Source organism: Streptopelia decaocto (genome assembly GCF_964273445.1).
Source record: "Streptopelia decaocto genome assembly, chromosome: 7".
Classification (NCBI taxonomy): domain Eukaryota; kingdom Metazoa; phylum Chordata; class Aves; order Columbiformes; family Columbidae; genus Streptopelia; species Streptopelia decaocto.
In genome coordinates this window covers 29,772,879-30,061,236 of record NC_138661.1, presented here as the reverse complement: position 1 = coordinate 30,061,236, position 288,358 = coordinate 29,772,879, and the positions used below count along the sequence as shown (strand labels likewise).

At 36.0% G+C, this 288,358-nt stretch overlaps 1 protein-coding gene across 6 annotated transcripts; it reads right to left on the bottom strand.

Moving 5' to 3' along the window:
- Window positions 1-124,216: 124,216 nt before the first annotated feature.
- On the bottom strand, window positions 124,217-261,063 carry PRKD1 (protein kinase D1). Of its 6 annotated transcripts, XM_082058856.1 has the most exons (19): window positions 260,589-261,063; window positions 188,269-188,407; window positions 168,025-168,156; window positions 167,129-167,289; window positions 164,340-164,363; window positions 153,972-154,182; window positions 152,217-152,294; window positions 148,615-148,819; window positions 146,235-146,358; window positions 145,388-145,465; window positions 144,694-144,973; window positions 142,295-142,347; window positions 140,685-140,757; window positions 139,590-139,696; window positions 139,070-139,231; window positions 137,432-137,530; window positions 136,021-136,288; window positions 126,031-126,116; window positions 124,217-125,237 (listed from the first exon to the last, which is right to left on the bottom strand). In XM_082058856.1, the coding sequence occupies exons 1-19, from the start codon at window positions 260,775-260,777 to the stop codon at window positions 125,019-125,021; spliced, it is 2,688 nt and encodes an 895-aa protein (XP_081914982.1). In that variant the 5' UTR covers window positions 260,778-261,063; the 3' UTR covers window positions 124,217-125,018. The 6 variants fall into 6 exon arrangements, with proteins under 6 accessions (XP_081914982.1, XP_081914983.1, XP_081914980.1 ...); XM_082058857.1 differs by lacking the exon at window positions 164,340-164,363; XM_082058854.1 differs by lacking the exon at window positions 188,269-188,407 and having other exon boundaries at window positions 259,814-260,706.
- Window positions 261,064-288,358: the final 27,295 nt, after the last annotated feature.

Below are 288,358 nucleotides of genomic sequence, written 5' to 3'. Positions count from 1 at the left end.
GTGAGGTAAAGAAAAGCTGTAAAAGTAGATTTTCTCAATTAGATATTTTCTAACCTTAGGAGAAGTAATGTCTTAAAAATAATTTTTTAAATTATTATACAGTCAAGTTCTGTCTTCTAATTTGACTTCAGAAATATAACTTTCAAAGAGGTATTTATTGTATGTGCTCATTAATGTATACAGAAGAGCTATCAAAGACAACAAAAGGAATATATATGTTAAGTTAGTCTTTTGATATTGTCACAAATCCATGCCTGTTGTTCTGTTACAAACATGTGAGAATGTTTCAAGAAAAAATGGTTGAAACTTATAAATTAAAGGTTCTTCAATATTGCATCTGGCTGCAACATCTAATTAACATTTTAAAGGCTACAGTTTAATTTAAATGAATGGCAGGCCTTTGACTGCACAAGACAGCTCATGAACATGATTACAACAAAGTAATTTCCCTTTGTCAGATACAGACTTTCAGTAATAGTGTTCTCTTAGCTTAATAAAGTTAAGCACCACTTACAATCGGCACTTCATTTTGCTTCACTCTATTATATAGAATGGTGGTTGTTCAGTTCTTATAGCAGCCATCTGCGTAGGTGTTCATTTGTACTCTCCTGCTGTGTGGGTACTCTGTCTAATTTCCAAGCTTCTAGCTTTATAATAGTTTCACAAAATGCTGTTTGAATTTTTATAAGCTAGTTTTCATTATCATTAGTTGAATGTTCCAAAGCTTTATACTGCCCAATATGGTTCTATTTTGACTCATGTTTGTATGCATTGATAATGTCTCTGTGCTGTAATATTAGTGTTACAATATTCACTGGAAAAACTTGTTGTATAAGTAAGTTGAAATTTGTAACGTTATAATTTATTCTATAATCTTCTCTTTCCCCCCCAAATTAAATAAAATTATAGATATATTTTAAAATCATGATATAGTTTTCATTTAAAAGTTTGATTCCATTTCAATGCAGCTGCAAAATTTGTGCAGGTTAAAGATATCCTAATGTGTAATGTGTAATCTAATAAATTGGAACATTCTGATGCTGGTTTGTCACTGTCTAAGACCCCTTGTTGCTGTTAGTTCCTGTAGTTCTGCATCAGACAAAAGAGAAGGATGTGATGGAATGGTATTCTGATGCTTTTTCCATATTACTTTGCCCTCCACTCTCAAGTGAATTCAGCCATTATTACCCCTTTGCTTAAAGCCTGTTAGAGCATTCCACAATAGAAGGTCCCCCTTGTGTTCCTCAAATATGTCTTGAGTTCCCTTGGAGAGGCATATTTGGAAGAGCAATTAGCATTGCTGTTGCAGAAGAAAGCAAGACATCTACTAGTATTCTATACTTACATGAGGCCCTCCTTCTTAGAATCACAATGTTTTAGAAGCATTCATTAAATTTATAGCACAAACTGAAGTATGTACTTTGCACATGTGTATTATAGTTATGGTGTGGATGATTAAACAGGGTCCTGCGGGAAAAATGAAAAAAAAAAAAAAAAACCAAACCAAAACAAGCGGCAGAAATGGAGTGCAACTATCATGGTTCTTCATATTTATCTGTAGTTTAAAATCCACAGACATGTAGAAGAAGGAATCGTGTTTTGACATTGTTATTTACTGTTCAGAGAATAGTTGTTTCAAAATATATTACTGCTCAGTATAGCCTTTTAAAATTTCTATTTGAAATATGTACAAAATCAAGAAAAATCTTAATTAACTCACTGTTTTCCTCAGTAAATATAGACTAGATGTAGTAATCTATTCAATTTATCTTTCTCTCCCCATATTAATAGAGTGATTAAAAATAAGTTATCCTTAAACTGGGGTACAAAATACAGTCTGAAATATTCAGGATTTAAAATTTTTTATAATTTAAATTATTGAATAAGTTTTTATCATGTTCATATATACTAAAGCCTTGAAACAAAAGACACATATCTCAATTTTTCTTAATAAAATGACAAAGAATTATGCAATAAACTCCTAAGTATTTGTTAGAAATATTTTGAAACAATTATCTAAATTCTTTAAGGTCTTGTGATTTGCCTATCATATCTCAGGAAAAAAATTACTATTTGGCAGTGCAAGAAACTTGTACTTTCAGTAGATTTACAATATCATCCCTAAAACTGAAGACGGTATTGCTAAGAGCATAGAAAAAGTTCCTTTGGTAGATGGGAAGAATAGATAAGACTGCAAAATCTGTTAGAGTTTAGGTATGAGTTTCAGTCATGAATGCTGCAACTTAGCTGAGAAATTATTTTATCAATCACTGTATACTGTACATCTGAAAAACTAATTGAAAAAAAGAAATACAGTTGTCTGATGAATCTGAGTGGAAACAATACTCTTTTATCTCTTCTTGCTAACTCTCAAGAGTTATTGTTTCACTCAATGCCCATAGCATAAATTCTGTTGAGCAGGAAATTCTATATGCCTTGATGATGCATATCAATGCTTAATCTTTTTCACATTTTCAGAACATTAAGGTTGCTTTGCCTTAAAATCCGTGCTAGAAAACCCAATCCAATTAGATCAAGGAGAGTTATGTTGTCGTTGTCACTGCAGCCAAAATTTCACTTTCTGTTCATTATTTAAATATCTGAACATCAGGGAGCCCTCAAGTTTGTATCTGGCAATAGGTACTATGTAGTTTATTCTGAGGTAGTGTCTTCTGTTAAGAAGTGGATATTCAATGGTCTATTTTTCATACTGTACAAAGAATTGTAAGCATTTCTGTAAAACAGTCTGAAAGTGTGAGCTCTTTTTTTGCTCTAGTTCTAGATTCAGTATGTGCTCACTAATCTAAAAAGCCCTACATGAGCCTAAGCCTAATTAATTCAACGATCTGCAAACACCATGAGTCTTGTCATAGCAATAGCAACAGACGATGCTTCTTAAATTTACAACCTCTAGAGTGCACTTAATAGGATCAGAGCAGTCACAGAGAAAAATACTCTGTTATGGAATTTGTTTCTACCTGCAATTGAACTGACTATGATTCTTTCCATTTGCAGGCACCCGCAGACAGAAAAATAATATTTTCTTATTGAGCATTAGATTTGTCCTGAAATGTGTACAAAATGATCATACAAATAAGAAGACCTCAAGGAGGAGGAACCATAGTTTTACTGCTGTTATGACTGGGGTTTTACACAAGAAAATTTATGTAAATAGCTCCAGGAAGAATGATGTGCATTTTAAAAATACATGTGGAAATATACATTACAGCAATCCGAGTTCCTTGAAAGAAAGAGAAAAATTCAGGTGTCTTCGTGAGCTGTTTTATGATTCAATTGCATGTTGTTTCAGCTCTTCTAATTAATTCTTAAGTTTTATTTCATAATAAGAAAGTAAGTTATGCCTTCTATTTATTTTTTTCAGTCTTAGCTGAAAAGCACTAGGACTGCATCCAATTTTTTAAAGTACCAATGAACAAAATATACTTTTTAATCTTAGAATCTACTCAAAAAAGTGCAGATGGCACCACCAATAAATGACTGTCATGGACCAAGATCTTTTCTATGCAAATGACTAATGCATCACTACAATTCTGTCAGAGCAACAGAAAGAGGCTGCCAAAAAAAATTCATATCATAATCAGTGAGTGTTTCTGATTGTTCACTGTTTGTAGCACATATGGATCCTCTGAAATACAGAACACCTACCTACAAGAAATACTCAAGTCATTATGCATCATGAACTTTTGCATGTGTTTAGAATGTTTTAAGGAAACTATTTGGTCTACAATAAACAGACATATTTTCCCCGTGTCATTACAGCAAAAGCTGTGTTAAAAGAAGAAACAAACAAACAAACGAACAAACAAAAACCTAGAAAAATAAGCAACACGTTAGAATCTATGCTTTAATTTACAAAGCAATAATCAGGACACAGTTTGAAACTGAGCTGTCTCAAGCCTTTCTCATAGGCTCCTTGAAGTCTACCTATAGTGTGAAAAGTAGATATGTAATAAACATTTAAAGAGGGAGAAGAAGATAATTTTTCTACTTATAATACTTTATTGAATTGATCAGGGAACAGAGCTGGCTGCTAACACCCCATTGTCTACACACCAATTAAAAATATGTCATTTTGCGTAAACCCCAGATGTTTAACAGAAACCTATGTGGTATCAAAAATTGCACGTAGAGCAAACTAATTTGAAGGGAAATAAATTCACAGAATTTTTGAAAGGTGGCAAAAATAAAATAAAAGAGAGAAAATAATGTTCTATTGATAACCATTGACAAATTTGGAAGAGGCTCAATGCAAAGATGAGGTACAATTAGAATATTTCTTGAACACTCTTTTAAAATGGAAATATATGTTTAAATCTTTTTTTTATTTCTATGAGTCCCTGTAGCACTCTGAGAAGAACTTGACACTCTTCCTCTCAAACTGTCTTGTATTCAAAATAGATGGATTTTACTGGGGAACAAGCTCAGGGGCTCTCTCTCATCATTAAAACTCCATCACAGGGATTATACTCCAGAAAATAATTTAGGAAAAAAAGTAGATATTTGCTTTTTTTTTCCAGAAGCCATGAGGATACGGGACTTAAGACGTAAGCATCTACTGCTGGGAGAATTTCTGTACCTCAATAGTTCAGATAAGTTTACTTTGCATTAGGTCTCCTCTGTAACAAAGACCATTTCCCTCTTGTGTTATAGTTTCAGTAATCTGAAGATATCAGTAATTCAAAATTTTGCAGTCAGGCAGACCACTAAGATGGAAGAGATTTTAAAGCTAGATTAGATCCCTAGAGTCATTTTGTCTGAAGTAACCTATTTGGATTATAGTGTATTCTTCAAAAAGTTATTTCACCTTTATTTAAAGATTTAGAGTTATAAATAAGTTCTTTGTTCCAGTTGTGTTGTCATATTCCATATGGAATTTATGTCTTGTCTGAATATGTCTAGTTCTTTGTTTTTTATTCACTGAATCATGTTGGATTTTGTTTTGTTAGCATAACAAATCACCTTTTTTTTTTTTTTTTCATTTTACATATTCCTATACTCTCAACAAATCTCTTTTTAATCTGATTTTAGACAAATAAACCAGATATAGCAGCTTACATCCTAATCAAGAATGCTTCTGTATCTCAAACTGTTCTGCTGTGTGAACTCTTTCCTTCAATAAATTTATTAAAAAAACCTTGCAAATAGTGTTCCACTCATACCTTCATTATTGCCATGTAATGAAATTGTCTACCTATTCATCTCACCTAATATTACTCCGTGTAAGGGTTTGTATCTATTCTGAGCAGGTCAGGGTTCCCTCTCTAATTAAAGAAGGAAAAGCAATTCTACAATGTCAATCATCCTATTTTAAGAAGGATGACTCACCCTCTGGAACACTTGTATCTTTCTGTTAGCTACACATGGAGCCCAGACTTATAGTTAGATTAGTTTTCTACCTTTCAGGCAGCTGCAATAGGTGAAAAGATTCCCAAGTACATGGTGAGTTATTTTCATTCCTTTACATGAGACTAGATTTGCGTAAGTGAATTAAATCCTACAGGCAAAACAGATGGGAAAATGCCTGCTTTTAAAACCTTTTTGAGTCTTCAGCTCTAACCATTTTGGAGCTTCAGGACGTAAATAGTTGAGCATACACCCACCAATTTGTATTTGGGAATCTGGGGCATTTTACCTGACAACACACATGTGCAGATAGACAGTTTTGTGAGCCTATTTCTTCAAGGAGCTTTGCAAAATAATTGCTCAAAGCCTTCACAATATAGATTTAGCTATTTTTTTTTTTTTTCATAGCTTAGTTTGTCATCAGGAAAACAGACGTAATGTTTCTCCTGTTTGTTGCATTTGTTTGCTAAATGTATTCTTTCACTTAGTTTATAATCTATGTTGAACTAGGGCTGGGTCTCTACTCTGTTTCTGTGGCACCTCAAGGTTGTGGTCAGTAGACAACATTATAATGCAAATAATTACTGTTTATACCTTTTGAATATTTAGACTTTGACATCTGATTTTTACAGCATCTAGTGCAACGGAACTCTGATCTATTTTGACACTTCCAAGCTTGCTGAAATACAAACAGAAATAACACAACAGAGGTTTATTTAGAGGCTTAAGGAAGTATAAGTACCTGCATCAACAGTGCTGCTGTGTGACCTGCTCACCTAAATTTTTTAGGGGTGTTACCCTTTACATACAAGTGTGCACATATGTCTGTCTTTCTATGATTATAATTGCTGGGGTGAATAAATATCAGCTTCTCACAGTGTATTAGCAAAACAATTATCTAAATAAGTTATGCTCCGGCCATGATTTATGCTCAAGCACTTATATTAGCTATTTCATCTTTCGCCAGATTTCAGTGGTAGATCTGCACCTGCACATACTTAATTTATCCATATCAATCCAAACAGTTTCTTTTAGAATAGATTTTGGTCTTTATGGAAAAGAAATGAGAAAAGTGAATTTTAGTCTTTGAGTCCTGGTAACCAGGTTTAGTTGTCCAAGTTCTCAAGTAATCAAGGGTGCGATCAGAGTGGACCTGTAAGTATTCATGGCATCATGACAGATCAAAATGAAGGAAAAAAAAAAAACATTCCTAGCATAACCAGTGCTGAATACTTTAATTTCTTAAAAAAATAATCTGGAAAAATTCCCAGAACATACATCTGTCATGTTAATTTACAGAGGCTGAAGTCTAAGGGAGAAGCACTGAAGAGGATCATTCTTCCTCTCTTCTTCCTCAGTTCAGCAAGATTACTGCCCCCTGCCTCAAAAGTTTCTTTGCTACCTGGCAAGTTAAAGCATCAATACCTGTATTCTAGTTAGAATTTTCTGTATGCTGCTACATGCCATTGTCTGTCCATCTGTCCAACATATTTCTTATGCACTAACATAACATGGACTAGTATTTGTAGTCTGTGATGGAGAAGGAACAGGAGACAACAGATTTGTATACTACTGACACCACCACCTTGGCTATTCCTCTTAAAGTATCTGCTGTGGTTTGGTTTATTTTTTTCTTCTGTAAAATGCAGCTGTGGTACTGTAAAAGACAAGTCATCCACAATAATCTCAAAATCACTGGGCTTTAGCTCTGATCTAATTTTCACAACTTCTATGTTAAAGACAAGGCCAAGTGCAAGGTCTTGCACATGGTTCAGGGCAACTGGAAGTAAAAATACAGGCTGGGTGGATAATGGATTGAGAGCAGCCCTGAGGAGAACCCAAGTTCTCCTTGGTTGATGAGAATCTCAACAAAAGCCAGCAACGTGGGCTTGCAGTCCACAAAGCCAACCATATCCTAGGCTGCATCAAAGGAAGTGTGACCAGCAGGTTGAGGGAAGTGATTCTCCCCCTCTGCTCTGCTGAGATCTCAGTTGGAGTACTGCATTCAGCTCCGGAGCCATCAATACAGAAAAGACCTGTTGGAGAGGGTCCAGAGGAGGCCGTGAAAATGATCACAAGGAGGGAACACCTCTCCTATGAGGACAGGATGAGAGAGTTGGAGTTCTTCAGCCTAGAGAAGACAAGGCTCTGGGAACACCTTATCACAGGCTTAATGGAACTTAAATGGAACCTGTAAGAAAGATGAGGACAGACTTTTAAAAGGGCATGTTATGACAGGAAAAGGGACAAATGTTTGTCCTGGTTTTGTTGAAAACAAGTTACTCTTTTAGTGAATTTGCCTGTCAGCTAAAGCCTTCATATTAGCTGCATTTTCCTGAAAAGCCAGATACATGTTTTGGTAGACATAGCAATGGTATGCAAGGCCAGAGATAGAAATGGATGTACATCTTGCAAGATGGACAATGAGAAACAGGTGACCAAAAACTGACCAACTGAAATATTCCATCCCATTCACGTAATACTTCATATAAAAGCGGGAGATCACGAGGATCTTGTCCCTTTTCCTTATGGCCAACATTAGGAGAGGACCTTGCGAGTCATCCCTGCGAACTGAGGCCTAGTGACAGACTGAATCCAGTTCTGGTTGGCTGCAGAGTCCAGTCCAGGACTTCAGGTGCCAGCCCTGCAGTTGCTGGGACTTTCAAGATTTGTTTTGTATATTTTATATTATTTCCTCTATTTTATCAGTAGCATTAGTAGAACATTGTAAATTTTTTTTCCAACTCTCTTCTCTCTGTCCTTCTTTCCATCCCAATCACCTGTCCTTAATTGGAAGGGGGAAGAGCGGGGAGAGGAGGTTAACAATACATCTGCCACGTTTTTATTGTGACCCTGCAATCAAAACCTTGACAAGGTTTTAAACTAAAAAAGGGGAGATTCAAGCTAGACATGAAGGAGAAATTTTTTACAGTGAAGGTGGTAAAATACTGGAACAGATTGCCCAGAGAAGTGGTGGACACCGCATCCCTGCAGACATTCAAGGCCAGACTGAACAAGGCTCTGAGCAACCTGATCTAATTGAAGATGTTCCTGCTCATTGCAGGGGATTGGACTAGATGATCTTTGAAGGTCCCTTCCAACGCAAACTGTTCTATGTTTCTATTTCTCTATGATTCTTGATTGCCTCCAGTTTCTGTGACCAGAATCAGTTTTAGATGTATATAGATCCTCCTAGTTCACAGAAGGTGCTGGAAAGTTTTATTTCTTTTTATCAATATCCAATCTGGTTGGTGACAATTTAGTATAAAAAGACATATTCATTTTTCAGTTTGCAGATTGTTTAGTTTTAAACACAATTTTTTTTTCTTTATAGAAAAGCTGTGGTAATTGAAATAGATGTAGTGTCAGGATGCTACAGAAATGTTCTATCTTCTACAACAAAATATACTAATATTCCGTCTTAGCACCAAAATAATTGCATTGCATTGACTGACACTTAAATTGGACTTTTGTGTCAGTCTGTTGTCAGTCTAGTTCATCAGACACAGAAGTATCTAAAATGAGGATGTGTGAGAATTTTAGAGGCTCAATAGCCAATTTAATCTTCTGATATTAATCACTCATAATCTAGTTCTTAAGAAAGCTTAAACTGCTCAGAACAATTATTCTTTTTCTTATATTTTACAATTTCTTATAATATTATGATAACACAAGTTGCAAAACAAATGTGAGGCAAACTGCTTTAAATCTAAGGGAACGAATTGTGTCAGATTCAGAGCTTAAAGTTTGACTGACTCAGTAGGCTTTGTAGCATTGTCTGGGTCATGCTAGAACAGAAGGGTATTTTTTTTTCAATTTAATTAAGTTGCTTAGAAAACTACACCTTCTTCTTTATTAAGCACCTTTGGACAAATCTGGAGACATATCCAGTTCTGGTAACTCTGGTTCAAGTGCTGCAGCTTTGAAGTAGACAAGTTGGCCTTTGTGGAATTATTTGAGAAAACAAAATTATTTTCAAGTGTCTATGCTTTCTATATAAGCAATATGTATATATCTATAAATACATATATAAACTCCACACACTGAGTGCTGCCAACAGTCACTATGAATGAAATGCAGTGAGAACAAGCAAAGCAAGCCTGGTTGCTGTCTTATGGTTAACCATTTTGTTACACTCTTTTTTTTTTTTTTAAATTCACAGATGTACACTTCCCTTTTCATGATGAATTTCCTTTAGTGGCACACATTAAAAGAGTTTAGATATTTAAATCCAAAGCTATATTCCTGAAATTCCTGCTCAAATCCCATATAGTAAAGGAATTTGTGTTTCTGAGATGCTGCAATTCTGACCATAAATTTCCTTTGTACCTGCAGCTCCGCTTTATAAATTGGAGCCTACACTGTATTTAATAAGATCAATAAGCTTGTTACTTTGTATGCATCTGTTCTGAGAGAGTTAAACCAGTGGAACATGCCTGAAGCTGACATACTAGATTAGGATTCACACAAATCTCACTGGTGCTATGCTTTCACCAAATGGTCATAGGTCCCACTACAGAAATGGAGCACCTGAGCTTACTTCCACCATAGTCTTTGATGAGTCCTTCCATTTTGAGAAACTGCCACCTTGGTAAATGTAATTAAATAAAAGCTGACATTAGTGAATTTCCATTTGTATCAAATTATTTTTGAGTGAATCACTACACAAAAAGCCATTTTAGATGCCATTTCAACATGGTCCACACTTTCGTTTACCTTTTATTTACTAAGAATTTCTATTTGAAAATATCAGAATATTGAAGCTTTAGGGATGTACTTAAGTAGCTCTACAATGTTGGAAAAACACTAGCACCAAGAATCTGCTGGCATTAAAAAACCACACTCCAAACAGAGCCATTACTATTTTAATGTTGCTTTGAAGTTATTTAATAGATCATGTAGCCACAGAAAAAACATAGACAAAAAATAATACAAAACACCCATTTTTTCATCACCAGTAGAATGACTGAACTGATGTTTGCCATCTTCTGCTTTGTACACAACTTTACTTGGCAACAGAAATAATATTTATAGTAAAGTCTATCACTGCTTATTAATGTTATACATTAGAGTATTTTACTACTTCAAAAATAATATGTTAAAATATGCTGAAATATTTTCAAATAAACCAAGAAAAAATGAGCTGACAATTTATTAATTGTATATCATTGTTTAAATGGTAGAGCATGATGAACCATTGAATGAAGCAATGTAAATATATTGATTTCATCTATCTTAATTGTTGGAAGGATTTATAAAGCTTTAATGAAACCCCAGGGGAACAACTTCTCACCTTGTTTATTTAAAATTTGATTTTGAAAATTCTAAGCCACAATTTTCAAGTAATTTGTATAAAAGCAGAGAACTAAGCAATTCGTTTGTGATATACATATTTTTGCATTCCTGATTATGAAATATTCTTCTTATGGGGAAATTTCTGCTTGATACATTTTAAAAATACTTAGAGATATAATGTTGCTTACTTTCTAAATCTACAGTAGGAAAATACTTTTTCCAAATATTATTCATTAAAGTCTTGAACTGACAATTTAATTTTCCTTGAAGTGAATACACTAAACAAAGTAATTGTATAGACTAATAATTTACTCAAACTAGAATCTCATAATCAGCTGTTGAGTTTAAATGTGGAATAGTCACACAGTAGCAGTGAATTTTCATAGGAAAAAATGTTAGGGTTCAGTTCTGAGATGCCTTCTGTACAAAAGTTGAAAGAATTTTATTTCATTGAGTTAGTCCTCCTATTTTTTCATTGGAAAACAGACACATTTTCTGATAGTAGCTACACACAAAGTAGCTAATGGGTATTTCAACTGGAAAGTTCAGATATGTAAACTAAGCAAGGTTCATCGGTACTGCATGTTACATTGAGTCCACCACTTCCACTTTAAGTTTTGATTTGTATTCTCTATGAAATCTACTCAGGCTTGATAGGGAATAACCAGCCTTATAACCCAGCAGGATTTTCTTTTTCTTTTACAAGCTTCCTAAGACTTCAGTTTAGTTGTTGATGAAATGAATGCAGGTTCTTGCAGCAGGAGTAGAGGTAGAAAAAAACAGAAGAGTGGTTAGCTGCTTTGGAGGAGGTGCTTGGACAGACTGATATATTACAGGTGCTATGCAAAGATCTTCAATTTTAAAATACCATCATTTAGTCCTACCCTGGAGAACAGCTACCTGTAACTAATATTAGGAAGTTTTGTATTACTTCCTAATGTTTTCAAGATTAAATCTGTCCATTTTTTCTCTCTCATTTTTCTGTGCCTACATGGTCTTTTCAGTGTTGACAACAGGGAAAAAAAAGAGTAGAAATTTGTATTACAAAATAAGCAGACCTGACTGAGAACACAAGAAAGGTTTCCTTTCCTCTCATTTACCCTTTTGCTCCTATTTTAGTTTAACTAGTCTACTATAACTAGTCTTGTAGCAGTGCACCCGATAATCAGACAAATACTATTTTAATTTAGCAAATAATTGGTGACTTTAAAAAACCCATATGAGGGTTTATAGATTCCTCACTTCTACATAAAATATTTCTAAAGATCTGAAGGAAATACAAGTAGGTATGAATTAATAAGTCAAAATAACTTTTAATCTTCTTTGTTGTTATTCTCATAGTGATTTTTCCCAAGCTAAAACTGGATTGCATTTATTGGTTGATAAACATTTTTCTTTACAGATTCTTTGTAATTTGTAACATAAGCAAAATGTGGTGTTGTAACTGGATACAATATTTCCTATTGCTAGATGAGAAGATGCACAATTTAGTTGTGTAAATTAAAGATAGCCTCACATATATTTATTCAAGTTCTTAATTTTTACATTATTTCTCTTAGAAAAGCTATGAATTTATTATCTTTTACTCTGGATTTGAGTGAGGTTATTTTTGTACAGAAGTTTGAAAATAGTTAAATGCAAAAATTAGGAAGTTAAAATTTATCGCTTAAGCAAAACTATTAGCTTTGATGGATAAATAAGAGAACTATTCAGGAAAACATCATTTGTGTGTAAACAAAGAGACTCCTAGTAAAAGCGAAGCAAGCTTAGTCACCATTGTGTTCTCTGTCAGTCTGCTATCATAGGCAGTTGCTCACTTCTTGCTTTGAGACCTTTCTGAACAGGATTATTTAAAAAATAAGAATTATTCACGATTAGTGAAATTAATTGCTTGTTTTTCTTTAAATATTTTAGAATAAATGGATCTCAGCCTTTCATACTTAATTTCTTTACCTATCAATTTCTCTTGAGTGAATTAAAAGTTGGAGGAAAACAACTGCATCATTCCCCTTGGTAGTCATAGAAGAAGCTGACTGTTACTTCAATAAAACCACAGATTCAGATACCTATTCAGCTTTCTCTCTACCCAATGGTTTATCTTTTTAAAAATGTTGGCAAATAATTCATACTTAATTGAATAATCTTACTTAAATTATTTTTGTATAAGAAATGGGGATCTTGAGGCATAGATTTTGTGACTGTGCAAATAACAAAGATCAGAACAGTAATATGAAGGTTTCTTCTGCCAGGTCTGGTTCTACAAAGAGGGTTGACATACTTATGAAGTCAGATTGGTTTTATATTATTGGAATGCTGTACAAAAAACAGTTTATATTCAAAGTTCTTAGCCATTTATTGAGCTGCATCTTTATCTGAGATGCTGAATATTCCCTTAATGTTCTTTAAACAGGAATTACATTTAAGAAAGCTGAGATGTTGCAACTCTCAAAAGGATTAAAATAAATCTTTTGTTTTGGTCAAGAATCTTAGTGCAGACAGCATGTGCCAGAATGGAATGTCTCCTCTTTTGTACTTAGCTCATTTCTCCTTGTACTGAAATAATGTGCATTTAGAACTCAGCCTCTTATGAAATCCATATCAATTCAGTGTGTGATAGGCTCTGGGGATTCGACAACAATATTTTCATGTGGGTTGAGGATGGAAACTAATAAGAATTTTTAAGAGTTATACATTTAAATGCAGCACTTTGCCTTGCTGGTGACTAGTGACTACTCTTCAACATTTGGTTTCTGTTGATTTTATTTTGATCCATCTATAGAACACCTAAATACTCTTGCTTTCATTCAAAACTTAGTATCAGTTGAATATCCTCAATCTCTCTAAACCAGTTTTTAATGTGAAAAATTAACATTAAATACAATCACAACTCTCCATGCCCCCTTCTGATTTCTATTGTTATTTACACAGGTATATTTACATGTGTTTTCATTTCTGGGATCTCTGCACAGAAACCAAAGTAAAACTAATAAGATGCATGAAGCCTACTGTCATTTTCCAAAGTAGATCAGCATAAATCCACGGCATGTTCTCGGAAAAGTTCTGCTGTCCTTATCATACCAAAGGCTGCGTTTTTTTCCCAAATTGGCAGAAACGTGACTGAGCTACCATATTTCTGACAATTACAATTATTTTAAGTCTCTCAGGTAAACTTTGGGCCTAAGACATAGACCCAGACACACCCCATCTAACACAAGACTATGTGATGTAGGGAGGTAATAACCGAAACAGTCTAATGCCAAAGAGAGAGGTATAACTCCAGTTCTGGTCAGATCACTGAACATTGCATTGCTATAACTGCAAGACCATAGTTGTAACCTGAAGCCAGGCAAATTCAGAGTCAAAGCACCCACTTTAAATAATTAGAGTAAGTACCTTCTGGAACAAGTTGCTCAGAGTAGCAGCTTTATTTGCAGTGCAGTGGATTATTTGGAGCATTTGATAAACATGTTTGAATATTTTTTTTGAGAGATAGGCATTTAGTTCAAATATATTGATTCAGGGAAGTCAGCTAGTACCTATATTAAAGTTCAGAGAAAAGGACCATGGTGGTGCCTTTCTACCTTAGTTTTCCCCCTAAAAGAATCAAATTGCTCTGAGTTTATTTATCACTCCACCAAGTTTTGTTTCACCTGGAAATTTTGTCGGGCTGATATATTGCTTAAATATTTCTCATAAAAAGCTTTAGGACTCGTTCTTGTCCCCAGGGAAGCACAATAGAAATGCTCCATTTGACAATTATTTTCCATTGATGTCCATTTTTTGAATCTGTCAATTGGCCAGTTCATTAATGTCTAACTTAATCTGGAGTTTCTTACATTTATACAATTACTGCTAACAATGAAACTTGAAATCTCATAAGAAATTAAATTACTTTTATCTGAAAAGTCATATTTTCTGTAGACTCATGCTGACTGGAATTATTATATCTTAATTCTTTGACAACTGAATTTGCTATCATCTTTTTAAAAGCTTCTCTATGTTAAAATGCTAGTGGTCTATTACAGTGTGGGTTGCTTCACTACTTCTTCTTGCCACACTGTTGTACTATTCCTACACTCACTGAATTTCCATTCTGTGGAAAGTAAGCTTTAGTAAGAGGCTATGTGCTCAGATAATGGAGATAATTTGTATATGCTCATAATCAAATACTATTGCTTGAATGTTTTTGCTTGTATGAATTTCTAGCACAGTTGACTAGAAATACTCATTTATTGCTTTATGAAAAAATGTCAGCTAGTTTCTTTAAAAAATATTAAAAATATTCATTTAAATATTTTCTGTGATGTTTCTGTTTAAATCGGTAATATCTAATACTATGTTTGCAGCATTACTATAGTTTATTTTGTTACTAGTATTCTTTTAATCCTCATATTGACTTATAATTTAGAGTAATTGCATTTATTTCTGTGTATTTTCCACTTGCTATCTTATTGTTAATTCATAAAACAATATAGATTTTTCAGCAAACATAATTAAATATTGGCCAAAGTTATCTTCATTCTTGATTATGGAGCCACATTTTTTGCCATCGAGAACTGCTTCTTAAAATTTGCCAATTTATCTTCATATATTTCTATCTTAACTTTTCCCTCAAGTCAGCATCCCTCATAATTTATCCCAGCTTTGTGGAATAAGCCTGAATACATATATATTTTATTAACTGAGATTGTTGTCTGTGGATGGTGCCTAATATAAAGTGACCTTTTTAGAGACCTTTTTTCTAATCCATCTGGACATCTGTGATTGTAGCATTCTAGTCATGCAGAGTGCCTACCAGCTCCTGTTAATTCCAATTTAGCCCAATTCACTTTATTTAGTGTCACCTAGATTCACAACATAAGACTGCTTCATGAACATGTTTGACAGAAAATAACTTACAATCATCTCCTAGAAAAAAAAGTTATATAAAAGTCCTATATAAAGGAACTCAGCCCTTTCATCTATAATTTGGTGTGAGATACTGTCACGATCCTGAGGATCATAAGCAAGGTGAACATTGAGGCCAAATATCAAGAAAGTACCAAAACTTTATTAAAACATTTAGCTTGATTAAAGAGAAGTAAAGAGAGACAGAGAGTGGGAGAGAGAGACATGCAAGCAAGATAGTCACCGCTGTGGATCCAGTGACATCTTGCAGGACTGTTGTCTTCTTCTGGAGACTGGTGGGAGAATTCCACTTGTGAAGCATCCACTATGTGTTTTTCCAATCTCCACTTGATGCCTACACTGTTCACGTGATGATCGCATGATATGTGGCACGTCCACACTTTACACGATGATTGCATGATATGTGCTGAGCAGCCAGTAGGGGGTTCAGTCATTGGGAGCCCCCATCATCTAGATGTCCTCTGCTTGACCCTGCTTCTGCACAGACGCACTTTTGTCCTTGTCATAATTATTCTCAAATCAGGAAGTAGGAATTGCTGCGTTTTCCACTGAGTCATTTGTCTACCAACCTAATGCTTGAGACATAAGGTCTATCTGTGAGTGACAGATAGTCCATAAACTTCTAAAGAGATAAAACTTTATCAAACATCTCATCTGCAAACTGTTTTTGAAAATCACTGCAGAAATGTTGTAACTGCTGCCCATGCAGATGTGTAAGTACAAAAGAAAGTGTGATGACCATGGATTTTCTGTGTAGGCTTTGCAGTACTGTTCTATGACAAAAATTTTGGAATAGTCAATGTTACTGACGGTAATCAGCAAAATAAAGGAGATGACCACTTTACGTTTAAAATTCCTTTGTTTTTTCATTAGCAAGAAGCACCTCAATTAACAGTGAAAAGTCCTAATCATTACCCTTTCTTAATGGGAAGTGCATATATACAGGCAATTTACATTGAAAACAGAGACATTTTGATGTGTTTAAGTTTGGTAATTTTCTCCTGTCACCATAAGCTGGAAATTGCTGTAGTAAAGTATAGTTCTCCATCTTGAGATTTGGATTGCTAGGGTTTTAATTTGATATGGTAGGGTAATTTGCACTCGCTGGTACAAAAGCCTATAGTTAGTACTCATATGTTTCCCTCTTTTTTTTTGTTAAGTAAGCTGAGTACATCTCTAACATGGCTTAGCATGCACGTAATTTCTTTGAAATAAACGACACCATATTACTCTATCTGTAACAACTGTGGGTCTGATTTTTCATTGTTTTCATTTAAAATAAACCACTAGGTAAGGATAAATGTGTACAAAATGCAACAAACCAGAATGGTAGCATTTTGTATACACTCTCTACAGATATGATAACTCCACAAGCAGCAAGACAGGAAATAATCAGACCTGTTCCTTTTTACTGCACCTTTTATCTCTAAAATAATTGAAACCAGGTTGGCTGTGCAATTGATCACAATTCTTGGCACAGTCAAGAATAAGTTGCCTAAAACAGATTAATCTTAATGAAAAGGCAGTGCTTAAAATATATAAGTAAATAAAGCACCCAGTACCACCAAAGTTCATGTTGTGTTTTGAAGAATACAACACTGTGTTTGCATAGGTCTACTTATTCTTGGGTCTAAAATGAGTGTCTTTAAGAGGAAACATTAGGATAGGAAGAGTTTAAGTGTCTTGTTCATTGTCATACATCCCAGAAAGAGTGGGTTTGCAGCTCATATCCATGAGAAACATTAAAGACAGTGAGATAAATTCTCAGCAGAACATTCAATTTTATGGAAATTATTTGTTTAAAAGAAACGAATCAGAAAGATTTTTACATATACCCACAGGATTTAATGTCATATAATACAATGTAAAGAAGATAAATGAAGGTCTTGGAGTTTTTCTTCTGCATTTAGATGTAAGTTGAATTAAAAGAACTGGAAAAATACTATTTGTTTTGGCAACAAGGTGGCAAGACAATCCACACCACCCAGGTGAAATCTGTAGGAACTAGATATCCTTATGATGAGTTTAGGACTGGTATTTGATTTCAAATTGCTTTTAAGGAAATCGTTCTGTCACTTCAATGATCAGAGATTAAAAAATTAAATGTTGTGGGAAATAGAAAGAGAATATTTGTTTTAAGTCCAGTTACGTGCAGTTTCAGAGTTAAATGTCTTTCTTCTTATCAACAACAAGTAACTTTTGCCGTTGACCATATATTTGTTCATGGAATTCTTTCTTGACAAGAGGAAACAAGACAAAAGGAGTAATTATTATTTCAATATAAAGAAGACACAGACTCAGTATAATCTTGTTGTTAACTTCATTGTTACTTCTCCAAAACTCCATTCTTAGAGTATTGTATGTGGGGAAAAATGGTTTACAGCTCTATTTATGACATTATTCTATGTTTTATCTTAGCTAAGTATAACTGCAATAATATATTTACTATTAATACAGCATATAAGATACAAAGTACAGATAGTCTATGAAGACATGTGTTACAGAGAATGTTAAATTATTTTTACATCATTATAAGAAAAGCCTTATCTTTAACAAATATATCTTACAAGTTCACAAATATGCATTTTTTGAAAAAGATGGAGCAATTTAAAATGCAGGAACAACACATTGGTCAAGATTATAAAAATAAATAACTGTACTATGTGAAAATAAGATAAGAAAAAAGATATTTGAGTACAACTTCAAATGCTAATCTGAAACATTTTAAGGAAAATTAATATTTATCCTTATTACCAAAGAACTAAGTTATCCAGTTTTATTTGTTCTTCTTCACCTTAGGTTATTCGGCTTTCTTTAGTCGTTTCTCAAATGCTGTAAACGCAGAAAGTGCTAAACCAGTATTCTTTATGTAGTGTTACACATGGCATAAGACAATATTATTTTACCATGTCAAAGATGTTTGCACCATTTGGAGCACATCTATCATCAAAACTCAATTAAATAGTGCCTTTCTATCTTCAGCTAAAACAAACTGTTTACTTATATTTGCTCAGTGTTTACTTCATAAGGAGTAGAAGACCCAAATACAACAGTAAAATAGGTGACTTGGGATATAGCATGGGTCAAAAAATTTAACCCAAGGAAGAAGGTTTAATCATTTGGTTGCAAGAGAAGACTTTTTTTTCCTCTGCCAAGTAAAAGGCAGCATTATAATGTTATTCATACCTCACGTGGTGTCCTAACAATTCCTCTATTCAAGCTGAAAGGGTTATATTCCCTTTGTTGCAAAGTATTAAATTTGTCCCTTGAGATTAGTGTGTAGGCAGTTTTAAAGGATGAAACAGGATTAGATAAGGTTTCTTCCCAAGAAAGAGTTCTGAAACTGTGCTGCAAAAACCTCTTGTGTTACATGTGCTGAAAAAACCTCCTTTGTTTTAACATTTTGAATCACAAGTCAAATTTTTTAAATTATTAGTTGCCAAAATGTTTCTTTACAGGTTTTTATGAAAGGCAAAGAAAGTACAAATGAGAGGAAAATGACACTTGCTTTAATTGTATTTGAATTTTTAAATGAAATTTTCCTGCCATTCATAATTTGAAATATAATCCAAAAGGTTGATATAAAAAATTATAGTAATTCTACTTATTTTCCAAAATAGTCAGTACATTTCTGCATTTCTTGCTGTGATTGAGAGAAAAAAAAAATTGTAACTTTATAACTTATGAAATGAGCCAAAGAATTTCAGTCTAAAAAACGTCAAAATCCAAATGTCAAGGAGAGTCCCAAAAAAGAGTCAGTAGTTCAGCTGTGCTCCACTCACTTGTATATAATTAATGCCATTGTGTACCACATGAAGACTTTCATGAATTTGATTACTGCATATTCAGTGAGCACAGTTTAAGCATTTCTACTTCTTTAAAAAAAGATGTTTTTGAGGAATGAAACCATTCCTAATTAGTATCCAGGGGATTATTAGCATATGTATATTAAAAAGTAGGATAGGTTAAATGGACTATATGTTGCTTTTACCTAATGAATTGAGAAGAAAAGGCAGTTCCTTTATACCCCAAATTTCCACAAGTCATATGGCCTTTGACCCCATCCTTCCTCAAATCCTTGTTCTTGATTTGTTTTTCTGCAAGGAAGACTAGACAAATTGCCCTTGGTAGCCACCTATGATCTTCCTCTCGTCCTCAAAAAAAGCCACTGAAGAGTGATAAAATGCCATCCAAGAGTGAAGCGCACCTCACTACGTGTATAATAACCTCGCTTGCTTATGACCATAGTTATGTGACTATGGAACCCTCATCTTTCCTGCTTCTCCCATTGTACAGGTTTTTTCCATTCGTGTAGTCTACTACATTCATCCTGAACACAATGTTTGCCTTCAGATAAGCTACAGAAAGAATCTCAGGACTATTCTCAGTGTCACTGTGGAGTTCACTTGAAGAGCGTACTGTAAGAGGCATAGCAATTCATATTTCCTCTGTAACTCAGCCGTGAACTGGAGTACATCATTCCTGAATCTGAATGCCTGGCATGACCCGATGAATTTTTATAGCTTTGTGGGTATAATTGCTCAAGAATATTAAAATGTATATGAACTCAAAGAGCTATTCTGACATTGTGATATGACTATTTAATCTGTTCCTTTCCCCCTTTTAAATTATAATTACAAAAATAACTCCAGCAGATTGACATAAAAAGAACAACAATATCACCTGCAATTAGAAGTTTTTCTGCACCTACACAAGAGAAGACGGTGTATTGCAGCCAGTTCTAAGTCTGCTGTTCAAATATATTCTTCACAATATGTACCAAATAAAAGTTAAACTATAAATATTAATGAAGATTGGAGAGGAAAAGAAAAGATGTTCTGTTGCTCAGTGTTCTATGCATTCAACAAAATCAGCATACTTTAAAATGAGTTGGATGACTTGTACCTTTTTCTTTTAAGTTAGACACAGCAAGATGTGATTCTTTCCCACACAAGGCTACTGGATCATAAAAATGTACATGATTAGTGCAGTTAAATGGCATTAGGTTTTTAATTTTCAAGGCACTGATAGAAATGATATGCTGTTATAATTCATGGACCATTATAATAGATATATTACCTTAATGTGATGGTCTGAAATGACTATCTTCATTTTCTACAGCTGGCAGAAAGCTCACTTGAAAAAAAAAAAAAAAAAGTCACCTAAGAATGTTTCCAAGTATATAACTTGGGAACTTTTCTCTGCCTATCACTGAGATGCCTTATTATTAAAAGGGAATGTCCAATGTGCTCAAAAGCCTTCTATTGCCATATGCTAAAGTGTAAAGGAATAGGACCTTGAATAGGACCTTATTAAACTGATATAATATATTTTAGCATCATAGTTTATAAGCATTTCAACTGACCACTGCAGCCAGATCTATTACAGGTCAGAAGATTTCTGAGCCTAAGTGCAGCCTCATCTAGTTTTGTGGAGGTTTTGAGTGTAAAACATATCATGAAACATAGCACAAAACATTTTTCAGAGTGCTGCTTCTAAATATTTAGCCAAAAATGATAAAAAGTTCAATGGTGACAGGAACTGTGAGATAAGTGGCAGCTGTATTGAAGACTCAGGCCCAAACTCTGGCATTCTGTGTCATTTGTGATATGATGATCAGTAAATATATTCCTCTGGCACTGCCAGTGTTTGGATTTCAAGGTGAATCAGTCCCTCAGATTAATTCCCTCTCTTTCTTCTGGGACTTTTAATTATAGCCACAGTAGGGGTTTTTTTGATGCCTCATCTCACTTCTCCAAAATGAGACAGTAGATAGTGTGTTAATAGGAAAAAAAATGCCCCAAATACACTCTTCTTCCCTTTGCAAATGCTTATAGAACAAAACAAAGTTAGCTGATATTCATGCTGTAAATGTCTGTGCTACTGTCATACAGTGCAGTATATGAACAAAATAATAAAAGATGATCTGTCAACAAGCTGCTCTCTTAAATTGGTAATTATTTTGAATGACATCGTATCACATCTAAAATAAATTTAAACAGTATCAGCAAAGTACAAATACAACAATATCACATAGCTAAGATTAACAGCAATTGCTCTCATTCTAGTCAATGCTTTTTGTAATATTTAGTTATTGTTTGGAAGAAAACCACTACCACCCAACAGTTTTCACATTAAATATAGACAAATAGTTTAAATTAAACATATGATATTCCATCATTTTACACAGGAAGTCATATTTATATATTTAGGCATCTGATTTCTTGAATTACAGGACACAATGGAAGTAAAGATATTCCTATATTTTCAAGTTCTCTTTTGATTGGTAAGGGACAGTGGAGGCCCATCTGTTTTGCAGCAAAGAAAGCCCCAAACCATCTGTGTAGAACCACATGCCAGCTAAAACACAGAGATATGCACAGTTTTTTGTTATGAAAAATTTTGCAGTATTTTTTTCCTGTATTAGTGTGAATAAATTAGCAACAACTAAATTAAAGAAATCTTCTGAGAACATATTAACTTTCTAGTGCACACTGGAAAATATCCACTGGAAAATGTATCCATTTAGAGGTCATGAAACATTCATTGGCAGGATTTTTTATACTGAGTTCCTTTTTTTATTATTAAGACAGTGAATTCTTTATGTGTTTAATATAAACATTTTTATTAGTATGATAATCAAAGCTGATTTACCTGAATTTTACTATTTGTTTGTGGGGTCTTCTTCAGAGAAAAACTCATATAGTAACAACCATGATAATATATTGGCCTAATAATAACATTTGAAAACATGGGTCCATATGTTCCCTTTCTATCTTAAAAAAGAAAAAAAAAAAAAAAAGCTAGAAGAGGAGAAACTCACCCATAAATGACTACAGCTTTGGCTAACCTGCAGGTGTGTGTCATATGCCATTTAAATAGGTTTAAAAAGAAAAACTGAATGTGGAGAACAGTGTCTGAAATGAATACACAGTGACGATTGTGTAGAGATCTGAACCTCACTTGCCCTCACACAGACACTGTGTTCTGTGCCAAGCAGAGGTAGCACTGTGAACTCTGTTGACAGTTCATTAATGTTCAATGTCTACTTGAGATTAGAGCAATCTTAGGCAAGTGGGCAGCACCGGTCCTGAGAACTTCTGAAGGTCCTTGAAATAACTGAAAAAAAACCAAAGCAAAATGCACAAATAAACAGGCCTGTGTAGTTTCTGGGTACATTAGTGGCTACACATTGGCAAAGTAGCAGCCAGTTCTCAATTATTTTCAGAGCCTAAATAAAATATTTTTTAAATATAAGAATAATATTACGATTGGGCTGCTTCTATATAAATGTTCGCTTACCAGTTCTGAAAACTGAGGAACTAAAAGATGGTCACTGGATTTTATCAAGAACATCTTTCAGCTGAAGAGTGTTAAGCTATTCAAGTCTAGAACACACAATTTGATCAGCACAAAGCTTTCACAAGCGTGTTTTGGAGGAAGATACAGGATGTAAACAGCTGACATTTTCGAAATTAAAAAGGTCATCCTTTTGCTTGGATTCTTGATGACAAGCCAGATGTCGGAAACTTATAGCAGAGTTTCAAGATTTCATTAAAGCATTAAAATACTCACTTGGTTTTAAACCTTCTAACTTAGTGTGAGAACCAAGGCAAAGGACCAAGAGTAAATGTTTTCTGTCTTTCTAGAAATCTGGTTGGGTTTTTTTTGTTTTTGTTTTTGTTTGTGGTTTGTTTTTTTTTTTTTTTTAATCATGGACTGATAAAGATCAGCTGACAAAGAAGCTGCTCATTCAGAAGTCAACTCTGAATTTGATTTAGAAGACTTACTTACAAAACGAATAAGGTTTTGTCTCCATAAGTGTAGTTTAGTCCATTCCTGTGCAAGCAACACTGCATTTCCAGAAATATAAAATTTAATATTTATGGTTCATGGTTACTCTTTTCAGTCCTAGTTATTTTTAATAAATAAACTAATATTATTGTTATGTCTTTACCCTTTTTCTCCATATATGGAGAAATGGATGCTGTCAACATTTATCTTTTTTGTCTTAGAATGAAGATGCTCCAACCCTGATTCTGGAACTGCTTGCTTTACTGTAGCAATTGTTACATAACTAGTTCAGTATTCATGGTAAAATGGTATGTATACTAGTACTACCTTTTGTGAAGAAGATAAATGATTGTTGTTAATAATATGGAAAACTAGGCAGCAACAACCATTTTCTGCTAGAGAGCACTGTGATAGGAAATTTGTTCTAATGTTTCTGAGGGTAGCTCATAAATATTAAATCCAGATGACTTGGTTGGATACTTTGGTGGAGAATTACATCATTTAACAGAATCAAAATGATCCATCTTCTTATAAGCCATATTGTAACTTGTTTCTAACTGCTATTAGATAACTGCAAGAACTGAGGCTACAGTTGCTTTTTGTGCCATATACAATTGCGTAGGCAGCACTTATCAAATGCATATAGTTTTATGTTTGATAACTGGTATTCATTCCCAAGCTTTTTCAAAGATTCCAGCTTTAAATAGATTCATGCCCTGGTTGATGGTCTACTTGCAGATTGTTTCATTTTTACCCAACGTTAGCACATTATTTCTAATATGATCACTGGCACAATGTTTGGATTTGTCTTGCAGTGGTAAACAGATTTGTATTTCAATACACGCACTCCTGCAGATTTAAATTATATTGAGCTAGATGTTTTGCTGAATTTGTCTATTCTGTTAATTTAGAAGTCAAAAGTCCTGCTATAATTTTATTTTCCTTCAGGATAAATATTCATTCAGAATAATAAAAGTAACAAAACTCCAGTCCATTGGCACACTTTAAAGATGCCTAAATAACAACAGAAATATTATGACTGGGATTTTAATATCTTATTTGTAACAATTTTTCTACACTGGCCTATGAAAAGTCATCCCAGGATATACTATTACCTTCTCATTGAACATGTCCATGAATTTTTTTATGTTTATGTTGTGGTGCTGCAAACACTATCAGATACAGAATTTATTGATTTTCATGCTAAAAGGTGTAGACTCATAATATTACTTTAGGCTTCAAGCAATCATTATGTGTCAGTAAAAAGTAAAGGAAATGTAAACAAAATAATGGTAGTGATGAACATACCTTACGGCAAAGGTAGATCAAGTGACTTTGCAGAGCCAAGTCTGTAGACAGACACAAAATGTATAACTGTTGCCACCAGTGACTCTTGCTACTCTAATCCAAGTGAATTGTCTATGGTTTAAAGGACTGCAGAAAGGACCTCAATATTTGCAGTTCTTCATGGGGATAAATGGGACCAATTCTATCACGATAAACTAAACAGATTTCAGAAAAGTAATTTCCTTTAATGAAGAGGTACAACATTATCTTCTTGTCTAACACTTTTCATTATGCTATACAAGATAACTTTGTGATCCTATAATTATTTTTACATTCATTATTTTTGAGTGTGTAGAATTTCCCCCCTCTTGTTAAATAATGAATGACCTGTTTTGTACTATACAAGAGTTTTGAAAAGAGAAACTATTCACACATGAAGGAGTTTGGAAAAGCTGTGATTTTCTGCTTGACTTAAAATCAGTTTATGATTCAGTTATAAGAAGGTTAATCAATCTGAACTAAAATTGAAAAGAATATGCACAGAATTGCAAAAAGAGACCATTATTGTTTCAGTAAAATGTATTTATGTGCATACAAAGTGATGAGACATTTTCTGTTTGTTCCTATCGTGAAACCTCTAGTTGTTTTATACGTACCATCTTTGGTTACCCATAACTGAGGAACACTGCTTTCAATCAAGATCCTACTTTGCAATATGGCAACTCCTAAGACATTCTTACACAAAAATATATGAACTAAATAAGGAATCCACCTAGCTCTTGACAATATTGCTTTAAAAGCAAATTTATTGAAATTATTTTAATGCAATAGCAGTTAACAAGCCTGACAGAAGAAATAATAAGCTAAAGCAGACAAAACATTTATCTTTTAAAAAGCAAACTTATTTCAAATTTCAGCTTCCATTAAGGTTAGTTCTCCTGTATGAAGGAAAGATAATTAGATTTCTTTTTCAAGGAAGAACATAATGTCATGCCTCAAAAAAAAAAAAAAAAATAAAAATTCTTGGGAGCTCTTTACAAAACACAAAAGTCTAATGAGGTATTTACCTGCATTAGTCAAGACTGTACCCACATACTCACAGTGTATGTGCTTGTCAAAGCCTTCCAGTCATCCTAGGCTTAGGGAAATAATGTCCAAATGTACCATATTTAGCTTCTATCTCAAATTCTCCCGAGCTGTCAATTTAGGTGTTAAAGAGACCATTTGTAAAGCTTGGCTGGGAATTGCCATTATTGACTGGAATGTGTGTTTATCATTACATTCAATGATGAAAGTGGAACATGTAGCATATGAATAAATGTCAGCAGATGTTTCTTTTAAATGGCCTGATTTCAACCTCCTGTTGTTTGTCTTGAATACAAATATTAAAAAAGAGAAAAAGGCAGAATTTTTTATGACATAAGTGCAAGGGTAGTTATATTAAAAACCAACAAAAATAATGATGAAAGTCACAGAAGAACGAGGAAAGTATAATTAATAAAAATTACGTTGACTCTCTCTTGTTACTATCTGGTTCAATATTATAATAGATACAAGAGCAGCAGTTCAGTGAGGGCTGTATCACTCCATAAGAAGCAAGGAAGATTCACAAAGTCTGTTCTCAGGACCATATTACATAGAAGTTCTTTTTTTTTTTTTTTTTAATGGACAGCATTTTTACAAAACTCCTTTCTTAAGCTCAAAGCACCAAGAAAAAGGGGGCCTCACAGAAAAGAGGTCTCTATGTACATTATTTTTGTGCACTAAAGTGAATATTTCCTTTAAAATAATAGTAACACCACCACAAAATTAAAACTTGAATGTGTAAACATTTCTGCAGTATATGGAAATCCAAATAAAGGATTTAAATAGACCTCCTCTTTTTCTTCCGATTTTTTAGAACAATAAAGTAAGATTAGTTGGAAAAACAGTATACAACTGTCTGCTACCAGAGCCATATTCTGCTGCTCTACCTCACATGGTGGTGTCCCATTGAGCTTCATGGGACTACCCTGAGAGTGAAATAATGCTCAGTGTGAGCAGCGAAGGCAGAATCTGGCAGGAATTAATATGCAGCACTGTAAACTCAGCAGTATTCCAACTAAATCAATAAAGTGAACAGAGACAAAATTAAATCAGCCTTGTGTTTACTGGAATGTGTTGCATTTTGTAGCTATCTAAATGACAATATGTCATCGAGGTGTTGAATATCTGAGGCTCTCTGTCTTTACCAAGAGATGCAGGTGCTCAATGCCATTGTAAATCTTGTTTTTAGCAAACAGAATAGCATTATCATTATTCTAGTCCATATTTTTGAATTATCAGAAATCTGCTGGTTAGAAAGGGGTTTTAAGAAAAAAAACCCCTTCTTTTGATGTAAGACGTTTCAATATGTTCTTATTAAAGAAAGTATTTCATACCTTGAAGTCTAAAATAATAAATATATGGTACATTTCTGTAAGACTCTATCTAATGACTGTAATAGATGTGTATTTTGTAATTAAAGGTAATTAAATTCCTATCTTGAAATATATTCTGTATTTACTGAAAGTTTCATGAAAATCACATGTGAACTTTGAATTAAGACAGAAAGACTGGGGTATCCCCCTTGGTATGCATTCTTCTCAGCTGACGTTTCATATTGATTATGTCCTAATTACAGCAAGTGGAAAAGAGCATCCCGTATCACCTAGATGAGATAATGATTTTTACAAATGTAACTGTACAGATAGCTAACTGTTAACAGATGAGTAATACATATCTTTAGTAGTGTATAGGCTATAAGTCGATTCTTAATATCTTCACAGTTCAAGGATACATCCTTTACTAGTTTGTCGGTTGCTTATTGGAGATGGTAGTAGAAATTTTGGCCAGCTGCTTATTGGAACTAAGGGAAAATTGTTCTTCATTAATTCACTTTTCCTTTTGATAAGAAGTTTTAAAAATAGGTTTTAAAACACATACGATATCACAGTTAGGAGGAAAGTCCAGTTTACAAAAGAAAAACAAAATACAGAACAATAGTATTTACACCTATGATTTTTAAAAAATAATCACTAAACTAGTGAAATCTTATTTTAAATGCCTTTGGAATTATTTCGTGCTACCATGTATGAGTGAACTGCTTTACCTCCATCTCACTTTAATGCAATACACCCAAATGGTGATGCACTCAAAGCTTACTTTAAGGAAATGTATTTCTTCTGTTAAACCAGTGGACCAGGAACCACAAGATTACACCATATATTCAACTGCTGTCTTTTGCAGTGGTGGTGATGAGCTAAGTAGTGAAAAAGTATTTGTAGATCAACATAGAGTAACAGACAAATATAGTAAAGGCATACATGAGTAAATATAAAATATAATAACAATTTTTAAGTGGAATTATAAATAATTTTGATAATAGTTAAGACGTTGAATAAAGTGTTGCCAAACTTCAAGTAACAAGTGAGAAAGCAGACCAAGAATTGCAGTTTAATTATATTGGTCTCCATTCTGGAATTTAATAAGCAGATCAACAGTTATCTCTACAATTGCATTCCAAGAACATCATACTAGTTGTTTTTGCATTTCATACACTACAGAATTTCCTCTTAAAATGTTTTCAGAATGTTTACAGTCATTTCTGTTCTTAGGCCTGGATTCATCAAAACACTGAGCTTATACTTAGCATTATTTCCACAGCATGAGCAGTATATTTATATGTATGTATAAATGTTTTCTGGAATAGGGTTGGTTATAAACATGCAAAATGATTTGATGAATTTGAAACAAAAACTAAAAACCCAATATAAATTGTCAAAATATGCTGTTTCTTTTGGAGTAGTATAATTCCTCAAATAAGAATATCTTCCTATGTTTTAAAGTCATTATATAAAGATATATGAATTAGAACATGCTCTCTACATTTAGAAAATATTTAGTTTAATAATATCTACAGTATTAAATCTAGACTTTTATCCAGGTTCACTCTTCAAAAATCTAAAGGTAGTGTTGACATTCAACAGTCAGAAAGCAAGGAACAAATCCAAGAGGGAGGCTGCATTTTCCCTGTCTGCTTAGATCTTGGCATATTTGTTCTTCAATTGCTCCTCACCCTTCAGATAAGCTTGAAACCAAACTACAACCTTTCAGCACTATGCACACTTCACACATTCCTTCACTTCAGCAGTTAACTCTTACCTCCTTGAAACAAACCAAAACACATACACAAAAATCCTTCCTTGTTTTTACTTCTTAAAGTAGGTCAAGGTCACTTCAGAATGACTTAGATTTCTCTCCTGTAAATTATTTAGTTTCCTCTTTTGCCAAAGAGGTTTTGGAAATGTTTATGCACTTCTTCCTCCTTACCTCCAGCAATATATTAGACTGATAAATATAATTCTGAAGAATTTGGAGGTTTTCTATTCATAGAATATTGGAAGTGACAGGGACTGTCTTGTGGAGTTGCAGAATCTATGAGATCAATTGTCTGATGTAAAATGTGGTGTGTGGCTACACAGAATAAAGCATTGTCTTTACAGGAGACTTCTTTGTGTTCTGCTGATTAGGTGAACTAGTTTTTCATTTAAGCAGTCTTAGATATAAACAAGTAAAGTTTTTAAATGTTGGGTTGAATATTAACAGCTTGTTATTTGGCACAGTTCCAGGAAATCTCCTTCCTGTTACCCTACCCCTGCCTTGTTGAAAGGGCACTGACAGCAGAATATTACTCCAATGAAATCTGCTGATTTTCCCATTTCTTCTCACAATAGCATCCTGGTTCTTAATTTGCTAGTCCAAAACCAACTGTTTTTATGCTTTATTGTGGAAATTGCACACAAAACTTACATTTTATCCATAAGAATAGCTTGAGATTTCTTAGTTTTGATCTTTGTCCAAATCCTCTTTTGTCTCAGACTTGTGCAATTTTTTTTTTCCAGAGTAACCTTCTCTATTCTGAGTATGTAAAATTGTGTCTTTTTTTTTTAAAAAAAAAAAAAAAAAAAGTGTCTGATACATTACTTTTTTAATAGTCGAGATGCATGTTGTGTTCTTGATCTTGGCTTCTGTTTAAAACTGTAGCATCTTTAAACAGTTACAGTAGAGCTAATGCAAAAAGAAGTCAAAAGTAAAAGATGAGGGGGGTTCATTCCTTTATTTTTCACAAATATCAGCTTGTGGCTGATATCAGTTGCAGCTGCAATGCCTTTGATTCTCCTGCTGAGTCTCCCAATCTGTCATAAATTAGCTGGAAGTTGCAAGGAATAAGCAAAAGTCCCCTTTACTCCTACAGGATGCGTACTCTTTAGGACTGAAACGTGATCTAGAACTAGTAAGTTATCATCTAAAAGTCTGGGGACAATTGCAAAGAGTGAATATTGTACGATACAAAGAAACAGAGCTCAGAGTCCAGGGCTAGACTAGCTAAACACCCACAGTCCAATGACTAAAGTCTTCTCCTGAGGTGATGGAGCCATGGATGACAACCCATTTCCCAACTAAACATTCTAATCATCATGCTAGTACAGAAAAGGCAGGCGACATTTCCTCCCTTTCTACACAGACTTCAAAAAGATTGAGTCCCCTCAGGAGTCCTGCCTCAGGAGAGACCTCTGTAGTTAGAGGTCACCCCCAAAAGATGGAAGCAGACCACTTGCAGTGAGGTGCTTACACAGCAGAAAAGTCTGATTTTCTTTGTCGATCATTTCTCATTCTGCTTAATGGTCCTTATGCTCTACCTCCAGGCAAGTAGGAAGCACAAAAGACATATTTATGTGAAGAGGTGTTTATGTTTTAGTCATGGAAACACCCACAGCATTGAAACAAGCAAGCAGTCTAATACTTATCCTCTCATCTGTAAAGTAAGTGCAGTGGACCAAAGGAATGAAGGTCTAGATAAAACAGAAACGGAGTACATTGTAATTCATTTTTGTACATGTCTGGCCTGTTGAGGGTGATTTGGTGTGAATCAGCATATTTCTGTTCCTGAGTACAATTAACTGTATTTTCTATTGTCCCAAGCTACATATTTGTCAATCTCATTCTTTAACTGAATGTATTAATATATCACTCATAGTACCTCTCAAAGTAAAAATGTGATTACCGAACAGTGTCTCTGTACAGGCAAACCATACACTTACTGCAGGAATTTTTATGCTACTACAGATTTATGATAATTTCCTTGATTCGATTGACCTGACATAGTAACTTTTCTTCGGTGTGCTTTTTAAACTTCTCTTCATACACATTCAATTGTTTTCAACTATCTTGCAAGATACCTGACTTGAAAGATTCTCATATCCCATTACACTTTTTCTTCCTTTAATATGCATGCTTTCCTTCCCTTGACAAAGCACACATACTGAAGAAAGAATAGACACCTTAATCCTGCTTGGCAAGATTTCCCCTCTAAGCTTTAGTCCCAACCAGGCATGTGTAGTGTTTGTTGACCTTTTGCACCAGACCAATCAGTCCTTTGTGGTGTGAAGTAAGACTTCCTTCTCTTGGCAGGCAGCAAGGCAGAATTTGATGACAAAGTCTTTGAAGTATAGCATCTGAAGCCTCAAGTATAAAAGCTACTTGAGCAGCCATGTCAGTAGCGAAGGTTGCTACAACATTTTTTTCATTGTAGTGTAGTTTCAAGCACTTTGAAAAATTCTGATTGTTTAAAAAGCACTGTTCTAGAGAAGGATTAATGAATAAGTATCCAAGTGTAGTTACATATTTCCTTTAGACCTAATTTTCTCCATTTTGAATTCAGCAGTAAAATGTCAGTAACTTCAATGGACTCAGGATAAGACCCAATGCCATCCTTATGTCAATATGGGAAGATCAAACTATTTTTTAAAGTCAATTTAACTCCTCAAAGAATCTTAGTAGGAAGAGATCTGGGGTCCTCAAATGCTGTTAATCAGGCTTCCTCATTTCTGCTGTTCATTAACAGAACAGAGATGTCCGTAGTTTAGGAGACAAAAAGGAATAACTCTTCGTTAAATCTTTTTTTTCAAATTCACTAATATAAATGCCCATCTACTTCCAATGGGTGGGTATGAAATGATATTTAAATTTCAGTATGAAATATTACATAAACTATAAAAATGGTTCCAAATAGTCATTGCCTTTAGAAATTAAATTACCAGAGAGAGAAAAGAAAAAATACTAATTTAAATCACCACCTTGCCTGAAAGTTCCATATAAACATAACTGATGTACACAAGTCTTGCAATATCTATATTAAGGATACATGGTCTGGTCTAAATGGACAGCTTTCAGCATAAGAACAAGAACAAACCAGTCGTGGTTTTTGCTGTGCTCTAGTTTACAATATCAGAGTGTGGAAAAGGAATCTATAATAGTATTATAGTATGGTTTTGTAACAGCAATATTGCATTTTTTTGCTTTCTCATTTTATCTTCTCCTTTTCCCCTCTCTCAAGTCTGTCTACCTTTGATGATGAGTTTACAGTCTAAAACTCTACTACTTCCAATGAAGTATTCTTATATGGATACTTCTTGCTGATCGATTGTTTGGTTTATCTCCATGACCTAAAAGGATACCTACCAGTAGCTCCAGCTATTCTGCATGAGTGAAGAAGTAGACATAAGAGAAGAAGAGAGACTAAAATGTCAAGACAAGATAGAGCCTATGTTCTCATGATTTTAAAATGACATCAATAAGGATTTTGGTTAAGTGATAAGAGATTCATGGTCTCTTCCCCTTTTGTAAGGAGCTCTGAATGCACTGTTCTAACTACAAAATAGACTCTTGACAAGGTCATGGATGAGTAAAATGATACCCAGCTTTCCCTTGAGCTTGTTCAGTGCCTTATTTAAATAACGAGATGTTAGGTTTCTAACCCTACATTAAGGGAGTACTCTTCTGCAGGTACCAATATATTATATTTTTCATGGAATAAAGTTCACAGGTTTTCATAAAATGGATACAATATATGCTATGGTACTGTGGTAATCTCAGGTCATGAATGTTCTGTTCCTTGGGCTTTGTGCATGTATCACACACATGCCATATGGTATTACATTGGCTCTCTACCCACACTGTACCTTGAATATCCACCTGCCCATAAAGGGAGAGCTCTTTTCTTGGTGTTCCTTGCTTCAAGTCACAATCACAAAATAAATGAATGGCCATCTTTCTTGAACCTCTACACATGCCTTTCAAGTTACATCAAGTTCTAATGATAAAACTCTTGGTCAGTTAAAAGGAATGGTCAAGTTGACGCAAACGTTGAAAAATTCGGACTGGTTTATTAATTTAAGTGATTACTACACTAGCTTTTTCAAACGAAATAGAATTTTCCCCTGTGTTTTTGATTCTTATTTGTTTTTTGGTTTTGTTTTTTTAAAATATATTTATTTTTATTCTGTTTTTAAAAGATCAGAACTCATCATGCCTGCTACTTTATTTCTATTCTGCTTATCTTAGGAAAATATTTTAACTGCTCTCAGAGTAATTACTTTTCATTGTCCTATCTCACTTTCCTAGGACCATTGGAAATAGCTGCTTTCCTTTTTTTCTACCCCTCTGTTCAATAAAAGCAATTGGCTGAGGATGGTAATTAGACAATCACAATAGTGCAGCCAACATTAGTGCAATTGTAAATACGTATGATCCAATGTGATATGTAGGACCTAGTACAATAATAAAGGGATTTTTTTTCTGCATAGGCTGAGATTATATGAAAGGATGGGCTTTGGGCTTTTAATAAATTATCTTGCACAACACAATGCAGGAAAAAAGGACTTGACTTCTGTGACATAAATGGCAACATGTGACTTTGAGTTTCACACCAAAACTAGCAGGGTCCAAAGATCTGCTACAAGTAAACTTTGTTTTTCCACCATTTTACATTCAAATTTTAAAATTAAACATAGCTGCAAAGTTACTCAGCAGGTTCAACTCTGGGATAATGCATAATGCCATAATGCTAGAGATTATTAACCTCTTTTTTCTATGAATAATTATGAAGAGCCTACCATATTATACCAGATGAATGGCACACTCTCATTTTTGATGGACAGGAGGACTTGAGAGAGGGAAAAGAAAGTTGAGTTAAATACAGTCTTTCCATAAACTCATACAGAATACAGTTTTATGGTGTTCAGTAGATCAGTATTTTCCTATAAACTTTTCATGTTTATGGCTATAAAGATATGTTTTTCATACAATAACACATTTTGTAATAATAATGATATCCTCAGATCATTTTCCTCCCTATTATTGGATAGCACTTCCAGCACTATGCAAGCACAGTTGGCTACCCATGGACCCTGATGCCAAGTTGTGGAGGATATTCTTGTAGCAGTGACAAATAGCTTGCTGGTGGGCTGTGCAGCGTGTTGTTCTGGCAGCAATGAAGCTGTCTGTGTGTCTGTCACTTGGTGAGGCTACAGAAAGTCTAGGTGGTTTGATTATTTTTTTTTTTCTGCCTTTGGAGAACTTTCTTTTAAACTTCCATGTGCTTCTGGTGAATTATTTCATTTGACAGCAAGGTTCTTAACAGACCCATCACAGTGTTACATGTGAGTACCTATATGATGAAAGAGAGAAAAAATCTTCACAGTGCCATACTTGTTTTCCATACAAACCTACATGCTGCCATTACAGCCACCCACATATCATTTGACAACTCACTCACGCATCAAGCATCTTAATGAATCAGGACTAAACAGCACAGTGTCCCTGTGTAAAGCCACATATTTTAAAGGTTATTCTGAGTTTATGCCTTTCCGCTGAAAAATTTGGATAGACTGTATGATCTGTAAACAAGAATGTAGGGAGAGGTTCTGTTTTACAGCTCTTATTCCTCATACTGACAGTGTTCTATGTTATTGGTTTAATTTAAAAAATACAGTTAGCAATGTCTGCTGATTACAAAAATAATCCAACAACTCTTAGTAGATAAATTAGCTTGTAGACATAGATAGTCAATTCCTGCAGTGTTTTTGGACTACCTAAGAATATATATAATTTAAAGCTTCTAGATAATTTATGGGTAAAATACCAACTAGCTGATACTGCTGGCTAAAAAAATATATACATCTATTTTACTTCTGAGTTAATAAATAAAAGTAAACATGAAATTTAAATAACAAAAAAAATAGCAAATATGAGTTATTTTATTTTAAAAACAGGAAACAAAGACATCAATATTTATATAGAGATGCAGGAATAATTTAAAATTCTTTGGAATGATAACTGATATACTATATAAAAGCTCTGCTGAATGATGTAAGTCTAGACTAAGTAAAATGAAGTAAACACTATTTTCATGAAAGTCAATATACAATGGTAGTGTTTTAAAAGGGCCTAACAGGCTTTTAATCTTATAAAGGAAAAAAGGTTTATTTTTGTTCTTTCTGTGTATATAGATGTATTTGGTGATTTGATTGTCCATATTGGCATATCAGGTTGAATGGACTTTGAAACAGCCTTGAATTCTTTAGTAGGTTAAGTCACTGTGCTGGTTTTACATTCACAAAAATGTTTCAAATATATATATATTTTAATTCCCTATATCAAAAGAAAAAAATCTTACTGCTGGTAATTAGAAAAACAATAAAAAAAACTCTGAGGACTTGGAAGAGATGTTGAAAGGTATTTTAACATTGTAAATTAGGGGTACAGAGAGGAAATTTCAACTGTAAGTGATGTTTGAGTTAGTTTGTTTTCACTGTGACCAGTGATAGTACTTAAGTCAGCCTTCTAGACTACATGAGTATTACTAAACTAAACTTACCAAATTTGAAACTATATCTTTGCCAGAAACATTTTTGAAAGTGCCGACAGCAGAGATTTTCTAGCTTTCATCACTTAGAAGCACAGAGTGAGGCTATTGATCCTAAAATTGCTGGGATTTTCGAAGGAGACTGCTTGTTTGTTCTGTTGTCACTGAAGTGGTTAGAGCTTTGTTTGTTTGTTTTGATTCTGAATGGCTCTTAATGGATTAAGCTTTCCAGCTTTCACCAAAGCCGAAACTATTTATTAAAGTATCAAGATATAAACTAACCTCTGAGAATTTTAACAAACTATATGAGGCCATGCAGTCCTAATGATCTGTCCATGTGGATCCTTTTGAAGGCTTCGTGTGTTTGTTTTTGCAACTCATACCATACCAAATTATTTCAGTTGTTTTGAGGAAAACAAGTCTATGTGAATTTGGACATTGTAATGAAATAAGAGGGTTTTTTTTCCCCTCACAGTTTTTACACAGGTGCCCCAAGTGCTTTATCAAATCATCATCACATATACAGAATATTGCAATGAAATATTTCTAGTGTTTTATTGGCACTAAATGTTTTATTATTTATGATATTTACTACAAAAGTGACCAAAAGAAAACCTCAGTGGTTATTAACTCAATAGATGAGCCTTGTTCTAAAAAGCCACTAATTTAAAAAGCCAGAGTGGACATGGATAGGGATACTCTAGAGCCTTAAAGTTTAACATAAAATATATTTCTGTATTAGATTAAGTTTGTTGTTTTTACAATCAGAATTAACCAGGTTTTCAACAGAAAATTTAAAAGCCTATCTCAGAGTAACACAATAACCTACCAGATATAGAGTCGATGGAGAATAAAATTCACAAAATGACTGACAATGGGAGACCAAGCACAGAATCCTTCAATTTCCAAATTTTAACAGGTGGAGCCTAAAAAGAGGTAAAAAAGAAAAGTGTGTAATAAGAAATCTGAATCTAAACACCTATTATTATTTCAAAGATTTGCACTGCTATCTAGTCCCAGCTAGAGGTAGTCTTATACCAGGCAACATCCAGATACACAGTATTTGTCTCAGAAAATTTCGAAGTAAGAAGTTAAAAAGATCATGCCAATGTAAGAGATGCATAGGCTTGGGAAAAGCTATTTGATATCAACTATTCAACAAGATTATAACTGTATTCAAAAAGTACCCCACCACGCTTGGTGTATATATTTCTAATATCTTCAGTGAACTCTTTTACACTTACATGCCTTTTAATATCACATATGCATATGCACAGTATTGAACAAACATGTTCAGCTTCTGTTTCTCCTTACCTGTTTCGTTGTTCCTAAACAGCTCGTGTTTTAAAAGAGAAAACAATAAATAGTTCATACCAATATTTGGAAACTGCATTTCTTTCTATGTTATACATACATATGTCTCACAAAAGCTTTAGAATTCTGCAGAAGCCTTCAAAGGTCCTATTATAACTAGTGTTAATTGAATTTAAAAACAAAATAGCATGGAACCTGACATAAGCAAAAGTACTTTTCAAAGAGACTATATTTGAAGAGTCATTGATTTCATTATAATGTCTTTATGATGTCTCTGTTATTTTATATAAAATCTCTTATGCATTCATTGGAGAAATAATTATCATGGTAATATTTCAGGTCCTAATATTAAGAGATGCTGTTTGAGTAAGTGCAATGCACTGATGTTGCACAATTTCTTCTGCTTGCATAGCAGTACAGGAAGAAAAATTAAGTATTCTTCAACATTTCCACTGAGGGAACATTGTAAGAAGTTTTAACCTAAGCTCTTAATAAGAACCTTTGAAACATTAAAAGCAGTTTTTCTTCATTTAGGTATTTTTGGTTTTGCATAATAAAGAAATATGACTAGCAACAGGAATTGCCACTGTTTGTCTGTCTAACTACTATCAGAAGGCCATTTATTACATATATCATATTGTAAATACTTTCAGAGGAAAAGTCTGAAACTGATGTAAGCATTTTGAAGCTCAGGAAGAGGTTGCCTAGGGAGGTGGTAAATGCCTCATCCCTGGGAACATTCACTGTCAGTTTAGACGGGGCTCTGAGCAACCTGACCTAGTTGAAGATGTCCCTGCCTCATTTCAGGAGAGCTGGACTAGATGATCTTCAAAGATCCCTTCTGACCCAAACTATTCTATGATTCCATGACCATATGATCTATTTTATGGAGAATATATACACTGAAACTTCCATATTTTGTAGAATCATGCAAGAATCACACAGCTTCAACAGTAAAAACAGGCTCAGTAGCTAAAGGCTCTAAAAACCTCATATTGTATGTCAGCTATCACACACGGATGTATGTAACATTGAATAGGTTACACATCCATAGATGGCACAAGAAATTGGAGGAAAGAAAAGTTATTAGGACCTAAAGCTTTGTAAATGTTATTACCACAACAAAAGAAGCTGTCCAACTCCAGTGATCCAAAACACAAGTACAGTTATTGGTCTGGGCCCATAATGGGATGCTACATTACCAGAAAAACAGATTTCAGTTACTTGTTTTTCTTCCTACTATAGAAAGTTACTCTATTTTAAGATCCTTTCCTGACATTGTACTAAGAAAAAAAAGTACAACAACCTTTCTTAAAGATGGCCCAATAACTTATTTTTCTTCACATAATTTTAATCTGTTATCTGACAACATAAATGTAAACTGCTTTATTCATTTATTTCATTAATCTCCAGTAAAGGATTGAAAATACTCTGTTAACACTACCACTGACAGTGAGAATGTTCTAAGCACTATGTATGTTTAAATATCTTCCTTTTTTTTTTTTCCCCCCACAGTTAGTAGCTACAGATTTTTACCTCACTTAAATTCGAAGTGTTTTGAGAGAAGTGTTTATGAGAAAGCAATCACAGGGGGAGCAGAATGAAGGAGTGAAGAAGGCAGTAGAAATATGATCTGTAGTTCAGGCAAAATGTTAGGAGGAGCATTCATTTGTCTTTCTCTTGTTTCACAGAATGGTGTGTGTTGGAAGAGACCTCTGGAGGTCATCCTGTCCTATCCTCCTGCTGAAGCAGGGTCACCTAGACCTCATTGCTCAGGACCATGTCCTGATGACTTTTGAATATCTCCAAGGATGGAAACTCCACAACCTCTCTCTTCATGTGAATGTTTTGAGTTTTCAAATATACATTTAATATATTAAGATTTCCCTTCATATTCATTTTCTATGGGATTTCCTAGTAATTTACACAAGGTTGGAGTTTGTTAACATAATTCAATAACCCTCAAGCCCTATCATCCTTTTATTTGAGGTACAATACTATTTTAGGCAGAATAGGACTATATTGGGAAATAATTCAATAAATAATTAATAAGTTTCTAAAGAATTTGGTTCAGCTATGTAGTATGGGTAGCTTAACTATTTTTTCTAGAACGTGTATTAATACAGAACTCCGTTCATCCTAGGGTTTTCTTTCATAATCAGCTGAGAAAAGAAGCCACTTGGCACCCAGAGTCAACAGAAACAATGTGTCAATCCCTACTAGGATCAATGCTTATAAATGGTTGGACTTCTGGGAAATACCACCAGTGTCAGCTGGTATATTGCTAAGAGAACACAGGTGGAGGAAATGTGGATGCTCATTTGCATTTGGGTGCATTTACCTTTCAAGCTGTACTTATAGCTGAAGTAAAAATTAATGAGTAAAGAGCATTTTTAATGGTGCCTAAAATATTACTGACCGTAACGGCCCAAATTCACAATTGTGCTGTAGGTAAGGTACCTACTTGTATCAGTACCAAGCTGAAGCAGTGCATTTGTGTGATAGAAAATAATCTAGGATATGGGAATAAACTCAATATTTAAAGTTTATTGTAGTTCTAACTCCTGCTTCCTCTCCTGTACATGGCAGAAATATCACAAGGTGAATAATATCTAAGTGATGTGCAGGTGCTATTCTTTACACACACATTCAGTCAATCTGTTTATATACAAGTCTGTGTGAGATTAATTGCACTTGCTTTCAAATTTGTGTACTGGCACATTCTGTGTTCAAAATTGCAGAAGAAGAGCTTGGGAACAATGAGAACTTCCATTGTGATTTAAAAGAAAAACAGGACATCCCGTTCTGCATTTTTTGCTGCTGAGAAAGGTTCTTGCTTTCTGGTAAGGAACTGAATTGAGAGCTCAGAATCCTGACATCTACTAGCACAACTGTTTTCTGAACTTTGCCACTGTGTTTGTGCAGGTGACAGTGAAAGCAAATGTGGATCAGTTCTTCAACCCCTGCAGCTAACAACTCAAAGTATTGCATTAAAACAATCTTCATCCTGTGCTTTTCTGATCTACATTATAGGTTGATCTGCAACTCCCTGGCATTAGTAACAGGCATGATTTACCTCTATTTATAATTTCTGTTGCCAAACAACTTTTGCTTCATGAAAATCTTATATAGCTAGTATTTTGGATCATGTTGAAATTAGCAGATGTGATAAATGTGAGTTATGTAATAATATATAAGAATTCAGATAATACAAAGTCATACTATGTCATACAATAATCATCACTTGAAATATTGATGAAAAGTCTTGTTTTTCAGCATTTATATAAACTCGCAAGGCAAAAATATAATAATCTCACAGGGCTGATTTTTGTTAACACACTGTGACCCCTGCTATCTCCAAATTGGCTCTGAGGTTCTCCCTCAATGCAGTAAAATAGTCCAAATACTTATTTTTGTAATGGAAACAAAATTCTGTGGTACCTACAGATATTTATCTTCTGATTAACAATAAAGGACTATCTAATGCAGAAGGCATGTGTGCTCTGTCCCTTCATTGTCCCTGTTCTGATCACAATATATGCAATATTTTTGCCTAAAAATGAATGGGAGAAGTTCACAAATACTCACGATTACATCTTAAAGGACAGTTAGACATATTTTTTGTCTATTAAGTCAATTAATGTGACCCTCCACATACAGGAAGAAACTAATTACAGGGCAAAGCAGAGGAAACTTCCATGAGGAAGTTTTACTTTAGAATAAAAGATCCAAAATCAGTGGAAACACACCAGTAAATGTACTTTATGTTGAGACAGTGTTGTCCTGGTACTGAATGCATAAACTTTAAATTTTGTGAGCTTCAATTTACTAGTTCAGATCTAGTTGAAAAAGTGCAGAAATGTATGTGAGGATTTTGTTTGTAGTGTCATCGGATCATAGCAGCAGTTCATGTCTATGCATACATATCTCCTGTTTATTTCTTTGTCAGTTTTCTGAAGAAACTGATAAAAATTAGCATATCAAAGTTATGTTTTTACGAACATTACACAACTAGTGTAATTTATGTATAGAAAAGTACCTCTGGTGCTCATCCTGTATTTTATTTAATATACTATCCCAAACAGATCAAGCATAACTTTAACTGTATCACTGTAAAAGTATAACTTTAACTACATGACTATATTTCTATGTATATATGTAATCCTTTCCAATGGTTATTTCTCTGTGACTTTGCCCATTGCTGGCCCTGGTCTGAGGTTAAAGAGTATCTGAAAGCTCATAGATGCCTTTTAATGTTGTGGCCTTGAGCCTTTGACCCAATGTGGTGATTGGTGATTAAATGGACCAAACATTTGTATGTAACACCGAAACCCTGATCTTAAATATGTAAAAAGAATTGGCTACTGACCGTCATGTTGCTATGACCAGACACTATCTCCTGAGTAGAATGAGCAGCAAAAAAGTAAAAAACATTTTATAAGCTGTCATGTGTACCTAACAGCTTCCTTTTCTATTGCAGAGTTTCCCTTTGTACTTCATTATTATTTTTTTTTAATTCAAATAGGTTATTTCTTTGACTTTCAATGAATTGCAATAAAATTTGATTACACACATTGGCTCTCAGAAAACAATTATAGGTCACCATAGGCACCTCAAGTCGTTTGTTCTTCATCACAGAGAAGGATAGTTTAAGGACTTGTTTCTGCCAAGTTCTTTTTCATCCCTCTGCCTCCCCACCCCCATTTTCACCCTCCCCAAGTATTTTCAAAGCGAACTAAAACCACCAGGATATAATATAAAATAAAAAATAAAAGTGATATAAGGGTTGCATTTTATAGCTGTATTTGAGTACATTTCAAATGAATGTTTGTTAAACAGGGGGAAAAATCAGACCAGCATTGTCATGATTCTAAGAGAATTAGGTGATGCAGGAACAGGAAGAATCTGAGTAGCTTGCATTTAATTAGCACTTACTGGTACAAAATAAATTAGGCAGATTTGTCTTGTTTTATGAGCAAGATCCTGTTTTTCTATTTCGTTTTCTTTGTGCTTTTGGTAAGGACAGATCTTGCTCTTTGGATACTAAATAGGCAACTAATTCAATTGGTGCTTTCTCCTAGGGTCTGCTTGCAAACCAGTGCCAGGCTCACAGGCTCTTTGTGTATTGCCCTCCCTGCATGTGTCTGTGCTCCCCTGGCTAGTCAGTTTTATTGTCTCTGTTGGTTAATAAGCTTTGAGCCTAGTAGTCAAATGTGGTGGGAACGAGGACAAGACGAGGGTCCTTAGTGAAGGTGTTTGTTGTTAAATAGAACAATTCAGCTGTCTCTTTAGAAAACTTGACAAAAGGAAATGCTCCCTGCTGAAAATTTTCTTAGCCTGTTGCACAAAAGATGAAGTTTGTTTAAGAAATTGCTGCTAAAGAAAGCGTCAACCCATTAAGGTAATTATATGGAACCTGTGCCGTATAACAGCTTAATTGATGTTAATGTTTGTCTAATTGGTGATTGGGAGAGTGCAAAGGACTAAAGGTCTTCATAGCACTTTCAGTCATGGCTCTGAAAGGGGTTCTTCTGGTTTTCACAGTTATAACAATGCCTGCGCGTCTTTCTCAGATTACGCCTTGTTTTCAGCCCCTTACAGCATTCTGCTCCACTACTTAAAGCGTAAAATAAGGGTGAAGAGCCATTGTCTAATGCAGCCTTTTTCAAAGAGTGTTTCTGACAGGGATTGTTCTGGGAATCAGGCAGGAGAGAAGGGAGTGCGAGAGGTGAAAGCCACTATCACCCACTTGTGTCACATCCCCAATGAGCGGCAAGAGCCGCCTAATTGCTGCGTGGGGTTTTTTTTACCTCCAAATGCCCATTTTCTTAAACAAGATCCTTGCACCAGGGCCACATGTTCCTGTGGAATCTATCAAGCAAAACAAAACAAAAAACCCACCCCAACCTTGCTGACATTTTAAAAAATTGGCATAAAAAGAACTGTTACAGAAACTTACATAAACCAACAAAAAAAAAGGGGGGGGGGGGGAGGAAAAAAAAAAAAGAAAAAAAAAGACACAACAAAACTAAACAAATAAAAGCCGAGGCACTCTAATCCAGAGTACGTATGTTTCAGATTGCATACGTAAGTATGCACACAATTCTCACATGACATAAATAGAAAACTATTAAGCAGAGGAACACTAGGTGTAAACTGCCTATTAAACGAGAAGCCTCTTGCAATCTGCTTCTTCTACCTTGTTTCTCCAGACAAAATGTCATGTTAACAAGCCAGTGGCAGCCTGTGTTGTGGAACTCAAAGGCTTTCTATATTTTGCCTATTCAGATGAAATGAGAAAGTGAAGCACCCAGTAAACTCCTTTCCCTTTGTTTTTTTTTTTTTTTGTGTGTGTGTGCATAGACACACATATGATAATTTCCTCTCTTCCTACTCCAGAGTTTCAGTCCCAGGCTTCTCTGTTTTAATATTTTACATTCCTACATTTTAAGAGAGTGATATTTTTATATTTGTTCCCTTTTTTTCTATACACGAGCACTCACAGTATATTCATCCACTGTCCTAATGAGGAGATGATGACGTTTATCAACCTTATCAAACATACACCCAGAAGATAGCCATTTTAATAAGAAGCCAATTACTAAGTGTGTCTTCAGTTAGAAGGAACATAGCTTTTACCTTGTTCTTTGGCTCTCAATGTCTCTAATTAATTGAATCTTGAAATCGTTGGACTTTCAGTTTAAGAGAAGACTGAAGAAGGGAACTTAACAACACTGCCTATTCCTTTATGTCTAGAAAAGGCTATTAAAAAAAAAAAAGAAAAAACAACAACAAAAAAACCCACCACACACACAACCAAAAAAACCACCTGTAATGCTAAAAGACTCAAGGCTTTTGTCTGTTTCTAATATTACTTTTCTGCCTAATTGCCATCACTGCCACGTACATTAGGCCCTTTTTCAGCAGGGTTAAAACAGGGCCAGCGATGAATGGAAAACTGATTGTACTGCTGTCAAACTTGAATGTGAGGCTTATTCTGGAGATAGAAGTATGAGGAAAAGGACAGAGAATTGCACTTCATTAAAGCTCTACCAAGCTGATTGGAGTGGAGGAGGTAATTGAGATTTAAAGTGGCATTCCCATCACACTGTCCCTTTTTCAACTTAACAACTGTCATTCAAGCCACATAGGGCAACAATTGGCCAGATTTCCCAGCTCTTCTGAGTAATAAAACAGACACTCACCTTCTGGCTATTCGTTTTACTTACTTTGTTCTAATTTCCAATTCATGTGTCATTAGTGAACGAAGATTGACAAGAAATAGCTTTGACCTCACAGATTTGACCTTCAACCTCGGAGACCCAACTCTAGACTGAACATAGGTTGGAATATGCTAAGAAACACCTTTCCTTTGCACAAGAATGAATGGCAGTTTTTTTCATCATTGTACCACCCCCTGCTTGCCCCTACATTTAGACTATGAGACATGTCAACTGCCTGTCACAATTACAATAGACACAGCAAACCAGAATTTTACCCAAATCCAAGGCGAACTTCCTGAACAAAGACTAAATTTTACTGCACAGATTTTGGAGACCTCCAATTTGGGCAGGCATAATGAATGCAGCCTACAGACAAATAGGTAGTTGTTAATTATCCCAGCAATTTCTTTTTTTTAATGTGCTAACAACACAGCATGCTAAGCCTTTATATCTTACACTGTTACCTGATGATCTCATCACATTTGAAAAGATGGTAATCTGAAGGATGGCTTTATTATTCCAAGTGTTTATGACAATAAGTTACATTGGAATAGTCCTTATATTTTTTATCATTTAATAACCTGTGTCAGAATAAAAACAGATGGATTCTACTGCTCCTTTTGCAATGGACTGAAGTTGTCTACCTATCTAGTACTCCTTTTGGGGTAACTTAATCTTTTTGTTTTCTTTACGCAGTTATCCCAGGGCTTGTGTATACTAATTTAGTGTCATATTACTTATCAGAGCATTTTGTGAATGAATAATAACCACAGGGCAAGACCTATGACCTTAATAAGAACCTTCAACGAATTTTAGAGTAATTTGTGCCTCTTGCATCGGGGTCTTTTAGAGCTCTACTGTTCCGAACAGAAACTTGATCCCAGTAAGTCTATTGTATTTAGAACATTGTTTTTGGTCCTTCATATTTAGTGAATAAATATTTGGATAGTCCAGGTATTAAGCACCGATAAACACAATAATTGAATACATCAGTTCATTGTTCTCAGGTGTTTAAGAGGTTGGTTGTGGTTTGTTTTGTTTTGTTCCGTTTCATTTTCTAAGATGAAACATTTTGAAAACACAGGCAGGTTTCCTTGCTGCATTGACTTCACTTTAATGAGATGTGAAGTCATTTCTTTTTTTTTTTTTTTTCCCCCTATGTAATATTCTTTCTTCTATGCATAAAGAAAACAACATGGGCAGGTTACTGCATTGACTTTACTCTAAAGGGAGACACAGTCATTTTATTTTCTTCTATAATATTCTTTCTTCTATTATAGAATATATTTGCATAGTTCATTGTGCTGCTCTGTGTTTTCTGAATTCCCCATTCATGTTGCTGAAGAAAAAAAGAATAAAATGTACTCTATTTTCTAACAGAAGGAGGTATAAACTTTTGTGAAGTCTCACAGTTGTCACCGCGTCATTTATAAATACTGTTACAATCCTCTACCTTCCTAAAATTTAAATACAATTCAAAGAACTGGCTTTTATTGAAAGGATACTATTAGCATATAAATACAACAGAATCACTTTGGAATAGTACGCATATCCAGAGTATGACATGGTAAAGAATTTATTTGTAATTATAAAACCCATGAACTCTATTAAGTGTACAGTACTGGTCTTTGTTGAAACTGTGTTACAATTGTGTGAGAAACATGTTTTTCTGTTGATGAAAATCAATCACTTTGCCATCACTCTGCTTTGTTTGTCAACTTAATTATTACATAGTTAAAATATTGCTTTGCATTAGTCAGAACAGACTATTTTCCTTTTATATAGTCTCCTTTTCCCAGGGGTAAATTTTAATGCCCTGAAAGGTCAACGGAGGTCAAGACTTCTTGACTGTATCTCAACAGTGCATTTCTGGTCATCAAAAGAAATAAGCCTCTGACCACTGGTAGCTGCTGTAGGGGTTTCTTTTATCCTGCACCTGTGACAATTACCCTGTGTTAGCGAAGCTAACAGGAGTCAGGTTGTAGGTTAAGGGTCAGGGCACTGTCAAGAGGAAGTTATTCTTCAGTCCACTAAATCTGTTATCATTTTCATCTAATGTGACATCCATCTGTCAATCAGGGAATTTAGGCAATTGTCTTATTCTAAGTGCTGCACTTTCTGCCTCAACCAGCTCACATTTTACTGCTTTTCCTATAATTACATTTTTCTACCTCTGAAAACCCATCTGCAAAATAAACAGGGAAAATCTTACTCAATCATTTTGAAGACCTAGGCTTTTTATACTAAAAGCTGCTTCACTTACAAAATCGAGTGATTTTTCTGCAAAGTTTTATATTCATTTAATTTTCATTGTTATGGCTTTTTAACATGTAGAAATAGAATAAAGGTCTTGTAACTTCATGGATATCAAAATAAGTTTTCATATAAAACTGCCAAATCCATATTAGTCAAAAGGGGTATGCCTCATACCCTTTAGATGCTGCACTTCACAAACACCATGCAAATGGCATGCTGTGGTTATGAATGACAAGGATAAGTTTTTACAACAGACTTTTGAGGAATTCGAAGCTAGCATTGAGTACAAATGAGCAAAGAATCTGAGTAGCTCCATGTATAGCACCACGGAATGAATTTCCAAACTCTGTTAATTCTAATTCAGCACTGCTCTTTAAGATGTACTTAATTTCAAGCATGTGAAGAATGCCAGCCAGTTACCAAAACAATCATATAAATGGGAGGGCATATAAAACCTAGGTGTAAAGGTAAATGTTCTACTGAATATGGGTGAGATTGCTCATATGCTTCAATTTAGGCACACTTCTAATTGCTTTGATGAACAACAATCTAAATACTTTGCCAAGCATAAACATTGTGGTGTGGTTATATGAAGCAGTTGAGTCAATCTAACAGCTTGTTATCACTGAAAAGGACGGTCCCATTCCCCCTACTTCCTCCCCCAGCCTTCCCATCCCAGATTAGTTTTCTGCTGGGTTAGCAAATTTAATTGCCTCACCGAGTGATTAGGCAAGCGTGCAAGCCAGTGTAAGGACAGTGACAAGAGTATGTGGCTGAAGAGAATGTTATTGGCAAGTCATTACATAGATCCAGTCATATAATTAAACTGTAGTTTCTCCTTTCATTATTGCCAAAATTCCCCATCTTAAAATGAAACTTAACTGATTTGCAGTCATTATCAAAAAACTCTCCAGGACCTATGCTGCTATAATTCCACTGATAGTAAAGGTGGTAGACATGACATGTTCTTACAAATTCTAGAGCAGAACCCAGTACAGCGGCAATAATATTAATAGTAAGTTGCTTTTAGTATATTTGATTCAAAGTGCTTGAAAGAAGGAAAGGATCCTTATTCCTATATTACAAATGGGGAAACTGAAGCACCGAAAGGGCACAAAAACCCACCATGGAAAGTCATTAGCAGAAATAAAAAAGGACTACTGTACCCTTAAACCTACTCCAAGAGTCTGTGCTCTAGCTCATAGTATTCTTCCAGTCAGCTTTGTGGGCTTGTATATAAATTATTAGTGTCAGATGTTTAATTGCTCCAGATCAAATTTGGTTCTTTGCAGCATCCACAAATTCTTTCACTGTTCTACTCTTACCAGCATGGTTTTCTGTTTCAGGGGTTCTCTCCAGTTACTCAACTTCTTCCTTTTTGTAAGATTTACTGTACTTGTTTCCTCCTAATTTCTCCAGGCACGAGTTTGATATGCTTCCCTTCCTGCCACACCCACATCTTTAACTCTTCCTGCTTTCTGGCTTTCATCAAAAGCATTGTAGGGTTTTCAATTAATTCTGTAAGTGAGTTTTTTCCATTTCTTTTCTTTTTACTTGCCTGCTTTGATACTTGAAAGTTGTCACATACGTTCAATTTCATAGCATTTCTTTTTATAAAACCTTGCTTCATCCAGCCATTTAATTCTGTTTCATGAAGAAGCCAGTGACTGCAGATTCCACTGCAGTCTCAGAATGGGTACAGAAAAAAATTATTCATGCAAGAGAGAAGTTGTGCAAAGCTGGTTGGAGAGAGGTGCAGTTAATTTCAATATCTTGTCCTGACACAGTGGTCAGACTTTGCTGGATCGTGTACCTAGATGTGGAAGTAGAGAAACACTTCCTGTTTCATTGGTGTAGATATGACTCTGTAAACATTACAAGATAAATACTAGTTGTCAAATTATGTGTCCATGTGCATTTATGCTGGCAGAAATTTTCCTACACTTCCCTGCCACCACTCACAAGGTACAAGTCATCTTTGATCCAGAAGTTGGTAATCCTGTCTAGCATGACCTCTGCTCAAGACAGTAAGGTCTCAGTAGCTAACTATGGCTGAACAGCTGGCTTGAGGCTGGTCCACCATAGTCTAGTCATCCTCACTTCAGAACACCAGACACATTCTTAATTAATTGCTACATTGAGTTAACCACATAGCAACAATATAAACTGTCCCCTGTAATTGACATGCTGATATAGGATTTATGAATGAATAATGGAGGACTTTTAGTTACCATTTTGAGAATGGAATTGTATGTTCTAAAGTTACAGTAGCACTTTGTCTTCTTTTTTTTTTTTTTTTTTTTTTTTTTTAATAATGACAAGCTGCAGTTTCCATATTAAAGGCCACAGGAAAACCTACACAAGAAATGTCTTATTTCATATTTTGTTAACTGAAGTATTCAGTAGAATATTTCACATGAAATAAGTCTAATTTTGCATAAGGGAATTCTAGTAATATTATGAGTCATCCATGTCAACACTGTGTTCTGTTTACAGAAAAGCATTTTACAGCTTTGGTACCCAGCCTGGTACCTCCTAAATGCTACATGTACTACCTAAGTTCAAATAAAGTTATAGGGTGTTTTGCATCTTTGAACGGTAACAGTTTTCCAGTAGATTTCCACAAAACCTCAGTACTTGATGTCCCTGAAATACTATTTTTTATATCCTCTAATACCATTTCTCTTTATTACTTATGAAGAAATTTTAAAACTACCCATTTGTGTCTCTTGCTGTGACTCCTTTGGAAATGAATAAATTCTATAGAGAAACCATTAAGTCAGAGCTGCGTTGAGCAAATCCAGTTAGGTAAATATATTTCAGTTTCCTGTGCTGAGGCAGGAACACAATGTATTTTAAAGAGGGAAACATATGAATGATTTGGGTTTTGTTGGGTTTTGATTACCTGTAATTTAAGCTCAGTTTAAGCATCTTTCACCTTTCAAATAGCAAGGCCAACAATTGGAAAGGAAGCTGCATTTGTTTCAGTGTCCAAGTTCTGCATATTCACAGAAAAAAAAAATGGAATATTTTTAAAACTGAAGTAGGCATATGATTCCTGTAAAAGGAAAGTATGCAATTTGCTATGATCTGGAAACAATACATTCTCCCAGGCTTTTCATATAGAAATTTTTGTGTTCATTTGAGTCAGCCACCAGAGACTAAAACTAGTTTTCAGAAGTCAGTTATAGAAAGCAACAAAGTTAAACTGTTGGTAGTCTCTCTGCTCTTACATGATAGATTGTAAAGAAAGACAGAGGTAAATTTTAAAAATCACAGACACATGATGATATTTTCTGTTATTTATTTAAGCAACCTATGGAGGCTGCTATTATAAAATCTCCTGGTTTAGTCTTAGGAATAGAATTAGTCTTAGGAACTGAACAAAATAGTTCAGTTGGAAGGGATGGACAACAATCATCTGGTCCAACTGCCTGACCATTTCAGCGTTGAAAGGTAAAGCATATTATTAAGGGCATTGTCCAAATGCCTCTTAAACACTGACAGGCTTGAGGCATCAAGCACCTCTCTAGGAAGCCTATTCCAGTGTTCGACCACCCTATAATGAAATGAGTCCTAATGTCCTGTCTGAACCTTCCCTGGCACAGCTTTGAACCATTCCCACATGTTGTGTCACTGGATCCCAGGGAGAAGAGCTCAGCACTTCCATCTCCATGTCCCCTCCTTAGGAAGCTGTAGAGAGCAATGAGGTCACCCCTCAGCCTCCTTCTCTCCAAACTAGACAAACCCAAAGTCCTCAGCCACTCCTCACAGGACATGCCTTCCAGCCCTTCCACCTGGTTGCCCTCCTCTTCTGGTTTAAGATGTGAGAATTTAGATACAGCAAAATAACAACAGCTTAACTAATGTCAAAGAAAAAAACACTAATTCACTTACACAGCTATTGTTTCTGTTTGCAATTTCAAAATTGCCATATATTTTCTGTGCATTTTGTACATCACCTTTTAATGGGTCTAACTTTAATAAAAGGCACTGATGTTTGGTACAGTAGTTCTAATGTGTGACTGGTTTTGAAAGAAAAGTTTGCAAGACTTCATTCAAACTATCTTAATTTTCTGAACCTGGTAGTTGTTGGCTGCTGAAGCATAATAGCTTATATAAATATATCTATTCTATTATCTGTGTATATATATGAAGATGTAAATGAAAATAAAATCTATGCTAGATCTTAGTGGCTGTGAAGTAATGAAGATAACTGCCAGTGTTAAACTGAGAAAGTAAAAAAGCATACAACCCATATGAGACCACTTCAGGAACACAATTGTGCTTAGCTTTGGCATTTTGAGACTCTGTCTAGATCTAATGCTTCCTAAGCCTTGATGGAAAGTTTTCCTGCCTGTTTGAAGGACTAGAAGAAAAGAAAAATTTAGAAATATTTATGCATTATGTTTCAAAACCATCTTTTAATTGGCATAGAATACATAATTAAAATAGCATTGATTTGGCTTTGTTGTTACCACCTCACTGCCATCTGACAACAGCTATATAGGCAGACATTAGGGTCTGCTGATAGCTATTGTATTTGTGTAACTAAGTGGGAAATATCTGGTAACATTTAGCCATCAGAAACTTTAGGCCCACTACATTTCCAAATAATTGTTAGTTTAACACATTGGTTTTTAAAAACAAAAAATCTACCATGAATTTACATAACCTGGTCCCAGGTTCTGTGTTAAAAATAGGTTAAAAAAGAAGAAAGGTTGCAATGTGTAAACTCTTCACAGAAGGGGTCTGTGATAATTCTGCCATTGTGCAACTATTGTCCTCATTTTCTTTGATTTTCTACCTTTAGCTGGTATTTGGAAGTCCTTTAAGGCAGACACTGTGTGTTTTTTGTTTATTAATAGTGCATTGCCTAGAGCCATTAAACACTAATAATAAGAATTAAAAATGATAATTATCTCTGGCACAAAAATATAGTGTTTATTCTCATATGTTTGGTTAGAGAGAGTGAATTTTAAATAAGAAAGTGTTAGTGTACACTTTAATGAGTATCTTCATAACAAATAGTAAGAGGTTGGTTTTCTAAGAAGTAAGGCTAAATAGTCAGAAAACAGTAGAATTGCACCCAGGCTTTGAAATAGCTGAATGTTTTGTGATTACAGCTTCCCATCAGCCCAGCAGAAAACCATCAAATTAGATGGAAAGAGGATATGCTATCGGTTGCAAGTAGTCATTTTTATTAGCTCTGCAACAACCAATCAGTTATACCATAGTCTGCAACTGTAATGAAATATAGATTTCTCTTTTGTTGTTGCCGTTAAAAGGAAAACTCATCCATTTTATGAATCTACATAGCCCTTTAGTAAGGAGTAGATAGCATTATATTCTTTATTTTTTCAAATTTCTTTGGACTTAATTTAGTACTGAGAGTACCAGACTGTCAGGTATGTGTGGCCTGGAAACTAGAGTCCTCTATTTGCAGAATGGTTCCACTCTGTGTTTGATTTTCCTATCCTGTCATGATAGTGTGCTAGAGGCAAGATCTAGTAACGTAAGAGTAAGATGTATTTTTCCCAATAAAAGTCTCTGTTGAGACTACAAGCAATTACAACAGTCATTATCTATTATAATGATATCTTTTTAATTTTGCAAACACCCAGCCATTAAAACAAGATTAAAACAAAAAGTAGTCATTTTACATATGTCTGCTAATGGCTGTCCAGGGGTAAAAACCTCAAGGGAAAGGATTTTTAAATTACATGAGAATTAAAGGGTTTCAATTACTTGAAATTTTCATAACTAAGAAATTCACACCCACTGCAAATGAGGAGGAATGTAGGCTACTCCAACACAGCTTGGGCAGCTTAGCTTTAGGAGCTTCAGGTCTCAAAGTGCCTAGACATCTGGCTTTCAGAAATCATAAGTGAAGACCTAGACAACCATAAAGCTTCTAAGTCATCTGAGGCTTATCATGACAATTCCTCCTATTTTTCACTTCTAGTGGGAGGAGAAGTACATCCCATTTCCACAGCTCAGTAGTCTCCCTACCAGTATGACTTTTTGGATTTAGGTACAGCAGAAGCATGTTACAGTGGCTGAAGATCCCACCTGTTAATTTAGAGTGGACGTTCTAGTGCCCTGAAATTTTCTGGTATCCACCAGGTAGGATTCATTTCACTTTCTTTTGACTCTGTTCAATGTGCAGCCAGGCATTTAAACTCTTTCTGTAATCAGCTGAGAATAAAATTACTCCAAAGAATAATTCATTTATCTGGCTTAGATCCTGCATGGGGAAGGATTGAATTGTTCTCTAGAGATTTGTAACCCTGCATTTCTGTAGAGGGAGAGCTGACAAATTGCTTAGACAGTTTAAAGTTAAGTGAGATGAATCCTGCCCATCACTCCTGCAGTTGCACACATACCCTTGAAAAATAAATTTCAACTCCTTGAACTCTGTAGGATTCAAACATCCAAATAATTTTTAGAATTTTGTCATTCATCTTAAAACCTACTAGCTCTTCATTTGTGTGAACAATTGCACGTTTTTATCTTGCAAAGGCACTATGAATTTAAATGCAGTAAACACTGTGAAGCAGACAGTAATCATTGCAGTTGAGGTCAGATAACTTGAGTAAATTCTTAATCACTGGTATTTGGAAGCAATAAAAATAAGGTCATATCTTTTAGTGATTAGTGAATAACAGAAATAAGTTGGTTTTTGTTGGTGGCTTCATAAATCAAACCTGTATGCATTTCAAATACTTGATCTCCCTGGGGTCCGAACAACAGAATAAAGGGTACAGCTGTTTTCATGCCGTGGTCAGGAGTCTTTGTGATTATCTTCTAATGTTGACTCTTGCTATGACTCATGAGTGAAGGCATTTATGCATAGATGATAGATATATATTAAACATTTAATTCTAGACAGTGTGCTACTTCTCGTCATTAAATCAATGCTCAAAAATTTACTTGTAGGTGCACTGGGAGAAATAATTTCCACCTATACAAAAGAGACGCTTAAGAAGAAAGGTTCCTATACAGTCAAAATTTCCCCCCATTGTCCCAGTTATTTTTGTTAAGGAATAAAAGTCAGTGCCATCTCATCCAAGAAAAATGGGTTTTTGATTGTAACACTGAAAAGAATACAGAAAATGTGTGTGCTAGTCAGGAACTCTTGCTTCTCAGGAGTCCAGAGACACAAGGTCTATGGTTGCAAAGTTTTGAGAATCCTTTTTCTCCTCTCCTTGCCATCTTTTATTCCTCTGTTATTTATCATTTTCAATGAAAACCCAATACCCCTTCTTCTTTAGAGACACAAAAAATCTGTCTAAGCTGGCCAAGCACTGGAAGACTAATAGATATGGAGCTTGAACTTGAGTCCTCTGTATAACGGTTGGGTTGCTTGACATGTAGCCTACTAGCTATTCTCTTTCTTGCTTTTCACAGTCACTTTGCAAAGGTTCTTATTTGTTCATAGGACACAACGAGAAAAATAACTGAAATCTTGTAAAATATAATGGGACAGCAAACAAAATTACAGCTAACTTTTAATACCAATTAAATTCAAATAATTAAATATTAAGACATTAGTTTTTCATTCAATAACCTTCACATAATTGTCACAACGTTATCCTCTCATCATCCTTGAAAACAAACAGTATTTTCTGTAGCAAATATGTAATATGTTATTTCAATGTGTTGAATCAAGATTATTGTTTGTCAGGGAAGAGAAATGCTAATTTGAAGTCTGCCTGCTCCTGAGCAACAGTGTCTCTAGGAGACACCTGCAGAGCACTTCAAACATTTTTCCATAACATGTGCAAGTTTTGTTCTCAATTTAGGTATGCATACACCTTGGGTATTATTTACTGAATGAAGCTCTATGCTCATTATGTCTCATATGAACTCACATTTACTTAAAAGAGGACCAGAAATTTTTCCACACAAAAGGATACACCTCTGTATTTCAAGCTTTCATAAATTTAACTTCGGTTACAAAGGAAGGAAGTAAAAATCAACCAACCAACCAACCACTACAAACCCAAAACCTTTCATCCTTTCATGTTGTCCTTCTGTGTCTTGGTTGAATCCTGTTTTTCAGTTCTGTACATATTCTTCATAATCCTACTGGAATTCCACTGCTGCTGCATTTACAACCATAGCACACTTGCAGAATTCTGAAAGGTCTATTTTCTTCCACTTAATGTAGCAAAAAGAAATCTTGCCTGAATACAAAATATATCTGTTTTGATTATGCAAACTGTTGTGTGTAATTTTGCATCTTCTTTTTATATCATCATGTCCATTGAATCCATTTTAAAGGGAAATCATTTTCTAGACTAAAATGTTATCCTAAGAGCCGCTCCACTTTTGCTGACATGATTATGATTAGGAAATGTAGATCACTGCATATGAATACATTAGAAAATAATTTTTCTGATCTAAACTCTACAAGAGAACAAAATATACCACAAATAAATAATCAAGCTGCTTTTATAAGTTTAAAAATAAGTCATGTATTGCAAAGTTTAAAAAAAAAAGTAGCCAGTTTAATCTGAAAAATAGCATATCTAATTTACAGCAGAGAGAATCCAAGAACATCGATTTTTAATTGGGTAGTAGAAGTGCTAAGGTGACAGGACTGAGAACAGGTAAATCAGCTAGGAATAGAAATGCTCTAAGACAGAAAGCCAGCTGGTGTAGTGCTTCCTTTGTGTCAGTGATCCATGTTGCATTCTGTAATAGGGACTGTTCAGACAGTCTGTTGCACAGCTGTTCTTGCTTAGAAACAAACAGCCAGGTCTGTTAGTGGTATCACTCTGCAGGTATTGTAATGACAGTAGGATTTTTTTTGTTGTTTTGTTCTGTTTGTTTTTTTTTTTTTATTTATTTTCTTTGAAAATGTATTCATCTCATTGAGGAGGAGCAGCTTCATGACTATATATCTAAGAGTTGCTTTATGTTGCCATACATGTTGGATTAAACATTTACCTGTGTGGCTGTAGAGGGAAACTGTGGGGGCAGTCTATTTTTTTTTTTTTTTTAATTTTTTTTTTGTTTTGTTATGTTGCTAGTGTTTTGGTATATAGAAGACATAGATTATTTTGGTTATAAGTCTTATCTAATATTGGAAATAATTAATAAAACACCTGCACCTTCATGACTTTATCTGAAGAGTTTCATTTTCAACGCCCAAATTTAATTTCTGCTCCACTTACTGCTGCAGTGGTGCAAGAAGATAGACAATTCCTGAAAGAGACACTATGATGATTTTCAAACTTACCAAGCATATCCAGAAGAATATATACCTGGGATAACTCTGTTCTCTGACTCTTCCTGTGCATAAAACTGATCTGGTTCATGGATTGGCAGCTATTTGGTCAGGTTTAGTCCAGCAGTCCAAATCTTTCTCTTTTTAAGAAAATTGGCAATGTTCTACACTCTAAACACTGTAAAGTTATTTTCCTCCAAAGCATAGAATCAAATCATAAAGGATCATAAATATTTTTAAAGTTGCAAATGAACTATGTCACACCACTAATTAGCTGATTATTTTAAAAACAAACACAAAATTAATTATGCCTGCTAGTGAGAGATCTGCACACCCTCCCCCCGCCACCCAACCCCCCCCAGTCCTTATGGAAGGAATCTGGAGAAACAAGTTGTGACGATATTGGATAATGGTATTCTGGGACTGGATTGATGCTGAAGTAGTAATAACTGTGTAAAATAAAACTTAGAATGATATTGAGATATTGGTCTATGCTGGGGTTGAAACATGAAAGTGTTGTGTCGAAATACAAAGTGACAGGGGTGATACTGAGTTTAAAATGCTGAGATGTTATTAGGGCTGAAAGGAGTTATGGAGCAGTAGAAATTAGGGCTGTTATTCCCAGCAGTGACTACCAGGGTTTACCCACAACTAGGCAAAGCTGCTGTTTACTGTAATGCTTTTTTCTTGATTTCCAGGTCACTAGTGCAGGCAGGGCACCTTTGCAGCTGTCCTTTTGCCTCACTGCTTCTGGGCAAAGGTGTTGGTGAAGGTGGTGAAGGTGTTACAACAAATGAGAGAATTGCCAATACAAGCTGACACAGGATGGCCAATCCTTACTATATGTTGTTACCCCTGTCGCCCCAGCAGGTACGTGTAACTTGTTGAATACCATTTTTGAGTGTCAAAATTTATACCACAATACAGACTGGTGTTTGAATCTGAATTCTGGGACTCAGTATTATGCAGGCAGGAAACAATTTCCTAGGAGAAATACCAGATCCAGCATATTTGCAATGTGGCTGCAAAATTTTCCTCTCGATTTCCACCTCCAGCTAATAGATGTATCTGTTCTCAGTTTCACTAAGCTACACTACATGTACCTCCAAAGCACCTTGGGATCTAGACCTAGGAACCAGAATGAATGTCATGACCCAAAAATTCAAAATGTAGGATTTAGCAGGACTCCCAGTTATTATTACAATGAATTTCTCTGCAAACATTTGAATTAAAACCAGATTGTTGTTTGCAAAGAAGCTGGAGGCTTTAAAGAATCAATTCCATCATCAAAATAAATAGCTGTTAGGTACGTTGACATAAAAAGAAGCCCCTTATTCTGTTGCATTTATTAGGTTAAAATTTTTGGCAGAAACAGGACAACAATAGTACAGCATCTCACACGGTGTCAGTGCTAAATTGTCATTCACCAAATAGGAGAAATCATTACTGTTACTTTCTGAAGAGAGAAATTAGGGATTTAATCCAAACCCAACTGGAGCCTGAAAGATACTATTGTGATTAGCACTTAGGAAAGAACTTAAGGTACAAAGTATCAAAGTGACACTGATTATTTTGCAGATTCAGTCAAAACAAGCTGTAATATTAGGGAAGTTGTGGAGGGTCATGAAGGAAGAGAAGAAGACCAGGTTGGTTATTCTCTTTTGTTTTAAGAAGTGTTGTTTTGAGAAGAAAGTGTTGCTAGCTAAATAAAGTTAATTATTTTTCTTTCCCATGTTGCCTACAAAAGTAAGAACCATGTTTTAAACCACCGAGCTGATCACAAGCAAATCAAAGGAGAGAACTAAAAATGAGCATCTGTGGCAGGATGTTCATATATAAGGAAAAGGTTTATCTCAAGAAAGGTCTGATAGTTTTGAATATTTTGGCTTAAGCAAGACATACCAGTAGATTTAGTAGAAATTGGGAGGGGTGGGTAAGAGACATTGATCTTTTGTCCATCCCTGGGCACACACCATGAAATTCTGTAAAAGATAAAATACTGTGTTCCATGTAGGTTTGTTAATTTAGTCTGGCATTTAATATACTGTAAACATTGTTTTTATTGCTCTTACGTCTTTTAAATAAATAATAACTATCCCATACATTATAAACAAAAACAATTGTTTTCTTCTCTATTTTTTACCTTTTCATGCATGAGTCATAAAATAATTAAGAGCTGACCTAGACTGGTATGGGAACTATATGAACTGGTGTGTGTTGGCCAGAAGGTTTTAGTAGTAAATAGTAGAATATATTTGGCATTAAAACTCCCCTGTATGTTGAGTTAGCTTCACAGATGACTGGAGATAAAGAATACTACTTTTCTGTCTCAGTACTTTGGGATTTTTCTTGTTATGTTTATCAATAATTAAATGTTTCTGAGGACAATTTTGATAGATGCTGTCATTTTTCATTTGTTGTATATTTGATTTATCTTATGTAATGTCAAATAGAAAGTAAAAAAAAAACCACATAAAAATATAATTATCTAATAGGTGATTTAATTAATGCATGTATGTAGAAAATATAATCTGTCGTAATTATCTATAATTATGTTTTCCTTGCAATTTAAAATAATTTGTCTTTTTCAGCAGGGAACAACCCTCTTTTTGATTTTCGTTGCCTTCCATAGTATCGATTGCCTTTTTGGCATGAAAGAATTCACCACTTGAACTAGAAGAAAAATCAAAGAGTGAGTAACTGTTTATGGTTATTCGAGGACAGAAGCCACCGAAGAGGAAAATACATTTATATGGAAGTCAAAAGGATTGTTTAATTAACAGCTATTCAATAAAACAACAAGCAATGTAGATTATTAAAGAAAATATTCCAAATGCTGAGACATGTAGCATTATTCACAAGTATCACACAGGAAAGTGGTAGAATCTTGTTTAATTCCTAATGTGAAGCTGATGCTCCTGCTCATGTGTCTGCTTTCTGACAGAGACAGCAGTGGAAATGGAATGAAGCGTAGAATTAACTTTGATGAGTATCCAGGAGACTCATGAGGTTCTTGGGAGAATTTGCAAAGTTAGTAGGTCACTGAGGCAGATAGATCTGTGTGTAGAATACATAGAAGAAGAGCTAGGTTAAAGCCTTGCATATATCTGAGCATAATAATGCACTAACACAGATAGCGAAGAATTATTAAAATTCTGCAAGAAGTCTGTGAGAAAACATCAAAAAAATGAAGAGGCCTGCCCAGAAATAGCTATAAAAAATTTGCATAAACACTTAGAAATATACACCCCAAATCCTACATTGGCAGATGTGTGGATTGTAGAGCATGTTATTGAATTCCTATAGTAATGGAAATGTAAATAATTTAGTATCAGAATAAAAAGCTGCAATACAAAAGTTTTCTGTAGGTTTCACTTTGAAATTTTCTACTGTATGGTTATTTATGCATTCTCATTTCAACTTGAAATAATCAGAAACATTCCATTTGAATTTACTTTGTTAATAACAGATTTAATTTTTTTTTCATATAACATCCCAATCGTCTTCCCTGAGATACAGCCAGAGTCCTGTATATGAGCATATACCCACAGTGGATCACTAAGATAATTTCAGATGGAAGTACAAACTTCTGAGGCATTTAGCCAATCTGAAAGACATGAACATAAAATAGTTTCCATAAGACAATCTGTTAATAGTAAAATTAAACTAATACAAAAAGCAGTTTGAACAAATAGTTACAACAAAGGAAATTATTTCAAAACAAAATAGCCTAATCGTGTGTTTCCTGATCAAAGACAAGTATTTGGGGTTTGATGCTATGTCTGAAAAATGCATGATATTCCTTTGATTAGAGTGAAAATGTATTTTTTCTCCATCTGACTGGAATGAAGAAACCCTGTGCTCCAGTGAACATGTTCTTGACTTCTGCTTGATGTTTGATATGGAGAGAGAAGTTGTTGATGATGTTCTAGTGGCATAGCATACCATTAGGGATGTAGAGTTAAAGATAATAATGCAAATAGCATAGATACAGCTGGACTTTTAATATGAACTGTGCTGGAGATATTTTCAAGATAATACCATCAATATTAAAGGAAGCAATTTTCTATTAAATGTTGAATGAAAAAAAAATCATGCATAACAATAATGAATCACATATAGTTTACTTTTAAAACTAGCACAGATCAAAATGAAGTAGGAATGGTATCAGCTGTCTCAGAGATTCGCTAAAACAGGGCAGTCATAGGTATGACAAGAAAATTACTCCATTAACATCTGTGTGGTTTCATTTTCCTCTGTCAAAGAAGGGTCAGCAGTCAATGAGAAGGCATGTCAAGACCAAATACTTTGCAAAGCATCTCATCGACCATACTGAAAAACTGTGTTCAGCACAATTTTGCAGCCACATGTTCCATGACCTCCACTGGGGATTCTTCTCACTTCTCTGCTCTTTGGAACCCAAAAGAGTGGCCATGGCAGCTCACTGCCAACAACAGTTCTTCATCTGGTCTCTTTCTTAACACAGTTTTTAGATGGTGTCACTAAAGCTGAGGATTTCCTTCTTTCTACTACTTTTCTTTTTGCAGCATGAAAGTCTGGTTGACACTCCTGCAAAATCTTTTTCTGAAGAATTTGCAACTTTTGCAAAGAGGACAGCTAAAGAGGGGAAAATATTCTCAGAATATGCCTTTCCAATAACTATTTCTTAGACAACAGGCAGAGATTATTGATACCATATATAAGTAAATGCAGCTTGAAATGTAACTCAATTGTTTTTATTGATTGGGTTGTCACTTTTGCAATATTAAATAGCAAAGTATTTTATCTGATGCTAATTCTAGTAGTTAATATTTTATACAGACAATGGATCATATCTGTATGATTGCCAAAAAAGCGTTATATTGTAGCAGTTGGCATTTAAGGAAAACAGGAAGCTGATTCTGTGATTTTGGAAGATGCTGGAGAGAATTTAAAAAAAAAAAAAAATGAATAAAGAAAGACACTGATCTGTAAATGTTGTGGAGGGCTGTTTCAAACTGACATCCATAGATCTGGACATGGGATTAAGAGCCATGTTAAATAACACTTTGATCATTGTAGAAAAGATTGATGCATGAAATTCACACCAGAAACATTTAATATGATATTTTGAACTATTGATTCCTATTTTTCATTTTATTCAGTTGTGACATCCTGGGATGCCCAGAAACTCAGTTCAGAAAGGGTTAGAAATCTTATATTCATTTTTAACCTGAATTTACTCATGGCTAGTTTATATCTGAATACTCTTTTACCAACATGGCTTAAATATTTCATCCTTTCTCCTGATACTTGCCTGAAGAATTTATTGGTAGCAGCTATCCTCCCTTTAACTTTCAATATGTTTGATTAGACAAGCCAGCATGGTCTTTCAACACGTTTTAGACAAGATCAGCTCACCAATCAACTGTTCATTTACTATCCTCTCCTTGCTCCTTTACAGTTTAAATTTACCTTTTCTGAATTTTGGTATCCAGAATTGTAAATGTAGGGTCTCTTCCAACTGAAATGATTCTATGATTCTATTTCACGTGAGATTTTATATATATAGTCATACTAAGTGCATTGCATAGATGTAAAACCAGTGGAAATAAAGTCAGACTCATGTCCTACATTGGGTGACAGGGAATATGAAATTCAAATATCAAACCACTATCACTTCTTTTCTTCATTTATTCCAGGTATTAGATATGACAAACAGAAGCACACCACAGAAAACAATTTGCTGTGGGATCCCTATTCACTGAAATTCTCTCTAGCTACTTGGAGGCATATTTTTGCTTTGATGCTATGAATATCCATAAGTATAGCTATGTTCTATTTCATATTTTTATTTCTAAAATATCACTTCAGTACCCTGTAAAATTTCAATATTTTGCAGCTCATATAGTTGCATGTAACAATAAATCATGCACCTTTATCATACCACTTATTCCTATTCATTGAATATATAACTGTCAAGAAACAACCATCATATTTCAGTTTCAGTAAAGAGATTTTATTTTATTGTAGCTTTCACTCATTCCCAGATGTCCTCCCTTACTTGAAAGAGACAAGCCTGGGCGATGCCAGATTAAGATGAAATATTGTTGCAACATATTAATTTTCCTTCGAAGGTCTTAAAATAGATTTCCTCTGCTTTTCTGGAACATTTTTCATCTTGCTTGAAGGGGAAAAACATGGATAGGAAAATCATCATCATAACTTCAAACTGAGTGGTATATCCTCAAAATGTGGGCTGCAAATTTAACTGCAGTGGCACAAACACTGTGCAGAAATAAACAAATACATCCTGTTATACTGGAGAAAACATGTCCTTTTTGGAGGCTGAACCCTTTATATGTAAGTAATATTTTCCCAGGAATATTTATGAGATATATGCAAATAAGATAAAAAGGCAAACATGTCTTATGCAAATTTGAATGTTATAGGCCTGTCTTCTGAACCAGATATATAGTTTTTACTTTCTTAGAGATATATCAGCACAAATTTTGCTTGGAGAAGGTGCTTATAGGAAGCACTCAGCTCATATCACTGAAGTGATTTTCACCAGTCTAGGATCTGAAAGTATCTACTTGTCTTAGTTCAAATGCAAGAACACATAGGCTAATAACACATAAGGTATGAAGTATTACAAGGTAACTGTAGAGAAGTTTCCAAACAATTTAAAATGCAGCTAGAATATCAGTGCTGTATATTGTACAGGAAGCTTTTAGGACATATTTACCTGTCCGTAAGGTTGAAATTTTTGTTCTCACAAAATACTTTATGAAAAGAAGAAAAAAGCTTCAAAAAGAGATTGCAACACAAAATAAGAGAAAAAGAAGGGATTAAAAAGTGTTTGTATTAATCCAGTGTTTTCATTATCAGTCAAGATTACACTCAGTTAGTAAAACACTATCAAGGGAACAACCAAATACCAGAAAGCAAGCAGGAAAAACTTCTGCAAAGTCACATAGGCAGAGAAAGACCAGCTTCAGTCACTGTAGACTCTTTCTTTAAATGCTTAAGGATGGAAATAGCTTATTTGGATTTTTATTCACTATTTTTCTGCCATATGCAGAATGTATAACATGTAGTTATAGTTACAATCTCCTGATTCATTTCAGCAATTCTATGTTCTGCTTATCTCTCCCTGAAGGATCACTCATTTTGTTGGCATGATAACCAGCCCCAGACTCAATCTAAAATCATTTTTGTATTATTCTGATTATTTTCCTAAGTGGGAGACCCCTTAAACAAACAAACAAACAAACAAACACCAAACAAACAAACCCAGAAGCAACTTCCGTTTTATTAATGAGCATACTGTACCTTCACACTGTGATGTGTTTCTGTGACGTTCAAGACTTATTATTTGTTACTGTTTCCTGGTATCTCACTGCAGACCTGGGAGCTCATTTTTTCAGGGTAAGTTCTGTCCCTCCTGGCCTCAATGTGGCTATCTCTTCACCTGGCCTGTGTAGCTGAAAAGAAGAGCTGAGAAATGGATGTAGCCCAGCCTCCCAGCTAAGCATTTGCTATCATTGTGTGTGTAGAATAACTTAATCCACAATTAACTTATTATGGTCAAGCATAAATACAAGCACTTATTCACAACACTCAAAGCAGTCAACATGGTTACAAATGTTTATAGAAGACAGAGATGCTGAAATGGAAGAAAGAAAACATACTTCATCAGCTTACACTAAAGATATATAAGATGCATTTCTTTGTCGCTCTCTTTTGTCCCCTTACCTGGCTGATTTTTCTTCCTGAATATGTAGCATTCATGGCCACAGGGAGAGAACTCTCTCTGTGGGAAAGCTGCTGTCTGAGACCTCCGTCAGAGAACACCTTCAGGAGTGTGTCCAAGAAGCTACCTTCAGAAGTATAATATATCCATGTTTTAATGTTCAGTTCCTGTGGAACATGATATTTAACTGCTCACCATGACTAAAAGTGGCAGAAAGAGCAAGAGAAGTATGAGAGGAAAAGAAAATACTGCTTATTCTTTTTGTAAGCAGTAATCTATTATGTCAAGGTAACTGCTTTTGAAGTGGTAATCTTTTCTCTTATGACCCTGAGATAGCCATTTGAGGAAAGCATGTTTCCCCTTACAGTTCATCTGCTTTTTGAAGTCCTTCTGTGATTCCAGAGAGTTTTAATTTTGTAAAAAGTACCACAACTATAACAATGAATAATTCAGTAAAATGTAATATATAATAATAGAACCAAAGATGACAAGAAAAATCATTAGTAAATTGTGGGTGCAAGGAATTTTGTGTGCCCTGAAATCTTACATTAAGCTTATGTATGCAATACTTACATTGTATCATGTATTTTTTCCTAACTGGTCTAAAATTGTAGCATGTAGACAGAAGCATTCATTCACCTCAAGAGTTCGCTAGCATCAATACAGATGTTGAATGATGTAGGCAAGAATGGCTGTAATGATGTAATTATTAAACCAGGATGACCCATATAAATACGTAAGCCACTAGAACCTATTCTGTTAATACCAGGTCCATTCTTACTTCTATGTTACAGGCATGACCCTTCCTTGCTACCGTTGAGTTTACCTTCTTGCCATGACTGTCCAGTGTCTCTTGCTTTTCCCTCCTTACTATAAATAATGTCCTCCCACTCACCTGTGTATCTGGCCAAGAGATAAACATTTCATCAGCTGATTTCAGCTGAAAGGTTAAAAGCCCATCCAAGATGCACACCCTGCTTTTTATAACAGTACACAATGCTCTTAAATAGCTGGCATGCTCGGGAAGCTGTTCTGCAGGCTGCACGAAGTCCCTGAGCCGTATGTTATGCAGGTCTGTTCTCCAATTTAGTTTTGTTTATTTCTCTGTGTGTCACTGACAGGATATGGACCTGTGATCCCTTTTCTTATTTAGATATATCAATATAATTCAATGGCAGAGTCTTTTAAAAATCATTATTGCATTGGTATGTTCCCATTTATTTTTAATATGAATTTTTATAATGGTAGTTAGTCATCTCAGAGTAAACAACAGATGTATACACCTATATTATGGTTTAGCACTGATGCTAGTATTAAACAATAATAAGAAAACATGTCAGAAACTTTAATGATTAATAAATGTGGCAAGAAGATAAAACACTCAAAGTTCAGTTCTGCTTTCAAGAAATGACTGAAAAATGCACATACTTCTTTCCAGGACATTCTAAGATGCCCAAATTCCTGGTAAGACATATATAGTTTCTACTGAAAATGAAAACTCAGTTAGCACAGATTTTAGTTTTGTTACTATTTTCCCCTAGGCCATACCTCCCCCTGCTTCTGGAATAAACAAGGAGTTAAAAAATGTTATTGCTACAGTATACCAACTCCAACTGCCATAGGCATGTTTAGCTTTAGACCTGAATAAAAATAAAGGCTTTTTAACCTTTGATGCACGCTAGAAGATTTAAGCCTCACTAGTGTTCAAACTGATGTACAGCATTAGCTGTGAGGTGTCAAACATGAGTTTTTAGCTCTATTATAGGAGTTGAGTCACTCCAGTCTGTGTCAGTAAAAACCCAGCAAATGTTTGACTCCAACATGGAGAAAGAAGTAGTAACTTCGGCAACAAATAAGAGAATGGAGTTGATGTGGATGACTGCATCACCTTCAAAGAAATCAGTGCAGGGCCAGAAGACAGATCTGACCATCTCAGGGTGTGGAGTGAGATGTACTGAAGTATAACATATTAATAAAATTTATTTCTTTTGAATGTAGGCATATTGCATGGCAGTAGTCTGTACAGGAGGTAAGCAAGACTATCACCATCAGGATGGAAGAAATTTTTTGTAGCTAGCTGGAGATGATGGAAAATATTCCCATAAAGTACTGTGTGGCATCTTAACATCAATAAGATAGTCATGAGCACTTATGACCCAAATTGTTTAATTGTGTGCATCCATCTTCTAAGCAGCATGATTTAATATTCTCCAGCATGCTCTCTTTTTGTTCTCTGTCATCTCTAACAGAACTGTGGTTTCAACTTGACTAGCTGGGAAGGGGTAACTCAGGACAGGAGGAACTTGTTTATAATTGCACAGTTGTAGAGGTGAAGATTAGATAGATAAAATATTATTTCTGGTACAATGAAGAAGAAGGAAGGAAGGAAGGAAGGAAGGAAGGAAGGAAGGAAGGAAGGAAGGAAGGAAGGAAGGAAGGAAGGAAGGAAGGAAGGAAGGAAGGAAGGAAGGAAGGAAGGAAGGAAGGAAGGGAGGAAGGAAGGAAGGGAGGAAGGGAGGGAGGGAGGGAGGGAGGAAGGAAGGAAGGAAGGAAGGAAGGAAGGAAGGAAGGAAGGAAGGAAGGAAGGCAGGCATAGAAGAAACAATGCATCAGCATTTTAAAAATGTATCTGTTTATACATACAGATAGTATTCGATTTGTCAGTTGGCAAAGACTGTATTGCAAAATGGTAGAGGCATGAAAAAACAAGTCTTGTTGATCACCTTGGGGAAATGTTTTCCTCATTATAAGCAGGAAAAAAAAAGTTTCTTTTTCGCTTTGCAACTAACAAATCACAATAGAGTAAACGTAAATGATTTTTAGAAGGGGACAGCGGGAAACCTTGGCTATGGAAAGACAAAAAGCCTTATCAGAAAGTTAAGGTGTTATGAACCTTGTTCTTGTCATCTACTTCATATTTGTACTCTTTCTGAGTGGTACAATGCAGTGTAAAAGTGTGTTGCACGAAATTCTTTCAGAGTATGAGAAACGAAAGTTCAGAGGGTAACTCGTTCATCTGCACACACCTTTAATGCCTCTCAAGTTGTTCAAGTGAGGGATGATTACAGATAAGATAAAATTATTGTGTAAAAGCAAGTCCTATCAAATCTGCAGTTGACCACAGAAAATTTGCAGCCAGGCATGAACTAGCTTCCATTTCAAATAAGAGTGGACCAACAGAGATGTATATTTTCAGCAACAGAGCTCTACCAACATTTCATATTCTGAAACACTGTGTATTGTGTGATTCCTTAGATCTAACATGTTTAAATACTGCAGCTTATCCATTAAATGGTGTGGTGATAAGTCTATTGCTATTCAAAAAGATAAAATGTCTACAGTTTCTATGTTGGTAATCTATCTGTTTGTCATTACTGTTATTGTTGAAAGGAATGTAATTCTTTGACAGAAACAGGATATTCTGCTGCTCAGCTCTCTTCTGCCGTTATGACTGTCTTCCTATCTTGCTGTTTTATGAATTACAAGAATGTGATCGCTATGTGACCTGATCATCTATGAAGAAAATTTGTGGCTCAAACCATTTTTCTTTAAAACATGTTTGCTAAGGTTTGAAAGTTCATAAAATCTCATCTGTAAGTTCAGTTTTTCATGTGTCATTCTTCACATTTTAGATAATTCACATTGGTTTATATAACTGCAGCTTTTGATTTTTAAATAATATTTTAATATGAAGTCAGGATTTATAATTTTTAATGAATAAGTAGACTGTGTACAGAATTTATTAATTATTATCACCTTCGACATTTTTGCAAAATGGTTGAAGTTTTCAGACATTATGGATAAGTTATTTAACAAACCTGTAAAAGGAATACCACTTAGCTAGGCTAAATCACTTCCACACTTGCAATTTCCTTACTGTTTCTATCATCTATTCAAGAATATTCTCATAATGGTATCTAATTGCACAGAAAAAAAATGAGCCATGAGTTTACTCAAACTAATACTAACCAAATTTTGCTACGTTTTTAGTCTGTATCTTGCAAAGAAAGTTCATATTATTTTACACTATTCTTTTATGATATAAATTTTGAACTATTTCTAATTGATGTGAGCAATCAGAATTTCCCATTCTTTTTCTCACTGTGGTGACTAGCCTTTGCTAGTAATTGAATGGTAGCCTTAAACAAGGTGAGGTCATGAAGCTTATTTATCTGACACCATGAATTCTATGCCTGTGTAAGAGCGAAAAAGGATGTTTTTTTTGCCCTCAGGGTATTAGTCATGGTCCATAGGTTCGTGGGAAAAACGTAGGAAGTCTCAAAAGTTTGTTCCTATTATTTCAATTTTTCTTAGACTTACTTCATTTGAATCCCAAAGTGAATTTTCTATTATTCCTTTGAAGGGTGCATAGGAGGGTACCAACAGTCTTTGAGGAGCAACACCTGCAGTTGCATTCAAAGGCATGACTTTTCCAAGCAGTTTCTGAGCTGCCTGGTATTGTCCCAGGAAAGATAAAGGCCTAGGTTTTTTACCTGACTGGCAGAACATTCCACCACCAATAGAACTCTAAACATTGTTTTAGAAGTAATGAGTCCTGCTGGTTTCATCCTGCAAGACCTTGAAATCCCACAGGGCAATGTGGTTAGAAATAAAACAGAAGGCTGAGGCTTTTAATGAGTTTCCTATCCACAGATGCCATCAAGCTTTTATACTATTCATTTTATTTCTACAGCTTCAACAAAGCAACTCAAAGTTGTGGGCAATACTCTGACAAGTGCAGTTCACAAACTTGGCAGAAATTTAGACGTTAGACAATAAAAGTTCACTGAAAGAAGTAAAAGAAAAAGCAAAATAATAAAAAATGAACTTAAATATGGGATACAAAACGTGAACATAATGCAATTCAGAAAAGCTAAACTGCTTGGAGCATAGAATGAGGATAGGACTGCAGGTTTCCATGATGTTACAGGGGTTATGATGACAAAGAAAAGAGAACTCAATAGGGCCAGTGTGAGGGCAGTGTGCATTTTGGGAATGTCCTTCAAGCAATACTAAATTGACGAGTCTCAAACTCTTCACTCTGTGTGGACCATAACAATTTTAATTCTTCCATACAGTCAGAGAAAATGAAGAATGTTAATGAAGAAGCAGTTTTTCTCTTATGAGAAGATGAGGGTGGGGTAAAAGCATCTGTGCCTACATACAGGAATGTAGAATATGCATGTGTAGGTTTGGGAGACTCTACACTTTATATTAGTTTTTCCTTATTTTACCTCTTTCTTTTTTACCTCTGTCACCTCTTTCTGGCATTCTCTAAAAGGAAGATCCTGGAACAAATGTGGCATAAAGTAATCCATGGTCCTCAGAGCTCCGGTCCGGATTGGATAGCGTCATGCTGATTGCCCTCGATTCATCCCTAGTAAAATGTCAAAGATTTTGTCACTCTAAGAATAAACAGACTCCACAGACTCCACTTTCCTTTCATCTTATCTTCCCACCCCTTGTTCAAATACAAATGAAAATTCTCATTGAGAAGCACATAAATATTTTCTTCTCAGTGGTTTCTTCCTGCACTTGTGATGAACAAGTCCATGCTGAATGCTCTTGTGAGAATGGTCCAAATAAATTCAAATGCCAGAAATGACTTTCACTGTAACTACACCCAATTTTATTAAAAAAGTTATTTTTCTAAGATTTCCAGTACAATTTTGAAGTCTTGGGAGTTTTCACCAAAATATCTAGATCCACTATAAACTAAATATCCATCAAGAACAGTTTTCCAACTATTTTGCATTGTGCATTTCACTGTTTTTTAGATGGCAAAACTGTTGATGACATTTAAAAAATAAATATTTCTCAAACCAGTAGCAGCATGGACTCGTCAGGTGCATGTAATGCACAGTTGTACTTTAAATGTTAAGATTTGTCTTTGTTTTGGTTTTCATTGGTACAAGTAAAGGTGCAATGTGCAGAAAACCTTTACAAGCCCTGGAGAGCTAGCAGAGCAGATTGTAAATACTTAGAATCTTTTTCTGTTCAGCTTTAAATTCTTTAAATGGTATTTGCTTCATATCTAATTTATATGTCTGTAATTTCAGCTATGGACTGTAAACACTAAGTCAGGCATAGCCTATTGACTTAGGCATGACCAGGTAGACTGAAACAGAGAAGAGGTGAGTTCAAAAGTCTTAAACTTCTATGTACTTTCATTCTAAGAATTTTCCAGGACTCTCAGAAACACTTAATCAGTATTTCCAGATCCACACTTTGGCACTTCTCAAATCTGAACATTACATCTCTCATTCTGTCCTCTGTTAGTATTTTACATTAATTAGCTGCACCAGGTTTAAATTTTGCTATTCAATATTGAAGGGAGACAGCCATTCCATCCTCATGCTGTCTTTGACATTTCTCTTTATATATATCATGTATTACTTGTGATGCTGTCATAAAGACAGCATTTAGCAATAAAATAATTTTAAAGAATTTAAAGAATATATATATGCTACATAATCATATATGCATGCATATACGTACATCCATAATCATATACATGATTACTGTTACCAGACCTCATTTGTACAGAAGAAAATAATGCAGGATTGTAGTTGTTTACCTTTTAATGAAAACTTCAGCCTGATTATAAATTAAGCAGGATCTAATGTACAATGCTGCCAGTAATGATTAAGTAGACATCCACTGATAATTTCCAATATTTGTTACGTATTACAACTTTTGAAATAAAATTGAAATTACTTAATAATCAACTGACATATTAAATATATAGCCTGCAACTACACATTCTTACCACTTCTACCTAAATGCATACTCCCATATTTCCCTCTACAGAACTCAATTCAGTACCTTTTGAAATTAAGTGGCAATTTTACAATGAAATTTTGGCATTTCTCAAATCTGAATCTCTCTCCTCTGTTAGTACTTTACTAACAATGAGCAAATCGTGCTTATTGATTGTAGCATCTAGTTTTGTACCAAAGTCTAAAATTAGATTTCAGCCCTGCAACTGAATCTACAGCAGCATATGTATCTACTCAGCACTCCAGTCACTTCAAGTAGGCTCTGATTTGGTATGGGAACCCTGAACACAGCATTTGGTTTTGACAGTTTGGTATTTGGGGCATAGACTAATTTTCTAAATGTGTCTATATGGCCTACTCTAATTTGGTAATATCCTGAAAAAGATTAGTATTTAGTAATGGGAATGTAGGAAAATTAATATTAAAGGAATAACAGTAAATTAAAGTTTTGCTTGGTTTAAGTTTATATGGCTGTTTATTCTTTTTGTGTGTGTGTGTCTTTCAGTACAGTTCACTTTGAAAAAAAATGAAACAATTAAAATATTGAAGAAAGTAGAATGATTTTTTTTTTAAATATGTTGCAAATTATGTTTTTTTCTAGTTTAAAGCAAGTTTAAGTGCTAACTAGTATTTTGAATACTTGCCATGAGATATCAAACAGCATGTGCTTTCTATTTATATTGGTTACCAATCTCAATATTCAGAGGAAGAGCGTATAAAGTTAACAAGCAATTATTTGGCAAATTAGTACTCAGCAACCCCGAGTAAATAGGAAGTTTGAAACCTATCTGTTATACAGCTACTTTAATTTGCATAGCACACTGGTGTGTTTGCTTTGCAAATACTTTGCAATGAATCATCATTTGTACTATACAGTCCAAAGAAAAGCAATCAAAATTCACAGCAAGACAATGAAATTAATTATAACTGTTGAATTCTGTGGTGGTAATTCCTCCTCATGCAGGAAGATTAATTGCATTGCACTTTCCTTGCACTCCACTAAATGATCTGATGAATGTATAATCATTTACAGATTTCTCAAATGCTGAAAATTGATTACCTTTGATTAGCTGCGATCTGCACAAAGAGCTCTGACAGAGTATCAGTGAAACATTACAACATTACAGACAAAGTAACAAATGATTTAATTACCAGTGTGCTTATTAATGTTAGATTCCCTGCAGTGATCCTGGCAAATCAGGGGCCTGTAATAGACCTGTGGGTTTCACTGAATTCCATTAGGATTTAAATAATATTTCTCACTATTTCTCAAATCCTTCTTTTCATGGCTTCTTAATAACTCTAATTAATTCTAATTTGCACAAAAATCCATTGCATCTCCATAAACTTTTAATTAGATGTAAAGTAAGATAAGTCACTGCTTTCAGAGACTGGGGAAAACGCAAACTGCAGCTTTATATGCTTCCAAATAAGTTTTACATTAACAAAAGATATTTCTCTGTAAAGCTATTTAATGAAAGTTTAGAACTAATTCTGAATTAGGCATGTGGTCCTGCTATACACTTTTAGTTACAAACATAATAATGGTTGCTTATACATGAAGAGAGTGAAAAAACAAGATGGTAAAATGTTTAGCTAACTAGACGGTAAACATAATTTTAATACTTTTTTATGTATTGCCAATATATACATTCACTCATTTTGTTAATTGTGGTAGATAAAACACTCTGATTAAGCAGCTACACTGTACGCTGAATGACTGTTTGAAAATGAAATAGCAAGGGAACACTAGCCCAGTTACAGACCATGCTGAATGTTGTTGGCACAAACAAATCAAGCTTTTCTAGGCTTAGATCAGTTTAGATTGGCAGCTTCTTTGGTTTTCCCTGGTTTTATGTCATTATATATGACATTAAATTATTATGAAGCAGTGACAATGAAAACCCAGATGATCAGAGAAGTCAAACAGAGCTCAAATTAAGCTCTGTTTCTGCTAGTGTTTCTTAGAGAAAAAAATAAATGTAGGTAATTAAAAACTTATTTAGCACTGAAGTACTAATACATAGACAACTTATAATAATATTTTTATATTTCAGTTGAAGTAGGAAAGGAGTGGCTGTAATACTGCAGGTGTTACTTTGTCATTTGTAATGCACAAGACAGAAAACTTAAAAAATAGAATTATTCAGCCCCCAGTGTGGATGATTACATTTATTACATTCATTGCTGTCAGCCGCTGAAAAGCTATCCATCACACTGAAACAGCGACGAGAGTCAGAAGTCTCTTTTTGTGGAGAAATATTGAAGTCAGATTGTTGATGTCAAAAGTCAAACTCTAGTTCAGCTATCTGTTTTATGAATCTGACTGAGACACATTGTGCCTGTGTTCAAACTGATATCTAGCAGAGCTCATTTTAGCAAATGTGTGAGTTAGAAGTCAGAAAAACATTCGTACTAGCAAAATATTAAGAGGAAACTGATAGGGCACTCGACTGCTTTTATATTTAAATATCACATCATTCAATAGCAATGTATCATTTATTTTCCACTGATGGTTAAAAACTTACTGTGTATGATATAACGACATTATCGTACTTGCATACAGTAGTCATAAAACTATTTTATAAATACAGAAAAGCATTTGAAATATGACAACTTTTGCCACACTAATGTAGACTTCTCTGTTGGCATCAGAATATTCATTTTTCATTTTATTTTGGATACGCATACACACACACATGCATATAGGAGGAATGATACATTCAACTAGTTTCGAAAGGCAAGTAGAAGACTTACATGGAGGTGTACTGACATAAGGATGAAGCAGTGAACATATAATAGCTGAGTGAGAAAATCCAGTGTAGACAGGATGAGAAAAAAATAATGTTTTAAGCCCTGAAAGGCTGATTACACATTCAACATTGGAATTATCTATCTTTATCGACCACAGCTACCATTCACTGCACTCCGATAGCATAAGTAGGAGTCTTAGAAAAGCAGTACTGAATAAAAATGTCTAACATAATGTATTTTCAACTCTGCCTAATTCTCCAGGTCTGACATCTGAAAAACTGAAATAAATTGTCTCTTTTCACTTCATTAGAATTTTTAAAACAGAATTTTGCAAATAATTGGGAGCAAAACAGGTTCCAGATCATAAATTGTACTCTATTGAAAAACACTAAAAATAAATCAAGAAATGTACTCACAGCTTGGGGAGTACTACTTAATATGGTATCTTCAGTAGTTTACATCGAATATTTTAAAAGCATTTCTTAAGGAAGGTGCTTTGTAGCTGAGAGAAAAACGCATGCACTACACGTTATTGAACTTGCTACCGTCACTGCAGATTTTGTTCTGTTTAACAAAAACAAGCACGGTTTGTGAATTCAAGTCAGGGACTTCCTTTTATTTTTGCTAATTTCACCATCCTTTCTCTTTTTAAGCACAGCCCTCAGGGTACATGATGTAATGGTCACCATTATAGTACAGAACAGGAAAAAAGGGTATCGTGAAATGCAGAATTGAATGGTATTCTTAGAAAAGAAAAATGTATGCCAGATTTTTTCCAAGGGAGCTCTACTCAAAAACAAACAAATGTGCAGATAGTGTACAGAGCTTCTTGAATCATCATTAGTGGATGGAAAAAAAAAAAAAATTGGCAAAAAAGTAAGTGGACGGTTAAAAAAAAAAAAATGCCAAAATGGAAGGACTAATTCAATGATACCAGATGTAACACATGACTGTGGGGATTGAAGGGTCATGAGTTTGAGTCAAAACTCAACTTCGAGTTAATTGGCTGGCAGTGGGGCTGCACAAATTGCAGAGATAGAGTACTTGTTTCCTAGTGCAGGAGGTCAGCCTTCTTATGCATTTGCACTCTTTGCATGGCATCCAAGAGCTAACACTTGTATTTGCTAGAGAAGAGTTTGCTTGCTTGTCATCTTTTTAAGTAGAAGAAAAAGAACTGGCTGAGTATAAAACAGAATGACATGTTTAAAATTATTCAAAAGCTGCTCTGTCTTGAACTACATGTATTTCCTTCCTCATTTTTTGTCTCTACAAACAATCCAGAAAACAAATGGTATACAATAGTTTCAGAGAATATTTTAGCCCAACACTATGAATTCATTGGTATGAAAACCATATATAAAATATATAATCTTAACATATTTTCCTTTTGAAAAGACCAATATAGTTCTTTCCACCTTTTCCAAGTTGAAATGTTATTATGTTTAAAAGAGGAAAATAATTGCAGTTACCGGCTTTGCTGGGGAAAGAAAAATATAAATGTTCCTTAAAACATTTAAACAGGCAAGTGGGAAGAAATTTTGTTAGAAAAGCTTCTAGCTGTGTGCGTGGAAACTCTGGCTATGTGCCCGAGACATACAGCAAAAAACAACATATGGAACTCACCAGTTCCTAAAATCCCTTTCCACAAAATTCATGCCACTCTTTGCCACAATAAAATGACTCACGGAGGGGTGTGTTTTGTGCCTCCCAGGCAGTACTCCATAGTCCACAATTAGTCTATCTATTGAAAGGCCAAAATACCTTATTGTTTTACTTGCTGTATAATTATCTGTTATGATGAACTGTGATTCTAAGGACTATTGTCCTGAGGCTTGGATCTGTGTGTGGAGTGGTTCCCTGGCTGAGACCCAGGAGTGGACCTTCCATTTAGAATCCATGCCTGAGTGATTTCTCCAGTCTCTCCCCGGCTGGCTGAAGCAAGGACTGTTTCTGCATGATTTCTTGGGTTGATGAGAAGCAATTATGCCTTAAATGAAGTCATTCATGTCTGCCATTTTGTTTGCATATTTTTCAGCATTCACCTGTTATTAGACCTGGTTTTAAACTGTAAACTAGTTTCAAGTAGACTTTTGTGTCTAACACTGTTTGGTAATCAGAAAAAAAATATGTAGCTAATGTTTTCTTCACAAATCACTCAAGCAGGAAATCTAATAGAGTGATTTAGAAGTAGAATAGCATTTAAGAATGTCCCAGGCATTTTATTTCTGAAGTGATAACATATAAAGATAATAATCTTGAGATATTAACTAAGATTTTTAATGTGTATTCTTTAAATAACTTTATCTGGAGGAAAAAATTGCCAAAGCAGTTACCCTGTTTAAAGGCAGAATCCAGTAATACTCATAGTGTAAACAAAATATTATTTTAAGTTTTAAGAATTTATTTGCATGTTAGGCAAGCTATTGTGTTCCATTTCTTATAATTATTTTTGAAACATATGAACACTTTGAATGGCCAGATTTTTTGCAAAACATTTCTTCTAATGGGTCTTAAATTATTACAAAAATTCCTTCACTGTGTATAGAATCTTCTAAGTATTTATCAAATAATTATCTTTTTTCTTTCCCAGTGTCTGGTAGAGCTTTTTCACAAAGCAGTTACCAAGGTGATGTTAGGTACGATGCTGATAAAAGGTAGCCATGTTATGAAAACAAATACTGTAGAAAAAGCTTTGTCAATTTCTATTAAACTGGATATATTTTATGCTAATTTACCAAATCTTTTGTTGATTTGTCAGGATTCTGAATGCCTTTTTTTTTTTTTTTAAATGAAGATGAGTGAATTTTGATAGGTGCAATTTACGTCTGAAAATCTCCTCCCAAGAAACAAATTACTTTGTCACATTTTTCCCCATGGTACATATGCAAGAAAAAAAAAAAAAAGTGTAGGTTTGACAGATCTTTATGTAATTGTAAAGCTTAAAACACAAACCAATTTTCAGATATTTGAATGAACTATATGTGTACATCACTGATTACAACTGTAAAAGTACTTTGAAAAGGATCCTCTTTTAATACTGAATAATCCCTGCAGCTAAATATAATGAAATTAAACAGATGATATATTTCGGATTTTTTAAAAATTATATAAAATATTGGAAGTTGTGAGTAGTTTCGAACTGCATAATTATCTGGGTAGAAAAGGGTTTTTTATTGTTGTTGAGGGCTGTTTTTTCAGAAGAGACTTGTACTAAGGTGACCTCTACTGTTTAAAAAAAAGGCTTGCAAAAGCAGCCCTCTCCTAAATCATCCAACAATCTTAAATTGCCAAGACAGACATGGATACTGCTGTGCTTAAAACTATTTGCTTAATTCACTGTTGTTTGGATTACTACAAATGATTTTAAGGTTTCTTTCTCATGCATTGGAAAGTTCTCCTGCCATTTACTTCCTAGCCATTTGCGTGCAAATTCTGCCTGTACTGGGATCTCTGCCATTAAATTTTCTTCACACTGAAGGGTTTTCTCTGCTCCTGGCGGGGCAAAGTCATGACCCAGAAAAAAATTGATTCATGAATTCTCAGGGTGCAGCTAAAGAAGAGAGGAAATATGCCTTGGCTGAGCTCCTACTAGTGACAATTTAAAACCTGTAATTAGTTTGGATTCAAGCTGCAAAAGGAATCTGAATTTAAAATGCATTAATTCAAACTGATATATTAACTTTAACAAAGTAGATCCCTTATTATGTAGAATCATTATTACAGTCTGTTTTGCTAACTGTTGGATTCCAGACTTTATTAACTTAAATTTTATTAGAAAATGCAAGTAATTGCTGGTGAACACTTTATCTATGTGATAGTTTTCCTGGCGAAACAGAACTTTTTATTGGGGTTAGTTAGCTTTAACACCTCAGTTATGGATTCTATTTTTGTAAATTCCCATCATCCACATGGTGCACAATGGCTGAGGCCACTTACCCCCCACTGATATCAGGACCCCACATCCCCTTTAGCTAACTCCCTGACATTTCTATGAACTACACAGCTGAAATGTTATACAGTAATTAATGTTGATCCTAGCACACACACAGCCTCCAGTACAAATTAGGATAGAAAAGGTTATCATAATATTTTGCTAGTCTGTTTGGTAGACTTGAATTGCTCCCTGTGGGGGACAAACAAAAAAGGTATTTTTAAGATTTGCATGATGAAGCAGCATCCAGTTATTTTTATTCAAATAAAGTAAAAACTTTTTTGAACATTTCTTCTAGGAATAATTAGGCTTACTATTTACATGTTTTGATACCTGCAAGGTCATGGGTCCATTAGGAGTAGTTTGTTTGTAGTGTGTGTTTTTGCAGATGAAGAAATATACAGTGACTGAAACTCTTAACTAAAGCTCGGTTATCTTGTGGAGTTCAAATCCAGGTACAACGAGCAGCTGGATCCTCTCGGACTGTCAGTGGTGTCTGAAAAACACCCAGAGACTAAATAATTTAGATTACACCATTCTGACCTGTATAATTGTTTAAATGAGTAATGCAGCCACTAACTGAAAGAGGTCAACCATCTGTAGAGGAAACATAGAATTTGGTTTCATTTCCAAACAAACTTTTGAAGCTCAATACTGTGGGAGGTAGGAAAAAGTCTGCTGACAGATCAATGGCTTATCTGCCTCACCAAGGTTAAAACTTCTATTACTTGCAGAAAGCAACGTTAATAGAAAATGCCCCTGAGAGAGCACAAATGAAGTTTGATCCACTCAATATGCCATTAATTGTCTTCTTTATTTTATGTGGTTTACCATGAATGTGCCTTAAACAGTTATGATTAGTACTGATGGTTTATCATTACTCACTAAGGAAGACCACTATCTTATTTAAATATTTTTCAAGAAAATAGATTCATCATGGAATTGCTGAAAATTGTGTCGCTTGTCAGGTATTTTTCTTTGGAAAGAAAAAAACTCTGCAAACATTGCTGCTACGCTAGGAATTACAATCCCACATCCCTTCTGAAATTGTGAAGAGAACAGGTTCCTTATCGTGAAGCAGGCATTTGTGCACATGTGTCCAGAATTTTTATTATTTAGTGCATGTAAATACATAACCTTTGCCTTCCCACTCATTTGTTAATATGCTCATTTTCATAAGTAATTAAGGATGTTGCATGAGTAAGGGTAATTCTTTCAATTTAGATCCCAAGGTAGAATTCTTCTCACAGGTTTGTGCACAGTAAACCCAATGTGAAACAACATTTCCAATGATTAAAGTCCTCTCAGCAATTTTGATAGCATACATAGCTGCATCAAAGTTTTTCCCTGTCATTTTCTGTCTTAATTTTTGTTTTTATTAGAGAATATATTTTATATGCAGACGGAACCTTCCTTAACACTGTGTTTAACACTGCACAAGATTGCAACTTGACAAACATATATTATTGAATGATGCCATTCATCACATTCAGAAGCAGAAGTGAAGGCCAATTCCATTTAACAGACAGTGTGAGGACTGCTGCTGAATGCACAAATGGTTCTTTGTAAATGTTACCCCACTCATTTATTAAAGCACTCTTAAAAGAGAACTGTGCTTTGGAAATGGTAGACAACAATCTAAGATTTCATATTAAAATTTACAAGAAAGATGCTTTTCCCTGAAAACAGGCTTGAACTCATATAAACTCATAGCAATCAATGCAAACTGACAAGCAGGGGAAAACCATTGTGCTTTCTTACCCAGAAATGTGAAATTCAGCTTCTTTTATATAGGTAACAGAATAAATTTGGGGAATATCCCAAAGCAATGTTCACCAGTCCTCCCTCAAAAATCTTACATAGTAGGATTCTAGGACAATGTTCATACAAATCAATATAATGATGGTGGAAAAGAACCATGTCTGTGCCTGAGAAAATATTCATCCTTTTGAAACGAGGACTGAGTTCCCCGGACCCAGACTATCCTAGTAGCAAATCTTCATCACAGGTCTGTGAATTAATGCATCCCCTAGTTAACTTTCTCTCTGAACTCTTTGCTGCTCGGTGTCCTAACTCAAAGGGATAAGGAATAAATTAAGTCCCACCTGATACTGCTTTGTCACCAGATGCAGGTTTAAATATAGGTTTGGGAGATCCTAGAACCTATATTCTCTGTCTTCTGGTTATATATTTTAGCCATTGCAATATAATGTGTCAGAAACATGTTGTCCTCTGAAGGTATAATGAGACGAAACAGAAAGGGATGATTTGAGAGTCACTCAAGTATAAGAGCATGAACTGTAAATCTCAGTCTTTCATAGGCATCTGTGTCAAGATTTGAAAGAGTCTTGACAGGTGTATCACAAGGAAAGTATTACGCAAGGAAGTCATACGAGAGATTGACTGGGAATAGGTACATTCCAAAGATGGACATATACTCCTTGTTTTTATAAAGGAATCATGTCTCGTTAATCTTCACAACTTCAACTTGAAATTTTTCTTCCAAAATTCAATTGTTCAAGAATTGCAACATAATATTGAGTCACTGATCCATAAGTATTACCCCATCAATAACCTGTATCTGACATTTCAGACAAAGGTGAAATTCCAGTCATATGACATCAATGCATTTATATATCCTCCAGTACCACCCATGCTAGACACTAACATAGTATTATCTCAGAAATATTTGATTTTTTTTAATAGAACAGTTTTCTAGAAAGGCTTTATTACAAATGGATAGATAGAAAAGGATTATGGGATTTCGGCCGTACGTTATATGAGAAAATTTGAAATAAGTATTATTTTATGTCCATGCATACTGGGTTTTTTAAGAATTTTGAAAAAAAATAATAAAAATATTGATTTATTAGCACAAATATGACATTATTTTTACCACCATAAATATCCTGTATTACAACACAGATTGAAAAGTATGCAAATAATCCAATTCTACTTTTTACATCATCTTAAATTAGAATCAGCTGAGACAGATGGATTTTAACAAGTGTAACTGAAAGAAGAATCTCTTTTGGAACAGAAAATTTTTACAGGTAAGCAAAAATAGTCCCCTGTTTAAAAGCCTGAGTGAGGGCTGAGCACTTCTTGGAATTTGAAAAATTGCTGCTGTACAGTCCGAGTACCTGACAGCTTGAACCACCCAAACACTTGTCCAACAAGTACAGAAAGGAGGCGTGATCTTCAGGATGGGTCATGTCAGGCAAGCAAGGAGTGACAGATCATGACACTCAAGCAACAGATCTTCACTGTCTGTTCCTCAGTCTTTGTTAAAATTATAATGTTTCAGCAGAATAGAAAGTTAGAGTCACAGATTTAAATTTTCTGTGCTCATAATGACATGTGAATATGAAGTTCTTGAAAAGAAAGAATTCCAAAATATGACATTTTGTTTTGGTTGTTTGGTCTTTACCAATAACAGGAAGATAAATGGTAGATTTTATGGTAATGGAGCTTTTTGTGTTTGTTATTTGTTTGTTTTTCTTGGTAGTGTCGAATAGAATGATACCAGTACCTAATATAGTAAATAGTAGCCACAAAACTGATGTACCAGAATTCATTCCCAGAATATTAATGTTTTCTGGTGTAAGTATGAGTAATTCTTCTGTAAGCTCCAGACAGAAAGAAAACTATCTCAAAAAATACATGCATCTTTTATTTCTAGTAGCAGAAGTACATGAGCAGAAAAACAAAGTTTGTTCTTTTTCATGGTACATTAATCCCTGCTAGTTTACACAGTCTCTGCCAGTTCTTGAATATCTGCATTCCTAAACTAAGGTTTATGAACATCATGAGGAAAACATGCAGTGCAGTTGATGTTTGTCATCATCTGATTTATACATCATCAAAATCATGATGTAGGAGTGTCATGTTATGGTACTGTGCTGTCACATTTAAAAGATGGATATTTTAAAAGATGGGTATTTAGGATACTTTAAAAGATTTTATCAGAGTTCCTATCTCTTAATTGATGAGTCAATATTCCACATCCTGTTTAGAAGGAAAATTCAGGATATTGATGTGTTACAATAAACTCAGTTTCACACCCCACCTAGTAGAACACCTTATTCTTATACTCTTACCTGTCAGATAGCATTATATGAAGAAACAGGAAACGCAAACTGATAATTAAGGGTATCTACCAATGTACTACCTGCTTCATGGTTAGTTAGGGCATTTGCCACCTATTTTGTATTTTTAAAAGATAACTTCTTTTTAAAATGAGTTGCAGAAATGCAAAGTAAAATATATTCATATAGTTGTGATGACACTTTTTAAATTTTGTTACAGTCTTCGCAATATTTTGTATTTTTGTTCAAGCATAATTTTGGAGACATTTAAATTTGAGAGACACTAAACTGTCGTTTAAAAAAAGTGTTTTGGTGAAGTGCTGGAAGGCCTAAAAGACTCAAGCAAGAGGAAGTAAATGAAGGGAACCAAAACTTTCTAGTTTCACACAAAATATTTTTTTTATAATTTGAATGGAATGTAATCATAGTACTGGAATATTGACAGTGTGTACTAAGGGTACAAAGTCCTGACAAATGAAGATTGTACAACCTGTGGAATAGGTCACATTGTTAAGCCATGATTTATTTTTACACTAATACTATAAAGATAAAAAGAAGTAATGATCCAGAGATTCTATAAGATAGTACAATTTCTTTAAAATGGATACAACATAAGAATAGAAATAATATTCTGTTTCTAATGGGAAGAAATGCTAGTTTATAATTGCAGTATACAGTTGTGTTTATTATAGACAACATGCCTTCTCCTTTAAAGTATTTTAAGAACTGTATAAGCCACTTTTGAGTTACCAAACCTGGGACCTCTTATACAAAACTGTGCCATCACATCAGCATGTAAGTGCACTCTGCATAAAAAAGGATGGGGATTGATTTAGGCCACACTACGGAGCCAACCCCAGGCTGAGAGTAGCTTTATTCTCTGCTTGTTTTCTCAGCTTTTTATTCATTTGCAATGAGGGAGTGTGGTGCTTTTTTGAAAATGACTCTCTTGATGAGGCCTCTGATTGTAAAGTACTTTCAAACTGGGAACTTCACCACCTTTGTTGCTGAGTGGATAACTTTTCCATTAAAAAATGGAATGCTGCTTTCCACCAGCACCTTTCCTCCTCCTTATTATTGTTCGTGTGCATTGAAAGTGACTTTCCATACCAGACTGCTCATGGGAATCTAGCAAAAAGATACCCATGTTCCAATGCAATTGCATGATAGCAACCAATATTTTCATTACCAGATGGTACTAATAGCAGATCTCTAAATGTGACTTGAGTATTTATCTAAACCACTTTATCTCTGCAGATCTATAGGCTTCCCATCTCAAATTTCCTCTTATTACAACACCTGTACACTGAGCATGTAGACATGAAACCATACAATGAATTTTAGTCACAAAAGTAGCTGGCTTAATGACAGGCTTTTAGTGAGAATTTTTTCCTGGAAAATCTTTCATTTCTGAGCTTTTTTTTTTTTTTTTTCCAAAAATATACAAGAATTCACTCTATCAGTACAGACTACTACTCACTACCCATGGTACTTCCGCTCTCTCTCTGAAATATAGTGGTTTCCTTCCTCATAAAAATTGGATGTTTTTTTCTCATCATGACTTGGAGTGTACCTCTCCTATACACTAACTGTTCTAGCTACTATACTATGGCTGTAGCTGTCAGATCTTCAAATCAATGGTAATTTACTAGTGGAAAAAAAAATATAGATGCTTAACATTTTAGCAAAACTTTGGGCAATATTTAGCACTTGAGTGTTAAAGGAAGTGAGAATTCAAATTGTCAGCACTTAGCACTTTCATTCATATTCACTAATCTCAGGAAATTATGTCCTGAGAAACCAGTACATACTTAAAATTGAAACAGGCAGTTTAAAAAATAGTCTGCATGGCATTATATTTGTCAGTATTCAAAACAGAGATTGATTATTTTTCTTTTCTTGCTAGATTGATGGTTATATCTCTTAATAATTTATTGCTGCTTTGTTTGCAGCATCCCAGGACAGAACCTCTCACAACCTATTATTGGAAGACATTACCAAACTCTGTCAAATTTGGATGTGACATTATGTTATACATTATAAATTACAGCAGCAGATGTTCTTTTAAAAAGTTGTGGTTTCTTTAAATGATCTAGCTGATGCAACTCTTTGAGTCACCGTGGTGAGAGACTAAATTGATGACAGGCTGATTTATTGGTGCGCTTTTCAAATCAACAGTTTGTCGAGATTAGGAGTTTGTCAGAAGGATCTCAAGAGAGGTAAATTTCAAAATTAATTTTAAATAAAAAAATAATGGCCCAGCTTTCTCTGAAAACTTTTTTCCAGCTGGCATCAACTGAAAGGAATGTCAACTATAAAAAAAAGTTTTCATTTCGTATTATTTTAACTTTTTGGGTTTTTTTCCTTAGGCAGACAATTTCTGGATGCCCGGTAGCCTACTAATTTGTCTTGGAAAAATGTAACATTTCTTGATGAACACTTAAATCAGTTAAGTTTCTTAAATATTTCTTCATCCCTGAAAGATTTAAACTTTAACAACAATAAAAGATGTCTATCAAGTCAATAGACAGGAATATGTTTGCCTTGACAGATAAATATTTTAAATAAAATGTGTAATTGTCATTGAAGAACAGTAATGAAGATCAAAAACTACAATTAAAATATTTTTTAAAAAATCTATAGCAAAGTAAGTCAATGTGCACAAAATTTGAATTAAAATATGTTTATAACTACACAAGAAAAAGGTTTCTTATCAGAAGATGCTGGCATGGAAGATGAGATATGGATAAATTGCTAACATGTGATACAAGACAGTAAAGTTTCCAATGTTATAAACAATCCATGCCTTGATAATAATATCAGAATTTTTAACCTGCCGGTCCACTGTTATTTTCTATGAGGGGAAGCTCTACTCAAGCACAAAAAAGGAGGTCTGGGAACTGCCTGAGGCTTTTACTCCTGGGTGATTCCATGCAGTGGCTTAAATTTCATGACGCGTTGCCCCAGGTAGTACCCCAGAACTGAAGTTGTTCAGTTCTTTCCATCATGAGAACTACTTTTTCAGCATGTTCCAGCCTTGCCAAAATATAACAACCCTACCTGAACTCTACCCAAATTTCTACCTGAAATTTGACATTTTGGTGTTTGCTTCAAGCTAATTAATTATTTGTGTGCATACATACATGTGTATATTTGAAAAAATCATGTAAAATAAACCTACTGTTTCTAAAATTAGTAGAAGGAAGAAAAAAAAATCCCTCCCCAGTGTGGTTCATGTTCAAAAAATTACCCTAGTTCATTTGTTCAGATGCTCTAGTGCACAGCACCTCACGGTCCTCTCAAGAGTAACAGATAACACAATTATAAAACTGTAAAAAAACTGGGATCACGTTCAATCAGAGGTCTTGTCTCTGTGCAGCCCATCTCTGAGCATTGTCCCCTTTTGGCTCCAAGGCAAGGTGAATGGAGGTGGGTATGCCCTGAGTAAGCAGTTGCATGGAATATATGTATATATATGTGTATAAATATTTATTTATATATGTAGCCAAGAAGCAAAGGAAGGTAGCAGAAGCTTGACCAACATATTTGCAGAGGGGAAAAGATCCTTTATGAAGATACTGGATAATTGCAGAGGGAAGTCTGAAGGGAGAAGTGGGACTTGGAAGGTGACCAGTAAAAAATGAGAAGGAAATGAGACATAAAGGCAGAGTAGTCTGATCATTATGCTCTAGAATTAGGGTTGGAAACAGGATCCCAGTGAGTCTCACGCTTCTGCAGTTAAAAAGTAGCTCTGCAGTTATTAATTTCATACACGGATCAGGGTTGGTCCACATAAAAAGTCATTACTGTGTTGACTTCTGATACCAGGAACTCCATAGTTCTAAAAGTCTTCTTCTAGACATAAAAGTCCTTTTGGAGAATTGACATTGCTCCAACTGTATTAGTTTTAGCATTTTAAGACTTGGATTTCATATGTATAGTTTCTTTTTATAACCTTCAGGGCATATCTGTCTCTTTATGGAGAATATATATGACACACTATAGTAGAATAAATGTTTTGAAATCTTCCTTTTACTTATGTTCACAACATACTCCTTTGAGTCCAGAAAGGACTGTTTCTCTGATGTGACTTCTTTAAAGTTGCACATGAATATTCTATAAAGCACAAAAATTAGTCTCCTATTTCCAGGTTTTATTTTATCCATCAGATAACACTTCATTCTCTGTTTGTCTCTATTTTAAAAGAGTGAAATGAAGTAATGTGCAAAAGAAAATAAAGGGTGAATGGTAAAGTACAAATACAGAGTAAGAAACAGCCATATGGGAATTGTAAAGTATTCCCTGTGCATTACATAGGAAGCGATGTGTGTTCTAGTCCATATTCATGCATGCATGTGGTGTATATAACAACAAAGAAAAAGGGGGGAGTGACCAGTAGGCTTATTTTTCTCTATGCCTGTGTCCTATGCTTAAACACAAAAGATGGTAAAGCGTACCAGTAAATATATTTGAAGTGATGCAGCAGGAAGCAGACTAGTGCTCTTTCTAGTAATACGTCTGTATTTCTACAGACGTCATCTTCAGCCTAACCCTACTGCCATGTAGCAGCTACAGCAGCTCTTTGAAGTTTTCATTAATGCAGGATTTAGCAAACTCATTTTCTATAAATTCTACTGTTCTTTATTTTATGCTTATATAATGCAAACTCTTTTGCATCCTGCCACAATTCACCACAAAAGGAATGTAAATGATTACAGTGTGAAAGCAAGCATCATCTTTTAGTTCACTAACCAACAGATTAGCTAGATCTCAACATTCCTTAATCACATTCATATCACAATGGAGTGAAGTAATAAACAGGACTTTCAAATATTTTGGCAGGACACATGTTCTCCCATCTATTATAACTCCCAGAGTGTTCCTGTATGACTGTTGCCTATGCTGTGCTGTTAACCACACCAAAGCAGAGGTTGTGCTACCTCCGGGAACATACTCAGAATCATGAATCAGCTCAGGGCCTCCCAGCCTGTGCTGTGCCATCACCCCACCACCAGTGACACTACTATTGTTACCACTCACTGTTCTTAATACTTCCATACCACCTGACTTCCCATGCTGCACAGAATTTTTCAGCACTCATCATCCAAGTGCTGTAAAACCCACCATTCAAGTGCTTAAAAATATCTGTGATATACATATATATACTCCCACACTACCCACAAAGGAGTAGCAGAACTGTAGGCAAGTAAAACTGAGAGAGTCAAGACAGAGTGACTGAGTGGAAGGATGAGAAGCTGAGTAAGAGTTCAGAACAGTCTTCTCAAAAGCAGAGATTGGATGTAGCCATGGCTGGGTAAATCCTTGGCCAGAACCAGTCAGTGGTCAGGGCATTCTTATTCCTGTACTTATCAGAAATCTGACCAAGATTGCTAAACAGGACTGAAACCTTTATCCCATACTAGGCAATAAGACTTAGAAATAGCTCCCCTGTTAATTTTGCCACTGATTGAATAACTTTAAAATTTCCAGTACTGCAGGCAGTTCTAAAATATGCACCAGGGCTGTTATAAAATCCAGATACTCTAAATACTGTCAGCAGTGACTCTGAAGACTCTTTGAGCTACAATGCAGTCATACTGGTCACTTGAATATTTTATATGGAAATTTAGTGCATTGTGTCCACTTCTTAAGGTTGTTTAGTCTAAGCCCTAATGGACAGGTAATGCGATAAACTGGTCCAGAATAGGTGGTATACAACCACCTTTTGGGGTGTAGAGGCATGAGGGAGTCAAGTGTGTACTTGTATATAAGACCTAAAACTTTAGATCTACCATGAAGGCCTGCACATGAAAAAGCAGGACCTGCAAATCACAGAATCTCCATTTAAATCAAAACTGCTTCCTCAGGGATTCAGCTGGGCCATTGTCATTTTCTAGGGAGATTATATCACTCTTTCACAGGTGACATATATGTATTTGATTAGAATCTTAGCAGTCGTACCCTAGGAAAAAAAAAAAAACAAACAAAACCAAACTGTTTGGGTTTTTTTAAATGGTAGATGAGAGACACAGGTCCAAATGGAGTTTATTGTGGAATGTAGTTTTCCTTAAAGTCTCTCACAATTCAGATATAGACACCTTTTCCATTCTTTTAAAAATTTAGTTAGGGGCAGTGGAATTGTGGGTTTCTAATTTGATTGTTGTACTCAGAATAGTTGCAAGACAGAGAACAGAGAAACTTGTTGTATATCTATCTGTCTAAGAATGTTCCATGTAAACTTCTTTACAGAATTTTCAGCACTCTCATGTTAAGATAAATCCTTATGTAATTAACAAAGTAATTCTTGAGTGGTCAGTAAGAATCATAGATTCAACTCTGAAATCTTGGTAGTTACTTTTCTGTAATTCAAGTGACCCTTATTGTCCCTGCTACACCTTCTCTGCTGGGAATGTTATCCCATAATCAATATACAAAGCAACAAGAGTAGGTGATAGCAACTGGGGGCCTGTTTCCCTAATGACACACTCGCTTGTGAAAAAATATTTGCAGGAAAACCAAAGATATTGAGTCCAAGAGGACAAGAAACTAGGATCTGATCAGATTCTGTGCCCGAAGCAAAGACTGTACCTTGAGCATCTTCCTAGCCTTATTTTAGCAATCTGTTTCAGGCAATGAGCAACAGCAGTTTGTAAAATCTACAGTAAAATAGGATGCTATAGCACGTTTTCTGCTCAGAAACAGTAACTCTACTTCAATTGGGTTTTAAATGTCTCCCTAGTCCTGACATAATCCTAGCTCCAGGCTTTGTTGAACCAACTGGTGTTTATTTTGAAACTGACATCTTAATTCCAGTAATCTGGCTGCTCCTTGTAGGTCATTATCTCACCAGTAACACACTGACCAACATACAAAGAGGTGGAAAGGGTAAAGAGCCTTTAACTGATACATTAAAAGTCATGCAGTTTTGTTTGAATTACTGTGAAAGTTGTATTCATGTTTCTGTTTTCCACCCCACTCATCAGTTGTTTGTTACTGTGCTAGAAAAGATTCTCTCCTGGCTGGAACCCAGCAGATTGGTGCTCAGCTTGAGAGGAACAGTATTATTTAACTTTGAAAATATTTATTGATTCATGTTTTAATTAGCAGTAAAAAGCATTTTGTTTATTTTCAGAACATTTTCCCCCTCACATTTAAGGGCAAATTCTACTCGTTTTGTGTTTCACTTGCATAAAGGTGACATTTTCATAGATGCTTGCTTGGCACAAGGCAGAATCATGTACTTGGTATCCTGCCCTTGCTTTTTGGAAGATCCAGAATTGGCAGCTATGGCTATGCGTAGGGGGTTTTTGCTCTCTCTATAATTTACTACCCAGATCAAATATGGAAATTTTTAACCCATATTTTGTGGGTTTATTGCATTTTTGCATTTGTAGGTGCTTTTCCTGTAATATGCTTTGTTCTGACATTTAAACACAGAACAGATATGTTTTAAATGCTTATACTTAAAATACCATTCATCATGTTTCTATGTTTGTACAGCACATTCCAATGAATAGTTAACATTTTGGGTCCCAAAATAATCTCTACAAAGCACCATTTGATGGAGAAGCCAGGAAAAATGGTGGCAAGTAAATCCAGGTTTAAATGATTATGTGTTCTGATCCAAAATAATGCATCTTGTCTATCTCAGCAGCATTCAGATTAGGAACTTTTAACAATGTCACTAATGTTACTGGTACTTGCAATGAATATCAAGTAGTGATAGAAAGTATTAATTATTATCATTGCAGCCTTGAAAGTTGAAGCAATGTTATTTTATAACACAAATGCTTCGAACATCCAATAGTGCTTCTAATACAGTAACAATGGGAGAAATATTCATGAGGAATGCATTATTTATTTGTTTTCAACATCAAAAAAATCTATTTTCTAAACTGCAATTGATTTTTAAAAAAAGACAGTGACATATTCAAAGTAGTGAAATTTCATTATTCATGATGACGTTATTTACAGAAACTTGAGAAATATGTCTTTTCATACCCATATTTTCACTTGTGAATTTTTAAAACCACTTAATGAACTATATGGACTGTGAGAGCTAGGATGTTTTTGCACATTAGAGTCATTCTTATCAGAGAAATGTTTTTAACCATTCTTTATGTACTGGGAAACCAATGCTCAGATAAGTCAAGGTGTGTTACTATTAATATGTATGCCTATTCTTCAATTTATGCTTTCCAAACTACAATGTGCTGCATTAATTCATTGATGACTATTTAAGCATAGGTATTAGGATGTGAAATGCAAGGCCCTGTTTTGCTGACCAACCCCCTTGATGGGGTGTCAATCTCTAGCAGAGAAACAGAGCAGATAGCTAGGAGTAATAATTTCTTACATTGTCTCACCATGAATTATCAGTTTTCTTGAAAGAGCCCTGGGATCCCTCTCAGCCAACTTTAGTCACATGAAAATTAAACATCTGGTTTAAGATAATTATTTAGGCTCTCTCTGTCATCACCTGGACAACAGATGCCTTCATAGAGGGACTGATCCCTTTCACCTCAGGATAGGACAAAATGGCCCTTAGTGGTTTCTTCTTTTCTTTACGGCTATAAAAAGGTGTACAGATGAGAGAACAAGGCTCACCCGGACAACTGTTTACAGAGCAGATGTTATGTGAGTTGAACACCACACTCATGGTGTCTGCAGAGAAATTCCAGCAACCCCGGGTGCCTGTGTAAGAAGTTACTGTCTTCAAGTGTCCATTTACATGACAGGATTAGCTCTGTAGCAATGATACCAGAATGGCTGGTATGTGTTCACCACCATTACTGCAACTTGCTACAAAAGAATTCAGAGCAAAACCAAGGATTCTTGATGTCAGTCTTCAGACCTCCTATACTCATAAACAGTGGTCTAATTGTCCAGTAATACCTTTTAACTCATGCAATTAGTCACAGTTTTTTAGCACTTCAGTGAAAAAGTTTGTGCGTTTAATTCATGAATATATTAGTCTCATTTTGACCCACTGAGTGAGAAGCCCTGTAAAATAAATCAGCCTACAAAAATTTCTTTAGATCCAATTTATATTTCTTTTTCATACACAATTTTTATACTTCAGAGAAAAAAAGGAAAATATTGTTAGTTTCCTCACCAGCAGGACAATAACTCCTCTCAGGGCTTTCACTTGCTCATCTCCCTACTTCAGCCTCAGATATTTCTAACATTCTGTCAGTACCTTTGTCTAGCAGAGAGGTTCCAAATCTGCCATTCAAAGTGTTTCTCTCCCCACAGATGGAAGCAGATCTATTATCCATAGCATCACCAATCTTTGTCAGCCAATCTGTCAGCTATGAAGTCATAAATTATAGCATCCAAAAATTCTTTCTGTTCATACTTTTTCACTATTATTTTAAAATATATGTATATATATATAAATATCTGAATAATACAAATAAAAATCTGAATTTAGCACTTCTTAGAGTGGAATTCCTCTTCTTCCACCATAAATCTCTAGTGGTGGTGATGGAATGGCATAATCATGGGAATTAGTGCATGTCTTACTAGAAACAAATACCATGACTTAAAGTGTGTGGTTTCCTCCAAGCAAAGAGTTTAGATGAGAGGAAAAGTTATTTTGCATCTTTGAAAGTGTTTTAGTCACACTGTGTAATTCCATGCAGGTGCACATCTAATAAACACAAAAAGAACAGGTGATGTTAACCTACAGGCCTATGCAGGCACCGTTTCCATTAGTGCCAATGTTTATATTCTGTTACTGCTGTCTTTCCTGGAAAAGACCTTCAAGATCACCAAGTCCAATGCACCACCGCCACACAGACAAGCATTGTATACATGTACATCCATTAAGCCCTCAAAACCAGCTAAACAGCTTGCCTGCACTGCAGGTGGAGTGTTCTTGATGTTCAGACATGCTCCTGAATTGGCTTGGACATCTGTCTGAAGCTCTTCATATGTCTACACAAATCGAAGCCATTTCTATTAATCCATTCCTGTAAGATCCACCCCAATTATCCCAGTAATTCTTTTCACTTATTTCAGTATGAGTTTATCTTCAGTGACTATGGGTGACCAGAACTACATACAATAGTAAAATAATCCTACCAGTTTCTTGTGTAATGGCATTAGCAGGTACATGCTTCTTCTGGAAATATCTTGATTAATCCAAAATTAGTAAAATAGAGGATTACATTTGGTTTTTTTCTCTAGCCCTTGGAAAAGAATATGGACCAGTTAAATCTAACAAGTCCTTCTCTTCCTTTAATTTTTTACAGATAATGATTTCTCATATATGCTTCATCACATTTCCCTAATTTCACTCCCTAGTATCCAGATGTCTTCTGTGGAACATTTTGATTATGACTCCCTGATTTGTGTTGTTGGCAAATTTCAAAACCCTTTTTTTTTTTTTTTTAATCAGTGTTATTAACGAAAATGCCAAGTAGCATCAGATCCCACACCAGTCCTAGGGAAAACTAGTAATCTGTTAGTTTAAGCATTTTATTTCAGTTTAGCTCCTTCTTTTCTCTATTTTACCAATCTTACATCTCTTTTACTCCTTTTCCTGTTAGCACATCTCTCCAGTTAAGTTAATGACTAGTTAAGATAAGCTCAGATGGTTTATATAACCTGCTACATTTCTACCTGAAAATTAGGGTAATGATTGCTTTCTAGAAATGCAGTGGTTTGAAGAAAGCTTGCACTCGTTTCCCGATAGCGCTAATTGTTTTGTAGAGTCCTAGAAGCCCTTGGTCCTTTGTTTTTCTTCCTGTACATTCTCTTTTTTCCTGTTTCTTTCTCATTTGACCTTTCACTGTTCCAGAGTGCTAAATTCTGTAATCTCAATCGCTTCTTTCTGATCCTATTCACATTTCTCTTCCAAGCTGAACTCTAGACTTTTCTTTCTGAACCACACAGCCTGCCCCTCTTTGAGCAATTCCTTTTGTGTTGTTTTGTTCTTTCCACAGCTTCTCATCACTGACAGTGATGAGAAGGAAGGAAGGAAGGAAGGAAGGAAGGAAGGAAGGAAGGAAGGAAGGAAGGAAGGAAGGAAGGAAGGAAGGAAGGAAGGAAGGAAGGAAGGAAGGAAGGAAGGAAGGAAGGAAGGAAGGAAGGAAGGAAGGAAGGAAGGAAGGAAGGAAGGAAGGAAGGAAGGAAGACATAATGAATATAAACAGACATGCAGGGAGAATATTGAAGTGAAAAAAAAAAAGAAAAAAGCTTATTTACATCACAGAGTTTTATGTCACAGAGAAATAAATTTTTCACCAGGTTTCTTTTCTGACATTGGTGATATTTGAATTTTATTTATGAGGTGATATACCTGAAGACTGCATGTATTCAAGGTCCTTTAAGAGGAACTAGTGGCACAAGTATTCTAGGGCTATGATAATTTCATCAATTTTAGATCATTTATAAAGAACCATACATGTTATAAAAGTTCTGAAACAAATATTTTTCTGGATATTTCTCAAGTCTGTAAATCTTTGGCCTCTTAAATTTACACAGTGTAGAACAAAAAAATGTCAATTGACAATTGTCTGCCTATATGAAAAGAGAGGCAGTGCTTGCACATATAGACATATGTATATGCACATACATATACCTACGTGTATGTGTATAAATCTATGATACTCCAAAACTAGTGACTCTGAAACAGTTAGTATGTATAATGCACATTCCCATGAGGTGTCACACAGCATTCAGAGAACGAGATAAGAGACTACCACATAATTTGCAGCTCTGGAAAATGATTTGGCCAAAGAAAGGACTACCTCTATCCTGCTTTTTAAATTTAGCTTATTTATATATCAAATACAGTAAGGGTATTAAAGCCCTGTCCTCTGTAAAGATATTTTGAATAAGAGTACATTAAGTATAGTTCAAGTAAATTCTCTATCAATGAAATGTATGGTTATCAAGAAGTCCCTTCAGAATTCATGTCTCTTCTCTGCTACAAGTAATGCAGTTGTAACAGTCAGCAGATTAGGTTGGTTTATGTAATACAAAAGGTGTCATTTTGCAGCATAATTAATGGTTCTCATTTAAATACAACACTGTAGGTGATCCGGTCCATAGTTATCTTGCAGGAAACCTCCAAGGTAGCCATTCCCCTCTCCTTTTGTTACTGAAACAACAACTGAAAACACCTGAACCTGCAGTGTTAAACAGAAAAACAAGGTATTGTCAGTGGTGACCTCTTATTCTGAAAGATATTTCATGCAGTGCTCATGAACTTCAAGATATTAAATTATTTTAACTCTAAACTTCTCAGAGACATACAGGTGAAGACTGCTGCTGTAATTAGGAGATTTCATGTATATGACTTAGCTAATTTTGCAGTCCTGTTACACAATAAATATATTTACTGTGGTTTCTTTTGGACTGGAAACACCTGATTAATACTATGTAAATTAAAATAATTTTAACCAGTATAGAATATTTGGAGGAATACCTGTATTCACTCACAGGGGATGAAAGAGGTGACTGAACACATCATGTGATGGCACAGGAATACTATAGTGTGATTGTATCACAAAAGTGTGAAACAAATGGAAGATATGGAAACATTTTGAATGTCCATTGAACTAAAATCTGAATGCCTTGGCTTACAAATACATATGAAAGTTCTGCTTTGCAATAAACAAAATATAACCTTTTACAAAGGAACAAAAGATGTGGAAGAGAAAGAACATGGAATATACCCGTGTCACCACAAAAACACCTTGAGTTTTTTGTTACTAAATATAAGGTAATTCTTTCAACAAGGTTTCATTCTTAAATTAATTATTCCCAATACCTGTGGTCTCTGTGGAACAGAAGTTGGATGATCAAGCTAGAACACCAGTAAAAAAATTAAAATCCATGTTTTCTAAAATGATATCCACTGAGTCCTGCTAGCTTTGGATTCAGGAGAGTGCAGATATCCACCCATGGAGAACATTTGTACTTTAACTGATCCTTAGGTCTTTTAACTTCATTTTGTTAATGTTATTTACCCTGCATTTTCTTTCCATTTAACTCCTCTACTAAAACTTATAACTGTCTAGTTTATAATCAAGCTATCAAAGTATTTGGTTATTGCTCTCAAAACTAGGATTTGCTTTGTAAGGTTTCATGTCTAGCACATGGCTTCTCAGAATTTCTATTGTATCTTATGCAGTTCATGCTGACAAGATCTCTGTTTTGGGGAGAACTGGGCAAAAATATGTTCTTCTTGATAAAGAAGGCATTTCTAAAGATGTTATTTCAATCTCAAATATAACTATGCATGAAATACAGAATTTTGGATATTCACAGAAGCTGATAATCAAAGCTCTTTGATTTTGATTTTATAAGTATTTAAGTAAATGTATATTCTGGACCTAACCCTACATTTACAATATCATATCAGCTTTTACTACCTGATAACTAACCATTTCTTCTAACTCTTTATTATTTTATTAGAATATTTATTATTATATTCATTGAAAAGCAGGTATTTAATAATATCAATTAACATGTCTTTTAGCACAAAAGATGAAATGATCTTTAAAAAAAAAAACAAAAAACACACTCTGCTTTTATTCAGTTGCAAAAGTCTTGAAAAGAACTAGCTTCTTCCTCCAACTATTTATTAGAAATGTATTTGTGAAATGCTGGAAGAAAGAAAACAGTGTTTACTCCCTTTTTTATTTTCTTCATTGTATTTTTTTCCAAGGTAGTGTGAAAATTCATAGTACCTGACATATATAATACAGTTAATTAATTCTAGAGAAGTAAAAAATTATACTGGTCATCTTTCTTTCTTCCCTCTTTGTAAATAAAATCTGATTTTAAATCAAAATTTTACATTTTTTAAAAGTACTGATTTAGTTTTCATATCAATTTAGCGTAATTCAGAATACTTTTCAATGTTCCCACATTGAATGCAGAAATATGTTTTGAGTTAGTCCATAAATGCCCTCTGGTGACTATCTCCAAAAATGCAAGCAATTTTCCCTTTGACATTACCTTTTTCAATACCCAGTACTGTAGTTCAGCCAACTAATGTTGAAATCATAACAGAAAATAAGCAAACAACAATTTCAGAGATCAAACGCATATGCTTAGTAGTCTTTAAGTTCTGTTTTGTTTCTCAAGCCTGAGACTTTAAGGGAAGTAATGGCAATATACAGATATACATGACAGATAGCTTCAATGTATGTAAAGAAAAATTTTAAAAAATAGAGATGAAGCCAACAGATGTAATGTTGAGAATTTAGAAATCAGAAAAATTGTCCCTAAAGTAAACATAATCATATTCTGGAACTATAAAAAGGCTTATATAAAGGTCAGACCAATAAATAGAACTGAAATTGACTTCCTTAAAATTTTAGGTCAACTACAAAATTATTTGAGCAGATTAAAACCTGTTAGTTCTTTAACTAATAAATTTCAGTATACATTATAAATCTCTGTTCTTTAGGTTGTAACAGAATTACTGTATTTACTGCCATCTCATCCCCTGTGCACAGCAAGCAGTTAAGTTATAGTTTGTTCATACAGCAGTATTCAGAAAAAATCTCCTGGATTTTATCAATTTAATATAAATAAAGAATAGAAACTTTCACTTAAAAAGCCTGCAGAACAAATAGAGAGCTCTCCAGCTTATAAATATGCACTGCTTGCCATTTGATTTGCTCACACAATTGGAAATTTATCTCAAGATAGTTTCTCTAGTTGACATCTTGTTCAAGTTTGTTGTAGAAAAATTTCTGAGAGAGGTCAAGATAAGCTTTCCCAGTTTGAAGTCTGAAGATGCACAGAGTGAAGTCAATGGCTCAGAACTGTCAGTAGTTAAGAAAAGAAAGAATCTTAGAACTTGGAAAGGTAAGGGTAGAAAAATGTGTCTTTACCCACTTAAATGAACCTGATGACCAAGTAACAAAAAAATGTAATTTACTGTGTCAGTTCCCACAAGTCAGTGGGACATTCAGTAGAACATATCAGGCCAATAAATGTACATGTTTCATGCTCCAATTAGAAGCATTCTAACCAAACACTGCATGCCCTAGCATGAAAGAGGAAAAGGAAAAGGAAAAGGAAAAGGAAAAGGAAAAGGAAAAGGAAAAGGAAAAGGAAAAGGAAAAGGAAAAGGAAAAGGGAGAGGAAAGGGGAGAGGAAAGGGGAGAGGAAAGGGGAGAGGAAAGGGGAGAGGAAAGGGGAGAGGGAAGGGGAGAGGGAAGGGAAGGGAAGGGAAGGGAAGGGAAGGGAAGGGAAGGGAAGGGAAGGGAAGGGAAGGGAAGGGAAGGGAAGGGAAGGGAAGGGAAGGGAAGGGAAGGGAAGGGAAGGGAAGGGAAGGGAAGGAAAGGAAAGGAAAGGAAAGGAAAGGAAAGGAAAGGAAAGGAAAGGAAAGGAAAGGAAAGGAAAGGAAAGGAAAGGAAAGGAAAGGAAAGGAAAGGAAAGGAAAGGAAAGGAAAGGAAAGGAAAGGAAAGGAAAGGAAAGGAAAGGAAAGGAAGGGAAAGGAAAGGAAGGGAAAGGAAGGGAAAGGAAAGGAAGGGAAAGGAAGGGAAAGGAAGGGAAAGGAAAGGAAAGGAAAGGAAAGGAAAGGAAAGGAAAGGAAAGGAAAGGAAAGGAAAGGAAAGGAAAGGAAAGGAAAGGAAAGGAAAGGAAAGGAAAGGAAAGGAAAGGAAAGGAAAGGAAAGGAAAGGAAAGGAAAGGAAAGGAAAGGAAAGGAAAGGAAAGGAAAGGAAAGGAAGGGAAGGGAAAGGAAGGGAAGGGAAGGGAAAGGAAGGGAAGGGAAAGGAAGGGAAGGGAAGGGAAAGGAAGGGAAAGGAAGGGAAAGGAAAGGAAAGGAAAGGAAAGGAAAGGAAAGGAAAGGAAAGGAAAGGAAAGGAAAGGAAAGGAAAGGAAAGGAAAGGAAAGGAAAGGAAAGGAAAGGAAAGGAAAGGAAAGGAAAGGAAAGGAAAGGAAAGGAAAGGAAAGGAAAGGAAAGGAAAGGGAAAAAAGTGGTTACAATATCTTCTTATAATATTTTCCTCTGGGAAATCTAAAAGGCTTTAGATTTACACTAAAATAAGACAGCCTGAGTGCATCCAGGAACATTCCAGCAATGAGTCCAGGAAATGATTTTGTAGCAGTTGTTTTGATCAAAAATTTCTGCATTGAAAGATAATCTCAAATTTCTGATTGCCTTAAATTCACGGTGGTAACATAAGTTACTTTGATAAAATATATACACAAACACAGAAAAATTCCCACCTTGCATTTCAGTTCTATTTGGGGAATCTGGCCAAGAGCAAAAAGTATTGTTTTTCTGTGAGCTAACAGAGAAATACCCATCTTTTAAAATGCTGTGATAATTTACCTAGATAATAACAGCAAGCAACATTCACATTGAATATTGATTACATTTGCTACATTATCTCAAATGCATCATTAAACAATGAAAATCATGTCTCAATAAAGACATCATAGCTGTGTCAACAATTTAAACTTAAGAAAAGTTTGATTTGTGCCATGTGTGACAATATGCCAAATCATGAGGTTTCCTAAATAACAAGCAGATTTGCTATATTCAAAGTGTCCATAAAACCAAATATGTCCAGACAACTGATTTACTTCACCAAACCTAAGCACTGTCATGAAAGAGAACAAAAAGGAATCATGGGTTCCAGCAAAAGCACTCCAAAAAAAAAAGAAAGAAAGATAATACTGTGCCTATACCACTATAAGTACTAGTGGTAACATAGACGGTTTATGTTAACTTTCAGTAGTTTAGAAGTTTGCTAAATCACCGGAAGAGTTCAATAAGCCTTAGTATTGATTGGGAAAAAAAAATAAAGATGTTGCTTTAAGTGCCCCTTGACTGTTCCTTGGACTGAGAAATAAGGTTTATTTGCTTTAGGAGTTTCAATGCTATCTGGTGTCAGGTTCCTGGGATGCTGGAATAGGTTGGTTCAGTGTTTGTGGGGAGACAATTGTAAGAGGCAAGTAGGCAGTGAGGCAGGTAGAGAGATCTCAGTCTTTTGTATGCCCATAAAAGTATCTTGTGTAGCCATGAGTTTTACCACTGTTATCTTCATCTTCCCCTAGTTTCTCACTTCTTAGCTAAATTCACAAGTTGTATCAATTTCTTTGTGTTTGCAGCTTCTATAATTTCCTATGTTTTCACCACATAGCTACCTCAGAGTGATGCTGGTGCTGATAAATAATCCTGCCTATTAGATATGGCAGGTGAAATGAAAATGTTCCACGTAGACTGTAGCCCCTGGAAATGGTCAATAGTTTTATTTTTACATTCAATGTATTTTTGGTATTTCTGGTGGCATTGTTGTAGACAAAGGAACCCTGCCCAGTATGAATACCATACTTTTATCAAGATGAATCTGGAATGCTTCCTAGGTTATACATCTGCTTGCTCCATCTAATTTACATATCAGAAGATATGCTGACCAGGGGATATGGAGAGTAATTATATGTATTACTAGTTGTTAGGCTACTATTTCCACAACTGCCAAAGACTCATCACCACCACCCCCTAAATCTAAATAAGCTTCTGGTTAGCTGGCTGTCTGAAGCAAGTTAGCATGCTTGTGTGCCAGATACGACTAGCTGTACTGTGTTTACATGCTATCGTGGACATATTGCAAGACTTGTCACAGGCTAAACATTTTGCCACTGACTAGAGGACGATAGCTTTTGAACATTCTAACATTATATGTTGCAATTAAGGTTCTTTATCCTTTTTTAATGATTTCCCATTTCTTTTTCATAAGGTGTGTTCATCTGGTAAATGAGGTCTGGACACAAGCAGTGGTAAAGACAGACTGAAAACAAATGGGTTGCCTTTAAGGGACAGAGTCTCTTCTTGTAGTAGCCTCTATCATTGGTTCTCCTGATGGGGCCCAAATATGCAGGAATATTGTCAAGACAGGAAAATGCCACAATATTTGTGTGTACTGTGCTTCATAAGTGAAGTGGCACGTTATAGTAAGGCTAACACTGGAGAAAGTCACCAAAGTTTTGCTACTGTGAACGTAGCTTGATACACACCCAACAATGAAGAGGATAATTGTTGAGTAGTATAATAACTTGTACCTTAGTTTTCAAGAATTTAAAATCATTTGTCTGAATATCAGCTATCGATTGGTATCTGCCAGTACTCAGGCCAATTACTAAAGACTGGGGTTTCTAATGTTTCCCTGGAGAATCTGATACAATGGTTGGTTCTTTGTTCATCCTCACCTGTCAGGAGTGATGAAACATTAGCCCAGGTCTTTTATACACACATAGAGTAAGTGTATAATCTGGTGTCAGATCCAGAATGTTTAAAAAAAGATTAGCAAGGAACATGCAGTCTTAAGTAAGTGGATGTATTGCTCAGCAGTGAACACATTTAAGAGGGAGCCTGTCATTGTGAAGTGGAGAAAAGAAGAACACCTTGGTGCATCCAGTTAAACATGTACCTGTATATAAACCTTATGGCATCAATCTGAATTTGCACCATACTCCACACTTGCTCAAAATTCTGCTTGCTACTGAGTTAGAAATGTAAAATCAAAATTCTCTGACACAGATTTTCAGAAGTGTCCAACCAGGGCAAGTGCATTATTTTTTAATGGAGATGCACTGGATAATTTTAGCATCAGCAGCCCAGCGGAAGGCATTGCTCCATCTGTTTACCGAGCCAGGTGTTGCATGCTGCCTTCTGAGCAATAGCACACTAAAATTATACTTAACTGCCCTTTAAAGGACTAGTGAGAAATGTGGAATGTCCAGGAAACATGCAGAACATATTTATGTCCATGCTCTTGAAGAGATCAGGGCAAAGTTTATCCCAGATCTGGGTTCAGATGAGAGTCTCTCTCCTACTTGGTTTGATATACCTTACTGAGATTTCTTTGCTTGTTAAAAGTGCGTGCTCAAAAAAGCATATTTCTGAAGAAAGGCTTCCTCAATGATATGTTAATACAGGTACCTAAGCTCATGCTCTAAACTTCAGTAGCCACTTCTGAAAAATATTCTTTGTCAGAAACATTTATGTAAGTGTTTCAAATTAGTAGCTTTGGCTTGTACAAAGAGGATCACAGTAGTAACAGTGACAAAATCCTGTAACTATGACTTTGTATGAAACAGTAGCCAATATTCAAAACTAACTTAGTACTGACATGGTGAAGCTAGTAAATTTTCATTCATGTTGATTTAGGCTATCATCTGCCTCTATCTGAACATAATGACTTTTCCACAAATGGCTTATATTAGTTGTTTAGTATTCTATAATTTGTTTCAAATCATACCTTCTCCATAACTGTTGCAAAATATGCACAGATACCTAAGGAGAAGAATTTTGTTTGATAATGAAAAATAGTTTAAATACTTAGATTAAAAGAAAAACAGGATAAATTCAACAATAAATTAATTTCTTTCTGTTTATTAACTTCTGCAGTCTCTCAGAAATCAATACAGAACTCTTGGACCCAAAGTTTTCCAAAAGGTCAGAATCCTGATGACGTCAGAAAGTAATTGAGATTGCACTCTACAGTAGGTAAAGAACTCCTTTTTTATTGTGTAAATCACCTCTCATGTCATTTTTCTTATTTCATCCTCTCTGTATATTCATGAAGAGATTATAGATCTGATCCTCCTATCACTTATACTGGGTGATGTGATTGATTATGATGTGAAAGAATATTTGAGGATTCTACACAGGTTTTGGATGAAATATAGCTATATAGCTACCATAAAAGTTCTGTAACCCTCAGGTTCAACAAGCTTTTCTAGTTCTTGATTTTCCTTATTAAATATGGTCTTTAAAAATACCAAATATTCAGTGTTCCCATGTGATCTTATATCAGTATGACATCCAGCTTCCAACATGGAATTTCATTTTAGAAGCTAAGGAAACATAAACTTTAATTTCCTCAGAGAAAATGTCTTTGAATTTGAGTTAACTGAATGTTGGATGTTAGAAGAAATCTATACATTTTACAAGCTACCAATAATGCAGAACTGTGCTTGTAGTAGTGCATGTAACGAGATTTTAGGTATTCTATTAGCTATTCCTATTTATAGCTGCTTTATTAGCTATAACAAGAGATTATTAAATGTACTACCTACAGTACTTGAGAACTATCCAATATGAGTAACTGTGTTCATTATTCTTTGAATTGTGCAATATTAAGCTAAAAATATTAACATTTCAGTCTAGAAAAGGAATTTGATTTTATAGGTGCCAAATACATTTTAGTGCCTAAATGCCTACAGTTGGAGGAAGGGTTTTTTCAGACTTTACAGGTTTGTTTTATTCTTCAATAAATAAAATGAAATAAAATTTAAAAACTAAGTAGCTACAAAAATTAGGTAAAATGTTGCAGTGCTGTTTTTCGTGACCCATTCTGTTCTGTGACTGTATCCCAGATGCAACTTACTATGAACTACCTTACCATAGTTTTTTCTTTTATTTTTTCTTTACAGTAGTTCACAGGACTTAATAAGATTTAATGGAATTTATTCCTATGTTAAATCATAAAGTTCCTCTTTAAAAAAACCCCACAGTATTACCCATTTATTAACTATGCTCTCTGTATGGTTTTAGAGATATTTCTCCTTATTTTTGGGAGAGTAAAGTGGCCTACTATCCATATTGTGATAAGAAACTGAATTTTACTGAACCTTTACAGGGTATGTGCATTAGTCCAAATAACTAAACAGCTGTAAACACTGCTGATGACTAATTAAATGATTGTTTGGAATATGTGCAAAAGAAAGTAGGTGTACCAGAAAAATGATTTTTTTCATGACAATAATATAAAAAATGTAATGTTGTTTATTTTAGTATAAAGTGATCAGTATGCATTACAGATGTAAAATGTTTGTTTTTAAAAACATGTATTTACAGGTGTACAATGTCCTAAAAACAAGAAGGGTTGAGAGTATTCTGCAGGTGCAGTCTGTAAGAGGAATTACCTTTCCTCATTCTCCACTTCTTTTCTTTATCAAATCTTTGCAGTATCTCAATTCATATTAAGTATCAGTTCTGTCTAAGGTATGTAATACACTTTTACAGATATATATATACACCAGCTTCTTCAATTAATAAAATGTAAGATATGATTATTTAAGAGAATAGAATACTTCAATTCCAGTATTTTAGCAGTGTCAAAATGCTAACAAACATCTGGAAGAACAGATGAAAAGAGATAAATGTTGAGCTTTGTTACGAGTAGCGCACTAACATACGATTAGGTTGTAATGGTTGTAACTTATCAAAACTGTTGTAAGAAATATTTTGTTTAACATTCATTAAAAACTGCTAATATACTTGGTTTTTTTCATGGACTATATTTTTATGCAAAAAAGCAAACAATTTAGTGTATTAATGTGAAAAGAAATTTTACATGAATCTTATTTTTAATCTGTATGGGAACATTTTTACCACAAATTCCATATTTTAATAATACTATCCCAACTCTATTTTTTTAAACTCTTTTTGTCACTGTTTTGTAACAGAAACACTGTAAATATTATAGATGTGGTAAACTATTATACTTGTTTTCTTATAAATGAAATGATCTGTGCCAACACTGACAAAATGAATTAATGTGTTACTAAGGCAACAGTCACATTATATGCTTTCTCTTTCACAGTATGCGGTAGAGCATATGGTTTACTCTTAATGGAACACTAGCTTCTCATTAACATACCAGTAGCAATGTCAGAACTTACAAACCAGCATAACAGGGAAATGGAAAAACTTATAAATTAGACGCTTTCAGGAAATGACTGATGTTGCAAGGTACAATATTTAGCTAATACAGTGCCCTTTTGTGCATCTTTCTTCTCAAAAAAAAAAAAAGAAAAAAAAAAAACCAAAACTTTTTCTTGTTATAAATACAAATATTGAGGTGTATTTCTTTTTTCTACTTTAAAATGATTGACATTCTTATAATTTTAAACCATCTTTCAGTATTTTTCTTTCTCACACTGTGTTTTATATAAGCTTTTCTCTAGAACATATTAATACAAAAAACATTATGGGGAAAATAAAAATTGCTCACTTCTATAAATGGATTATCCCTTCAGTAGGTACATTGAAACAAATAGGAATTATAAAATGAACCACATAGCTTCCTTGGCCATACAGGATCATGCAAAAGAAATGGATATACCAGACACTGCATCATCCTATGAGGACAAAATAGTGTATCAGATCTTCATTGAAGTTGTTTGGTGTTGTCTGCCATATTGAAGCCAGTTTCCCTAACTGCAAAAGTTATAAGTGGTTTATGACCACTGAAGTATTTTGTCTTTTTTATCTAGTGTCTAGTGTCTCAGAAATGTCTGTGGCAGGACAGAATTATATCATAAGTGCATGCTGTAAGAATGGATTATCTGAACATTTCTCATTTTTTGCTTTTAGAAAGAAATTGTGTGTGAATTCTGAGTGTGAGTGAATATGGTATAAGCAGAATAAAAGCTGTATGTGTGAGATAAGTATTTCAAGTTTAAAAATTCATAACAACTATTCTTTCTCTGGAAATAAAAAATAAAAATACTGTAGTAACTAAAAAAAAAAAAAAGGCAATTATGCTGCATTTCCTTCACTTCAGTACTGTTATCTTGACATCTCGACAGAGCAATGATTCAGCCGGATGACCTGCTTGTATGTGGTTGTCTGCTATCCAAGTCACTACATGGGTAAAACCTGAACTGTTTAAGACTGAGTCAGTCCAAAATTTTGTGCGAACTGAAATCTGGAGCTGAAATTCCAGATATTTGATGCCGCAAACTGTTGAATATTGAGTCCCTTGCTATGCTGCAACACATACCAAAGGAAGAAAAAGAGCCACAACTGAATGGAATCAGCATGACTGCAGTGCTTTTACCAACAATGAAATTCTGATTTCAAAAGTAGCTCTATGTGATCCAGCAAAATTATACTAACACTACAGAGCATAAGGAAGATCACCACGATCTTGTTCTCTACATTATTTTACTTTATATCTCTTTATATCTATAGGTGGTTTTAGAAGTTTAAGATTGTTCTGCAGTAGTCAGGGCATGAGAATGACTTGATTTTTAAAATCTAAATGTCATTGAATGTTTATGGTGATGCAAGACAGCAAGTTTGTTCAGCTGAGTCTGCTGAGGATTTTCTTCCAATTCATTCTCAAATTTTTAATGCCCGCTTTCCATTCTTATTCCTTCTCTTTTTTTTTTTTTTTTTTTTTTTTTTTTTTTTTTTTATGTGACAAAAAGTTTTCTCCACAGTTATTGAGGTTTCTAAAACTACCAGTTAAGGACTGTGTATTAAGAACTAAGCCAGATCCATCTGCACTCCTTAAGGTTTTTAGCAAACAGTAGCAACATCCACCACAGGCTGAGGGCAGTGAGCGAGCAACGCTTACAGCAAAGACTCTGAAGTCAAAAAGCAAGAAGTGTTTACACCCAGGTGTTGGGGGATGTGTGTCTGTGTGTGTGTGTAAATAAACACAGTAAGGCATACTTCATTTGTGGAATCCTATTCTTTCATTGAAAGGAAGTCATCAACAAGAAAGTGTAATTATCAGACTAGCTTAGCTTCTTTTTTTTTTCTAACTATTGTGTATCCGCACCTGAGTGAACCCTTATCTCACCTCATCGAGGATATCTAAGCTGAGTATCAGTTTAACTTCAATAACACAAACTGTTACTGCAATTAGTTCTATACTAATTCAGCAGTGATGTTTGTCCTGTATATTTTTTTACTAACTAGAGGTAGTACATCCATATGATTTGTAGAACATATACAGGGTAGGGAGGAGGAAGCTTTGCAAACTCCCTTAACTTTATGAAACACAGAGATAATTGCCCTGAGCACAAATTGCTTGTTAACTCTCTATTCTTTGACAATCAACCTCCGCTAAAGAAGTATTCATTTTTACTATTCACCTTTGCACTTCAGCATTATAAGAAGCATATTGAAGAGCAGCACTGCTAACTCTTGCCACTCCAATAAAAATAAAATGCAAAGGGCTGTTTATTATTTAGATGTAGACTGTGTCATTACTTGATCTGGTCACTCCCTCATTGGCCTATACTGCTTCTACAGGGAGAAATCAGTGTTTATGAAGACATTATGCAGTCATTTGTAGTTACTTTACCATACAGTAGATGGTAATGTCTCTGAATGAAGATCCTGACTGAAAAAGATAATTAAAACGTCGCTCTGACCCCAGTTGCTGCCAGCTCTATGTAGCCACCATGCTGCCAGTATCTTTGTTTTGTTTAGACAAAGAAACTCTATGTTGTACTAACAACAACATTGAAAACAGTTGCTGAAATAAGCATTTCATCCAAACCGGAGGGATACATCACTCTTCTAATTCCGGTGAGGCTTATGTACTATAACAATTTTTTTTTTTTTTTTCCTAGGAAAAGCATTATTTTATTGAATTTCCATTGGTGTTAAGACTTTAAGACTTAGCCTAGGCACCATGCAATTCTAGATAACCTCTTCAAGTGAGAAAATTAATTAGAGAGCAAAGGAAGCCAGCATGCTTATCATTTGATCAGGTCATTGACATAAGTGCTTCACACTTTTTTAAAGCAAAAAGCTGCCTTGTACACCTGCTCAGAGGTCTCATCAATTTTATCTGAGCAACACCAGTTCTTTTAAGCTTGTCCAAGGAAAAAGGTGGCAATTGTGATGTGGAGGGAAAAAGAAAGAAAGCTGTGTTGCAAGCTCTTTATCTTGATCTGACTGTTTGTTTTTGCACTGATGTATGTAACAAAACAAAGAGGATTTAATCGTGGCAAACAGAAGCCTATTGGCACCCAGAGGGATCTCATTTTCTCTCTTACAAGTCTTTTTCGTTTCAGGTTGCAACGTCTTCTTTTCAGCCTATCCACAAGACTGAGTTTCTTACCTGGGGCTTAAACTTGTGAGGCATGAAGTTCTTTTGTTTTGACAGGTGCTCTTTGCTACCCATCAGCCTAGCATTAGTGGTACTAATACACAGGACAGACTTCAAATATGCTAATGATTGTAGTTACCAAAATTCTATCCGTAATGAGTTTTATTAGCTTACTTCACTTTTAGTTCTTAGGATAAAGTGATAAAAACAAATTGCACCAACAGAAGAGTGAGAAAGTTTGTTGCTTGTTATATATTCCATGAATTTCTTCAGCTTCTAGAAAACCTCTAGAGTAAAGGGAATATCATAAAATAGTATGCAAGAAACAGATTATAGCCTCTTGCATAGTATAGCTTCATGAAATGTGTTTTAAACATAAAGAAAAGGTACAGAGGAAACTTATAATGGACCTTTAATTAATGGCTTCCCAGGTCTCCCAGAAAAGAACATCCTTTTTTTTGCTGCCATGAATGCTGCCATGACCAGCATATTACCTTAACTGGTAGCCCAGAAGGTCATTATACTGTCAACAATAAATAATAACATATTGTTTGAGATGAAAACATGGACATTTAGGCGTTTGAGTTGCAAAGGCAATTGCCTTGCCTTGCCTTCCCATCCCAGGACCCTCCATTATGGAGGCACCTCATAGGTATATCACAGATACCATTAGATTACTAAATTCCAAATATCTGTTTCCTCAATTAAATAACATGGAGCTGATGTGCATGTTCTCCTGTGGTTTAGAAGGAATTTTAAGGGCTCCAAATGTGGTTAAAAAGCCTGAAGAAGCAAATAATATTGGGTATGGACAAAAGGTAGGGAAAAAGATGGAAAATTCACCAATTTTTTGTAGTTAATGGATAAAAATTACATGCACAGTATAATGTAGCAAAATCATTAGTAAACAATAATTCAATTATAATTTATTTCACTACTCTAGTGATCTCAATCCAGATTTAGAAGAACATTTTTCCCAGTGGATTGACTTTGTTTTCTATGCTTGTCTTGGTACTTTGGGGAAAAAAAAAAAAAAAATCAGAACTGTGGAACCTTGTAGAAACAAGAATGTATAACATCTCTGGAAGCTGTTCAGATTTTATTTTATGTGAACTGTCTATGAGAGGCCAACCATTCTAGTAACTTGAACTTGATAACTTAAAAGGTTTTTATTTTCCTCACCTCTAATTTCATCCTACAAATGAACATTGGGAAAAATAGAGATTTCAGTGTCCCTCTAAGTCACGGGCTAGAAAGGTCCGTCTATCCTGTCATCTCTATTTCAAATAGATATGTGTTCTGGTTTTGTTAAAAAACAAGTTTCTCTTTTAGTAAATTTGCCTGTCAGCTAAAGCTTTCATATTAGCTGCATTTTCCTGGAGAACCAGATCCATGTTTTGGTAAACATAGCAATGGAATGCGAAGTTATTGATAAGCATGGATGGACATCTCGCGAGAGGGGCAACGAGAAACAGGTGACCAAGAAACTGACCAACTGTGTATAACACCCCATTCATGTGAATACTTCATATAAAAGTGGGAGATCACGAGGATCTTGTCCCTTTTCTTCTCTTTTCCCTTTTGCTTATGGCCAACATTAGGAGAGGATCTTGCTAGTCGTCCCTGCGAACTGAGGCCTAGTGAGAGACTGAATCCAGCTCCGGTTGCCTGCAGAGTCCAATCCAGGACTTTGGTTGCCGGCTCTGCAGTTGCTGAGACTTTCAAGATTGGTTTTGTATATTTTGTATTATTTTCTCTATTCTTATTAGTAGCATTAGTAAAACATTGTTAATTTTTCCAACTCTCTTCTCTCTGTCCTTCTTTTCCTCCCGATCACCTGTCCTTAGTGGGAAGGGGGGAGAGGGAGGGGGAAACGGGGGAAAGGGTGGGGAGAGGAGGTTAACAATACATCTGCCAGGGTTTTGTTGTCACCCCGCAATCTAAACCCTCGACACTATGACAGAGTATATATTTCTTAATCTTGTCACTTTGAATAAACTTATTTGACTGCTATGATTAAAGCAATCTTACAAAATCTATGCCAACCTAAAACCAGAGTGCAGTACCACTTGTCAGAAATTGTAAGATTTAGGTCTCAACTTCTTTTCTGCATAAAAGCAAACAGATTTTTTTATAGCTAAGTGTGTTAACCTCTGTATTTTTTTTTTTTCTAGAAGGTACACTTGATAATTAAAAACGTAATTCTGCATACATAACTGTTTGGATGAAAAATATTTGATCAGTCTTATTTACAGCTTCCAAGAGCTACATTCAAACAGAGTCTCCTATGACTAGAAAGGCTCATTATTAAGACTGTGAAATTTGGAAGGGAATTTTTGCCCCGGACCACCAACACACTACTTACTCACGGCTGAACTTTTAGGAGATATTTTAACTTAGTACTGGCATGTGATTATCTTTCAAGGTTTCATCCTGATGTTCCGTGCTTGCTTCCATTAGGTTCTATGGAAAGCTGAAGAGCTGAATGAATCCTGCTGAGATCTGCCCTGTGATTCTCAAGTCTAGTCATCAATGAACTATTGCTTTTTAGTACACTCATCAGCTTCTCTCAGTGAGCTGGACAGGAAGCAGAGAGGAAAGCCTTCCAATGTTACCTTAGTTCTGTTGTTTTCAGATGGCTGTGTTTAAAGCCATAGTTCTTGGTAACATTATACAGACAGATGAACCTCAAGTCTTGCAATCTACATTAAAATTTACATGAAAACATACAAGGAGCAGTACAGATACATGCAACAGCTTACTAAAAGTCAGTAGAGAGGGACTGGCTTACTAGGTGTTTTGGTAAATGTCTGGAGTGCAGTGGAATATGCCTCAGTGTGTCTCCATTAAGCCTGGGATCACTGAAGTACCTCAATAGCTTTTAGCTCCGACTACATCTACTGTTGGTGAACTTTTCCTGGCTGTTAAATTGGTTACTAAATCAGATTTTGGACAGGACTACAAAGACCAAGAACTAATTGAAAAATAGTCCAATGTTTAACAATAAACGTGGTGGTTTGGGGTTTGTTTGTTTGTTGGGTTGGTTGGTTGGTTGCTTGTTGTTGCTGTTGTTGGTTGGTTGGTTTGTTTGGTTTGTTTTCTTTTATTGTTGCTTGTGGGTTTTTTTTGTTATTGGTGTGTCTGGGATTTTTTGTTTTGTTTTTTGCGTGTGTGTGTTGGGGATTTTTTTGTTTTGGTTTTGGTTTTTTTTACAACATTTAAGCTCTTGGATGCAAGTGCTGTCAGATTGGGGGATGTCTGGAGGTATAATTGCATTTCTTTGTAGGAAGTGAGTATCAGAATCAGCAAGTTGAAGTTTTATTCCACCATGTGGAATGTTTCACTTTTTCATTTCCTCCTCTAATCAATTCTGAAACAGAAACATAAGGACAGAAAAAGTACATCAGAAGGAACTTAATACCTGAAGTTTGTGGAAACAAGTTTTCTGTAGGTCTTATATAAAACAGCTTCCCACTCCCTGACTGGCTTACTAGGAAAAACTTCTGTGACTGGTGACCTGACCCTGTGCTCTACACAGTCTCCAAGGGTACAAGTTTTCTGACAGCAGCTCATTCTTTAGCAAGATTTCCTGGCTAGAAACTGAAGTCAGGCATCTTTTACTAGAAATAAGGTGAATGTTTCAAATACTGAGACCTCTCAATCACTAAGTAAGATTTGCTAAGTAATGCGACAGACCCTTTAATATTTGATGTATTTAATTAAAGATTTGAATTTTTTCTGTAATTTCCATCCCAAAGTTCTAGGTCTTGATAGCGAAGATAACTAGGATGAGATTCTACAGTCTATCCTGTGTAAGAACTTAGAGTGGCTATACATATAATTTCTCCTGGATTAAAAAAATCAGTTGCCTCTGTAAGCCTCATCCTTGTCTTTTGGCACTGTTCATTTCCAGATTTGTGGCAATCACATAAGAGAGAATCTACCACTCTTGTCTTTGCACCTCCTGCATACTACCTCCTTTCTGTTCTATCTTAACCCAGGCTGACACAGTGCTTTCCTTGGAGTGTCTTCACAGCAGGTTTGTCCTAGTTGCTTCACAACCCTTCCAGCTTTTTTAGCGTGCTACAAAATATTTAGTTTGATTAGTCTAGTTATAAATATTTGCTCCTTTGGGGGAGTATTGTATTCAGCCCATATTTTACTTGGAAAAACACACTCAATGTGTGAATCTATCACGTATCTTCTGGAGTGGCAACATTGTAGTAATTCACAGGAGATTGAAAAATCCACCTTGATTACAAGTCTAACCTATGTTTTCCTACTTTCACACTTCAGCTTTTTATTCCAGGGACTGCTGTCACAAGACCTGTAACTGTAAGCTATAAGTGCTCTAAGCAGTGGAGAGTCATCTTGGCAGCAAATTTTACCTGCAAATAATTGTAGAAGCTAAAATGAGAAGTTTGTGACTGATGAAACATCCTGCTGAAAGAAGGCATCTTTTTTCCCCTGTATTCCTGAAGACAAATGAACTTTTAAGAATTCCACAAATAGAGAGAGATATAGAGCAAACATTGCATTTAGGATGTGTGTTCTTTTCCCAGTGATTTGTAATGTCTCTATTTTATTATGTAAAAAACAGGTCTTGTTTAAAAAAGTGAGGACAAAACTTTTGCTACCAGGAAGTTTGATCATATCATTGGTTTGGCTCTTGAAGGCTCAAATTATAAGCCAGAGACCTCAGTTTTCAGGAAGATTCTAGAAGTTTGACAATGGGAGTTCAGATTTACTCCTGAGATTGGAAGTTGGATGGCAAGGTTCATCTCTCATGAAGGAACCTAAAGGCAAGCCAAGAAGCTAGAAAGCTAAAGGGCAGTGCTCAGGCTTCCCATTGGCTCCAGAGACTCCAAATATTCAGGCATTCAGTGGTTGGATTCCATCATGATAATCAGATGACTGGCCAGTAGGGGTGCAGAGCTAAAACTGATCCTGCTTTTACCTCACTGTTACGCATCACCTGCCCTCATTCATTTAAATGGATGTAATAACTGAAGAATAATTCTACAAAAAGTCATAGGTAAGAAGAATTGAAGAGAAAAACATAGATTCTCAGATGTCTTTGTCTTAATTCTCTGGTTTTTGAACTGCAAACAGAAATGTAGGTAAAACCATTGCATGCTCAGAGAGCCTGGCCTCTATTGTATCTTTCACCATGTCTGTGTGCAGTACAGTATATTTTGCACTAAATATAGCTTTTTAGAGGGCATAGTTTAGGAGAGCTTCTTGCAGGGTGTAGCACAGAGGACTTACTGAAGCTCAAAGCACAAGCTTTAGTAAATTACAGGCTGGAAGTTAGGGAAGATGAGGAGACCTATTGCAGAAATCATTGTACAGTAGAAAGACCAATTAATACTATAAAGATTATTGGCAGCCCCAAGCAGCTAGGCTGTGCTGCTGTTGTTAGGATAAGAAATGTATTCTGAGTTCTGGTTGTAAGATAGAAAGTATCACGCACTTTTTTATTTCTCTTTCCACTGTAGATAACAAAAAGGTAAGAGCATCCTTGTTCATAATTCCATGTGTTTTTCCAATTGTTGATTTATCCTCAGTTCTTTCATTTTTGACAGCATTACACTACTTTTACTTTATTTAGTGTGTTTCTATGATGAAGAAAATAACACCATATTGAAATCTTGCCTCCTGGTCTCCTGATGATCTCTACACTAGTTTGTTCTCAGTCCCTTGTGTTTGTTTTCAATCACAGTGCCCATACATTTTGCCTTCTGACTGGTTTTGCATGTTTTGAGCAAAGGCATCCATAACTTCTGTTTTCTGTTTGAGTAGAGGAATGAAGACTTTGTACCTACATGGGCACTAGCATGTTTCAAGAAAACTTTATACTTTCTATCTTACAACAGAAATTTCATCAGTTTTTAGTGCTGCCTAATTTAATATCCCCTGGGTTTTTTTCATATTCTAGCTTGTTTACAATAACACACACGTACAACTCCTGTCCTTACCTCACTAGAAAGGCAAAATTTGAGCTCAATTTTTCTTTCCTTTATTCAGCAGTCTAAAAGCTCATCATGAACTGAAGGAATAAATGAAAAATCTTAATCTAGAAGATGTTTTAACCATGCCTAAAGGGGCTTCTGTGCCAGAGTTTGGCTGTCTTGCAAAGAGCTTACCGCAATGTTTGTAAAACCCTATTTTCTATTGTTTCCCATTTCATTTGTAAGAGATTTACTCATAATCTCATATGCTGTGGCATATGAAAAATGCAAGTTTGACAACAGATACTGGTAACAAGGGGCTTTCTTTTTTTGTTCAGTTGTTTTTTGGCAGGAAGTGATGATGGAGACAGGACAAAAAAAAAAAAAAAAAAAAGCTGCAAACACTAGATCTATGTAATGAATCCTTTAAACCAAAACACCTGAAATTTAGCTCCCTGGGTGCTGAGGCAACATATACGCAACTAGTTACTATGATTCACAAAGAGCCATCTTGCCATTTAAGTACACTTTCAGCTACAGCAGCTGTTTTGATTCATAATCTGTGCTACAGCAAGGTTTATTTTAAAATACCAAGCAGGGGACAGGGCATTCAAACATCAATTACTTAACCGAGAGGATTCAAAACCTGAAGTGCTTGAAACTGAAATGAAACACATGGCAAATATTTTGCTTCCTGTCACACAAGGGATCCAATCCTGCAAGCTGTGTGAATGCAAAGCTTCAGTTTGTCTGCAGTCAACAGGTGAAATTCTGACATTATTGTAATCAACCAAAATCTTTCCTTCACCTTCCACAGGACTGATTTGACCACAGGGTTGTTCTCTGAGCAGGTTAAGGTAACGTCTCAGGGTCTTTAAGTTTTTGTCATTTGAAGTTGGATTCCCTACAGGCTTGTAAATACAAAATCATTTAATGCTATTCTTTGGAGGTGTTGGAAGAATGACAAACAATGCCATACCTTCAGTCTCCTGGAAGGAGTGTTTGAATACCTGCATTTGGCTCTTGCAACTCTAATTGGAGCCAGGCCACTTCACATCAGCACCTCTCTGAGAATTTGCATTCAGTCCTTTATGCAACTTAGTTGCTGACTATATATGGCAGACTAAAACAAAAACACCCCCCTCCTCCAAAAACAAACAAACAAACAAAAACAAACAAAAAACCCCTAATAAAACAGTGTTTAGACGTATATGGACAGACATATATCCCTATATCCCCTCAATCTATATATGCTTATCAGAGAGGAAAATACTGGCCTGTAACTATTAGTCTCTTCCTGTGTTTGGTTAAGTCAGCACAAGTCCTGATCTGCCAACCCAAGCAAATAAGTCACCAGACATGCAGGATGCAGGATCCTTTCACCATGCCTTGGATCACTCACATGTGAGGATTGTCTGGATAAATTATTTGCAGGGTCGGCTTCAGACAACACCTGGAATTGTCAAAGCGTTCAGACATACAAATGGTTGAAATAAACTTGTATGTGGCACTCAAATTATTTTGTTAATGGTGCCATCTCCTGGTAGCAATTTGCTAGACTAATCTTTGGCTTCACAAACTTGTTAAATACTTATACTTTCTATTTTAATACCAAAACACTGAAGAGAGGTAAACAAATTAGATTGTTTTGTCTGCTAATTTTGTTTTTATTGTTTAATAAGGTTTATTCAAATAGGAAACAAGCTCTTATAAAACAGTGGTGCATTTTAGAACATAACTTGAAGGATGTAGACCCAGTGCTTTTTGAAAAGATCACATTTTTTCCCACTCAAATTCATATATTTTATTTCTTTCAGAAGTACCAAACTCTATAAAACTGAGTAAAGGTAGATGATACTCATAGAAGGTAATGGGTCTGCATAGCAGTGCAGATCCTAAATGACTCCATTTTGGGGAAAGCAGTAGTGCAGTTCACAGTGGGTTCAAGAATGTTTGACAAACGAACAAAGGAACTGTACACTGGAAGATACTGATAGTTTGCCTAAGAAGAGACATCTCCAAATTTTGAATGGGACTAGTAATGTCTGAATGCCATGTTCAGAGCCCTGCAATGCTGCACTTTTCAGGAGAAAAAAGTGCTGTTGGATTTGAAAATACTAAGACATCACAGTGGAACAAGTAAAATATTCAAGTAATAGATCTAATCACCTGATATTACACTGAGGAAGAATGTTTTCCTGAACTAATCCAAGAATTTCTTTCACTGATACAAAAGGATAAGCACCTTTTTATTGTGGCAAAGATATTGTAAATTCATTTTCTGGAGCTCTGATTCTGTTTCTGCTCTGGTTCTGCCATAGACTTTGTTGTTGCTGTGAAAAAAAGCTGCTTAGCTGATACACATCTCAGTGCTCTTTATTCAAAGAAAGAACTTGAAGCAGGATTAATGGTAGTTTGTCCTTCACAAGATTTCTGTAAAGATCAATAAAATAAAATTTGCAAAGTGCTTGTTCAGAACCATCCAGTAGTTAATCTAACTTGTAATACTACTCCTGTAAATAGGTAGACTTCTTAGTAATGTTGAATTTGGCTTTAACTGTACTTAGATTTGATATACAAATTTCTGTAAGATAATCGGGCAACTACCTTTTCAGAAACATACATAGTCTTTTGAATGTATGGATAAACTTTACTTACAATCAGAAATAACATGCATTCAGTGTAAGGATTTTGCTGCTGCAGATTACATTTTGATGCAACATTTGTTGTTATTCACATTGTTATACTTGGAAGCCAGCACCAAACTTAATCTACTCTGCACCTGAACAATGTTATCATACTCCAAAGTTTAATCAGCCAACACCTCTGTCTTTTCTCAAGTGAACCTCTTTGACTGGAGGAAAGTAGTTTTGTATTTTCATTTGTCACCTGTTTGCCTATATTTTTCGATGCTCATCCTGTTGCTCTGTAGCATCTTCTCAGTCTTCCCAGTAAAGACAAGGACATGCAAAGGTAATCCATTAACAAACTGCCACTTCAGAACTGCAGCTGTTTTGCCATTACAAATGTGAAGATCCTCTAGCAGAAAGGCTTTGTTGGAAGTAGGTCTTATTCAATAAACACATAAAGGAGCCCAACCATCACCAGTTTTGGGACATCTTGCAAAATAATCACAGAGGAAGATATTCCAGGAGAAGAGACCATTTCTATTAACATATGATGCCTGATGTGCAGGTAAGCTGAAAGGGTAGCAAGGGAACTGGGGAAAATGTTTCCATAAATAGTATGTGGACTACAACACAACAATCTGCAAGGGAATGAAGGATTGAACAGCACATCTATTGGCAAAGGTCGCATTATGCAAATGGCAGAGTATTTTCTTGTGGAACTATAATGGTGAACAGATGTGAACTACACACTATGGTGCTCAGTGGTGTTGGGTATCTAGTTGTTTGTGGAAAAAACTTAGTTGAAGGTAGACTTTAAAAACACAGAATTAGGAGAAGGTGACAGTCAAAACGGTGAATATCAAAGCAAACTGACATAGTTTTCGATATATGTTAGAGGCCAAGTACTGAACAGTTTGAAAGCAAAAGAGTAGTGGGACAAACAGGGGGAATACTAAGAAGTAAGCAGGAGAAAAAAGAAAGTCTACGAGCAATAATGAGTTCACATCAATTTTTAGGTTGTTTTATACCTTACCTTTCTTTTTGTATCCCCAAGTGTCTCTCATTACAGTTGAGCTGTGGTTTTAACTACTATGCAGCCTGTATTGAGAGAAAAATCACTTAGATGGAGAGAAAAAAATATTACATTTGGCTTCTGAGGATGTAAGTAAACCAGGTTATCTTTTACTCCTGTGAGTACATTTTTTCTTTGACCAACTGTACAAAAGAACTTTCAGTATCTTATTTATATTCAAATCATTTAACATTTTTTATGCAAGCTAAGCTTTTTACTTCACATAAACCCTTTGCCCCATATGCTGATTATCAGTTAACGGGCTAATAGTTTCAATGAATGTATTTTAGTTCTATGTCTTCTTGACTAATGCTTTTAAACTGAAAGTGAGGCATTCAGCACTCTTTTTATGCAGCATTATTTTAAAATTTATCTGGACGGGGCTGTCTGTAAGTAGCTTGGCAGCACTGCACTGTGTACTCCACCGCCTAGAAGCTGCCAGTAGTACAATGTTGATTCCTGGCTGTTGGGCACTGGCTTCTACATTTAAAAGTAAGTTCTTGCTTTATTATGGGAACTGAAGGCACAGGGGAACCTTATTGTTCTAAAACTCAGAGTAATTAGCAACAGTGGTGGAAACTCTGAAACTTTCTAACATTAGACAGGAGGTGACCTATCTTAGTACCTATCTTATAATGAATTATTGTGTTTTCACATGAAAAATGTCATAGGAAACTGGCATATTACATACTGTGTATAAGGCTACAGCTTTGCAAAAACAGCACAATCACTGATTAATTTGCTACAAGCCTCAGGCCTTGAGCGTCCCAGTTAATGAACTCATTTATGCATATATCGAAGATGGCCAGTAGGTGGCAAGGTCCACAAATCCACAAAGCTGCCACTGTGTCTGGAGACTACAAATTTTGTGAGAACTACTTAGCAGTAAGCCTGAAAGGACTGTAACAGAAAAATATGACATTTCCTATTGAATTTCAGCATTTTCAGTTTTCTTGAAGGATGATTCCTTATTTAACATTACAGCTTAATAGTAAAGTCTGCACGGAGTTGGAAATAAGAGGTAATACGTATCTTAAAAAAAAAAAAAAAAAAGAAGTATGAAAAGATTTTAGGAAAGGAGTAAAATCACACAGTCTCTTACTTCACAGTTACCATGCAAATCAGACAACACAAGGTTTGGTTACTTGATGGCTCAGAAAACTGGCATTACCCTGGTATATTTGTCTCTGATCACCGGTTTGAGTTCAATCCAGGATGGGAATAGCTACCCACTTGGCTTAAAAGAGATAGCTTTGGTGGTTTCAGGCTAATATAGGATTGTCCACATCATAAAATGATGACAGCTACTTGGCAAAGTGATTTGAAAAGAGAGGCCAAGACTTTGAAAAGTGAAGTTGTGCTAATTATGTGAATTTGGTTAAAAGTGATATTATTGTCTGAATCTAGTCATACTTGTATACCTATTTCTGTATGAGTAGAAATTTAAGCCCTATAGCTGTGAGAGACTTTTGTACTCATATAAATATACCTACTCTAGAGGATGTGCAAATATAATTTTACTGGCAAAAAAAAATGCCATAGTTAGCCAATAAAGAATATAAATATTGAGAGAGGATTAGGGTAATAAAGTAATAATTCTGTTACCCTTAAGGCTATGAATACCTTAATAAGTCTGTGCATAACAAATTACACGTGATGTTAAGTGAACCATGATTTTAAATATCTGTGATAGCAGAGTTATTAAGCATGAAAAATGCTGCAGCATTTGTTATACTAGTTTTGTATCTTTTGCACCATTTAGCCTTCCCACTCTGTTGTCTCCTTCCCCAGAGCCAAGGAAGCATTATCTTCATAGGCTGCCTGCTATAACATTGGAAGAGCTGGTAGACAGTCTTCTTCCTCTGTCCAAAAGTTGCCTGAGTCTTTTTTTCAGCAGAAGAATAAGCTGCCTGAGTCTTATTTTAAGCAAAACCATCTAGCAGATCTACAGTAAATCTGGAAACGGTAGAGATGTGTGAGGTGCAAAAGGAACTGGGTGGATGCAAGGTGTTGTGCAAGGGCAACGGGCCCCAAGGCTGTTAAATGAAGGGAACGAAATGTCCCCTGCCCCAAGCACTGGAACCTCAGCCACACAATTCTTCCTGGGATAAGCAAGGTCAGCTTTGGCTGGAAGGCTGGGAAACAAGCAGCAGCAGAAGTGATAGTCCTAATACAGTCACTGACACCTCTGTCCCCTTGATCAAAAGAGTAAATTATGTCACGTAATTGTGTTTTTTCATATAGCACTGTGGAGGATTTAAGTATTGTCACACTATTTGTGTGTACATTCTTTCCTACAGTGATCAGCAAGATTGGTTTCTCAATATTCAATGTGAGGTGCTCCACATTTTGCACAGGGTTAGGAGACACCCAGCTGCAGTTTCATCTAATGTCCTACAAAACTATATCCTGCTTTACTTAGCCATGTGCTGAGATCTGTGCTGAATGAGGTCAGCAACCCATGGATTTGCCATGGATAGCTAGTTCCTCTTATGAGGATTTCAAGAACTGTGCCTTTACTCAGCAGCTAGCATGTGAACACCACGATCTCTGAGACAGCTGTGGTTGTAGTTGCAGAAAGTCTGTATATTTATAAGTCCTTTAAATGTCTGACATAAAGATTTTTTTGTAAATGGATTGCAATTCCTGCTTCACACACACAGAGGCCTTTGCCTCCCACAGGACATCTCATCTAAAGATGCATATTCTTTGAATGGATCCAAGTTGACCTGGAAGGGTGAGAAAATGTCACCCATTACACCTGCCTTTGCTTTGAGTTCCAGATTACTGCTTTCTGCTCCCAAGTCATTCATTTACTTTCTTTGTCAGTTTGCCATGTACAAATGGAGTTAAATATAGAAAGGTAATGAGGGGGTGACTGAGAATATTGTACATTCCTGCATATTTTTGAATGTTGTATTTTCCAAGCGTCATTAATTCCATAAGAAAACTAAGACATAAGTCAGGATAATGTCTGGCTGTGAAGGTACTATTTTTTTGGAGATTGTTTTTGAGGCTGCTTGGTTTGTTCATTGTTTTTTGGGGGGATTTTGTTCGTTTGTTTGGTTTTGGTTTTTTGTTTTTTAATATTAGCTTGTTTTGAGCAGCTCTGAAGCATGAACAGTGGTATTTGCAGACCTTCTCACAGACAGGTGGCTAATATTCATAAATATTTAGAAAAGGTAAAAGTATTAGGCATCTCAACAGAAAAGCTGCAAAAAGGGAAACATAATTCTGGATATCTAGCAGTTTTGTTTTGTGCACTTTGCAATTTCTAAGTATGGATTAATCATCCCAATCCTACACCTTTCTCTTTGAATTTCCTGAAATGTTGTGACCTTGAAAACAAACAGCCCATTAAATTTTCCCTTGATGTTCTACTGATTTCTGAGAATGAGAAGGTGTATTTCGATTTTAAATGCATAGTACTATCTGATGATGCTTTAACAGGAACTCTTCCAACTTTCCATTAACGTATATGCATATGCATACATATGCATTTTTTAAGCGAGGGAGACTGTTTTTAGGCCACAATGAATACAAAAAAAGCCTTTATCAGACTCAAGGTAGTTAATCTTGAATTGGCCCATTTTCTGGATGGAACTTTGATGTACAAAACTTCCCATTAGGATTGAAGTAAAGTTGAGTTCAGCCCAGGAACATAAAAAGTGCTTCTTAATAAAAGCTCCTTATTTGCCTATGAAAGACTGCAGTCATTATTTTTCTGCTAGCAGGTCTCATTTTGCCTGTTAGAGGTTTCCAGTGTGGGTCTGTGAGCCAAATACCTGCTCTAACTTTTCACTTTCTGTCATGCATATTCTTGGCTGTACAGGCTTTTGAATGTACTTCCTTTTGACAGAATAAGGCCTGTGGATATACACATTTTACATGAACATGTGTATTTAACATCACCTTAATTATTGTTTTTATTAAGATTTCTATTTATAACACTTGTAGTGATAATCTCTAGTGAGCACAGGTCAAGAAACAATGCCATGAGCAAGAGTGGCAGAGTTAGAAATCTCAGCAGTCCTTAATTACTTTCTGAGAACTGTAAATTCTATTTCAGAAGAAATCTGGAAGCCTAAAACACCTAGAAATAATCAGAGATTCAGTCTTGCAAGCTCCTAATTCACTTTCGAGAAATGCAATTAAGGACTCTGGCATGTGATTTCTGGCAAATCTGGCTACAGTAGTTTAATACCTGCACTCTCCCTCCTGCCCCTTTTCCAGATGTCTCCCTGTGGAAGTGCTGGCAGAATGGAGCAATGCAGCTCTAACTCACAATCAGGCAAATTAACTTAAACATTAAGATAAAAATTGTGCTCAGATGCTTTTGAGTGTCAACTAGAAAAGCTGAAATGTTCTATTTTTACTCTGTTATAAGGCCAGTAACAAACAGCTGGGGGCTGAGACAATAACATCTTCAACTGCTGCAGCTGTTTATTTGGTAAATGTGAGCCAGATCCCTCAGGTCAACTTTTATTTTTTCTTGAGAATGTGTCAGTACACTTTCCACTTATTAAATTTAGTGACCTAACTGCTCAAAACTAACTCATGCTTTTGTATGCCTAAGTCAACAGTGAAACCAAAATGAACTACTTGCTTTTCAAAAGGCAGTTATTAAGATTTTCTGAAAAATCAGTCCCCATTAAAAGTATAAGAGGTCATGACCAAGAACTCACTATTCATTTTTGAAGTTATATTGGAAACTATTTATATTATGTTTGGCAAAAATATCATAAATTCATTGGAAAATAGTTCGTCTGAATAAAAATTCTTCAAAAGAATCTGCCAATTTTTGTCAAACTTTGGCAGCACACAAGTGCCTTAAAGGCACGTTTTCATAATGCCTGCTTTCCTTGTATCTCTCCTGGTTGGCGCCCTGCCTGGTAGACTTCTGCAGCGCGAGGCCTTGGGCCCTCCAGGCTCACAGCAGAGCTAGATGCTCTTGGGTGTAGTACTGCAGTGCTTGGATGCACTACTTCGTTTCCAGGGACCTTTCGAAATAGTAACTTTTCAGTCTGAAACTTGAGTAGACTTTTCTAATTGTGAATAGCTTATGTTCAAGTTTGTAGATGTGCTCAATAAGGCACCAAAATCATTTACACTCCTTACAGTATGTGCTCCCTGGTCTTTGCCTAAGCAAAGCAAAGATCAGTAAAAAGCACAAATATTAGCTCGTCCAGTAGACTCTGATTTCAGCATTCAATTGCTCCAGTTGCTAAAAACGAGCCAAGTAAAAAGGAAGGTGTCACCTATTCAGGTGTCAAGTATGTCACCACTGAAAAGTAACTGATTTACCAAGACATTTTCTCTGATTTACACTAGATTCAGTGTCACATGCCAGGAATATAAGACCATGAGACTTTTGTTTCAGATGTGATAGGTCTGGTCATGAGGTAAAAGGTGGCCAGCTCAGTATGTGGTTGGCTTCCTTTGTTGCTAGAAAAAATGATAACCTCTTTTCCAGGGGAAAAAATACAAAAAAAATTAGTGTCTCTGTGAAAATGCTAAGTTGAGCAAAGTTTGGGGTGCTAAACAGCTACAGGGACATGGCTCTGCTTTGTCTGCATGAAGCAGAGTTTTCAGGATGTCAATACTTTGGTAGATCTATCTGATTAATACTGTACCATAATCCATAACTGCTCGAGTCTTACCTTTCTCCCTGTGTCTTACAGACTGAAGTAGTATATGGAGGTTAACCTGTCCAATGATTAATTCTTTAAAATTTCCCTAGAAGTTTTCCTTTATTTTTCCTTTCTCTCTGATTTCACAGGATGCTGAGTATCTGGTCTGATTAGTCCAGTAAGGGTTTGGGTTTTTTTCAGCTTATTAATATTTTCTGTGTCACTTGTGTGACTTCATATTTCAGGATAAATTCAGATGTGCAGAAGAGGTGTTGATTTATCCAATAATGGAAGATAAATAACTTGTTATGCTTAACCTCTCAAACTAAAAACAAGACTGTCATTGACACAAAAAACACGTGGTTATTGTTTTGACATGAGGTCAGGATCCAGAACTTTCTAACCACTGGAGAAGTGAGAGTCTAGGAAGGGTTTTCAGTAGAGAAGTATAGAGGGGAAAGAGGAAGGAGAAGGAAGAAAAGCGAAAGGCAGAATATCCAGCTAGTTTTGAAGAGACCCTGCTAAGATGAGAACAAGGAGGTCTGATGAAGTAGCTGAGACAAGGGGAGACAAGGCCCACTGACAGGAAGTCCTTTCCATCCTGCAATGTGAAAGGTGTGGATGGATGGTCACATGTATCTGAGCAACTGTGTGACAACCGAGCTGCACAAGTGCATGCATTTTGCTCACCTTATTTGCTGAGTTAGTTAAACTGCCTGGGCAAGACATAGGGATAAAGAAAGTCTATCTGAATCAATAAAGAAGGTGATAGAAGTAAAAATGGTAACTTAACATAAATCAGAAGTTCTAGCTTCCAAGTACCTGTTGGCTACTTCTCTGCACTTCACAGCTAAGCTTTGACACAACAAGTGTATCTACAGATGTATGATATGCGTATACACATTTGATATGCATATGATATACTGTCAATAGACCCTCAGGTTGATATATATGTGCAGCATAACCATCGTTGGTCTTGCTTCCATGATGCATGCACAGGAACTCTTGGCCTAATGGAAAATATAAAGGCCACGGAAACACTACTACAGAGGGCCTACCATTCCTTTTCCCTGAGTAAAATGAGCAAAGGAAAATAATGAATGACCACAAAATCCCAGATGTGCTTCAGTATACTTTGATGCTGATGTATCTGGAAGAGCAAGTTTCCATTTAGGCTTTGAGTTAGGAATCAGTGAATTCATCTGTTTGGCTGAACTGCAAACAGTTCATATTTCACAGTGCAACATTTTTGAATGGCAGCAGGGAAAGTTTTCATTTATTACATTGGCTAATGGCAGATTCTTTTTTGAAAAGAAATAAATATTTGTACAAGTTTCTTAAAGCAATGGAGCAAGCTTCAGTGTGGAAAAAAACAAAACAAAACAAAAACAACAACCAAACCAAGCCAAACCAAACCAAAAAACACCGAAAAAGACGACTAAACAGGCATGGGGAAGAGAAAGTATAATATGCCTCTAATAACAAAACAAGAGTTCCTTTGAAATCATGTTTAATAGCTACTCAGAAAGCTTCTCAGAAGAGTAAGTTATTTATTTTTTTCTCTATTCTGTTGGCAAATAGTTTATCAAAAGTGCTCCATTAGATTAAATGTTTATCAACATAGGTCTATGCTTAGCAAACCCTTGTGCATGCTAAGCATTGTTATGGCAGACGTCAGAAGGAGATGGACTTTAGTCTAAGTACTAAATGTCCTTCCTTCATTAAAAGTTGCACTGTTTTAGTTTCGTCAGCCAGATTCTTGGAGATGCCATTGCAAGCTGCAAAGTAGTTTACTTTCTCTTTTAATCTCCTGCCTCATGTCTATGCTTGAGAACACTGTAGCAGTATGCTATTTGATATTTTTGAAAATTGTTGTTGAAAATTACCCTTGCTCAAGGTACACTAATAGTAAATAAAACCAAGCCACCAATAAAATCCTGTCTCACCTAAGTTGATGAATATGGAAGCAGTGCTCTAAAAATCTCTGTTACTGGCTAACATAGAGGAATGACACAACAAAATTAAGGCACTTTTGTGAAATCATGGCTCCTTATGAACAGTCATGATATCAGCATCTGAACAAAGTCTAGATGATTCTGATGATTTCCCTCAATTTCCTTTAAGAAAAGTTAGTTATTTTGTCTTGACTCCTGGAGCTGTTAAAAAATAGTATAATGTTTATACATCTGTGAGTCCACCACTGGACCTTTAAGTAGTCTTGCTTTTAAATATATACATACATATACAGTTTTACTGACAGAAATCTCATTCTGAGATAGACTCATCCTGAGTCTATTTTTCTGTTCTACAGCTGATTTAAGATTAAGGCTGGATGAAAAAGAAACAATGGCAATTATTATCCAAATTTAGCCTTGTGGGAACATCCTGACTGAAAACAGACTTTACAGCATGGCAGAATAGTCAACACATTTGATCTCTGCCCAACTAGAACTGCTTCAGACCATGTTTCAAGGCCAGTGCTATCAGGGAGGCTACCTTCAGGGCCTAGCTGAAGTGGAAAAAGATTTATATGTAATTTTCTGCAATACTTCTTAATTTTCTATAAAATATTTTCTGTTGTTTTTCGAATAAAGGTGCCTTTTCTTCATTTTACGTCTACAGTATACACTGTCTCTTCAGTAGAGGTACAAAATACCAAAGAAAAATTCTTCTGGCTTTGATCATGCTATGTACCTGTCAAAAAACTTCCTCTGGACAAACCTCTTCTTCGAGGAAAGAACGGATTTATCTACTGAAAAGCTCACAATTGTAACATAAGGGCAATATTCGAGAGGTTTATCATATGTGGTAATTAGCTTTTATCATTGCATAGATCTGCCTTTTATCCCATGTATTGTATCTTTTCTTTTTTAACCTCAGTCTTCAATACCAGTATCAACTGGTTTTATTTTTCAGAGGGAGCTTGTGGCATAGAATAATTTTCAGCTTGTCACTGAGCTACTCTGGCACCTGCTTTACAGTGCACTCTGAATCTCTCTCAGTTAAAGCTAAATGCATAACTGTTGGAACACTAATTGTTAGAAATGAAAATTAATATCTTTGAAGTTTTCAGAGGAAGAAGAGCAGGAGAGATCCACATTACTTTGTCAGTTCAATGAAACTCAGTGGAAAAGCAGAAGCAGCACATTTATCTTAAAAACTACATTCCCATTAACGTGTCCTCAGCTTCTCCACTCCCCTAGTATGCTTCAAAACTGACTGAACTTATGATATAAAATCTAGTCCAAGTAGGTTCTTACAAAATATGTTTTACAGGTACACAGGTTGGCTGGCAGCAATTTCCCACCTACCTCCACATGGGCTTCTTAATGATGAACTAATTTACTCCACCTACTTCTGATAGCATTCCAGGGATATTTTAAACAAAAGATTAATCAAATGAAGGCATTTTAACAAGACTTTTATTGAAAACATACACAAAGTCAACAAGTTATTTAGTTTCTGAATGTACATATTAGAGAATATTAATATTAGATAATATTTTAAGAAAAGGGGAAATAAAACCAACATATGCTGCAGTTTACACTACTAAGGCATTCAGGCTGAAAAGCAAGTTATATTGTGTGTATGTATGCGTGTATCTATATACACAAACACGCAAACACATAGAGACAGGTTATCTGATTTGAAACTGTACAGTGCTATGCAATTGGGGGGTTTTTTTTGGTTGTTTTTTTTTGGGTTTTTTTTTTTTTTTTGGTTGGTTGTTTTTTTTTCTATTTTTTCAACACTAAATAAAGCTTTTATCCAAACGGTAGAAGTTGTTCACAGAACAGCAGTTATAATCTACTCTTCAAGAGTTTGCTTACAATTACAATACTAACGATGCACAAAAACTCCCAGATCTTCATGAGAAAGTTCTCTCTTACCAAAACAAGGCTCAAGAAAAACACTAGTTTGAAAAGGCACCGTGGAGACAGGTTTTAATACATTAAATACAAGATGAATCATTCACAATAACAAGTTTAGTGTTTCTGGGAACTTTTATAAATACAACACAGTTGGTCACACAAAAACACTTCTGTTGATTTGTCTTGGCAACTCAGATACATCAACAGTGTAACAGCATAACAGCTTTGTTCCCATCTGACAGAAAATAATGGCAGTTCTGCAAGGCAAATGTTAAACCTGACCGCATGTATTTATTAATTCCACAGTGTTTTGACAGATTATAGGGGATGCAACTTAAAGGATGCTGACACGCTCACTGAGGGCTTTCATTTCTGTTTCTTCTAGCTTGGTGTTTTCATCATGGTTAGCACTTGGACTGATAAGGTGTGCTGGATACGGTAATCCGTGTTCTCCTGAATACTGTTCCCATCGGGAGTCATCACTTTCATGGGTGATGTAACGTTCTCCCATTTTACATTCAAGTTCCCTTAAATCTAACCAGGTTTGATAGTCCTGAAATAAAATAACAGTATCATTTTTAAAATAAATTACATTCTCTTCTATTACCAATAATATACAAAGTGTTGTTAACTCATCAGTCTAAAGGTCACGCATCCCTATTGCCCCAGAATAGAAAAATCTTATAATTAAGAAATATGAAATCTACCTACAGAGATAGGTTTCATTTATAGAAGATTATTTGATAATTTTATTTTATTTAACTCTATCATAAGCATAGTATGGACATGTTACAGCTTGTTTTGCAGAATCTATCAGTAATCCGTAGATTTCTGTGACATCTAAATAAGGCATGGGTGGTGAAATAATTCCTCGCACTCGTCACAAGATCAATAAAGAAGAAGAAACATCTTTACATCATACATGTACATCCTAGTGATCCATGTCAGGTTGCTAAGACAGTCGCTCCATCTCTGTATAATGGTGCAGGATATTAATTCAGCTGGGGCTAGAAAAAATCTGCTTTTCTAAATTTATGCAATTGCTGCTGTGCTCAAAGAGATGTAGACATTTAAATATCATGACTCTAAAAGATTTTATAAATATATATCATGTTCGCATTGGACAAACAAGACAAAATATTTTTGTAGTGTATTTTGAAAACATGAGAGAGGTCATCATTGGAATCTACTTATGCAAAAATTAATTAGAATATATACATAAATTGGTGGAGTATGAGGTTCTCAGGATCTGAAAACATCTTCACGTTTATGCTTAAAGATTAAACCTTTTGTATACTTAGAGTGTAAATATGCAGGAAAAAAAAACATGGAATTCATAGAAATACCTGTAACCATGGGTGGCTTAACGTTTTGTCCACACTGTAGCGCTTTCTCATTTTCACTTGTAACAAATTATTTATGAGATCAATAGCTGGAACAAAATAATATTGGAAAACATCAGTTTGAATATATTTGGTTCAACTAGGACATACAAACAAGATAGACAGACATGGTAGTTGTAAAAAGATGACAGGTATCCCTCCAGCTTTTTACAAACTGCAGTCAATGTTGATGTCCCTGAAGGTACCTATGCAACCCTTCCTAATGGGATTACAGTTGCCTGCTAGCGTGTACATTGTCTACCTCTGTATGTTCATTTTCAGGCAGGCAGCAAAGTCTGAAGACAATTCTCACTCAGTTCCTACTTAAGTCAAAAAAAGTTTCAGGTAGAAGTGAAGACTACAGTATTCCTCAGGTACCACAGTAAACACATACATGTATATGTGTATATTACTCTGAGACTCAATATCACTTTTAGATGACTGACAGCACCACCTTCCCAGAAAAATCAGGTTTTGCAAGTCACTAAGTCTTGCAATACTACAATTTTGAACGGAGCATTACTTCTACCTGCTAGTCGGCAGTCTGGTGTTCAAGAAAGACAAAAGGGCTTCTTTACACATTTCTTAATTTCTGTGTTTTTGAAAGAGTCGATGATTCACTGAAGTTATAGTATGTGTGCTGCGGTGCCTGAAGACACCATGAGTCAATGACGAGTGCATGGAACTGTACTAAATGACCTATTTGGAAAAATGCCTGGGATGAGATTGCTGACCTTTGAAATCTTCTAATAAAGCCATTAAAAACAAACAAAGAAAAAAGCAAAAAAGAGGGTACCATGAAAGGTTAAATTCAGTTCTAGGTGATGCTGAATGTCCAGTATGTGTTCTGAGGGAATCTTATTGTTATAGAAAAACTGACAGACCACAAGGAATTATAATGTCACTGCCACTTTCCCATTTCATTACAGTATCCCTTGGCTTGTGCAAAGTATGCTGGCTTAAGTCTTTATTTATTTGTTTATATCTCGGTGACAGGAAAAGATAGTTTTGAAAGTAACACAGAAACATGGCATCACTGAGGGGAATTTGGTCTGAAACATGTCAGATGGACATCGTTGCCAGCTACATATTGAAGGAGCTGAAAAATCATCTTGTCTGTTTTAAGAGCACAAGTTGAGACAGAATTGTTTAAACTGGTGTATCTCTGAGGTTACATTTTGTGCAGCAACGTGGACAACCTTTTCTTTTTTAACAGAGGCTTCCTCTCTCCAGGCTCAATTTGCCATGGACTATCAATAATGTCTTTATTATGTAGCTTCCACCCCACCCACTGGAAGCAGGTATGACCGTGAGCCTTAGAAATGATGAAATCATACATAGTTATTCAGCATTCCCAAGCTACCACAAGATGAAGAACTGTTTGCCACCCCCCCCCCCTTTTTTTTTTTTTCCTTCAGGACAATGACATACTACATGTAATAACATTTTTCTTTGTATTCTTGGGGGAAATTACAAGTGCGGTTGGTTGAACAGATCAGAAAGACATCAGTCTAGAAACAAACACAAGAGAAGGCACACGAAGACGAAAGGGAAAACGCAACGTCAAAAGATGGTTAGGACTGTCAGCATTGAGCAATCATTTGTTCTTGAGATCAGTTTGCACAGATAGCCTGCTTGTTTCACAGCCAGAATATTGCTGTCTCTTTAACAAGTTTTGGTGTTTGTTTTTAGTTCTTTATCTAGTGTTCTTTTCACTAGGAAAGTTTTGAATATCACTCACCTCTTAGCAATAAAAAAGCACAAACACGATCATGACTATTATGAGGACTTAAGGCCCCAAACTATCTGATAAAATTCTCTTTGCTTTAATACACAAAGTTTTCAAATGTAAGTGAAGAATGAGATCAAACGTGAGTTTCAACAGCAAAATAACTTTCTATCTTTTATCAGGATATCATGCAATCAAAGAAATGCCACTTCTCAAGTGCCGAGTATCTGAAGTCAAGGTGCAGGCAATAGGTACTGGCAACAAAAGGACAGTGCTGCATAAAGGAAAGTAGAAAGTAGAAGCTAGGGAGTTCAATACAGACAGGCTGAGTGCTGGAACTGAAGGATTAAAGGATTTCCTTAGGGATCTGGACTAGCCTGTTAACAAGAAACTTCTGAATTTAACTGCTGTTAAATAAACTGTAGAGGTTCAGACAGTGATAGGTTCTGTGGGACTACTCAAAAGAAATGAGAAAACATCCTGGTTTTTCGCTCTCTTTCAGCTTATGGAAAAACATCCTGTCCTGACAGTCACTATCTAACATCATTTGGTCTGGATAGTGTTCAAATAAGATGTACAAACAGTAAGATTGAAGTTCACTCAATTTCAGAACTTAAAAAAATAATAATAATTTAATTAATAGTGCGATGATTACTTTTTGAGTTGTACTGCTTAAAAACACTGGAGATCAAAATTTTGAAGTTTTTAACATTTAGTTTAGACAGACAACTCAAGTATGATTCATGGAATCAAACTGGGACACCAAATGTTAAAAAATTCAATTTTCTCTCTAGGAAGATAAAAACACTTTTGAAGAAAGGGGTGCAACTACATTGTATTTTAAAATAAATTTTATGAATTTTCACTAGAGACTGTTGTGGGTTTTTTAAATCAGATTTTAAAGTCATTCTTGTCAGACTTTTTAGGAGCTTTATAAAATCTGACATTATTCCTCTGTAAAACCAATAATTCAATAAATGCAGAGAGTTAAGAAAGACCACCTCTGGTCTGTATATCTTCTGCAGGAATCCAATGGTTTATCACCAAGGAAGCAACTTCTATGCAAGCTCCGAGAGTATTGTGGTACTGCTTTTTCTAGCACTTTTATGGGCTCCTGTTTACTTCCCACAATTTAAGGACAGTATAAGCAGCCAGCTGAGGCCTTATCAAGTTCCAGGAGCTGGAGACTTTGCTAAAGGAGATAAACTAGCCAACTGCTCCAGTAGCAGGACTACTGGTCATTTAGACAGGTGATCATTCAGCAGAATCCCCAATGGGAAGGTTCAATTGTGGCTTTAAAAAGCTGTACGTCCTCTTGATTTTAGGGAAGATTGCTCTTTAGTTGCATTTTACTGAAAAATAAAAAAACAAGTCAGGAGGTTTATAGTCCGAAACTGCTTGTGGCAGTTTATTTGTGTACAGAAAATAATTAATTGTGGTAAAAGCACAGTAACAATTTTCACTCTAGGTATGAAAATAACACATGATAATGACAGTTTTCATAGGAATGACCACTCTAACTCAGTTAGGATGTAACCCACACATTAACACAGAAGTTTAAGAAATATCTGAAAACCCTATTATGAATCTATCATTTATTTAGTCCTACCATACAGACTTTTCATGTAAATTATAAAAAAAAAAAAAATATATCACCTTAAGAATATCAGGAAATGCAGTGCAAAATTAACAATAAATTTATAATTGGTCCAGAATTTTTCAAGTATACCCATAATATTAGGTACCCTTACAGCCATCACGTGTAAAAATTTAAGCTGCTGCCATTAACATAAAACTTAGGACTTCTTAGGCCATGGATTCTTCTGAGTATAGCTCTGTTGATTAGTGGTATAATCTTTTCATACACATAAACCCCTTCCCTATTGCTGGTCAATACAGCTTTGTTGACAAATGCCGTAGCATACATGCAGTTCTTTTGGCAAAAAATAATCTTCAGCTGGCAGAGCTTATTATTTTCAGGGACATGGACTCAAGAAATCCTTGACGTTTACAGGCTGCACGTCTACAAGAGAGGTTTTCTAATACTAATCTATCCTAGCAAACATGTAAGTAGAGCCAAGACCTTAGTTTAAACAGCTAGTTTAAAATTTACTGAGGTAGAAAGCATCTTTGAGCTGTAACATGCATTTGACCTCCTCGTACTTAAGGCTCATTCATGTGACTTTCTCATTAATGTGTGAAACAAAGTTTCTATTCACATTATGCTGAAACAAGTCTACATAAATACTGGCTTGCAGGCAGCTGTGGTATTTATTTCTGACTTACAAGCAGTGTTAACAGGCACACCATGATCAAATTTAAAGCACGGAAGAAATTGCTTTGTTTCCTCCCAAATTACTTAATAATATGAAGTAACGTGAAGCACCTAATCAACAGTGTGCACATCACATAGCTCGTATCAGGCTAGTAGTAATAACTGTGTTGGTAGCTGAGGAAAAAAAAATTACGAATACAATGATTTAAGAAAATTCCACAACAGAATGAAACACACTACAAATAATTCAAAGCTTGACATAGCACATTTTAAGACCATGCAGTTCAAAAGAACAGCCACCACACTGGAGACACACTGGGCAAAACATACTAACAGGAAGAAGGACCAAATCTTTCAGGGAGTAACCTGTAGCTAAATCAAAATAAGCCTTTTGAGATTAAGCTAATTTGGTGGACTGGAAGGTCAAAGCTGGAAACAAACAGTAATGCTGTTGAAAATAGCTTCACATGTGACAGATGTGAAACTTAAAACTATAAAATAGGAGAGAATTCTGCAAGTAGATTCCTCTGTCTTAATTCTTAGCAAAATTCCACAAAGAAGTCTTAATTAAGGCCAGATTGTCATGTGACAATTAGGTGAACCTGGAAATATAAGCTGGCTTGACGATCATTGAAGACAGAACAGAAATAGCAGATTGGGCAACACGATGTTGAATGGCTGTGACAAAACCTGGTTTTATACATGATTACCACAGAAACTACCTCTCTACAGTAATTTACAATTCCGTTTTGACACACAAACACAAACCCAGTTTTTGGAGAGTATTCTTTAAAAAGAGATCAGCTATCAGGAAAAGGTGGGAAAATGCACCTGCATAGTGGAGGTGGAAGTAAGAATTTCCTATGGAGGAATCTATGAGATTGTGTGTGTGCACATATATATAACTGTGAGATTGTGTATCTGTGTGTATATATGCACACACACAATCTCTGCAAAACCTTAAAAGGTAAAGCAATTGGGTTTAGTGAAGTTAGAGAAGAGATTTTGTGCATGAGGGCTAAGCTTTGGGAAAAGATGCTCACAGAAATGTTCTGAATGGATAATCAGTTGGGAAAAAATGCATTTCTGAGAGCTACAAAAATTCAAAGGTCTTAGTTTTTATAGGTTAAGTTTTAATGGGGGAAGAGGACAGACAAAGCATAACACAAAAAAAGCTAAAATTTCTCAGCAGGAAGAGCTGATGAGATTAATTCAGACACATTACGGAGAGAAAAAAGTCATAGTCAATGACTGGACCACACTCCTGAGTAGCAAAGATAGAACTGTTGTTAGTGACTAAAAGGCATTAGACACTCAAAAATGTTACCCTCAAATTGATTCTGCCTTCTTTCTTGGCTTGTGACTGTAGGTTTTTATTCTAAAAATTGCTAGAAAATGCACATAAAAAGCAATTCTCAAGAAAATAAACTAACACAGACCACACTATTACATTCATGACACACTTCTCCTCAAAATTACAATTTCTTCCCATATGTTTTTGCTCACTCTAAACCTGCCAGACTTGATTTTAGGTGTATTTTTTGTATAATCATGCAGTTTAAATTGTCATGGGTCATGTGCTTTTACAAATCTACTGCTTCATTATTAGTGCAGTTTATTATTTTAAAAGCCAACTGAATTTTACCTTAAGAATAATAATCAAATAAGGAACACAGACTGCAAACATTGAGGCTGCTTTACCACTATTGTAGCTTTTCCAGACAGTGTTTAGGTATGATATATTTTTTTTTTCTTTTAAAATTTTGCTGCCCTCTGCATTCCAGCTCCCAAATTCAAACACAGTTGCTTGGCAATATCAGAAAAAGCATCTAGTAGGCACTAAAACCAAAATGGTGACAAACATAGCATCATAAACTCCAATTTGTGCACTACCAATTAAATGCAAAAGCATATGTGATTTTGCTAAAAAGTAAAATATCTGAGCTTTCAATTCCACTCTAGTTGTGATAAAAACAGAAGCAAACATAGTGATAACTGAGTTTAGCTATTCTTAAACTTTTTACATGAGTAATGGTCTGAAAATAGTGCTGAAATAACTACAGTTGCAAGAAGATCTACATCCAAGTTGGATATCTGAGACATAGTAATAATCATAGGCAAGAAACAAAAGGTTTGAGCACTATTCTCCTCTCCTGAGTGTCGATTTTTGCAATAAGGCATGCAAAAATTCCTAACACTGCTTTCATTAGCCACTCTGCAACAAATTATATGCCCTTTAAAAAACTGTTTGTTTCACAGACACTGGCAATACACTTGGTTGATGATCACTTCCATTAATCTAAACTAGAAATTGCATAACAAGGTAAAACCCCCACAACTTTAAAAGCATTTATGGTTCCACTAAAAGTACATACACAGAATTTCAAGCAAACTAGTTGCTGTGGTTAAAGAAGCAGGTAGCTCAGGTCTATCAGCTGCACATGTCTGTGATCCTAACCTGGTACAGTTGTGAAATAACCTCCCCACCCCATCCCATCTATTGTTTTAGGGTGTTTGTCTTATCTGCCATCACTTGCTTTGGGCATGAAGCAGGATTGCTGCTATAGACAGCAAAAGGTTTGAATTAATTTTTTATTTTTTTTAGCTCAAACTGATCTACTACTTCTCACTGTTTTACAACAATGTTTCTAGGATTATCATATTATGAGCATTCACAGAAACTAGTACTGACATATTTCAGCAGTAGAAAAAGAATAAAAAGTCATACATATTGCATTTTATATGGTAGAAGAACATGAGCATTTTTATTGGCATGCATAAATCAGAGTTAATATTAATTCTTTTAGACTGTAACCAAGCTCTACTAAGTTCACCAAACTCTCAGTTTCTGCCGGCTCTTACTGAGGCATGTAACACAGTCTTTAGATGAAGTTACCACTTTAAAAATCTAGCTATAATGTACAATTCATAGAGTCCATTGTTAAAGAGCTCTTGGACTCAGCCCTGTCTTCAGGAAATATGAGAAGAATGCAGGAAATAATGGAGAAAAATAATATTTACATTAGCTTTACTTATGGTAACCTTTGGACAAATGGCTCCTATTTTTTCAAATTCACACAGCATAGCACTTTAAAAAGATCTTTCTTACCTGCATTAAAGATAACATGTATTTTGTATTTCCTATATCTGCTACAATGATACTTGTCTAATCAATATTGTTCTGAATTTCTTAATGCTATAGCAGTGCAGCGAAATCTTGGCTGAAAGCTCCTGTGAAGACCGTGGTTCTTTACTATGTGTTAAAATTCTCTTTAATATTTGCACAAGTGTTAAAATGTCAATAAATAAACTAGACTAACTGCTGGATCTTTGACATTTTTCTGTCTTACAAGGAAGAATATATCTTAAATAATTATTTTTTAATTTTAAACAAAGGATAATGATTCTTGCAAGAAAATAACTGTGTAGATCCTTCAAGACAAACAGTATTTTCAGTCATACCAGCTTGAAAACTATAGGTTGATCAATATTTATCTACAAAGACCTTGCTGGATTCTGCAGTAGCACCACATTCCACACTGCAATATAACTCCTTTCCTTGAGTGGGAGACATAGTTGACGATAATTAACATCCTCTTGGAGAATTAGTGCTATGATACAAATTCCAGGAAATAGTTAAAACAAGAAATCTACAATGCCTTTAAAATAAATCTGTTATGGACCTTTTTATATGAGATTTTTTAAAAAAATTAAAAAGTAATCATTGTAATGTATGTAAAAACTTCTTCTGAAAAATGTTCTATGATTAAGAATAATTGGCAAAAAGAATAACAGAAAAAATATGGCAGGCAAATACTCAGTTCATTAGCTTAATCTGTTTGGGAAGCTGGAAGAGCCCATGTCAGGTTAAAGGAAGATTCCCAAGTGCACAAAGATAGCCTGGTGGCATTGAAACTAATTCTCTGTCTGCATTCTGTAGATTTATAGCACTTAGTGCAGAGAAATTCATGAGCCCCAGTGATTGTTTCCATTTAAATACACGTAGCTTTTCAAACAGTTTTTATTTGCGATGTTGAGTAAGCAACTTCGTAAAATCTTTCCCCCCCAAATGCTTCAATGATTTATAGCATAAATTATGATGGCACTGTTGAGCATTGTAATCCAAATTAGGTATGTTAGGACTCCGGGTACAGATTTACATTTTAACTGTGCCACACGGTCACAGGTAACAGAAACTGGCTGGGGCCGGCAGATGTACAGGACCCATGCACCTGCCCTCTGGTGACCTGTGCGGGAACGTGGACCAGAGTAGCTGACACGCGAAAACCGCTCCTTTATTTCCCTGAGCTCATCTGGACTTTGAGTTCAATTTTGAGCTCTAAAAGTCAGCATTATCAAGTCATACATGGACAGAGATCTAGACTCCAACTCCCTGCGTTAAACATAGTGGATCTGTTCAGACTTTTTTCAGGTTTTCGTTTAGCACAACAGAGTGTCTCATCAGCTAGGAAACCAAAATATATTATAAAATCACAATGTATAAGCAGATTTTAACTTAGTAATTTGTTGAAGTGTGTTCCTTCCCACCCTTCTGCATGCCTGCAGCCTGATATCCATCAATTCTTAATGAAGGCTGTGATTCTATGAGAAACAACACCCCAGGTGAATTTTCTGTAGGTGCTCTACTGAATCTTCACCTCTGAATGTAGAAATCGATCTTCTGTCTACCACAGCAGGAACTTGTGGGAGACAATTTCTTGCAGCCTCTTCTGTGTTGATTGCTGTTTGCTTATCTCTAGCGTCAGATAAAGCATTGCTGCCAACAGTTTCTGTCAGCTTACATATCAGAAGTGTGTGTAGGTTCAGGAGGACTACAGTGTGTAATTGTGCAGATTTATAGCTGCCTTTTTTTTTCCCCCCAACAGATCTCACCAACTTCATCTGCCACAGAGATAAAACAACAGACAATGCTCTCAAAGCATTTTTCAGCTGAGATTCTCACACAGCTATAATATATATTATAGTAAGCAGCAGGCACACTTCTCTTAAGCTACCATTAATATGTAAGTTAAACATGTCACCTGAAACCCAGAAAAACTGTACTGTAAATAATGGAAATTGGAAATGCGAATATTTTAATTCAATTTGGTACATATTAAAATTCAGAAAAAAAAAAAAGAAGAAAATAATTTGATACTTATAACGTTTCCTTTGCTTTAAAACTTTTGAAACAATCTCACAAAAAGTTAAAGACATAAAGATAATGATTAAAAAAATCCAAAAGAAAATCAACCTGCTTGAAAATGTATGTTATGTACAAAAAAATGTTAGTGAAACCAAAACTTAGAATTTTGTTAAATGCCCTACTTAGTTGTGTTTAGAGACAGTTTTGATAGAACTCATTTACCTTCCTTAAAGATGTTCATAGCGAATTATTCATATTGTTCTTTCACTATCAAAAATCTCCTGTGTCACTGAACAGAATTATAGTTTCAAAAGTCTTGTTGCTAATCTCCAAGCCTTCCCCCAAACCCCTAGCAGAAAGCCTCTTCCATGACACTTTCTCGCACTATTCTTGAAACCTCATCTGCTTGAAATTGTTCCTACAGAAAGAGTATCAGGGTACAGCATCCTACTGAATGGAAACTGAAGTACTGGCACAAATAGAATAAGAAAAAGACTAAAGAGGCACTAGATCTGAAAGAAGAGGTACAGAAGTAAACACAAGCACCACCAGTTCCAGCAGCTGAGGTTCCCCACCAGATTCTGTAGCAACCCAACCTGTAGGTGGCTATGTGCCTCCTTCAACACCTCCCACACTACAGGGCTATGCCACATGCAGTCTATACATGAGACATTACATTATGGTACCTCAAAATTTAGAGTATTTTTCTTTTTCACCAGTAGGTACAGGGCGAAAAAATAGAAAAGCAAAATAAAGCTACTCTTTTTTAGTATTTATATTAAACCAGCCACAAACAGACATTACCTTCAGGAGAAATTTCTTTCCATGGATTAGGTGGATACATGAAAGCAGCATTCTGGATTTGGTCATGTATGTCTTCATCTTCATTGAATGGAAAGGTACCGCTGAGGCTTACATAAATGATAACACCCACAGACCACATATCCAGAGACCTGTTGTAGCCTTTGTTTCTCAACACTTCTGGAGCAAGGTATGCTGGCGTTCCTACCACCGAGCGCCGAAACGATTTCTCTCCAATGATTCGGGCAAAGCCAAAATCACAAAGTTTTACCTGTTTAAAAAAAAAGACAGATGTTGTTTTTATCATCAAATACATAGTTGAGGAAGCTTTATTGTGGTTCAGTTGCAAGATGCATCTCTGCTGTTCCTTCAAGGATACTTTAAACTCCTCTTTGAGAGGAAAACCTTTATTCCACAGAGATATTAGACTAGGTTACCAGTTTACTGCCTCTCTTCTATTCCTTCTCTCCATGAATAAACCATGGCAAAAGAAGTAACACAGGACACCTTAGAATGAAAGAATTGCCATTTTGGTCTGGCCTAACAGCTCGTCCTCTTGGTGAAGGCAGTAACAGAAAGTAATATTAATCCATTCATAGCATAAACCTGCAGCACACAGGAAAACTGTTTTACCTATGGTTTTATCCTAAATGAAGCAAGTTGACAAAATTTATTTCTTGAACTTCCACTTTAATTTTATAGTGGACCTAGTTACACCCTGCCTCTCTGTGAACTTCATTGTCTGATTTCTTCAGACAGACAGATTTAACCACTTAAAAGTTTAATGCTGCAGTATAGACCCTTCCTTTCCAATTACTGATACTGGTATTATTTACAAATTATCAATAGTGCTCCTTCGAATATGGGCAGTTAGAGGGGATCATAGAGATGAATTATGCAGATCAAAGGTAAAACGAGCTGATACAGATACCATTTAATGAGAAGTACAGCAATGAGCTAGAAAGTATATTTAAATATTCTGCAATCTACCTGACATTTAAAATCATAAAATTAAAGAAGGTGTTTTTCTTCATGAACTCTAGTCTAACTTTCAAAATATCCTGTCTTTCTGGGGACTGCTTGCAAACTGTCACTTATCTAGACCAAATCAACCAGATAAGCAATTTGTTATGTAATGGTGAACAAGTCAGAAACAATTGCATAAGTAGTGATGTCACATTTGAAAACCTAGTCAAATATTTTAGGCAAATGGCAAAAGGCAAGGATTTTCAAACATGCCTCCTTTGCAAACTTCTTTGAACAAGTAATCAGTTTTTTACTTAAAAATTCTGTGTAGTTCCTGGAAGAAATGCAGAGAGGGGACTAGTCACTTTTTTGTTTGTTCATAAGATAATCATTCCTAACACCTATTCATTTGAACAATTTATCTTAAGAAAGGGCTTTTTCTACTTGCCTGTGGGAAAGGATCAGCTGATGCCAATAACACATTTTCTGGTTTGAGGTCACAGTGAACAATATTTTTGAAATGAAGATGTCTTAAAGCAACCAGGATCTGTGAAGAAGCAATTCAGAAAGAAATTCAGTTTTAAATGTAGCAATGGTTTGTTTTGCTTTATATTGTTGGACAATATCTGTCATCAGAGATTCAAGGACCAGTCTAGAGAGAAACAGTCCAACAAGCATGTACCTTTTACAACAATGTCTACAGTGGGCAGTGGGGGGGAGCAAAAATGTCAGCTACTATTTGCTGTGCCTCAAGTTTCTCAAGTTTTCTTGATGTTTCTCTGTATGGAATATGATCTTTCTGTCTCCAAAGACTTCATATTCTAAATATTTTTTTCAAAACTGGGTTCTAAGTACTTGTTTACTTCTTTTGTTTGTTTTTTGGTTTTGTTTTTGTTTTGTGAAATCTTTGGATGAAGGAACATTTGCAAAATAACCTTCCAGATATAAATGCACTCAAAACATTTCACAGATATATTATGTGATCCATTTTAAACATTTTATTAAGGAAAAAAAGCATAAGGAACCTTGATATGTATTTTTATTCCATTCTACATAGAAGAACATGGCAATAGAGCGCAACAGAAATTTTTGTCCTATTCTTGTGGCTTTAACTCCTTTCCTTGTGTCTGGTCAGGGGCTGGCAGAATTTCCCGCTATATTAGAGGAGGGAATGGCGAGGAGGCTGTGTGAACCTGGGAAGGCAAGCAACCAAATTCTGAAGCTGGTGAGAGTTTCACCAATGAAAGCTTGAAAACAAGGGAACCTCTTACATTCTACCTCCAGTAATAAACTTCCATGGTAGCACTGTCTCTCCTGCTCCTTTATTTTTCCTAACTGCACAAACTTAGGCTACTCTGACTCTGAAGTCGCTCACTACTCAAATGCGTATCTAAATTTAAACCAGTATTATGAACAAAGAAGCAATATGGTAACATGACAACAGAAAAACAACAACAACAACACAACACCAACCAACCAACAAAACAGAAAAAAACTCTATAAAAATAACACAAACAAACAAACAAACAAACAAAATACCGCACACACAAAAAAAACCAAAATCACCCCAAAACCAAAAAACAACCCAACAAACCCAGATAATCCAGATCACGTTATTAAAAGAAGCCATACAGGAAACCAGACTCATTTAATCAGAGGCAGTGCTGAGGTCAAATCTCAACACAGAAAAACGCATAGGAAAAAAAATGCACAGAAAAGTGCATAGTACCAACTGCAATTGTTGGGTATGGGCAGTTCAAGAGGCTCAAATTTCTTTGTGTGGGTCTTCAACAGTTTGCTGTTAGTGCTTTGCATCTCTTTCTTGTGCTTAATTCCCCAAGCATACGAGAAACACTAGCTTGATAGCCCTTCCATCCAGCAGACAGACAGCTGTACAGGTGTCTAGTTCTAGGTCCTCTTAACGGTTTACTACCTATCAGATAATGTACACAAAACCATCTTACCAGTCCTGATATTACAATCTGGGCTTTCATAAATCAGACAGGTAAATTGTACCAAAAGCGAAGCATAATAGTGATAACAACTGACCTCAAATCTCTTTCTAGGTTTATAATTAATTTCTTACCTGAGTAATTAAAAACTTTGTTATTCTCTCTGGCAATCTGCCCTTTTCACTTGATAAGATCATCTCCAGCATGTCTCCATGGAGTTTTTCCATAACAACAAACACTCTTTCTGGCGTCTCAAACATACACTCAAGATTTACAACCCCAGGATGATGAAGATTCTATTAAGGATAAATATAGCACAGGATTTCACAACATAGTCTGTACATTTTATCATTACATAGCCAGTCTTCAGAACCCCATAAACCAGATAACATTTCAGTATTTTCTAGGGACAGGAGAATGGATGAACCTCAAAGTAGTTTAACAAGCATACATTTTCCTTATTGCTTCTGGTGTTTTACACTGCAGAAATTGTAATTCCTAATGTGACATTGCCAATACATTTGGTCTTGGCTGTTTAAGCAGATTAAGCGGCAATAATAATAGTGATTATCAATTAAAAGAACTATCGTATTATCTGGTATTCATGAAAGTGTATAAATGGAGTTAATGCAGCAAAAAAGAATAGAAAAATACCTGTAAAATTGCAACTTCATTACGAAGTTGACTTTCCTGTTTAGTTGGAAACCTTAGTTTGTCAATTATTTTAATAGCAACATCTCTTCCTGTTTTGCGATGTTTTCCTGCATTAATAAAACAAAAGGTCTCTATCAATTAACATCATTAACTCTGAAAAAGGTTCCACTTGCATTGGCTTGTACAAATGACCACAATCAAGTAATTCTCAGAGTAGGTTTGCAGCAAATTAAGTCATGTAAGTCATTCAAAGTTTTCTGTATTTCCCTTATTTCTAGCCTTTGACAAGACAACTTTTCTCATTATCACCTGACAAAGCTGTTTAAACATGTAAGAAACATGCATATGAGAAAGTCAGCTCTGCATTTCAACAATACAGATGCAAAGTTAACTTTCTCATCAATATATATATGCTTGTTCATATATTTAAGCTGCCGCCTCTGCAACTGGCAGACTGTAGCCTTAGTCCTCCAACAGTAGTTCCAGACTAGCAAAAAATGGCATAGGTGATTGCCTTTGGACACATAAGTGCACGTTCCAGGTTTATCAGAGACCCACAGAGATTCTACAATGAGAAATTTTTTGTTAGTGCTCACTTCACACTGTCCAAACAACAGCTGTACCTAAATCTACCTCCAGAAACTACTGAAAAAAGGAGGAAAAAGAGAGGAAAAAAAGGATAAGAAAATGAAAACAAACAAACAAAAACCCACAAAACGCAAAACCAATTCAAACAAACTACTGAAAAAACACAGAAAAAAGCTCACAAAGGCATGTTAAGAAAAACAGTAGGAAGAAGAAATTATATATTTTTTTTCTTTGATTATAATTGTCAAAAAGAACAGTTTTCTGCACTTCAGGGTTTTCTTCACTAGAGCTTATAGAGAACATAAAGCATACGGTGTATTGTGTAGAAAATTTCAAATTACAAAAAGACTTTGTCAACAAAAGCCAGATTCATTGTTTTATGAGTGCTGCTTATATACAACAATAGGCAGCTAATTTCTGTAATAAAATACTTCAGGGTCTAAATACTTTCACCATTCAAGAAATTTTCTATCTTAATCATACCTGTATAGCACACCAAAGTCTTACCTCCATAAACAATTCCAAACTGTCCCGATCCCAACACCTCATCTGGGAAGATTTGGTATACAGTGCTAATATCCTATTTATACAAACATAACAAATATTAAGCCCTGAGACACGGAAACAAAATTTGTATTCAGTTGCTTTTTCTGGTTGGAAATAGCATACATTTACTGTAATACATTTCAAAATACACTGTCTGCAAGACACAGCTCTGCGAGTTTTCTTAAAAGTCACGTTAACTGCTGTAAAAGTTGCCACATCTTTAAGAGGTTTCTGCCACTGCCAGCTTCTACCTAAGTAGCTCCCAATACACAATGTTACACTTTATCTTTGTGAAATTTGAAGACAAAAGTATATATGGAAATAAAGAGGATCTTGCTATACTGTTACTCCAAAAATAGGCCCTAGTTACAGTTCATAAAAAAAGGTCAATTTAAATAGTGTCCAGGCAGCTATGCATGTAAAAAAAGTAATAAGATTTAGAGCAAAAATTAATATAAGACTCTGTCTTATTTTTAGGAAAACAGGGTAGCAACATTCTAGCCTGAGGTCCCAGGATACCAGTTCTGCTGTTTTTTATGTAAAGAGACAAACAATGAATTTCAAATTTCCTTGAAAAAGTTGCAATGTCAGCTGACATCAGCCATAAAAATGCAAGCGATTTCTTAGTTCATAAGAAGCTTTGTGAGTATCAGCAGTTCTGAGCTTTGGCTGTTTGTGTCCTCTGAGACAGGTAAAATGTTCCATTCATGCCAGAGGAGAAGGCTCACATCTCATTGCTTCCTAGGGCTTAAACACAGGCTAAAGCACAAGCTGTTGGCAGATTCATTTGTGAGACTCAAACAAACCTCAAAGTTTGAAGCTTGGTTTCATTTTCCTGATATTTGACCAGCAACATGTATTACACACGGAAGAGCAAAAAGAACACCAAATAGCTGATAATAAAGGCTGTCTTGCTTTTTCTTTGGAAAGGAAGGGACACATCCTTTCCTAGCAGGTAATCTTTTTCTGGCAAATGCGAGAGCTGCCCCAAAGCTGGACTCAGCTGCAGACAGTCCTGTATATTTCCTCTGCCCATGGAACAGAAAAGCAAGTGGTGTGAGTGTTTACCTTGACTGTCTATCCTGTGCCTAACAGTCCTAGCATAAAAGCAACCCAGAATTCTTTACATATGCGTAAGAGCATATGTAACTCTTCCTTCGGGTAGAGTTTCATCTTCGTACAACAGAGAATATCTGATGTCTCAGCGATGACAAGAAACAGCGTATTTATCAAGGCCAGTGATTATCTTTACAAAGTTCAGTTGACAAATTCCATGAACTAATAACTTCTACAGCTCGTTTTTCCTTTTGGTAATTAACATCCTGCAAGCATCTAGAGTTAAATTCTGTGTTAAGTGAAATTACCCACATGTAATTCTTGTACCTCAAGAAAAGGCGCCATGAAGGAGATTTTTTTCAGAAGTTAACAAAGCTAATTGTTTGTTAATTTCTATGAAGTAAGTGAAAAATGGCTGATGAAAACTCCTTTAACATTCCTCTTTGCAAAACAGATCAATGACTTTTCAAGCTTAATCATAGCACGTCTAGCACCAGCATCCAGAGAACACTCACCACATTTTCTTGAACTTGGCAGTTTGACACAGAAATACTGATGGATATATCCCCTGGGGAAGAGAGTAAAATTTACTTTAGATTGCTGTGCTTTTAGTTCAAACATGTAGTAATAGGAAATGACATTTACATTACATCAATATCTACTGACAGCTCTAGAAATGGGACCAATTAGGTCAGCTTTTTCATTTAGCAGCCAATATAAAACTACACTAGCCAGCAAATATGCGACTTTAATAACAGAATTGTAGTGTATATAAAAGAGCAGAATTATGCATTTCATTATTAATTTTTTAATAGTGGAATCTCATAATTTCCATTTATAAGCTTATTATTACTTTTTCCAATCTATTTTGGGGTTTTATATCTCATGCAAGGAACATAATTGAAACAAGGGTAAACTGTTTTTACTTAGCGGATTTAATAATAATTTTTATTTACACTCTCACCTACAATGTATTGCTTCAGGTGAAGGCCAATATGCATTCAAATTGGTCTGCATACTGTTTAAAGTAATACACATTTCAACTGGCTTAAGAGACATTATTAAAACACATAATGGAAACAAAAACTTCCACTTGTGCTTCAATACAACAAACATCAGATCCAACCTCTACAAATTCAGAGCTCATTGCAGAGGGGGCTGGACTAGATGACCTTTAAATGTCCCTTCCAACCCAAACTATTCTATTATTCTATTGCAAAATATGCCTATTGCTAACTGTATTATACAAAGACATCATTCTGGGGAGGAAAGCATGATTCTTTGGAGCATTGCTGCTTCTGTCTCCTACATCTGCCTAGAATCCTGTTAACGCTGACTTCATTTTATTAGTATGATTTCAGCTTCATCAAAACCAGTGTCCTCTACTATAAAGCCTGTATTACACACTGAAGACACTCGCTACTGTCCATCAGTACCTCTCCTAGCTGCAGTAAGTGGTACGAGGAAGTTCTGCTCCATATGGCTTATTCCCTTGTCCTTTCCTTAGAAATAGATTGGTTTTGAAATGGAATGTTTCAGTTACATAATGGCTTTTATCATTGCCAATTTATTTTCAAATGTATGTGCTGCTTTGTGTCTACATGAAAAAAAGCATGGACAAAAATAGGCATCTTACACTTTGAGCCCATACAGAAGGTTGCTATCATTCTCACTTCCCATAGGAATTTGTTCTAAAGGTCTCAGATGACCTTAAATTTTATACCAAAAAAAAAAAAAAACCCAAAGATATCTACTTGTAAAGAAAATTTTCAAACTTCCCAAGAGGGAGGGAAGACAGCTGTCATTCCCAGTCCAGCATTTTAGGTGATTTGCTTAGCTATGCTGGGCTCAAACCAGGGCCACTAGGCAACTAGCCTGATTGAAATGATATCCAGAATTTGACACTATTTTATGCAGGAACGCAACTGAGAAAGGAAAAGACAGAGCTGATCTCATTTTATATGTGAGCTGTTGTGCCTGGAGATGTAATGCCACAGCCTGTTGTATTATTTGGTTTCTGAAGGGCTTGTAGTCTCATTAGCATTTTGCACTGCATTAATAGCATCCAGATGTCAAGTGCTAAATTGGGTATACATTACAATAAAAGGTCTAATCCAAATTGTGCATAGATATCCAAATTTACTTTACACTGGCTAGGCTGAGTACAAGTGCCAGAGCAACAATAGCAGCACATGCCTAGTAGCGGGAAATTGTTTGTCCTGTGCTGCTTTGTTTTCAGTACCTGAACTACATTTAAAGGAGTTTCATGTATCGTTTACATAAACTGTCATCTTTGCTAAAGAATTACCCAAAGGTATGTAAATTGGAGGCAAAGATATAACATATTCAGTCTTTTAAGTCCTGGGTAACATCCATGCCTTGTGCTTAGAACAGCTGTTCTTCACAGTTAAGCTCATTTCATCTCAGCATGGGACAATGTTTGTGGCAGTTGTATAGCCAAATCTGATGAAAGGGAGCATATCATGCCTGCTGTAGTGACCTAAAGAGTGAAGAGCTGCTTCTGCCGATAGCTAGAAACATAAGCTCCAGTCATTATGGGAAAAATCTATCAACTTCCAACTGGAGCTCAGAAAATTTCAAGCCTCCTCTACACATGGAGGTTGTTACTCATGGCAGCAACACAAATGTGGATGACATGCCTTACTGATATAAAAACTCTTTGCTCACTAACAAATCTGCAACTCATATATTAATACAGATGTCCTAGTATAAACTGGAAATACATGGATGAGAAACTGCGGTGTTTAAAATAACATGCAGAGAAGTGATAAGCCGTGACAGAATAGTCTTCACTAGCTGTGCAATACTTACTTGCAACATGTGCAGAAGATTGAGCAATGTCATTTGTGATATGACTCTACTTATCTGAAACAGAGGAAATGAATAAACTTACTGTGCAGGCTGGGTCCTGACCCAGTTGACGTCCCTTTAGGGATGACGGGCATCAGAGCATGCTGTATTGCTATCTCCCACATTCGTGCCACATCAACGCCAATACCACTGGTGATAACACTGTTATTCAGTGGAACACTTGAGGGGTTTTCTATGTTTTCTCCAACATAATAAACTATATTTGCTGTGCTTATTTCAAAACAATGTGGATTGGCTCCTTGAGGCAGTAAAGTGAAAGTTTTTGCAGGTTCCAGAGACAAAATTTCAGACAATGGGATTTCCTAAAATGAAAAAATCTCTGTAAAGATTATCAACATATAAAACTAAAGCATGAACTTTATTTAACTAATTTATGATATTAGCTTTTAATGATGTGTTTCTTGTACAAACAAAAAGGCTCTTGTAACCTGAAACTCCATGGCACAGAGAACTGTTGATGGTAAAATACTGTTTCTTTCCAATACCAAAACCCTTCCATTTCCACAACATGCATTTTACATGTCCTTGTTAGCTGACACCTTTCTGATCTGAGACTTGCTTGTGAAAAGCAAAACACACATATGCAGCTTAAATAATGAAAGCAGAGATAAAAGTTATATTACTAGTGTACTTTAAATAAGTATCTATAAATTCAGCAATTTAGTCATTATATTCTACTGCTAGGAAAAAAAAAGAGAATGAATATTATTCCTTACTTTGTAATATTTGCTTCCAGTATCATTTTGAAAAAGTGTAACACATTTGCTGTCCAGTCTCCAGTAGTGTCGTTTCCTCTGCAAAGAAAAACAAGGGAAAAATATTTCTAGCATTTTCCACATGTATAAATAAAATGTTCATTTTTCAAAAGCATCAGTTCTAAAATATTTTGGTTAAGTTTGATGAAATGAATTGTGAATGATAAAGATTAATTTGCTATTACAAGCTTTTATGAGGACTTGATATTTGAGTTTAGGATTTAGAGGGCCACTCTGCTGTTTCAGTAATAACCTAACTCTGCTCAAACTGACCAAATTTCACAAATGTAAAATGTCACTCTGCTGTCTGCATTACATTCAGCACAATTTGCAAGAGGTATGCTGCTAAAAGAATAAACTTTCTTTTTGTATCAGTTATAACACCCCAGCTCACTTTAGAAGGCCACATGCTGAAGTTTTTATTCCTGTTTTAGCAGGTCAGAATGAAAATAACTCTTCTCTACATCTATTTTACAAAAGTCTCAATTCATCTAGCAGTAAGATATCTAGGAGACTGCCCATAAGGTGTTAACATTATTTTTTACTTCCTTCAGAATGTCTTCACATTTGGCTGCCTATGACACTGCAACTGACATTCCGATATTTTTCTGTGTGTTTTAACTGTGTCCTGTTTCTTACAAGCAGTGCCAGCCCTCAGTTATGACAAGCATCAGGACTGTAGGAATCACAAATCCTGTGAAAAATGCCTTACATGACTGACTGTAAATTATCAAAGTATTGTTAGGATTTGATTCTGGACTATCATATAGTATGCACAGTAAGACAGATCTTCCTTAACATTCCTTACCAGTGTGTCCTTGCTTGTATAGTGAACCATCCAACCCTCCTTCATTACTGTGCTACTTCTCCTTTTTGTGTGCTTCACAGATTGTACCACTCTCATTAGTGGAATATTGTTGCTGGTTGAAGGGCTTAAGAATAAATCAGTAAAGGCTTTTAAAAAGAAGATAACTTTGGACAGAAAGAAAAAAACACCTTTTAAATCAGAATATATATATATGTATACATGATATCCACAGCACTATCAGCACTATCAGACATAGACTGGACACTATTTTGTTTTGTCATTCCAAGTACCTTGAGACTATGAAGGAAAAAAATTGTAATGCTAGACAAGAAGAATGTCAGAGATCTTCTGAACATTTACAGCCACACATACACACACACACACTCTCCCAAAAATATTCCTACAGATGAGCTAAGAAGACAGGAAGATTATTACAGCCTCAGCTAGGGTGTGGAAGCCACAGCTCAAGCCTGTGCTATGCATGATTCAGACCAGTACTTGATCTTGAATCTCCCATAACCTAAGTAAACACTGTCCATCAGATTACTGTCCTGTGATCTTTCTTGGGTTCAAACACACAGTGAAGTTCTGATGGTTTACAGAGGAGAAAACGTGTCAGCTGACCTGCAGCGCATACCCTGGCAGGGCATCTGCTGGAACCTCTCAGAAAAAGGGATTTAAGCTAATACATTTTATCCTCAAACAGCTAAAGTGACATCCCATTGCCTTACACTCTGGTATATGCATGCTGAATTTTTCCATGACTCAGCTGACACACAGCATATCGGGAAGGCACAGGAACTCAACAGTATGCCTGACAGCACAATCAGATAAAATCTGGACTATCCAGTTGAAGAGGTTTAATAAACAGCCAAGCCCATCTTCCCAACTTCCTTGCTGTTGCGGTTAACCATTCCTAAAGCAGATTATGCATAATGAAACAAGGACTCATAATCTGCTCAATCATAAATGTCAATGCTTAGTTATTTCTGGCAGAACTTTTAAAGAGAGATGCTGCATTGTACCTGCAAACACAGCACAGAGAGCTCATGAGTTCTGCCCTGCTGGCAAAGCTGTTGGTGCAACAACACCAACAAAAAAGGGCAGAAACCACCCAGAAAAAGAATAATATCTTAAGTTTCCATAGTTTTTCTGACTGTGGATGTCTGCAGATGGTTCTGCTTCACTGTATTGCATCCTGGAAATAAAACATTTTAGGAACTGGTAATTTCCAATCAAAATGCAAAATGCGTGCTCTCTTAAAGCTTCATTAAGGCTGTAACATAGAGTTAACATCTCTATTTTGCCTAAAAATGATCAAATGATCTCCAGTCCCTATATAACTGTTCTTGTCTGTACTGACACCATAATTACCTTTTCATTTGCTTTTAATAGATCACTTAAAAATAATTAATGGACATGGGGACTACCCTTACAAATTTATTATTGCATACATAACAAAGCTATTACTGGAAATACAGGGGTGCTCCCCAACTAAGTAAAATAGGTACCTCGGTTATTGATGTTTTTATTAGGTATGTTTGGGTATTTGTATTTTGAAATATTACCAAAACACTCCTAGTAAGCAAAATAAAAGAGGAAACGCAGGTCAAACTGCGACCTGTGAAAGAAAACAATTCCATAATTCTTCAAGGTACAGATCCATTACATCAAGTAAATTACAGCTGAAAGGACCTTAATTCAATTTAGGTCCCCTGACAGTGAAAAATCCCTACTTTTTCCTTTCCAGTCTGTACAGTTCCAATAAGTGAATAATGCTTTTTCTTTTCTTCAGACATTGTTAAGGTAAGTTGCACAACTCAATTCCTATTTTCCTTCCCAATTAGTCATTTCAAGCCACTGATCTATTTTGGAACTTGCTTGAAACAGCTACTTAAACTTTGCTAAACTTTTCTTCTTTCTAAAAGTATCTGAAAATGCAAACAATTCCTCTAGAGCTGACTATTCCACAGTTTCCTTCTTTCACATTTATTCATTTATTTAAATGACCAGGTTTTGCACTTTTAGTCAGGGAAAAAATGCTCGGGAAAATAAATTTAAAAATTTGTTCTCTATTGCTTATGCACACATGAAGTTTCACAACATCATTTTCCAAACCAAGAAGACATGCAACAATTACTTGCACATTAGTTTTCAGTTGCTGCTTCAACTTGACAATAATTTTTAAGCTTAGCTTAAACTGCTTAATGCATATATTCAGTGAAGCAATCTCATTGCAATTTCAGAGCCACCATATATATCTCTAGCTCTCTGCATTCTCATGGAGTGAGAATACAGTCCATGTAGATTCCACTTGAGCCCTAGACATGATACTCACAAATAAATATAAAAGAAGATAGAAGGTATGCTTCCAGCTCACCTGATCATCCTGTTAGACTCATCGTGATCTGGATCAGCATCCTGCATTTCCCCGTTGTCACTATGGCATCCTGTCATTGACATCTCAGAATCATGAGTTATAGATTCTTCCATGTCATCTATAAACCCACTGTTTCTTTCACTGTCATTGTCATCACTCCCTTCTTCCATGACCACGTCAGACTCAGCCCCAGGACTAAGGAGATCTGAAATATCATTTCTGAAATTATTATCTAAAAGCATAAAATACTCCAATCACAACAATCTGACACATTTTGAGCTTCAGGAAAACTCAGGTTCTCTTTGGAACTCTATTGCCTGGCTCTACTCAGTATTCTATGTGTACTGGTGAAGTGTTGTTTTTAACCAGCCATTTAGAAAATCACTACAGAAAACTGGAATTTCTTATCCATGGACTTCTATAAAACAGTCTATATTCATAAGCTTTATTTCTGAGATCTTTGGGCAGATTTCCTCTATAGTTTGAATGTTGCATACTGGCTTGATGGCTGTTGGCAGGCTACAGCTGCAAACTGATGCTAGAGGAGCAGTAATTTCAAAACTAGGAATTCTGTAATATGATGATGACATGAAAATGAGCTATTGAAATAACTCCCAAGACAATTACTTATAATGTGAACATTTTTGAGGTAAAAAGACATTTCCTTTGCACCAGTGTTCTCTGTGAAGGCTGCACAATGTGGCACAATAATCCATACTACTGAGATAAGACGTCCCGACTTTAGAAAAGAAATATCAATAAGTATCAAAATGTCCAATGTCAGCAAAGAAAAAATAAAAATATTTAGGATTTAACTGATTTGACTATGACATAGTATTAATAATATCTTCCAGCTTATATTTGAATTATGTTAAAATTGCCAGTTTCAAGATTAGATATGTCTAAGTAAGATCAAAGTAAGAAATAACTTCTTATTGTATTCCTGGTTTTGAATGGATTTATCTGGAAGACAGAAAGGAAGAGAAAACTTTAAACTTATTTACCTGACTTACATTCCAAAAAGAAACAAACAAAACCCCAGAAAAACACCACCACCACCACGCCAAAAAAGGCATTTTGTTGAAACTCAACCTGCTGTTATATAGGCTGTGATCTAATATGTCAGAATCATCAGTCCTGTCAGAGTGTAAAGACAGAATTAGTTTTTCTGGGATGTTTGCAGTGTTTCAGAAAATTGAACGTTAAAATCACATGGAAGACACCAGATATTCTCACCAAGAAACTCTTGCCTAACTGTGGCTGTCAAGAACCTTCCTCCACAATGTTGATGATGCCCCAAAAGAAAACTGAACTGGCTGACAGCAAAATGTTTTGAATTGACGGCATTTCACTCAAATTGAAAGTGCACAGCTGAAAGGTTTATTTTGTATTTGTGTGATTAAGAGACACATTATACTTCATCTCCAGCAGAAACAGTCATTCAGTCATGACTGGCACTGACAATGCAAGGCTCTCTCTTTACTACCCTACACCACTTTTAAAATCTCTATTTTTAATAAATCCACAATCAATTAAAAATAACCTCCCACATTTAGTATATAATGTGTTTATTAATGAGACCATACTTGGATTTTTATTGCTTCAGCTCTTCCTTCACTTACTATTTTGGGGAAGATGTATCACACAGCAGATGGACAGAGTGACAGATACTGTATATTTTAAATGTGAAAGTAATGTGAACTAAATTACTGTAGAAACAGAAATGAGATACGAGGACAAAATTGCCTTCAATAATCCTAAGGACCCTATACCAGTCATTCAGGAGAAACAACTAAGAGTTCTACTGTGATGCTATAGATATCATACTCCAGATATTATTTGGTAGGGAAAAGCCAAATTCTATAAATTTTATGATGGAGAGTTTCGAGGAGTACACCTGGAGTAAGCTTGGAGTACATGTTCTCACCCCAATGGCTTTGCACAAGCTTTTCTACTCAGCTCTTCCTCAGAGAAACCATCACTGCCCATCAGCCTGGCACCAGATTCATGTGTAGGTGGCAAGTCAACAGAAGCAGTCTGTTGCTTGTGTGGCAAAGGTGGGGAAGGGGCACAGAGGATGAGTTGGAGGGATGAAGTTGCCTCAGATGGAAAGAACGAACTTCAAGGAGTAATTCAAACAAAATGTAAATTTTGTTCAATTACTCCAGCTGTCCAAAAACAGGGCTTGCCTTCTTGTCTTCTCTTAGTGCTTTTGACCAATCCTGTTTTGCACTCCTCTCTAAAACTGCACCTATGCTGGAAAAATGTTATCATTTATAAGCAGATTTAGTTACTTCCTCTGACTGCAAAATCTCAGGGAAAACTCTTCACTGTTATCAATGGAATTGATATTTCATGGTGTATGTTTAGCTCTTGGATTTGAAAATCAAGCCATAAACTTCCATAAGCATTATTACTTGCAGGCCTGAAGAAATACTTATGTTATGGGATACTTAATGGTGAAGTGAGGTATAACTGGTGTAAAGAAGGGAGGAAGGAAGGGAGGAAAGGAGGAAGGGAAGAAGGAAGGAAGGGGGAGGAAGGAAGGAAAAATAATAGTAACAGGGACTCCAAGAGCCCAGTTCAAGGTGTATCAGATTGGACATGCAGTAGGAGTCCAACATCAACCTTCCAGAAAGTCATGAACCTCACCATGTTTCAAGCTGGATGCTCAGCATCTGAAATATTTTTGCCTACACTAATTGCCATTGAACAGAAAAACTTTGTAGTAATACAGTCCCACTCCTATGAGAAATACTATGAAAAATATTAAACATTCCTAATTTTGGAAACTTGGTATCTTTTCAATAAAGTTGAACACTGATTTAAAGTTTGAAAAAGGATGTCTAATAAGGCAATACTTCATTAACCCCAGAAGCAGTTTAGGCTGACAACTTAACATGGCAATGTGCATTACAAACTGAACACTTCACCACACTTCTCATTCCCTTATCACATAGAGAAGTGACATTTTCAAGGCAATCAACAGCTCATCTACAACCACCCTTTTTTTTTTCTCCAGTACCGTCTGTCAAGCCTACCCATACTTTCCTACACTTGACACAAAACCGACAGCACATGTATGGGAAAATCAGCACATATTCAAGCCTTTAGTTCTGGCGACTGATACAATTAGTTCTACACCAATGGTAAGCAGTTCTTCCAGGTATACTTTTCCTTTTGGGGAAGATTATCCTAAAACAAATGCTTCCCTCCCTCCCAGCCCCTCAGATTAAAAAGCAATTTGATGCTCATATCTGACAAGGTGAATGCCAGCTTCTCAGGTGTGTGGCTTTCTGCTTTATTTTGGCATTCTGCATTCAACAGGCCGCCCAGCAGTTTTGCTGCTGATACCACCTCTGCCTGTCTGTCAGTGACACCTATTTGGAGGACACATGCTCTGAGCTGATGGCATGTGACCCACTTGTAGAGTTCCTATTCCTCCTACACTTCATCTTCAATGTAACAAAGAAATATTGCAGAGGAAAGGCCACTCCCAAGCAATGAAAAAATCTGTCTTTGTAAATGTCGCAGTTTTACATTTGTCCTTTATTTAACTGATGGTTTAAACAAGGACAGAAACAATTGTTACGGCAACTTACCTCCATTAATGGCAACTTCCCCCAGGCAGTTATTTGGCACTTTAGGAGCACAGCGTTTGTGACAGTTGAATCTACAGTCTGACAAGGAAAAAAAGGATACGGTAAAACTATTTTTTCTTTTTCTATGATACAATTATATTTTTTTCCTGATATCCAGCCTGTAAACGTCAAGCCATACTGTTTCACTAATACAATATTAATGAGTCCAGAGAGCACTCCTTAGCCTGGCTGCACGCCACCTGCCAGTGACAGGGAGAGGATGAAGATGCTGAAAGTGTTCTTCCCTGCGGGGAAAGGAAAGCAGCACTGAGGGTAGCTCCGTGGAGGCACTGGCTGCAGCCAAAGTGTCTGCTAGCTCTTGTAGGGAAGTGACTGGGAGACAAGAGCACTTGGCTGCAAAGCCAGAGCTGCTCTTCCAGTGAAGGCAGCAGACTGGGCTGCAGTATATCCACTGCAGCTTAAGAGATCAACTACATATCCAATGCCGAGGACTGAAAATTGAAACAGCAGAACCCTAGCCAACAACTGAGAGAAAATATTTGTTCTCTACATCTCAAGGCAACTTCTACACAACTTTCAGTGGAGGGTTCCTTCAATACCCTTCTTATTTTTCAGGTGTTTTTATTTCCCTCTATCTTTACTTTTTCATATGCGTAAGTAGCACTTTAGTAGATGTCATCTTAACTGTTTTCTTTTGGCTTATGAACACATTTTACTTAAACTAACAGCTGTAATTTATTATCACACCTCGAAAAGCAAAGAGTCAGGCAGGAAGAAATATACTAAGGTTGTCCATAACCTTGTAATTATTTAACTTCAGATTGATCAAAAACCCAATTGAGGTACAGCAGTGCCAAACTGTAGGTAAATATTTTTGTAAAAAATCAGGTTCATATTTGCTTATGTCACTGGGATTCATAATGAACTGAAACAGGTGATGCCTTCATAAAGATTTTGCTTTAGTTAAATCACATCAGCATCACATCTTAAGCTAAAGGAATGCAACTTCATATTTTTGCAGGGTGTTAGTTTAAGGCAGCAACACAAAATCTACAGATTAATTCTATGAGAGTTATTGTTTATTTTAATAGAAGGAAGGTGATTTTAAGGATCTGTTAGCTGAGATGATCTAACACCATGGCATGCACAATGCTTCATATTCATGGGCACTCTAGTTGGCTGAGGTGAGCCAGTGATCTAGGCTACAATCCAGGGGGCTTGATTCACTTTGGCACCTACTAAGGTACAACACCAGGAGCCTTGAGAGCACATTAGTCACATTGAAAAAATGTGGTTTTAAGTTCTCATACAAGGTCATCTTATTTTATTTCCATTACAGCTCTCCCAAAACCCTGAACTGCTGGGACTCAGGCTTCAATTCAAGCATAAGACTGTAGATTGAAAACAATGAAGATAAGAATATAGTACTTATGTTAACTATGCTGCTGTACCTGCCTGTGAGTACACACTCACCTAGTGCCAAATACAAGTAAATTTACACCTGCATGAAAAAGATGCAAGCTACTGCAGATATACTGCAGCGTAAGAATGAACAGCCACGCAACCAGCTCCTGCAAAATAGCAATTACTGTAACTGACTCCAGCTGGATCCAATGTAATTGTACATGTGCCCACACCTACACAGTTCAGTGAGGAAATCACGAGTAAGTACATACCTCAAGTCATACTACTCAAACGTTAATTTACTAATTTTATTACACTTAGCTTTTATGTTCCTAAAGGGTGACTACTTACCTTTACACTGCAAACCCTGTCTAAAAATCCCTTTGAGAAGCTTCTTACAGTACTGGCAAACTGTTGGCCGTGTGTAAGAGTGGATGACAAAAGTGTGAGGCACTTTAACCTTGGAGAGTAAGATCTTGTCTAGCTGAATAGGTCGTCCAATGTAGGACTGTGAATTTGATCTCTTCTCTCGCCCACTGAATGATTCTGATGGCGTCTTTTGCTATGAAATACATAAAAAGAACATTTGAAATAACCATGATGCATTCATTTTTAAACTAATATCATATTCACATATACCTGCCTGAAGAACAGTAACTCATACGTCATAAAAAGTAACATAAATGCTTTTAACCACTAACAGAACATGCAACATACCCTCTCTCAGACTGCTTTTGAAAAAGTGAAATGGTATCAATATATTTGCCAACACTAATATCATACATTTCACATTGTGGTTGAAAAAGGTTTTTATTTAAAAAACACCATATTTTTATCAAAATTTAAATATTCATTAAAGATTTCTCAGAAAAGCATTTTGTGTTTGATAAAAACACAAACCTCTCTTATTTTATGTTTTATGTAAAAGGTAACATTGAAAGGCTGCATTTTTTGTACGAACATTAATAAAATTATTAACTTATTCAATGTGCATGCAGGTTTTTGATAGACAACAGATTAGTATTTTTCATCCCTTCAATTTATAACTTTTGCTATCACTAACCTTACCACATTCAGATTATGCACAATAGATCACAATAGGCATTTATATATATAGCATATATATAAATATGTATGAAGTGAGACACACAGTCTAAAGTATGGAATCAAAAGAATTCCTCAAACAAATGAGTTACCTTAGTTTCTCCTCTAAATTCATTTAGATGTAAATATGCTAATTGCCCCAGAAAATAACTGACCCAGAAAACTGCTTTATCCTAAGAATTGCCCTTGAGAAACAACCAAGCTACACCCACAGTTAACAATGAAAGGAGAAAAAAGTTACAAGATGCAGCTTGATCATTTAAGACTCAGCATTTTCTTGCCATCATCTGCAAGTAATCTGATAACAGAAGACTAGAAAATGAGTCATCCCCCAGTGTGCCTGCACAGTTCAAGAAGTTGTAGTAGCTGAAACTTCAGATTGGCCTACCTGGAAAAACTGTTCTGTTTCAAAGTAATAATGTTATAGGAAATTCTACAGCTAAGAAGGCTGATTATTATTTTGTGGTCACAAAAATATAAAACTACATTTCTGTATGCTTCTGTCTGAGAATCTTGGAGTAAAGAGGAATTTGAAAGTCATTTTGGTGGCAGAAGAACCTAAGGAGGTGCAGACTTTGCCTTCATAGTGTATTGCCATATGAAGAAAAAAAAAGTTTCCTCCTTCCAAAGATCAGGTAGGTTTCTTATTGTGAAGATCATTCTTTTTTCTTTTGGTTATACTGCAGTACTATCTGTCTTTCCAAGGACACTTATGTAGTAGATTTGCTGAACATTAGAGCTACCCTGCATCAGTGTCAACATCACATGCTCATCCACTGTATATAAATGCAGTTCTGTCGAATCAAGAAGAAATATGCAAAATACATTGTATGAGCCAGGTGCATGTGGTGACCATAAACAAACTGTATAAGAAAGCATCTGTCTCTTCTTCATCGTAAATCATGGTGGAAAACAAAGAACACCCAGCCAAACCTAAAAACCAAACCAGACTCACTTTAGGATAAAATTTATTTAATATATGTTAATTAGCAACATTGTTTACGTAAAATTTCCAAGGCAGATTCCATTAAGTCTTGTGAAATCAACATGAACAGGACTTTGGAAGGAAGGGCGGAAGCCCAGCAGGAAGGAAGAACGAGCCTACACATACAGCACAAACTGCATTGCTCAGCTTGTGCAAACTACCTGTAAATGACAGCCCTCAGTACCTGCGGACAGGACAAAGCTCACAAGAGGAGCCAGAAATACTTAGGTGGCCCTTTCACTGTCGAATAGCGACAGTTCCGGCCCAGATTGACGCTACTTCAATCTTCATGCAGTGCCTTGTAAGTTAGACATTCTCAACCCAGTGCTATGGTCAGATACCTGGCTCTGAATTTCCTCTTCAGTGCTCATAATAAGAACACTTATATATGTGACATATTACATTTTAATGTAAGTATTTTCTTTTTGAATAAAGTAATTCTTTAATGGTTTGCTTTAATTCTAATCACTACCTGCAAGGCATTAGTCACAAAGCTTTGCTGTCTTTACCTTGAATATGGACATTTAGTAGATTTTTCATGTTGTGACACTATTCTCGTAAAATGTACTTTAATTGAAAAGGAGTAAGAATTTCTAACGGGAAAGAGTACTACAGTTTGCTTTTGCAGTTGTCACTGCAACAAATTAATATTTCAGTTTACTGTTCTTAACACTAGAGCTACTTCTTGACAATCTTACTCATGCCTGAAGTACAAGTGATCCAAACATCTCCTCACATTATGATCTCACTTAGAACCCTATCTAATATCACCTAAACTAAATCTACTTTGTATTGTCATTCTTTGACTTCATTTTCCAAATTATTGCCAAATCAAAAAATATTTTTGCAACTGAATACTGCTAAAAGCTTTTTAAAAGTCCAAATTACGTCTAGTTAACTTCATATTCAAAGGATTTTAGAAAGCTGGGTCAGCCCCATTTTCCTCACCAAATGCTTTGCAGGTTTCAGAAACCTCAGTGGTATTGCTGAAATGTACTGAGACTAATCTTAGGCACTTATATGACTAAAAGAGAGAGACAAGCTTCCCTACAGCTTTGGCTCTGATCACTGAGATGTGCTGCCTAGATGATGTCTGATCAAATCTCAGGTGTGGTACACTATGGGTTTCAGACAAATTACTTGCTATAGTTTTTGCTCTTTCAGTTTGATGGCACGTTTTTCAGTTTTAATGTGCTAGTATATGCTTCTGAAAAGTTCAGAGAAAATGTTAGGGTGGACAAAAAGTTAATTCTATGTGCTCTATATTGACTCAGTCTTTTCTGAAGGATAATTCTGCAACAGTCATTCATCATACCATCAGCTTTGATCAAATATCAAGCTACCTTTGATGAAGCTTTTTTATTGCTCTTCATTAAACTTGTTTCTTGAAACTTCTATCAGTCAACACAGTTATAATTTTTGAAGGATTTATTTCAAATCTCACTTCACATGGCTGCTGCCTAATGTTAGAAAATAGGTGATCAATTATATTTTTGCTAGTAATTTAGAAGTGTTCTCTACAGATTCAAGCAGAAATGGATACTAAACAAAAGGTAAAACATTAGAAGACCTAGTGCAGGACATCAATTGTCCAGACCAGTCCCCACCTTAATTTTCTAATGTGATTTTAATATTTACACTGCTGCTTATATTTCTGCTAAAAATAATGTACTGAGAATGCATAACAAGCTCAAAGATAAACAAACACAACAATTTCACCATCTTCACCTCAAAACAAGTGACATGAAGTAAGTAGGCCTAAACTTAACTCTAACAAATTCTTTGCAGGCAATATCTGTCAGCTCTTCCATTCACAGTCATGTTTACACAAAAAGTATGTCATCTTTGCCAGTCTGCAAGCACTAGGCTGCTATGCAATAGCAGTGTAGTACACCATGTAGCACACTGGCAATTACTTATTTGCAGTACCTTCAGGTCAAGTAAAAGGTAAAGTTGATTTTCACTTTCTCCCATACTAGAAAAGACATCAGCAGCCATGGATCCAGCCTCTCTCCTGCATGGTCAGGCCTGATATGATGGACTTGCACTCCTTCCCTCTTCCAACTGGAGGCAATGGGACCCTCTGCTTCTGCTCAGAGGTAGGAAGGGAACGGAAGCTGGTGACAAAGGACTCATGACTGATTGGGAGAAGGAATGCTTTCTCCATACTGCCATTGACGAGCTTCTCCTCTCAATATCTTCCAAAACTCCTGTCAATATCCCTTAACTTTAACTTCCAGCACTCCCAGCATCAGACAGATACCACAACTTAAAGCCCCTGAAAGGAAACCAGGAACTATCCTGTTTTCACTGCAAATGCAAAAATCTCTTCCACAAAGCACCTTCTCCTTCAGCCAGTCTGCCTGGTTTGTTAGAAAGATAAATTAGTTTTTCCTGGTAGTCAGCCAGATTACTGACTCAGCAAATCTGGAAACTTCCCAGGAAATCATTGCTTAACTGGATTACACTATGGAAACTAACAGCCTGCACTGATCCAAACACTAAACAGTCCTTTAGAACAATCATCTCAGCAAGGTAGTTTATACTTTAACAGCTCAAAATATTAATTTCCAAGTGACAAACATGAAGAATCACGTGCAGATATTTAACTGAATGAATGGCCAAGCAAGCCAGTGACACTGATCACATCCAGAGACTTCAATTAAATGATGCCTTAAACTACGAGACTATCTAATAGAATCCAGCGTTTCCTTACTCTTTTATTTTGAAAAAAAAAAAAATTATTCCAAGAAAGGAGAGGTGCCAAGCTTTTCCCCAGCATGGGGCATTCTGTGTGACTCTTACTAGCTGATGCATTGCCCTCCTCCTTGTTCAATTTGTTCAAATTTTTTGAATAGGTAGACTGAAGCTGCCTAAGGTTTATTTGCTGAGCTTTATTAAAAGGTATTCAAGGACACAAGAAGTTCATCTGCAGTAGCCAGAAGCAAAGTGATTGTGCAGAATCCTGTCATTGTAGGGAGACATCCTCCATGTAACTGTTACTCCAAAGGTAAAATCCCTCAGCAGGAGATCCCTCTGTCTGTCTTTTTATCTTGTTCAAATCTATTGCAAAATACAACTAAGAAACTGAAATAAATACTGATTCCCTGCCAATGGATTCAGCTGTTATCACCTGGGTGAGTTTGACTGTCTTCTAGCACTACTTCTACCCCCCAAGGCACAGAAATCAAAGAAACCTTAGGGAGACACTGAAAGGCCTAATGAGAAGCAGTAAAGCTGACTACCTGCATGCAGTTGGCCTCTTGGGAACAAATACAAGGAACAACCATACAACCCAGCTACACAGGCTGGCCTAAAACATTAAACAGACTGCTGTTTGCTTGACTTCTTTTAAAGAGTTTCGACAGTCCCACTAAAAATGTCCAAGGGCTTCTGACAAAACTTTGCTGAAGTTTCATGTTTTAGAAGAGTCCGAAAAGAAATACTTAAATTTTGACATTTAATCATCTTATTTTAAATCACGCTTGTGGAAACAAATTCAAGTCAGTGAACCTCACTCAGAAGAGAACAGGCTACACATCCTATATTCTCCTAAATATATAATTTTTCAAAACTGTTCACGAAGAAGTGCTAACCTTTTGCAGGCTCAATATCTAAAAAGTACTGTGACATTATTCCTGTACTTATAACTGAGATATTAAATAAAAAACAACACAGGTATTCCTACATTTTTGAAATGTTTGTGTTAACAAAAGAAGTAAACTACCATGAACTAGTTTTTTTTTAAATTTATATACTTGGACAACTGAGAAAGTGATGTATATTTAAAAAAAAAAAACAAAACAAAACACACCACAAACCAAACCAAACCAAAAAACAACAAACAAACCAGCTGTAACTGTCCACATGAAGTTTCATTTTTAGCATTTTCTTCCTATATTGAAGTCAGAGGATAAAGCCTTAATAAAAAGTTCATATACAATTTCTTCACAGGAAGCTACTGTCAAAAGAGGTGCTAGACATCTATGTAACCACAGGAACCATGTTTTTAATGCAATGGAAATGTTGACTTTCTTTTACAAATTAAACTATGTGACTGTAATTAAGTGAATTCAAGGAAACAAATCTTCAGTTAAATATACTGAAATACCACAGTTAGAATGCAATCAACTGTGTTGTCTTTCGAGGCTTCTTGCACTCTTTAAGTCAAGTGTACAATTTAATCCTACAAGTACGACAGTTAGATAGCTATGGTCTGAAAAACACTTGAGTCTTACATGTGTAAACACATTGAAGAACTGATTTCAGTACAAGCTGTTAATATTAAACTATCCACAGATGGAAATTATTATGTACCCTGTTCCTCCACTCAGACATCAATACCAGCAAACAGTGGTTTGAATACTGTCTGTAACCTGTCTTATTTTGTAAAGTAACAAGAGAAGATTACTGGGTTTCAGCAGTCCTTGTGTAACTACTATAACTTCTCAGAGCCAGGGATTTTCCAAAACAAAAGCCCCGTGCTGACAAAGGATTTGCTCATGACAGCACACATAGTAGGGCTTATATAGCTCAAAGTTTTTTTCTGCATCTTACAGACATGAGTTTCTTCAATAATATGAAGTTTACTTTGACCTTCTATTATGTGCTTCATAATTTGAAGTATAATAATTTAAAGTAACACGTTATTTTCAGGTAAGTTTCTTGCACTACTAGAATGCCCATATCATAAGCTGGACTCAGCAGTTCAGTTGTGCCTAGAACTTGTGCATAGAACTAATAAGAAAGAGGAAAAAAAAGGGCACATAACATGACACAAAGGTGGTATAGCCAAGTTGCAATTCAAGACAAAATCATTCAGAGAGTCTTTGTACAATTATGGTTCACACCATGACATATTAATATTCCTTTGACTTTGTCTCTACACTGTCATTATAGAATCAGGGATAACCAGCAGGCCTCTGGTCTTAACCACAGCCACTGGTTTGGAAAAAGTTTTGACATTGGACAGAGGAAGTCTAGACATATCAGCCTGGTGAGGCTTGTCAAAAGGGAGGAAGTTTGGGGGCAGTAAATTGTTATCAATAAGAAAAACAAGCTTATATATTAGAAGGGAAAGCACCACTGAACATATTTGGGCCAGGTAACTGGAGATAAAATGTTGCCTCTATATTCTTCAAAATACAAACTGCACTTTGGGATCTTCGCCATTTCACAAGACCCAGCACAAACATTAATGATGTTTCAGAGATGCTATAGGAAAAAAAAAAAGTGTGTTGCAGGGTTTGCCACTTTTTTATATTTTCAATACATACAAACCCTTTTGTCAAGTACTTAGAAATTTCAAAAACTTAGCTCTGAGTTTATGTTTGCTGAGACGTACCATACACTCCTAAAGAATTCCAACTGGGACAGTCACAAAGCGTCTACAACTCCTCAGTTTAAGCCATGGTGGCTTATATTGAAGGAACATAAGCTGACAACTACTATTATTGTATGTCTTTCCTAAAAACACAATAGGGGATTTAAGAACAAGTAGCTATTACCTGAGGACAAGAACAACCTGAACTTCTCTCCTCTTCCAAGCTGCAGAATCAAATACTCACTAAACCTCTCCAAGTTCTCACAAACAAGTTGCATTCACAAACATCAGTGGACATGGCATATATGAAATTTCAGAACATGTATATCTTAAGCTTTTTACCATTTTCTCTTCTACCTATCTTCCTAGATATATGGAAAATATTAGGTACACAACTGATCCAATACTTATTGCTTTCCTAAATATGCATATTTTAAATTAAAATAATTGGCTCAATCACGTTTTAGGTCTCATCTAGCTGTAATGAACTTCTGAAACAATCATATTGTGACAAATTAGATCAGAAAAGCTCTAATGTAGTTTGAGTTAGTTACAAGAACCTCAGTACTACAGTATTCAGTGCACGACAGCTAATACAGGAACTACTATTATTTTATGGCCCAGTAACGTGTAAAGTAAGCCATTCCAACGTTACTTTCTTTATCCTACCATGTTTTAATTCAGGGTTCAGTTGGACTTGGAATGTCACAGACAGGCAATGCTTTAAGAAAAAATGTGAACCTCATTTTAAATAGTTTTTGTTGAGTTGTTTTTTACCTTGAATATATTTTAATATTTTAAGTTAATTGTACAAAAGCAAGAATACTAAAAAATGATACCTAAAATATTGTGGAAATAAATTAAATTCCTGTTTAAACACTTAACTTTCAGTGCCAGACTCACTTGACTTCTTGATTCTCAGTTCTGTTCAGTGTATAACCCGACATTCACCTGGTGAATCCGGCACTAAATCAATATTAATGTTACTTAGGATGGGTTTAGTTCACAGCCAATATTTTACACTTTTATTATTTTTAAATAACATCTAGATTTTGGACCTCAAAAAATTTTCAGGAGCACTCCTCAAAACAGCACAGGGTATTTTATTAAACAAACAAGCACACTGAATATAAGTTCCCAATTGACAGAGAGGAATGTGCAGGCCACATCACTGGAGCACAGAAGGATAACTTGGGGTGACAAGAATAGAACATAACTGTGAGTGATATTAATTCAGAGTTAACTTGAGTGCCTTTCTTCAAGAGGAAATATTAATTTTGCTTCTGAGGATCTTCATCTAATGAACTCTAGCCATTAGAAAAGGACTCCTACTAATTACAACTGGCTTAAGGCACAAAGCAGCTCTTCTTTAACCCCTCCCTCAAGGGCTCCTTTTTTCCAGTCCAGTTAGCTGGGGAGGCATATGAGGCTCCACAGGGACTGAACTGGGAAAAGGAGATGTGTGTTCTGTCTGAGTGTGGAACAGAAAGGCTTCATACACTGGAAATTTTTGAGCCACTGGAAAGGAGGACTCCGAATTTCAATGGGGAAGAGAAAAGAGCAGCTGTAGTAAGAGCTGGGTAAAAGGGAAGAAAGGGAAAATGGCCAGCTACAACTCAAGGCAATTCCCTCCCAGAGAATCTAATGTCCTAGTTCTGTAAAATCACTCTTCTATATATAGCTGAGAAGCCTCAAGCCAGCTCTGCTTAAAACAAATCTACAGAGGCAGGCAACACCTGGTGCTTTGTATTCTGTCAGTGATAAGTAGATAGCCTTTTTAAGGAAAATTATTTAAACTTCAAAATATTTAGTAAAAATAAATCCTGATTCTGCATCAAAAAGCAAAGATAATATGTGAATAACTCTGTAATATTACATTTACCTGTGCTCCGTAAGACACAGCATTCCTATTTTAAATGTAAAAGTTAGCTAGGTTTTTTCCGAGAAATCACTTCCAATGTGTCTATAAAATTACCTTAACGCATTAACATCCATTGCTTCCAGAAGAATGAATAAAAATTACCAAAATAATAGAAACATATATATAAATAGAAATAAAATTATATTGTGTTGTGCAAACGTATTTTGAAGTAAAAACATAGATGGTTACCATATTTGTTTTTTACTAAAGAAAGACAATCTTGTTCTTCCTCCAGATGATACCTTTATTTTTTTTTCATTAGTCATTTTAATTACCGTTAATTTAGGGTAATTCATCACCATTCAGATTGATGGATTCATTATTTTTCAGATAGCACATACTTAGATTAAAATTATCTTAGACATAGGGAACAGGGTTTTGTAATATGCCTGTTTGTATTGTTTTATTTGTGTTCTGTGGAGTTATGATTCTGGGGTACACTATGATAGTTAGGCACACTACAGTAAGTATATACGTCTTTCAGGAAGAGACAGTTATTTCTTTCAAAGAGATGGATATTTGGCCATGATAATCTTCATTTCAGCATAACAAAATATTCCTCAGATTAACTATGTAGTATTTCTAAATACGAAAACATTTCCAAAGCCTGCTCTTCTCTGGCTGCATCTCAAATATATGCTGCAAGGGAAAAATGTGAACATTTAACAGTTTCACAAACTTTTGTAACTTTAAACAAAAAACAAAGTTATTTAGAAAATCCATATTGAAAGCCAAAGAGGACAACCTTTGACATGAAGTACTCATTAAAAGAAATTTTTTTCCCATTTAGACTTTATATTTATATAGCTGTAACTTAGTTGTACACTGTTCATCTTTATTTCCAAAGAAATACATAATACTTGACTAGTTTTTGTTTATTTGTTTTTTAATGCAACTCTATTCTGAAAAAAAGGCTACTACACTGCATTATGGTATTAGAAGTGTTTTGCTGGTGAGCACCTAAAGGACATGTTTGTTCAGCTTAAAATAAAATGTTTATTTTCTACATTATTCCAGCAAATACCCAGTATTCTGAAAATAAAGTTAAAATTTTCTTCCCTTGTGTTACTACCAGTAAAAAGGGGCTTCAGTCCAACCAATGACCTCTATCAATTGCAAGAAATGAAAAAGCCACTTTTGTATTGAAATATTTTAATGTTAGCTAATTTTACTGTTTAGTATAAGAATTCTGACATTCACTTTGGAGTCTGAGCTTTGGACTTTAACACTGGGTATACTCTTTCTAAAAGAAAAACAAATGGTCTTGAGTTCTGAAGATTATAATATACTAATCTGATTAAATGTCTGCATTTCTTCACATTGAGACTGCTAATTTAAGGATTTTCATGATAGTATGCTAGGGAGTAGAGTAAATTCAGTACATACCTCATAGCCAGGGCTGACAGGAGACTGAGACAGGAAGTTGGAAAGAAGAAAAAAAAACAGAACAAAGAAATAAAGGGGAGAAAAAGACAGAAAATAATGTTACTTTAGAAGCAAGCATGAATGTGCGATTATTTACTGTCATTCTCTGTTATAAAGCAGAATGCGAAAGAATTGCATTTGAGCTATGAGAAGTAAAAATCTGGGTTACATAGCATCCTCCTAGTTCTACATGTTTTAGCATTTCTGTTGATGAGTTTTATACTAAGAAGTTAAGCATCAAAAAGGATATTGGACAGATTTTATTCTTTGGAAGTAGACTTTTAAAGCTGTATACAAATATAGTCCCCAGTCAACTTTGCAGCTCACATGAAATTATTTTTTGGCTAATTAAAACATTTATACCCAAACTGAAACTGTGTCTGTGTGCAGTGGCTCCCTATGAGAGGATAATTAAAGTACCCTTTGCAAGATTCTGCGTTAATCTGTCTCGAACACTTTTCAGCTGCACAGTTTTGTGAGGGCATAACATCTTCACTTAGGTAGTGGCATTTTTCCAGAAGTCAGACTTACAAGTTAAATTTAACACTGTGAGCAACATTGACAAAAAGGTTCTGAAACCATAACTTAGTTAATAATTCCACCTACAAAAGATCCCCAGGAAATCCCTCTCTCCAAATTGCTCTGAATCTACATAATAAATGGGGTTAAAAATAACATTTATTTTAGTCCTATTTAAAGAATACACAGATATCTGATTTAATTCAGTGGTCCCTAACCGAGGTTATACTTTGTTACCAGCAATTCAAGTGTCACATCAATACTAATAAAGAATGATATGATTTTGTGAATGAGAATGATTTTTCTTAGTATATTCACATAGACTATAGAAATACGAAACGCATTCCAAAGTGCATGCTTTGGTTGGTACCAAACTGCCATACACCTGCCATAAAACTTATCTGACAAGTACTGCAGAAGAATGGAGTCCAAAGGACAGATCTGACACAGGAGAACTGACAAAGCTTATGCACACTTAAAGAAAAGGAAAAAAATTGAAACACATTGAATGCAAAAAACCCAAACCAAAATAGAAGACATTTAGAAGCCATGTGTGAGAGCACTTCTGAAAATCTGGTAAATGATACCATGATTTCCTGAAATAAAGTGAAATCGGAAAGCTATTTCATTTCTTGAGGCTAATGTCCCTCCTTATACCTATTGTAAATACATTTCCTTTATGCATGCATGTGTGTGTGCATGTGTGGCATTCTCATTCATCAGCACAGGTACACTGATGGTTACATGTTCTTAGAGAAGTATAACCTTCAGTATATATGAAACTTACGGTATTTCTTCACTGGCAATTCTAATGTTTTCAAAAGTTTTAAAATATGCAGCTTTGCAAACCAGGTATTTCACATAAGAATGCATCAGTAAACAACACCGTCATATTAAAAATGTTTTCAATTTGCAATTTTTTGCTACCTTGTAACTGTACGGTGAAGTGAATATTTATAGAGAGTACACCAGGATGCTCACTCATCCGATTTTTTAAACCAAAATTCCAGAAACAATTCAGAATAAGGGCCAGCCCTCCTCAAAATTTTTTGTCTTGGTCTAAATAAGTCAGCATTTCTGAAACACCTACTGAGAACTGTGAATCATCTATAAGGATTTGTTGCTGCAGTTTTTGCAGAACTTAAGTACCTTACTCGTTTATGCAGCTTTTCAATTAAAAATACAGATTCATAATGTTAACCTTAATTTCCAAGTAGCTTTAGACTAATGATAATCAGTAACATAAGTACATAATTATGGTTCATAGATGGTACTGCATATAACACCAGGCCTACATCATTTGCAATAGTGTCCTTTTAGTATGTCAAGTTTAATAAGTTTAATATTCTAATTGAGAGGAAAACATGATAATTGTTGTGTGTACTTATAAATTCTTTCCTCTCTTTTAAACCTTAAGGTTTTCAAAACTTTCACTTAGGAGTGGATTCATTTACATACAGTGTAATTTCTTAACTATTCAAGTATATGATGACCAAAAGCGTTTAAAGGAATAAATATGTCAAAGATACAAAAATACATATCATTCTAATTTACTCCAGTCATTGCATCTTGTTCTCAGAAGAGTTGTTTTCATGATGGAAAACTCCTATATTAATGCATATACAAGTACACTATATTTTTATGTGTGCCTGTGTGTATACTGTACATCTACATACACATCTACAAACATATATACTGATATAGACATACATTCACCACAAAGATCTGTTTAAGGAAATAATGGACACTTCCCCTACTTTCTTTTCAACACTTAAAAATATGCTAAATACCCAGGTTCCAACTAATTAACTGTAGCCTTGACTGTGGCAGATACTCAGCTTGACACCATGGTGTTTGGGTCACAATGTTTTTTCCTGGTACCAATGGACATAATGGCCTGATATAGAAGAAATGCAAGTTCTAGTTCCAGAGAGACATCCTACAAGATGCAACTGCTCACATGAGCACGGGTGGTAGTTTTACACCTTCAAAACAACCTAATTCTTGACAAAGGGAAGAGAGTCCTGGTAGTATCAGAAGTGCCACAATACCTTAAACCTACATACCCTAACCCTTTCAAGTCCAAATGCCTTTTCTCTCAACATTGCTTTGTCATTTACATACCACCGTCCTCTGTGGTCTCTAACAGGCAAAACCAGATCCTGTAGTACTAAATGCCATTATTTCTTAGCAGCAACAGCCACAGCCTCTATAGCTAGGGGATCCCATACCAGAAGGGGTTCATCCGACATGCTGGACGAGGGTTCTGCAGAAACTGTCCGAACAGAGCTGACTCCTGTTAGGGAAACGTTTGACAGGCGCCTTTTCCGTACGCCACTGCAGTTGTTAGGGATTTTAAATGCACATCTCTTATGGTAATTTAGACCACATCCTGAAAAGATAAATTTAAAACCATCTGATTACGGTTTATTACCAGAAAAAGCAAAGAACTTTTTGTTTTGTTCAAAAACAACAAGAATTCAAAAACACAAGCCATATTTTTGATTTAACTTTCTTTCCTCTACTCTACTGGCTTAGCTCCTATATTCTGCCAATTTTTAGAGAAATAATGTTAGAAGCTCCAAAAAGTTGTATCTATAACCAGTGTTTCTTTTTTGATTTTTCAAAAATCTGTGGTTTCAAAGTGCAGGAAATTCCTGTGATCAGCATCTGGGAGGTAAGGAAGTCTTTCACTGCAATGTTATATTCCATTGGATACGGTCTACCAGGAGTCAAATAGTTGTGTCAAAACAAGGAAAGATAGCTATTACAAACTCATATGGATTAACAGTAATCTCAGTTAAATGATCTGAATTAATGTGATATAGAATGAGATAGAGACTCAGGCTCATAAAGGGAAATGTAAGACACAGAAAACCTTTTCTTAAAAATACATATAGACTTTTTTTTTTTTTTTTGCATTTCAGAGCATCTAGGAGACCTCAGAGCAGTAAAAAGGATTTGTTCTTTAATCAATTCATCATTTCAATAGTTCTTACTGTCTCTACCTACTGTAATTCTTTCTTGATGTATAACCAATTTAAAAGCAGCATCAGAGACAACATGCATAAGTGGAACGGAGAGGTCTCTTCTTGAGACTGAAAAATCCCATCTCACTGCAGCTTACCTTCACATTTGAGCCCCTGACGCACCAGTCCCCACAGCATTTCTCCACAATGGTCACAGAAGGCTGGCGCTCGGTACGAATGAACAAAAAGAGCATGGGGCCGGATTTGAAAGTCTTCAAATGTAGCAGAAGCTGTAACAAGGAGATCATTCCAAAAATTAATAAAATTATTACCATAACTAATAGGCTCCTTTACACGGTACTTCACAGAACAAAGCAAACCTCCTTTTGGTAACTGTGATGATGAACTTTGAATTTTATATTGGTCATTGTACTATATTCTGAAGATAAAATAATTAATGATTTACCACCACACTACAATGACTCCCATAAAAGAATAAAGCTGCTTTTACAAAGTCACAAAAGTAACTTCTCTGAGAATATTTTTGCAATAAAACAAAGGAAGATGAATGGACAAGCTATGTAGCCACTTCATAGAAAAGCTTTGTCTCTGAATAGAAATACATTCCTAATTTGCATTTGAGAGAAAAAATAAAAACAAAACAAACAAACAAACAAAAAAAAACAAACAACCCACCCCACCATTGTTCAAAAGGTTCAATTCAAATACACTCCTAAAGATCCAAATACCCTTAGCCTCTGCCTTGTTCCTTGTTAATTAATGAAAAAAGGACCAGAAATCTGCATACCAATCAAGAAAAGGTTTTTAACTAATTAGAGTGGAGTACTAATAAAGACCTATGCCCTGGATTCATTTCCTTCTGTGCACAAAAATGCTGCTTTTAGGCAAAACCTTTCTAAAAATGTCCACAGAAAAACATGTTTCTAGCCCAAACCAATTTCTAGTCTAGGGAACTTTTAATAGAGGTATTTGGAATACCATCACAAAAGTAGGATCCAATGACTTCGCAGATATAAAACTTTATTATTATTATTATTATTATTATTATTATTATTATTATTATTATCCAAATCACCTAACAGTTTCTTTAATTCAGGATTTCATTTTTTTCACAATTATTCTGTTTCTAGTTTTCATAATAAGCCATGTTAAAAAGCTGACTTAATTAATAAAATTAGGACTTCATAAAACAGTTGAATATGTTAGAACATCCCGAATCTGAAATAAAATAGTTTTATATTTATTTAACTACATTAGGCCAGGCAATTTTCAGCCTCAATGGCTTCCAAACACATAAGGATACTTGTTCAAGTATGTTACCTTTCTATTTTTTTTCCACACTACAGTGGTCAAGTTCAATGTTAAGGCAATGCTCACTCTGTAATGGCAATGGTCTCCTTGGTATACTAGAAAACACAACTCATCAAGACATTACTAACTTCTTGTGATTTTACTTTGTCTACTTGAAAGTCAACCACCTTTTCGGTGCATATAGCCAGATGCTTTTCTGCAATCCTGACTGAATCAAAGACTATATGGGAAGGGTCAAGCAATCAAACTTTAAAATATATTTTGATGTTATTTAAAATATAAAAAATATCTATTTTTTATTCACTTGTACAAAGAGAACAAAATACAGGCAATTAACTTCCCTATTTAATTTCATATTGAAGATATATTGTAGGAACTAGTACATCACCTCCCCAGTACATCATTGGTTTGTAGAGTTCAAGAAGGATTCATTTATCCGGGCTTCTATATCAGCATAAAGCCACCAGGAGGAAAAGGTGCCTCTATGGTCCTACCACATATAGATACCCATTGACCTACGACAGCCCAGCAGCTGGATGAGATCAAATTACAGACACGAATGACACTGAACCTAAAGAAAAGTTGTACTGGAGAAGGAGGACAAACACAACACTTTCAGGAGTTCACAGTCATGCTGTAACCTCTCTGAATAGAAAATACATGCGAACATCTGTGCTGGTCAGCCTACAGGTTGGATTCTCCACTCTTGTCTCATATGGAAGCACTGATAGGAATATTTTCTGTCGTCTACTACCAAGGAGTCATTTTGAGCCTTGGTAATTCACACCCTCCATTCCCCTCCGAAACTGTGATACACATGTGAAGACATGGTCTTCACCATTTTGCAATCTCCAGCCATGCATGCTACAACATACCACCTCAGCAATGCAGACCACTGTAAACACATCACTAAACCTTCAAATCGCTTTACTTGTTTTCTTCAGAGTATCAGTCTAAATTCAGAGTCTCAGCCTTTCTGTTCAGGACTCTTGATTCTGGAGTTTGCATAGCATATCTACCTACAGCTTTATGAAGAATATTGCAATTAACATCTCCACTTCTTCACATAACAAAATGATCATGGAGAAGTTATGTATCTGGGAGCCTTCTCAAGGACAAGCATACAAACTGAAGCACCATGTCCTATCAGCTTCCAACAGAACTGCAATGTACACTTCTTTGCTATTATCTCTTTAGTTTGAATTTGCAAATAAAAAATAGAAAACCAAAAAGCTTAATAAAACAAGATACTCTGAGCACGCATTTCTCCCCAAGGAAAAAGACAAGGAAGACCCTACTATAGGACCTTCAAACATGATAGCCATGAATTTCGACAACATAAATGTGAATTTTGGAGATGCACACTTTTTGTTTATAAAAACAAATTTTCCTGAGGTTGTTTCTGAAAGCATACAAGTAATAATCAAAGCACTATTAAAACAAGAGAAATGTGTAAAATAAAACTACTGTAAGTCTCAATCTAGAAAAGTATTTAAGTACATATGTAAGTTTATGCCTATTTCCTTGAATACCTACCTGAAGTTACATATGTATTTAAATTCTATATTGAATAAGATTAAAAATATTTTATCTTTACATTAAAATACTAGCTTTTGAGAAAATAAATATCAATATCAGTGTAGAAGCAAATCTGAAATTAAAACCTCCTACCTCCCTTGCCTTAGGGATCCGATCATTTGGCTCTCTTCCTGAGTCCTGAATTCAGTTCCATTTGAAGCTTTTAAGTGGATGGAAAGTGTTTTGTTCATGAGTGCCATTCTCTCTATCCCCTATCCCCCTTTCACAAATGCTAAAGAAATAATTGATATTCTTTCCATTAAAGCTGTAAACTGAATCTTCCAATCTCCCTGCAAATTAATTAATGTGTTATCATGGCTCATGTTCTTCTAATAAAAAATGTTTCTACTCCCAAGGCAAAAAAAAAGTAATTCAGAAATTACTTTATTATATCTTTTGTTTAGGTCACATTACAAATATATATGATATTGAAAAACCACCACACTTAGCAATAATAACATTAACACAATTTTAGGGAGACAGAAATCAAATGTAAAAAAACCTCCCAAAATACTGAACTCACAGTTGCTGTAACAGTTACTACAAATGCACGTGCAGTATTGCATATGTAGTTTTTCTTCATTTAAATGCCCTTCTTTTTAAATGTGCTTACAATTTCTTGTACAATACATGTTGCAAAACAGAGATTATCAGTTTTTAAAGGAATTGCCTTTCAGTGGAAGCTTAAATTTTGCCTAAGTGTTTAAGCGATTACCAAATTAACACCGGGATTATTGTCTGTGCTGAATTATGTCTGCATTTAAATAGCTCTGCACCAGGTTAGGCTGCTGTTTTCATGGTGACCTCACCCTCCTGTATCTGCTACACCACTGAGTATATACTGGAGTTGAAGCTCAGCAGGGGTGAACTGACCGGCAAAAGTGTTCACTTACCATCAAGTGTGAGAACACCTGAACTGTATTTCTGTGTCAATAAGGGAGCAGGAGCTGAACTGAAGGGTCCTCAAAGCTATATTTGGAAGCTCCAGAAACCAAAGACAGAGGATGGGAAGGCAGGAAACCATTTCAGGGAACAATGAAGGACTGTTTGAGCCTACTTTTGTATGGGGTTTTGGGGAGTGTAGACAAGCATCCCAACAAATCACTATTAGGGGATTTACTCCATAGTTTAAAGATACTCTTAGGTACTACCCATAGAGAAGGTCAGCACAAAATTGAACTTAACAACAAACTGCCAGATGAGGAGCACCAATCCGTTAGTTTAAAAGGTAACTGAGGCAAGTTCTATGATGCTTCCAGCATGATCAGAAAAGGATACCAATGGTAAAAATAAGCAATGAAAATTACTGTTCTTATTCTACATTTCAAAAGTCCTCGCTGCAAAACTGGAATTTACATCATTTTATATAACAATATATTAAAAAAGCCATATTATTTTATTCTGACATAATAAATTAAAAAATAAAAAGGCAGGGAGAAAATATGTATTTTATTTTGAGAAAGCTTTAAATTTGGTAAGTACTGCAGAACATAGCAATAACAATAAAAAACATCATTCGTTCTCCATCTTTTGAAACTGTTTTGGCAACGTTCCAGTCTGTTGAAAGGCATGGAAGTGTCTTGGGTTTTAATTTTTAAGGTAAATAGTGTTTTTCTATGTTTCAGATGTACATGCTCTCATCGGGCTCTGCAGACCAGCATTTTGTTTGCTTGTGTCATGAAATGATGTTATTTCAGAACACTATTCACTCTAACTAGTGTCTCATTAGGACCTGAACTGGAAAAAACTATGTTAATGAGCAAGTTACACAAATCTTTACTCTTTATAAACATGGGTAATTCATGTTTCTTGTTGTGCCACCTGTATGGCATAGTTAACTTTCTATGGCTAAACCTAGAATGGCTTAAATTTTTCAAACATGCAATTCTAGAAGCAGTCATATATGAATTAGGTTCTTCTTTTAAACTGCTTGGATCATCTTGTAATTCATAACTTTTTAAGATTATGCATCCAAAAAGGCTTTCATATAGCAACTAACAATCAAGGTTTTAACTTCCAGAATACTCCTGTTATTCACTGAAAAAAACCCTCTTGATGAAGACATATATTTTTTTCAAATGAAACTGAGACCTTTCTTATTAACAAAAAAGCTTCTCTAATGTCAGGCTATCCTTATACTTTGACAGAGCACTGATGCTGCAAAGGCAGCTTTATGGCTGTATGTAAAATTGTGCAGTGAAAAAGAAGGGGTTCCAAGTATGCCTACAACCATACCCTGAAAAACTTACTACTCTGCAGAAAAGTTTGCAATGTTACATTCTTAATACGATACTGTTACACTGTTAGCTCTCAGGCTAACTTGTCATCATCTATTTAGAGCATTCCTACTATCAGCAAAACAGAGACATTGAAACTACAACAGTTATGACAAGACTATTTCATCAAGTCTGCTGATGACTTGGCTGTTAATGGCGAGTACTCCTTGTTCTGGGCTCAGGAGCAGATCTATCAATCAGCACAGCTGGAAATGTGAACAAAGAAGCCATTGCAACTCAAAGCAGCAAGATCCTGCATTCAGAAAGAGGCAAATTATTTACTGATCATCTTGAGTCCAAAAGGGCTTTGAACTATTAGCAGAGGTGAGGTCCTGCTATTATAAGCAACAGAGCTGCACGTAATGGGAGCTGTCATCGAGCATCCACGTCTCTCATCGTGCAAGAAACCATCAACCACATGATTAGCAACAGCATGCCGTTGTGAAAAGCAGACATTCTTCTGCTACGCTTTCCCATTTGAATGCCTTTAAGAGTAATGTATGCCATGGACTTCTCACAGGCACTTGTAACTGAGTCCTTCCCTACAAGAATTGCTGGCATTCACCACTTAAAAAATAAATATAGCATACAATTATAACACTATTCCACTTAAACCATAACAGTTAATGACTGTATATACTATTTCACTGGGCTAAGAGAAAGCATTTTATTCTTTTTGATATTCCACCCTGGCAAAGACAATCTAAGTTTTCAGAGTTCTATCAAAGTCAGCAGAGCTAGGGCAGTTCATACAAGCCAAAGAGTTGATCTCTGATCTCCATCTTGAAATCTGACACAAAATTAAACTAAGATTATCAAGATCCTGATACATAATGGAAATTATAACTTCCTAACATCTAGACATGTACAGATTTGTAATCACTCTGTTTCTTCATTTGTTCTGCTCGAAAATAGGGAAACTTGGAAAAAGGGGATCTAGTGAGTTTTCTGGATATGTGAGTACTTCAGCACTCTAAATTTTGCATGCAGGAAAATCCTTCTAATCCAACAAGTATCATTTTGTTTTCCTTATCTGTTATTGTTTTATCCAAATTATTTAAGTAAAAAAGAGCTTGAATTACTAACGCTAACAGTTGGCAGGTAATCGGCTGTAGGAGGCAGGAATGGAGGGGGAGATAAATTTTCAGACTTGAATTTTGAACTCTCAAAGAAGCGTGCTACTTGCTAACTGCAATGGAACTGGCTAGTTGAAATTTTTTGAAACATCCAGACTAAGGAGCAGTGGCATATCCTCAGTCCTTCAGTGACAGAGGCAGGAAACTGAAATATCAGCAACATGGCTGATCACAAAGTTGTGCTTCTGTATGTGGACTATTTAGTTTGGAAACACTGTGAACCTGTGGGTCTAGAAAGAAAAGAAGGTCCCCAAAAAGATGCAGTCATTTCAGGAGGAGGAAGGGAGACTGTAAAACTAAGGTGAACATCCTGCTTAGAGGTAAGATGCTGAAGTGGGGGAAGATCCAAGAGTTCAGGGAGATGGAGGTCAGGGTACATCCATGCATTTTGGTTGGTGACATACAAGACTTGGAGCTGCAAGCAGTAGGACAGCAGGAACAAACATGAGGTTGTGCCCAGCCTTCCCTGGAGCTACCGAATGTAAGGCTGGGAAGGGAGCAAATGAGCCAGCGTGGAAGGCATCCAGTAAGGTAAATGCTTTGATCTCCTTTGAAATAAAATCCACTATGTAGATTCACTACAGATTATTGTTTAAATCTCACATCATGGGTGAGGTAATGCAAACAATAAATCGTAGGAGATAATAAACCATTTGCAATCATTTGTCCAATGCTAGCTCAGGCTTTTACAGAGAATTTTAATAAAAAAATAACTTTTATGGGTCAATAAGCTTGATTCACGTGTACATTCTGAAGTTCAACTCTAATGGACTTCTATTCATTTGAGAATGATTCCACAGTTTCAAACCTGCAAATTGTACAGTACCGTAGGCTTTATATTCTTTTGAAATCCTGGCACAGAATTATTTCTTTTTGAATTTACTCATTTTTCACTCAAGTGGAAAAATCTGCAACACCTTAGTTCATGGATTGGCTGGAAGAGACCCTCAAGATCGTCAAGTCCAAACATTAACCAAACTCTGGCATTAAACCGTGTTCCTAAAATCCTCATATGTATGTCCTTTAAACACCTCCAGGAATGGTGATTCCACCACTTCCCTGGGCAGCCTGTTCCAATGCCTGACAACCCTTTCCATGAAGACATTTTTTCTAATAGCCAACATAAACCTCCCCTGGTGCAACCTGAGGCCATTTCCTCTTGTCCTATCACTTACTAGTTAGGAGAAGAGACCAACACCCTCCATGCTACAACCTCCTTTCGGGTAGTTGTAGACAGCAATAAGGTCTCCTCTCAGCCTCCTTTTCTCCAGGCTAAACAGCCCCAGTTCCCTCAGCTGCCTCCCATCAGACTTGTGCTCCAGACCCTTCACCAGCTTTGTTGACCAGCTTCTCTGAACTCCCTCCAGCACCTCAGTGTCTTTCCTCTAGTGAGGGGCCCAAAACTGAACACAGGATTCAAGGTGTGGCCTCACCAAAGCTGAGTACAGTGGGACAATCACTTCCCTCGTCCTGCTGGCCACACTATTTTTCATGCACGCCAGGATGCTGTTGGCCTTTTTAGCCACCTGGGCACACTGCTGGCTCATATTCAGACAACTGTCAATGCACATCCCCAGGGCCTTTTCTACGAGGCAGCTTTCCAGCCACACTTCCCTGAGCCTGTAGTGCTGCCTGGGGTTGTTGTGACCGAAGTGCAGGACCTGGCACTTGGCCTTGTTGAACCTCATACAGCTGGCCTCAGCCCAATGATCCAGCTGGTCCAGATCCCTCTGTACGGCCATCCTACTCTCCAGCAGATCAACACACCCACCCAATTTGGTGTCATGTGCAAACTTACTTAGATTGCACTCAGTCCCTCATCCAGATCATTGATAAAGATATTAAAGAGAACTGGCCCAGTACTGAGCCCTGGGGAACACCACTAGTGACCAGCCGCCAACTGGATTATACTTCATTCACCACAATATTTTGGGCCCGACCATCCAGCCAGTTCTTTACCCAGAGAAGAGTACGCTTGTCCATGACAGTTTCTCCAGGAGAATGTTGTGGGAAACAGTGTCAAAGGTTTTACTGAAGTCTAAGTACACAACATGAACTAGGTCACCTAGTCATAAGAGGAGATCAGGTTGGTCAAGCAGGACCTGCCTTTCATAAACTCATGCTGACTGGGCATGATCACTTGGTTGTCTTATATGTGCTCTGAATTGTGGTTGATTTTTTAAAATGGATTACAACAATTCAAGAATGACTCAACATGGAAACATTTCCAGTGCCTCGCCAGGTAGATCTGAAAGTCAAAGATAAGCAAAATGTTTAGAGAATATATTGGTGCCCCACTGAAGATAACAAAAGTGTCCTACTGACTTAATAAGTTTACTCAGGATTTCACCCATGCACAAAAATAAATGGGACTGAAATTAACATTGGAAAATGGCGACACTAATATTCCTCACTTGACATTGTGTTCAATTTCTGTGAGACCAACTCAAAAAGAAGGATGGTAAGAGGGAAAACCTGTTGGATAAGAAAAACCACTGAAGGTATGGAAGAGACTTCCATATAAGGAGAGATTAAAGACTGTAATTGTTTCATTTGGAGAGGAAATGAGTAAGAGTTTACTGGAGTCAAGAAGAGGAAGCAAAAAAAAAAAAACACCAAACCAAAAAACCACAAACCAGGAAAAAAACAGAATAACCTTCTGCACCAACAAACTCGAGTGATAGGAGTTTTTATGTCCTAAGAAGCAGGCAAGATCTCCAAACTTATTTTTGGCAATGAGTCACATCTTAACTAGGTTAACAAAAACATTCTTGGGGCCTCTTCAAGAGTCAGCATGAGCCAGATTTCAGTTGGAATAACAGTATCTCCAGGTTTGAATCATGCTACCAAACAGCAGTTGCAACCTGTGGCAGTTCCTGAGTCTCTTCCTCAGTTTCCGTTTCGAGTTGTTATATTCCCCAAGGGAAAATGGTTTGCTTGTTTGTGCTCAGATCTGCTTTAGCTACAAACCTCAAGCACTTCCTAAAAGGAGATTTGTATCTTACCACAAAGGGGTGCAAACACCATTTATTGGAAATAACCATGAGACTGTGCATTGCTATTAGCTCCTTCAAAATACCAAAGCCAGCAGTCAGCCAACAAAAGTAAATTTTATGAACTTAAAAGTGACATTGAAAGACTTTTTTTGTTTTTTCTTTTACATAAGCCATATTTAGTTTTAAATCTACTGAAGCAATGAGTTATTGAGATCATTAATTCAGAGAGACTGAAAGATTAGAATGAACTTCCAAACAGTAGATCTTTCTCCTGACATATATCCAAGCAGTGTAGAATACAGTGTTGACAGGTTAAAAACACACCTCTTCTGATAGGCAAGTTATTCCAAGTGGCTTACCTTTTATCCTTTCACTATGCACCTCTCCAAATAATTTACAGCTATATTCTCCATTCAAGATTCCTATCAATTAACAAATACTCCAATACAAGTGTTTGGACAATCATGTACCAGTCAATAAACTGTCTAACAAATTTATCAAATAGAAATGTATATGACAAATCAAAGTGTGTTCTGCTTAGCCTAAGTAAGGCTTGTTCCCTGTTACATGATGTAGCTATTGAAAATGAAGTGTGAGAGGTAGTTATTTGGTGGAAGAGGATGGAGTCTGGTGAGGAAAAGAGAAATCTTCGCATTTTGGCAGTTTTACGATTTGAGTCTGTGTTAGTAGCAGAAACAACTGAAAGAATATAAAGACCTGAGAAAAGGAGAAAGGAAACTTAATTGAAGTTTTCTTACTCACATACTCAAAAAAGACAATTCAATTTTTTTAAAGAGGTGAACATTTTTTTTCTAATATATAAGCTCAAGTGAACCTATAGTGGTGACCTCCAAACTGGGGTGCACACACCTCTGGATGTGCACAAGACACTCCATTAGGGCGCAGGAAAAAAATACTAGAACTTCAGCAACACATGCAAGTTATAAATGCAGATGCCCGTGCTCTGCCACAAAAGATTCTCTGAAGCACAGAGGAGGTGACAAGGACAGATAATACAAACGCAGTGACATTATAAGCATTTTCTGGTTTGTCTCTATTACTTTCCTAAGAATTCCAAGACTTCTGTTTGCTTTTCTGGAACTTCTCTTGAACTTCTCAGAGCCTCTTATAGCAGAAAAATCAATACATTCTCCTGACAATTCTTATTGATCTATACTGAATTTCATCTGGGGTGACACTGACACTTCACTAGTCATGCTTTCTAGATCATTTATGAATGTATTTAACAGCACAGACCTAAGAACCTCTGCTAGTGACCCACTTCCACTGTGAAAACAGCATGTATTTGTACCCTTTGTTTTCTAAGTCATAAATAGTTATTTATCCATTTGAGCATCTATCTCCTTCTTTCATGAAAGCATAGTTTCTTTATAAGCCTTTGAAAAAGAAATTGTTTGTATGACTTCTGGAAAACCAAGTAGGCCATCTCAACTGAAGAGAAAACTTGATATTATTATTAAACAGCACACAAAATAAAAATGTCCCATCTCCAAAAACTGGACAATTAAAGGTGAAACAATGTAGCCTGTGAGATCTATTAGCTTGCAGGGGAACAGCGACCTCCCCTAAAAAGGTCCTGTTCTGAGAGGATTTGTGTATTTTCTCTCAAGGATTCAGCTTCTCTATCAGTAGTATTTTTTCTAACATTTAGTTTAATTTTTTCTTTTTTATAAATACAAAATGACATTGCTTATGATTACCAAATAACAAGCTTTAAAATTACATCTAAAATCTTGACATGAATGAGAAATTATAAGTTCAAAATCTTACTTAAAATGTAAATGTTCCTATGGAGAACTTACTGTCTTGCAATCCACATTCAAAAAATTTTGCAATTATTTTAGATTTTCTGCTGCTGAAATAATAATTAAATACTAAAAACAAATAGAAAGACCCAAGGAAGAATAACTAGCATGGTCTGTATTTCTGAAAGAGCACTAGAAGCAAAGATGACACATTAACTGCTTCTCTACTAACAATCATTTTACTTAGTGCATACTGTTGATGATGCTGCCAAAGAATATAAGGAAGTGATGTTGATAGGATATCTGTTTTTTTCATCCTGTTTTTACCTACTCTCTCCTGCAGCAGAAAGAAAAAAAAATGGTAAGGCAATATGGGAGGGGGAATTCAGAAAGATTCTGCTGATGTAGAAAAACTAAAAATCTTGAAGTCTGTATCAGAGGGTAACAATTATAACATTTATGAGCTGAAGACAATGAGGAAAAATAAAAACATAGAAGAAGAGACTCTTTTAGTCCTAAGCATTTCGAACTCAGTCATCTATCTGAAATTCATGATCCAAGAATGATGTTGGCTAATGAACAGTGAGGGATACAAAATCAATCTACTTTAATCTAATCAGTAGTGAGTCTTAACTCTACAGAACTATGAAAAAAGATGACAGCTAGACACAATTAAAAGGATATAGAAGAAGAATAATTTTAAAATATATCACTTCAGACAGGACAGAGAAAAGATAGTTGTATTTCTCAAAGACACGAGAGTGTGTTAACATAGCAGTGAAGACACCATGAGAGCAATGCTTTTCAATTGCAACAAAGCAAAGTCAAGAACTTTGACCAACTGTATATGTAACATAAAATGATGTTCAAAGATATAACATCATAATGTTTATCTCAAGGAGCTTGCAATTGGACTAACATTACAATCCAGTTGATATATAGCATTTACTATAACTGCATAGTTATCCACAGCTTTTATCCAGTTCAACATATTTTATCATATACAAGAGAGTATAAACTGTACTGAATCCAAATAAAATGTCAGCATCTAACGATCAGATGGTGTACCGTCTATATGACATTAAAACAGAAACAGCTTCTTAACAAAAGCAGTGGATCAATTCCCACCCTCATCAGCTCAGCAAGGGAATATAAAATAGCTGCTATTTGACTCTTGCTTCAGGAATCCTGCCATGTTGAGCACAACTGCTCACAGCAAGCAGATGAAGTACATTCCACTAATTGACACAAGATGCTAACATTTCATCCTCTGCCTTCCAGTGGCTGGCAAAGATCTCTTACATCCCAATGTAATTCTGCCTCAGTAAAAACAGATAGAATTTTTATAAGCAAACTCATATTAAAACTATAAATATTTTTTTTTCCTTCTATATAACATGAAAAGCAGCTTTACACAGCAGCTTTTATTAAACTTTCATGAACAAGGTATAACACAGGACATAAACTATGCTGGCAAGAAAGTAAGTCTGAAGGCGTCTGAAGTAATTGTTTCCTCGAAGGCCTTGAAAAATGGAACTCAAAAAGAGTCAGCGTATAGATGTACACAACCACAGCAACTCTTATTTATCAGCTTGTTCTACAGAGTATGTGCTTCCATTTAAGGGAAAAATGGCAAATACGCTTCACCTGAAAAAGTTCACAAATACACAGATGAAGTGGTTGTGGTTGCATCTGTAGACAGCTTGAAATAAAAACTTAATGCAATCTTCATTTTAGAAAGAGGTTAATTAATCTACAATCCAGATTTCATGTAATAACTTAATGTAAAAACTTATCAACTATTTAACTTCTCCAGAAATAAAGAGTATGAAGGACTGTACATCTCGATCATTAATATGGCTTTTTTTGCCTTAACAAACAGCAGCTGAAATAAATAATTTTTAAAGTCTAGTCCAATTATAGCAAACAGCTTCAAAAACCAGGAGTAAAGCTTAAAGAAGGCAGTGTAAGAGAGCAAGCATATTTCATTCAAGCATATTTCACTGGTCAGGTTGAAGCTTGTAGCAAATGCTACTTAATCACATCAAGACTGAAAAACACTTTTCAGCTTAAGCTCACCTTACATAAATTGACTTACTGCTCTTCAGCAAACAGTAAGACTGCATTTTAAAGAGAGACCTACAGAGATGCAATTTTTGCTTTCTCTTCCTTCCACTGTTTATGAATGACTGACTACTCATTTGCAGCTGCCTTTGATGATAACTCCGACTGCAACTTTTGGGCTGCCTACTAATTTTTGAGAGTATTCTAAATCAAAAAGAACCCTTCCTACAAATACAACTTGATAAAATCCTTTCTGCAAAGATTTGGATTCTTTTTTAGTCTGAAATGCAATTTAATTAAGGAAATGTTGGATTCAATGAACACATTACTAGAGACTTCCACAGCACTAGTAACGGACTTTCCTCTTCTGAGCATCAGGAGACCAGGTGCGCTTCTCTAACATTTTGGAGAAGAAATGAAATAGAAAATGCACAGCTAAGAAAACAGCAGCATGACAAGTAATACTTTACTGACAGAATGGTGATTCTGTCAGTATTGGTGATACTGTTCAATGAATGCCCTGGTATGCAGCCTAATAAACTACCTGAGTTCAACATACAAATTCGTAATTTTAATACATTTCTGAAGTGTCCCCATAACTCCTATACAAACACTATCAGAATGCCAGGTAGTCAACAAAACCAAAATGTTAAAACAGACAATATTTTAAAAATACATAAAATAAAAGGAAGAAAACACTATAGGATGTAAAATTAAAACTGTATTTATGAGGGCTACTAACATTCAGAACAAAAGTTCCCTTTCCTTCTTTTAATGTGCAGTTGACTGAGTCTGTAACTCAACGTGCCCTTTTGCTTCCACTCTCAGAATAATGCCTGACCTTTCACTTCTAAACTGCCAGAATCTATATTGACACTGAACGACAATGAATCTGGCTGACTGCCATGGCCAGTGCTTATCTCCTCTGGACCAGTCAGCCGCCATACAGACATTTGTTCCGCAAGTTATGCGATTCTTACACTCCATTAAAATCCAAAAACATAATGTAGCAATGCAAAATACAAGTAATAATGTTCATTACGAATATAAAAGCACCTTAAGTGTTGCATTCTGAGCTGATTAAATTTCTTGTGTTTCACCAGAAACCTCTAATTTTACCACAAACTCCTTCAGTTATATTGTATGACATTCGCAGGTACAATTTTCCTTCCCAAAATGGACTGAAGTGCTTCAGCTACAATGAGCAGCTCCTCTCGACTATAAATTCTTCTAGATAAGTTTTTGTATCTTTCAAGAACCTGTAATGTAAGCTCTAAACCAGAAGATGATCATATTCATTATTCCTCAAACTGATAAGAACATTAAGTACAATTAAAAAAAAAAAAAACAAAACAAAACAAACCACAGGCTGTTCAGCCTTTACAAAAGACCTTGTAATTAAGTAAACAACAACAGGAAAACACATAGTATTAGGATATGAACTGATTACTAGGACTGACAGTTCAGCTTTCTCTACCCTGACATGTGCAACAAAAAATGAATGCGCTGGATCAGTATAGCTTTTGACATCAGATATCAGTGCCTCAGGGGATGTTTAGCCACAGCGCAGAGTTTTCAGCAGCAAAGTTGTGGCAGTAACGCTATGTTCTACTGCTCCTTTCAGACATGCCGTTCAAAAATAATTGCCGTAATATATCTTGAATTTACAGAACTTTAGAATGCATATTCTGTTTAGATATTTGTAATGTACTCTAGAAATAAAACACTTCAACCAGTTCAACATAAGCACCTGAATATATCTTGCATTCCTTTTGTCCTTCCCACTGCTGAAGTGCTCAATATCATCCACCATTGTGCTCAAGGCCAATCTCTTATGTTTTCAAAGAGGTTTTTCCTCCCTTCAAAAATAAATTTTCAAGGCATATCCAAATTATTATAATGAAAAAAATTCTTACGGCCCTGTATTCAGGTAGACTGGTGTTTTTTTAATTAAAAAGGAGACAAGAGGAGACCAGACTAGTCAGAAGAGACCAGACCAGTCTCTTCAAGAAGAAACTAGACAGCACACTCATACATATGGTGTGAACTGTGGGGCTGTCATATGCAGGAACAGGAGTTAGATTTAATGATCGTTGTGGGTCCCTTCCAATGCAGGACCTTCTATGATTCTAAACAGGATCAAAAGAAAATAAACCCATTGCACATGCTTCTCTCTTCTTCATATATATGTATATTTTACAGCACAATGTTTCTGTTCTCATAACCCATCTTCAGCTAATTTGTGATGCACCATTGTAAAAAATCTATAATAATTTGAAACTATGTCTGAATATATTTCAGTTAAAACTGCCTGCATTAATTTGAATACTTCCCTGAACATTTCAGACTGTTAATATAGTTCTCACTCTTTTCCAGTATTGCAGAACTGGGAATACCTTTCTCCCCTCTGTGACATGGGAATTTTACCATTGCGGAAATGAATTGCTACATTTAGCAAAGTCTCATCTCTGGGAGGACACTGATGCTCTTGAGTGTTTATGGAGGAAATGTATTTAAATTCTTGTGTAATTTGAGACATGGACTGAAGGCTTTCATGTATCAGGCCATGATGTTGCAAGTTTCATTTGCTGTCATTTGATTTAGAAAGAAAGTCTACCAAGCACAGTGTTGTCTAGTGAAAAACACTGAACTGTTAGCAGATGAGTCTAACTAAACCCAGCAATTTCTGCAATGTTTAAGTTAATATGTGGCTGAGGGAAGGAAACCATTCCCAATTCTATAATATTAGAATAGGCACTGCGTGGCTGATCTTTTATATACTCTTACTGTGTGGTGTTAGGAGCTGGTATTACAGCATGTCAATATAGAAAACATGCCTTAACAATTACTCTTCACAGCAAACTCCTCCAGTAGCACAGGAAGAACACTGAAAGCAGACACAAGTTGACAAAAGTTGAGATTCCAGCTTCAGGAAATCACACTGGGGAATCTTTTTTTTAAAAAAAAGCCTGTTTCAGTGTTTCATTAAAGAAATCCAAACAGTTAGTCTAAGAAGCAGCTTTCATCAACTAACTACATCACTTTAAAACCTCATATGTGCAACAGTACTGGCAGAAAGGCACTTAAGTGAATGTAATCTACAAAGATAAGTTACATGAAGAGATATGAAATAATATTTCTTGCTGAAATCATACCACTGTAACTGGGGAGGGAAAGAGTCCTCAACTTTAGAACAACATGAACTAGATACTCAAGCTGTGGTTCTCCATGAAGCCACACATAATTTTCGGATTATCAAAGTAGTACCAGAAGAGAACACATCATTTTTGGAGAAAAAGACGGATGAGAAATTGTAAACAATGGTTATTAATAAGAGGAATTGTGATATCTCACATTTTCTTTCCCAGTACTTTAGTAAAAGTAATAAGCAATAGAACTGTTGGCCTTTAAAGCTAAAATTTTGATAATATTTAATATATTCATTGCTTGAAATAACAAAATCATAAAACTCCTACAATTTTCTTTGGCATTTTTTTGCTATTATATAAGAGTCTTATATGCCAGAAAAGACAGTGTATCTGAAAATGAACACCTATTTAGTTTTACAGAATAGCGTTACAAAATGCATTATGCTTTTATTGAGAACCTAAAGGCCACAAAGTAAGAGAAAAGAAACTTTCCTGATTGCATGTACTATTGCAATAATTTCTCCTATCCATTATCAGCCACTCTCGAGTACTGTGCACTGTGTCCAGCTCTGGGCTCCCTAGTCCAAAAGAGACTTAATCTAAGAAATCTAATCTAATTCATAATCTAAAACCTGGTAATTTGCCATCTTTTGCACAAGCTCAGAGTACATTTCTGGTATGCATCATCAAACATATTGGATTAACATTGTCCATACTTGATTATTTGATAGCAATATCACTACTTAGGGCATATTTTTTTTAAGTACTTTGTACTGTTTTAAATCTATTGCCTCTGAAGCTAGTTTTAAAATAAGTGCTTTTAAAAAGAATACTTTGTCAGCTTTGGTAATACTATAAATACACGTCTATCTGCATAAGAACTAGATAACAATTTTTCATTGCTACGGAATGAAAGGCCAAAGGAAGACTTTCAAATCTTTTGGCAGAGAGGAGAAAAATGCTTTCTTCAATTGTTCAGTAAAAACATGGAAACAAAATCAGAGTCTTTGGGCCATATGGAATTGAGAAACCAGTATACCTTGTTGGAAGAACCTTAAGATTCCTCAACTCTGACATGTATGTAAAAAAAGCCACTTCATTTTAGTGAGGACATGAGTGATGGCTGTAGTTAAGATTATATAAATTAAGCACTCTCAAAATAACACATGAAATACCTTTCAGCACTGGATTGGTGTATGGTCAAAGATATAGTAATACTTCTCCCTTAAATTTTCCAGAAGTAGATATACTAGAGCAGAGGCTGGTTGGGGAACAGGACACAAGGCCCAAATGGAACAAGAAACAGAAAGAAACTAATTCTGTTACTAACTACTGCTAATAGTACGATAAAACTGAAACAAGGACTGTTCTCAGGCTTTAGAACTACTGATCACTTTCAGTGAAAACAAGTTAACAAAATCAAGAATTAAAGCCTCAGAAATGCTATGACTATGCAGGTATGATCACACCCTATTTCCTGTAAAACTATGAAAGAGTATGCAAAAAAATTATAACATACTTAAGTCTCAATACATCATAATCTTACCCGTGCATTTTGTATTATAAATTTATTCAAGATACAACAATTGTATTAATCTATGAATTGCCTCCATTACAATGACCTTCTAAATGATTTGGATTCCCTAAATTCCCTATTTTCTTTTTCTTTTTTTTAACCTGTCAAGACACACTGCTACTGTTGCACAACATTTGATACAGTTGATACAATGAGAGAATTGCAAACTGGAACCAGTCTATCACAGAAATGACATAAATCAATAACAAGAAAGTAATAAACAAAGGTTAATTTCTTTCATGAGTTCATCATAAATAAAACCAGATAAAATGATACAGCTGTTCAATACTGTCAACAACTGTATAAGAGAATTACTAGGAAGTGTATAATAGTGAACTTTGGGGACTTACCTTTAGCTGGTATCTGGTTGCTAGAACACAGTACAACAGTACTTTGTGATATTAAAAATTCCGGGCCTTCAGCCAGCAATGGAGGGTGAAGGGAAAAAAATATATGGACCTCAGGCAATTGTACGTACCACCCACACTTTCACACAGTGCTGGTTTAATAGGCTTCCTCTAAATCTTGCAGAGTTGCCTATGCTTGACCAGTTTTGTAGAGAGACGCTTCACATAAAAAATAAAATAATTAATCCCCTAATGCTCTTGAACAGCATAGTTCTCCTTTATCACTTGCAAGTCTTGAAGATTTAAACAGCTATTTACCTAATTTTGGCAAACTGGAAGATATAAACAATACATCAAATAAAGCACTAAATTCCTTGTGGGTTTTTTTTCCGCTGTATCTGATTTACTGATCTGGAGTGATTATTTTCAGCAGAAAATATGAAACAGAGATAACTGGTATCTTTTCAAAAGGGAAATATTTGTTTCCTGATATGGAAAGGATGAGTGATGACTTAAGGGAATTACCTGCATTATTCCTTATTGTACATCTTCCCATTTTAATCAAAGAGTATGGAATAGGGTCCTATCAAAGAAAACTATATTTAAAAGTTCAGTTGGCTTAGGTTATGTGGCTTACATCTTACCTCCATGCTTCAGAACCCCTTAGGGCTCTGGCTTTCTCTGCACTAACCCTGCACTCTTCTATAGATTAAATTTCTACTTTTATATGACATACGTCTCTCCCTATTTTAAATGTCTTTCCAGATGCTCTAACCGCATGTTCCAGCAGCAAAAATAAAGTCCTTCGGCCATGTTCTAAGCTTCATTTATCAAATAGTACACCTTTATATCTTAACAATTCCAGCATTCACTCTACTGCATACCCTTGTAAACTTTGGACAATTCTTAGTCACATACCTCATCCTTTCTTTGACAAGTTCTATTGACACATAACAGCATCCCCAGAATTCCTCTACATTCCAGTCACATAATTGGTGCTTATTTCCTACTTTAGTCAGAGTAATCCACTCTTCACGGCCACTCTGCCAAACACTCTGCCACATGGCCAAACATGCTCCTTCAATCCATTTGACATTTCATTGCCTACAAAATTTTGCCTTTCACCTCATGATTCACTCATACTAATCTCTTCTTACATCTCTTCACCTGATAGCCACTTTAAGACTATAACTTTCATTCTCTGGCTTTGCATGGACTTATATTATCAACTTGTCTCCTCTGACTTTTCTATTTCCTAGGCACTAAATCGTTATTTTCTCATGTTCCACCTTTTCACCTTCCGCACCATCATTTATACCTGTCACACAATCAATAGTCCTGTACAACAAGCATCCAAGCACTCCTTGTGGACAGTCATCCATAAATAATATAGATTTGTATAATTTTATTTTCTTCCCCACCTAGAATTTTTCTTCTCCCTTCCTTTCCTAGTTTTAAAAATAAGTCACATAAGGAGTCAGAGCAGCCCTGGCAGGCATTGTTAAGTAGGGCTTTGAAAAAGCACTTACTCCATTTCCAGTGGACATTTTTATGGCACTTCAGATATACTACATCTAAAAATCCTTACTTTAGAAGAAGCCAGGTCACTGTTAGCAAGAATGGCCTTGACAATTCCTTCACAGGTAATTATGAACTGACTGCATCGACTAAAAGAAAAAATGTATACTCTATCCATCTAAATATTAAACTGTGGATATTTCATGCAAGATATGTGAGGATCATTTCTGATCTTCAAGCTACTCTGTTAATTAAGTAAATGTTAAAATATTTATTGCTTTTTGTTGTTACTTGTTACATTTGGTTTCTACTATGTCTACTGTGCTTCTTTGTAAAGGATTGTGCTGCTGCACAGGATGATATTTTCCTCTAAAAATGTAGATAGAAATATACGTTTCAATTGCTTATTAAAATAACCTGATGCTTAACTAGTAATATGGACAAAATAAGGCTGTTCTAAAGTATACAGTGCAATTAAAAAAAAAAAAAAAACAAACTAATAGGCATAATGTGTCTATACACATCTGAGTAAGATTTTGATCCAGCATAGGTCAAAGTCCATGCAAACAAAATGTCCTTTTTCTTGAATCCTATCTGGGTCAAAAACACTGTGGAAGTTCTTGGTTGCAAAAGCATGACAGTAATTTCCATTGGTTTTAATTACCTGACAAGACAACTTCAACTAGGTCTCCTTCCTGGATATCTGCAGCTGATTTCACCAACTGGAGAATGTTTTCAGAGGTAGGGTCATGGCGGAATAGCAGAATTTTGTCGTACATTCCATAGAAACCACATTCAGGAAACTGCAAATACAAACCCAAGAGAATTTACTACACTGTAAAATACATAACTGTAAAATACAATCGATACAAATAAATTCTGAGGGCAGACTAGACCATTCCTCACACTAGTATCAAACAGGATACATATTTTTTCATATATGACATCATTTATCACTATATTCTGAAAATGGCTTTTCCACCAAGCAAGTAAGTTCATTTGTCTTTCTCTTCCTCTGTGAGCAATGTGGTATCCACTAGGAAAGGAAAGAGATGTGACTGCATCCCTTAGTTCCTGCTGATAACTTTTGCAAAGACAAGTTCCTGAGCAAGGTGATCTAATTAGACCTTCCTGGAGCAGATTCCCTTCTAGTCTGTATTATTCCATGATTCTAGGATTTCTCCCCAGATTAATGCCAAAAAGGTGCCTGGAAGCTGGAAGAAATACTTTTCATTTCTGTCTAAGACGTAATGTAATGCCCAAATGATAGCTCATTAGGAAATATTTATTTCTTGAGACTAAAGTTACTAGACACACAAAATAATGCCTCCAAACTTAATCATAATAATCCATTTTGACCTAAGGAAATTGCAGCTTTGAAACCAGATTAAATCCTGTTTAAACTAAAAAACATTTTTTAAAATTTCAGAGGTTATAAAGTAAACTTGAGTAAGCTTGAGATTACTATCTAAGGCATTTTTTTTTCTGTAGCACAAAAATGTGAGAGTTTTTTTTTTTTCCACACTTCCAGTTTAAGGAACTAAGATTTTGTTTTGAAAATACAGACAAGAAACCCTTTTTCTGATACAAAATATTCTATTTAATTTTACATCATTGAGTTACTCCATGTCTTATTTGGGAGTTTTATCAACATCAAAGAAACATAATGATAAGCACAGCTCGAGAGGAACTGGCAGGTGTTAAGGTTATAATTACTTTGAAAAGAATACCAAATAGAAAGAACCCAACAAAAAGTACAATACATTCATTACTGATTACTGGAAGCTTCAGAATCTATCCAAGTATCCCAAGGAAGTTTATACTTTTTTTTAAGCTTTAAAGCATGCACTGAAAGGAGACACAAAATAGTCAGATCCCTGGTTTTAAAGAAATGCATCTAAATCTCTGACATTTTGTCTCTCTTATTCCAGATTATACCATAAGAACCAACCCACTGCTAATTATTGGTTGGGGACATTACCTCCCTGAAAAAAAAAAAAAAAAAAGCTGCTGAAAAAGCTGCTGTATATAGTTATTCATATAGACTTTATACTGAGCAGAAACGATTTCCAGATTCAAACATAAAACATTCCCACAGAATATCTGGAAAATTCTGCTAGAGTGCATGTATTTAAAGATGCAGAATTTTTGTTCATGTGCACTGTGCACCACACAAAAAATCCTAGATGGATCGCTTATCTTTACAATATGAGATAATATTCCGAGGCCATTTCCTTGAGCACCTCTATCATCGACCAACTATGAACTGAAGGAGTTGGTGGCAATCTATTGCCAAACTTTGAGAAGGTTGGCACCAGCATCAGCACATGTACTTCTAAACAGGCATTACAATTACTTAAGAGATACATACTTGGAAAACTTTCCTAGTAATCAGCTAACCATTCATATCCACATTCTCAGTTGCATGGTCACAGTAACAGCAAGGTGTACCTATCACGTTCATTAGGCTGAGAATGGCTGACTATGCCATGTTCCATTCACATTTCCCAAATATTTCTTACTGATGATTTACCATCTATATGTGGACCAAAAACTTGCTCTCTCAAAGTTTCTAAAAACGTTATGCATGGTTTTATTCCTGTTAAAGAGGAGCAATAATGGTATTTTCTATTTTCACATTCCTCTGCAAAATAATGAACACTGAAAAACCTAGCTCTGTAAAAGTTTACTACACTCAAAACTTACAGAAGCAACACCAGACAGAATAAACTTAGTAAAGATGGATACTGATTTTTTGCTTATTTAAGATAGTCACATAGGCCACACTTCTGATGGAGTTGTTAGCCAGGCAAAAATCACATTTTGTCATGAAGTGAAGCAATGAAACGGGGCCATATTTGAATGATTCCACTGTGCAGGCACCTTCTGCTCGCTTCATATTCTCCTTAGAAGAGTGCCTTTTCCTGGGAAGCCAGGAACCATTCTTGACTGTACACAGGGATTATTATTGGTGCCTACACATCAGAAACATTCAATTTTCATTCAATTACCAAAAGAGATGTCATATTAAGGAACTATATTAACTTGAAGTTACTTTCAAAGTTTACCAATAAGGTAAAACACCAGAGTTTTGGAAAAAATATTTAGACAAAACCGATTTTCATTACACAAGAACACAAATCTTGTGTCTTTGTGTCTTGCTGTAATCTACAGCTATATTTTGAAGCTAAAGTAATATCCTTTATCATCTTAACTAAAGAAGTGGCAGAAGATACTCAAAGTTTCTGTATAATTGAAATCAACTCCTATATATCTTAACAACAGTAATTTTCACACAAGGGTGGAATTTCTGAGTGCAAAAATCCTGAAAAAAAGTGTTTCTTACATGAAATATTCTTAATCTCACATAGAGACAACATAACCCAGATGACAATTTCTCCCATAGTCCCAAATGTGAAGATGAAATAATTAAGTAGCATAATACTTAAGATGGACTATATCTTAAGGATTAAAAATCTAAGAATAATCCAAATAATGCTGAAGGATCTTAATACTCAAGGTTTTGTTGTTTCCCAATCTCATTAAAATAAATTATTCAATCTAATGCCAAAAACATTTTTCTAGCTCAAATATGAACTAAATTCATGAAATAGTTACTCTTGGTTTTAAAGAAATTTGCTTTACATGAAGCCGAAGTGGAAGTGAATCAAAGCTTTTGAGAGACTATGTCTATGACTATCTGAACTGCAATTAACTCTCTTCATCCATCCAGGTGCTACCATCATCCAGGTAATAGAAAAGCAGACGGCACAGGCACTAGGAGACATCCACGTGTTTTATAGAGCCATTCACCATGCAGCCTAGCGACTGCTGAGCTGAACCTCACAGCCTGCTGGACCCACGCAGAGCCATGGGTCGTGGTGCTCCATGCCTGAGAAGCTCTTCTTCCTCGCCCCAGCACCTGAGCTGGCAGGGGGCTGGCTCCCTCTTCTCCATAACATTTCAAATTTAGAATATGTATGAGAAAGTAATCCTGGTGGGTTTATAATTCTAAACAGATTCCTACCTTGCTACAGTATACAAGCGTGATGGCATGTCATAAGAGTGAGAATTTTCTTTTACAGAAGCAATGAAAAATTAAAAATATCTTTCAAAATGGGCACAGTTGATCTTTTTCAAACGCTGAAGGAATTTTCGCATTTCAGAGATAGCAAAGGCATTTCCCTCTAAACTCATTATGACTTAAATTGTTTATTGTCTTTCCATATTCCTTTTCCATTTGCTCTTTTCAAATTAGCTCTATTTATCCTACCTATAAAAGTATTTGCTATATTACATGCATATGTGTAAGTATGTGGACTTTGAAATATCATTTATTATATTCTGTAGCGAAAAATAAATTCAATCACAACATGTTTTTGTAAATTATATACATGAATTATCTTCTGGGTTTCAGTTGGTTTTCTTCAGATAAACTACTCTCATGCCAAGAAAGCCATTTTGATGGTGTGATTCTCCAAATAAAACATTGTGTAAGGACCAACTGTTGCAACAGTGACAAAAATATTCCCTCAGCTAAGCTTATTCCTGCCAACAATAATGTTGATATGCACAAACAAAAGTAAACAAAAACCAGCCACATTGCTTGGTGCTACAACACTATCAATAGCATCTATTTTGCCAAATACAGGGCAAAATAGGAAATGCATATATGTCCAGCTACCTAAAAGCTGCCTAATGCTAAGCTAACTAAAAACGATGGTATCGGATGTAAATTTCCAACACTAACAGCAGCCCTTGTTTCAGTGTAACAGCTGCTTGAAGTGGAATTACCAGGAGTAAAACTGTCATTGTAATTTCTTTAATGAGGAAATGCAATATTTCTGTAAGAATCAGGAGAGTGGAAAATTGTTTACATCTGGTTCCGAAAAATAATCTACTTCTGGATGCTTAACAATTCATCAGTAGTCATTAAGACATCACAACTGTCCACACACACGTTGGTTGTCTACTCCAAGTGTGAAATAAAATGCATCTTCTTAAACTGCTTTCAGAGTGGTCTAACCTTAGGTGCATTAGTTTACAACTGAAACAGGATAAATTACCTTTACAGCATGATAACTTGTTAAACTGCCACAGTTTAGTTGTGTATTTCAAGTGTGCCTTTTTTTTTTTTTTTTAATAGAGAAGATTAGCTCTCTATCATGATTTATATCACTTACAAAAAGTGGGTTCCAGATTCGCCACTTAGCCAGATTTCTGTATTAATAAAAGTCTTTCCCCAGTCTTGATGTTGTTATTTATTAAATTTATTTATTTTATTATTTATTTTATTTTATTTATTATATTTATTAAATATTTTTTCCAGTGTAAGGAGAAGAAATATAGGACAGCATGCTTCCAAGACACTTAAACCTACAAAATGTATTCAGTCTAAGAATGAAAGGTTCAGCGTAACTGAAGTTGAAAATGTGGTTCACCACAGGCACTGAAATTCTGGAAAAGCTGAAAGTATTTTTTAATCACTTGAAAATGTATCAAAACAAAACACAAAAAAATAAGGAATGTAATTACTGTTTAAGAGACTACCAAATGTGCAATGTGAATCCTTTCAAAGAGCCTTATTTCTATTTTTCAAACTTGTACTTTCAACTTCACTGCTTAAGGTCAATTTATGAGAGACGTGTAAGACCATCAGGAAGATAAGTCGTATTAGATACATTCTCCATAAAAAGGAAGATTCTTCATCCTAGACACATGCAGTCCTTGTATGGGATCCATGCATAAATGATTAGTCTTTAAACACATTAAAGACTGGTGCCAATAGGAAGGGAACAATCTGTTTCTCCCTTGCATGGAACATCAAGAATTAGCAAATCTAAAACACAGGAATTTATACAATACAGAGAATCAGAACGGAGATAAGGAAAGCTTTGCAACAATAAGAATTTCTGAAAAAATATTACTGTTTGCCTAAGAAATTGCATCTTTCTTACTGGAAGGTTTTTTAACAGAACAAATCAAACAATTGTTAGGAGTCTGTCTATGTTGGGATAGAAGGATAAAGTAGATAACCTCATATGAATTAACGATCATGATGCAAAAAACTTTCTATAATAAACAGGGACAAATTAAACAGCTAAATGTGTATTACTCATTTTTTTATTATTTACTTATTCATTAAGTACAATTCTTGCTGTCCACAAGCAATGTTAAATCTTGCTTATGTCTATTGACAGTGATATTAGGTAAAAAAAATGTTAACCTTAGCATGACTGTTCTCAATAAAACTGTCATTATTATACAGAGGAAACTCTGTATTACACATCCACAGGTTTTGTTCATTAATTTACTAAATCAAATGTTACTACAACAAAAATGTATTCTTTGGGAAAAGCATAACAGACTTTTATTCCAAACACTGAGTCTTAAAAGCTGCTGTCTAAACATTCATATAAAATATGTTTTATATGACATTGTAGCAGCTTTTATGGTAAAAAAAAACAGGAAACGCTACCAGCATTTGAAGTCATCTGTAATCAGACTGAAGGTGTGTGCTTCTTTCATTTCCTGAAAACATCATATAAATGTTAACTACCCATAAGATTCAAAAAAACCCACCACTTTTTCAGACAAAAACACTACTGGTCAGCATCTCAAGGACCAATTTGATATTGCCCAGCTTTTGTGAGTACTAAGGCAGCAGATTATCCATAAAACACAGGGCAAAAGGAGGTTTGGCACTAACCCTTCCTCAGCAGATACCAAAGCAGAAGCAATCATTAAAGAGTTTTTATCCTTAGCAACTGTAAACATGTAAGGAAAGCCTACTAAAATATTTCACCAATAACTGTACAGAAGCCAAATGATTATGTAAATTCTGGGCTTTCATTTTAAAAGACTTCAAGTGATACTACAAAAAAAATTCAGACTCATATTAAATTACAACAACTAGAACCTCTAATTATAAGTACTCAGTAAATGGTTTAATCCAATATCCATTGTATTAGTCAATAATTTCAATGGCATATGTCCATCCACGCACAGACACAAGCTGAACTATGTACTTCCATAACTGTGCTGTCTTATTAATGACTGTTGTCAACACAAGGATCAAAGATAAACTGCTGGAAAAAAAAAAAAAAGGTGATATATAAAAATCTGTCCTATTAATGTGACAATCAAATTTTTAAACAAAACAGAACTCTGAAAGACCTGACATATCTAAATGTTAACATATTTCCAAAATTAATTGGGAAGCTTTCAATAATTAATAAATAGTAATTTACTATATACAGTTACTTGAATGAAGCCTTCCTCTTTGCTGTAGTAAAGCACAATTGCTAACAGAAATTAACTAAGAGAAAAAGTGAGACTGTCTAAGGTGGGACAATTTACTACTCATGGTGCCCCCGGCCCCACCCCTCCGGGGTTCAACACCGTACACAGCTCCGGCAGCCTCAGCGCCGCTCTGCGGGACTCGAACCCTGGGCTCAAGCGATCCGACAGGCTCTGCCTCCCTGCACAGCTGGGACAACAGGCGCGCGCCACCGCGCCCGGCGCAGAGTGGCTGGAGAGCAGTCAGACAGAAAGGGACCTGGGGGTACTAATTGACAGGAAGCTCAACATGAGCCATCAGTGTGCCCAGGTGGCCAAGAAGGCCAATGGTATCCTGTCCTGTATCAAAAATAGCGTGGTCAGCAGGACAAGGGAAGTGATCCTTCCCCTGTACTCTGCATTGGTGAGGCCACACCTGGAGTATTGTGTTCAGTTCTGGGCCCCTCAGTTCAGGAAAGACATTGAAGTGCTGGAGCGAGTCCAGAGAAGAGCAACAAGACTGGTGAAGGGACTTGAGCATAAGACCTATGGGGAGAGGCTGAGGGAGCTGGGGTTGTTTAGTCTAGAGAAGAGGAGGCTTAGAGGTGACCTCATCACTCTCTATAACTACCTGAAGGGAAGTTATAGCCAGGTGGGGATTGGTCTCTTCTCCCAGGCAGTTAGCAATAGGACAAGGGGGCATGGGCTTAAACTCTGCCAGGGGAAATTTAGGCTGGATATTGGAAAGAAATTCTTTACAGAGAGAGTGGTCAGGCATTGGAATGGCCTGCCCAGGGAGGTGGTGGACTCGCCGTCCCTGGAGGTTTTTAAACTGAGATTGGACATGGCACTTAGTGCTATGATCTAATAAACGGACTAGAGTTGGACCAAGGGTTGGACTCGATGATCTCTGAGGTCTTTTCCAACCCAGTCGATTCTGTGTGATTCTGTGTGATTCTCTCAGAAGTTTGATTTAATAACTATTTATTTAGAAGATTAGCACAGATATCTCAAATGAAAAACTGACCACATAAAGAACTTCATCTGGGAGAGCTGGAAAACAAACTCTAAACATTGATGCTAGTTTCAGAGTAGTAATGTAATCCAATAGTCAGAAAAGTGTGTTGCTGTGATCATTTTGCAAAAATATTTCTTTCGACATGCTAAAACTGTCATGTTTTTGTAACAGAGCAGGTAGATAGATTGCCAGTGCTAAAAGTGCAAAAGAAAAAAAGGCCACTTCATGTTTCTCTTTTCATGTTACTGTAATTTTGCCTATTTCCTGTAAGGGATGGGTTCTGTTGCTTTATTCCAGTAGGTAATGAGAGTTGTCTTTTTAATTTTTTCAGTCCTCATTGACCTTTTTCTTAATACTAAATTTAACCACTTTTTTTTTTTTTTCTTAGTGATAACTATTTTTTCCTTCTGAAAAGTACCTACTTTTTCAAGCCTTAGAGAAGTTTTTAGTGATTACCTTAACAGCAACAAGAACCTTGGTAAAAGCTGGAAGTCTTTCACAGCACAAAGATACTGATCCAGCACACATAAGGACTGTGGGCTGAACAATATCTTCACAGCATGTGGAGAAGCTGAGTCACTCTGAATGTTTGTTGACTTAACCTAACTTGCTAAAACGTAAGTATAGGTTGACCTAAATTAAACAAGGCTGTTGATCTAACCCTAACTTTAAAAATAACTAAATAACCAAATAACTAAATAAATATCCTTACATTGATACAACTGTTGTAAAATAAATATGTAAATGTACAAAATTTTTGAAACAATTCAATTAAACAGAAACATTCTTCTTTTATATTCTTAAAATAACAATGCATTCTATTTCTAGAATTCAGGATTTCCTTTCTCTACAGAGGTTACAACACAGCCAATTCATGATACTGAAAAGCAGAGAATTTCTGGCCAAGAGGTCTGCCTAAATTCTCACTTAATTGTGGCAGTCACTATTAACTCATTTAAGAAATTCAAGAAATTTTTAAAAGGCCTTATTTACCAAGCACAAAGCTATCATGAAATATTAGTCTTTCCTTTATATATATAGAAAATACCACAAGATGTCACGGTTTTGTTGTAAAAAACATCAGTTAATATCCATCTTCACATACATCGCTACAGTTCATACAAACAAACAAAAAACCTGGAGCCTAAATAAAAGTTGACACTATGGCTACACAGAATATATGTAGTAACATCTGAGTAAGATTAGGAGCTGGTGCCTGCTCCAGCAGCAGTGCTTTCTCCACTTCATTCTGGAATGTTTCATGCTGTGCTTAAGACATCTCAAAAATGGTGACTCTCTCTAGACCTTTCCAGTGATTACACTGCCAGGCAGCTAAACAGCAAGGACAGGCAATAAATGCCTATTTCCTTTCCTTCTTTTATATTGCACCCCATCTCCTCTTCCCTCCAGCAATCAGCTTTAAGTTGTTCAGGAAAGAAAGGTGTCAGAAAATATAGAGTAGTGCTTGACCATCTTGATACTCCCCACATTGCAGTACTACCCAAGACAGGCTTAGGTCAAGCCCATTTGTCACAGGTACAGAAAGGAAGGCAAATGATTGATGAACAAAGATCTTGCATTGGAAAGGTCAAGAAGCAGACAAAGAAACAAACCTTGAAAGGTTAGGAAGAGAGAAAACCAGAGCAAGGAAAATACGCTCATAACAGAGGCAGAGAAAAGAGTTTGAAGTCTTGCGATCCTTGTGGATAGAGTTAAAACAATGAATGGGAACAGCAGTATGGTAAAGGTCCTTGCTTCTTTCTTGCATTTGCAATCCCAAAAAAGTATTAGAAGGTTTGCTTCTGATCTAATCACTAAGCAAAACATAGAAATTTAAAAGATCATACCCTCAAAACCAGCTAGGAATCATTGTTTCTGATGCTAAGTGGCAGGGAAAAGGCTCACTGCCATACAGCTGACCTCTTTCCCAAATAATGAAGGAGACAATATTCCCACTGTTTATTTTAAACAGTCCTTTACACATGCTAAGACCCAAACTGCCTGGGCATCACCTGAAAGAGTGTGATTTGGCATGTTTCAAACTGTGCCGGGAAGCACACAATTAAACAACTATATGTTGACTTGATTTTGGACCAGTGCTTGAGCCTATATTCTAATTTTGGTTTATTTGTAGATATATTTTTAGACATAACTTCAGAGAACCATCACCATTTGGGAAATTCCTAACATCAGTTAAGCTACTTAACTAAAATGCTTTAATATGTGCAGTCTCATTCCCTCTTTACTGTAGTTATTCTTCTTTACAAGCCTTGTTTAATTACATGTTTTATAAAGCACAAGGTGACACCTGCAGCATAGAAGAAGCCTTTTCCAAGTGGGTTGTCAGAAAGGAGCAAACTTCTTACTGTTCATGATGTAAACAATATCTTAGATAATAAATATGTATATACAAATAGTTTGCTAATTCTGTTTGCAGCAGTGATTTGCCGCAGAAATCAGATTCCTTCACCTCTGTAAGGTCAGGAACAGAGCACTTTGCCCGCATGCCCTGACTTGGGCTGGCACCAACTACAACTTTTTCTGCACCTGCTGTCTATGGAACAATGATGACCCCAGAGGAAAAGTACAGCTGAGCTCCCTCATAGAAATATCCATGAAGCAGATGAAACATGGCCATGGTAAAACATAAGGAACATGGCTATTTTGTAGAGAGCCTGACACCTGAGCTACCTTTTTTGTCAGCCTCTTCCAGGACAGGTTGTTCCCTGGAGCCATTCAGAACAGGAATTTCTTCCTTTGCATATCTTTAAACAAACTTGTTCTCTCGCTGCCTATGCCTCCTGCCACTCAGCTTGCCTTCTGTCACTCAAATTGTTCACTGCCAAAAATACTTAGTATACACCACATCATTCACACTACTTCATGCAGACTTCAAAAAGTCCCTTTTCAGGGCAAAAGGTAAGAGATACAGGCAGAGAATCAAAATTAAGGCATCTTAACAATTCCACAAGGCTTTTTTTTTCAAATCTAGTCCCTTTTACCCAACAGCAAACTGAAAGCAAAGTTGACACATCAGAAACACAGCTCAAAAATATTTTACTTGTGTGGTTGCAATTGAAAACTTGCAATTGAAAACTTCAGTAAAATCATGGTGACTTCATAGACCCTGCTTCCCAGTACTGTCAGTGATTTCAAAAAATCTGAAGCTGGGGAGCAGGGAGGAGTTTTTGCTCATTGCTCCCAAACTGCACCTGACAAGTAGCCACTGGCTGGCGTCATCCCACCACTGCTCAATGCAATTAAACGTGAAAAATCTTTAATAATAACACACCTCTCTCAAACAAGCATCTTTAGCATAATTAGTGCTGTCACAAAACACTAACATAACTTTCTATATTTCCATTAAGAAGACTGGATTTATTTTTCATTGAAACTTCTGTGGAAGTACTTAATTCTGAATTACTGCATGCAATGGGTTACCAAAAATATATGTTGATTATGTCCTGGGAATTGATTTTCACTAATACCATGTAAGGACTACTTTAATTTAAAATAATTTCTAACTCTTAAATATAATTTATCTTCTCCAAGACTTAGGTGTTTTACTGTCACTTTTTCCTCAGCATTTTGTGAATATTCTGTTACAGCTTCAAATGCAAAGAAACACAGAATAAAGCAAATGTAATGAAAAAGTCCAATAACTCGAACATTGAGAGAAGTCTCAAATAGTTTTGTCACATAAAAATTCTAAAATTTCATGTGCCACACAAATCAAAACACGTGTAGCTGACTTCTCAGTCATAGATTAGGAAGTTAACTGAATAAAAATATTTAGAAAAGTAATAATAATAAACACACAACGAGACTTACAAGAGCAACTGCTCCTTGCATCCTGTTGCAGCCAAAAGTATTATCACGTATACAACATCTGCTTAGGCTGCATGATTTCCCTGAAAATTTCCAGTGGCAGAAGCACTGAGGGAAAGCACTAACCATTAGTATCTTCTTGGGTATTTCATACTGAGAGTTTGGGAGCACCGTTCTACTAACACTGATAGATTTATGCCACATTTCTCTTTCTAAGGCAACATGGGAATCTCAGCAGAAAGGCTCCTACAATTCCTGTATACGTTTTCTGTGCAGCCCAACACCATCCACCCCAATACAGAATTATGGAGCTTCCTGTGAAACGTTTAGGAGAAGAACGTCACAACAACAGTGTCAAGATTGCTGACAGGCATCCATTTATGTAGATGCTTCATGAACAGATTGCAGTTCTCACCAAGGAGGTCGAGAACTGGAGCAGAAACTTTCATGCCCTTCAGGGAATAGGCAGAAAAAGGATGATGAATCACTAAAAATAAAAATCAAGTATCTTTTCTAGTTCCTTAATTAAAAAAAGATTTAAGACAGTGACTAAAGAGTCCCTTGCTCACAAGCAGTCACTGTTTCTGAAGCTGCAGTCTTACTAATTCTATGCCATATGCTACATCTGGAAAAAAAACCTCCTATTTTAAGAAAGATGAAACCAATTCAACAGCCAATTCAACACATTATGAAAAAAACAAAAACAAATGAACAAACAAACAAAACAACAACACCCCCCCCCATTTCTGTGAGCGTCTGCCATCAGATGTGTTTTAGCTATCTCTGAGCAAGCATTACATCAATTCAGGAGACCCAGTCAAGTACATAATTCAGGCTGGACAGACATAGAACAAATGTCTTTGATCTTTTTATAGATAGTACAACATGTAAACTACTTACACGCAGTCAAAGTTCCTGAGGTAAGAGATCTAGACAGGTCTAATAAAGGTAAGAGATCTAGAGATCATTCTCACTTTTAATACCTCTACTCTGTTTCCAAAATACACTTCATTTCCTTCAAGATAGATATCAGTTTACGTAACTGCTTAAAAATAAATTTATAACTTTTTTTTCAAAGAAACAGAAAACAAAACAGCTCTGATCAAGTCTACTGTTTTAATTAAAGCATTCCCAAATACATGGCTTCCTCCTGAAAAAGCAGAACTCCCTTACATTTTGAGTTAAGTATAAAGTGATATTTTGAAAACTACTTACTCTTTCAGCTGCTTATAGCATTAATTCTATATTCCATAAAATACAGTAAGAATAATTTGTAAAATCCTTGTAAAGGCTTTCTTCTACTGAACTTGATAGAAATGTGAATGTTGGTTCAACTTCTAGTACTATTAACTACTTTGCTTCTCAGTCAGTTTTCTATTTTCGTTCTATTTATTAATAACCAGGATCCTTATTAATAAAGGATAAAGAGACAACACCAAATAACAGGACTCCTGGGCTCCGTAATGCTATATTAATATAATCAGGAGGAGATCATAGCAGCAGAAAAGACTGAGGGCACTTATGTTGAACATCAGTTCAGCATGAGCACACATACCTAGAACCAGGTCTGTACAGGGAGTCAGATGACTAACTTATAAATTAGAACTCATAACATCATGTTATACATGTTAATTCCCCATTCAAAATACAGCTTAGAAAAGCCAAAATACTAAGAGAAAACTGTCCAGAACAGCCAGTAAAGAACATCAGACAAAAAAGTCTGTAAATGATGGCTTTATGCAAATCTAGTATCTCTGCAGATCTGAGTAAGGCATGCTATGGGAGGTTTGAGATTCATTGTCCCCGACACCCAAGAGGATTTTCCTTGCAAAACATCAGTTTGGGGGTAGGAAAACAGGATTATTTTATTTTTTAAACATGTCAAAAACAAGTCTGCTTTTATATAATAATAATAATAATAATAATAGAGATCTATATAGGCTTCTAGACAGTGAGTCACTCAGGAAGAGGCCATTTGGGTTTCTAGGCCTTTCTGCCTGAAAGTTTCAAAACTGGACTGTACAAGTTTTCAAACACAGTCCTAATCATTAGACCATCACTAAAGAAACAGAAACTACAGAAACATGTATGGGATCACAAATAGATCACAAAAAAGTTTCTGCCTCTGTAACAGGCACTCAACAGAACAACAGTTAAGAGATTAAAAATGAAAAAATCCTCCTGAGAGCAAGAGACTAAACTAAGATTCCCCTCCCCAAATATCTTGTCAGCAATATTGTTTCTTAACAAAAGTGCTTGTAGCTGCTGTGTTTCCATTTGCATCTAGTACATCCTTCAATAACACATATACACTGAAGGAAAATCTCCCAGCATGCCCAAGTGTAAAGATTAAACATGAAATTAAGTCTCCTGTGAACCTAGGAACACTTTCACAAAACTAGGAAAACCATTTAAAGAGAAGCAGATGAGTATACCTTAAGGTTATTTTTTTATTATTATTAAAAAAATGCACTAAAACCAGAAATTGACAGATTGCAAAAGGGGTCTTAAAGTATATGTCTGCTATATACTGAAATATAATGTTCAAAACAGAAAGTTTATGGCAACAGATATAAATAGAAACTTAAGAGTTATAGAAAACCACTAAGGAAAGCCAGAAGATAGGTGGAAATACTACTGTCAGCATATTTAAGCCACATTAAAAGTTTTGCTAATACTTTAGCAACAAAAAGAACTGCAACAATTCTACCATCCATAAATATTTATTAATCACTTCTCCCCCCCCCCCTGCCCCCACCCCCACCCACCCACCCACCCACCCCCACCCCCTCCCCGGCCCCGTTTTAGGAAAAGGAAGTATTAAGTATCAATGATGAAATACTTTTTATTCTAACACCAGCTGATAAGATGTTGAAGAGGACTCACTGAAGCCTCACACTTACAATGGCAAGGCCAAAAGCCTTTAAAGCAAAATTGAAAGACCTGTAAAGTCAATGGCTGGGCTCTGGAACAATCAAGAGGAGGAAAACTAACGTGCTGCTTTTTAAAAAGGGAAAGAGAACTACTTGCTTAACTGTAGATTTATCAAAATAATGGACCAAAAGATGCACAGTTTAACAAACAAAAACATGAAAGACAGTACTACTATTTTACTACCACCTTGGCTTATGACAACTAGATAATTTGGTAACTTAATGAAGAGACTGCACAAACATAACCGCAACACAAAGTCAGACTTTGCAAAATAGTACGTCAGCTCCCTGAAAACACGGAATACAAGCTGCTCTGATGTAACAGGGACTGAAAAGCAATGATGAAATTTAGCTAATGTGGTATTTAGATGAACAGGCAGTCTTAGTGAACTGCTTTAGCCATAAACTGGAGAACATCAAAGCAGCATACAGATTTATTACCTCTGCTTTTGGCACTGATGCAACTGCAATGGAAAGTCTGTACTCACACCTAGTATTTAAAATTCGAAAACTAGGACATCAGAGAAAGGATTCAGGGAAGAATGACAGAATAATTAAGGAACTGAAAGACATGCTCTCCTGTAGGGGAGCAGGGGATTAAACTGTTTAATTTCTAAAGGAGCGTCAGGATGTTATTTGATCATTTTTGATAAGCATCAGTGCGAGAAAGTGAAATTTGATTATCTATTGATTCATCTGCCTTGCAGACAAAGAAATAGCAAGCTCCAATTTCTGACAGCTGAGGCTATATGGAATTAGAGTACGCAACAATTATTTTGCTCGTCAAATTTCTCTTTTTGTTTCTAAAAGAAAAATTATGTTTGAAAATGAATTAATTCAGACAACTCCTATGGCCTTTCTTAATACAAAAAAAAAAAAAAATTAGAACAAATTACCATAATGTCATACTCTTTTAACAAGCAACAACAGTCAGGCTAACCCAAGAAAGCTAACAGCTTCTCAGGGCGACAAAACAGGTATATAATACACCAGGTATCTGACATTATCCTGTCACTCAGTTTTGGCATTGATAAGACCTCTAACGTAATGCTGTCTAGTTCTGGGTGCCCAGAGACAGTTCAGGGACGGCACCAAAAAAAAACCAAAACAAAACAAAATGAAAACACCCACACAAAACAAAAGAAACAAACCAGGAAAATATTTTAAGAGTCAAGCAATGATTAGGGGAAAGAAGACAGATCAAAGTCTAGGCAGTAAGGAGTTCATTCAAAGGGGACTTTAATATTAATTAAGGATAGCTCAAAAACTGGCAATGACTTTTTGGGGAGGCTGTGGCATCTCCGTCACTGGAGGTTCTCACAACAGGTTAGACAGAGAAGAAGGGTACAGACAGAGCTGACCCAGACTTGAAGAGGAAGGTGGCCTTTTGGGTCTTTTTATCGCTGTATCTGCAAGTTGTGCCTTCTGAAAGACACAAGAAAAGATTACTTTGATTTAGAGTACGAAAAATAAACTATATAAGGCACATTCCTACAGTTTAACATTCCTTTTTGTAAGTCATATTCCTGTGACTTTTCTTTCTGAGTATCTAAAATCTGCATTGTAAATTCAACTGGATAAATGCTTCCCATTTTTTATCCTGAACTGTTGAGTAGAGCTCCTCTGCAACAGTATATAGCTGCCACATTTTACAAGGGAGGGTTTCATATCTCAGTGTGGGTGAATACATGTCCACCCCCATCCAACTAGTATTGACAGATTATTTGACAGTTTAATTTCAGTCAGACCTATCTGCCTCAAGAATATTTTTGAACATCAAGACAAAAGTTGCCTAAGAGTTTAATATGTCTGAGATGTGCATCTTGGAAATCGTATCTCTAACAGATGAAATCAACACTGTCAACCCTAAATGCCTGCTTGGGTTTGCCTGTATTCAGCTACCCACTCTCATCTTCCAATACTTTAATTTTTCCAGTACAGAATTTCACTAAATCTCATCTCTTCTCATACAAAGGGCTTGATATTTGGCAGTATAGCTCTGAGGGTCAACAAGCAACTGAAACTTTTCTCATGACTCTGTCCTTCTGATGTTGGACTTTACAGAGGTCCCCTGTTGTTTTTGATGGGATTGAAGCTCTCCTGATGCTAAAAATTTGTAAATGTTTTTGTGAATACATAAGGACTTAATCATGACTGAATATTTAATTTCAAGTGCTGGCTCCTGCTTTCTTGCAAAAACAGCATCACTCAATTAAAAAAAAAAAAATATATATCTTTTTTAATGTACCTTTTCTTCACTGTGCAGTGCCACAATTTCCAGTAGCAGAAATGTGTTCCACAACAGATTATGGAGTTTTAAGAAAACTTTTTTTTAGTCATCTTCTTAACAATGCTTAAACAAGGCTATAAAATAAAGGTATAAGACTATGATATATTTTTCCTTATTTAAAGGCAGAACTGTTACATTATGAATGCTGCAAAAAATAAATTTACACCAAGAACAAAACACTAAATCAGCTCCTTGAAGCTACTGGTTCACAGGATCATTTAATACAGAATACCATATTAAAAATATATTGCTTACAGAAAAAAAAAAATATGGCTTCCCGCCTTTTATAGAGAAACTGAAGTCTTTGGCACAAACCACAATATTTTGAAGAGCATTATACGTAAAGTCAAAATCCAATTCCTGCTAGGGGAAAGGCAGCTGTCACATTAAACTATGAAAACTTTCCAGACCTTCATCTAACACGTAAAGAAACCCTTCTAAGTTCTAATAACAAACGAGTCATTGTAAAATAATCTCATTTGCTTCAAGTCTCAGCCATTTGGCGCCCAGCCAGACGGGGGTGAAGAGCCAGACATTTAATACATGAAGTTCCTAGCAACTAGAAGTCTGCAGGGAGCAGGAGACTGTATTACCAGCAGCTGAGTGAACAAGATCTCAGACATTAGAGAGGAATACGCAGAATTCAGTTTTTGTGGGCCTTCTTAGTCTTTTGCAATGGATCAGAAGCAGGAAAATGGGTAGTAAGGTTCATAACCAAAGCGGGCAGAAAGCATGTGTCATGTAAACTGCAAGAACCTACAAACATGGAGTAAAAAAGCTAGGAAACTAACTTCTGATGAAAGGAAAATAGAGGGAACAACATAGACAGCCTCAGTCATCACCATTTTAAAATGCAGTACTTCAGTTAAGCTGTTTGAATTTCCTGCTCTTAGCTAAGACAGTTGTCCAGCAAGACAAAAAAACTTTTGAGTTTTGTTGGTTGAACTTTCAAATCCTTTTCCCCCCTCCCACATTTTTTCTTACACAGCAAAAGAAAGCGGCAAGTAAAGTGGCATGTAACTAAAAAGAGACATTCCACTTTTTCATTCAAAAATAGTGGTGGTTAATCCATTTAGCTCTGACCACATTCTTCTTTCTTGAGTGCTGCAGTGACCCACAAATTCTCAGTGCACATCCTGAGGAACAGACTCCTGGCCAGTGCAGGATTCAGAGAATGTGCCAGAGTCCAAACTGAGCCAGAGCAGGTGCAGCTGGGTATTTCTGCTCCACGGCCTCTATGCGTGATACTTACCCTGCACTTCCCATGCCCAATGTTGAATGTTTAAGGTGCTCCATACACAAACATCCCTTGCCGCATGCTCACTACCCACATGCAACCCAACATCCTTTGTTCTACCCACTTCCCAAGGCATTTACCCGCTCCTCAAGCACTGTGGGTGTCAATGTGATCATAAAAACATGTAAAGATCATTTAGAAACATAAATCTAAGTATTTTCGCATGATATGTTCAACTGTTTTGATTCTCTACTTTATCTACTTTAGAGATAATATTTGTGCTTCTTGGATGGCTTATCTTTTTTCCTAACAGCAACGAAAACTTTTGCTCAAATAATTATGTATTATCAGCAGGTAATTTCATCTCAATTACTTCTTGCCTCCAAAACTGGTGAGTACACAACGGTGTGAGAACAATGCTATAAACCTTTCAAATATGCACTGATCTGAGTACAGTGATCCAGCATCTGATTCCAAACTGCCAACTTCAACAACAACAAATAACATTTCAGAAGCCTAAAGCAATCACCAAAGCATGCTTCATGGGTTATGTCACCTTTGACTAACTTTACACAACCTACCATTAGAAGCAACTATTGATCATTAATTGCTGTGCTCCAAAAAGGTAAACAGGGACATGCAATTGAGTATAATGCAGATTGATCTGACTTTCTGGAATTCTCAACACTGTAAAATGATCGAGGCCATGCTTTCAAAAAGCATCTTGTAATTGCTCTTATACATGGCAAGTTAAAACTGACTTTCAGGAGCTAGATTCTCTTGGTTCACATTCATTTCTTATTGTTGTGTTGATCATTTGTAACCTGTACCACAGTAAAACCTACAATGTAATAAGAAAGCTTTAAAAAAGTCAAATGGAAAGAATGAAATATACAATTGTATATTAAGAGGATGCATGCAAGTAGAAATTCTGTTCTGTACAATCAATTATATTTTCCTCACCAAAGATTCACCAGCAACACCATTTCCACAATTGTGTAATATATGCACAGAAGAGAAAGGGGTTTTCTATTATTCACAAAAAAACCCTGAAATCCAGTAAAATGAGAACAAGAAAAAATAAGAAGTAGCAAAAAGAAAGCTTAATGAAGTAAAACCAAAATGTCTGTGTTATTATGGAGAGTCAAATCTAGAATACAGACCAAATTACTGGGGCCAGAAATAGTTTTGCAAGCACATATGCAGATTTTGTATCCACAGACAGGTGCACATTCAAATTATGTGCAAGTTTACATTGTGTGTGCTGGTTTCTGACCAATCCCTCCTTGCCGCCCACTGGTCCTTCTTTGGTCCTATCTGATTAGAGACTGCAGATCATCTTAGCCCATAACCACAAACCTGATTGTAGCAAGAACCTCTGTTTACAGCCTACAGAAGTCTGTGAAGATAATCTCCTTCAGAAAGACAAAAAATTCACTGCTTTGAGAAGGTTACATTTCAGAAGAGCCATAGAAACTGGTTATTTCTCATGATACAGCAAAAAATACAGATACGCAAGATTTGGCTTCTAATTTCAACCACTTAGAAGACAACTAAATAAGAGGTAGTCTATAAATCTTCTTTGCAACCAGTTATTTTTATTTTCTTGTAAAGTGAAGATAAAATGTTTAATGCTCTTTAGTGCAATGCCAATACATCTCATGTTCCTCAAGATCACCCAAAATCATTCCAAGTTGCACACTTGCCTGTATTTTGTTAAATCTCATCTTAAATACAGGCCAGTTCCTTTTTTGCTCTAAAGTTTTTACAACAGAAAAGTGGAGGAAAATGATTGCTCTGCAGTGGTTGTCTCAGAAAAAGAAAAAAAAATCTGGGCGAGGACAAGTCACCCGTAGCTTGGTCTGCACACTGTGTGCAAGAAAACCGGAAAGTCCAGGCCAGCCTCCCCACACCACAGTAGCCACCTCCTCCCTTCCCCCAAACTACAGCTGGTTTTGAGAAAAGCACTTGATTTCACCCAAAAGCCCACACAACCAAAACAATAGAATTGTCTGATCGTGAATGGAACCAGTTGTATTTCTGAAAAAGTTGAAAGAAAGAAAAAAAAAAAAAATCAGCTATGCTGTTATGAGGAATTCTTGAACAGAAAGAGAACTCTTCACACTGGTATTTAAAAAAGTAAAAAAATAATTCTGCCAATGATTACTTCTGCCAAACTGGAAAAAAAAAATCCTTCTGGTTAAAATAAAATATGCATAAATACACAGGAGTGACAAAAGACTATTTTTTTTACTTTCAGAGCACTATAATTTTACTTAAATGGTAGGTGTTCTTTCTAAATGGAATGGCATTTCAAAGAGACATCCAATCCTGTATTTCAAATGCAGCAGTCATCTCTGAAACAGGGACTTTAAGAAAATTTCAAAATATCAAGAAGTAAAATAGTGAAAAAAAACTTATCGACTGTATTTTGAATAAAAACATAACCATCAGGAAACAAATGCTCCTTTCCCTACCCCCACTTCTTCCTCCAAAGTCTGTGCCTGCACAAAGATATAAGAACCCACTAAACCACAGAGTCCCACGCCTGCCAACCGCAATGGCTAAATAGCTTGCCATCTATCATTATCAACTTACATGAATTCCTTCCCTAGAGTTCTGGAAATAAATAAAAATGTATATAGAGAAGTGACCACTGAAATTAAATGAGTACACTTCAAAATCTATATCTTTTAACAAGTATTTTTTCTTCACTATAAAAGATGAACTTATGTCTTTAGGGTAGCATAAAATGCATCTCTTCACAGTAGTTCAAGTATATCAAGTTGCAGGTCTTTTTTCCCTGATGACGAAAACAGCAATGTTGCTACATAGATTATTTTTACTAATTCATTCTAATTGTTTAACCTAGAACAGAATCACTTTGTTTCGGTTGGAAGAGACCCTGATGCCATGAGCTGCCAGCTTCTCCAGGAAAGTGCTGTGGGGAACCATATCATCAGGGCCAGTCAGCATGGGTTTATGAAAGGCAGGTGCTGCTTGACCAACCTGATCTCCTTCTATGGCAAGGTGACCAACCTAGTAGATGAGGGAAAGGCTGTAAAGTCGTGTACTTACACTTCAGTAAAGCCTTTGACACTGTTTCCCACAACATTCTCCTGGAGAAACTGTCATGGACAAGCGTACTCTTCGCTGGGTAAAGAACTGGCTGGATGGTCAGGCCAAAAGAGTTGTGGTAAATGAAGTAAAATCCAGTTGGCAGCTGGTCATCAGTGGTGTTCCCCAGGGCTCAGTATTGGGACAGTTCTGTTTAATATCTTTATCAATGATCTGGATGAGTGAATCGAGTGCACCCTTAGAAGTTTGCAAATGACACCAAGTTGGGTGGGAGTGTTGATCTGCTGGAGGGTAGGATGGCCATACAGAGGGATCTGGACCAGCTGGATCATTGGGCTGAGGCCAGCTGTATGAGGTTCAACAAGGCCAAGTGCCAGGTCCTGCACTTCGGTCACAACAACCCCAGGCAGCACTACAGGCTCAGGGAAGTGTGGCTGGAAAGCTGCCTGGTAGAAAAGGCCCTGGGGGTGTCAACTGACAGTTGGCTGAATATGAGCCAGCAGTGTGCCCAGGTGGCTAAAAAGGCCAACAGCATCCTGGCGTGCATGAAAAATAGTGTGGCCAGCAGGATGAGGGAAGTGATTGTCCCACTGTACTCAGCTTTGGTGAGGCCGCACCTTGAATCCTGTGTTCAGTTTTGGGCTCCTCACTAGAGGAAAGACACTGAGGTGCTGGAGGGAATTCAGAGAACAGGGTCAACAAAGCTGGTGAAGGGTCTGGAGCACAAGTCTGATGGGAGGCAGCTGAGGGAACTGGGGCTGTTTAGCCTGGAGAAAAGGAGGCTGAGAGGAGACCTTATTGCTGTCTACAACTACCCGAAAGGAGGTTGTAGCATGGAGGGTGTTGGTCTCTTCTCCGAAGCAGTCAGTGATAGAACAAGAGGAAATGGCCTCAAGTTGTGCCAGCAGAGGTTCAGATTGGCTATTAGGAAAAGTTTCTTCAAGGAAAGGGTTGTCAGGCATTGGAACAGGCTGCCCAGGGAAGTGGTGGAGTCACCATCCCTGGAGGTGTTTAAAAGACATATAGATGAGGTTGATATGCACATGGTTTCGTGCCAGAATTTGATTATGGTTGGAGTCGATGATCTTGAGGGTCTCTTCCAACCAAAATGATTCTATGATTCTAGATTTTAGAAGTCAATTAAGAAAGATGATTTGTACTGAAATCAAAAGATTTGTGCTAACTTATAGCAAAACAGAGCATAGATAGAAACACCTCTTTCAAGACGTTATATGAGGATACAAGGTCCGATATTAACTTTGATATTATAACTTTACAGACTTTTACCAAGTACAATGGTGCATTTAATCTTGGCTAAGTATAAAATCTAAGTACAAAAATGGAGATATGCCCTTAAAACAAAGAAACAAACAAAAAAATCTATACCTTAGGTTCTAGGCATAGTCAACAGAGAGGGATCTGTTCATGCCATAGCACAAAGCACTGGTAATGCTTCAGTGTGGGTATACTGCATAACCTCTACACTCCACTGTCACTCAATCCATCAATCGGAAAATAATTGATTAGGTGGAAAGAAGGGAGTATGATAAAGGAAATGGGTAGTGTATTATATGGGATGAGACTAAGCTTTGTTTAGTGTGTCTCAGTGAACCTTAAAGAGAAAATAATAGTAGCTTACAAATATACCAAGATCTAAAACAGAAGGAAAAGAACAAGCAAAACCAAGATATAGCCTAACAGAAGTTAATATCAAGTGACTAGGAAGAGGGTCAGGCTGTATATTTAAAGAGATTTCCTTAACTTCAAAGTAATTTATCTTTTGGATAGCCTTTCCAACTAAAGCCCCAGAGGCAGAAACCCAAATCTTCTTACAAGTCAAGTTTGACGATTTTATGACAGGAGTTAAATTATATGATTCTCTGCAACAGCTGACAATAACACAGGAGATCCTTTTCAGTCCTAGAATCCTATTTGAATGTAAAGGGAAAAACATGTCCACGTTGCTACTAATCTTACCAAAATACTAAATGATTACTAATCTGTTAATCAGTTTTATCCTCTTAGAAGTAGGCATAATGAATAATCTGCTGAGGCAATGCAAAATCTTTTGAACCAAGTCAATATTAAAACTGAAATCTGCTGAAATCTCCCAGAGATAAATTTTCAGTGTTTTATACTACCTTGTGGTAACAAAATAATTGAAGGCATTAACTTTTATTAATGTGCATTTATTTTAATACATATGATAAATAACTCAAATAATTCAAGTTTTTCTCCAGGAAGTTCTTAATAATTAATAGAAATATGAAACCAAGCTCTATTTTCATCACACCAGACTTTTTTTTCCTATTCACCTAAGTATTTCTTGTAAACTTTTCCTATACGATACACTTATCTATATTACTATAATGGCTCTCCATTGTTATAGTCTCTATATACCTTACAAAAATTTAGTTTAGATATTTTTATAACAAGCTACTTCTGTTAACGTTTAATGTCCAAGTGTGTTTTTTGTACACAGAAGATTTATTTCTGAGGCGCTGTCTCACAGGTACACTGGAATTAAAATCCAGACTGACCTACTCACTGGCAGGCTTAATAAATAAATAAAATAAATAAATAAATAAATAAGCTGTACTGTTGCTGCTGTGATGAGGGAGGAATACAAATAATTCTCAGTGTTGCCCAAGCCATAACTACCTGTCTTTCTTCAGAAGCTAATATGCTGACAAATGTATCACCAGACCCTTTACTAATACTTCTCTCTCTTGCACAGGTTCCAAATTATTTTTCACTAGAACTGTAACATGGATGAAGATAACTAAGGGAAGTTCAGAACTGTTCTCAACTGTGCTTAGTTGTAGAGCCACCACTTCCACTGTAGCCATAAAGAAGGGCTGGCATGATTTTTCCAAACACATCAGTTAATATAAAAAAAAATACTACCTCTTCCTACCATAGGAGTCAAAGACTACAGTTTTAATGTTTTCTGTCTTGGTTTTGAATTTTATAATTAAACTGAATATAAATCTTTCTTCATGTTTTGGGAATATTTTCATTTAACATTGCACATTTTGTCTTCAGCTACCCCTACAAGAGAAGCTACCTTCACCAGGCCCAAGTATTTATTTCCAATAGAGCTTCACTGCTACCACTGGCATCCATACCTTCCATGGTGTTTCAAATATCATTCAAATTGTCATTATGTCCTGCCTTAAATTTTATACTCGTCTAGTTTGACAGTACATCAGTCTTACAGCTTTTTCAGTGGGCTGCATATTGCGATTTCCCATGCGTACAGGCAATTGCTACAATGCTCTGATTAATGTTCTCTTAGTGTTTCTGCATTCTTTATATGCGAGTTATTTACTCTGCTTACACAATTTAGTTATTTTAATAGTTTCTTTTATTTATAATTTTAACAATTTGTAACTTTAATAATTTACTCTTAAATTTACATAATTTACTCTTAAAAATAATTTATTTCTAGGTAAGTATTTTCATAACTGCATATCTTAAATGTTCAGGAAGTCCTCTGACAACTCCTCCCATAAGTTTATCAACTTTTAAGAGAATCAAAGTAAAAAAATAAAAAGCAATTTCACCGGGACTGAGGTTTGACAGAGATGCATCACCACATTTGGTCTTAAGTACTTGCAGAATCAAGTCTCAACTTCATACTTGAAAAAATACACACATTGTTGCAGAATGATCTAGTGTTCATTTTTTATAAGGCAGCTTTCTGCATTAACATTATCTTAGTCATTGTCTTCCAAAGCAGGCAAACCAAACTTAGAAAGAGGTTACAATAGCACTAATGCATCCTGCATTTACACCAAAATGAATGCAACTCTAAGTGTTTAGCAATACAAACACTCAGAAGGCAAGCAGCATTTTGTCACACCTTGAGCAGCAACAATAAAGAGTATCAATCTTCTTTCTGTTTTTCAGTTTCTTTTTGGAAATTCACGTTCACTTTGGTTTTTTAAGCACCTCAAGCTAAAGTAGTTGCAGTAACATCACATAGTTTTTGATTGCCTTCTGATTGAATGGTATATTTACCTGCTAAATCTAACTGACACAATACCTAATCACTTGTTGCCAGAAATACCTTCACACGGGAGCTTGAGTCATTAAGGAAGCAAAAGGCAAAGTAGTGTTGCATTTCAGTGTAAGAAACTGAAACCCAAAATCCAGAGCTTTACTTCCTAGAAAGTCAAATTTCCCCTTTATCTTTTAAATGAATGTGATCTCCAGAACATCACGGCTGCAGTTTAAGGAATATTCATTTTGCATCAGTATTGGTAGATAGTCGGCGTCAGCAGGAAAAAGAGACCAAACTGGAAACCACCGTATGCAAAGTCCTCCGTGTTCTTTTCTCCTGCCTCTCAGAACCAGGTTACCACACCATCAAATGAACATCTACGCAGCAGTTAATGCAATCAGTGCATGCCACTGCAGAGTGGGGTCTGCCAACACCATAACTAGTAATTTAAATATCAGCAGACACAAGGAGTTTAGGAAAAATAAAAATCATTTAATCAGAACTTTAGCTCAGTGACTACATGCTTTTGCCTCATAGAGCTAAATATCCAGTGGGTGCACTGCGCACAGTCTTGACTTTAGCCAACAGCAAATGTTCCCTGCAGAATATTTGCAGTAAGTTTTAACATCACTCTCTTGAGCCCTTTCTTGTGGCTGAAAAAAGGTAAACGTGTGGTTCTATACATGTATGCATCCACACAATAGAAATATACCAATGCTTAATATTTGTAAGCAGAGTGAGGGATGAAGTACAGGATTACAGGCCTACTAGTCTCCTTCGGTAAACCATCTGTCACAAGAAATGTTAATTCATTACTGCACCTGAAATCTGCAGTAATGTGAAGAAGAAATTACATCTGCTATCCCAATGAGGTCAAATGCAAGTGATATATGAATATTTTTCCACATAAAAAGTGTACCTACAAACTGTTTCAATTAACAGTTAGTGCCAACCATGGTTGGAACCACTACACTGACAGGAAAACAGTATATTTAGGAGCTTTGAACATCATAATAAACAGAAAACAGTTTCAATATTGACCTGATTGACCAGTAGAACTAAAATACTGCCTGAAAATATTTCTCCATATTTGGTTTCATAGACAGCTGCAGCAATATAGGAGGCTAAATAATGCATCAGTTTCCTGGGTAGTTATGTTATAATCTGTGACCAAACAGATACCCAACTTTTAAAATGAAAAAACTCAACAATGGAAAGTGTCACCATATATTCCCAGCTTCATCCACTTAGTTCCCTTGAATCCCATGAAAATTTTATGTAAAAGTATAAAAAGATAAGAATGAGGAGAAATAGAGTTCAGTCAGGCAGTACTCTGCCAAACTAAGTTTTTACTGAGGTTTATTTAAAACTTTAATATTGAAATAGCATTCAAATAGCATTCATATTGTTAGCTTGCAATTCATCTAAGTTTTTCTTTCTGTATATTTGAAAAATTCAAATGAAAAAAACAAGCATTGTCACCTTCTTATCATGCAACTCAAAAAAATTGTCCAATATGTTAACCTGATCACAAATTAATGAATAATGTGTTCCAATTAATACTAATATCCTGAGTTTAGAGACAGCATTACCTGTGCTAGGCTGTGTCAAAAGCTTTCCCAAAGTCCACATAATTATATTACACTACCAAATCTAGACCTGGCCTAAATTTTCAATTTTATTACATTTAAGCAGGCCACATACTAAAGGAGAACGTTTTGTCATCAGTCACCCCACTCCTTAGATATCTGTTACAGAAAAATCAGAAGCAATTTCTGAGTGTCATCATGCAAAGACAGAGTACACCTGAAGTATGTACATTATTACTTTTATAATCCCCATGAGCATGGCGGATGTCATGTGTCTCTTGTAATGAGAAGGACTGCAAATTGAGAGGTTAAACTCTGGTAACTCAGAAGTGTGAATAAATGACATTATCTAGCCATATATCAAAAAACCACAGCTGTTTTGAAAGCCCATGGTCTGACATCAGAGGCTTCCTAAAAGGAAAAATAAGCTAACAAACAAAGAAAAAAAAAATCCCACACTTTACCAAAAATTTATAATATGTCTTAAAAAAAAAAAAATATATATATATATATATATATATATATACACCAAAACCCACACTGTTTTTCAGGGGTCCATGGTTTAAAGTTTTTGCTCAAACTATCTTGTATCGTAACAAAAAAATCTTATCTTGCTTACCCTGTCTTATCTGCTCCAAAATTCATAAGAGAAAAACAAATTGCTAAAAGACATTAATAAAGAAGCACTGTGTAAAATGTTAAATAACTTGAAAAGTTTTAATAAATATTCATGTTGGACTATCCTCTGCCATAACAAAGAGAAAAAAAACATAAATATGCTTTCAGCATAAAACAATCATTAATTTCAAGTGGTACTTAATTAGTAAGCCTGGAACAAATTTACATAAATTTTTATTACAATATAAAGCACATCTATTTCAGCCTTCTAAGTAAAGCTAACTGTGGGTAAATTAAGGGTTTGACCATCCATCCTATGTCAGCACGGTGGTTAATGCCTCTATCTCCAGTTTTCCAAAGTTTCCGTTTCCTGACACTGAGCCTTCTGCAAATACACATAATCCTACTCAGCAAAACCAGCTATACATTGCCAAAAATATCCTGGTGACTTAAACATCTTTTAACAGAAGCAATGATTTTAGCAAGTAATTATGATTTTGTTAGTAGCAATTTTGACAAAGTTTGCATTTACGAAGGTTCCCTGAAGCTACGCAACTCCAACATGTTATTCCCTCACCCAGGATAATTCACCACAATGCATGTGGAGATACAGCTCCATAGTGCTACACTCCCTTTACACTTGCGAATGTTACCAGACAAAGGATTCACAGACATGCTTGGTATTCTAATATCTTAAGCATTTTATTGCACAACATTTACAATTTTACATATACGAGAGTGAACCTTGTGTCTCATCTTCCATTTTCTGGCCTGCAACATCAAGCCACTACTTCCACCTTCCCCTGCTCCTTGCTGATGTAGCATCAAATGCTGCATTGCAAAACAGTTTCTGAACAGCACCATCTCCATAGCTTCTATCATTGAGTCAGGCCCACATCTTCCTCCATACTGGGATCCCCCAGGTCTGCTGCTGCTGTGAGCCTCAATCAACCAAGTGTTCTACTGAGCAGCTTCCACACTATATTCCAAAGATGATACAGGCCCATGTGACATACAACATTATATTTCTCAGTTTCCAGTGGTTTAAATTCTAGTTATCTTCATGATATCATCCCATATTATGAGTATCACTGAATATTTCAGGAGGATATAAAATAATATTAAAGGGTAGCATCTTTCCAAGTGCAATCATAGAGAAAGAACATCAAAACCAGGAGCATAGCTCTTCCATCTTTTTTGATCCACATGAAACAAATACCAAACAGTTGAAAATATAGTGATTTGGCATGCCATGGAGGTTGCCCTTCCTTTAAATCCTACATTGCAAAAAGGGGGACAACACTACATTTGGTTCAGATGCCCACAATTTTTTTGTCCCAAGACAGTATTTTACAAAAGACTCCTAAATATAAAGTACAAAGAGTTTATTGTATTAATCTTTACTTTTGAAGTACATGTATTATGAATTATTTAACTCATTTATTATTGCAGGTAACCAAAATCCATCCAAGTTTCACCTTTAGTGAAAGCATCCAAAAACCAAAACCAACAAAACAAACAAAAACAACACAAACAAGCCTGAAAGTTAATTTTAAAAGCCACATACACAAAACAAACAAACAAAAATCACACAACCAAAACACAACACACAAACACAAGTCTGATCTTTATATTTAATGAAATTGTTTATGATTTTTCACTTGCTTCATTTTTTTTTTCTTCAAGTGTTTCGACAATTATACCAGGACAGCAAAGCTTTATTTAAAGCCAAAGATATAAAGAAAAGCAGGGTCCACTGTTTGTTGTTTGTTTGTTTGCTTTTTAAAAAACAGGCCTCCAAAAGATAAAAAAGAGAATGTCAAATTAGCAACATGTTAACATATTCTAAGCAGTGATTAATATCAATTTACTGTAAGCTTTCAAGGCATGAGTGGCTAGCTTGGCTAGCTTACTGTCTGTACTTTGTCCTATAATAAACACGACTCATAAATTTGTCATGTGTTTTCTCATAAAATTTTCTGTTTCTAATCTGGCACCAAGGACAGCCCAAAATTTTATAAACTGTTTTGCCAGATTTTGTACACAAAACCCCATCTTCACTGACACAGGTTTATATCAACTTATTTTCACCTCCTGTACAGCTATGCAGATTCTGCTATAAATGTAAATGTATCTTGTGACAGTTTTACACTTTGGCAGATTGCAAATGCTGTCAGATTAGAGTTGGTGTCTTTAATAAAGTAAATAAGTTACAGGAAACCACTACAGGAAAGGGCAGTGGGTACGAATGCCCACATTAGTACTTGATACTGAAGCTCTCAGCAGCTGAACATTCATGCCTAAAGGCTACGTGTTGCTGCTCATCATATTAAAACTCTGGTTTACACAAAGCAGTAACATAGTTGACTTTTGCTTTTATCCCTTTTTAAATCCATGTACAAAGGCTGCAGTAGTTCCCCATCAGTTGTACAAAATGAAGGAAAAAACCCCAACCCACAGTATAAAAACATCCATGCACATAAGGGCGGGAAGTGGTACTAGGATCATAAACAAGCTATGCTGGGGCTCATTCTTCATTCTTTTAATACCAAACTCACTGTTGTCCTGTAGCGGAAGCTCTGAGAATACTCTTGCAAACTGACAAATTTTCTATAATTTCAGATTGTCCTTAAGATTATGACAGAAATATTTATAGCAATAGGCAGGAGACAGTGCAACCTCCTGCGGCAGCCACAAGTATTAACTCTTCAATGGCTTAAAGGCAATAAAAATAAAAAGAGAAATATATATATGTGTGTGTGTATATATTAAAAAAAATAATAACTGAACACCTTAGGCTGTAGTTTTCTATTTAATTTCAGGCAAAGTTGCATGTAACAACTTCAAGCTGGTGCTTAAAGGTAGATGCTACAAACATGTGCCATGCAGTTAGCACCAATAAATGCCAACATTTAAACCGACTGGTAGTAAGCAAATCTGCAGATGTAGAATATGGACGGATGGGTGAGTGTATTCAGAAATTAGTTTCCTACACTTTCTAATACCAGGAATGGTTGTACTGACACACAGCAGTGCCTGAGAAGAGATTTACATATAAGCAAATTTAGACAAGCAATTATCCAAGAAGATCACATTTGGAAAAAAAGATAGTTGTCAAAATGTGGAGTATGGAAGGAAAAGGGGAGAAGTTCGTATTCCCAAATGTTTGCCTACATGCCTCTTATTCCCCTCTACTTCTGTTTTTTCCCCAACACCTAATATGGCCTGCTTCACAGACAAAAATAATATATTTTCAGAGCTCTTAATTTATCTGCGCTTCATGTAATTGTACACTAGCTTGACATTTCTTACCATTTCAATCTTGTCTTACACAACTCCCTTTCTGCTTCTGCTTCTCAGATTTCTTTCAAACAGCTGCTGCCCCGACCCGATTCCTATCATTTTACCTCACTTAATCTCTCTTGAGATCAATTTTCTTCTGTTCTCCGCAGAAAGGCTATGGCAGATGGAACCACCAGGCTCCAGATGAAGGTAGGTCCTCATACTATCAGTAGGCTCTTTAACTCATCACCATTTCACCAAAAGATCTGCAGCACCACCACAGCTTCCACAGCCAACATAGCTCCTGGCATTTCCACTTTGCACAATTAATCATTAGAAGAAAGCCTTGTTGATACCTAGATTGAAGATGCTTCATGTTAGCCACTCAATTTTTTCTCATAGGAGAACCCTGCTATAATTATAATTAACACAAGAAAAGCATCTATGGAAATATTATGGTATTGCAGAAACATTGTTGTACTGCTTGTTTTCCTCTATGCAGCAACAGTAAAGGCATGAGTCAGAACAGAGATTATCTCTTAGTCTATCCAAGGAGCAGAACCAAAATCACAACATGTTTTGTAATGCAGCATAATTGCAAACAGTGCCTTTTTTATACATCTCTCCAAACAACAACATTCTCCACTGAAACACAACAGTTTTCATAAGAGGCAGAGCCTATCTTTACATACACCTTCCTATTCACTGCAGATCTTTTCTACATCACTAACATCTGGCTACTGCTGTTCTCAAGCAAGGAAGGGTAACCTGATTATTTTCAATCAAGAAAAACGTAATATAGTTTAAAAATATACAGTTCAATGTTCTCAGAAAATATCAAATTAGAGAGAAATCTGCATTTGGTCCACACACTAGTCTTGAAGTTGTACACCTAAGGAAAACCAGACGTGACCCGTATGAAAACAAGAACTTTCTAAGAACACATTAATTTTAATGCCAGTGTTCAGGCAGAGCTACAATTACCATGAACATTAATTTACTCCAAGTGAATGACTGGGCAGGAGGGAAGAACTAGGTGAAGTCACAGCAGACTCTGTCACTGCTCCAGGCAAATAAGTTTTTCAAGGAAATGAGAAAGAAATCAGTTTTCACTCTATCCAGCTTTATGAATTCTCAAGTATTCCCTCTCTCTGCAGCAGAATAAACCGCAGATCTTAGGGGGCTTTACAGAAAGAAAAATATATTTTACACCAAAACAGCCAACAGCTATTCATCAGCACATTTTCAGGGGCTTGAAACCCGTGTTTTGGCCCTAGCACACCCCAACTCAAATAACAGATTTCAGTTTGCTGCTATATGGCTACAGATTTTATACGGGGCAATTCCTTCTTGCTGAGCACCACTAATTTCTAGGTTTCTGTTTTCACTTAAGAAAAAAACACACACACCCCCCTGAAAAAAACCCACAACACAACTCTGTCTAAATCAGTGTAAAAATATCCTTAAAAACAGATATTAGAGTGAAAAACCATCTGTCAATTATGGCACAATAACAGTTTGTATTGATAACTGCAAACAACAGTTCTGCTTTTGGGTCATTTTTCACACATTTTGATGGCTTCTATCACACACACTGGCAGGCTCGAAAGTTGAAAGGTATGATAGCAAAGCTTTAGTGAATTCAGAGCCATCTTTGATTCTGCAATTTTAGGCCTACTAGAAATGATAGTAAGTGCTGATCCCCTCCAGTAAATTCATCAACTAATCTGGAAACTGCAAGCAATTTTATTGAAGTTCTGCTAACCTCAAACTCAGTTTTAGGTACAAGAACTTTAAGCCACTGTGAATATGATAGGAGAGGTTTGGGGTCGTGTTCTCATTAGTAACTTCATTTGCAATTTAATTTCCTTGAGAGCTAACAAAGAAAGCTGAACTATACTGCTAGCTATTTGCTAGCAAGAGGGTTGGCAAAACAGTTCTTGAATTAATCATAAACACTAATTTTAATTATTTTAACTTCAGTGTTAAATACATGTGTAAGTAAAAATGGTCACAGAATAGTTACCAGATATTAGATTTTTAATTCAATAATCATTCAGTAATAACATGGAGAACCTTATTTAAATGAAAAAATCAAACCCAAGGTTGGTGCGAAATTTTTCGTATTTCAAAACAGTGACTCTAGCCAATAGCTAGATTTTCTTAAAAAAAAAGTCTATTCAGTTCACATAGAATTTCTCTTTGCAGTGTAGATTCTGAAATATGTATGTACTATAAAAAAAAAAGAAGCCAGAAAAATCTAAACTGGAAGAAAACCACATCTATAAATGTAAAGAAACATATCATAGAATAAAGAACTATTCTTAGTTTTCTCTGCCCACAAGTCACACCAATTTCGTGTTATAATCGATTTATATAAAATGTCCATACTTGTAATCAGTAATGGTGAACCAGTGCTGAAAACCAACTCAGTGAATCGAATTCTTTGTGTATTTAAGGACTGATAATTCCTTGACTCTACCAGCGTCTAGCTCATGGATTATACTCAGTCACTTTACTCCCATCAGCACAGAAAGTGATCTAGTTTTCTAGATGAAAGATTTAAATAAATAATGCAGAGTTGTTTAACGCAAAGTATTCGTTACACTCGAGATGAAGAGCTCAGTCAGCAGCAGATCAAATTTAGTAACGTCAACAACTAACACAGTAGTTCTTTTAACACTTTCTTTTTACCCCCATAAGCTTAAGTATGTGATCTGGTATCATTTATTGACAGTCATTTGTCCAACATAAATACCAGCCACACAGTTTGCACCTTAACAGGAAAACATGACAATCTGTAACAGGAATTCTTCTGTAATTTCTAATTTCATTGTAATAATTAATTTTTAAAATAACTAATACTCCTCCTTTAGAAACTTAACATGTTGACATTCCCTCAGTAAACAAGTAAGAGTGCAAATAAGATCATTCCAGTAGAACATAGCATACAAAAATCTCGTAAGAGCTTACAAAAAATTACCCTCACTAGGCTAAACCAAGGAAAAAATTAGCCATGACAACAGGATTCAGTAAACTGTCTAGTTTGTGTTATTAGTTAAACAGCTAGTGTTTATACAGAAAGTATACAAAAATTGAACATCTGTACTATTAACGATGCAGTAACACCAGGTTTTTCCTTTTTCTTCAAAAGCCCATTTGCACCTGAGAACATTAAGCACATTTTTCTCCATTACCATTTTTGTTACACAATTAGTATCGAGCGGTGCAATCCCAAATGTCTGCCTGTTCTCCACAAGCTAAACTTCCCTGCGTATGCTGCAAACCGCAATCAGAATACGCACAGTTGGAAGTCAGCGCTCAAGGCACTTCAGCAGTTTAATCAATCCATGTGCATTTTAAGTGAGTTATCTGCAACAAAAATAGTGGCATATTCTCAGCAGTGGTTACAGTTTTCTTCTAAGCAAACAACAGAGAGCAAAAAAGTGTTTTCATATTAGGAAAAATGTGAGGTATGGAAAAAACACAATCGATTCTGTTTTTTTCATTCCTTAGGTGAGTGTCAATGGCCCACTAATACTTCATTGTCTGCAACTGCTCTGTGCATTTAATTTATGGTCTGTGCTGGATGTGGAGTTTTAGCCATCACAAGCCTGTAACAACTCAAGTTATTAAGACACTTGGTTTATAGGCTGACTATATAAATGTGATTTATCTGCATCATGGGTTCCAATAACTGCAACCATGAAAATACTGGGGTCCTCAACAAACAGAGGAGCTTGGATTATATAATATCAGCAACTAAGTGGGAAGCAGTGCAAAAAATGTATTACTCCCCTTTTTTTGGTTTATAGTTCCGGGATTTCAATTAAAAAAATAATAAAAATATAAACATAGATACATAGACATACACATTGCAGTGTTCCAGATACCTAGGTGACAATTCTCCTAAGAACCCAATACAGGCAAAAATGTTACCAGTGCTAACAATTTCATACTCATACGTAATTACTTTGCAGTATTTAAAGGGTGTTTCAGGACTTTGTAGCATGGCTACAAAGAGCATGGGAGCTCCCTCTTCTCAGTGAGTCATGTGTAAAAGACAATGGGAAACAGGCACAAGTTGCACCAGGAGATGTTTCACCTCAATATAAGAAATAAATTTTGTGCAGTGAAGCCAGTCAATCACTGGAACAATCTCTGCAGGGCCATGGTAGAGACCACATCACTGAAGGTTTTTTGAGAGGCCACTGGCCAGGGTGCCAGCTGGGCTCCCTTTCCCATAACAGGCCAGGCCAGATGATCTCTTGAGGTCCCTTCCAAGCTGGGTTGCTCTGTCCTTCTATGATATAAAAATATGGTCACCAGCAAAAGAAAATAAAAGAATATCAACAAAATATTGTCAGCACTGCTAACAACCAACCAGTAGTGATTCTGAAAGCATGTGACCAGTTAAATCAAATTAACAAATAAAGGATTTTATCATATTTTTGTTGTCACTGGAGTAGGCTAAAATTTTAAAAACAGTGTTACTTCACTACTCTTTTGGGCTTAGGTACACTGCTTCTTTTTGGTCTGCAAGTCTGCTCTGTAGCTGTTCTCCATCAGTTTGAAACACATGTTCAGAACATGAAACATCATGTTCTGCAGAAACTCACTCCAACTCAACTTCTATTCAGCACGGCTCTAACAATGTAACATTTGCAGACTCTTTTAACCATGTATGATATGAAGTTTGCTGGGACACAATTTTCATTTAACCAAACTAAGTCAGAAAATTAAACCATTAGTGAATAGCCTGTCATTCTTGATTAAAGGAAAAAAAAAATATTCTGTAATACACTCAACTGCAGTACAGATAGCTCCTGCAATGAAAGTAAGGTCTTTATCAACTTTGCACTAATGCAACTGAGACATAAGCCATAAAAAGCTATTCTGGGTAAGCTCTGTGTATAATACTTAATAGAACTCTTTATTAATTTCTCATTAAAGTATCTGTGCAACTTATAACAAATAATAACAAATTAATAGCAAATAATAGCAAATGAATAGCAAATAATAACACTGGAACAGGCTGCCCAGGGAGATTGTGGAGTCTCCTTCTCTGGAGACATTCAAAACCTGCCTGGACACATTCCTGTGCAACCTTATCTAGGTGTTCCTGCTCCAGCAGGGGGACTGGACTAGATGATCTTTTGAGGTCCCTTCCAATCCCTAACATTCTGTGATTCTGTGAAATGCCTTTCATCAGAAAAGCCATTAAATAAACTTAAGTATTTCTTCAACCTAAATATTCGAAGACGAAAAGCACATAGCTTCAAACTTGGTTTGCTTTAAGTTAGCTAAATCAGGTAACACAAGACATAGATCCAACAAGTACTATTTGTTAGTAAGAAAAGCATTGTAAGGCAATTATTTGAAATCAAAATTAACATGTTTAATCCTTATTTGTAATGACTAACAATTACATGTCACAAATTATTCAATATAAAATATATTTTTGTAAGAGTTACAATTACTAAATTACAGCAAATTAAAAATACTGTTCCAACTGGCAATGAAGCAACCTTTCTGCCAAAACTGTAAAATTCTGAGAATCTAAACAGAAAGAAGTTCTACTTAAAATTTAACTACGTTCATTATTGTTCAAAATTTCCTAATCAGTCCTTGGTGATAACAACTTGCACTGCCCTCCTGGGGAAATAAACAAACAAAAAAGGCCTCTGATTTAGATGATCTTTGCTTTTGACAGAATTCGCACAAGGCTTTTATTTATAGACACACACATATGTATATAAAATATTAATGAAGTAACAGTGTTACATGCAGACATTGCCTACTTTGTCTCTTTCACTTGTAAATACATTTTAAATGAGCTAATTGAGACAACACATTTGCAACTGCTGTTGCTTTTTCTCCAGCTTTTATTCACAATTCATATCTTAAAATAGCTAATCTACAGCATTCTGGAGATAATCTATGGATACTGTACTTAAAGTGCATTGTTTGAGCATCTGGAAAACTAAAAATCTACTAAATAGCCAATCTTCTAAACATATGATTAGAGAATATCTTAGATCTGTTCATAGAATTGGCTTGAAACAGTATGTATCACAAACTGTACTTATTTCTGCTGCATATGTTTTTTAAAAAGTATTTATTTTATTTAATCTTAATTGAAATCTGGTCCAGAAAAGGACATTTACCTCATCAAATTAACTTACTGAAAATTTAAATTATTCCTTTTAAGAAACTATATAGGAAATGTGACTTTTAAATATTGATTTAGCTCCAAGAGATCGTATGATATCAGTCTGTCTTGGTAATGTCTTTGTGCAAAACTTGAATTAGATGCCATTTGAGGGGCACCAAAATATTTATTTCCAGACATTAGCCTATAGTTAAGATTCAACTAGTTTTAAGCACTGCTATTATTGTAATAATAATAGCACAATCCAGGTAGGTTGTTTTAAGGTTGTTGTTGTTTTTTTTTTTTTAAGAAAAAGATGTATAATGTGATGTTTTATTCATTTTAAGCAACAATGTTACTGAAATTACTGTGAAGAATTGGGTTAACACTGAAATACAGCTTAAGAGAAAATCTCTTCAGAGAATTCATAATGACAAGATGACATGAATTTTATTCAAATTTTGCTCACTGGGACAGCCTTATGAGATGTGTATCTCATTTAAATGAGGACATTTGGATGACAATTGCAAAATTTGACTATGAAATGTAATGACTAAGCTCTAAACTGCATGAACTTACTGACATAATTATTCAGCACGTACCATCCAGTATAAGAAAACAAAGTGAGAAAACATATTAATCACATTTAAATACAGTGATAGTGGGGTACACATGACATCCAGCCAGTGCTATAAATAATACTCTTAGAACAGTACAAACTAAAGTGCTTCATGATCTAATATTTATTGAAAGAGTTTCTAGTAACTTGATATGACTCAGCCTCACCACCACCATCAACCCAAGACAGTTGTACAGGTCATTACGGCAAGTCCTAACTTAGGTGCTTTAAATGGCATTGTTCATAAGCTCATTTGCCCCACATCGCTATACGGAAGAGCCTTGGCTGGTTTAAGTATCCACCCTTGGTATCCCCCCAAGCCGGCAGCTGACCTGCTTCCTTTTCTACTTCACTAGGATAGAAAATGTGTCAACTGTATTATCATTTATATGTATTTCTGTTTGTTGCAACTTGACATTACAATATGATCTCTGCAGACGTGGAAGGCATTAACGTCACACTAAGAAAAAAACTAAATTCATCTCAGAAGAACAGCTATAGTTTTGAAAGTCTTAGGAACTCCTTTTCAGTTTTGCCTATGTATCTTTATTATAAAACAGTGGTTCTTGGCTTTTACCACACTAACTCCATGTTAAAATAGATGAAAGCACTGAAGTCCTTACCCACCTAGTCATAAGTGAAGGTAAAGAAGCTACCTATTTTTAATATGTGTACAAACACATTTCTAAAGAACATATACAAAAGGTTGGAAGACCTGCTGACTGATTCTCTGACTGAACATTTGGTTGACTCTTTAGACAACCAGGGTAAAAGGCAGAAGGACCAACCAATGCAGAACACAATTATCTTGATTTATGGCTTAACTTCAGTGGCAGCTGTTTCTGTTCCCTATGGAGACGTGGCCCCCGGAACAGACATGATTTTCAGGTTGACCTGTAGCATAATTTTATAACCAGCACTGCAGTTTACCTCATTTCTTTTTAAACATACAAATATCCTCATGATTAAGGTATCTGCTAAGAAGCTGTGAAATTAGCATATTTCGTTTCCATTGAAAACATTAACATGCAAATCAATGAATATCAAATGAGAAAAATAATGGAGTTCACCTTTGTGTAATCAAACATTCTGGGAAAGACATTCTTTTTCTCTTCAAAAATGGAGAAAAAAGGAAACACAACATAGGAATTAGGCTACCATCACTCTGCCAATGCAAGTAAAAAAAAAAAAAAAAGAAAATTAAATAAATTTACTGCTGATCACCTTTAGCAATATGTTATTTGCAAACAATAATATCAAACACATACAAAATCTGAGTCCTGTAAAATACCTTTAATTTTCACGGTAAAATCTGAGAAAGCAGTTCAGATTTAAAATGGAGTATATTTACAAGGCAACCTATCAGTAAACAGTATACTCAACTGCTCCTAGTCCAAATCTAGCAAGACAAGTAATGATGGCTCATAAAATGAATTTCTCAAACTATTCCTTCTAGAAAAGTAGTAAAGACAAGGTATCCACAACATACCACCACATAAAAATCTAACTAAGCATACATAGACTAACTAAACAAACATCAAGAGAAAAGTTGCAATGTATAAGTAAAATTAGTATTAAAAAACAATGTATATTGTCTGAAGAATAAAAGGATTCCTAGTTTTCCTAGTGAAATTGATAAAATGTGTTTGAAAGGCAAGAAAACGTGCCTTTTACTTATATCTTTCCATACAAACTTGGTTGACTGTTGAGTTTCTCTTTGACGTTTGGTACACCCATTAATGTACCTCCCAAAAAATAGACCTGTTGTTCCTATACCTTCATTGAACTAAGAAGATCCAGGTGGATCAGACACAAAAATTACCTTGTATATTTATTTCATCTATTTAAACTTACAGAAGTTTATTGACAAGTTACTGTACTGACACAGTAATTCCTTTGTTTAAATTCATTAAGAGACTAGGACTCCAAGGAACTTGGTCCCTGATACTTTCCCTATTTCTCCTCAGAATTTAAAGCAGAGTTTGGCTTGCTGTATAGAAATGCAAAAAATCACACACTCCATGAACTCCAGTTGTAGAAAATCATGTCTCTTTCTCTACCTACGTATATATATTTGTATAATGTTCTATCATTATACTTTCATACTTCAGGAATATAGATAGTGCGATGACAAGTCAGGTGCAACACCTAAAATGGATACTCAGATCTACAATTTACCCAAAGTTTGTATAGGTAGAGTATAACAGGTGCGTGTATGAGAGAAACAGAATTGCCGAACTATTCTCTGAGGTGAATGTGGCCCAGGAGGTGTAGAAAAATACTACGAATTATTCCTTCTAAAAGAAAAAAAAAATAGTGTTTACAAGAAAAAAAGTTTCTGGGAGTGTCATCAATATTTAATTAATGAAACTGAAGAACATCCAAAATCCTTACTACCTACTGCATCTTCCATCGTTCATAGAGTATGAACTAAAAATAGTGTTTTGCCTGACAAGCTAATACCCACCTTTCAACTTATGTCAGTTTTTAGGGAAGAGGGGGGCTGGAGTGGGACAGGAAAGAGAGAAAAATGAAAGCAAACACTGTCCTTTGTACACATGTTGCTTAGCAATACACCATATGAAACTGGCAGAAATGGTGACATTGGCCCTGGTTGACTCTACATAAACAGTAAACGTGCGTCACTGAAGGAGGTGTGAATGCAACGTGTCAGGTATATAACCTATTAACGAAAACAGAGACACAGTAACACAGATATACGTGCTAACATCTAGAATGTAAACAGAAATGTCACTGCTTCTTTATAGTATAGAAATTTTTAAAGCAGCAGTCTTCCCATTTTATTATTTGGGAAGTGACCTGAACTAAAATTCAAAATAATTTTATTTTCGTGATAAGCATAACTGTATTCCTCTAACAACAATTTAAAACATCTTTAAAACACACATTTCCCACAAATAAGCTTTGCCCACACAGCACTATTTTTTTTCTACATACTTTACTAATCACCTATTTTTATTCTGAATAGAAATAAAGTTTTTAAATAATTATATACTACTACTACTGCTGGTAACACTTCTGTAAGCATTGTCCACTGATCTCAAAGCACACCACCATAGAAATAGTGCAATATACTAATGCTTTTTAAAGGTGAAAAAATAAAAGCACAGGGTGATGTAATGACTCAGTCACTTACATGAAAGTGCCAAAGACTAAAACTTTCACAACAGAGACAAAATATTGAAAGTAATAGTAAATTAATGTCAGCACTTTCATACCACATTTCACACCACAGTCCATACATAAGGTCAGTTCTATCCACAGCAATATGTCAAAACACAGAGATCAAAGACTTAGGAGAGAATGGCTTATGTTTTAAATTTTTTACAGGTTTCAAACACACTTTTAAACACATTATCAGAGCAGAGACATTTAATGCTTTCTTCGCCTTGGTCTTCAACACTGAAGATGGACTTGGGAGCACCCAGAGCCCTGGGCTAGAGAGCCATGGGTGCGTTAACAGTTAACTCCCAATCAATCTGGAACTTATGTGGAATTTGCTGCTCCAGCTAGATCCCCACAAATCAATGAGGCCTGATGGGATTCATCAGAGGCTACTAAAAGAGCTGGCTGAGGTCATAGCGAGACCTATCTCTGTGATTTAGTGCTCCTGAGAATCTGGAGAGGTCCCAGTTGACTGGAAGCTGGCAAACATTGTCCAAATCTTCCGGGGCAACAGGGATGACCCTGGGGCAGCTAGAGACCTGTCAGCCTCACTTCTGTTCATGGCAAAATCATGGAGAAGATTGTTCTGGAAGCTATTGGAAAAAAACCTGAATGACAAAGCAGTCATTGATCCCAGTCACTGTGGATTCACAAGACGAAGGCCCTGCTTAACAAACAAACTTTGTCTCTATGACAAGGTTACTCACCTAGTTGACCAAAGGAAGCTTGTCAACATGATCTTTTTGGATTTAAGTAAAGCCTTTAATACTGTCTCTCACGGTATCCTCCTGGACAAGATGTCCAGCATACAGCTGGGTAAACACACAATACAGCATGTGAGCAATTGGCTGATGGACTGGGCTCAAAGGGTTCTAGTAAATGTGGTTATGTCGGGCTGGCGACCAGTGACTATTGGGGTTCCATAGGGATCAGTCTTAGGGCCAGCACTGTCTTCATAAATGACTTGGATGCAGGACTTGAGGGAATACTAAGGAAGTTTGCCAATGATACTAAATTAGGAGGAGCTGGTGACATTGTCAAGAGCAGAGAGGCCCTGCAGAGGGATCTGGAAAAATTGGAGAACTGGGTAATTACCAACTGCATTAAGTTCAAAAAGATTACCTTCCAGATTTCCCACCTGGGACACAGCAGTCCTGGCTGTACATACAGACTGGGGAATGAGACGCTGGACAGCAGCTCCACGGAGAGGGACCTGGGGGTTCTTGTCAACGGGAAGTTGAACATGAGCCAACAGTGTGCCCTGGCAGCCAAGAGGGTCACCCGCGTCCTGAGGTGCATCCAGCACAGCATTGTCAGCCAGGCTAGGGAGGCTGCTCTGCACCGGTGTGGCCTCTCCTGGAGCACTGTGTGCAGTTCTGGGTGCCACAGGATAAAAAGGATATAAAGGTACTGCAGAGTGTCCAGAGGAGGGCCAGAAAGTTGGGAAAGGGTTTGGAGGGGAAGCAGCTGAAGTCACTTGGTTTGTTCAGCATGGAGGAGACTGCGGGGAGACCTCATCATGGTCTACAGCTTCCTCACAAGGGGAGGAGGAAGGGCAGGCATCGAACTCTTCTCTTTGGTGACCAATGACAGAACCCGAGGGAATGTCAGGAAGATGTGCCAGGGGAGGTTTAGGTTGGACATTAGGAAAAGGTTCTTCATCCAGAGGGTGGTGGAGCACTGGAACAGGCTCCCCAGGGAGCTGTCACGGCCCCAAGCCTGACAGTGTTCAAGAAGTGATTGGACAGTGCCCTCAGACTCATGGTGTGAATTTTGGGGCTGTCCTATGCAGGGACACAAGTCAGAGTCAATGATCCTTGTGGGTCCCTTCCATCTCAGGACATTCTATGAAGTGTCTTCATTAAAATGAAATCTAAATTTCCTAAACATCTTCCTAAAACATATTATATAGAATAAACATGTTTTTATTAAAAAAAGTCAGGAACCAAAACTTTTTTTAGAGATTTGATATAAAATAGTATGTAGTAATATGCAATGGTCAAAAGAGATAACAAAGGATACAATAACTTCATATTCTAATGCCTTTTTGCTACGTAGCCGAACTTAAGAACAATTACTTTTCAAGCAAGCATTGATTCAAAAGTGGAAAGGTCATCATATTACATTAATTCTACATTAAATATACTACAAAAGAATGTAATCCACACAATGAATAAATAAATACCACTTTCTATCTGTAGATAAACCTTTTTTTTTTTTTTTTTTAGAGCAAGGTTAGAGTAGGGGGTTATATTTCATGATAATTAAAATTCATATGGTCTCTTTCTATTTCCACTTAATGGTTTTCACATACATAGCAATTAGTTAAACAGCTGAAAACCAAAAAAACCTGCCAGATTGTCTTTCTCAGCTGTGGATGCATATTTGTAAAGCACATGTCACTGAGTATTCAGTCTGACAAGACAGATGCAATGATTACTGGTGGTCTTTCTGGGGGGTGGGGACAAAGGGAAATGCACAAAAATCCTCCTCCTGACAGCCTGCCCATTGTGAGTGACGTATTCCACAGCAACCATCATCCTACCACCTTGTCAGGAGACAATATTCTCACTGGCCTTCAGAAGATAAATCCCTACCTTGCTGCAGAGCAGAGATACCTTTCTTTATTTCTGCATCTGTAACATCTGCAATTGTCCAAGTCACTCTTTTCTTAATAGCTCATCAGTTGAGTTGGAAAAATTGTGCGAACTTAGAGCAGAGTAGGCTGCAAATTGTTTTTGCATCCTACAACATTTCTTCCTGAGCAATTTAGTCTCTATTCTTCACATTTAATAATAAACGTCATTTTTAAGCAAGTTTGCTATTGTTTTTATTCAGATGTATCTATTTCTTCCTCTTCTTCTGAATTAGGATGGCTCAAGAGATGCATAAATAAAACACCAACATTTAGAGAAAAGTTTTGTTTTCTAATAATCTGCCAGAGGAAACACAAAGTGAAAGAAATAAATGATTACTGAGTTCAACATATTAAAATAATCTCAGAAAAAGTAACTGCACATATTGAATTAGAAACTGTTGTTTTTCTGTACGACAGATTACTCCCAGCTAGCCAAAAATGTAAGGAGGCTTTTCATATTCTGTTCAGAAGTGACAATTACAATAAATATACAGGAGGCTTTTATACATGCGGGGCATCCTAAGTATTGAGTTTTTCAAGCTTCCGGAAAAAGAAACACTGAAAAGAAATCTAGTATCCTTGCAATATTCAATTCAGGCCCACAGAACACAAGTCATGACGAATTTGGATTGATGGATAACCAAATGATCTATGTTTACATTACCACTTAAACAACATTTTACTTTGCAGTTAGGATGGACTTGAAATACACTGAAGGATCAGTTACAGTATCAAATATGACTGAGATAATTTAACCATCACAGAATCACAGAATGTTATGTATTGGAAGGGACCTCAAAAGATCATTTAGTCTAATCCACCCGCTGGAGCAGGAACACCTAGATGAAGTTACACAGAAAGGCGTCCAGACAGGTTTTGAATGTCTCCAGAGAGGGAGACTCCAGAACCGCCCTGAGCAGCCTGTTCCAGCGTTTTGTAAAGAAGTTTCTTCTCATATTTAAGTGGAACCTCCCATGTTCCAGTTTGAATCCATTGTCCCTTGTCCTACCGTTGGTTGTCACTGAGAAGAGCCTGGCTCCATCCTCGTGACACTCACCCTTTATATATTTATAAACATTAATTAGGTCACCCCTCAGTCTCCTCTTCTCCAAGCTAAAGAGACCCAGCTCCCTCAGCCTTTCCTCATAAGGGAGATGCTCCACTCCCTTAATCTTCTTTGCTCTGCGCTGGACTCTCTCCAGCAGTTTCCTGTCCTTCTTGAACTGAAGTGCCTCTAGTGTTAGTTTTATCTGCCATGTATTTGAAAAAGCTCTTTTTGTTATCCTTGACCCCTCTCACCAGGTTTAATTCTAAGGAGACCTTAGCTTTCCTAGTTGCCTCCCTAGACCCTCTGACAACAGCTTTATATTCTTCCCAAGTGGCCAGCCCCTCCCTCCATGATCTGTAAACTCTCCTCTTCCACTTGAGCTTGCCCAGCAGTTCCCTCTTTAACAAAGCAGGTCTCCTGGTTCCCTTACTTGACTGCCTAAGTGCCAGGATGCTCTGATCTTGAGCTTGGTCCCTGAATGCTAACCAACTGTCTTGGGCCTCTTTACCTTCAAGCAGCCTTGCCCACGGGATTTCCCCTATAATTGTTTGAAAAGGCCAAAGTTGGCCCTACTGAAGTCCAGGCCTGCGATTCTGCTTGGTATTCTGTTCCTGCCACATGAGATCCTGAACTCCACCATCTCATGGTTGCTGCAGCCACGCTTCACTATCTGTCAAAGCTCCAGCTAGCCCATACTCAGTCAACCTCAGCAGACTTAAAGTACGAGGTATCTAATACTCAGATACACATGTCCATCATTTTACCCTACTGGTAGTGTCCATCATAAGGCAGAGGACAACTGCATTTTTCCCCACATGAAAACTACATCTGACTCTTGAATAGCTGCAAGGATCTCATCAAAGAGGGTGCAAGGCAGACGTACAACATACCAGAGTAACTGATGTAGCTGCATTCACTGTCCACTTCATTCAGGCCCATAGTTCCAAAATCTTTTGGGGTATTCTTGGAATACGTTATGAAAGACTCAAGCTGACTACAAAGTATGAGAAAATTATCACTGTTGAGAGAATGTGATTTACACATGCACAGCTCTTTGCATGTTCCAGCTGACAACTACAGACAACCCTTCCCCTGTACTTGGAAGTAGCCATCCAGCAGGTTGGCTCACAGGTTCCTCACACACAGAGTACACCAACTTACAGAAAATCTGTAAGCTCCTTTTTATATGGCAGATATGGAATTTATGGCAGGGAAGTGTGGAAGCAGAAGCACCAACAGGATCAAAAAGGCATTACACAAGTAAATGGACCACAGTTTCAAAACAGATACTAAAATAAGAATGTATGTGCCCTCTAAAATCCCTAATCAATGATATGGAGCTGGGGGGCAGCATGCAAAATGAGCTTATAAGAGGGGCCAGGCTTGAGCTGACTCTTTAAAGAGCTTCCCCTAAATACTACTGCTGGAAAGAGGAGTACTTGGCTGGACAAACAACGGGTCTGGCTTGTGAGATTTTGATGCAAAGCCCTTATGTCCAAGACACAGATTGGTACAGTATGGAGACCAGAAGAGAAATCAAGTATCATTTAAAAAACTTAAAGAAACCAAGTCAATTGTTTACCACCAGGGCTACAAAAGCTATGGCCATTTTGATCCCTTTCCTATCTGCATCCCTCAAGCAGAAACAAGTGATGGCAACTGAGGAAAAATGAAATAGAAGTTCTACTGCAGGTGTTTTGTTCTAAGTAGAAGCATGCCAGTAGTGGTAGGCACATTTTGTGCCCTTTATGAGGCAAGCGATTTTTTTTAACTTTCTTCCCTGTACAGAAAGTACTTGCCTCAGGGGGTTCAAATAAAATAGATTTCCAAGTCCTGCACATATTTGCAGAAGGGCAACACATTTAGTTGCCTAGAAGAAGTAAAGTTAATTACATCATGAAGTTCCAAATCATTAGATTGTAAGAGTAATGAATGGACTTTGATGCAAGATTATGGAGTTGAATTCAATTTACTAGGCTGCTCATTAGCATTAGTTACCATATATAATGTGTTCCCATATATAAAATGCATTCATTTAAGACATTAGTGCTCTTAAACCTAATGCATACAATATATTTTTAAATTAGAGCATGTGAGTACAAATTAGAACCACTTCTGAATATGAATCTGATTCATTTAAAAATTATAATTCAAAAGAACCATATGACTTAATTGCAAAGTCTTTGTCCTTGCAGTGATTTTCTTCTGTTATACTGTTCAACAAATGACCCAGGAAAACAGAAACTTTGACCATCTGAACTACTTACCTAAAACCAGTTTGGCAAAAATATTTAATTATAGCTGTATCTCGGAATTTTGCTAAATCTGAAGTGTTTACAGATATTTTCCAAACATACAATATTTCATCACCGAATGTGATGACATGACAAGTTGCAGGATGAAAACAGAAACATTACACATATTTGTCTAGATTATTAGTCAATTGGCAAAACTATAAGAAGGGTTTCAGGTTTCCAAGCCTAATGAAAATGCACTAAAACATCACTACAAATAATTTCCATTCCATTTGTGTTTCTGAACTAGTACATTCTACATCTGAACATACCAAAAAGATTTTTAAGTTTGCAAAGCTGGGCATTTTAAACCTCAGAAGTGCCAAAATTAAGGCTGCCTACTAAAATTTTATCTGCTTTGCAGAACCACAATACTGATAGTCGCTACACTTGTACCACTTCTGACCCATCCATCACTCCATGCCTGAGACTATATGGTTTGTTTTCTCCTTGCTGTTCAGACACAGTATGCAGCAACTTATTTTAAGATGCTGGTAATTTGTTCAATAATGTTTGAATAAATTTTCTCAATTACTTTTGTATGATACTCATTGCTACAGTATATTAATCTTTCCAAAAATATTACTATGACAAGAGTCATGCAAAATAAGAAATATGAGTACATCTGTTTGAATTATTAGGAACTTAGTCAAAGGAAAAGTAAGCAGAAAGTAGTTGCCTGTGCCCAGTTTGATCTTACACGTGTCTGTTTGTCTGTTGGTTTCCCAAATTACTTCCTATTACATGTGGCTGATACATTTAATGCAAACCCAGAAATGAAGGTGGCACATTCTCCGTGTCACAAAATATAAAGAAAGGATGAGGTTGGAGCCACAGTATGAACAGTGGGAGAAAATGCTTTTCACAGCACTGCAAGTTATAGTGATGAAGAGTAATTGAGAAGATAAAGCTACAATAGTTGCGTCCTTTTTGCCCTTTCCCTATACTCGAAATAAGTCTGTATTTGTTACAAGACGCTCAGTTCATTCAAAATGAAGCACTTCATGTCCTTGCAGCTGAAATCTCCCACACTTCTACAAGCCAGGTCTCATGGTTTGAGGCTGGATACACAGAAAGTAATGGTGCAGTATTAGTGAAAAGTTACTTGACTTGCTTTACAAAGTCATTTAGCAGCAGGTATGAGGATGAATACAAACCCCCAAAATGGCATCCAACTTTATAAACTATGCCACTATCCCTTCTCTTTTTCCACTTTTTTCCTGCCTCTTTCACCACATACACTTCAAACTTTGCAACTAATGAAAATTATTTCATATTGGCAACAGTGTCCTTCACTATTCAGTCCTAGTTCAACCCAGAGGTACAACCCAAAAATTCAAACACATATGTACTCCTTTGGGTGCACTCCGAATTTTGCTTTAGTTTAGTATTGGGTTATGTGATACCCCTCCTCTTCCAGACACATTTCTGCTTGTCTTCTGTTCATTAGGAAAAAATAAATAAGAAATGCTTTCTTTGCCGGTGTAACAGCTGGAATGGACCTATTGCTTTAAATCTAGTAGATCTTCACTACTTCAAGATATTTGTGCAGTGAGCTGTACAAACGTGATTTCCTGCTCTGCTATTGCAAATAAATTAGGACACAGCATGTAAGTGGTTCCAGATACAGAGGCTGCACAGAGAAGCAGATGTTGACAGTTTTACAGCTCCGCCCCAACTGTGTTTTCTATATTTGTAAAGGTCAATCTCAGTTTGTACATTTTATGGAGTATCTTATCCTCAGGTTAAAAAAAAAAACAAAACCAAAACAACAACAACCACCTGATTTTTTTTTTTTTTTTAAAAAAAAGGGTTTCCTACACTTCTTCATGCCTGATTTCTGTCAGTAAATTCCACTGTGTTCTTGTTCCCTAGGTTTCCTTCAAAAAACCCTAGTCAATTATCAGATGCTAGGAAGAGCTGAGGTTTTGTTAGAAATGGAGCCAAGTGCTCTGCAAATTTGTTTCTTCCAATAGCTGTCTCTTGCAGTTACACTAGCACATGCATCGCCTAGTAAAAATTTACTCTCATGTGACTTTGGTCTCCTAAACCCATTTGTCTAAGTATTTCTACAGCCCTGAAAAAAACTGCAGGGCTTCCTTTAAATGAAACCTAAAGGTAAAAAAAAAAAAAAAAAAAAAAAAAAAAGAAAAAAAATCAGGTTCCCCAGGAAACAGATTCCTTTTGTGGATACACAATCTGAAGTGCCCTCAAGTGCTGGCTGACATTCAGGAAGCTATGCGAGAAGCATGCATGTGCAAATAGGGCACGCAGTTGATGGAAAAACAAACACAGAATAGCCTAACATTGGAAGTGTGTGGCAAATTAAAAGTTCACAGACAACTATTCCTCCAGGCTTGGAGATCAGATCTAAATGACCACTTCCATCCGGTCTCAAGTATTTATTTTATTGTTGCTTAATTTATTTTAAGGAATGCAGGCGACTATCCTTATCCTGACATAAATGTAGAAAATCTGTGCCAGTGACAGAGAGCACTAAGGAAGTTAGTTAGCTTGTTTATAATCAGTAGAAGAATTGTTCTAAAAATAATGATATTCTTAAGACTTTGTCAAACCACAGGAAAGTTTTCTATCTTTAAACTCTAACCAACGCAGAAGTGCAGGATTTTCTAATCAGCTTAGATCAAATTTGTTCCCTATGGAAAAATGAAGTCAAGATTAAAACACAACATTCTGAACCAAAACTGTGCAGCATTTTCTTGTATATTTTTTAGTATACTATCTCTGAGCGCAGTTACGTCTTGTACCTTTCATGAAACTTAACATTTACACTTATTTATAGGAGGGAGTTACATCCTCTTAACAAAGAGTTGTAAATGCCATTCTTTTTCTTTTAGGTTCCCCAACTTGAGTTTTAAAGGTTTCTTAATCCGAACTGATTTAATAAATTCAATCTTAAATTCAGTTGCAGAATTTTTCTTCTACAGTCCCTTCTTCATAAAGACAATGCAGACAAACCTATATGCTCCAAACCTCTACATCTAAACGAGACCTGTATTTCTGTAGTTTAAAAAAATTGTGCTTGTTCTCAGTTGTAAAAATAAATATTCCCAAAACATAAATACATCCCCAGCTATTTTTCTCTCATCTGGCTCCCCGCTTTTTCCTCTAAGTTACGTATTCCAATTATATTGCTCACTGTTTGCTCAACTGACTGGTTCTCCTTGCATGACAACACAGCTTCCACTTCACTATTATCCCAAGAAGGTCAGGCAAATTACTTGGAGAATAAAAAAAATTAAAAAAAAAAAGGTGCAGAAATTATTAGAACCCTAGTTCAGATTCCCTCCACATCCTTCACATTTCACGAGACAAAGACCAAATTAGGTTTAGTGTATGACGAGCAAAAGCACACCCCTTCAGCTGCAGCTCTTTTTCACAGGCATTCATGCATACTAATATCATAAATACAAAATGCTGGAGTTGAAGAACACTTCAGAGTATCTGGTTTTCATTCAAAATATTTACTATTATGAGCACAAATAACTTGATGCACAGTCTTAAATTTACATTCTACTGCTATATCCTAAGGTGTTCAACATACTGAAACATTAATCAATTTGTCCTATGAAAGCACCGCAATTTTCTGTACATTTTTAGACATGCCAATCAATGTAGATCAGAAGATTCCGGAAAACCATTCCAGCTTGTTTCTTTCAACCGGAAGGATTTTCCAACCTTTGAACATGCAACCTCATAAATACTAAAAATGTAATTCTTAGTTTTCAACTGAAAGACAGTAACTCTTCCCATGTGCAATATCTTTGTGCCCACTGCTTTCTTGTTAAACTGAACCAAACGAGCCTTATTCATCTTGAAGACGTCAGAAATTGTTAAGGAAAACTCATGGTTGCCCTTCTCTGAATCTTGTCTGATAGAAAAATGGAGAGCACTTTGAATCACCGAGACATGCATTTGACAATTTTAGGATGCAGATGCCAAGCTGCCTGAGTAGGCATTGTTTACTTTGTAGTTCCTACAGAGAATATTATTGATGGTTTAAAATTTGTCACTCAAATGCCTTCATGTAGTCCTGAAATCGACAGGTTCGTAAAACTGATTTATGCTTTGTGATTTCAGGGAGGAAGGATAACCTTTTAATCTTTATATATATATGTATTTTTATATATATATATATGTATATATGTACGTATTTCTGTTGATAATTCCTAATCACATTCATCTATTAAATAAAAACCCTCTTTATAGAGTTAGTAGAAAAAACTATGTAAGATACACACATCCTTCAGAGAAACTACAAGTGATTCCACATACTCCAGACAAGATAATCTACTGTTTCAAGACATTCCATAACTTCACTCAAATCCATAACATAAAACCAAGTAGTGGAGACTCATGCAGATGAGAAGAAGATTATGACTTTTACATTTTACTTAATTTTTTTTAGACTCTTTTCCTGATCAACTAGGATTGAAATACAACTTTTATTCTTTTTTTCTTAAGAAAAATCATGACAGCTTAAAAAATTGTAACATATATTCAGTAGTAAAAAAAATGCAAGATAAACTACTCATTTTTTTCCTACCGGTAGCAAGCTCATGCTTGCTGGTAAGAAAGAAGAATATATTTGTAATTTTCAAATCTTTAAGTGGGACCAAGAAAAGTTGAAAATAAGAAGACTTCATTTTGAAAGTTGTGATGCTGCATAACTTTATAAACACCTTGAAATTCATTATTTGAATGTAATGACATTTTTGAGTATTCTAACATAACTACACCCAAGATGCCTTCAGATTTCTGAGTCACATTTGATCCATTTGTAGCAAGCCTTTTAAAAATGGGTTGGAGAATGAATTGAGGAGCTGTAGAAATGTTTAACAACATATAGCAGTGTACACATTTCTACGCCTTATGCTTTTTTACATACTATTAATTTACATCTTTGAATATTTTTCTCCTCTCTGGATAAAGTGATTACATGCAGATCACTCTTTCATTCCTCCAGAAACAGTCTGATTAATTTGTAAAGTACCATTTTGTCATTAGTTATGGATTTGACAGAAGCAAAGACAGCTGAAGCACATTAATGTAGTTTCAGAAAGCATTGGGTGGAAGATAAATAGAGTCTGAAACTCTGGGACATAAGCAAGTCTGCACACAAGGAAACAGAAATGTGAAAATAGGTAAAGTGGTGGAAAAATATATTTCCTTTTTTCCCCTGCCAAAAGAGAACAAGTATCTACAAAGACAGATAACCCCTTCCAAACTGTATTCTTGTTTCTACAGCTTCCAGGTGAAATCAGTCTTTGTAGTGGCTCACTTATCTGGCTGTAATACAAACTGGCACATAACTGAAGACATGGAGCAAATACATATATTCCATGAAGAATAAATGTGCCTCAGGTTGGTTTGTTTGTTTTTTAACAAAAATTGAACCAATAAATTAAAAAAAGCTTTTAACTGCCCTGAAGATTTACTTCCATAAATTTATTCATGGCTTTTTGTTTCCTTCTCATATTTAATAAAAATCAATAGTAGATCATTACCTGAAAACATGGACAACTGTTGTCAAGATGGTGTTCACTTTTCACAACACAACTAGCCAGGGAAGTCTTCAATGACCACTCCCCTATGTCTGTGCAGCTGTTGCCCAGAGCCTTCCTGGGCTGAACACACCAGGCCTCAGTTTTGCAATTGGAAGCCCTGGACCTGGCTAGCACTTGACCACCACTCAGGAATCCTTGACATGACACAAAACCCAAATAATCAAACCTTAGTGAACATCTGACTATAGATACCAAATACACCAGTAGAAGGAAAAAATCTAGAAGTAAGTCTGTAACACCAAGAATGTTGCCTAGAAAATTCAGTCAAAGACAAGAGACCGGAGAAGGAATGTCAAGTGAGGAATAGTACTTAAAGTCCTTTTTCACTTTTCAGGAAATGGACATCTATGTTTCTGTGATCTTAACTTGGACTAAATTTAAAAAAAATGACACAACTTTAACTGTAGAACAGAATGCTTTCCTTAATGTTGATATAACTCAGCATGCACAAGTAGATTGTTCGTATTTTTGTAAGTGACATTTAATGGGGTTTGTGCCGCTCTGTTACTCTTCCTTCCATATTAGATCTTCAGTAAATCACTAAATGCGATCTTCAATAAATCATTTCCCCAGGTATGCCTCTGGAAACACTGTTAATAAAATTCAAAATCATTTCTGCAAATAAGGAAAATCTAGTTTCCTGATATAACCATTAAAAACACAAAAGTTTACTGAAGTGCATCCACAGGTAGAAGACATTGCTTTCAGATACATTTCTTTTGGTGAACAGATAAAGCTATTGAGAGACAAGAATACATGCCAAATATTTACCATATTAGTTTATTTTTAGATGGTTTGTTAATTTGATAAACTATTCTTTCTATACCTCCAATTGGTATAAACTAATTTCAGATTATACTTTCAAATATTACACATATCACAACAAAGCTCAAGAACTTTACTAAAAGCTGTAAGATTTTCCGTCTATGTATCAGTGTACTATTTATAGAGCCCATCCTACAAGTTGACTAAATATACAGTGTTGGGCATAAAAGCCGCCTGATCTCCCAGTAGCATGGCCCAGAATTCTTTTTTGGAAAATACTCTTTGATAGGATATAGAAAAATGTTGTAAGCTTTACATAAATCACAGTACAAGCAGACAAGCAAGCGCCAGTCCAAATATTTTTGAGCCTATGACAATAAATCTAATTAGCCTATTAAGTTCGTGGATACCTGCCACAAATCACTCAGTGAAACACTCCAGAAATTCTCAGTATAGTATCCAGGCAAAATGGTTAAATTTCCAGGAGTGTGATTATACTTCAACAATTGACACAGTCAATTCCTGTTCATTGCCTTATTTCACAGAATCACAGAGTGGTTGAAGTTGGAAGGGACCTCTGGAGGTCATCTGCTCCAGCCTCGCTGATCAAGCCAGGCCACCTAGAGCCAGCTGACCAGGACCATGTCCAGACAGCTTTTAAGTATCTCAAAGGAGGAAGACTCCACAACCTCTCTGAACAACTTGTGCCAGTGCTCAGTCACTCTCACAATAAAACAGTGTTTCCTGACGTTCAGATGTAATCTCCTGTGTTGGAGATTGCACACATTATCTCTGGTTCTGGCACTGGGCACCACTGAAAAGCACCTAACTTCTTTACACCCTCCCTTCAGGTACTGGCCGCCTCTTCTCCAGGCTGAACAGTCCCAGCTCTCACAGCCTCTCCTCCTAGAAGAGATACTCCAGTCCCTTAGTCATAGTTGTGGTCCTTCACTGAACTCTGTCCAGGCCATGTCTTTCTTGTATTGAGGAGCCCAGAACTGGAGACAATGCTCCAGGTGTGCTCTCACCAGTGCTGAGAAGAGAGAAAGGATGACCTTCCTTGACCTGCTTGCAATGCTTTGTCTAATGCCACCCAGGATACCATTCACTGCCTTTGTGGCATGAGCACATGCTTTGTATGAAACAGGATAGTGATGGCTACTCATAGTAACACCAACTTGTAGACCTCACACAAAATGGCTTACTACATAAAATACGGAGAATAAACCAGAGGATATGGATGTTCTAATGTATAATTAGGACTTAATTAGCTGGTGAAGTGGCTCATATGACTCTTAAAAATGAGCTGTATCAGTCTTCTAAATAGTTAGCAGACTAATTCAAAGCACAGAACCATAATTTCTCAGGGATTTGTGAGGAAAGTACAGCAGGAGACAGAGACACATCTGGACTAGCAGCTTGGCCTACTGAAGGGTTTCTTTCAGGTGTAAATGCACCTTGCATCCACTCTTGGATGCACAGTACACAGTGAAACGCATCACTGGTACAAGCAGCACAGCTTCCCCTCCTGTGGAACCAAAGTTAAAGTTGTGCACAGAAGCACTGTACATGAAAGGCAGACAAAGGTATCTACTGTACCAGAAAGAAAGTGTATCTTCTCAAAGCTTCCCAAGCAGTATGCTCCCTGTGCATGCACACAAATCTGTAGAAAAGTCTGCTTTGCATCACTCACAGATGTGTGGTAACACACCTAGGACCAAAACCTGGTGCAAATTTCCCACAGGTGATAAATATGCCATGTGACCATATGCTCCAAGACATTTAACAGACTGCACAAATAAAATCCTTCTTCCTTTATATTTTACTAGTCACTAAGGCATCAGACTGTCCCTCAAGTTCTCAGAATGCATTGGTAAACATTATTAGAAGGTGAAAAAAGCAGTAAAAGGCTCTTCAAATTCTGAATACAATCAATGCAAAGGAAATGACTGCAAATGAGAAGGTGAAAAGCACGTTTGCAAAGAGCAACTGCACCATAAAAGAGTTCACATTCCTCAGGGAAGATAGGAATAAGAATAAAATGACAGCAATGGCCGTGTAGTCCTCAATAATCTCAGAGTTGAGAAAAGTCTCAGCAGGAACCCAAACCTGCAGTTCCATTAAAAAGTAAACGAGTCAACGAAAAAACAGCAAGTGTACTAAAAGACTGAACTAGGCAAATCATGTGGTTTTGATTAACCTCAAACTTAAAAACAAAGACATTCAGAAAGTGGAAACTTAGTATAATTAAAAAGGTTGAATACAAAACAACACTACAAACAATTAAGGCAAGACCAAAAAAAACCAAAAGGGCACAGGAGACTGCATTAGTAAAAATCATCGGCAATAGTAAGAATATCACTACAGTTGTATAGTCTTGGACATAAAATGAAAGTTTACCTGCTACTCACTGGAGAGATTGGTAATATAAAAAGATATCAAAAAACATTTTCAAATGTGTGTTGGTTGGTTGGTTTGGGTTTTTTTGGTTGTTGTTTGTTTTTTTCAATCAAGCTTCATTAAAAACATCACCAGAACAAAGATGACTAATCCAGGCCAGAGAAAACAAAATCAGAGTATTCATGCAAAGTAAATGTTTCCAGAAAAGGACAGCTTTGAAGAACCTCATCTAGCATTTTATAAAACAATTCAAAGCAATTTTAATACCCTTGGCAACTGCATTTGAAAACTCAAAGACTGCAACCAAGTAGGACTTAATGAAAGACCATTAGATATAAATATGTATTTTAACTTTGACACGTCTTCAAATATTGTTTGACATGACATTATTAGAAGAAAATTTGACAATACTTGTCTGAAATTATCTTAAAACAGAGACAAAACCGACTGGATAACTAGACCCAAATGGAGTACTTAGCACTGCCAGAAATCAAGGACATGCTGAAGAAGGTTGAGAAGGGCAGGACCTAAAGGAGAACCTGGTCTTGGTTCTGTTCTTTACAACTATTTCATTGACTATCTTGATGAGGATCAGAGAAAATTCTTAGGAAATTTTCCCACTATATGAAGCTGAGATGGACAGCAAACACATTAAGTGATAGGATTAGAATTCAAAAAGATCTCAAAGAAAATGGAGAAGTGACTTGAAGAAAAGAGGATGAAGTTTTACAGGGATGTGTTACTGGAGAAACAGTTTGAGAAAAGTAAGTATGGAGAACAACTGGTTAACTAGCACTTCCTCAGAAAAGAAAGCAGAGGTTACATGCTGAATATGAATGAACACATAAATTTTGAAAAGTTCAAGAATAATGGTAGGAAAATGGATCCTGCTTCTCTACAAACCATTTCCTGACATCTCACTTCACCTCTAAAAGAATCATTAAAGAAATAGATGCAGGCTCATGCCTGGAGGGCAACTATGCTGTTAGCTTATTCTCATAGGCCTGTTTAACAAAGATCTTAATCCTGTACTCAACAGCAGACTGGCAAAACCAAATTATACAGATGAAAATTTTACATGGAAACAGGTACCTTTAGAATCTATTAATTTCCTTTTAGCAGCTGAGAGCATTATAAAAATCAGTTGATTTCATCTGAGTTTTGGCATGTGTTTCATTTACCTGCCAAGCATGTAAAATTATTAGGTTAGTTTGTGGATTGGGACTTGGGAGGCCAGAGAGGGTATCACAAACTCCGTAAAAATATTTTCTTTATTCAATATATAAGCCAATTACTCCTAGTTAGACTTTGCATGATCAAAACTATTCCATCACATTAAAAAAGTGCAATTTCATACAGCACTGTAAATCTCTCCCTCTCTCACTCTAGAACAGTTCTATCTGACAGTTGCTACAGTGCAAATCAGTAGTAGTCAAAAATAGTACTCGAAAATATATTCCTGTTTTTTAAAATAGGGGTTTTGTGAGCTCAAGTATAGCATATCACTTTTCAAACCTTCTTCTTACCACAGACATATTTCCTTGTGAATGTCTAAATATTAAGAACAAATTATTCCTAGAGGTCAAGAGTTAGGCTGGTTTTTTTAAACACAGAGAAAAGACTTGCCCAGAGTAAATATCCACATATGTAGTATATCTAGTTAAACAGAAAATCTGACTTATTAACATGAAAAGCCTTTGCTGTCAGATTTTTAAATACCAAGAAAAATTGTAAGCAATTGAGAACACTGGAGTACTTCTGGAGGGAACGGAATTATCTTCACACACAAATCCCAAAATATTCTAATTTACCTTTTTAAACTTTTTCTCCTCCTGATCTATCTTTATAAGAAAGCCAATCATGAAGATACAAATAACTTACTTAACAACTTTATTTCTTTACTTCCAAAAGAAAAAGGAAGATTAAATGGCATAAAAGAGCACAGAAGGGAAACTGCAAATATTTGAAATTTGATGGAAATACAATATAAAATAGATAAAACAGACTCCAATATGAATCTGCAAGCTGTGGTCCCCAATATTACAACGTAAGAAACTGCAAAAGACTGCTAAGTAGAAAATGTACATTTTACTTAATAATGGAAAGAGCTTTTTTTTCAATTTTTATCCCTTTTAGCTCAGAATCATCCACACTGGAAGAGACCTTGGGAGTTCCTCTAGTCCAATATGCTGCTTAAAACAGGGTCAGAATTGAATTTAGTTGAATCAGAAAGCGGTAAATTAGAAAACTAAAGGAATATGGGTCCAAAAAGCTGAGTAGACCACAATATCAAGAGTTTACAGCAGGATCTTCTGGTGATCATGATAACTGGGTATGCCCCTCTTCTAATAATAATGGGCTGCTAAAAATAATTGTTGTGAACCTGCAACAAAAAGGCTTCGACACTTCTTGTTTCACTGGCCATGTGATAGCATCACAAATCATCGTTTCTGCACTTCATCTGCTTATTTACGGGGAGACATAGCAAACTCCCTGTTTCAATGAACAAAGCAACCTCTGGGATATAGAGTCTTCAATAAAATATTCCCTGTCATATGCTTCAAAACACAGTGTTTCACTGAGCAAAGATCAAAAAGAAGAGAGGTCACCCATCCTTATCATGGTGACGTTTCTGTATTTTTCACTACAAAAACTTCAGTAGCATTTTACTCTGATAATATGAGAGCTAATTCTGACTCCTTTAAAATCAGAAAACTACAGAAATTTCCAGGACATCAACAGCTGAAGAAGATTCTGAAAAAAAAAAAGATCTCCTTAAAATTAGGAATCAATCTGAAGGATTTTTTTTTTTTTAACTAAGAAAAAACACATGAAAAAACCCACCTCTTTTTTTACATAAACATAAAAATAAAATCTGATGTGTTAAAATGTTTCAATTTTTTTTTTTAAGTTATGTGAAAGCACCTTGATTTTTCCTGCAAACTGACATATTTTCATGCTGAGAAACACCTGAAACACAAATTTGTATATCTATATTCTGATACAATCCTGGTAAAGAAAAAAAAAGTTTCAAAAATGTCCAGTTACACTGTTATTTCCAAGGTACTATATATAGAAAAAAATACATCAATACGAGAAATTATTAATCTTTTCTTCAAAGGGGTAATATATGCTTTGTTGACATTTTCTTTCCATTGGCATTTTAGTTACACTTTCTATTTTACAAAAAAACGCATTAAAAAGTAGTCTCTTCCATAGTGTATCTCTGTCTGAGGAAACTACTGAAGAAGAATACTAAGAAATTACAAATCAGAAAAATTTAACAATATACAGAACTTTGTACCAGAAGAAACTATAATATAATACAGATCCAGCTGTAAAACTAGCACACAAAATGAGTATTTGACCCAAGAATTCATTCACAAAATTCTAACAAGACTTTAATGGTAAGAAAGATACCTAGAAGCACATTTACATTCCATACAAATTTCTCATACAATTTAAAACCAATCCTCAATGAGCACTGTAGTTAATACTAACATAATTAATTGTAATCCTTTTAATTATTTGCAACTAGGAAGTATCTATATACTAATAATCATCATATCTTAACATTTTAGAAACATTCTAAGGATATATTACATCAATATTCATCAATATTTCTGGTTCTATAACACACATCCTTGTACTGTGAATTCTAAGATTCATCAAAAATTCTTAAGATATTTCACACAAAATAAGCAATTCAGTTAAGATTACTCACAGTCAAAAGCCTGCTTTATTCATATTTAGTCCTCCTCTGTATCAATATGCCATTCAGAAAGGGAAATGAATATGTTACAGAAGTGACTTGTTCAGTGGCATGCATGGCCAGCAGGAGTCAGAGAAACTATCAAATATACCTTTCCTACATTCAGTATTATCTATATCCCTTAATGCCACAGTTTGCAAAGCCAGTACAGAAATGCCCTTCAATACATATGAAGATGCAGACGTCAAAGTGTTAATATTAATGCTCATGTTTGTAATTCTAATACAAAGGATTATTTCCTCAATACAGACAAAAAAAGTGTATGTAGAGAAAGCAAAAGTTCTCTCATAATGTTACATTAACATACATAAGCAATTCCTTATATATCTAGAGAAAGAATAAACATACAGATTCTCATTTAAAGCTTCATGTATTTTCTAACTGTTGCAGAACTGACTATCTAATTCATGATTATTTGAATGCAGACTTTGGAATCAAACAATGGCATGTCTTGGATTAAAAGAAATGGAAGTTATTAATCTTTATAAATGTTTGGGTTTTTTTTTTAATTATCATGATGTTCAGTCCCAAGTATTTTTTTTAACTTTTGTCCTATTGTTTATCTCTCCTCATACGAGCATGATATCAACATGGCAAGTGATATTCACATATGTTTTTGATTGAAACACATTGGGAAAAGAGTAACAATCACACCACACTAGTGAAAGATTTTTATGCACTCCTATTCAAAAGATTGGAATTAACCTTTGAGTTGACCTTTGTGCAGCCTCTCTTGTTATATGATGGTTTCTGTTGTTTTCAGAACCTTCCTCTTGTACTGCTAAATAGAGGAAAGAAACGGTGACATTACTCAAAAACCGATTTCTTAACAGAAAATAAATATGCGTCCTAAACTAAAGGTAATCAATGCAGCTTCACTCATCAACAATGGATGAGATACACTCAGTATTGCAGGGAAACCCAAGAAGGAGTATTTTTTTTCTTTCAGATCTTTTCCCGAGGCATCTCCAAATACATTCCAGCAAGTTTTTACATATTATTTACCTCTCAAATAAGGAAGCGGACATTTGCCAACCTTTTAAACTGACCATACGAAATTTTTGTTCTTAGGCCATGTTTGAACACCAGGTCTGATTTTCGGTAGCTTTAAAAGTTTAGAAATTCTTGTTTCTTTGTACTTTAGTCTTCAAAAGGGACTTCATCCTTATACTTTTATCTATGTTACATCCAAAGAAGTGAAACTTGCCAAACTGTCAGTAAAACTGCCACAAATTTATTTTTCATGAAACAACATAAAGCACTTACTTCTGGGTAAATCAAGGTATCTAACAAAATTGTGTGGCCATAGTATGAAACAGTACCTTGAATGTTATCAAAATGTTAATATTCTTATATTTAAACATACAACTGCACATGAAGCTCTGTGCCATCTGTGAATGCACAGCAGGTTAAGATATATTGAAAAATCAGCAACCAAATTTTAACATAGACTACATGCCCTGGGTTTACTCAATGGCTGTCTATCAGACCAGGATATTACCTTCAGATGCCTAAGTTACATAGTGTGACCATTTGATAAGAGCCTTTGAAGAAGCATGGGAAAAACGAGCAAAAGCGAAGGAGAAAAACAAACAAAAAGTAATACAACAAGCACTAACTTTAGTTTTGTTGTTCCCTTGGCGTTCCCTCTAAGCCCTAATAGCAAGATGGGGTCTAAATAACGCATCTTTTTTCCTTTGGAACATCTCTAACATGCACATGTCCTCCCTGTGAAGACAGATGATTCAAGCATGTCCTCATCAGTTCACTTCTCAAGCAGTGTATTATCTTCCTTCCTCAAAAAATTACACACTGTTCCGCTTAAAGGAACCTTTGCAGCAGATGGGTGTATTCATTTTATCATTCCTTCCTTTCACCTCTGCACAGACCAACCCTTCCCCATTCCACAAGGACAGCTAACTCAGTCAGCCCCTCCCCTATGTAACACTATTTTTGTTTAATTTCTAATCCATAAGACTTGAGGTCTTTATTTCATATTGAAAGGGCTGGTGGTTTTTACTAATCATTTTTGCTAACTACCGGTTAGTTCCACCATGAGGAACTTATGTGCTTTTGCCCACAACCTAAGATAGACTTCTCATAGGGTTTTCTTCAAAGGTACTGCTGACAAAGTACTGGTTTTAATGCTGAGGTATCATTCCACGTGGTTTAAGACATGGTGTAATAACCAGCTGTTCAGTACACCTTGACTGCAAAGTACTGAAGGGAGGGATTTCTTTCCTGTACACAATAAAGCATATACTAAGGCTCTAACATAATACAGGCTGCTTAACATCTATTAGGCATTAATGCAACAAATGCAAGCATATAAAGATTCAAAAGCACTCTTGGAAATAGTGTTTTGCAGCTGTTTTCCACATACTCTTTATTAGGTATATTTAACTATCAGCCATAACTTTTAATTTTAAAATATTCAAACCAGAGGCAAACAAGAGACTACAGATACAACACAAAGCATAAAGAAAAAAAATACAGATTGCTTAAAGCCATCCATAGGTTGTATCAACAGCTGTGTCTGATAGGGGACTGCTGCTCCTTCACCTTGAATATTAGTTTGACCATGATGAACTGCAGACTCTGAGGATCACAGAAACATCAGAACCTCTGGAAGTTATCTAGTCTGAGATCTCACAGCAGGACAATCTCCAACACAAGGTTTTCTTTACTCGAGTCCAAAAACAAAGGAGGAAGTTTCCACCACCTTTCTGGGTACCTGTTCCAGTACTGCACTACTCTCCTAGCAAAGTTTGTTTTCCTCATGTCCAATCTGAATCTCTTTGAAACCGTAATTTGCAGTCATTGCTCTTTGTTTCAGCCTCTCTCACTAGCTAGAAGGGTTTAGCTTTATCACCTTTGTAACTCCTCTTAAAGTGGTTACTTATTTCACATCGAGAACTAATTCAACACCAGAACACAGCTCAGAACCTCCTTGGTTCTGTGACAGTTGCCAAATAAAAGAAATCAAATGGAAGGAAGAAAGAGGAGGTTTATATTGGATGATCATTTAACCTAGATTAAGAACTGAAAGTCAAGACACTGGCATTTGTTTGAAGGTTTGAACTGTGTCTAATTCTCTGGGTCAAGTTCACATGGCATGAAAACAAAAAGCATGATCATAAACACAGACTGAAGATATACTAGAGATAAGTTTCTAGATGTAAAGCACAAGTATTTATTTCCCAAATTCTTTGACTTTACTATATTTTCTGCCTAACAATCTGTTAGCTGTTTACCTGAACACTTTCTGCTACAATGCCTTGTGGAGCTTCATGTGACAAACAGGCCAGCAGACACACTGTTACATGAGATGGATAACATTCAAAGTTTAATTTTTCTTGGGAAATTAGGATAAAAATACAGTCTAAAATGAAGAGATCCTCTCTCCTAATTTAGTCCCCTCACCCCCACACAAGCACACACACAGACTCTTACCAGATTGTTTCAATTTTCACTCCACTTCTTTTTATTCTTCCTATTTTTTTTTTTGTGTAGAACAGCCAACTCTCTGGGAAAAATGCACTGAAAACTATGTGGGTTTGGAACTGGACAGACTCCTACTCATATTCTACGTATTTTGCTGCATTCCTCCTTTTTAGAAGTAAGCATAATAAATGTACCAGAACAAATTCATAAGTTCACATATTGCAAGTATCTGAAAGGTTGCGTTTTCTGTTTTCAGTGCATAATTTTCCCACTTTCCTAGATGTAGTCGATGTTGGGTGGCAATATTAAAGCCTCAGACAGATAAGACCAGCACTTACAACATTAGCACACCTGGAGTCATGGCATGTAAACTGACAGCAAACCTGTAATGCAACCTTTTAAAAGCTGATGTAGAGGGGAACCAAACTCCAACCAAAATGTGAAAGTTACTAAAGCTAGATTGAAAATAGTGTTGATAACACATTGTACTCCTTGTCAGTGGGGTTTCCTTCACCCCTTGCCATGGATCAAAACCACAATTTCAAAGTTTAAGTCACATAAACAACCTTTTGTGGCCCAAGTGTTTTCAGTCTGAATACAGACCCTCGCCCAGCATCCATACATAAATAAGGGCATATGTTACACAACTTATTGTGCTGCAAAGAGGGAGCCCACAGTTTACATTAACATTATGGTCCACATACATTAGTAATTTCTATTTTTATGTGAAAGGCTTTCTCAGGTGGTAGGAAAAAGATAAGGCAATGTGAAAGTCACTGTTTTTAAGGACAAGCATCTTTTAGGCAAATTGCCTCCTAGCCAGAATGATGCTCCTAGTCCCAGCTGTGTCCTTGTTTGTGTCTTTGCAATTGACATGATGCTAACAAAATCTATTTCTAACACTCACCTCTTCTCTCAGGAAGCAGCCAAGATCCAAATTAGATTAAGTACGTTAATGTTTTTTACTTTTTTAAAAAAGAACAAAACTTGATATTTGACCCAAATAATCAACTATGTTCTAGCTTTAATGCCCTCACACTATTTCCAACCTGATTCTGACTGCAGAAGAGGCACACACACAGCAGACTATTACTGAGACAATCACAATACCATTATAAATTTTGCATGGTGGGAGAAGCGAAAGCTTACCTTTTGACCAAGTTTTCCTTAGCTGAAGAAGAAAACAGAATTATAAGGAAGAAGCAAAAGGAACCCACAAATATACGGAGGAAAAGAAAGTGAGACGATATGCACTGAAATTTATGTCTAATTTTATGTCTATGTATATATCAGCATAACATGTCCACAGTATTACCTCTACATTTTACTGTGATACACTACACTACCTTTCCAACCTCCACACTTTGTTCAAGCAGATAAAACTAGTAGAGGATTTAGAAAGCAAAAAATCTCCTTCATGAAGTAGCTGACTTGAAGTGCATACTTGAAGGTTTTATACTTTAAAAGTTCGAAGACAGATATATCTAAGCAATTTTGACTTTATACACAGTTTTTGAGTGACATCAAGTCTGCCATCTTCTTAAGACTGTTATATGGATAGATATAATTAAAAGGAAAGTCCCAAAAAGAAAGAGATCATTTTGCAGGACTAAACGTCTTGTATGAGGAAGAAGAAAGTTCAAAGTCTGTAAAAGAAATGTGGTTTGATTAGCAAAATCCTAGACATTCACAGGGATAGAACAAGCTAGGAGAATGTAAACAAAGGTGATGTCTGGGCAGAGCACCAAAAAGTTCATGCTGGGCATCCAAGCTTACCCCAACGAGTGCCCCACCAGCCAAGCACAGAAGGGCACTGAATGAAGAGTCTGGGCCCCTCAGTTCAGGAAGGACAGGGAACTGCTGGAGAGAGTCCAGCACAGAGCCATGAAGAGTGAAGCATCTCCCTTATGAGGAAAGGCTGAGGGAGCTGGGTCTCTTTAGCTTGGAGAAGAGGAAACTGATGGGTGACCTCACTAATGTTTATAAATATATAAAGGGTGAGTGTCAGGAGGATGGATCTTCTCAGCAATGATAGGACAAGGGGCAATGGGTACAAACTGGAACGCAGGAGGTTCCACTTAAATGTGAGAAGAAACTTCTTCACAGTGAGGGTGACAGAACACTGGAACAGGCTGCTCAGGAAGCTTGTGGAGTCTCCTACTCTGGAAACATTCAAAACCTGCCTGGACACCTTCCTGTGTAACCTCATCTAAGTGTTCCTGCTCTGGCAGGGGGATTGGACTAGATGATCTTTCGAGGTCCCTTCCAACCCCTAACATTCTGTGATTCTATGATTCTGTGAAGAGTCTCCTCTCACACAGCAGTAAAGCACAACAAATATAGCACATACGGGAAAGAAAAATCACTGTCAAAGATGGGGTAAAAGATATCTCAATTAAATGGGTCTTTTTTTTCTTATTCTCATATAACCCACATTCTTTTGGAGTTAATGAGACATGATAACAAAATTCAGGTAGCCTTTCAAGCAGAACCTCTATGATCAACTCTGTGTAAGAGACACTGAAGTCTGACACTGAAACTGAAAAGTGAAACAAGTATTTTACTGGAACACACTTTAAACCAGATTTCAAATCTATCCCAAAACTGACAACTTGACATTATGCAAGCAGCATATAGTAGCTCCAGAAGACAATTTGAAAGAGAAGTCCTCCTCCAAGCAGCAAAAGCCAAATACAAGTCAATTGCCAGCACTGTCTAGAGACACATATACAGCAACACTGTTGTATGGTGACAATTCATCAAATATTTCTAGAAACGAGATCAGCCTGTGGCACATACTTGTGTACACAGAGGCAGAAGCAAAACATTTCCCAACAGGTGCAGAGCCTTTAGAAACCTGCACTGGGTAGCTAAAATGAATTCAACTATACTTTGGACAAATACTTTGGGGACAAGAGATTTAACTTGTATACTTAATTGCATCTGTATAACTGCAGGCATACTACATAATGTCAACCTAAACCTCTCTGATGTCAATCAGAGGGCAAAGTCAAGAAGTTAGTGATGGCCTGCAACATTGCACAAAAGTAATTTTTAAAAAATACCAATTATACATGCATTTTTCCCAGGTTACTTGAGATAGACAACACTCAGTCTCACTGTAGTTAATTTGTCTTTATAATTTGTAATTTTTAATTTCACATGTATTAAAAAATCCAAAGATGTCCTATAAATAAGTGCTAGCATAGAGTCACTGAAATAAATAAATAAAACCATACATTTGGCAAAAGTTTTTCATTGAAATACTTTGATATACAAAATACAGTAAAATAAGAAACCAAAAGTAGCAATACACAGACTTCAAGTGTGCTTGTTTCCTTGCAGATAACCACAGTATAACACACCTGGTAACCACAGGGCCAGATTTCTCCAAACACATTAAAAATAACAAAACAAAACACACACACAAACAACAACAACAACAACAACAAAAAACCACAAACAAAAACAAAACAAAAAAAAAACCCAACCAAACAAACAAAAAAAACCCACTAGATAAGAAGAGCAAATAGTTTGACATGTTTGTGAGGAATTTCCAGAAGTCATGGGAAAATACCTGTGGACAAAGCCTGCAGAAATCCATACAGGGATTTCACACGTATCCCAGAGCACAAATCACCTACATAAAAGCAGTAAACCCACCACCCCTTTAGGACACACAGGGCTTACTGGGCATTCTCAGACCACCCCTGTGGTTTATGCCCAGTAAGTCTTGCGCTGGACAGATAGTCAGACTTCAGGTATTTCAGATTCACTGAGCACACGTCACACTATGTCCACATATGCACTTCTGTCTGGAAGCATTGCAACTTCAATAATAAAATCCATTCTTTCTCTGGCAATAGAGCTTCATCTCATTGGCAATGAGAGAAGCATCTGGTAGGCTTATTCATCTTCTACTTTTTTTAAATAATTATGGGAATCATATTTCGTGGGGCAACCATCAGTGGGACTAACACAAGATCAATGCGAGACTTATTTTATAATGCCTTTAAAAATCAAAATGTTAACTGCTTTGGTTACAAGTCTGTCCTCTATTCAAAGCTCCATCTTATTCTGTGAGAATTCATTTGATAGCCTTTAATCTTTGGCAAGGAATTTCTCAAATGCTCTAGGTAAGTTTGTGGCATTAGATCAATTTTCCTCATCTGGAGCACTGACAGGATAGATAACAAAGTCAGCATTTCTTAAAAACCCTACAGTTTCTTTAAACAAATTCACACTGACTCCCTTTCATCAAAGTTATGCTTTTCCTGGTGTTTTCTCACACGTGCTCCAAAAGTAAATTTAAACAATCTACAAACTACTGTTACATATACTGACTTACAGTTTCCAGGGTGGAGAATAATAAATGTTAAGTCAATAAAAGATAAAGTGGTAAACATTGAAAGTCTCACTTGAGTCTTCACTTTGGAATATATTTACACGCACAAAGACAAGGCACCTCACATTCCTTAAATGAAGTTTAACTTGGTGTTTCCACAGCAGGGACAGAAGGAAGCATTCCATGCAGAGAAAGACTCATTTGAGGTAAGAAAGTTTAACATTTTGTTACAATTGTACACCAGTTAAAGACTCCAACGAGAATGTAACTCTAACTGATAAACAACATATCTATCTGTACTAACTTTTCCAGAACATATGAAGACTGTGACTATAGCCAAAATGTAATGAATATATGAAATGACTACATCCATGTATTTGAATAATGATATATCAGTTTTGGTCAGCATGGTAAAAACCTGTTTCTCTGTTTATCCCAAGGCCAAAAATGTTTCTTTCTAGTACACTATTTACCTTGAGTCCCCATCCCACTCCAAAGGAAATGATTTCATTGCCACCAGGCTCTTGTTTATTTTAGGAGAGTTTGTAGATTGGTGGGGATGAGGGGGAGAAATACATCATCCATATAAACAAACCCCATATGTTTTCCATGGCTGCTTGAAACCCTTGCAGAAAAGGTTAAGCATATTTTCAGGTCAACCTTTAGGAAAGCTCCTTTATTTGCTCAGACCAGAAGTTTAGAGATTCCAGCCTGAGAAAATAAAACTAAGCTTAATTGTTTTCTGTTTTATTTACTTAGGTTAGATTTCTCATACCAAGGACAACCAGAAGCACAAGTGAATGCATATTTGTTCCTTAACATGTTTGGTTTAATTCTCAGGGACAGATTAGATACAAGAATACTTTAAAAAGGCTCTTCGTTTGATTTGTGACATTTTTTTCCTAATTTAACACTGAATACCTTACAAAAAGATTAATTCAGGCACAGTATTTCAGCTGCAGTATGCCACTTGAACTACCTTGGTTCCATCCCCTTCCTGAAATGGCCTACTTTCTGCCTTACTTTTTTTCCCCTCACTGTGAAATTTCAGAATTATCCAAACCAGTGAACCATATACAACACTACTTTTATAAATCAGCCTAAACTACACATGGCCTATGCAGATCAAATTTTGTTTCTGTATTCATTGTTTGTGTTTCCTATTCCTTGAAACTTCTCAGCCTTCAAATGACAAAGGCAAGCCAACAGCCGACACCATTCAAGGCCAGGATGAGGCTCTGAGCAACCTGATCCAGTTGAAGATGTCCTTGCTCATTGCAGGGGGCTTGGACTAGATGACCTTTGATGGTCCTTTCCAACCCAAACTATTCTATGATTCTGTGATCTGACCTTAATGGCTGACCTAAGGGCTATCCTATAAAATCCACATTCCCAAGTCAAATAATATTGCATCATTTATTTACTTGAGAACTCAAAGTTTTCAAAATTTGGCAGTGCTACTACAGTAGCCCAACACATTTTATGCAAGGTATAATGATGACAAAGAACTTCAACAAACAGAAAATATAAATAACATTTTCCCCTTTGTATTAAAATTGCATGAATTGGTATAAAAATTTGCATAAAGATTCCTTCCTTTGCCTTTCACTGGTAAAGTCTTTGATAACATGATCATTCCAGACAATTAAAAATATGCCCCATTCCTACTTACTGTGCTTCACATTACACTTTTTACCCTAGAGAAGTGGTTCTATTGTATACAGATAACCCAAAAATGGCAATAATTCAAAGTACTTATTTTCAGAAAACAAAGATTGTATTTTACAATATCCTCCCACTGTTCTTGTGGCAGAGTCAGCCTAGAAATCAAACACTGACACACATTTTGCAGTTGATTCTCATTTCTTGTCAACCACATGATCATTTAAATGCTAAAATTCTATTTCAACTGAAGAAAAAATAACCCCACGTGAACAAGTCTCAAAGTCATTGATTCTAAGAAAGACAAACAAAACACACAAAGTCAAAGGAATCAAATTTTGTTGTCTTCAGAGCAGTTCTTAACAGATTTAAATGTGTTTGGATTTCTGCCCAAAACGGGTACATACTATTTCATCTTCAGATTTGTTAAGAAAATTTCCATACAACTATCTCAGGATGAAATTTGTTCACCATGAGGGTGGTGAGACACTGGCACAGGCTGCCCAGAGAAGCTGTCAGTGCCCCATCCCTGGAGGTGTTCAAGGCCAGGCTGGACACGGCTTTGAGCAACCTAGTCCAGTGGAAGGTGTCCTTGCCTATGGCAGTGGCCTTGGAACTAGACAATCTGTAAGGTCCCTTACAACACAAACCATTCCGTGATCCCATGAAATTCCTGAAAAAAATGCCTCTCAGGTACACTGGAGAAAGAGACCTACTTTGTTCATTCTGTTTTTCACATCGTATACATTAGACTATTAATGTAATTATACTCTCTACCAAAATTAGAAAACCTAACCTTTGCACTTCAGATGCTGTTTAAAGTCCAGTAGTGTAAATATATGCAAATACATGTTTATATCTAAATATAAACTTCTGAAGTATACATAGCAATAAGTGTTATATATGTGCATACATGTGTATATTATATATTATTTACCTATAAAAGCACCATATGAAGATGTAGAGATATGGTGGGTTTACACATATATAAAGACATGCATATATAAATATATATACGCATACACACATAACCTCTCCACTTTAACATCCTACTCTGGCCTATATATGCTCTACTCTGCAAACTTTGAGAAAATTTAGTTCAATTTAACATACATTTTGAGCAGCACTGCATTAAGTTGTTGTATAAATCTGCGCAGAATAAGGGTCACAAATATCTTGACTCAGGTATACCCACATTACCACAGAAGATCCTCTCTGTAAACAGATCATCTGATACTGATAGTGAAGAGAATCCAGCACAATCCTAAAAATAAAGTTGTGTACAAGAGTACTGCTTAAGTATTTCACAGCACACCACAGAGTTGATTTTAGCAGTCTAACATGACAGCCAAAGAAAAAAATCACATTTTTCTCACCTTATACACTGCCTAAACAACCCAGATGAGACAGAGACTTGGGGACAAAATTGTTAGCTGGTAGGCCACTACTTTACAGACCTAAATAAACTTGCAAACAGTGTGAGATTTCAATAAAATATTATTTACAGTATAGTCTCCTGCTTGATTGCGATAGCCAGATACATCTTACAAAATGAACAGTAAGCAATTCTTAAAATCTCTTCAGTAAAAGAGAAAATCATTAATCTACACCACACAGAAAGTTACCTCATAACAGTTCTAATTATCATTTAATATTTTCAAAGAGGCTCCCTGCCACTACACTGAGTAACTTTGTATATACAAACCATCCCCTCATGTTTAATGAAACAATGTGTGTTAGCGAAGTCGTGTATACAGACATACTTGGAGGTTTAAGCTTAAAACAGAGATTCTGAGAACTAAATAACATACAAATTAAGCTGCAGAGTGGAGGAGGCACAGGCCACCACCTGGAAAGAAAGAAGAAAAAAAACACCACACACACACACACACACACACACACACACACACACACACACACACACACACACACACACAACCAAACACATCAGACAAGAAAAAAACACCCACACACCACAAAGCCTATCTTTCTTCCAGTTTTCCCTTTCTTTGCACCACTTCCTTCTCAACAGCCTTGGAAAAGCAAACATTTGGGCTCTGAGAAACTGTGACTAGAAAAAAGTTCTTCATCCAAGCGTGCCCTGCAGACAAGCACCTAAATGATTCTCTCTTTTATGTAGTCAGAAACCGCAAAAAATTGAAGCATTCAAAAATTTTATGTCAGCTCTTACTCAAACAAGTCTGACTTTTGAGCACAAGCCAATGCATTTTATTTTCTTCAGACAATGGTACATTGTTAGGAAATTAGGATTAGACTCAAGTTTATAGTAAACCCATGAAATTAACAAACTACTCAAGCACAAAAATATAAACAATGCATGCAACAATCTTAATGTTTCCATTATTGCTAGCATAACAACTTATGAACAGTGAAATATTAAAACTATCTAAGTTGTTTCTGATGCATATGTAACCAAGTAACAAGTTTTGGCCTAGCTTTGAAAAGAAGTATGGTAATGTTAAACAGAAGGGTACATCTTTCTTCAGAACTTAATTTAAGAAAGAAGATAACCCTTAAACTAAGAAAAATAGAAAATTTAGAAATGAAGATGCATATATTATTTCATACTTTTTTGAAAATATTTCATTAGTTCCTCTTAAAAAAGATCAAATAAAGAGAATATTCTGCTATCCAGTTGATGTGATGTACAAACAGATGTAAGATAAGGCTGTCAACTTAAAAAAAAAAAAAAAAAAAAGCCTAAAAAATCCCTGTCTGAAATTATTTTACACCAGAAAAAAACAAGGGGGGAAAAAAGCCCAACTTGTTCCAATATAACCATCCTAAATATTTAGGGGTTGGGTTTTTTTAACTTGGTCTTTGCAAGCACTCTGACACTTTTATGTGGGTCTTCCACACAGCAAACACTGATAAAGTAGAACTTCATTTTAGTTTACAACATGATTGTAAACACAGAAATCGGAAAAGGCAAAGGACAGCTGACGTTCAGATGCAAGAAACGTGTATTTTAGCGTGTTGCGCGAATTTTACCAGACTCCTGGTGACTTGTGCCTAGCGATGCCACCGCTTCAGAGGACCAGCGGCGAGTGCCACCCCCGCAGCGGTGCCACCTTTGTTCCCGGGGCCAGCGCTCCCCACTCTGCCACCGAGGGACCCACCGCCGCCCGCAGCTGCTGCCAGCGAGGGCTGACTCAGTCCCCTCCTGCGCCGCGGCCACCTGCCAGCTCCCGGGGTTGGCACCCAGCGCCAGCCCGCACCGCAGAGCCCTCTGCCCCCAGCGCGGCGCCCACCCCCGCGGCCCAGCGCCGTCCCACGGGCCGGCAGTTCCGGGCCAGGGCGCTGCCCCCCCGGCCCCAGCTCACGGCTGTGCCGGGCTGCCCGCCACCGGGCAAGGAGTGCGAAGCGCTGCGCGCCGCTTTGAATCCTGGGCTCTCGGGGTTGGTTTTTCCTTGTTGCTGTTTGCTTTTTTTTTTTTTTTTTTAGTGGAAAGTTTTCTCTCCCAGCAGAGGCCGGGACAACGCGTAAACTGCCCCAGGGCGCCGCGCTGCCATCGCAGCTGACAGGTTTCTGCCTCCCCCTCTTCTTCCGCGGCATTAAAAAGCAGGCAGATAGATCCGGCTGGGGTTTGTTTTTAATAACAGCTATTAGTACAGCTAATTGCATCCATTGCCAACAAAATGAAAGTCAAGCTCGCAAGTGAGCATCCTGCACCAAGCCTCTTCGGCGATGGGGGGGACAGAGGAAGAGCGGGGTGCCGGGGTGAGGGAAGCGGGGCCAGCAGCAGAGGAGACGAAAACGCAGAAAAGTTAAGATCGGTCTCGTTAGCCCCGGAACCGAGCCGCCGGGAGGCCGGGGAGAGGAAAGTTCACAGCCACCAGCTGCGCCTACGGGCAGCGGATTCGGGGGGCGGCGGGAGGTTGGGGTTCTTATTACCTTCTGGTCGACGATGGAGCAAGCCATTTCCCGGACATGGGCGAGACTGAAGTCCCCCGAGGAGTCCTGCAGCAGCAGCACCGGCTCCCGGCTCAGCCCGATCTGGAGGTGGAAGGCGACGCCGCCCCCGGCAGCAGCCCCCGGCGGCGGCAGCGGGCTGGGCGGCCGGATCAGCGGAGTGGTGCTCATCGAAAACTTCCCGCCGGAGCCGCCGCCGGAGCAGAGGGGTCAGGGACGGAAGGGGGGAGCCGGGCGCCGCGGCGAAAAGTTTGCGGCCGCCCCGGAGGCGCCTGGCGAGTTCCCCCGCGAAGTTTCAGGGAAGTCCCGCCGAGCGCCTCTTGGGTGAAAATGGCGAGGGGGACGAGGGGGAGGGGGCAGAGGACCGGGGAGGATGCAGACAGGAAAAGGCGGCGAGAGAGACGCGCAGGGCGACGGGGGAACCCAGCCCAGCGCCGCCGAGGTGGTGCCGCCGCTCCGGCTGTTGGCGCTGTGCGCGGCGCGGGGGCGGGACGGGCCGCGCCCTCCACCGGGACGGGCCCGCCGCCCGGCTGGGACGGGCCGAGTCGGGGTCGGGCCGCGCCGCTCCGCCACCAAACGGCGGCCGCGTCCCAACAGGCGGTAGGGGCCGACTAGCCCATGCGGGGTCGGCTGGTTCCCTTTCGGCGGGGCTTCACCTCAGCCGTCTCTGGTCTCTGCCCGGCCGAGTGAGTGGGCTGCCGTGCCGGGGAGGGGAGAGCCTCCTCTTCTTGCCCGGTCAGCCCCGTGGGGCAGCCCCTCAAAGCTGCCTTCATCCCGCCTCGCCCGGTCCTTTGTGGCCTCCTGGGCCGCAGGTGGAGGCAAATCCTCGCCGGCAGCCAGCACGGTGGCTTCTCCCGGGCAGGGTGGCGGCAGCTGCCCCCGAAGACGGAGGGAAGTGCCAATGGAGCGGGAGCTCCGGCCTGGCCCCGGCTCTTCTGCGTGGCTTCTCCCAGCTGCTCTGGTCACCACCGTGCCAACTCCTCCAGAAGCCCCCGTAGGTTTGAGGGAAGAAATGGGGGAGGGCTCACACCCATCTCTTCTCTAAAGCAGCTTCCAGTTGCAGGGACAGTCTGTGCTAAGGAGGAGCTCCCAGCCACCTAACACCAGGATGAGTTACCTAGCCCAGCTCTCGGGGTCTGTGCAAGCCCCATCAGTTTGTGCAAACAGGACGGATGACAGGCAACATTTAGTCTAAAAAGCCTATCCCATATCTTCATTTGGAAGTCTGTGAAAGCAATGGAGATGTGAGCTGTAATTATTTTGAGTAGCAACAAAGAAACTCTTAAGTTACATATATGGCACCTGTAAGGATGGCAGTACTAAATGTATGTTTTTTAAGTACAGTGGTTGATCAAATTTACAGTCTGTTTCTTTACAAATTGCTTTTTTTGACCAAATATACAGCTGCAGCATTGTTTAATTTTGATGAGCTGTCTTGTTAGGACCCATTTTACTATTACCAGCTTGTTTCCCCCCTGGGATTTGCACATGCACAGTACCCCACTGTCTGTATAGTTTTTAAATCCATTTATTCTTTTATATATTTTCTTTTGGAGTTGCTGCATTTTTATTTGCATCTTCTACAGACTACCCAATCTGCTGAAAATGTCAGCACTCTAGAATGAGATGATTACTAGTCCCACTTAATAGACTTTTTCTTATTGCAGGAGGAGTAATAATCATCTTCAACCATGTTCTTTGGCTTTACCTTTTAAAATCCTGCTTAATTTTGGTGTTGCCTGCAGTATTTCGTTAGGAAAGAATCAGTTTCAGTCAGTAGTGTACCCTGGCTATGCTGGTTAACACTGTGACGGGCTGTTTCTTAACAGCTCTCCATATACTAGACATTTTGGTGCCTGGATATTTTGGAGTATGTACATTTATACTCCAAAGTCAAAGCCTGCTGAGGCATTAGAACTACTGCAGGCTTCCCAGGAAGCTGTGGCCCAGCCAGCTATACTATACAGGAATTAGTACAGGAGGACTGTGAGGTCCATGTGTGAATCTGTTGCAGGAAGGACTGGTAAGATCCAGGTGCCCTCCCTGAATGGGTGTCATAAGTTCAAGTGCAAATGCAAGGCCAGAGCCACATCAGGTAGCCAGTGGTAGGTTTTTTTTCTGAATGCTGTAGTTCCTACTTCTCCCCTGTTGCATGCAGCATCCTAGAAGATCCTGAAGCCTTGCTTCATTGTTCAGGTGATCCCTGAATGCAGTAAACTGTCATAAGTGTCATCAACTGCTCTCAGAGTGCCTCTTCCTCACAGCCTACTGTGGCAAAAGCAGATGTGGCTGTGATGGCAATAGAAGTGGTGAGTTGTCTCCCTCCCTCCTGCTCTTGCCATATTTAATTGTAGGCTCACATAATTGAGCATTTCACAATAGGAGTCGCATGATGGCATTTGCTTTCAAGGGAAAGAGTGGAAAAATGACAGCGGTATACAACCTTAGCTACTATGCACAGTGTTAAAGCTGTTCTGCAACTCTTAAAATAACTAAAGAGAAGTAGCAATAGCGATGCTGAGAATTATATATCCTTGGTTTTCTCATCTATGTGAAATCTAGCAATATAGCTCATAGGTTGTGACTCACCTACAGATCCACATCCTCTGTGCCAACATGGGCACAAGTTTCTCTTCCAAAAGAAAGATTACAATATTTTTTTAAAAAGTTGTATGTCACCAAGTCGTTTGATTATTGTATTGGCCATGCTCAGTACACCTTTGTAATTGGAATAGATGGGGACAGGATGACTTCAGCATGTGTCAGCCAGTCATATACAAGCGCTATTTATAAAAGGATTCAGTGAAATCATATGATGTGATCCTGAGTACAACCTGGCCTGTTGTACTGAATGAAATGTCATCTATTTCACGATACTTCCAGATGAGAGAATTATTGTTCTGATGCCAGGGAGGGAAAAAGACCGTCCATAGCAGTCTGTTCTCTTCCCTGTGACCTGATACAGTGTGCATGCCTGGTTGAGCCTATCTGTGCATGCACAGTTGGAGAAACCTCTGGAAGTTTAGGTTTCACTGCACCTGTACAGATCAATTAAGCAGTACCTGAACTGTCACATGAACTTGCAGGAAAAAAAAAGTTTGCTGCACATGGCTACACAGTTTAGGGGATGTCACTGTAACAACACATTATGCAAACCTTGCCCAGCTGCCCACGAGCTATAGTTGCTTTAATGTTACTTCTAATTACTCTGTATCACTACAGTATGAAGTATGAATAGTGGTCTGTGTGTGTTATCATGTATTGTATACCTGACTCTCCACCAAAATCTTCTTGCTTTCAGTTTACTGCATTGTATAAAGAGAATTCTGTTCTATTCATTGAGAATAAGAACCATCCCCTTCGTGAAGTGTTTATTGCTTTCTGCTCTTCTCCATCTGTGATATAACTGGTCCTTTTTGAACAGCCAGCTTTCAATTTATCTTTCTGCTCTCTAACACGAGCAGTTATATGGTCCATATGTTTTAATTTAAAAAAATATAAGATCAAATACCCTGTAAAGAATAATGCAGGCTATGCCTAAACAATGGAGAATATTCTAGAAGGCAGTTTCTTTGACATAGTGTTAGTTTTTACGTCAAAGTTGTTGACCTAAATTTAGTTCTGATACATTTACATAAAGAGTAGGACACAAGTGATTACAATGAGATGATTACTACTGGTTTTGTGAGACGGATAGTGGATCCAGTTCCAGGATCGGTATTTTGAAAAATAGGTTGCTTGGCAGTATACTTATTAGTATAGTGTATTTTGGCAAGGATAAAAGAATAGTACTAAAGCAGAGAAAGAAGTAAGAATCAGCAGCCTCTGGAAGCTGGGTAGAAAGTGAGACTGGAAATAAAGCTCACATTTTAGCCATGAGAATCATTAGTCATTAGAATGCATAAGCAAATAAAGTGATGGATAACCTTTTTTAATGTTTTTAAGTGCAGACTGAGTTTATTCACACACAAGCTTTTGGACTCGGTACAGAGGTTAACTTCTTTGTTTACTGCGGTCAGAGTGGAAGAAAATGTACTTTGTCTATCAGTTATATTCTTAAGGGCATAAAAAAAAAGGCAGACTTTTGTTGTCTGTGACAGCACACACAAATTCAAGGAGGTAAAGATAGTCATCTTTCTTTCTTTCTCCCTGCCTCAGAAGGAAGACATCATCTGTCCAGCAAGAAAGTGAGTTGACACAAACCCTTTGTTCCTTAGGTCACTTCTACTTGTGCATCTCTGCTGGACTCCATAGGTTGTTCCATGCGAGCAGGAGCCTGTGGAAGAAGGTGTTTTACAAGCCCCAGATGAAGACAACAACAGCTTTTTATCATTGAAAATTTGCCTTCTCAGCCTGCAATAATAGATAAAATGTAAAAGTAGGCAAAGACACTGTTGCTGAATCAGGCTGATACCCATTTTTGCATTCTACCACTAACATTTTTCTGTTTTCTTCGCCTCACACAATCCCGAATCACGTATACCTCCAGGCTTACTGCTTTGATCAGTCATCCTAATGCCATTTTTTCAGCTTTTTGGCCTATTGACTTGTATCCAGAGCATGATTCATTATAAGCTCCAGATCTCTCTCTGCTACATAATTATTTTCTTCCTATTTCTGTATATCTGAAGTTAATTATTCCTGCACATGCATCCTTCATTACACATATCTGTATAGAAACCCCTCCTCTTTACCCAGGCTCTTACACCAATTTGTTGGGATCATTTGACTTTGAATCACAAGTATTTCCATGGCATTTGTAGTTCATCTCCTTTTTGTATAATCCACAAGTTTAAAAGCCATTATTCGGGTCATTAGTAAAGGACCAAATAAAATAGGATGAAGCACCAATTCCTCTGGAATTGTGTCACACCCATACTCTTCAGGTGTTATTACCCAACTAGGTTTGTGTCGACTTCATATTTTCTTTCCAGCCTGATTTGCTCTGTTTGCTCAAAAGAATGGTTTATGCGACTGTGCCAGAAAGCTCATCAGTCAAAATATATCACACCTATTGTTTATGCTCTGTAAGAGGAGGAAATTTGATTATAACAGTTTGGCATGGTTTGTCTTTTACAACAAAACAGTGCTGGCCTGGTACTGATTTCACTGTTGTCTTTCAGTGTTTACATTTTTTTGTTGTTCTGGACTACTTTCACACATCTGTAATGCCCTAAATACTTTTTTTCCTACTCTAAATCCTCCAGTATCACACCTGTCCACTAATCTTCAAAGGCAAGTATTTATCATTTAGCAATTGCTTCTGTGAGATATTTAAATAACCTGATATTATAGGTTTATCATACAATACTTTAAAAATTATCTAGATGTTTTATAACCACTTTTGCCACCTACTAGGTTTATTTTTTTCACTGTTACTAACAATGTTACAGCACTAACCACCTGCTTGAAAAAAGGCATTATGGATGGCAGCATTATCCAACATATATTTTCTGTTGACAGTGGATCAACATTTCCAGAAGCTAATTTTCATTATATTATGATCTGCAAAACGTAGATAATGTATTGTCTATTCCAACTAACAAACTTGAGGAGAAACCTCAGATTTTACAAGGACTAGTTCTTGTGTCTAAATGTGTTTTACATATTCTTTACATAGACTTAGATTTTAACACTGAACTTTCAGCTGAATCTGTTTATGTTAAGAATATGTGAACTTTTTCCAGTTTCTACAATTGAATACAGACTCCAGTATGTGCATTCTTACTAAGTAGTGAAATATTCTTTATTAAAGACAGGTTTACAAAAGTGAAACAATTTTTTCTTTCTGCTGTTTTCAGATGCTTAAATGATGTTTAAAGTGGACTGCATGCCTCCATAACTTCTCTCCTGAAGAAGGCACTGTTGGAGAAGTTCTTTGGTTCAAAAACAGAGCACTGAAAAAAAATAACTAAAGAAGAGAGGAGAAAACAAACTGGTGAATACAATGGAATGAAATTTGTGAAGAAATGTGGAGACTGGTGGAAACTAAAAGGACACTAGAGTTGGAAATGCAGATGTCACTGGATCTGGGGTAAGTATTGTATAAGAGGCTGAACTGGTAAGCTAAATGGAGCTGATAACTGAAATACCGGAAAAAGTTTTACAGGGTCTCCTGGGTATTTATTTGGAGAGAAGAAGCAGATGTTAGCTGTACAACTAGTTAAGAGTTTTCTGATGAGCTACTTATTTCCATGAGAAAATGATAACATTTTAAGATCTAAGTGGTTGATGTAAATACTGTCAGTAAATCTCCCAAATTGTTCTGTTTGTTGGTTTGTTTATGCTGTGTGTGTGTGGTTTTGTTGTTGTTTTTGGTATTTTGTGTGTGTGTGTTTTTCTTTTTAAAAATGTTTCTAATTTTTTAATTGCTTCAGCATTTCTAAAAGGAAAGTTTTGGAATATTCCATGTCTTTCTGCTAAATGTTTTAAATAATTATGACAAAACATTTAAAAACATTAAACTTAGAAATTTAAAACTCAAGTTGAAAATCTGAGACAACTCAATGTGTTATTTTTTATATCACAAAACATCAGATATTTCAAGTTTTTGATATCTTGGCAATGGAAGTTAAAATCTGTTTTAAGCTGGCAAAGCTGTTTTCTGCCTATGTAAGCCTATCCGTGGGCAAACTGACCACGGACATACAGGGTAGATTAACAGTAAAACAGGATCTGAAAGACGGAAGGATCAAGCTTTCTTCTGTCAAATGTGTGCATGGTCTGTTTCTTTTCTTTGAGCAAAAGTGTGCTGGTTTGGGAGTGAAGAGGTTTTTTTGGTGTTTGTTTGTTGTGTTGTGTTTTGTTTTTATTCTGTGCTCAGAACTGACCTCACTATACTTGACAAATTCTGGGATAGGACAGGTTCCGTTTATCCCAAAGTATGCTTTGAGGATGTTTGTTATAGTTCGATGATAGAAGAACTGATGCATTCAGATAAGCGTGAGTATCTTGGCATTGCTTTTACATATTTGTGCAAATTGTCCTCCGTAGCTCTCTGGTTCTTTGGAGCACAGTACTTCTGGAAGAAGGCGGTTGGTCATTGCTGTTTGATACTGCTGCCTGAGAGACATGCCTCCCATTCTGGGGATACTGGAAATTGAGTAGTCATTGTACATCAAATGAAAGAACAGCACAAGTTTTATTCAGAAATTTCGTAGTGCTACTTCTTAGATGATTTCTGAACAGTGTACTCTGTGTGAAGGACACTTTTCTATCACTTACATAGCACCATTTCACTAAACAGCCTCCTGGGTGTCACTGTCGTACAATTCTACAGAATTCTGGGCTGCAGTGACCTGAAATTTCTAGGTTAGAGAGTCAGACTTTGTAATAGTATATAACTGCTGTTTCCTCTTCAGAAATGATGACATGATTTTCATGATTTAACTGGGGATAACTTTCAAAAAGCAGCTAGTATGTTTGCAATATTTTGGTAATTTTCTTGAAACTAGATTGGTAATTCAGTTAGTAGAATATGTATGCTACTGAAAATCAGTTACACTGTATTTTAGTTAAATTTGTTTTTTATTATAGTTCTTCAAGTGCTGTTCACTTATTAATACATACAGGCATAACTGATTTACAAACTTTGTTCTTTTACACATCAGCAACCTGTTATATTGTTACTTAACACTAATATTTTTGTGGCTGCTGTCCAGGCGTCCGTGTCATTTCCACTGAAATTCTTTGGCAGTTCAAAAAATAATCCAGGTCCTGGAAATTAGAGTACTACCCATGCAGAATCAGATACATATGTTGTAATTTATGCATGATTTTGACCTGTAGGAATGGGTGTCATACTATTTCTGTGAGCGGATACAGCCTAAAGAAAGAGGTGTAAGTTGTTAACTATCCATCAACAGTTGTCTCCAAAGCTTATGGGATACATCAAAGTAGAGAAGATTCAGAGTGGCCAAGGGTAAGGAAGGATGGCAGAGTCTTACTTGTGAGCTAAGCAATGTCTGATAGCATGGAAAGAATACAGGTTTACAGGCAGTTTTAAAACTGAGCTAGAAATTTATCTAGGGGCTAGATATTTCTGAATGACTGCTGACTTTCTGCTCTGGTATTTAAAGTTATGCTCACTGTGCTTGTCAGACTGGTTAGTCCCACTACGACTAGTTTTACCATACTTTTATGTGGCTTGATATTTTTGTCCACAAAATTTGGTTGACAATATAATTTGCATAAATTGAATTATGCAATATAAATTCTTTAATGATTGCTACATGAATACTAAGACCACATACAGGCCCAGGTAATACTTAGGTGGGATTATTGAGACAATAGATGTGAGACAACAGATGTCAGACAATCGATAAACACCACCCCTGCATACTTTTGAGTGAGTTTCCTTACTTGTAATGATTTAATGAGTTAAGAGAGACTGCCCATAGGAACAGGGAATCAATAGATTTCTTACCTAAATTGTCATTGATCTTTTAATGTTTACTGGAGTTGGTTACTGATGCTGCTTTGGTTTCACTGCATGAAACTGAAAAGCCAGAGCTAAGAGTAGCATTATGGGGGAACCTGGTGTTCTACACAGGAAGAGAGAGGATGAAGGAATGGAATGGTGCAGGGGATCCCAAAGAACCTGCAGGAGAGAGAAAGGTAAAAATGGAAAGATTGAAGACTCACAGGAAAGGTATTGATTGCAAGAAGTACTACAATTGTGCATCACAATTTCTTTCTTGAAAATGTTTGGGTCTAAAAATTTAACTTTAACAATTCAGCAGGATAGGTTTTAAGAACTATGTTGTCCTTTCATTTGCAATCACTATCTTGCAATCTTAATTTATCATAGATTTTCTGTTTGGAAATCAAAGAGACATTTCATATCATTTTCATATGCAACAAATAAAAGACTGGTAATTCATGTAACCACATTCTACGTATTATGTGAACACTAAAAGCCTTGTAAATAACTGAATGAAAGTTCACTCTTACATCATATGTTTATTTACGCTAACGTGGTAGAACGAATACGCATAGGAAACAAACCCTCTGTTCCTGTACCTTACTCCATGATAGGAAAAGTAACTGCACATAAAAAAGGCTTAATTGCTGAATGCTTCTTTAAGTAATAAAAGAAAATGCCCTTTCATGCAAACCACAACTTAGGCTTAATCACATGGGGGGAAAAAAGTGCATCTTTTCCACGTCATAGCAGACAAACATCTCAATATGAAGCCTTACACAGGGCTGTCGCATTGTCATCCAGGGTTATATAAACAAGGAAATCATAAGATAGAGTAGGAAGACAATTCAAGCAGATTAACTGTGTTTGATTATGCTTAAATTTAATGGATCTTGACACAATGAAGCATGTGAAGAGAGTCTTAAAAATAAATTGATTAGAATAATGTCTTTCAGGGAGATTAGAGAATACAACATACAAAATAAGATAGAAATATAGATAGACAAACAGGATAATATAAAAATAAACAGAAATAATTGGATCTTTGTCATGCTAAATATTATAAAGAATAAAAGTTTTTTTAGAAAAAAGGATGACATTTAAAAAACCCTGGAAGTTGAAATCAAACTTCAATATGGCATGTTTTTTCATCTTTCCAGATTTTTCAAATATGAAAATTTTCAAATTCACTTTTCAAACATGGCATGTTTTTTCATCTTTCCCTTTGGAATCTCTCAAAGAAACTGGAGAAATTAATATGTGGATATCTTCCAAACATGAGTGGATAATTTTCTAAAAGATGTACATTTTGTATTACACATTATTAGGTTCAACAAGAAAGTGTCAGGCTAACGTTCTGGGTCTGTGTTGTAAAGACATGACAATATATTTGTCTCTGAAATCTGTCTTCTAGAAGTTTAAGGCAGATTTGTTTCTCATTTCTCAAGAACTTGTTATCAACAGTTTTCTGCTAACTTCAGAACTGGGAGAGAAAAATAGACAAGAATGTGAATATTATTCTTTTGGATGTGTATATCTTTCTAACCACCTAGAATCCATTTTGTCTTTTAAATACAAAAAATAAATATTTCTATATTCCAACTACAGAACCAAGTCCTCTAATTGATTCTGCATAGTTAGGAAGACTAGCAAAGAGCTCCACTGGATTCGTCATGAGCACAAAGATCCAGTTGTGGACTTGAAAATACTTTGAGGATCACGCCTCTTAGAGAAGAAGGCCTGAAAAGGAGCCCATAGAGCCTAGAGATTTTTCCATGCAATCTTAAACTGAGACTGTGTAGAGAACTTAATCTGAATTTATGATTCTGAGAGGTGCCTTTAAGTTATCACCTAAAGGAAGAAAGACCTACGTTTCAAGAAGTATGTTAAGATGGCTCTGCCTTTTCCAGACAGAGATAGTGCTGAAATAGCAACCAGTATCATCAGATCTGCAGAGGACATTGACCAGCTGCAGCATGTATTGATGACAAGCAGCATGCATAGCCATGTGCCTAATGTCATCATGTCCTTCAAACCTCCGGTGTTCATCAGAGACCAATTCTGGCTGTGCAGTGCATTCACACCCCTATATTCCTTCATGTTTTTCCAATACCTGTACCATTTGTGAATGAGTAATAGGACTATCTGCAGCTCTGCAGCATGGAGGCAAGAGAGAAAAGCAGAATAAGACTGGCCATTACTGGAATACAAAATATGTTCTGAGTTACAGAGAACCCATTGCCTTCACTGACCCCCATGTGCTCATTTCTTTTTGATAGGTACTTGGCCTTAAAGGTAAATGTAAACATAATCTATTCCTCTGCTCAGAATGAACCAAGTCAAAAATATCATTTTGACTATAATGCTTAACCTCAAGTGGAAATTTGCTCTGTATTGTTCTCCATACAACAATTACTGGAGCAACTCCAGTCTTTATCTGGAGGCTCCGCTGACAGGGTCTCCTTTGGTGAGATTCCGTGGGGTACCAGAGCATGTCTGTACAGAAAGAACAATGACAAAGCGTTAGTTCCTGATACAGGCTGCTCTACTCCTTCCCTCAGTATGTATTCCCCTGAGTCAAGCAGTTTCATTTCTGTAGGTTGTAGGAGCTGGAACTTGGTATGTGACTGTCTATGGACAATCAGAAAATCTGGTCTCCAGGGTACCTACCAGAGTCACTATACCTTGATAGTTTCAGCACAGCTTAGAGGTGAAGAAAAGGTTTCTAAATATTTCACCTTAGGATCTCAGATTTATTTCTGTTCAATTTTTAACCTGATTCTGAATAACTTTTGTTCAAAAAAAGTCTTCTTAGTCACTTAAAAATGAAAGAAAAAATATTTAAAATCTGGTAATTCACCTGAATCAACAAATGTATATTTGTAAATATATATCCCTAGTACCAAAAATGTAATGATGGAATGCTGCACTTGCAGAGAAATGATGTTATGGTGCATAAGGGTCAATTGCATTGGCACAAGAAAATATTATTTAGTTGTTAAGATTATTTGTTTCAATGAGCAAACTATGACCAGCTTTGCAGCATACAGCACAAAGAAGGATTTAACTTTTACCTGTATTACTGATCATGACGAACAAGGGTCTTCAGTAACTTTTGTGATGTTAGGGTTAGGTTTCATGCATTATGAAAGCAAAACACAATACAGCTTCAGAAAGCTGCTCCAAAACTTCTAAAGAAAAGCCACTTCCTATTTCAGTTTAGTTCCACAAGTATTGAATTATTTGAATTGTACAACTGGAAAAGGATTTTTGTCTTTAGAAGAACTGTAAGTGGGACAATCTGCATATACGGAATCAAGCTATTCTGTGATGTGGGCAGATAACATATCTCATGATTTAATCCAGCCTATGTGCCATCCATTTTTTTAAATATTGTTTTTCCCTTTCCAACCACATTGTTTTCATATTGCAGTTACATGTCACAGTAAAGACTCACTTTTAATATTTCTAAAAGTAAGAAAAAAATATAATTTTTTTCTTCATATTTTCCAGACCTACTTTGAAGCCAAATCTTTGCTAAGGACACAAATCAGTGGACTTACACTGGCTACTTTGCATGTACTAGAGTAGTAATACATTTTGGAATTTTTTTAAGTGTTTGCCCCATGCTATCTGAATACCTCACTGGTTTTGAAGTATATTTTTACAAGAGCTTTGCGAAACAGAACAGGACTATTATTCCTGTATTGAGAGTCATGGAATGAATCACATTTGTGAGTCACAATGCTTTGTGAAAATAAAGATACACAGTCTTTCTTTAAAGTAGTATATGTATAAGCTTTATACTTTGCAGTTAACCAGCTATAGGAATACTAATTCATTGAAAGCTTCATTTCATACCGGTGTACTGTATTTGTGGCTGAGGCAGTTCCTCATATATATGGACAACACTGGTCTGTGATAGAGCAGGAAATTGAATTCCAGTGTTACCAATATCTAGCTATCTCAATATCCACTTGCCCCCCACCTGCATCCTTCCAAGAAAGAACAAATACGCTCCCCTCTGGGGTGGAGACCATGGGTGCATGTGGGCTGGTGTGAACCTCCAGCTGCCTCTTTTGGTTCAGACTTGAGCACACAGCGTTGCTGAGTGGCTTTATAAATATCCAGTTAAAATCCAGTTACAAGTTCTTAATAAATGTGATTTATTTGAAGAAATTTGATGTAATCATAGTTTTAGGTAACTTTATATCTTCTTTCTTTAAGACACTGAGATGTGAAAGTCCTTACAGAGGTAGCGAAGAGCAGGCATTGTCTAAAGCTTGACTCATTACAATCCTAGGTGGTCCTGTTTGCCTGGTCTGTGTTAATTGCAGCCATGACAGTTGGAGTCAAGGGATCATGGAACAGCTGGTTTCTATTACTTTGACCTAATCTCAGGTGATGTGGTCTAGGAAATAGTTAATTATATTTATCAGCACTCTGGTGACTCACATCTTTAATATTAGGCTGATTGATCTTTATGCTTTGTAGACCCTTGCAGCTGTTCCTCATCATAAGCTTCCTTCTCTGTATTCACCACAACAGTCAAATACATTCAGTTAAGTTTCATAAATTATGTGAGTCTTCAATGACCAAGCAACGCAGTATCTCAAAGTAAGCAAATACAAATCGAACTGGTACAAAGCTGTACTGGAAACTCTGTAGGGACTGTGGAGGGAAAGAGGAGCAAATTATCAGAAAACATTTTTTCCCATTTCAACCAATCCCCCCCACCCCGGAGTTTCAGTTAAATTTTCAAATATGTTACCTTTTTAGACATTGTGCAATAGACAAAACATACAAACCATGAATTGAAAATATCAGCTATTAATATTATTAAAGATTTGAAGTACATTTAAAATACAGCACTTCATTAAACTAAGTCAGTAGTTGGTAGATTACATATGTGCTTTCTGATGAAACATCATCTGTTTTTCCAAAAGCCAAAACAATTCAGTGTGGAATGCCAAATATTATATTCATTACAAATATTTATGTTAATTCAAGAGGATGTGAACACTGTGTAGAAGTCAGGAAATTGAAATTTATTCTTTTCACAGCAACTGTCACTTAAGTGCATTATAGCCACAGTGGCATATACTCACAGCATTGTTCTAATAAAATTTTACATCCCTGCAAAGGGGCTTAATGCCAGCAGCTGTGAGAACCAGTATTTTGGATTTTCCGAGTCTGGCATATTTAAATTTTCATCTATAACACTAGATTAAATTAAATCTTTATGTTGAATATATGGTAAGAAGCAGGATTACGTTCTGAATTCCCTAGTTAACACTCACAAAGTGCTTCTTGAATAAGGATCACTTGGATTATTTATCTTGTATACCATTCATGAAGATAGATGTTCAACATTTCCACCAGCACTCTTTGTCAAAAGTTTATACTGCCTGGGATAAAGTTCAGCTGTTGTAACTGAAGTGTTTCATGGCAAAGGTCTGAGCCTGCTCCCCTTATTCCTTTGGAGAATACAATAACACAGGAGGGATAGGAATTGCATGATCTTCATGAACATTATCCCACAGATTGCTATTTGCAGAAGAAAGACAGGGGTTTATGAACATTTTGAAAATGTATTTTATAAGTCTTAGCTGAGTCTATAGTATTTTTTCTTTTTGCCTTCTGTGACTCCTTTTTGAACTCTTGATTCATTTTACTGAAACTTTGAAAGCTCTGCATAAATATTTGACAGAGATTTCAAAAATATTTCTTAAATATATTTTAAACTTTAAATAAACAATTTTTCTTGCATATACATGCATATTTTGTTCTTTTTCCACTGTACTACATATTTTAATGGCTAAAATGTTCACAGAAAATTAATATAATTGAACAATCCCAGTTATATGTGCATGTAATATAAATTACAATAAATTAATCCAACTAGGACTTATCTTAGATATCACACTTAAGCAAGAAGTTTGGATAACAAAATTTAATATCTGTTCATGATCAACAGTAGTTTAAACAGTGTTTGAAAAGAATCATTAGATGATCTTGGCTTTCTACAAAAGAAAACATAATTTCATATATTTTGGCACATGCTTCTGAATGCATTTTAACTGAGGCTTTGAGATCTTGTAAAGATTCTACCTTTGAGAACGGCAGCTTCTATACTAACATGATTCTTCTCTAACGAGTTTCTGGTGTTCGTGAACATTGTATGGTTTTCACTTTAAAGAAACTTCTAAAACATACTTTCTGGACTCAATTGACCTTTTTTCTAATTCTAATTGTAATTCCAATTGTAATTCTAATATGCATTGCAAAGATCAGCCTACTCAGGGTAGCATTTTTCTGGCAATTTGTCCTCCTTTAAATTCACTGCTTAATTTGCAGTGAATTAAACATCAGTGATATAGAGTAAAAGGAAGATCCTTATCAAAGTTTGATACACGGGTTGTTTTGCATCCAAAATTTTACAATACTGGTGTAGTTCTGCCTTGGGGAAAATGGTGGTCAAGAATAAGAAGGCAAGCTAATGAAGGCTGATCAATCCTCTGTTTAGAGCAGGTCATTGCCACACTCAGCTCTGTATTACATGCAGTTCGTAAGTAACAGATCGGGGACTTTTTTATTTTCTCTGACTATGATCTGGCTAAAACAGATGATGTAAATTGTGATCTGGCCCAGTTCTGAAGTCTGATTACAAATATCAGCATTTAAACACATGGGCTTACAAATCTTTGTGTTAGAAATATTCAGCTATGTCACATCGCAGTCTCTGACACTTGAGACTTTATAACAGACATGGGAGAATTTGTTAGCATACTTCACTCCAAGAATTGCCTTACTGTAAGATCAGCCATGGCAGCTGGATATAACTGTCCTGGAGAAACTGGGAATTAAACTAGCCACAATGAGGTGAAGACAAATTTAATAAGTTAATTTACATGCTAAACCTGCAGATTCCAGGTTTATGTCAGAGTACTGTGGCCTATAGGCAATTTCTTGGAATCTAATGTAAAAAGATAAATAGTTTAATTGACTATTTTACCAGCAATTAATTCGAAATTGAAACTGTTATTCTTTTTTCACTCTGCCTCAGGCCTTCTTACCAGGATCACCTCCCTAGTTTGAGTAGTTTTACTTAGTACTGAAGAGACAGTTAAGCCAATGTATGTTCCACAACAGTAATGGATCCATGGTGATGTGATGATTAAGGCAAGTAGGTTTTCCGTTCTCAAAAGAATAAATACATGGCCAAGATCATCTTTGGTGATTGTAACATCACCACTTCAAATGCACACTCTTTTCTCCATTCTGTTATCTTTCTTTCATATGAAAAAAACATTGAAACCTTTCAAGAGGACTGAGAATATTTGTTCTCATTGGATGCTCACATTTAAAATTCTAGTCTTTGTAATATCACGAAAATTATTATTTTTCTTTTCTTCCTTTTAAAATTATCTCTATTCTGAAGAAGATTGACAGTGACTTCAGGAACAATTGGATTAATAAGATCCCAGATATCTAAGTCCATGCACATTATGCTGGTTTATCTTCCATGGGTTTTTTTGCTTCACTGTTCCTTCTCTATTCCAGTGCTATTCAAAAGTCATCCAAAATCTTATATCTGGTCCACATTAATGCTGAATGGCTTTATATCATGCCCCAGAACTTTCTGAACTCATGAAACTAGAGAACCTCTTGTCATTTAGTCCAGATGAATCCCATGCTTCTTAAAGCACTTAGCAAAGGCTCCTGTAAATGAATTATTTGAAGTTCCTTAGACAGTCAATAGTGCGAGATAGGCACCTTCGCGTGGTTTAGGAATGATTCACCCTCTAGAGCCGCTTGTCTCTCTCCATTGGCTATACAGGGACGCTGAATGAACATGTTCTCCAGTTCTATATTCAGCTATAATTATTTGGGGAATGTGCCAGCATTCATGCTTTTAAAAGTTTTGATAGTGTTTTCAAAATGGTCACATTAATCCTGTCACACTCCCAATTTCAGAGAGAGCTAGCTGCTGTATTTCAAATAATGATTTTGAAAATTCCAGTAAATGTCTACTTCAAACTTTTTTCCCCTCATAGTTCAATGACTTAATTTCCTAAGACTAATGGCTCCCACTTCCATGCATGTGTTCATGATTAGATTTTTGGCCTAAGCCTCTGAAGAACAGGAAACTTGCTTTTGACATCTACAAGTAAACAAGAAGCCCTGGGCTGCTTTAGAGCTCTGGCTGGGCAGAACCTCCAGAGGTGGTGATACTCTGTGCTGCATTTGTCACTGAGCAAGGAGGAAAACTGATAAGGCCAAGCCTTGTTTCCACTACATGTGTGTAGCAGCTTGGAGCATTCCAGTTAAAGCACATCTTGTTTGGAGAAATAAAAAAAAGTTGTTATTACTATCCTCTGCTGACAGAACAGGTGACAAAAGAACTAACTGAATGTGCCAGAGGAAAGAAGGTAGTAGGTAGTAGAACTGTTGTGTGTTTCAGTAAAATGACTCAAAGTACTGACAGCCATGATTTGTAGGGTATTTTGGTTTTGGCTTTTGAATCTGCTAGTAATACAGGACAGTTTCCTAGTGCAATTTATTGAAACTACACAAACAAGGTCATTTCTGGATTTTTGTGTTTGTTTTCATTTTTTATTTACTGATGATCTCACATAATAGGATATTTACATTGAATTCGAAGTACACAGGATATTCCAGAAATTAGTTTGAATTCGGATATCCCTGTTCACCTCTTTTGTGTTAGGCTTTGTCATATATTACTATGTATCTTTTGGGGGACTTGCTGCTTTATATACTGGTGGCATATTGAAGATTGGCATTATAGGTAAATCCTCCTGCAATTTTCTATGTTGTGGTCCTGCTGAGTGATAATGTGAAAAAGAATCAAAACATGCAATGGAAATTTATTCCTCAGGAATACTCCACAGCTCATTGTGGCAAACAAAGGAAGAGCGTTGAGGATACATTCACTGTTACCATGCTGCAAGAGAAGCGTAAAAGAAGTTATTGTTGTATAGTGTTATCCCTAAATACACATTCTCGGGGCTTTAGTTCTAGATCTGTTTGACATATTTGGAGCATGTGACAAGATCTTCAAAAATTTTCCACTTTCTCAACTAGCCTTCAACACTTGTGAAATAAACTGACTGGGGAGTGCCATGTTAAAACTCCATTCTCTTTTGCTTGTCTTTTTTTTTTTTTTTTAATGGTAATATGTCCACAGGGAATCGATTCAAGACTCTGGACTGAATCGGGCTGACAAAGTCTTGAAGTATTGTTAAGTGGTGAACATTGTTTGTTTTGGCCTACTCCCTGAATTCCTTTATTCTTTTATTGCTTACCTTGTTTCTGTATTCTCAGGGAAATATTGTTTTTCCCACATGAAAAGAAGTGACCAAAAATATGGAAGATGGCTGAGTTTAATAGTGCTACTCAGTGCTGATGAAAAATCCTGTTTTTTCATCAGCGTTAAGTATCTTTATTATCCAAAAAGGTCCTTTTCACATCTATATGGTGTAATTTTGTTATCTGGCATAGCATGTATATATGAAACATGTATATGCAGTAAGCCATTTAAATGAAAACTGGTTAGCTAGAATTTTTAATGATTTCTGCAAACTCAATTTTTTAAGCTATAGAAGTTCCAATTTTAAAAAGCCCTAAATAACTAGTGATGCATTTCTTGTAAAAGTGGCTACTGGCTGAATACTTCAATGGTTCAGACTGATCTATAAGTAGTGTCTATATTTTTTATTATGTTTATAATTAGAGGAAAACCCCTGATTTTTTAAAAGTTTTTTGGAAAACATATCTAAAGGTGGATGTATGAACATACCATATTGCATGTTATATCTATGTGTGTGAGAGGGGAGCAGCAAAAAGTATCACAAAGAATGGAATGGTACAGAATTCCAAAGAAATGCCAGGAGCCTGATCCTCAAAAAAAACCAAAACAAAACCACTTGGAGCAGCTTTTTGTTCTGCTTGCTAACTGAGGCATGGCAACAAATGCAAAGATAATATCTCCTATTTTCCTCGTTCTGTGTACAAAAGAGAGATTTTTATACTTTTTGATAAATAAATAAGATGGCATTAAAGACATAACTGGCTTCACTAGAAATTCCTCTTCTGCTCAAACCAGACCAACTCTCGTGATCCAAACCATGAACTCAGTACAATGACCACAGCGAGAAATAGGCAGAGAGCAGATGAAACACTGAGCAATTTATGAGAAATGTTTTTTTTTCTGCATGTCTGTTGCTACCACATGTGCATTGTATGAAGACATATTAAATGCAGGGCTTGTATCATCATGTGTTATTAAAGTTTCTTGCTTTTTGTTAAGGTTACTTTTCTATTATCTGTTGCATGCAACTTTTTTTACTTTATCCATTTTGCTGAAATCTTCCATGTGTGGCACCTGCATGAGAATTTATTTTATTTTTTTAATTCAGCCAAATCTAATTGCATGGTTTCCAAGAATGAAGCCGAGGGAAATAAATCAGCATGTAAAAACTTTCTTGCTCTTTTCCTTGAAATATTCTACAGTTCACATATTTGTAAGCAGAAGAGGAAATTTGACAGCTTTTTTATTCATATGGAAATCTTCCCATTTCCTTAAAACACCAAAATTTGTTCATGCCTTTAGAAAAATTCAGTTTGAACATGCTCGGTAGATGCTTCTTAATGTTGAGTGTTGATTCCAGCATCACTTGCATCTCTCATGCCTCTTATTACTGACAAAATTGGACTTTTGCCATCTTCACAGTGGGACTGAGCAGGCAAACTTTAGAGTACGTGACAAAACCCAGTCTGCCTTGCATGAACTTCTCCATTTAGAGAGAGAGTCAATATTAGGCACTGGCCTGAAGAGCATAATAGATATTGATGTGTTCACAATTGTCTGCTATTGTTGTTTGTTTTTTTTTTCTTTTTCATTATATGACATAATACCTTGTTTTGTGATTTCCAGAAAACAGAAAAAAGGAGAGCATCTCATTGTGGGCTGGTGTCTTAGAACTGGGGTGATGGGGCTCGTAGCACTTGGGTCTAGGAGAAATAATGAAGGCAGAATAAGGGAGTCAGGTGTCTAATCTGTGAAACATTGAAGTTTAGCAATGAATTACCATTGAAACAAACCAAAACCAATTGGGTAGGAAGACTGAAACAAAGGACCACTGTATTGTTTTCAGGGAAAGCTGGAGGAGGGATAGGAACTACAGAGGAAGATTTGACCTGACTTGGAATGTGGAGGCAGAAGTGAAATAGTCAGATATATGGACATAAGAAGCCAGGGAGAAGGTTGGATGGAAAGAAAACAAAAAAGAAAACCAATGAATGCCAGAAGGGTTAACTAAAGACACAGATAAACCATCTGAAATTCATTGACAGGTGGCTGGAGGATATGAGCTGCAAGACAGGAAATAAGTGGAATAATTAATATTCATGTAACCTGTTTGAGCAGAGAAACCAAGAAGAGTAAACACACTTCTGGGATGACTCCACCCCCTTCTTTCCGTGCGGTGTGACCAAACAGTGGATGTCAAGGGAAACCAACTAGAAAGTCGGTGCAATTCTGTTTTGTACTAAAACACAAAGAACATGAGATATGGTTTCGTGATGCCATTGGGGAAACTCACCAAGAAAATTGGTTTTAGATAGTGATTTTAATGGCAGTTTGTGTGTGATGGTAGTCTTCCTTTAAACCCTCCATCTCAAAAATGGTCACTAAGTGTGCAGTTGTAACTTTTTGCATTTGACTTGCACTTAGGAATGAAATGAAAATTAATAAAAATTGATTTTAACATATTTGGGATGATATTACACTTAACATGCATCACCACCACCACCCCTAAAAAAGTCAGACAATTCACTGAACTTTTGCAAATACATTTAACCTTAATCTCAAAGCATATCTATTTTCCCCTTTCTAAAACAGAGATTATATATCAGAAAGTCAACTCACCAAACCTTGGTCAAGATTAAGTGGCATTCATGACATTATGAAACTGATGTGCACACAGACAAGCACTTGCAGAAATTAAGATGGACTTGAGAATAGTATGAAGTTGTAGCAATGTGCAGTGAACAGGGCATGGGGTCGCATACTGAACAATGGAAAGAAAATGGAAGTTTTTGTCCCTCCTCTGTAACTGAACATTAACTCAACATTAACTACATTAACTATCCTGTCTTCCGAGACAGGGGGGACTCCTCTGCTGCAAGAAGTATTTTATTACTCAGTATTGCAGTTAAAAAAAAAAAAAGAAAAAGTAATTTCTTGTGAATGTTGATCTTGGTTTATCTGACAACCTTAACTGCTGGAATCTCTGAATTTGCAAATGCTTGAATGTCATTTCATGGTTCCTAATTTTTCAGTGACACGTAGCAGAAAATTGAAAGTTCCTTTATGGAAAAAAAAAAATAGATCCATTGCCTTAATAAGAGGCAGATTTATGAAAAAGAGAAATAAGTACAAAGTTTCCTATTTCAAATTTGTATTTTAAAATTGCCAATTGTGGTTTTACTTTTATTGTGAATATTATTCTGAGCATTCCAGTTCTCTGTGAGTATTATTCAATGTGTTCTTTCTGCTTTTATTACTTTATAATTTGCTTTTATTATTTAATATATTTGTATTAAACATTCCTTTTCGTCTTTATATATCTTCCATAAGGATACATGTATATGGAAAGACTGTTGTGTTATAAACAATTTTTTCTAGATACTAACATCTTATTGTTTCAAAAAATTAAGTAGAGTTTTGCTGAGTTTTTAAAAGTATGAAGTACTATACCTGCCATCTACTGGAAGTACAAGGACGATGCATTTAAGTTGTATTACGTTAACTGTTCAGCCAATAACAGTTATCATCCTACTACTCTATTATTTGTCTTTTTCTGGTTAAACAAACAAACAAACAAACAAACAAACCAGTAACAAAAAACAAAACAACAAAAAAACCCCACCACAACATGGAGTGAACTTTAACCTGCATTATTTCACTTATTATTTCATTTAAAATGGCAGTCTTAAAATTTAACTCAGGTTTTCAACTCCTCAGCTTTCATAGATCTTTGATTAGTCCAAAGTAAAATCTAATCAAGTATTAATAATCAAGTGTAAGAAATACATTTGCCTAGTTCTTCTGCCTCGTTCTGCATGACCATTCATTTTTACAGATCTGTACAACTTGCAGTTGGAGTAGGGGGTGAATTCTATACAGACAAATAAGTTTTCAGAAACTTATTTATCTTCTTCTTTGGAAAGGAATAGTTATAGTATTTTAAAATAACAGCTTACATAAGCAAGTGGTTTTGTTGTTGTTGTGAAAGTTTTGGGTTTTTTTCTTTTCCACGTGGGACACATTTTTAAGGGACTGGTAAATTAGGTTAGGTCCATTTTCATCTCTTGGTGACTCTTAGTTCTGCTCCCATAAACCACAGTAATTTCATTCCAGCATGGTCACTTGTGCGGATTAAAAATCAGATAAAGGCATATAAAGGTGAAGAGGTCCATTAGCCTTATGTTGCCATGGGATTTCGGACAGTCTGACTTAAATATCATTTGATTTGGTTTAATAATGCAAAAGTACTTGGCAAAACGAAAAAAAAAAAAAACACAACACAAGAGTTATGGCTGCCATGTGATATGAACTCCCAAGGTCCCAAGGTTGCGTACGATCCAATAGAATCCATTTTGATATGATAAACAGTGTTTTATCTATACATTAACAGTAAAGGCTAATGTAGCCTTTGCCTTTGATAAGCTAGGTTTCTGTCAGATCTAACTGTGAAAAGGAAGAGAGGTATATATTTACCTTTTTAAAATCCATTGTTAACCAAATCAAGAGAGGCCTAAAAGGAAAACAAAGTCACCAGTTGTCATCAAGGAAGTATAGTGGAATTCCTGAGAGACTGTTGTGAAAAGAAACCTTCTCAGCCCTGGGCAGGTTCTTTTACAAGACTATAATACTGAACACTGTTTACCTTGGGGTACTACTCACCACTTTTTTTATTCTCCATTATTGGACACTCTCAGAGTGTTACATTCCAAGTAATTTATGGCTAAAGTTGTTATCCTTTTCAATAACTGTTGCTAAGCAATAAATTATATATTCGTCTCTCTTTTCTTCTAGTTTATTAACATCTATTGGTACGTATTACTAGAGAAAGAAAGATTAGGCAGTTAAATTCATTTTCACTTGCTTTAAAATTGAATTTCTTGTTTCTCAGACTGGGCTAGGAACCATTTGAAACCTGTATGCCAAAACCAGACAACCTTGGACAAAAGTTACTTTCAGTGGAAAATATATATGCTTTAGGCAAAGAAGATCTTGAACTTTTGCCTTCTTTTTGAACCATATATATGCTAGTTAAGTTATGGAAGACATACACAGTGTCTGGATTCTATAATATTTAATTTAAAATTGATTTACTATGGTAGGTATATTATGTGGGGATATTATGTCAAGTCTAAAACCATGAAATTTCTGGAATCTTTTGAAAGCAAGGAAAAAAAACTCCTTTTTTCTCCCAAACAGGATTTTATTGAAAACTTTAACTATGGGAACAGTTATTTTCTTATTAAAATAAACGTATGCATTATGAATTAGAAATATATTTTATGAGTGTCATTTATTAATAAAATATGTGAAAACACTTTTGAATAACGGCATATGGAGATATGGATTTGAGCTTCATGCTGATGCTGGGATTCCTCTGTGCGAAGCTAACCAAATACACCTATATAGCTGAAAAAACCCTAGACTTCTAAGCTACCTTTTTTCATTAATGCTTTGTGTGTGTTCCCCTAACAGCCTCTAGCTCAACATCGAACTCTGTTGTAGAGTCTTCCTGTTTTCCAGACATTTTAACACAGGTAAACCTAAGGCTCCTAGGTCTTTGAGTGTGAGTTATAAACTTTTTAACTTCTTTCTCTGCACATCCTGGGAAAAAAGATATTTTGCATAAGCAATCATCATAGTTACCAAAATTATTTTTTCCTCTCTCTGTTTGACTTTAGAGAAGAAAGAATTGAATGGAGGTAGAGGGGTTTTCATTTATGGAATTTTTTTCCCAGATATGCGTAGCTCTAGGCCAAACGTGGTTAACTATTATCAGTTTAAATTAAACACTTCACATGCATAATAAAAAATAGGTCTGTTTTGTTGCTGCTGAAGCAGAATGGCTCTTTTTATTCAATATATGCTTTGATAGTATTCCAGATTCTTCTTTCTGCATTTAGATAGGTTAAGTGGTACCTGAAGGATGATTTGCAAATTATTACAGTGTAGCAGATAGTCCACAGCAAAATAGGAAACATTAAAATATGTTTTTCTTTTTTAAGGAAAATGTCGTCCAAAGTTTAACATCCATGTGGAGCAGACATATGCTCATTCTGTATTTCCCCATCAGAATTGCTCTTTTACTTTATGTCAGGCAAACTTCTGCATCTTTCCTGTTGCTATTGGCTTCCCCACAGATGTTCATCTACTGCCACCTGATAGAAAAAAAATCTCACTGCTATCTACCCAGTTGATTCCCCACAAATATTGCTTCAAGGTTGTGTAATCTCTTTGTCCTATAAATCTCTGATTTTACTTTTTCATCATGGAGATCTGTTGTCTGGGATGTTCACAAACATGCAAGTGTCTTACCAGTTAGATTTATTAAAATCAAAGCAGAAGCAAGCCAAAATGCTTCCATTAACTTAATGCATGCAAATTTTTGTTTCTTCCGAAATAAACTGAACTACGCTAAATTAAACCGTATATGCCTCATCTCATTCAGTGAATGGTTTCTTTCCATTCCTTTCCTTTCAGTATCCTGGGTTCTTTTCTTCAGTAGCTTTGGATTTGTATTTTAGAAAAGAGAAAAACAGGGAAAAAAAAAATGAAGATGAACTTATTCTTTTCTTTCTTTTTGTTTTGGATAGTTCTCTAACAGCACTTACTAAATTAATGTTGTGATTACTTAATGTAACTGTCAACACAGCACAGAGGTTTTCAATGCTAAACTTGTGTTTTCTTGCAGAAGGAATTCAGGGCACTGTAACAGGACTTTCTCTTAACCATTTCAATTAGTGAAAATTCACCTCTCTTTTTCACAGATTTTCTGCATTAGGTCTTTGAAGGATTTTTTCATTAATGTGTTTTTTAACAGAGGAAGTTAAAAATTGACATTTTATTTATTTGTCAAGGTTTTCTACTCAAAGGAAGTATGTATTCGCTGGAATGTGTGATCACACCATTTTTATAAACTGGAGTGCTTGGAGGAGCCCTAAGAACCCCTTGCTGAGATCTCTGCTGCCCGCACTGCATGACTCCTTTCTTCATCCTTGACTGAAAACCTGAAGACTTTTATAAAAGTTAAGAAAAGACAAAACTAAGTTGGGTCAATTAAAAAAATATTTTTTAAAAAATGGAAATGCTATTTAAAAAATATTGCCTAAAGCGCTGGTGAAGCATTCAAAAAGTCATAAATTGGTGAGAAAGTTGTTTGTAACAGAAGTGAGAAATAGATTAAAGGAATCTGTAATAGCTTAAATCAGACTTTGGCCTTTTAGTTATGCCTGTAGAATAAGCATTCTGGACTGACTCCATAGAAAATATTTTTTGCTGAGATGCCCAGTAGAACCTCATCAGTCTTTTCCCTGATGAAGATAGTACTATTGCTCCTGTTGAGGCCATTCAGAACCAGATGCTGACGGCTGCAATTCTTTCTGGTATATGCCACCCTATAAGACGATAAAAAGAGTAAAAACATATTAATTCCATGTACACATTTCACCACATTGCGTGGGCGATGAAGGATCTAAGAAAAAGAATGACATACTAAATGTTTTTTGGAACTAGCAATGGCATACTAGAACAGCTACATTTACCTGGTTAATAGAAGAGCATAAGGAGAGAAGTGGGAGGAAGGTTATGTTTTGATTGCAGCATGAAGCCTGTATACCCACATTGAACTTCCAGATCTCCCACACTGGTGTGACTTTGAGTATGTCAGTTAATCTTTTGTATGCTCCAGCTTTGTACCGTCAGTGATGATGATATTTTTCCTTTCTCCTGGAGGAACTTTGTGATAAGAAGTTCCATCTAGCAATGACAAATGAAAATTAAAACATTGCTTTGTGGCTTTAACTGAAGCATTTTTAAAATATTAGGCATAGAAATACCACCTGGATAATCTTCTTTTGAATGACTCATTTGTTTGTCTATACTCTTATTAATCATCAGCTTAATTGCTAGTCAAAATTTCTGTTTCATTTAATTTGATTATTGATTTAAGGTATCTAGTAATATGGGTCACTTTCTACAAAAAATGATTAAAAAGGAACCTAATGTTTTTCTCCAAGTTGTATCTGGTCTCCATTTCCTTCTTTAGAGCAGCCTTCATACAGAAATAAGATTTCTTTCAGCACTAGTGCATCTAGGCTAAATGACACTTTCCACCTCTGTATTTTGTTGGGTGCCTAGGAATAATGTAGACAGCCAGCATCTGTGCTACACATGAGCTCTTACAGAGAATCTCCCAAACAGAGTGAAAAGATCATTAACAGCTCCGATTTCAATCTTCTTTATGCAGCTCAGGTATCAAATGAGTAATTTGCTGTCCGTAGCTTTGAGAAGCTCAACTGTAAAAGCTACAAGAGACAGGATAATGGTATCTTAGTGATTACACTGCTTTTCTAACTATTTCCAAGGCTTTTGCTTTCAGTTCTGCCTTAACAAAAAGATAAGCCTGAAAATGAGCCAGGTCCTTATTAAGAGCGTAGCATATGTTTAGAAAAAAAAAAAAAAAAAAAGAGGTCTTGCTGTTCAGATTTATGTCTTTTGGCAGATTTCTAAGGTGTTTATGTATAGTAGATTTGATCTCATGGACAAGTGCTGAAGGCTTTGCTTAATTTTGTAAGTTGCTAGCAATTCTGATTAAAAGAATTTCTTGGTAATATGACTTAATTCTTAGTAACGGCACAAAGAACATGGTGTTTGTACCTTGTTCCAATAAGCAAGTTTCATGAGCAGAGTTTTAAGGGCCAACCAGTAAGGAAAGGATGGGTTACATGCTGCATCTGTCCAAACTTTGACATACTATTGCTCTAGCGAACATATAATTTATCATCATTTTTTATTCAGACACATGCTCAGTAGGCAGTAGGATAAGATAATGAATTCCAGACATGTAATTCTTACAACGACCTTTGTTACAGGTAGGGGTATATAACAAGTCCCTGCCAAAACGTTTTTAGGAGGTCGTAGTAATTAAACCAAAAGCAACTTTAAACATTTCTTCCAGATACTTTTAGCTAAAAAGAACAATACTTCAGGGACTTATATTCTAAGTATACATAATCTGGATATCAGAAAGTATATGCATGCTTAAGTGAAGTAATTCAGGAAGGGAGAGCATGTCGAATGCATTAATCCTGTGATGTGTACTGCTTTGGTTTGCCATAGGGAATAGTTTTACTACTATCTTTGTAAAGGCTAAGGAAACATAGGCTTAATCGCATGGTTAAATGTTTGCTTGTGACAAAGGATACTCAAAATGACATGTTAAAAAGGATACAATGTGTATTGCACTGAAGGTTTGCTACAGCTCTAAATTGCAGGTTTAATATTTTTCAGGAAATCAGAACTGATTTGTAGATTACTTTTTATTCCATAAAGACCGAAGAAAAAATGCTTTTAGATATTGCTGTTCTCACATGGCTACCCGAATCACTACTTTTTGTTCATTTGGTAAACTTACAGATGGATTGTAGTACCGCAGATAATGGAGATGCTGAAAACGAAATGTAGAATCCTCCCTGGAATAACTATCTAGTTTTAAAAGGTCATATACGAATCTGAGTTTTCAGATAGGATTTTCTCCTGCTGTCTTTGTTACAGTATTTCTTCCCTCTTATTTTTCTCCATATGTCTACAAATAGTGGCGTAAACCTTGAACATCTTCAATATGCAATTTTTCCTTCTTAATAGTTTTAGCACTATTTAGAAAAAGAATATGTGGGGGGGAAAGCATTTAAGTGCCTTTTGCTGTAAGACAGTTTCAGTATTTCAAATAAAATTCATGGAGAAATGCATAATAGAGGTGGCCACGAAGGCAAAATAATTTCACCACAATGTTATTCCATTATATTTTTGTCAAAAGCTAGTATTCTTTATCATACAACTAGAGAAAACAAATCAAACCCTCTTCCTGTATATATTTAAATGTTTGTAGAGCATTTAAACATTTAAAACATTTATTTTTCAGATTTCTTTTATCAGTAAGGAACAAATAGCTACATAAGGAATGGATGACAGAAAGGATGCTGGCTAACAATCGTTTCTAAGACT

Coding starts and splice junctions, on each gene's coding strand:
- PRKD1 (XM_082058854.1), bottom strand. CDS start 260,318: ATGCAATTAGCTGTACTAATAGCTGTTATTAAAAACAAACCCCAGCCG. Junction 168,157..259,813: donor GGCAGCAGCTGCGGGCGGCG/GTGGGTCCCTCG, acceptor TCCTTGTTACAG/CTTCTGCTACATTTGAAGAC. Junction 167,290..168,024: donor TCAGGGGCTCAAATGTGAAG/GTAAGCTGCAGT, acceptor TTATCTTTTCAG/GATGTGGTCTAAATTACCAT.